This window comes from Phyllopteryx taeniolatus, chromosome 19, assembly GCF_024500385.1.
Source record: "Phyllopteryx taeniolatus isolate TA_2022b chromosome 19, UOR_Ptae_1.2, whole genome shotgun sequence".
Taxonomy (NCBI): Eukaryota; Metazoa; Chordata; class Actinopteri; order Syngnathiformes; family Syngnathidae; genus Phyllopteryx; species Phyllopteryx taeniolatus.
In genome coordinates this window covers 16,104,433-16,381,811 of record NC_084520.1, presented here as the reverse complement: position 1 = coordinate 16,381,811, position 277,379 = coordinate 16,104,433, and the positions used below count along the sequence as shown (strand labels likewise).

The 277,379-nt window shown below is 43.9% G+C and overlaps 16 protein-coding genes, 2 long non-coding RNA genes and 1 other non-coding gene across 52 annotated transcripts; 14 read left to right on the top strand and 5 right to left on the bottom strand.

Annotated features, from left to right (window-relative positions):
• The first annotated feature begins 2,517 nt into the window (after positions 1-2,517).
• On the top strand, positions 2,518-89,642 carry nrxn1a (neurexin 1a). 14 transcript variants are annotated; one of them, XM_061756963.1, is made up of 25 exons: positions 2,518-2,638; positions 9,191-10,372; positions 19,726-19,743; positions 21,079-21,108; positions 40,036-40,337; positions 41,999-42,022; positions 46,520-46,681; positions 49,280-49,351; positions 50,497-50,721; positions 51,087-51,234; positions 52,640-52,770; positions 53,746-53,998; positions 58,936-59,139; positions 61,129-61,155; positions 67,925-68,047; positions 69,368-69,749; positions 69,873-70,063; positions 70,727-70,900; positions 73,161-73,280; positions 74,158-74,339; positions 74,766-74,937; positions 76,821-76,910; positions 77,663-77,979; positions 84,905-84,983; positions 86,226-89,642. In XM_061756963.1, exons 2-25 carry the CDS (start codon positions 9,640-9,642, stop codon positions 86,525-86,527), a joined length of 4,461 nt encoding a protein of 1,486 aa, XP_061612947.1. In that variant the 5' UTR covers positions 2,518-2,638; positions 9,191-9,639; the 3' UTR covers positions 86,528-89,642. The 14 variants fall into 14 exon arrangements, with proteins under 14 accessions (XP_061612947.1, XP_061612957.1, XP_061612956.1 ...); XM_061756961.1 differs by lacking the exon at positions 2,518-2,638 and adding an exon at positions 8,266-8,488; XM_061756962.1 differs by lacking the exon at positions 2,518-2,638 and adding an exon at positions 8,496-8,672.
• Positions 89,643-90,873: 1,231 nt separating this feature from the next.
• On the top strand, positions 90,874-101,508 carry fshr (follicle stimulating hormone receptor). The gene is made up of 14 exons (XM_061756991.1): positions 90,874-91,159; positions 92,013-92,084; positions 92,851-92,925; positions 93,995-94,069; positions 94,180-94,254; positions 94,767-94,841; positions 94,930-95,010; positions 95,443-95,511; positions 95,589-95,663; positions 96,607-96,792; positions 98,141-98,370; positions 98,630-98,811; positions 99,735-99,926; positions 100,113-101,508. The coding sequence occupies exons 1-14, from the start codon at positions 90,981-90,983 to the stop codon at positions 100,632-100,634; spliced, it is 2,088 nt and encodes a 695-aa protein (XP_061612975.1). The 5' UTR covers positions 90,874-90,980; the 3' UTR covers positions 100,635-101,508.
• Positions 101,509-103,507: 1,999 nt separating this feature from the next.
• fbxo11b (F-box protein 11b) lies at positions 103,508-118,755 on the top strand. 4 transcript variants are annotated; one of them, XM_061756982.1, is made up of 22 exons: positions 103,508-103,841; positions 104,842-105,002; positions 105,075-105,135; positions 105,248-105,389; positions 105,479-105,608; positions 107,547-107,630; positions 107,715-107,847; positions 108,050-108,156; positions 109,009-109,120; positions 109,459-109,565; positions 109,638-109,775; positions 111,214-111,431; positions 111,572-111,752; positions 111,835-111,957; positions 112,458-112,543; positions 114,356-114,432; positions 114,515-114,658; positions 114,729-114,839; positions 114,942-115,049; positions 115,607-115,715; positions 115,808-115,906; positions 117,683-118,755. In XM_061756982.1, exons 1-22 carry the CDS (start codon positions 103,754-103,756, stop codon positions 117,810-117,812), a joined length of 2,649 nt encoding a protein of 882 aa, XP_061612966.1. In that variant the 5' UTR covers positions 103,508-103,753; the 3' UTR covers positions 117,813-118,755. The 4 variants fall into 4 exon arrangements, with proteins under 4 accessions (XP_061612966.1, XP_061612965.1, XP_061612964.1 ...); XM_061756981.1 differs by having other exon boundaries at positions 105,245-105,389; XM_061756980.1 differs by having other exon boundaries at positions 105,075-105,156.
• Positions 118,756-119,082: 327 nt separating this feature from the next.
• msh2 (mutS homolog 2 (E. coli)) lies at positions 119,083-137,600 on the bottom strand. 2 transcript variants are annotated; one of them, XM_061756977.1, is made up of 16 exons: positions 137,094-137,590; positions 136,817-136,965; positions 135,777-136,046; positions 134,811-134,957; positions 134,028-134,177; positions 133,827-133,960; positions 127,280-127,479; positions 125,900-126,009; positions 125,184-125,307; positions 124,774-124,924; positions 124,597-124,694; positions 124,106-124,354; positions 122,868-123,072; positions 122,551-122,798; positions 120,646-120,815; positions 119,083-120,021 (listed from the first exon to the last, which is right to left on the bottom strand). In XM_061756977.1, exons 1-16 carry the CDS (start codon positions 137,299-137,301, stop codon positions 119,845-119,847), a joined length of 2,790 nt encoding a protein of 929 aa, XP_061612961.1. In that variant the 5' UTR covers positions 137,302-137,590; the 3' UTR covers positions 119,083-119,844. The 2 variants fall into 2 exon arrangements, 1 of the variants encoding a protein (XP_061612961.1); XR_009785745.1 differs by lacking the exons at positions 119,083-120,021; positions 120,646-120,815 and having other exon boundaries at positions 122,659-122,798; positions 124,106-124,334; positions 137,094-137,600.
• Positions 127,549-133,980, top strand: LOC133469670 (uncharacterized). 7 transcript variants are annotated; one of them, XR_009785749.1, is made up of 4 exons: positions 127,554-128,682; positions 129,588-129,661; positions 129,873-131,670; positions 133,843-133,980. It is a non-coding gene; the product is annotated as an uncharacterized LOC133469670 (long non-coding RNA). The 7 variants fall into 7 exon arrangements; XR_009785752.1 differs by having other exon boundaries at positions 128,676-129,007; positions 129,588-130,902; positions 131,013-131,670; XR_009785751.1 differs by having other exon boundaries at positions 128,676-129,007; positions 129,588-131,082; positions 131,219-131,670.
• Positions 137,601-143,434: 5,834 nt separating the features above from the next.
• On the top strand, positions 143,435-148,099 carry gch2 (GTP cyclohydrolase 2). The gene is made up of 6 exons (XM_061755878.1): positions 143,435-143,828; positions 145,023-145,132; positions 145,215-145,270; positions 146,346-146,377; positions 147,360-147,444; positions 147,523-148,099. The coding sequence occupies exons 1-6, from the start codon at positions 143,528-143,530 to the stop codon at positions 147,647-147,649; spliced, it is 711 nt and encodes a 236-aa protein (XP_061611862.1). The 5' UTR covers positions 143,435-143,527; the 3' UTR covers positions 147,650-148,099.
• A 1,371-nt stretch (positions 148,100-149,470) lies between these two features.
• cript (cysteine-rich PDZ-binding protein) lies at positions 149,471-153,484 on the bottom strand. Its single transcript, XM_061755881.1, has 5 exons — positions 153,155-153,484; positions 152,918-152,983; positions 152,666-152,720; positions 151,453-151,556; positions 149,471-149,762 (listed from the first exon to the last, which is right to left on the bottom strand). Exons 1-5 carry the CDS (start codon positions 153,168-153,170, stop codon positions 149,698-149,700), a joined length of 306 nt encoding a protein of 101 aa, XP_061611865.1. The 5' UTR covers positions 153,171-153,484; the 3' UTR covers positions 149,471-149,697.
• A 348-nt stretch (positions 153,485-153,832) lies between these two features.
• Positions 153,833-155,842, top strand: pigf (phosphatidylinositol glycan anchor biosynthesis, class F). Its single transcript, XM_061755879.1, has 5 exons — positions 153,833-154,180; positions 154,726-154,817; positions 154,929-155,045; positions 155,158-155,266; positions 155,576-155,842. The coding sequence occupies exons 1-5, from the start codon at positions 153,953-153,955 to the stop codon at positions 155,687-155,689; spliced, it is 660 nt and encodes a 219-aa protein (XP_061611863.1). The 5' UTR covers positions 153,833-153,952; the 3' UTR covers positions 155,690-155,842.
• Positions 155,843-161,647: 5,805 nt separating this feature from the next.
• Positions 161,648-164,385, bottom strand: LOC133469159 (cytochrome c oxidase subunit 7A-related protein, mitochondrial). Its single transcript, XM_061755880.1, has 3 exons — positions 164,220-164,385; positions 162,370-162,504; positions 161,648-162,160 (listed from the first exon to the last, which is right to left on the bottom strand). The coding sequence occupies exons 1-3, from the start codon at positions 164,289-164,291 to the stop codon at positions 162,020-162,022; spliced, it is 348 nt and encodes a 115-aa protein (XP_061611864.1). The 5' UTR covers positions 164,292-164,385; the 3' UTR covers positions 161,648-162,019.
• A 985-nt stretch (positions 164,386-165,370) lies between these two features.
• kcng3 (potassium voltage-gated channel, subfamily G, member 3) lies at positions 165,371-171,874 on the bottom strand. The gene is made up of 3 exons (XM_061755981.1): positions 171,797-171,874; positions 168,586-169,663; positions 165,371-167,877 (listed from the first exon to the last, which is right to left on the bottom strand). The coding sequence occupies exons 2-3, from the start codon at positions 169,200-169,202 to the stop codon at positions 167,232-167,234; spliced, it is 1,263 nt and encodes a 420-aa protein (XP_061611965.1). The 5' UTR covers positions 169,203-169,663; positions 171,797-171,874; the 3' UTR covers positions 165,371-167,231.
• Positions 171,875-171,930: 56 nt separating this feature from the next.
• On the top strand, positions 171,931-195,089 carry mta3 (metastasis associated 1 family, member 3). Of its 2 annotated transcripts, none has more exons than XM_061755980.1 (19): positions 171,931-172,120; positions 174,697-174,764; positions 178,917-179,010; positions 181,196-181,322; positions 181,443-181,506; positions 182,559-182,676; positions 182,788-182,893; positions 182,992-183,091; positions 183,892-184,080; positions 184,442-184,516; positions 185,362-185,420; positions 185,582-185,700; positions 187,205-187,362; positions 187,898-188,117; positions 188,806-188,898; positions 188,981-189,145; positions 189,224-189,255; positions 189,928-190,046; positions 192,969-195,089. In XM_061755980.1, the coding sequence occupies exons 1-19, from the start codon at positions 172,093-172,095 to the stop codon at positions 193,141-193,143; spliced, it is 2,109 nt and encodes a 702-aa protein (XP_061611964.1). In that variant the 5' UTR covers positions 171,931-172,092; the 3' UTR covers positions 193,144-195,089. The 2 variants fall into 2 exon arrangements, with proteins under 2 accessions (XP_061611964.1, XP_061611963.1); XM_061755979.1 differs by lacking the exon at positions 171,931-172,120 and adding an exon at positions 172,258-174,377.
• Positions 195,090-196,370: 1,281 nt separating this feature from the next.
• LOC133469415 (uncharacterized) lies at positions 196,371-198,485 on the top strand. Its single transcript, XR_009785703.1, has 3 exons — positions 196,371-196,601; positions 197,166-197,325; positions 197,424-198,485. It is a non-coding gene; the product is annotated as an uncharacterized LOC133469415 (long non-coding RNA).
• Positions 196,414-196,507, top strand: trnai-uau (transfer RNA isoleucine (anticodon UAU)). Its single transcript has 2 exons — positions 196,414-196,451; positions 196,472-196,507. It is a non-coding gene; the product is annotated as a tRNA-Ile (tRNA).
• A 1,423-nt stretch (positions 198,486-199,908) lies between the features above and the next one.
• ppm1bb (protein phosphatase, Mg2+/Mn2+ dependent, 1Bb) lies at positions 199,909-215,914 on the top strand. Of its 4 annotated transcripts, none has more exons than XM_061755594.1 (6): positions 199,909-200,335; positions 207,004-207,846; positions 209,757-209,874; positions 209,963-210,074; positions 210,843-210,903; positions 211,466-213,422. In XM_061755594.1, the coding sequence occupies exons 2-6, from the start codon at positions 207,016-207,018 to the stop codon at positions 211,778-211,780; spliced, it is 1,437 nt and encodes a 478-aa protein (XP_061611578.1). In that variant the 5' UTR covers positions 199,909-200,335; positions 207,004-207,015; the 3' UTR covers positions 211,781-213,422. The 4 variants fall into 4 exon arrangements, with proteins under 4 accessions (XP_061611578.1, XP_061611577.1, XP_061611580.1 ...); XM_061755593.1 differs by having other exon boundaries at positions 199,909-200,341; XM_061755596.1 differs by lacking the exon at positions 211,466-213,422 and adding an exon at positions 214,803-215,914 and having other exon boundaries at positions 199,910-200,341.
• Positions 215,915-221,826: 5,912 nt separating this feature from the next.
• Positions 221,827-225,967, top strand: six3b (SIX homeobox 3b). Of its 2 annotated transcripts, none has more exons than XM_061755598.1 (2): positions 221,827-224,537; positions 225,641-225,967. In XM_061755598.1, exons 1-2 carry the CDS (start codon positions 223,941-223,943, stop codon positions 225,764-225,766), a joined length of 723 nt encoding a protein of 240 aa, XP_061611582.1. In that variant the 5' UTR covers positions 221,827-223,940; the 3' UTR covers positions 225,767-225,967. The 2 variants fall into 2 exon arrangements, with proteins under 2 accessions (XP_061611582.1, XP_061611581.1); XM_061755597.1 differs by having other exon boundaries at positions 222,351-224,596.
• Positions 225,968-229,164: 3,197 nt separating this feature from the next.
• Positions 229,165-252,955, top strand: prkcea (protein kinase C, epsilon a). The gene is made up of 15 exons (XM_061756127.1): positions 229,165-229,518; positions 238,492-238,555; positions 242,613-242,778; positions 242,859-242,893; positions 243,356-243,444; positions 243,555-243,684; positions 243,901-244,043; positions 244,188-244,287; positions 245,496-245,713; positions 245,915-246,088; positions 246,470-246,624; positions 246,861-246,999; positions 247,214-247,402; positions 248,470-248,616; positions 249,752-252,955. Exons 1-15 carry the CDS (start codon positions 229,174-229,176, stop codon positions 249,899-249,901), a joined length of 2,244 nt encoding a protein of 747 aa, XP_061612111.1. The 5' UTR covers positions 229,165-229,173; the 3' UTR covers positions 249,902-252,955.
• An 82-nt stretch (positions 252,956-253,037) lies between these two features.
• Positions 253,038-258,591, top strand: LOC133469278 (endothelial PAS domain-containing protein 1-like). Of its 5 annotated transcripts, XM_061756131.1 has the most exons (9): positions 253,038-253,184; positions 254,133-254,299; positions 254,549-254,739; positions 255,143-255,227; positions 255,299-255,399; positions 256,156-256,319; positions 257,045-257,151; positions 257,225-257,393; positions 257,465-258,591. In XM_061756131.1, exons 1-9 carry the CDS (start codon positions 253,159-253,161, stop codon positions 257,535-257,537), a joined length of 1,083 nt encoding a protein of 360 aa, XP_061612115.1. In that variant the 5' UTR covers positions 253,038-253,158; the 3' UTR covers positions 257,538-258,591. The 5 variants fall into 5 exon arrangements, with proteins under 5 accessions (XP_061612115.1, XP_061612117.1, XP_061612116.1 ...); XM_061756130.1 differs by lacking the exon at positions 253,038-253,184 and having other exon boundaries at positions 253,207-254,299; positions 257,468-258,591; XM_061756129.1 differs by lacking the exon at positions 253,038-253,184 and having other exon boundaries at positions 253,208-254,299.
• Positions 258,592-261,551: 2,960 nt separating this feature from the next.
• glud1b (glutamate dehydrogenase 1b) lies at positions 261,552-271,864 on the top strand. Its single transcript, XM_061755561.1, has 13 exons — positions 261,552-262,084; positions 265,281-265,361; positions 265,613-265,668; positions 265,798-265,861; positions 267,926-268,020; positions 268,480-268,659; positions 269,516-269,653; positions 269,779-269,916; positions 270,204-270,284; positions 270,388-270,511; positions 270,616-270,707; positions 270,868-270,930; positions 271,155-271,864. The coding sequence occupies exons 1-13, from the start codon at positions 261,679-261,681 to the stop codon at positions 271,272-271,274; spliced, it is 1,638 nt and encodes a 545-aa protein (XP_061611545.1). The 5' UTR covers positions 261,552-261,678; the 3' UTR covers positions 271,275-271,864.
• A 1,186-nt stretch (positions 271,865-273,050) lies between these two features.
• On the bottom strand, positions 273,051-276,918 carry sncgb (synuclein, gamma b (breast cancer-specific protein 1)). Of its 2 annotated transcripts, XM_061755564.1 has the most exons (6): positions 276,501-276,918; positions 275,208-275,249; positions 274,977-275,104; positions 274,855-274,872; positions 274,335-274,376; positions 273,051-273,430 (listed from the first exon to the last, which is right to left on the bottom strand). In XM_061755564.1, exons 1-6 carry the CDS (start codon positions 276,619-276,621, stop codon positions 273,422-273,424), a joined length of 360 nt encoding a protein of 119 aa, XP_061611548.1. In that variant the 5' UTR covers positions 276,622-276,918; the 3' UTR covers positions 273,051-273,421. The 2 variants fall into 2 exon arrangements, with proteins under 2 accessions (XP_061611548.1, XP_061611549.1); XM_061755565.1 differs by lacking the exon at positions 274,855-274,872 and having other exon boundaries at positions 276,501-276,881.
• Between the last annotated feature and the right edge of the window lie 461 nt (positions 276,919-277,379).

The window sequence follows — 277,379 nt, the reverse complement described above, 5'->3', positions numbered from 1 at the left end:
AAGCGCTGCATCGTGGCAGTGAACTCGGCTCACTTCACAACAAGCAGCAGTTTGGCAGAGAAAGAACAGCTTTTTTTTTTTTTTTTTTTGGACGAACATAACTTTGCCTTTGGCTAGCTTAATCCTAGCACACAATGTAAAACGCCATAGATGGGCTAACAAATATTGATAATTTCGGTGTAATAAGCCTTTTAGCAATTGATATTTGTATACAAAGGGTGCATCAACACAAGTCGACAGACAATGTAACAATACTCACACGCATATGTAAAACGACTAATGTTATTGCCACTAAGTCATAGTCACTAAGAATAGTTGGGAAAGTCTTAGAATTTCTCTGCATGACTGTAATATACTGCCTCCCCCGTGCCCAAGTCCTGCACACAGGTAGGAGTCACAATTAATTAATCCGGATGTAATTATTTACATTCTATATAAATTCTGTAGTTTTTACTGTGTCTTATGAATTACAATATTATAGAGTGCTGTTTTCTGTATTAAAAAATGTTCAACCGTTGAGTGAACACTGTGAGAGCAGTAGATACATTTAACCTTCCAATTATTTTTTTGTGGAAATACAATTGCAGTTTAATGTGTTCACAAATTGTATTTTTTTTGCCAATCCAGTTTTCCCGCCTTTAAATAGCACGGCATTCTTAACTGGCATGTCCTTTGATTAATTCCTTAGCATTCAGCCCCCTCACCCCCCAGTCACTCGGATGTTCCGTTGTCACTGCAATTTAGTGTTTTTAGTCTGCTTTTAAAAGACGTGTTAACACTTTAACCTCCCCGCGTCCCCCCAACTAACCTCATGGATTTTATGCTACTCCTGCCGCGATTGAGGTCAGGTGGTTGCGGGTGCGGGTGGGGAAAAAAAGGCCTTCCAAAAAAACCTCCAAAAGCTAAATGCAAAGAAAGAGCCTCTTGATCCCGTGACTCCCATTTCGAGAAGGGTTGATCATTAAAGTGCTCTCTCCGCGTCCCTTAAGATGCGTTTTGTGACTATGTAACATTGTGGCGAAGCGGACGCATGATAAGAAAGCCAGTGTGCGCAATCTCTACTGACCGTAAGTAAAAAAAAAAAAAAAAAAAAAAATTGTCTCAGGTTGGACGTAGAAAAGTGGGATATTTCTTAGCAGAGTCCTGTAGTATTTGTTGCATTCATGGCGCAGTTTAAAACATTTTTTTTTGTATTCATTAATCTCTCAATCTTGTTAATTGAATTACGGCAAATCATAAAATACTAAAATATTATTACAATTGATTGATTGTAATTCATTTTAATATTATCCCCTCGTTTGTCTGAAAATATTTACTAACAGTAGTTTTTATTATTTAGTATGTTTTTGAACATTCTTTTGCTGTTTTACTGCTTCACAGATGCAAATGTGTTGGAAACACAGACAGTTCTCAGGACTGTTTTAAATTTCTCCAACTGCCCCATAAAAATACACACATACATGATTTGGACTCTTTAACCGTTTTAAGATTCTCCCATGATCCGTCATAGTCTGACGTGCATGTTTCTGTGGGAACCCGTGCGAATGTGGTGGGAACACAGACAGTTCTGGCCCGTATCGATCCCACCGTGAACACCCTCCTAAACGCGTAATGTCTCCAGGCGAAATCTTGAATGCAGCATGCCCTCCGTGTTGTTAGTTATTCCATCCATTAAGCAAGCAGAGAAGCTGACAGGCACAACAAATGTCACGTAAAAAGGAGGTTGGTTTTTGTTATTTTTTCGCTCCTCGCCCTTCCTCCGTGCGCAGCGGCGTCCATGTTGTTTAGGATGAAGCTAGTGTGTGTAAAGGAGATTAGTGCTGATCCTAATTTGTTTGAGAATACAGAAGCGCCGCCTGGCTTTCTCTCTGCGGCGGAGATCAGATAGAAGAAGCTCCGTCAGCAAGTTCAATGATTGATTTTCTTCTTCATTTAATTTTTAATGAGCTACAATACAAAACTAAATTGGGGTCATTGTAACCTTTGGGGATATTTTTCTTTGCCTGCTTGTGTCTAATCACGGAATATTTATTTTTATTTTTTAATGTTCTAGTTGCCAGCAGTGCATGTTCGTATTTGAGTATACTGAGCAATTCAGGGAAGCTCCTTTTCTACCCAATCACGGCACCCGCCTGTTCCCAATTAGCCTGTTCACCTGTGGGATGTTCCAAACAGGTGTTTGATGAGCATTCCTCAACTTTCTCAGTGTTTTTTGCCACCTGTCCCAGCTTTTTATGGAACGTGTTGCAGCCATAAAATTCCACGTTAATGAATATTTGCTAAAAACAATAAAGTTGATCAGTTTGAACATAAAATATCTTTGTAGTGTATTCAATTAAATATAGGTGGAACATGATTTGCAAATCATTGTATTCTGTTTTTATTTGTTTAACACAACGTCCCAACTTCATTGGAATTGGGGTTGTACATATACACACACACACACACACACCATCGTCTTCTCAGCTACTCCACTGACTACATGTGTGTACGTGTGTGTGTTTTCATGACAGCGCTCCTGCAGATCAATGATCACAGTTGCCTAGCAACCAGCTGATGGCGAGGAGGAGAGCGCGAGCGAGTGAGCAAAGACAAAGACGTGCGGAGGTCTGGAGAAGGAGTAAATGGACGATAGGAAGTAAGAGAGTGTGTCAAATCAGCTGCGTGTGTGTGTGTGTCATTGTGTTGATACTATGGCACTAGAAATAGAACATGGCGCTGCCATGGTGACGCCAGCAGCTGATTGAATTATCTTTATCTTAAAGCAGGAACAAAGTGCTTAAGCAATAGAAGGGAGGAGGTAGGCAGAAAGAAAAAAACAAGATTAGCTCATACGTGGCATTCAAAAAGTCTTTTTGAATATGATGCCAGAAAACTTGGCACACCAATCTTTGGCCAGTTTTGGCCATCCCCTGTCTGGAAAGTATTTACATTCAAAAAGTGAAGGCTGAGAATACTTTTGTATTGTCAGCGCTTCGCTTTTCCCACATTTTATTTATATTTCAGATGTTTATGTAACATGGGTTCATGATGTGTATTTGCTAGATGCATGGGGTTGATACTTTATGATCATCTTAGTTTTAAGTGCTTTGCTGCCATCTTGTGGTATCGATACTCAATTACAGTATTTTGTCACTGTCCATATCCCGAGGGTTGACTGTATAATGTGTGCTGTGTTTTATGTTACAGCCTTTTTCCAAAATGGATTCAATTCATATTTTTTTCTCAAAATTTGCCACACAACACCCCTTAATGACAGAAATATTTTTGGGTATTTTTTTGAAAATTTATTATAAATAAAAATAACTAAGAAAGAGGCCCAGACTTGAATCCGAATGACCATTTCTAGAGAGAAATGAAAAGGGCTGCGCACTGTTTTTACTATTGTTAATAAATGCGCAAAAATAAAAATAAAATGTTTGTCTTTTTCATCGTCATTATGGGGTGTGGTGTGTAAAATTTTGAGGAACAAAAATAATTTAATCCATTTTGGAATGCAAAATACAGTGAATCCCCACTAATTTGCAGTTCGGCATTTGAACAATTCACATAATGTCGGATTTTTTTAGTGAACCTCTAAGGTTATTCGCTGACATACGTTTTTAGACTATTATGCCAGCTAAAACTATTGATGAGCCTCAGGTGGATGTTTTTTTATGTAACATGGGTTCATGATTGTGTAGATGCTAGATGCATGGTGTTGATGCTTTATGATCCTCTATGTTTTAAGTGCTTTGCAGCCAGCAGCTCTATACACAATTACAACCCCCTTTTAGGGTAGGGTGGGTGGAGTCAATTATTTCTACTACAGTGCATCCTGAAAGTATTTACAGCACTTGTTTTTTGAATGTGAATACTTTCCCAATGGGGAATATAGGTGTGCCCAACTTGTGAGATCATAATTTGTTTTTAAATAAATTTGCAAAGAAATATGTTGTCATTATGTGATGTCGTGTGTCGAATTTTGAGGTAGAAAATGATTTTAATTAATTTTGAATTAAGGGTGGAACCTAACAAAATGGGGAAAACGATAAAGTGATTATATGGAGTGGATCGGAGAACCAGGCGGAGGCGGGTGGAGGAGCGATGTGGATCCCGGAGGAGGCCTCCGTGTCTGGGTTAGAATAACGGCAGCAGCCACGGAGGCTCTTAAACTTTATGGAGGGTAGAAAATGGACAATTAGCATCTCCTATGTCGTCGTCATGGTAACCCTCCCCTCCCTGCCCACTCTTCCTCATCTGTGGAGCCTGACCACCCCAGCCCCCACTACCAGGCCATACCTGCACGTACACTTGCTTTGATTCAATACAATCTATACATTCTTTTCCATGTTATCATTTATTTCGATTTTTGTTTTTGTTTGTTTTTGTTTAATTTCAAGCTCCAGCTGGCATGTTTCCTATTTCCGAGAAATCATTAACATCTATCAGCCTCCCGCAGGTTGTCATGCCCTTCTTCGCAGCTGTGGGCAGGGTTAAGGGTAATTTTTTTTTTGGTTTTGTTTTTTTTGTGCAACCTCAGAGCAGATAATGAACAGCCAGGCCGATAACAAGCAGCACGCCGTCACCTTTGAACTCTCCGATATGTCATAAAAATCCCCCTAGTGTAGCAGAAAATGCTTCCCTGCCCCCACACACATAGTCCATCCAGGTATAGATCTGAAATAGATCTATACCTGGATGGACTGTGTGTGTGTGTGTGTGTGTGAATGTGCGCATGAAAGTTAGCACACGTGCGCTAACGCTACTAGTTGCAATCCCTTGATGAGGACGCTTCGCCACTATTGTTATAAATGGACGAGAAATTGCCACGAGGTGACCCCTTCTCACCTCGCACACACACGCGTGCGTGCACACGCCCACGTGGCTGTTTGCACTATTGGCAAGCGGAATTAGTGAATGTACGAGCTACACAGAAACTCATTATAACGCGATTAGAGGCAAACCTCCCGTTTAATCTCATTTAGGATAAGGTGGCTGGCCGTCAAACACACTCGCACTCACTCAGGCACACGCACACACTTTTAACAGCAGGTGTGTGCGTGTTAGACGCCCCTCGTGCCGTGTTTTCATGTCACGCACGCCATGCTGTTTTTTTGTGCTAAAAACTGACAACTGAGTGTTGCTTGCTCACACTCTGGCTCGCATGCACAGGGATGCTGACAGATGAGTTTTTATTTTGGGCCCCCACCCATACACACATAATTTATATATATATATATATATATATATATCTACAGATCCTCACACACATATATGTACACAGTGACCTTCTCAATGCTGAGTAGGCGAAGAGTCACGGGTCAGCGGTTGCTGTCAGCCTGTCAAAGAGAATGAGGTGGATGTGAGGAGGAAGGATGGACTAATGGATGGAAGAATTGACGAATGGCTGGATGGATGCGTCCATCACATCGTTCCAAAGGGGTGGGAAATTTCCGGTAAATTTCCAAGCGTGTATCTCAGTTTACCTGGATATCAAATCCATTTTTGAAATGAATTGAAATGCCATTAGGCGGCACGGTGGACGACTGGTTAGAGCGTCAGCCTCACAGTTCTGAGGACCGGGGTTCAATCCCCGGCCCCGCCTGTGTGGAGTTTGCATGTTCTCCCCGTGCCTGCGTGGCTTTTCTCCGGGCACTCCGGTTTCCTCCCGCATCCCAAAAACATGCATTAATTGACAACTAAATTGCCCGTAGGTGTGAATGTGAGTGCGAATGGTTGTTTGTTTGTATGTGCCCTGCGATTGGCTGGCAACAAGTTCAGGGTGTTCCCCGCCTCCTGCCCGATGATAGCTGGGATAGGCTCCAGCACGCCCGCGACCCGCGTGAGGAGAAGCGGCTCAGAAAATGGATGGATGGATGAAATGCCATTAATCTGTACCGCTGGGGCAGAGCCGCCACTGCTTTCCATAGGCCAATGAAAAAACTTTGGCGGAATTCGTAGCGCCTAATCAGGACTGCTTCACCAGCTTTTACTTTTTAAAAAAATCCTGTGGAACCAAAGTTTTTGTGTCGTACTTTTTGTACGATTCCTGGGGTTTCATTGTAAAAAGTTGTTTCATTGGCGAACTATACAGGCTGAGTGTACTGTGCCCCTGTATTAAATATAAAATGTACATTGTGTCGAAAGGATAGACAAAATTGTTGATTCTTGCAGTCACTTGTTGCTACGCAGAATTCGTAGGGCCATTGGCCAATTTAAGGGGAGAAAAAAAAAAAGAAGCATCAGCAAACTAGGGGCTTCTCAGTGTTTTAGATATAAAACTGAATTCACGTGCACAATAAAATAGTGTTGGGACAGGTGGGGCACTACCCCAAATGCAGAGCTGCCACTACGTTCTATAGGACATAAAAGGGGGCGTTGTCATTTCGAATGGCAAACTATAGGGGCCGTGACAGTACCATTTCCGCGGGCACGTATTAAATTGAAAAATGTACATTTTAGGGATGAACGTAACATCTGCTGTACTGGGTGGGGCACTGCCCCTAATGCAGAGTTGATTTGTGCAGCCTTTTTTTAACGCTGCTCTAGGGAAAACATGTCGTCACGTTATTATTTGATAACGCCTTTTGCGCCAAAAGGTCAGCTTGGCCCGGGGATGGCGAGAAGCGCGAGGTAAGCCAAGCAGTTAGTTAGGCGAGCGGCGGGTTGGGGTTGCGGTGGTCAGTCCCTCGGGAACGCAAACGGTGCTGATGTTGAGATTGTTACCATGGTAACCCCCCCATCCCCGTTTCCCTTTTTCCCCTCACATATCAGGTGGCCGCTCCTCGGGCTGGCATTTAATGTCGGCGCGGCGCTCCGTGGTCTTAAATATGCTTAATATCTGCTTGACGGCCGCGCTGTGTGGTCGCACGGACGCCGTTAATCAGCCTTTAATGCCTTGCCGGAGTAAATACATCCACATAAGCACGTATTAGCCCCGAAGGACGCGGAGTTGGCCACTATTATTGGAGCGCATGTGCGTGTCTTTGTGATCATCTTCTTTTCACAGGAGACAACATCACCTGCTGCCACTTTTCTTGGACGTGCTCAATAAAGGTGAGCGCGAAAGCACAGACAGCACGCGGCCCAGCTGACCTTTTCCACCAAAAGTCGTTATCAACTGCATTGCTACCTTGACTTGCAAGTGCCCCAACTTATGACTTTTTCAAGTTCCGAGCAGTCGCCTGCTCGATTTATTTATTTATTGATGGATTTATTTTGCGAGCCAAATTTTGAGATGCGGTAATCTCCAGAGTTAGGAGCAGGGTCACGCAACATATTAAGCTTGCAGGTCAATGTACTACCCTGGTAATGCTACTCCATATTTTCCCATGAGCAGTTGAAAAGGCTCTGGTGGAAAAGTGTGCACAAATCCGATAGCATTAGGGGCACTTCCCCACCCAATCCCTCTGGCTAAGCGTTCCTCTAAAAATGTACATATTTATATTTAATACAGAGCCGTGACTTGTGTCCGGGGGCGCGGAACTGTGAGGAACCTCTATTTTGCCATTCAAAAAGCATTTAGCCTGCGTCATTTTGTTGTTTTGTTTCCATGACTTTGATAGCATTTTGGTGGCGCGTGGACACGTCGCAAAACACAAAACAATTCTTCATTATCCATAATATGTCTCCTTGAAAGGTCTCGTTGACCCGATTTGGACACCCGTGACCCTTTGCTCAACGTTATTGTGCTGAATTGGCGCAGGCCCCTCCCACCTGGTTTTCTCTACCTCTCTTCTCTGTCTGACGTCCTCTCAAAATGCAAGCTGTTTATCAGTCAGATGCACCGTTAAAAAATAAAATAAAAAATACAAACACAACCCTAGCACTGAGCGATGAAACTTACTTTGCTAGTCTCCCTCCATTATACTGAGAATGTTAAAAGATAACAATTTTAAATCATGAAAGATAAACACTGAATGAAAAGGGGCTGTGCCTACCTGTGAACAATAAAAAAAAAAAAACAATGACACTTTAATGTATATGAGTTTGGCAGTAGTAATATTTCCGTGCAAAGCAATATGTCGTGCAGAAGATGCAGCTAAGCATTCGACTAGTCGGTGGAAACATTCAAGTAGGATTGCAAAAGAAAACAAGTACTGTATCTCTCTTTCTATCGTTCTGCATCTGTTTCTCTTTCTCTCTTCTGCATCTGTCTCTCTCTCTCTCACTCTTTCTCAGTTCTGCTTATGTCTCTCTTTCCCTCTCCATCTGTCCCCCCCCCCTTCCGTCCTGCTTCTCTCTTTCTCTCTCTCCCTTTCTTGATTCTCTCTGTTCTTTGTCTGTCTCCTTCCCTCTATCACTCTCTCTCTCTTTCCCTCCATGTTCTGCATCTCTCCCTCTGTTCTGCGTCTGTCTCTCTTCTCCGTCACGTGACCATCTCCCGTTCTCTCCGTGCGTGCGCGTGCGCGCGTGTCTTTCCTCTCTGCCGGAGCATCATCATCATCATCATCATCCGACTTCACCTTTTCTTCCTCCCGGGAGCGGACCGAGAAACACCTCGTAGGTGAGGACATCCGCGCGGTCATTTGTGTGTGTGCGCGCGCGTGCGCGTGTGAGTGTGTGGAGCGGCTCTATTTGCCGCGTTAGCCACCCACCGAGCACCGCCGGGCATCTTAGCCGCGGTGAGGCTCACCTCCGGCGGCGGCGCGCAGGAGGAAGAAGGGTAGGGACCACAGGATGCTCGCGAGGTAGGTCGAGTCTTTTTTGGAGACTTTTGGTGACTTATATGCATTTAATATACATTCAATATATCTTTTGTGTTGGGAAAGAGTCATTTATGGGAAGATAGGTGACGAGAGGAGGGAAAATGGAAGCTATGGCCGCAAACCGACAATCGATATTTCAACCGTAGTCGTTCACGCCGTCTATGAGTAACCAATATGTCGCCGCCGTCTCCTGTTTTTTTTTTTGGTGTGTGTGTGTGTGTGTGCTCGACGAGATGTTAATTCGACGTTTGAGTCATCCGCCGCAGCGCCGCTTTGCTCTTTTGTGATGAAAACCAGAAAAAAAAAAGGCTTCACGGTGCGGCAAGACGTCGTATCGATCCGACAAAAAAAAAAAAAAAAGAGCCCTCCAAAGTCATTTTTGTCATGAGAACGTCCCGGAGCGCCCCGCGGCCAGGAAAAGACACTTTGAGGCCAATGAGAGTGCAAATGTTTTGTATGCTGTGAAGTAGCTTGATTGTGCCATCTTGCTTTCTCTGTAGGTGGCTGGAGAGTGATGACAAGGCACACCTGATTTCAAGCACCCCGCACATGCACTTCCGACCTTGCCCCCGCTAAGTAAGGAGGACGAGGAAGGGGAGAATCCCGCAACGACCATGTCATTGCTCTCTATTAGCGGCGTGTGAGCCGCACGCACACATTGACGCTCGGTTCCGTGGAGAGTTTCCCGCAGGGGGGCGAGAGGGCCCGATCGAGGCCGCAAAGATGGAGTTGGCGCTCAGCGCGGGCGACAAACGTGCTCACCTGGCGCAAGACTGAGAGGGGAACGGCAGTCGAAGATGAGAAAAGGCGCTTCCGCGTGAGCCCAGAGCACAATCCAGGAAGCGGAGTCTTCGATCGACAAAAGAGCGCAATGAGGCAAGCTGCCCGGCTCTAGCCCCCCCTCCCCCCCAAAAGTGTGTGTGCGTGTGTGTGAGCAGCGAGCGCGTGTATGAGTGTGATGGCCATGTGCGTCTGGGCGGCGGCCCCTCTGCTCTTCCTGGGCCTGTGCCTGTGCAGCGTGGGGGGCCAGGCCCAAGGCGAGGTCCTGGAGTTCGGCGGCGTGTCCAGCCAGTGGGGGCGCTTCCCCGTGTGGAACGCCTGCTGCGAGAGCGTGCTGAGCTTCAGCCTGCGGACGCGCAGCCAGGAGGGCCTGCTGCTCTACCTGGACGACGAGGGCTTCTGCGACTTCCTGGAGCTCCTGCTGCTGCGCGGCCACCTCCGCCTGCGCTTCTCCATCTTCTGCGCCGAGCCCGCCGAGCTGCAGTCGGGCGTGGCGGTGAGCGACGGGCGCTGGCACGCCGTGCGCGTCAAGCGGGACTGGAAGAACACCTCGCTGGAGGTGGATGGGCGGCTGGAGGGCTGGGCGGAGGTGAAGAGCAAGCGGAGAGACATGACGGTGTTCAGCCACACCTACGTGGGCGGGGTGACGGCGGAGCTGCGTGCGTCGCCGTTGCGCCTGACCGCGCCGTCGGTGCGCGACCACCCCGCCTTCCGCGGCTGGATGGGGGCGGTCAGCATAAACGGCTCGCTGGCCACGCTGGACGCCTCCGAGGGCGTGACTGTGACGGCGGGCTGCGGGCCGGACCACCGCTGCCAGAACGGAGGGGTGTGCAGCCTGGTGGACGACCGGGCCGTCTGCGACTGCTCCGACACCGGTTACCAAGGCGACGACTGCAGTGAAGGTAAGGCCCCGAGAACCCCGCTGACCCCTTGACACGCATCTCATCGCACACACGTGCACAATCACACGCATTACCCATGCAGTCAAACTTCGGTTCACAATTTTAGGTCGTGACAAAAATCAGTTCACGAATCCAAGTCATTTTTTCCCATTGAAATGAATGGAAACAGTTTCAATCGGTTCCACCCCCAGAGCCAAGTTACGTTTACCTAGTTTTTTATGGATTAAGTCAGAAGAAATACATTGAACCCCGCAAATTCGCACTTCAGCATTTGCAAATTCACACATTCGTAGATTATTTTTTATTTTTATTTGATTTTTTGGGGGGGAAGCTTTCTTCCATTATTCACTGACAAAAACTCTCTTATACACTGTTTTCGTGCTCAGGCCAAAGCCTTGTATAACATAAGTATTGCTCTGGTTCTCTCGTGTGGCATCTTGGTGCCAAGGAACTATGTTGAGGTGAGTTGAAAAGCTTTACGTAGCACTGTTGACATCTTGTGGCGTCTATAGGCAATGGCCTGTCAATTACTCGCAGATTTTTGCAATTCGTTATTAAATGTTTGCAATTGCCCGTATTAACAGTTCCAACCGTAAATGCAGTGGTATCGTCTTGAGCGCTCCAGTTTACACGTTTTTCAAGTTACGAGCCGTCACTTGGACCAGTAAAAGAAAATGGACCAGTTAAGGTACATTGATGCACTTGCACGTGGGCAAGGAGAGCCATAGATGCTTACAAACGTACTTTCAGCTGTTTATTATAAAATATATAAATATAAAATGAGAACACTCACAAGGAGGTGCTGTAGACATCAGCTCTCACTCAGACGTTCACACTTAAAGTAAGGTCAACCCAACTTCAATAAGCCACACCCCTTAAAGGCACCCATCCCACACATGAATACGACAGTGTGTACAGTAATTACACTTTATGACACCAGTTTGTTTATTTAGAATCAATTTTTTTGTGTTTTCTTTTGGTTTGTTGAAAAAATGCACCAGAAGTATCACTTTAATATAGTTCCTTGACACAAATGACTACTTATTTATTAGCTGGGCTTTGGCACCTTCTTGTGGCATTTGGGGGCTTTATAGAAAGATAAAAACCCAGCAAATTGAAGCATGGCTCGTGAGTCAAAACAAGATTTATTTGCAAATGTTGTTTGCCAACAGGGTCGTTATGGAACCGAGTTTTGACTGTACGAGGGCCCACAACACACACGTGCATTTTTCACCCCGCTGCTGCTTCTCTCGGTGTCTGCGGACCGGCGGCCTTCGCAAACCCGACGAGACGCGCATTCTAATGCTGCTGTAAATCGATTTCCTGTTGCCGCGCCGGCCAATTATTTAGTATGCGGACCTTCCCTCCGTGACAGCGAGCCCCGACAACCGCCCCGCCGCGGCGCGTTCGTGCGCCGTCAGGGATCGCCGGGGTGTGCCGTGAGAAATGTTCCAATTACAAAGCTTTGTTTGAAAGTAACGTGTGTATCAAAAACTATTGAGAAGTTCCTAGGATTTCGTAGAAAAAGGAGCGTACTTTAGTAGCAAACTGGCACATTTCTATTAACTACAAATAATGTATTTTTGTTCCTCTATCTATGCCATTGGCATATAGTGACAAGCAGAACAATGAAATGCTCTTCCACTAGATGGCAGAAGTTCAAGTGAATTATGTGTATCCACCTGTTGTCATTCATACTGCGGAATTTGTGTTCAACTAAACAGGCCCACATTTCAAAGAATAATTGACATGAGATCATCGTTATTTCAGTGTTCATACTTAAAAAAAAAAAAAAAAAAATGATGCCTTGGCTTAATAAAGGTTGGGAAACATTGCGTTCCTTCAATGAAGTGCAGCCACGTGGTGCAGGAAGCAGCTCGTCGGCACGTTCCGCAGCTTCCGTGACGGGCCGAGTCCAAAGACGGCGATGACCGTATGGATCGGCCACCGGTGCGCTCATTGGCCGGATTTTAATTGGAACCCGCTTAAGAGGCTGGAAATCAACGGCGGTTCCATGCTTGTCACCTGGCTGCCTGCGCTCACGGATTCCCATCGATTCCGCTCGGCCTTTGCCCCGCACGCGACACGTGGCGGAACGGAAACGTGCGCAATCTTAGGCCCTGCCAATACGTTAAACGCTTTGCGGCGGTTTAAGGCGCCTTTGTCCTTGTTTTCGTGTTCTTGCACGAGATTAGACTGAGCCGGTAACAAGTCATTACATTTTTTTTTTTTTTTTAAAAGAGCAGACTCCCATTAAATGTAGAATAGCGCTTCAGAGAGGCCTAACCATCCTCACTCAGTTGGATCTGCGCCAAATTGTATTGAGATTCATCCATTATTCACTCAGAAGTGAAGGAGAATGTTAACTGACTAAAAACAAGCTAACAAACAGACAATGACAGCAGAGATAAATATGATGTTCTTCACTGGATGATTATAGCGGGCCCTTGTGTAATACGGTCAAATCAGCCCAAGGCCAAAACAAGTGTCACTAAAAGGAATCTTATTTTACGGCTGGTGCCGCAAATGGCAGAAGGCAACTGAGGCCCGCCAGCGCATTGGATCCTGCTCGCGGTGCCATTCTAAAAGCAAGCCCTCGCATCCACTTTTTCACGGCAAATCTTCCAAATCGTCAAACTTTGCACTCACGTTAGATGCCGTAAGCAAAAAAAAAAAAAGCTTCGCAATTTATCATCGCCCAGCTGTCTAGAATAACTCATTTGACTTCGTTGGGAAAATTCAAGAGGAGGAGTTTGTCAAAGTGCAAATTCTGAAACTCAGCGTAACAACCGAGGACTGTACCAAAAAAAAAAAAAAAAATGGTTCGTATTACCATTGCTCATTTGAATTGATGATTTCAAGCGCCATTTAGACAAAACGTAGAGCCACGCCTACTAGCTGACGACCTATCACGGCAGTGTTCAGTGTTTCATCACTACAGTGAACCTCTGCATACTTCAAATATTATTATTATTATTAATTTTTTTTCATGGCAATTCTAATGCGCGTCAGTTAGCCACGGATGTTCGCTACTCGTGGTCCGGTCCGGTGCCTTCGCGGGGGTCCACTGTAGTCAGTGGTCCTTTGCACTCAGAATAGTACAGTGGTACTTCAGCTTGACGTCACCAACTTTTCCGAGTTGCGTTGGTATCTTCTTCCTAAATGTCGGACATCCCCACCGTGTCATCCGACTTCACCTTGCAAACAAACTTGCATCCTTAACAATAAGCCCTCTCGATGACGCCATTTTCCGACACCTCGACTGCGCCTCCAGGCATCGAATTCGCTATCGACGCCGACGCGCTCGCCCGAGAATGTCAGCGTGGCCTCTCCGCACGGCCGCCGTTTGTCACTTCACACCCCCACCCCACCACCCCCCCCCCTCGCGCCTCCGTTTAGACCCACCCACGCTCATCTTAGCTTACACGGAGCCTTTAGCACACACTGGCCAGTGTTACCATGGAGACAGCACTAATAGGGGAAACCTCATGCCGGGAGCGTATCGCCGTCCTTGTGCTTCCTGTGCCCCCACAAAACCCCCCACCCCAAGCCACCCCTGTACCCCTGCGGCTGGCTGAAGTGTTGACTTTCTGATGGAGAAAAAAAAAATGTGAATCATTCGCAGTTTTTCCTGATCAATTCCTATTTTCAACATTAGATGTTGGTCAATATTGTATGTATTGATACGGCAAACCGTAGGTTTATTATTCTCCTTTGTCTGAGGAAATTGTCAGCTGGTTTCCATAGAAACCGCATAAACAATATTCCATATCAGGGATTCTCAATGTGTGGTACGCTTAAATACAGTTTTGTTGTATTTAGCTTTGAAGTTTTATAAACTTGCATTCAACCTTTCAGAATTATGTGCCATGTCTTTTAGTTTAATCATATTTTAGGTAATTTAAATGTTGTTCATGATTGTGGTATTTGCAAAGCTAAGTATTTTTTTTTTTAGGTGTCACTTTGTGTAAAAGTTTCGAGAAGCACTCAAATATGCTCAAATATAAAAGCTCAATCTTAATTTTTCTCATGATCTACAGATTCGGGAACAGGGGCCTTTACTTTTATTTTTTTTACTTCTTACTCCAAAATGCTATAAAATGCTAATAATGATACTACAATTGTTTCGATTTTTTAAAAATCAATTTCCCGCATGAATGATTAGTTTTGTCTCATAATTTTTTTGCAGGGAGGCGTTTATTTATTCAAATGTAGATGAAGCGCTGTGAATTTTCTCTCATAAATAAATAATGCTACTCAATGACTCAATAACATTTATTACCAAAATATATGTGTGATGTAAACTTCAGCTTCACAGATGCAACACAGGCAATTGCCGCCTGTTTTTTTTTTTGCTGATGGGGTTAAAAAAGTGTTCATCTATTTGCGGAAAGGTGCTCGTTTATTCAAGTGGAGATGAACTTATGCCTAGATCAGACGACAGGATTTTAGCCCAGATATTGGCCCAATTAGCTATCGCGGCGGTTTCCCAGATCGGGATCGACAAAACTTCTTGTAGTGTGACACAATCCACGACCAACAATTTGGACCTACGACATCAAAATGAAAAGTCTCGCACGTTTGATTTTTGGGATATCTTCCATGTAGTGTGACATATCAACGCCAACTCTCCGACAGCGCAACTTGACGTCGACCAATGGGATTGCGTATTGTGACCGGCGCATCGCCTCCCGTGCTTGCTGTTGTCAACATTTATTCACGCGCACAAACTAATGTTTACCGTAGCTTTAGCGCAATATTCGGCAGAACGCCGGCATGTTTATGTACACCCGTTAGTGTTAGCACTAGCTTGCTAGGCTGCATGATGTTTTGTTGCCTGCTTGCGAGCCGTATCATGTTAAAAGTATGTGAACATACCTCAAGCAATCCTTAAATGGCACATTGTTGTTGTCGCCATGTATCCGGTCACGTTGACCGGCGACACGTTTTCTGGTTCCGCCTCTCCAACAGTCTTTGATTTGACAAGATAAAGCCCAGTGATCGTAAAAGATGGGATGCGGTGGTGTCGAAATACAAGTGGTGTAGTGTTGCCACTGTCTGCCCGAGATACGGCAAGATTGTGGGGCAGTCGTCTGACAGTGCAAATGGGAAAGACCACATTTGTCTTGTAGTCTGATCCAGGCATTAGGCATGCTATGCTGTCTTGTAAGAAGGAAAACATTTTTTTTCAACAGAATTCAAATCATATCTTGTGTTATTTTTAGTGGGAAATAAAGAAGGTTATTTGTGTGTCGCTTTACAGATAAAATGATTGATTGACGGTTACTTGGATATCAAATGGTAGCAGATCGATAGTGTGAATGCGGAGTCGGCTGCCGTCTGTGCGCTTACTGGGCGAGCATTGATCAATGGCCCTGCAGAAGCTAGAGAATTACACGCGATCGCTGCAATGTCACACACACACACACACACACACACACAGATGTGCGACTGCGCGGCCCGTGTGTGCAAACAACACACGCAGAAACACATTAGCGCGTTCCGCAAGGCTGTGCCATTAATCACAGCAGCGGCGGCGGCGGCGGCGTGGATCTTCTGGCTAAACGCAACTACACATACATTTTACATACAGGCGGATGTATACTGTAAGACATACAACGGCCACTTTTAATGGCCTCTTTTATTTGCACACAGATGGATTCACATTTCTATGGCGATTGATGTTGCCGCCGGGAAGCGGTATCCTCGCAGCAGGAGCGCTGTAATAGCGACCGTCTCTTAAAATGGATGCGAAAAAAAATTGCCTTACGCAGGCATTACAATCAGATTCTTCGTTTTCTCTTGAGACAGAAGAAGCCTGGTTCACGTGGAGCGATTAGAATCCCAAACCGAATGAAAATGCTCCAAAAAAAATTCCTCAATCTGAATACAGACAACTCCAGATGGAATTTTATTCGGAATCAGAAGTCAATTTTTGTCTGTCGTGACGTAATTGCGCGGTGACGTCATCTTTTACGCACTTGAAAACATGGCGGCTTCTTACCAGAGCTGGTCCGCGACGGAGGCAGACGATTGGCTGAGCCCGCCGACCCCAACCCCCACCCCCCCCGTGGAGTTTTTAACGACTTTGTTTTTAATCAAGTTGTAGAAAAGTGTAAAAACAATCAAAACAAAAAGTCTGCTTGTAAACCCAGCAATAGAAAACTTGATAAAACTGCTTGCATTCCCGTTGCAAATTTGAATTCTTGTTAATACCGTATTGCGCATCCCTGAGAGAAGTACAGGGGTTCGTCGGTTTATGATGCCGTTTCCTATGCCGATGACATATCAGTATCAGAACTCTGCGTTAACTCACTAAATATTTTTTTATAAGACATGTTTTTTTGGCCATGAAAACAATCGAATGAAAAAGTAGAGTGAACCTGAACAGAATTTCGTCCCAATTTAGACGCAAATCTGAATGCGCCTAACCTATGCAGGAGTAAAGTCATAAGTAGAGTAAATATCTAAATGAAAAATGTGCTCTCAGGCTATAAATGTAAAACTATCTAAAGGGGAAAACGGTAAATAGGACAGTAACTTTGGCATGACAGCTTAATTTTGGTAGCTTGCTAGCAGTATCTCGTCTTAACAAGACGCTATGCTGCAGATGTCAAGATGACACCGGACAGCTCGTTAAAGGAGAAAAGCATGCGTACGGCTCTGGTTAATTACAACAGCTGCATTCCGTGGCAAGGCACCACTGTAGTTATCTTTTGTGGATTCAAAATGTAGCCTTTTGCATTGCTTTTGTTGCATGTATCTATCATTGCTTTCTTTAGCTTTCTCTTGGCAATATTTGGATAATACCCACAACCGTTATCATTAAACGTTAAACATTCAAAGTGTTTACAGTATCACAGTTGTATTTGTTCCATTGTACTCCGGTCAGAGGTGCGCTACGTCCAATAACAAGCCGCAACAGAGCGGTTCTGTGGAAGACGAGTCTGTGATCCAAGTGCTTTTACACAAGCAACGTGTCCAATTACACATTCTTTTGCCTTTTCTGGAAGAATTCTGTTTACGTTAAACTCCGGTCAGCTTGTCCCAGCTGGCTAGTTGGTCTCAGAAAATCTTGGCCGAGACGTTTGTCTTCCAGCTCAACACAAGCCATCTGTTTTTTGGGAGGAAAGCGAAAGCCCCCGTAAATGTCTTGAAAGGCCTGATACGAAGAAAAGTCACGTGCTTCGTCTGCAAATTGCCAGGGAGGTTCGTCACACGGTCCAAACAACATTTTGCGTTCAAAGGTTTCTCACAAAATCAAACAAGGACAACGCAAACCCATGAACGCTAAATGTATATAATATGAGCACTACTACACACTGGACTAGAGCGCTCGTGACTACCGATTTCCGTTCGTACGCCTGCGACGTAAACAGAATTTCTGAATGTACCGTAGTCTATCACTAACCTACGCTGACTCAGCAGTAAATATTTGTTTGGAAAAAAAAGAAGCACTTTTTGGCCATGATTATAAAACAAATACAATGTTTGCTTTGTGCTGCGAGCCAAAACTAGCTTTTTCTGGAAGAATTCTGTTTACGCCAACATCCAGCCAGCTGGCGTAGTTCTTCTCCAAAAATCTTGGCTGAGACCTTCGGAGCAAAGCGAAAGCTCTCGTGATTGTGTTTAAAAGCCTGATACGCGTAAAAGTCATTTTGTTTGTCTGCAAGTCACCAGGGAGATTAGTCACCCGGTCCAAACATCCTTTTGTGCTCTTTTCAAAGATTTCACACAAAATCAAATAAGGACAATGCAAACCCCATAAATGCTCAATTTATATGATAGAACCAACAATATATGGTGCTAACCAGCTCGTTGCGCGCCTTCTCTTTTTCGTCTCCTGTGTTTTTTTGTTTTTTTTCCCCCCTACTGTCAGTTAAGAGGAAATGAAACGGCCGAATTACCAGCCTTCGGCCTCCCTCCTCCTACGCTCTCAATTATTTCTTCTGGCGCCTTGTAGCGCGTCTCCAGTCGAGAACTCGTCGGAGGCATTTGCATATTGCTGCGCGATAGCGCCGCATCTGGAAAACATGTTCTGACTGCTCATTAGCTAACTGCCGGACTGTCGCTCTGAACGAGGCGGCGATAAAGTCGTTTGGGGAAAAAAAAACAAAAAAAAAACGTGAAATTCAAGTGAACTCCTTCGAGGCTACTTGTTTGTGTGTTTAAAAAAAAAAATTATAATTATATACAGTTGTTATCTGAATATGTTCAGATATATCCACAAATATTGTCTGTAGTACCGGATGGGACAGGCATAAATCTGTCCACGTTCTCTGGAAAAACATCGCTAAATTACAGTTGCTAAGTGACTTTCAACCAAAATAAAAAGGAAGAAACGAGGCAGGCCGAGCGGAACGCGAACAACGTCTCGATATTGTCATAGTAGCGTACGTTCTTTACATTCATCTGAGAACTGTTACCTGGCTTCGGTAGGTGCTGCTGTTCTGGTTCGCAATGGAGTGCAACTCAGCAGTTGACTCATGAATTCTCAGCAATTAACTCTCTTAAATTTCGTGTGTCAACTCTCGAGGGCTGAGTGTTTTGCAATATCGACGATGTCACAAAACGTCACGGGTAGCGGAGGCAGACGATTGGCTGAGCCCGCCGACCCCAACCCCCCCCCCCCGTGGAGTCACGGTGAACCCGGCTCGTTAGGCGTGCCTCGTCCTTGAGGCCCCACGCGCATTTAGCATGCTAATAGCCCCACCTGTTCCTGCCACGCTAATAGCACAAGGGCACGGGCAAGGAAGTACACACACACACACACACACACACTTCTGTGACAAACACACACACACATTGACACACTCTGTCCTGGTGTTGAACCTTGCATGCCCCTTCCTGCACTGCGACTTCATCCCTCCCTGCTATTTCACGTCATGATTATTACATCATCATTTGTCGGTGTGCGTGCGTGCGTGCGTGCGTGTGTGCGTGTGTGTGTGTGTGTGTGTGTGTGTGTGTTGCATGCTACCTATCGGGGTGGGCTCAGGGGAGAGGAAGCGGCCTCAAGGTAAGTTTTGGGGGTAACTGGCTGTCCGACCGTAACCTGCAGGTAGGAACGTGTACAACGGCCCGCTCCACTCAAAAGCGTGTGCGTGCTTGAGTCTATGTTTTTTTTTTTAAACGCAGTTGTGTGTGTGCGTGTGTGTGTGTGTGCGCGCGTGCGTGCGTGCGGAACAACCAAATGGTATCCGGCGTGTGGTGTCTGCATGCGCGTTGCCGCGGTAACCCCAGAGCGGTGTGCATGTACAGTAAGTAGTTACCATGGTAACCCGAGGGCTGGGCATGCATGTTAATGAATGTCTGTCTCTCTCTCCCCTCGCCTGGCCGCGACACCCGCCCAGAGCGCAGCGACACGCCAGGTAGGTCGCCCTGCCGCACCCTCGCCGCCATCCAGATCTTTACCCGCAATGCCGCGTATTCTCCAGTAGGGGGCCTGTAAAGATGCCATTTAAAATTTGAAGCATTTTTACAAATTAGAGAGATGGGGGGAAAAAAATGCGTTTGAAAAAGCGGTATTATTGTGGAGACACTATTTGAGACGAATGGATATATACTAACATTGTATATTATAAAAATGTATCCATATGAATTGGTACCTTCTGCGGTTGAGTAAATAAAGGCAAGTAAAATGGAATTTTCGGATAATGCATACAAGGGCCTTACGCCGAAGTGACGCCGGTTGCCTTCTGCTTATCATAAAAATGCATTTGTAGAAATAAAAGCTGTTCAAGGAAGAGGAAATCAACACAAACAATATTTAAAAAATAAAAGCCATACCCCTAATAGTTACAAAGTACCTTCTATGGTTGAATAACTAAGCTAATAAAATTGAATGTAATTAGAAAAACGTCTTATAAGTACGAGCAGAATTAAAAGCAATAGACTCCTTCTGCTTCCTGCAGTTTTGTAAATTAACACAGACAAAATGTAAATTAACACAGACAAAATGTATTTGTATGAATAAGCATCTTCCATCTATTTGACACCCGATGAGTAAATGTAAATTTGAGTAAATAAACACAAATAATGTCCACCTTACTCCTATTAGATGCAGAACGCCCTCTGCTATTGCATAAATAAGCCGTTAACACAAACAAAAATTGATTCGAAAAGTGCATAAAATCACCTTACTCCTGATAGACAATTGGCACTCTGCAATGAAGTAAAAAATACACACACAAAAAGCGTGCAGTTGTATCAAGAGGGGCCTTACTCCAAATATAGATGCCTGGTTGAGTGAGTGAACAAAATGAAAACTCAGTTGTAAGTGCCTTACTCCTTCACAAGGCGTTCATCTAGTTTTTCAATCTTTAATACTTTTTGTACTTTTATAGCAATTACAAAATTTGGGTTTTTAGTTCGTCATCTGCCATTCTTTTGCTTTCTGCTTCCCGTCCTTGCTCGAAAAAGGCATTTTGTGGCCATTGTAAAGGTTTTGCTTGCAGACGGCCGGTAAGTGGCACATCTCGCTGTTTGGCGGCGACATAGACGCACGCGCACGTTAAAACGTACGCTGCCGCTCGGCTCCGTTGTGGCGCCCCCGTCGCTGCCGAGGACGAGTAAGTGTCTGCGCTTCTAGCTGGACGTTCGGAGCGGTCGCTTAGCCGCGCACACGTGTAGTTAGCGTGCCACACGACACACTTCACGCCCCATGATCCTTTGCTGTGCTGACTGTGCTCTTGTCTTCCTTTAAGGTCTGGCACACCTGATGATTGGCGACCAAGGTATGGCCTCTTCTTACCTCACTTCCTGCTGTTAATTTGCTGCATACCATCCACCTCTTACCTCCCCCAAGGCCCCACTCAACACACGCACGCGCACACACACGCCCACCCCTCTTCCATCTTCATCACTGCATGGCGCAGGGAGGAAGTTGTCTCTCTAGGCACTGAACCAAGGTCAGTTCTTTCCTGTAATTGAGGTTTTTTTTCTCTGCCTTTTTTTTTTTTCTTTCGTTTTTTTTCAAACGGCCCCGTGGAAACGATTATTGAGTTTTTAATTTAAGCCGAAAGGGATGACTTCAGCGTTTGGGCTGGAGCTCATAAATGTGAAATGCGGCTTTTAAAGATGATTTCAGAGGAGAGCGAAAGATGAGAGATGAGAGAGCAACTTCTGCCGGGGATATTAACTGGCCAGCTCACCTAATTAGCCACCACAGCGCATCACCTCATCACCACGTAGCTAATTAAGTGACACGGGACCGGCCTTTTTCCACACGACTTTGCGTTGCCTGGCTGGATCACGTGGTGTTTTTTTTTTTTTTTTTTTTTTTTGCCTTTACTTTCCCCGCCATCACATTCATCACTGTGTGTGTGTGTGTTTGTGTGTCGTTGACAAGTGCGGATCCACAACCATCGCAGTGCTTTTCCTGCCTTTTCATTGGCTTCCGTGCTACCCGTACGCTGACAGGGCAAATGCAAAGCAATTCTGAGATATTCTGCTTTTCTTTTTGTTTTTATTTGTTTTGTTTTTTGAGCACGGTCCAAGAACAAGTGTCACCGCCACTCTGCTGTTTGACTCACAATGCACAATTACAAAAAATATATATATATTTTTTTCCACCTTTTTCCTTCTCTGTGCCCGCTTTGGACTGCACACTGTGTGAATTTAGGAAAGCTGAGAGGTACTGCAAAGATTTTCCTTTTCATGGCCCTGAATGGTTTCGCCACCCGATGTATTGACAAAATTGTTTACAGTATACCGGGGGTGGGCATACAGCCCGTTCTTGTTCTTTTGATTCGGCCCACCGAGAATCCAGAATCCTTTATCCAGAATCCTTTTGTTGCAAATTGTTCATTTAAAAAAAAAAATTCAATTGTTTCCTCAAAACTAGGGAACTTCCAACGAAAATATACATCTTTATTTTTGCAAAATTACAACTTAGGACTTTTTTGTTTGTTTTTTTTCTACGACTTTTATGACTTTTTCCGCGAAAACAGACAACTGTTTTTTTGTCAAAGATATACATCTTCATTCTCGTAAAATTAGGACATAGGACTTTTTTTAATATAAGATATATGACTCTTTTTGCGAAAAATATGAATTTACTGTAGACCTTCCTCGTAAGATTACAGCTGTTTTCTTGAACATACAAAACATTTCTCAAATATATGACTCTTAAAAATAAAGAACTTTTTTCTTGTGGATTTACATCTTTATTCTCGTAAAAATAGGATTTGACATTCTCTCACAGATACACAACTTTTTTTCTGGAAAATAGATGTCCAAATGTTTTGCATTAAATACTACTTAATTGTCCTTCTTTCATGAGATTACAGCTTTTTTTCTCAAAGATGTACAGCTTTTCTCTTAAATATACAAATATTTTCTTGAAAATAGACTACTTTTATCTACACACACACACACGTCTTCTAAAATTATGACTTGACTTTTTTTCTCAAAGATATAAAGATTTTTTTCTTGAAAATGTACCTTTTTCTCTCCTCAACATGGCACTTTTCTTGAACATAGATGGCTTTTTCTCCAAGATATATGGATAATTTATTTTATTTTCTCGCAAGATTACACTTTGTTTTCATCAATAGGTTTTGGGGGCGTTAAAAGATTTGCTGTAAATAATACAATAATTATTTTAAAAAACCAAAATAAATAAAAAAACATTTTACAAATTTTTGTTTATAGTATTAAAAAAATAATAATTTAAAAATAATACAAATTAAAACCTGAGAGTGAATTATTATTTTATTCTTAAAAATGACTGAAATATGTAAAATAGTTATTTTAACTTTTTTTTAAAATTTATTTATTTTTTGGTCTCACCTCATCTACAAATGACCTGTCCATTTTAAAAATCAAATGTTGCCCTTGAGCACAAACGTTTGCCCACCCTCGGTTTACACTGTACAACTCATCGCTTTGGAGGTCTTAAAATTTGAACTATTTCAGTCAGGTAAGCTGCTGGTGCATGAGTGTGCGTGCGTGCGTGAGCGTGCGTGCGCATGTGAAGGTGCTCATTCACGTGCCCGCATGCGTGCGAATGATTGGGAGCTGCAGCCCGCGGCACGGCGTTATGAAACGGTAGGTGCCACACCGCATGACGCTGATGACTGCGCTGATTGGCCCACATGCCAACCAGGGTCCCACTACCACATCTGATTGGACGAGGGAAGGCCATGACGGCCGCCACGTGTTCGAAACGAAATGCTCGATCAAATGAAACAACCGGAGGACCAAAATATCTTGAATGCAGCGCAAATTCCGCCTGTAACCAGCAATCATAGCGTCACTATTCAAACGTTTTTTTTTTGTTGTTTTTTTTTCTCCCCGTCTTTTTTGGGATTGCTGAGTGCATTTGAGTGTGTGAGTTGTGTGCTGAATCTGAACTGAATCCTCTAGTGGAGAGCCGCCCTGAAAGTGTACATCCTGCATCTTCCTCCACATTTGACATCACCTACTCCAGCTGGAACTGACGCGGTTAAACGTATATTTTCAGCGATATGAGTGACTCAACTTTTACGAGTTTTACAATATACAAGCCATCGTTCGGATGATTTTTAATTTTTTTTGGCTATGACTAATAGATATTTATCATTAACAAACTACAGTGCTTGGGAACATGAGGCAAGTCAATAACCAGGACACTTGATTCAGTCACGGTGCATTTCATAAGTGAAGACCAATTTTCAGCCTTTGTTTTAGTAACTTTTAGTTTCTTAACTATCCATAACTAAAATGCACACGACGACTAAGTACAACATCGAAAAAGGTGAACTATTTATCAACTGAGCCGTCTGGGGCGATGACGTCACGTGACGTGTTGCACGTTTTCTGCACATCGTCAACTCACGTGTCTTCTAATTTAGTTACTTTCGAAATCAAGCGACGTTACTTTTAAGTTCAAGTAATCAGTAAAGTAACTGAGTTACTTTTTCAAGGTAACTGTGGCAACACTGTAAACAACAATATGAAGGAGTGCCATTTTTCCCCACATTAAAATACACATTGCCACAACGTTTGTTGCGTTTCGGGGGAAGGCTGCAACGGATTAATGACTTTTCAATTCATTTCAAGGGGAAAAGATGATTTGAGAGGTACAAGCGTGGTCACGGATTGTCTCAACTAGGTAGATACGACACCCCCCTTTTAAGCTGCGCGCGTATTCGAACACTATGCTAATCGCTAAACTATTAATCCATGCAGTGCCTTTGATGGGAGCACATTAGTTAGCCGGCTCTCGTCTTCATAACTGTGAGAAACACGAGTACTGGTCTCTGTCTGTTGATCGCGCCTGTGGCCAATTCCGGAACTTAAAGCCGAAGTCCGTTGTTTCCGGGTCCGCGAGCTTGAGGTTCCACCGTACGTGGTTTTACCGAGTACCCTCCCATCCCTATTGTGTACCATAGCAAACTAAATCAAAGTGTATTGTGTGGTGGAGTAGAACTTTTATGCAGGGTGGCAGAACCTTCTCCGCTCTATCTGAGACTAAACACGCGACCGCGTGCGCGCCCTACGTGAAGGTCGTCAAATGGTGCCTCGCTTAGGTTAGCTGGGTGTAAAGAGGCTTTTTGAGCAGCCCGCAGAGCCGAAATGAGTTTCTTTGAAAGATATACGCCGTGTGTGTCTGCTGGTGGGTGTGCGAGCGAGCGGGCGGAATTGGGGAAAAAGCGAGCGAGAGCAGTTAAAGCGGTGAATGATGGAAACGAGGAGGCGATAAAGCGAGTCGTCTCGCCTCGCTGTGATGTGGGGTGACCGGCGGTATCTGCAAAGGCGCAGCGCTGCTCCGCTCTGCCCTCTGGGGCCTCCGTACTTTGGCCCCGGGGACGACAGCCCTCACGGCCAGCCGCGGACCTTTCCCCTCCTACGTCGAAAACGTTGCTATCTTTCTCAACACGGCGCTTCGAGTCAGTGCGTGCAAATGCTCACACGGAACAGAGGCAAACTGGATTTTCATCTCATTTTTCAAAGTGTCGTTCGTTCTTTGCATTTTCAATTGGCAATCAAAATGAAAACGTGGCTGATTGTTTTTTGTGGGCCGTTCCAACGAATCGGTGCCATTTGCTCTCTTTTTTTTTTTCAACTCCAAATCTGATAATAGACAAACAGTTTAAAATGTGTCACGCATTCTTTGTCATTTTTTTTCTTTTGAAGTGCCTCAATTGAGTAATAGGAATTATTTGTTGATAAATAATCAAATCAAATTTAAATAAAATTACCAAATACATTAAACATAGCCCTATAACAGTTATGCTACTCATGCTAATAGCATGTTGACTAAAAACATTAAAGAGAGTCAACAACAAAATTAAAATAAATACAATTATTTTTTGTCGCAGGACTGAGCTGAGATTTCCCGGCACGGTGACCGCTTGGTTAGCACATCTGCCTCACGGTTCTGGAGTTTGCATGTTCTCCCCGTGCCTGGGTGGGTTTTCTCCGGGCACTCCGGTTTCCTCCCACAACCCAAAAACATGCATGGCAGGTTGATTGAAGACTGTAAATTGCCCGTAGATGTGAATGTGAGTGCGAATGGTTGTTTGGCTGGCGACCAGTTTAGGGTGTACCCCGCCTCCTGCCCGAAGATCGCTGGGATTGGCTCCAGCAGCCCGCAACCCTAGTGAGGATAAGCGACAGAGAAAATGGATGGATGGATGGATGGATGGCTGGATGGATAGATAGACTGAGGGCTACTTTAACATCATCGTTATTTTCATTCTTCTTTCAGCCAGTATGCAAGGATGCGTGCGGAACCGTTTGCATTGTATATGTCTTGGTTGACTGATTGTTGCGGCTAACAAGCTAACGTATCTTTACTAAGGCTCGTTACCAAACTTCCGGCGCATGTAAACTTGACCATTTACATCAAAATAGAACTCAGTCCAATCATCAAGATCTGTCTTTTTTTTTGCGTTAGATTGAAAACAAATAACAAAATATCACCAGTCACCAATCTTTTTTGAATTATTATTATTTCACAGCCCACATGCTTCATACAAATCTAAAGTTATTAAAACACAGTTAAACATGTTAAAACGCACTTTATAAATGCTTCTCAAGGCATTGAATCGATCGCTACGGGACTGTTTTGGTTGACTCTTGTAAGACGACCTGAACGAGTTGCCATCGATTCAATGCAATTGATTCATTTCTTTCTCAAGGCATCGAATCGATCGCAACTCGTTCAGGTCGTCTCACAAGAGTCAATCAAAACAGTCCCGTAGCGATCGATTCAATGCCTTGAGAAAGAAATGACCTGGAAGAATGAGAATATTCACAGGCACACTTTTTAAAGCGTTTGTTAGCGCCTGTTCTCTCTCTTGCTCGCGTATTTCTCCAAATAAGAGTTATTTGTCACCCCCAGTTAAAGTTTACTGTCAAATGTAACATTTAAACACCCAAATGTTAAACCAAACCAAATCATCCCCGCTAGCTTAATGATGTCAAATAATGTGAAGCGCCCTTGACTTGCTAACAAAAGTTAGCAATCCATGTTAGCATAATTATAAACCTTTAAACAACTTAAACGCACACAGAGCAGCAACGGATACAACGAGAGCATACAACAATACTTACAGGTGTATATATGTATAACGACGATCACTGGAGTTTACAGTAGTTGGGGGAATGGTGGTAGGCTAGCAACGTTGACTCTAAATTCAGACTGAATACTGAAAAACAATCGCTTAAAACTCTGCGATATAGCGAGGCCGCAAACAAACACCGCTCACGGATTATCAAGGAGTCACAGAAAGAGTTTTGAGCTGCGCTAATCTGGAAGTTTAAATCCGAGCAGCAGCCTTTCCTCTCCCGTCTGTCTGGCCGGAAAACCGTCTGCTAAGGCTTCCGGGGTGGAGCGGCGATGGGGAGCGTCTCGAACAGCGCAGGGGGAGAATCCTCGGATGTAATTAGCTGGTTATTCATTTCGCGGGGTACCTCTCGAGGCCGTTTGTGCGGCTAATAGCGCTCGTCGGCCGAGTGTTCTCCACATCAATCCTGTAATCCGTGCGTCGCGTAGTCGAGTGGTCAGCGCGGTGACCTTTAAACATGTACATGAAGCAGGAGACCAAATGACACACACGCTCGCACACAATAACCTTTAAAAGAGTGCCTGCTGAGTAGGTGAGAGAGTGTGCGCGCCGAGTGTAAATATGCATGAGTAAGGCTGCCTGCACAAATTCTTCACGGTCAGCGGACGAAAGGCGCGGGAGCGAGGACGAGGTGTGTGCGCGCCGGCGTGTTGTGCGTGGCGGGTGTGAGCGTTTGCGCTCAGGGGAGGTGGATCGTGAGTCATCGCTTGTGACACATAAAGCGTCGGCAATCCGAGCCAGCTCCTTCTTTTTCCCCCCGAACGCGTTTGTCTTATGGCGAACAAGCGCACAGATGGACGGGCGCTTCGCCGTCGTCGCGTTTGTGTCAAAATCGGCCGCTTGCCTTTTCCTACCTCCTCCTCGACGCGCACGCGCGAACGCGAACACGCGCGGAAAAGCTCTTTGCTGACTGCGCCATATGCCCGCTTGAGGACGGCAACAGACGCCGAGGCGCAGAGAACCAGTCGGTACCAGTAAGGTACAACGCGTCCCGTACCTCTTACTCATCCTGATCCCGGAGGGCTCATAAAAGTCACACTGGCCTGATTCATTTTTAATAAAATACAGCCCAGCTGAGACTCAAAGGGAGAGAAACATCGTATTCATCTTGTAACTTTGCACCAGTGTTGGGCAAGACACTTGGGAAATGGAGTGAGCTAAGCTACAAGCTAGGCTACGTGAAATGAATTTCGAGATTTGTTTCTCAGACTGAGAACCAAGTGGGACTCAGTTGTCAGGCTTTTTCACCATTTCAGTTTTCCTAAAACGGGGCCGCTTGACGCACTTTGAAGTCGGGTGTAAGTCGCCACCCCCCCCCCCCCCCCTCCCCCCACGATGTGAGAACTTGAGCGCCTTCTTTCGTTTTCTTTTGTTAGACGATTCAGCGCACTAGAAGGATATCGAATAAATGCTAACATCACTTCATGGTGAGCCCAGGCACATGAGTTGACATTAGGAAAAAAATCTCACGGCTGGGTCTGTTTAGTTCAGGTGTCAAACTCAAGGCCCGCGGGCCAAGTCCGGCCCGCCACATCATTTTATGTGGCCCGCGAAAGCAAATCAGGTGCAACTTCCATGATTCTTGTGAAAATCTTCACCGTACTTTCAAGCACTTTTTGCTTACCAAACCCCTCTGTTACAGTAACTTCAACAATAGCTGAACAAACTATTATTCTTGAATTCTGATTTCAAAAGTAGTTCTCCATCAGTTCGTTGTGTCTATGTAATAATACGAGGAGGCGATGGAACATTTGGATGCTTTAATGGCCCTCTGAGAGACACCGTAACTCCAATGTGGCTCGCAATGAAAATGAGTTTGACACCCTTGGTTTAGTTGAAGACAAATTCTGTTGTATGACTGAGAACGGGTTAATTGTACCTTGTGCCATTTAGTGGAAGAGCATTTGAATTGCTCTCTCCTGTCACTATACGTCCCTGGCATACATAGATGAACAAAAGTACATTTTCCGTAGTAAATGAGACTATGCTCAATTATCCATGTACTGACTGTTATTTGATTGTTTTAGATTTATTTTATATTGACAAATTTGGGTTACATCACCACCGTAGGAGCTTCGGACCCTCTTTTGCGCTTGTTTTTGGTTATCCAAATGTAGCACGGCGATGGAGATTGAGGGATAGGACGGCGACATCATCCCGTGCCATCCCTCCACATATGTTGTTATAATCATCTAAGCCTTAGGCGAGCAAAATGTGTTACTGTTGTAACACAGCGTAGCGGCTAAAAATACACATGACACTCAAACGAGCGAGTGTGCTTCGGGCGACCGGAGGTGCGAGGGCATTCCGGTGTTACAAGGCCGAGTGTCGACTGATGGTTCGGTGTGATTTTCGCGACTTGAGGCTGTGAAAATAAAACTGCAAAGACAGAGCGGTGCCCCCCTGTGGTCGTCGGCACCGTTGGGCTAAGAGCCACGCGCAAACATGCAAAGATTTTTCACTGAAATTCAATGGTGACCAATGGCTTACAGCCAAGCATGTACAACGTACTCCAACAATTCTCACACTTAGTAATGCAAAAAATAAAGTTACGTAGCTTACATGTTTGGTTACTTCGTTTGGTTAAAATTTCATTTTTTCTTGTAATCGTCAGACGCAACACGGTTTTTGTGGCACATAGACTCGTCCTTTCCGTTATTGTAAAGTTACAACTTAAATATAGTACGGTTAACCCTGGCATAGTCGCGGTTTGGCCTTCGGGAAGTCGCATATTCACCAATTTCTTTGGCGAACTTTTGTTATTACCTGAAAATCACGTCTATTCACTATTTTTGTGCTCAAGCCAAAGCAATAAATGCAGTACTTTGACGCCATGTGGTGGAATCTCGGTGTGTGATTTATTTCAGTGTTAGTGTTTTTTAGTCTCGTTTGATCTGTCCTGTTTTGTTGCAGGTCACTGAATGCACCTCATGCATAGTCAAAAGTGAAACTGAAATATTATGTTTCTGCTTCTGTCCGGGCGCAGCTACTTCTAGCCCGTGTAGTTACCAATTATTATTGTGTATAAATGCCAAAAGGTGACTGCAATGACTTAATTCCATTTGTGTAAAGTGCTCATGCGCATATTATTTGTTGTCACGTCAGTTTTTGCTAACAGGTTATTTCGGCTAGTATGCTAGCTAATATTATTGATGAGCCGCGTGAAGGTAGGTTATTTGTGTTGAATAAAGTCATTTACTGTATGTAACATGGGTTCATGAATGTGTACATGTTAGGCGCATGGTGTCGGTACTTTATCATAATTTTCGTTAAAAGTCAATTATTTGCGCATTTTTGCTTTTCCCCGTAAGGCTCAATCAATATCCCCCGTGTGTGTATGTGGCGTATGGTCATATGTATTCTATTATTGTAAGCTACAACTAAATTCTAGTGAAATTTCGCTTTTTTTATTGTGATTCTCTAACGTTTTTCTTGCAAAATGTCATTCACGTAAGAATTACATTATTATAGTGAATTATCTGCGGATTTTTGCTTTTCGCGGCAGGGCTCAACTTTTTCTATTTTAAGTTTCATTTTTCCTGCAAAGTGTCTTTCACATACCAGTTACATTATTTGGTAGTATCATTTTTTTTAAACGGGCATTCAATGGCCATTAGGTGACACTCCCTCCGGTCATTAACGTAGGAAGACGTCAGCGCGCCTTTCCCAATTAGAGGCGCTCGTAGATGGACGCCAGGCTTTGTGGCACTGTGATACGCGCGCAGATACGGCCGTCAAAAATGCGGGAGACGGTCGGAGACACAAAGGGAGACAGGAAGTGAGATAAGACTGCAGAGATTCTCTCTGGCATCTCTACTTGGTCGGGATTCGTCAGCGATGCAGATACCTCAACCAAGCTGCTGACACACACACACACACACACACGCGCGCGCTCCTATTGTCTTTCACGTTTGTTTGTTTTTTATAGCCTCATTGCAGGGTTTCCACTTGCTTTCAAATCCACTCGCTCATGTGTCATCAAAAAGGTCTTTTTTTTTTCTTTTTTTTTTAATTAAACATCAATTTCACTGCATACACACGCCTATAACAATGCTGCGCTTGAGCCTTTCTGCAATTGGCGATTCACTCCAGTGCCCCAGCTGGCATTTGAAGTTCGTTCCTTTGCTGTTTGCCAACAGTGGACACACGCACGCACACACACACACACACACACAAACTCAATTATTTTCGGCGCTTGTCTGGCATTAACATAACAACTGAAAGAGCCGCCCATTAAAGAGCCATTTCATTTCCCCCCCCCGCACGGAAAGAGGTTGCTTATTATTTGCGAACAAGACGGCTTCATCAAGTGTGTGCGCACGTGCGTGTCGTGTTGCCCAAACCATATAGCATCCGGGCCCGTGTGTGCGCGCGTATGTGTGACTAAAAAAGGATGAAAGTAGCTGTGATCTTATCCCGCTTTAAGACAAACACATTGTTCCGCCCGCAGACATTGTCATGGAAACAAGGCGGTTTCCCTGGGTACCAGCGGGGACGAGGCCAAACCGGTGCTACGGAACGAAGCGGGCGGGGGGATAAACGCAGACAAAGGAAAGCCCAAAAAATACAAAATGGGACAAGAACTAAAAGATTTAATACAGCGCTAAATGCGCCACGCATCAGAAGAAGCAAACCTTGAAATGCACAAGGAGACTTCAAAGGATTTTCTTGTATTTCTCCGATGATTTATGCGCCCACTGCCTTTTTTATTCATTTGAGCCAGAATCAAGAGGCTACTGTTAACCTTCCACTCAATAGACCTTTTCGTCATGTTTGTTAACAAAAGGCACCCAGGGTACTTTTAGCTGGCAAAAAGTGAGTTAAGACTGCTGAGTTAAACTGAAAAGGACGATAAGTTTTGGGTTACACCACCAAATGTGGTGTATCTATGCAAAATGCATAGTTGTTTTTTTTTTTTATATATACTTAAAATAAAGATGGATTAATCCAGCAGAACTTTAGAATACACTTGTACTCGTAAACATACACTAATACTACAATACCAACACCACTTTCTTTACCTGTCTGACATATACAGTCTGGATAAGATCCGTGTGAAAATACAGAACTTTAAGGTAAACTCATTTTATAATGTTGTTAACACACAGATGTAATATGGCATCTGAACTCTTACTTGTTTATATCCACTGGACTCTACGTTCTTCTTCATCCTTTATTTGTGTACTCCTTTTACATAGGGCCCCCTAGTGCTCAGACGGGGACACCACGTGACTGAAATACCTTGTGTTACAGGCTGCGTTTAATTGACATATGTGGCAAGACTTGTCAGTCATGCCTTTTTTTTATTATTTTTTTTTTAATTTCATTTGGTCACCGTGAGGCACATTCAAGGAGCCGCCATTAAACAGTGACTCAATAAAGGGACTCTTGATAGCGGCCATTTTAATCAGCGCTACTCAGCGTTGCACTTCCATCAACTGCTGACAAACCGAGTCACCTCGGGCATGACAACAGAAAGTGGAAATTCGTCACATAATGCTCGCTTGCGGCCTTATGGCTGATGAAAAGCCATAACGCATTCAACGAGCATCAGTGGGTGATCGCTGTGCTTTTTGGGGGGAATGTTATGGCTTTTTTTTTTTTTTTAACCTGCGAAAATTAATTTGACGGCCACCCAAAAAGGTTCGTAATTGCGTATACATGTCACAAGATGGCGGCAAAGTAGTTTTCCCCTATGAGACAAAGCTATGGCCTGACTAAATGAAACTCCTCCCCTCACTTCAACATAATTTCTTGTTCCCAATATGCCACAAATCATCTTTCCCACTAAAATGAATGGAAATGCCATGAAACGAGGAAGTGTTTCGTTCCTCCTGTAAGCTGCAGTAATATTAGTCGTTTTACGTAGAGGATAAAGAATACGCATTTTGCTTTTTCTTTGACTTTGTTTTTGGTGGTACCAAGAAAAAAAAAATAACTATTCATCATTAGAGCGAGTGCGCCATCTTAAAATATCGGCAGGTCACATGACTAAAAGTTCAAGCCCTTTCAAAAATCTGAACATTCTTGATTTTTTTTTTTGTTTTTTGTTTTTTCTTGTTTTGCTCTGTAGCCGGCATATAAAAGCGTTCAGTATAAGGAAAGTGCAAAGAAGACGTCGGTGACAGCCAATCTGTCAGCGGCACGCAATATCTTCCCGCACGGCGCGGTGTGCTAGCCGACGTCCTTCTCGGCGAGCAGCTGCCAGTCAGCGGCTTCTGACAGCCTTGATTTTTATTTTTTTATTTTTTAACAGTTTAACTGCAACGCATATGTTTGCATACATTTGCATACATTTTCAAGCCTTTGCTCGTATATCTGTTTGCGCTAGTTAAGCACGTAGTTAATCCACCTGCCGGTTATTAAAGAAGGAACGCCTTCGACAGCGCGTGTGTGCGTGCGTGGGTGCGTGCGTGTGTTTTGCCGCTGATAGCAGAACTGCATCGTGGGCTAAAAAGAAGCGGCTGGGGGGGTGGGGGGGGATTGCAATGTGCTATCTCCAGAATGACAGGGGCGCCATGATTGAAGCTCGCCACGCTGGGATTTACTGGAGATGGAGCAGCGTTTTTTTTTTTTTTTTTCCCCTCCCTCGCTCCACCTCTCCATCCTCCCTTCCTTCTTCCTTCTCCATTTTGTTTGCCAACAAGCTTTCTCTCCCTTTTCCCCCTCCCACCCCCGCACAAACGCACACACCTCGCCGCCATCAGGTGCGGCGTCACGTGCGCTCCCCTGATGTGCCCCTCCGTCGGCCATTTTGATTCAGCGCAGCTGTCCGCGATCATGTGCGCTTCACTCAATCACCCTCTCTCTCTCCGTCCGCCTTGTTCTCTCGCCACCCCAAAAAAACACTGTAACGCCCGGTTGCCGTGGAAACGTGGAGACATTAGAGTAAGACAAAGAAGTAGCTGAGTTAGTCACCTCGACATTTCCGGTATGGATTGTCAAACGGGTTGCGAATTTCTGGCATGGCAAGATGGGAGATGGGAGTTTTGGGAGTACAGAACCGTAATCCCTCGTTTAGCGTTACGTTCCAGACCACCCTCGCAATAGACGCAATCCGTGACCAAATATTCACTGTATTATTTGTATACGTATATTTTCAAGCTTTGTGTATATGATGCCAAAATAGTGAAGCGCCGGTATTGGTTGGGGTCGCCATCTTCACGCCTATCTGTGACTGAATGCGTGTGACTTTAAAAGGCAGGGCCTGGGCTGTCAAGGGAGGTCGGAATTATCCAATGAGCGTGTAGATCGTTAACCGTTAGCCGCTTTGCGTTGTGTTGCGTGAATTAAAAATACACCCTCAGCTGTGTCTGTCCTTGACTACGGTGGCGGTATTACAATTCTGACTAGCGGTGGTAGGCTATGTTAAATTAGCTAAGTATGTTTACTCTATCTTAGACATGTAGTTGTGTAGCGTGAGCCAGTTGTACCTTAGCTTCTTGTAATACGTGTGAAATGATCCCAAACTTTGGACATTCTTCTTTTACACACTCTTTCCTTTCGGGCTCGTGCTTATTGCTTTGCAGTAACAGTCCGTGTTCAATATTTGATGTTTAGACTTCATCCGCGTTTACACGTATCGTATCATATTTCTGTAAATATATGATATATATACGTGTACTTAACTTTCGTCCGGAGACAGCTGCCATCATCAAAACAACATTTTGGCAAGTTCGGTGTCAAACAATCATGTCATCAAACCGTACTCACGCTCGTTAGCGTCGCATACAAGTCAGCTATGCGTTGTTCCAGGTTTGGTCACGTGACATTTCGCCTATATCGGATGGAGGATCATTTAAGTTCTCACATTCAAGCGTAAATATAAACATGTTGTTTTGTCATAAGCAGATATCCATACAAAATAGAGCTGCTTGCTCCCTGCAAGTGTTTTCATTTTACATTTGTGTGTTTGGCTGTTTGTCCCGTTTAATACACAAACTGCAGCTCATCCTTTCCCACATGCAAAGGCATTACAGTAAGTAACTGTACTCAAAAAAAACATTTTTTTTTTTTAAACCTGAGAAAAAGCAGTTGCGCAAACGATAGTCTGGTGGAAAACGCGATATGGTTGGATTCACTCCGCGACTCATCTTCTCTTTAATTCACTTTTAGTACAGCTGTCCATGATAATGTGCGCTTCACTCAATTACCTTCTCTTTGTCTCTCTCTCGCGCCCTGGGAAAAACAAACAAAAAAAAAAAAATGTAACACCCTGTTGCCGTGGAAACGGGGAGAAATTAGCAGGAGCAAAAGATGTACGAGATAGAAAGCGACAAAGTATTTACCTTGCTAATTTCCAGTATGCCTGTTTATGGTTTGTTTTACTTCGCTGCGCATCTTCTCTTTGTTTCTAAATACACTAGACATGTTTGAAGATGATTGCTGAAAACGTGCAAAGACTAACAACTCAATTGTGGAGATAAAGCGTTCAACTGTCATTTCAGTTTTCTTGATTTTTTATTTTTTATTTTTTTTGGGGGGGGGGGGGGGGCGGGGGACGCCATGGGACGCGTTTTGGAGTCTGACATGAGTCGTCGCTGTCCCGCTACATAAAAACTTGTAACAAGGGTTCAAGATTGTGTACATTGTACGGAACACTCCTATACTCAAATTTGGTCAATTTCATAGTTTTCTCAAATCTATACTATTGGCCGGTCCCCACAAGTAGTAAGTAGTAGTTTTACAAATTCTTGACGAATCTAAAGTGTTGAAATTGGCTCGCTCTCTTTGACGATGTAATGGATAATGTATTTTGTTTATTTGTTTGTTTCCACCTGATGGCAGCGACATGCTAGCAAGCATAGTGTTGGTGCTTTATGATCCTCTCCATTTTGACTTCTTTGCTGCCATCTTGGGGCACCTATTTGCAATTACAAACCCCTCATGAGTAGTGTGTCAGTCAGTCGCAGATCGGGGAAATGTTTTGTTTTGTTTTTTTAAACTCTTCTGTCATTCCTCCTGAGAGCTAATAATGACTTACTTTACTCATCTGAGCTGATCCGCTTACAGCGAGCGCGTCAGGTGCGCCAGTCGTGCGTGTGTTTTGCGTGTGCATACACGTACGCCATTCCATATGCTGCATAGGCGCTCGGATGCGAGGAGTTGCAACAGGAAGAGGAAGTGTGAGCGTTTCGGGGTCAGCGAGCGCGGGGGATGTTTTACGTGCGCTCCCGTCCGTGTGCGTAAATTAGCGGGAGAGGCGCGCTACACACGCAAACCTAACGACACCTGTGTAAATTACAGTCGGGATGCGACTCAGAAATGTATCTTTATTGGTGTGTGTGTCTCTCTCTTGGTGTGTGTGTGTGTCACTGTCAGGGAAGACTAACCCGCGCCGCTGGCTTGGTAATAACTTTTCTGACAACCACACCAATATTTACAGACACCCAAAAAACATGCTGGTCGGAATATAATGATTAAAACAAAATAACAATAGCTGTAATAATAATTCATCAATTCATGTTCCCCTAGACCAGGGGTGTGCAACCAGCGGTTCCAGAGCCGCACGTGGCTCTTTCATCCTTCTGCTGTGGCTCTCTGCGACTTTGGAAAATGGAGTATTTCATTTCACATGAAATTATTAAGTCGGTTTTTCCAGTTGTAAAAAAAAAAAACAAACAAAAAAAAAAACATTGGAAATAAACATGGAAACATTTCAAAAACAAATCTGTCAGGAACACATAAAAAGAATACAAAAATAAGTAAGTTGTCTTGCACACAAACACACACACACACGAAAGTTAATTAACAGCAGCACTTGGTAATCAGCAAGTGTGACTGGCAGGCGACGTGTTGCTTCTCCCCCATCCTTCCTCTTTTCCCTCATCTTCAGGCGAAAGGAAGCCAATTTGCCATAATTGCTGTTTGAATTGTGACATATTTTCAGTGGCGCCCCCCTCTCTGTCCTCCTCTTCATTATTCTGCCCGTTCTACTGACTGGAGTGCGGCCCCATTTCCATTCGAGCGCTCTTCTGCAGCTCAGCCGTGACAACCTATTACACTTCACTCGATTCATTAAGCGGCTCGCCCTCCTCTTACCCCGGCCCGACCCGTTCGCAAGATGGCGGCCGTGCCGCAGGCGCGGGAAAACATGTCGTCCTCGCTTGTGTATGCGACGCTGGCTATTGCGATGACTTTTCCACGCAGACGTGCGTGCGTGCGCGCGCGCACGAGTAGATAAGAGACCCGAGAGCTTAAGGATGATGGATTGCTAAACCTTGGGCTAATGTCCTTGGGGGTCACCAATGGCGCGCGAGGTAAGCCGCCATTGGTCGCCTCCTCGTGGCAGTGAATCCTAATTGGCCGTTAATGCTGCGTCCTTCGCCGTTCGCTGAGAGTCTCGCGAGACAATTTTAAATGATTACATTTAATCAATTCATTTTCCCTGTAGATCACAGGTGTCAAACTGGTGGCCCTATTTGGTTTTTTTTATATGAGTATTCAAATAATTATTGGGATTTTTTTTCCTCGTTAAATAAAAAAAAAAATTATAATAAGAACATTAAATTTGATTGTTTTTCTTCCATTTTAATTTTGAAAAGAGAGCTTTTGAAAAATGTTTTTTTTTAAATTGGGAGAGCTCGTTTTTAGATATTTACTTTATATCATGGGATTTTTTTTTATTGTTGTAAACTGTAAGACATTTAAAAGCAACTGGGAATTTAGAAAAAAAACACTTCATATATATATATGTACAATAAAAATCAAATATTTTATTTTAATTATATTTTCCATTTTATTTTAGACCGGTGTTCAAATCCCGACCCCGCCTGTGTGGAGTTTGCATGTTCTCCCCGTGCCTGCGTGGCTTTTCTCCTGGTAGTCCGGTTTCCTCCCACATCCCAAAACATGCGTGGTAGGTTGATTGAAGACTCTAAATTGCCCGTAGGTGTGAATGTGAGTGCGAATGGTTGTTTGTTTGTATGTGCCCTGCGATTGGCTGGCGACCGGTTCAGGGTGTACCCCGCCTCCCGCCCGAAGATAGCTGGGATGGGCTCCAGCACGCCCGCGACCCGCGTGAGGAGAAGCGGTAATGAAAATGGATTTCTTTTGTTCATATTTTATAAATAAAAAGAAAAACAGACAATGTCAAAGACTTTTCTTCAGTTTTTCTTAAAAATATATTTTATTTTAAATTGGATTTTTTCATTTTGATAAAAAGGAAATTTTTAAAAATGGTTTATTTAAATGAATTATTATTTTTTTTATATAAATAAAAGACAATATAAAAATGTCATTGGTATTTCTTTCCTCAAGCTTTTGTTAAAAAAGATGTTTTTTTAATTTACATTTTTTCTTACATTTTAACAGTACATCATATGTGTATACATATACATATATATCAAATCAAATATTATCATAATATAGAGTTATTTTTTTCCCCCAATTTTTATCCATTTTAAAATCTCAAAGAAAGACTTTGGCCGAGCGTCCTTTTTTGTCAAGCGCGAGCGCCGGACTTGCCGTCGCAGCTGTTCTCCGTGTGACGAGGTGGCGTGGCGGTCGTAACGACTTCATAAGGCGCCCGCGACTCATCTCGCGCACGCATCCCGTTCGGCATAAGCCGCAAACCCGCATGAGCGATCAAAGCTTGTTTACGCGCCGCGCCATGCTACAATTAGCGCCATAGCCGGAAGTCTGTTTTGTTTGTTTTATTCGTCAGTGAGGATTTTCTTGACAATAACAAACATTTGGATCATCTTAAAGAATATTTCCCCAGCTTTGTCTTCTCTGACTGGTTTGGATCAACACCCACCATTTTGTCATCTCGGAGCGTATCGCGTGGGGGGAAGGCGACGTGGCTCAGGAAATGTACTAATCACTATCATTATGTTGTCTTATTTAAAAAAAATAATAATAATAATAATTTGATTTTCTTACGCAGTACAAGTTAGCACCCTATGAGCAAGTCCCCCATCTTTTAACCCCCGCATGACGCAAACCACAAATCCAAAACAAAACTTGTATTCAGTGCAGCCCTACCTCTACCGATTAGTTACCCCATCGATTAATCCTTCCGATTCTATTCAATTTTTCTGTTTACGGTACAGTGGTACCTTGACTTATGAGGGCCCCATTTTTTATTTGGTTTTGATTCTCTTAGAAGATGTTTCACCTCTCATCCGAGCAGGCCTCATCAGTTTATGCTAATAGGCTAGGCAGGACGCCACCAGCCTCGAAACATCTTCTAAGAAAACCGGAAAGGTCCGTTTGCGATCGAGTCAATGCCCTGAGAATGAAATGACTCGGATGAATGAAAATATTGACAGGCACATAACTTTGTCTTAGGGAAGTCTCTTACATATATTGCGAAACAACATAGATAGGCTAATGATACTAGTGTTGATATCGTGGTAGCGATACTGATTACTGATATTTGAACACAAACGGTGCAGCAACACATACAGACAGAGCCTTAGGGCTGCGGCTGTCAAATATTTGTTGAGTTCCGTATTCTACTGATTCCCCCCTCGATTCATCAAGTAATCGGCTTTCAAATTAAATTTGCATTATTAAACACAATAACGTGCATGTGAGGTGCCGGTATTATTTTTGTCCATGTCGTCGTCTTCACATTCTACTGTAGTAATCTGTGACTTTGAGTGTGTATGGCTTTAAAAGGCGGGGCCTGGCCTGGTGAGCGACATGGGCGTCAGCGAATAAGCATGTTCAATGGCAGCTAGCTGCCTGTTGGGCGAATCGGCATGACCATCGGCAGCCTGTGTACGAATGTGGTTATTATGTGTTTGTATTTTTACCTTACTTTTTTGTAAAAATAGATTTTGGCTTGTATTCTTAACTTACAAATGTATTTTTGTTCCTCCTCTTGCCTTAATTTTTTGGATTTTTTTAAATATTTTTTTTGGGGGGGGGGGGCGGGGGGGGGGGATGTTCCAAAACAAAAACATTTAGCGATGAAATCGATTTATGGCCCAGCCCTATTCACGGGCATATATTGTATGACTGATATTGCTGCAGCTTCGATGTGACGGTCTTCTTTGTGTTTCATCATCAAATCTGGAGTTCAGACAAAAATCACTGGCTCATGTCATGAAAAAGAAAAAGAAACGTGACCGAGTATTTCTTCTCTTCTTCTTCCGACAGCACGCGATGACTACGTGGCCACCTTCAAGGGCTCCGAGTTCTTCTGTTACGACCTGTCGCCCAACCCCATCCAGTCGAGCAGCGACGAGATCACGCTGTCGTTCAAGACGCTGCAGCGCAACGGGCTGATGCTGCACACGGGCAAGTCGGCCGACTACGTCAACCTAGCGCTGAAGAACGGCGCCGTGTCGCTGGTCATCAACCTGGGCTCGGGCGCCTTCGAGGCCCTGGTGGAGCCCGTCAACGGCAAGTTCAACGACAACGCCTGGCACGACGTCAAGGTCACCCGCAACCTGAGACAGGTAAACGCACGGGCGGGCCGTTCCCGTACGTGGTTAGTAACGTGAGACCGGAGCGGTCGGACGGCGCTTGCCTCCGCCAAGGACTTTTGGGGCCCTCGCTCAATTGATTCTGAAGAATTTGGATAATTGTGTGGAATCGGTTGGTCATTAACAGTAGAATCAATTGTGAATAGAATGCCATGCTAAATACCGGTTTTAACTTAAGGAAATTAATCAATAAAATACATATATATAATTGTATATATATTTTTTATTATTATATTTTTAAGGATACTCCTATTGTATACATGTACAGCTCTAGAAAAATGTTGACCACGTCAAAATGATTAGTTTCTCATATTTTTGTGTAGCTTGAACATTTTTGTTTTCTTTAATACGCTACTAACAACAAAGCTCCCAAACTCCAGATACAAACAGAGCTGTATATTAAATTCTTTTTTTCCCCACTTGGGACGTTTTAAAAAAACGTTTTAATTAAATTCATGGAAAACACATTTTGCAATGTAATAATTAAATAAGTAATATTAGGTAAGTAATTAAGTAATATTTAAAAGTAATACAAATATTTCAAAATTTACAATCAATTAAAGTGACATAATTGTTAAATATTCGTTTAAACTTAGATTTTGTTTTCTTAGTCTTTAAAAAAATGTATACGTTTAAGATAATTTCCTTAAATTTTTTATAAAAACAGGTTTGAAAACCTTTTTAAAAAAATGTAAATACTTTTTAATTGAGATCTTTTCCCCCACTTTAAAAAAGTGTACAAATTTTAAATATTTACGTTTGTATTTAATAAGCGGTGTAGAAAATGGATGAATGAATTTGAAAAAATAATTGCAATTTTTTGGGGGGTTGTAAATTTTAAATGTAAAGAGAAGTTAAAACTTAAAAATTCTATTATTTTGAAATGGAACATTTAAAAATAGCTTAAAAAACAAGTAAATACTGTATATTGGGATTATAATTTGTCAAAAATCATTTTACTTCTGATGCTAAAATCCCCTCAGCTGGCACCGTGCAAAGGAAAAATACACCATTACACTCGAAAAAGATAAGATCACGAATTAACAACAACAACAACAAAAAGGTAGTCGTCAGAGCACACTTTGGCAAGCGCAAATTCTGCCATGTTTGGCTTCTCATCAATATTGAATAGGAACGTTGATGAAATAATCCCAAGCCGTCATCAGAAGAGAGAGTCATTTGTCGTGCATTTCCGCTGCGTATTTGACTTTGGAGCACGGCGGTGACTGCCGCCGGCGACTCGGAGGCCCAACGAGTGGACGCTAATGCTAATGTAGAAGCCCCGCTAAGTAGTCCGTGGTCCACGCCGCCATTGTTTTAGTTTGCAGCCGTCCAGCAGCTCTCATAGGTGAGTGCGTCTTCTCATCCGGCGAGTGAGTGAGTGGCTGCTACTACTACTACTACAACTAACGTGTGACTACTAACTTGTTACTAACCTGCTAGCGGAACTAACTAACACCATCCATGGAATGATTCATACTACTAACCTAACCTGTGCCCTTCTCCTAGCGAAACCACTCCTCACCAGAGGGCCTTCTTTCTCTAGCTTTTCCTCTTTTTCTTTTTTCTTTGTCCAATTCCTTCTGTTCACAGTTTTTTGTTTGCTTTCCTTTCTTCCCCCCTCTCCTACAAAGCACTCAGGCATTGGACACGCTATGGTAAACAAACTCCATTGTTCGGTAGATACCATTCTAATTGTTTCTTAGTTTGGCTTTTGCCCCCCGTGTCTTATTTCCTTTTTACAACAACAAAAAAGTAAGCAGTAAAAGGATAAGTACGGTTGGTAATAATTTTTTTTTTAAAGCTTAAAAAAGCCCCAATCTCTCCCTCACCCATCTCTCTCGCCACTCCTCTCTTGTTGCCATGTTTTTTTTCTTAATCCCCTTTTCTCTTCCCCTGTTTTGTCTCATGACTTCTGATTGGCTCATGGCTCACCTGCATGCCAGCATCGCACTTCCTCTGTTGCATGCCCAAAAAATGATTGCCTACCTTATTTATTATTTTTCAGGCCGAGCGCTAGGTGGCGTGGTGGCCCACTTGGAATCGTGTTTAGTTTTATTATTCTGACGAAATCATGGCCTTTTTTTTTTTTTTTTTTTTTTTTTTCATGAGTCCGTCAGTTTTATTTGCAAATGTATTTATCTTTGGCGTCCCCAACACGAACCCCCAAAACTCCTCTGAATTGGATGAATGTACTCCAAACAGAAAAAAAAAAAAACGTTTTTTTTTTTGCCTAGGCCATCTAATGTGGGCGGAGCATGGCATCAGCAAAGGTTTGAAAGAAAATTAGCCCCGACACAGTAGAAAATTGGGCGGACGTGTCTATCACGCCCGGACGCACGAAAAAGTCCCAAGAATCCATTCCCCAAATCGGACAGGAAGCCGGCCATTTTGGTTTTATGCAGCTGTTTAGCGGCCAATTCCCGGCCGGGCTCGTGCTGGGATGAATGCTTACAAGTAGCAAAGTGACAAGCGAGCGGGATCTTTGTGGAATTTTCTAAAAAAAAAAAAAAAAAACATGCAATGAGCACGTCAGATGTCTCTAAAATCCTTCATAACAAATACATTTTCAAAAAAACTAAACAATTGGATTGCTAAAGTACTTGAAATTTTCTACTGCCCACACTGCTCTTCTCACGAATAATGTTCCATTTGCGCTATTTAAGTTGAGTTTTTAGGGCATTTTGAGGCATTGGAATTTTGGCCGTACGAGCTTATTGGTGGATATTTTTAACTGAAACCATCATGCGGTTTTCAAAATTCTCAGCTTGAAGCGGCCATTGACGGACCTCATTTGGGGGAAATCTTGTCACGTTGTTATAATGCAAGTAATTTGCCCAAATGCTTTTCTGCCAATGACAACTAATGTGGAGAGAGCATGACGTCATAGTCTCTCACTCATTTGCCCCCTCCTCAATGTTAAAAAAAAAAAAAAAAAAAAAATCAAGCTCCTTCTACAGTTTCAGCAATCAACACAAAATTGGTTAGAAGTTATGCTCGCATTACAGGATGCTTGGAAAAACGTCCATGCTCGAAAATGAACTGGAAGTCAGTTATTTTGTTTTGAAGCAGCCATTTAGCAGCGAATTCTGGAGCTCGTACTTTGAAAAAAAAAAGGCTACTAGGGAATTCATACAAATGAGTCGCACTCGGAAGCAATAATCAGAACTAAATTGCGACGCTTTTTTTAGCCGATGCCATCAAATGCGGCCGTAGCATGGCTTCTTAGTCGCTCACTCATTAGCGACGCACTTGAAAGATCCCAAAGAAAATCAGCCCCCGATGCTAGTTTCACTAATCAACATTAGCTGAGGCGGTCATCACGATAGAACGCACACAAAAAGTCTAAGGAACCGCGACAGGCCATTCATTTTAGGGCGAAGCAGCCATTTTGGACGTATGCCAGGCTTTGTGGTTTTTCAAATCCTACTCGGGAATTCGCCCAAATCGGAAGAAGGTGTCCTAAACAGATGGGCCGAGAATGGCGTCAAAGTTTGACGATCATTTTGAGGATTGGCCATGAGAAAGGTGGCTGCTTCTAGCTTGAATCATTTTTGTTTCCGGTCTTCCGAGTTGCTGCTGCATGCTTCCCGTCATCCCATCATCCTCTTTGTGCATGTGGAATGAGCGACCACGCCGCATGTTTATATATCGCCTCGTGGAATGAGCCGTAACCCATCTAACAAGCGTGTATATGTGTGTATCAAAAAGTGTGTGTTCGTCGTCAGGGTGTCATCTGAGCTGGAAAAAAAAAACGAAAAAAACAATCCCCCACCCCCAGGATGGCAAACCCCACTAACAACATCATCGCAACTAACAACACACTAACACCATTGCAGCTTACTAACATCATCAACCCTAACCTCAGTAACCGGACACCACTAACTAGCACGAAGAAGCCTGTGGAGATTCTACTAACACCGTACGCCTGCTACATAAACAGTAGGAATACTAACAACGGCCTTCGAGTGACAGGATTGGAGTCTGTTTGATGGCAAAATGGGCTGCTTGTGTGTTGAGCGAGTTGTATGGGCGAGTAAATCAAATCACCGACGGGACAAAGAGCTTTGAATGCAAAGGTGGAGTCAGCGTTTCTGGTAATCTGGCAAGTGTTTGTTAAAGCGTCGGCTGACAAAGTGACCCTTGTAGTGGACATGAATATCTGCCATAGCGCTTCATGGTTTCTCATCCCCAAGATCAATAATGGTGGAGGAGTGTTTACTAGCGTGTTCTGGTTAGCTTCTGCAAGTGGTCCAGTGGTACACATTTCAACTTTTAGTGTCGCGAGACAGGCAGGGGTCGCCTGTCCCAACTGGTCACACAACAGATTTCCTTCCAGCTCGGAATCCTGCTTCTAACACCATTTTTTCACAGAGAAGTACTCTCACTACAGTTAGATTCGGCTCTTGGGTTTACCACGACAGCTAGGAGCCAGGCTAGTCAGATGCTAACAATCGCATTTGTTGCCAAACTCTGAGGAGGAAAAGCCTTGACCCAGATAAGAATCTCTGTCTTTTGGGTTGGAAATCCTTGTCAACTAAGAGTCAGGCTAGCCATCTTACTCTGTCACACTGTGTCATGGCTAACTGACCCACTTTTGCCGCAATTATTTGTCACGGAACTCTGAGGAGGATTACCCTCAACCCAGATTAGAACCTGTCTATAGCGGTGGAATAATCTTGATCACAACAACTAAGTGAGAGGCTACCTCCCCCTTCTGCAATGCCACTGTGTCACAGTTTACTATCCCACTTCTGAAAGAATTTTTCACAGAACTAAGGAGGAGTACTCTCTACCCAGATGAAAACTATTAGGTTGAGAAATATTGGCCACAACTAAGAGTCCACGGCCCGCGACTTCACCCCTTCATGAGTGGGACTGTGCAATGGCTTAACATTCCAATTCTGAGACCATTTGTCTCCAAACTCTGAGGAGGAGAAACCTCAACTCAGATGTCTGTTGGTTTGTGAGAGAGGGCTACCAGGATAGCTAAGAGCGAGGCTATTTGACATGGTGCCTAGATCACACAGACCGCTTCTCCCTTCTAGGGGTCGGACTAGCTCACGGTATGCTACTTCCGACAACCGGCTAAACCCGGGTCCATTGGGTTGAGAAACCTGTACAATGAGCACAACACCAATCAGCCCTAAAGTGTGACATGGTAGCGTTTGCCGCCCAAATCACAGGATACTGTACCCTCCAACACCAAACGCTGAGGAGGAGATGCCTCATCCCAGATTTCATCCTTGGTCAATTGGCTTGAAAAATCTTTTCCTAGAGTCTGAGTCTTTGGCATGGTAGCTCTGTCTCACTACTTCCCGTTTTCACAGGTGGGCTCATTTCATGCCTTACATACCTCTTCTGACACCTTTCGTTGCCAACTCTTAGGAAGTACCATCAACCCTTTTTGGAACCTAAATCCATTGGGTTGATAAATCTGAACAGGACCACAGAGCCAATCATCCTGACTCTGGGGTATGATAGCTTTGTCTCACCCTTCCTTGCCACGGCTTGCCATCCCACTTCTACCACCAAACTCCAGATTCCAAAGGCAGATTTCATCCTGGGTCTATTGAGTTGAAAAACGACAGCAAGAGTCTGCCTCGTGTCGCAGTTTACCATCCTACTTGTGACACCGTTTGTCACCAAACTCTGAATGCGTACTCTCAACTCAGATTCTGACCCAAATCTACTGGATTGGGTCAACGGTGGAATTATTGGTTCCTTCAAACTGACAGCCTTAGAACCAAGACTGCCACTTCTGACACCAGTAACCTGTACACTGACCATGACACCAACAAGCTGCGCTATTTGACACGGTAGCCAGAACCAGAGTGACAGCCCTGCCCAAAACACTACCTAACCAGCTATTCCAAGGTTTCCTTCCAACCTGAAATTCCACGGATGGCCTCACATCCAACAGCCTAACGTCCGACACTATTTGTCACAGGACTTTGCTTACACACCGCACTACATCGAATGCAGACACACACAAATTCCCCAAACCAACCGGGCCTTCTCCCCGCCACAGCGCATACACATTTGGTTGCCACAGTAATGGGGGCTAATTTGGCTGGTCTGCACCTAGCTAGCGCCTAGCGCCACCTTTGGGTGTGAGTATATAGCGTGTCCTTTCCCTGTGCTTTGTTGTGTAGGTGACCATCTCGGTGGACGGCATCCTGACCACCACGGGCTACACCCAGGAGGACTACACCATGCTGGGGTCCGATGACTTCTTCTACGTGGGAGGGAGTCCCAGCACGGCTGACCTGCCAGGCTCCCCAGTCAGCAACAACTTCATGGGCTGTTTGAAAGAGGTGGGGAGGGCTTTACATGGGGAAACAGTCGCCAAGCTATCAACGGAGCTTTGTCCTGCTTGAAGTATGTGTGAAGTGAAAATGAATGTCTTCTAAATTTCGCACGACGCAGAGAAGAGTGTTGTTAACAACTTTGCCAAATTTGAATGCTTAAAAAAAAAAGATCGTCAAGTATATAAAATGAGGTTTTAAGAGCAGGCCGTTCTCTACGCTTTGAAACGTTGTGGGCGTGTGTGTTGAATGCGCTGAAACCACGCCCCACTCAACTGCCAACTGTCAATCAAAAACCACTGCTACAACTGCGGAAAAATGGATGCTGCTTCGTCTAGCTTCTCTTGGTCTTATGCCTTAACAAAAACACATGTTTAAGCTGCGAAAATATAGCCGCTTAAAGCCTCCAGTCGCTGGAATATATCTCACCGCATCATCACAGGGCTTTTCCACGCCGCGACAACGAGGCGCTCTAAAACGGCCATGCCAGTGCTAAGTCTCTGTCCACACACTGACTATCAAGTCTGACTTTTTTTTTTTTTTTTTTACCCTCGTTCTTCCGCCGTTTCTCTGTGACGTGCGCACATTCACGGCTGGCGATGAGGCGCTCGAAAGCGGCCATGTCGGCGGATTATCTAAAGATTTGTCTGTTGGAATAGCTAGCTAGCTAGCTCACTGGACATCGCATTTGCGCAGGATAACCTGATGCGAATGAATGCGTTCCAAGTTCTTATATGGTGGGGGAAGGGCGACTTGTGCTGAACTCCAGTGTTTCATGCTTTTTAACCACGCCCCCCCCCCAAAAAAATCAGGAAAACTGAAATAGGGAAAAACAGTTTAACGTTATAGCGGTCACAATTGCGTACTGTGTTACTACATATTTCACAGTATTTGCATGTTTTCACAATTTCTCTTCAAACATTTATAATGTATTAAAGACAAATCTCAGAATTTTCTTTACAGGGTCTTTAAACAATACACAAAACTTAAATGATATATTTGTATGCTCCTTAGCTCAGTTACATCTTCCATCTGACTGATTCAGTCGTTTACGATAGATTCCGTGTCCCTAGACGGGAGTAATCCTGTCACAAAGCTCTCTGTCTTACATCCCTCATGCAGCCGCACGTCGCGTCCGCCGCCGTGAAATTGAAAAATAACCACTAACGTCCATGTAAAAACAGTCCGAAAACCGTCCTTGACCAGTTTCAAGTGCTTTCTTTCTACGGCTTGGCTTTTTCTTTTGTTGGGGAATGGCGGCAAAGACTTCAGTTTGTCCAGTTGAATGCCCGTTTGAAATTCAATTAACCACACTTAACCATAGTATTCAATCCTGATCCTGAATTACCCAGGTTTAAAAAAAAAAAAAAAATCCATTAATTATCAAATTGTGCACTTAAAAGAAGTGCCTTTTTCCAAATAGATTTAAAAAATATATATATTCCACCCCTCAGGGAAAAACAAAGAAGGTGGTAAAAGATTATTTCCTCTGATAATGTTCGCAAACAGTCATTACAGTGTCTGTTGCGCACACACACATATATATATATATATATTTTTATATTTACCAACATTCTCTTAATATAAAAAAAAAAGCATGCGCGCAAGTAGAGACGCTTCCAACTGGCAGATTCTCACCAAAAGTCTCAGACACCTCAACATCTGAGAGAATTGCTAATGAGGCGCGTCATTGAGGGACTAGCCACATGCTAATTAGCCAAGCCGCAACTCATGTAATTCTTATATACAACGCGTACAGAGTAGACGTAAATACACGCGCAGTGAGTGAGTGCGTCTTTCATTCACGCATGGCAAGCAAGAGTCGTAAACAAACGAGCAAACGAGGCGACAGATGACGTGCCAAACTGAGAGCTGTGTGTATGCGTGCTGTACGTATCCATTAAGACAGATGGCGTTTAAAGCGGGCCAGCGCAGCCACATTTACATATTTAATACCGCCACGCTGTCATCATTCCTGCGAGCAAATGAAGATTTATTTGCAATTTGTATGTGGCGTAGACTGTCACCTTCCCTTCTTCGGCTATTTTACCGGGCCGGTATGAATGAATGAATGAATTCTTTATTTCAAGTCTGAAGAAAAGAATAATAATAACAGAAAACAAATATCTGGCAAAACTGTTAGAAGAAATGCTGTTGATGTTAGCATGTCTGTAGTCAACTTTTACAAGTTGTTACGCTAAAAAGCAGTATATTTGAGTAAAACTTCTGCCACGTTGGAGAGAAGTCTGTTTTTGAACAATATTTGGTGAGAATAAAATATATTCATTGCAATTGCAAGATGTAGTTGCATTATCAAGTTTCCGTACTCGGTATTGGCGCAGACTCACTTGTACTTGTACTCCTCTTCGGTTTCCAAAGAAAGTGTTGTCGGTAGTATCCCTGGGTTCAAATCCACTTCGTTTGGGACTCGCAAAAAAGGTTTCTTCATTGACCGGAGATGTCCAGTTATGAGTGATTGAAAAGATGTCTTCAAAATAAACGGCTCCATCTTTTGTGATTCAAAGGTGACTTCGTGTTTCATCCTTTCTCCTCCCACGCCCTTTAATCTGCTTTTTTTTTTTTTTTCTCCCCCCCCCCCCCTCGAAGGTGGTGTACAAGAATAACGATGTGCGACTGGAGCTGTCTCGACTCGCTAAACAAGGAGACCCGAAGATGAAGGTAGAGTCGACCATGTTGTCTTCTCCTCTTATGCAACTCCTGCAGACTTCTTTTTCTTGACCCGCAGCAGCTTTAAAGACGCTATCCTCTAGCTAAATGGGATTATGTTGTTGGAATGTACCCGCGAGCAGAACCTGTTTCAATTCGAAAAGGAGAGATTTTCTCACTAATAGTTTGTTGCGTTTGTTTGTGGAATGTTTTCACTGGAATGTCTTCGCATGCGGCGGGGAAAGAAGAGCTGCAGTCGCCGATGCACATTTGAACTGTTTATTGCAACAGTAAAAGACATAAACACAATGAGCACAATCAAATAGTATTTTCTATCCATTTTATGCTTGAAGTTTGTTTTTGTTGACCTTTGCAATGTGTTTAAAGCATGTGGAAGAGGAAAAATTCAAATTGTGTTCAAATTAAGAGACCATATAAACATTTGGTATTTGTAGTTCTAGCACACTGAAACTACTGTATTTTATTTACAAAGTATAAGACTAAGTGTTTCAGTGTAATATGTGACATTTGATGACCCTGAAAATGATTTTCTCTCGGGTTGTCTCCTTTGGAGATGAAATGATATCAAAGATGTCATTGAAAGACTATTGCAGTGAAAGTTAGATTTTCTTTTCCTAATTAGCCTCTAAATGGTGTCAATTTGATTAATTTAGAATACCCTAAATAAAAATGATGAGCTTTAACCTGGAGACCAGATATTAAAAAATATATATATATATACTATTAATTTGACCAGATTTACAAAACATGGAGGTCGGCTTTTGTATTTGAACTCTTGAAATGCTCTAGAAAATATACATTTGTATTTGGAATTGGGGGGTTAACTTTTCAGTAGTTTATAGAAGAAAACAAAAATGTTCAATCGACTCAAACAACAATAGAATATAAATGGTAAATCTGAGAATTTTGTGTGATGTGTGTATATAATAAATGTTGACCTATCACGGCTGTGCGCATCGCGTTCATCGGGGGTTCGCCGTACGCCAGCTTTAAAGACTTTATCCTCTCGTTAAATGGGATTATGTTGTTGAAATGTAGCCGCGAGCAGAACCTGGCGCCGTTTCAATCCCGAAAGGATTGCGTTTTGTCACAGATAAGCCCGATCTAATGGCTCATTACGCCGGTCCTCCGCGCAGGTGAGCGGCGTGGTGTCCTTCAAGTGCGAGAGCGTGGCCACGCTGGATCCCGTCACCTTCGACACGCCCGAGTCCTTCGTGGCGCTGAGCAAGTGGGCGGCCAAGAAGGCGGGCTCCATCTCCTTCGACTTCCGGACCACCGAGCCCAACGGCCTGATGCTCTTCAGCCACGGGAAGCCCAGGCAGATTCAGCGCAAGGACCCCCGCACGCCGCCCACCGTCAAGGTCACACAAACCAACTCCAAGGGAGAACGAGAGTGGGCTCACTCCGTTTTGGTCATTTTTGAAAGTTGACGCATTTATTTTCATGACTACACTACACTATAAAGTTTGGCCTTAAAATCAAACATTGCCAATTTTAATCCCCCAAGTTTTGCTTTTCATTTCTGCTGAAACCAAACACGTTTCCCCCCCCCCCCCCCCCAGCGTGAACTGACGCAGAAAGACTAGAAATAAATATGATGTTCTTCACCGGTAATGTGAAAATGAAAGTGTTTCAGCCTTCATAAATTCGAATCAAATCTTTGAAATGTTCAACAATTGAACATCAATGAATCCATCAGGAAGCGTCTTTTGCGTGTGGCGTTCAGGTGGATTTCTTCGCCATCGAGATGCTGGACGGCCACCTTTACCTGCTGCTGGACATGGGCTCAGGCACCACCAAGACCAAGGCCATCGACAGGAAGGTCAATGACGGGGAGTGGTACCACGTGGACTTCCAGAGGGACGGGCGCTCAGGTACGTCCTGTTCCATTAACCTTTTAAAGTTTTATTCAATAGCTTGAATCTTTTACAGGTTTTTGGGGGGGGTCATGGTTGGTTTTATTTTTTTGTTACCTTGAGTCGTTTAGCTGTTTTATTCTACATTATTCAGCAAATTGGACCGCTCGCTGTATTTTATTTTATTTAACATTTGACTTGGGGAATCTTTTCAATTTCATTTATGATTTTTTTTAAGTTCAATATTTTTGGGGGGACTTTATTCAACAGCTTCTATTTCTATTTTGTGTATTTATTTTTATTTTATTTTACTTTATTTGCCAAATTATACAGATTATAGTGGCCAAAATGTGTTGTTTTTTACTTGATTGCTTAACTTTATGCACGGTGGACAACATAGTTTTTTCAAAATCTAACCGTCCATATTTTTTATTTTCCAAATTGTATTTTGTTAGACTTTTTTTCCTTTATTTGATCATATTTGTCCTATCTATCTATTTATTTGAACTTTAGTTGTCTAATTCAATTTCTATTGATTTCATTTTATTTGACATTATTCGGCATATTTTCAATGGGCTTTATGTCACAAAATCTATTTCTTGATGCATTCTTTTCATTGTTTAATGCGATTTGATTACCCAAATGTATCCTACTTATCTTGCTCTCCCTGTTTTCGTCTTCAGTACTTTTTTACTGCGTCACTGTGCAAACAACAACAACAACAACCCCCCCACCCACCCACCACCACCACCACCCTCTCCCCTGGTATCCATTAAGTACTCTCATGCGTGTTATGATATAAATGAGACAAGACAGGACAATAGATTCAGGAGGGGGTCCATTTTGGGAAGAAGCGGCGCCCCGCCTCTCTCTCTCTCTCTCTCTCTCTGTCTCTCTCGCTCTCTCTTGCACCGCTCTCCTAGCGCGTGACTTTTTGGCGCCTCGTTGTTGGCACGACGAGGCGCGAGCTAAAATTTGCCTGCTTTGCTGCTCCCCTGTGGAAAAGGCAGTAATCCTGTTTGTCTGCCCGCTGTCTGTAGTCAGAAAACAAACGGCGGCTTATTGAATCCAACACTACAAACATCGATATACACTAGCATTGTTTATGACTTTGTAATTGCAAACAGTGCGCTCACTTCTCTCATCCCGCCCTGATTACTTCTCGATTGTTAGCGGCGGCCGCGACTAAAAATACACGTGCGATGATTTATTGATGACAAAATGGTGGCGGTTGCGCTCTCGATGCTGCCGCTGATGACGATGAGTCACTGATGAGGGTTCGCATTTGCATCGCTTGTCATGTGGAGGAGTACAAAGAGGGAGGCGGGATGACAATGAACATCTCCACGACGATGATGATGATGGTGGGGGTGGTGGGGGTGGTGGCTGAAGGTCATTGTGGCGATGTTTGTGCTGCGCTCAGGGACCATCTCAGTGAACAGCGTGCGAACGGCGTACACGGCGCCCGGCGACAGCGAGATCCTGGACCTGGACGACACACTTTATCTCGGCGGTCTTCCCGAGGACCGCGCCGGGCTCATCTTCCCCACAGAGGTTTGTGTGTCGCTCAAAAATCGGCCTGGATACTCTTAAAAATGAAAACCAAAAAAAAAGAAACTACAGCGAGAACAGCTTCCACTCTTCTGAGAAGAATTTGTGGGCGTGAGAGTGGAATTTACTTAAACTATTTTGGCTTTAGAATGGCGCCGGAGATACGAGTGACCCGAATTACCAACAACCACATAACTTTGCCTTAAAGTCTGCTAGCTTAATGCTAACACATAAAGAGAAATGCCATAGATGAGCTAATGAATAGCAACTATGTGATGATGTCATAATGCTGAAGCAACAGATGTTTAAACACCAACGGTGGAGCAACACAAAACCGGCTGTCGTTGCAGCTTACTGAGTCACTTACAGTAGTTTACACGACTGTATTGTACTGCCCACTAGTGGCCAAGTTTTTGGACTAACGGGCCGTCGCTTCGTCAATAATGCCCCCGCGTGTGGGCAAGGAGAGCCGCAGAACAAACAGCCCAAACACACAAATACAAAATGAGAACACTCGCAAGGAGCTGCTGTAGGCCACAGCTCGCGCCCGGACGCTCACACTGAACTATAACCGGCCAACCTCCATCTCCTGATGTCACTCACTAGGCCACGCCTCTTAAAGGCACACATCCAACACACAAATACTACTACTACATACAGTAATTACACTCTATAAATAACTGTTATTATTTTGTATTTAGTACAGTGCTCTTTGTCGTTATTAAAACGGCTAAAGAAAATTGTGGTTGTTGGAACAGGTTGATGACAATTCAATGGGGAAATTTGAAATGAAAGACAAGGACGCATTGTATACGTGAATGACTTGTATATGCTAAAGTAGCAACTAATTAAGTTTGAGTTTATCGCCGAGCGATAAACGGGCAATCAGATTTTCAGAAACTGCCAAATCTCAACGTCATGGAACGCTGAGCGAGACTTTTGTTTTGTTTTGGTGTCCCCCCCAACCCCTCACCTCAGGTGTGGACGGCGCTGTTGAACTACGGTTACGTGGGCTGCATCCGCGACCTGTTCGTGGACGGCCAGAGCAAAGACATCCGGCGGCTGGCCGAGGCCCAGCGGGCGGTGGGCGTCAAGCCCTCGTGCTCCCGCGAGCTGCCCAAGCAGTGCCTGTCCAACCCGTGCCAGCACAACGGCGTCTGCCGGGAGGGCTGGAACCGCTACGTCTGCGACTGCTCGGGCACCGGATACCTGGGACGCTCCTGCGAGCGAGGTGAGCCCGGAAAACACGGCGTGTAACACGGGAAACGTCACAAAGCGGCGGTGTACGAGGCCTCTCCTCTTACGACCTCTGAATCTGTAAATTGGACTTAAGGACTCTGTGTCGCTGCCAATAATACAGAACAATGACGCCGGGGAGAAAAAAGCGAGGAAAACGAAAGCTTTTACAGGCAGCGTACAAGGTGCTTGTGATACTACCTGAAAAGACAGAAAAATGCCAGGTTGACTTCTTCACCCAAAAGACATTTATGAAGAACAGTGACACGGGGGAAAAAATACAAAAATGCTGGCTTTTGCAAGCTGTATAAAAGGGACCTCAAAAGCCAGTCAATTAATGGGTCGACTGTCTTTTGTACAGAACAGAAAAATGACGTCAGGAAATGACGACTTTCACAGGCTGTATAAAAAGGGGCTTCTGATACTACCACTGAATCTGTCAAATTGAAAAGGCCCACTTCATCCCCCCCACCCAATTCTGTGTTGGTAGCTTTTATACAGAACAGTAACATGAAAAGTCAGAAAATGGCGCATTTCAGGTACTTCTGACTACCCTTATTACTACCACTGAAGCCGCAAAATCGACAGGTTTACGTAGTTAACCTAATCCGTGTCACGCCACTTATATAGAACAGCGTCATGGAAACAAGGCGGAAAAAGCAGGCAGCGGAAACGGGTCGTCTTATACTACCGCCGAAGCCGGAATTTTTTCAGGCTGATTACCCACCCCCCTAAAAAACAAAAGCCATGAAAATGAGTGCTTGTCATGTTGAAACAACGCCGTCGTCCACGTAAAGATCATCATTTCAGTTGAGTTACGCTTTCGCTTGAAGCTGTCACGCCAGCCTGATCCTAATGTTGACGACACGCTTTTACCAACTGGCGTGCGTTAAAAAAAAAAAAAAAAAAAAAAAAAATCACCCTCGTAAAGATTGATGACAACTTAGTGGCCCATCCGCGGCGTCCCTTTGTAACAATAGCTCAACGTCTGATTTTTATTCGGGGACACAAACCGGCGTGCGATGGAGGCAGAGAAAGAAAAAGAGAGCGGCCACAACGGAGGCCGCGAAACCGATAGCAGCGGCGGGGACGGAGGCGCCGGCTCGGAACCGACGCGACGTGACAGCAGGTGAGGGGACGGCGTGAGCCAATCTCGACACAGTTAGCGAGATACGGCGGTGGGGGGGAAGCTATGAATTCGGAGATGGAACGGCGGCCGGCGAGACACGGACAAGCGGCGGCGTGGTGCCGCGGAACTCCAGAGTCTTCCTCACCCTCCTCTGTGTGTGTGCGTGTGCGTGCATTGAGGGGTCACTAACTGCTGCTTGGCTGGATTAAAGGAAGCACAGATGGACAAGCAGATGGAGAAAGTGATTGGCCGTGTTTACGCCCTCTACCTGCGGTTTCTTCCTCCCTTTTTCTCTTTATTTTGCATCCTCCCTCCCTCCTTGTCCTCCTTCGCCGCGCTTTGTTCCACCCCCTTGCTTCCTAAACCAACACACAACCGCCGCCGCCGTCGATGTTTATTCTCCGAAGAGCAGACATGTTTCCTGTCAATGTTTCCTCTTTGAAAGATCATTTGTTGCCGTGATTCGGTGTCGGCGTTTACACGCCGTGTAAAAAGGGGATTCTGATACTACCGTCGAAGCCGGAAAATTGCCGCGTTGTCTCGCTCCCCCAATTGCATGTCCGTGCTGTCTACACTGAATGGAAAATGCTGGCGTTTACGGGCGGCTTCTCATACTTCAGTGGTGCCTTGAGATACGAGTTGAATATTTTCCGTGACCAAAATAGCATATATTTAATGAAAACATATACAGTAGTAATAAAAGAATTAGATGTAACGTAAAGAATCAAACAGATTGTGCACCATGATGAATTCATTGCAGCTCCTTATGGTGTGCGCGTCTTGGCCACTGGGAGGCAGTATAATGTAGTCGTGCTAACAAAAACAAAGAAGAGTTTCATAACTACCGTTAGTGACTTAGTAAGCTGCAGTACTATTAGACGTTTTTCACAGAGGATAAAGAATATATTCATGTGAGTATTGTTATACTGTCTGTCTCCATGTGTTGCTGCGCTGTTTATGTTCAAATATCAATTGCTTAAAGCGTTATAACACCGCCACGTAGATGCTATTCGTTAGCCCGTTCATGCTGTTTCTGATTATGTGTTAGCATTGAGCTAGCAATTTCAAGACAAAGTTATGTTGTTGTTTTAAATACACAAAGTGTAATTGTCTTTGTTTTGTTGACTGTAGTTTGGCGGTAAACTTCAGCTGGGAGAGGCATAATGCGGGATGATTTTGAAGAATGGTTCGCTATGTGCCAATCTTCTGCTAGTTGCGAAGTGAGTTGAGTTCGCTGCCACCACAGGGCACACGTATTTCAAATTTGTACTCGCAAGGTGACTTTTTCAGTGGCGATGCCATTAATACAAAACAATGACGCTGGGGGAAAAAGCCAGGGAAAAGCAATTCACTCCGTATTGCCTCAAGATACATTTCAGCAACAACTTCACACAGAATAAGTGACGACGCTGTTTGGCAAATACAATTGGTAAATATTCTTTAAAAAAACAAGGCTTCAAAGCTGCATTATTCAAAAACAGCATTTGAAAACAGAGGAATCTCATATTTCTAAACGCGACTACTAAAGCTTACGTGTAAAGTGCCTTTCAGAGCATCTTATTAAGAAACGGAGACTGCGCATAACTGCATGCACAAAATGTAATATCTTGGCAATGGACTTTTCTTTTTAGGAAACGAAGGCTACAGAACAAAGGCAACTCGAAAGGTTTTAACAGTCGGAATTATGCTCGAAATTAGACAGACAATATGTCATATATTCTTTATCCTCTGTAGAGAATGACTGATATTAGAGAGGAACTCAGTCTCCAGTACAGTATATCTTTGTCTGTCTTATATACGTCCCCCTGGTGGCCAAGGTGTGCACACCAGAATGAGCATATATGAGCTCAATATGAGCTTAGTATAAAATTATAGAGTGCTATTTTTGTCATTAAAATTAAAAAAAAAGACAACTTTTTTCTTTTTTTTTTTGTGGGGAGGCGCATCTCAAGGCACCATCGTCGACTTTGCCAAATTGGAGACGTGTCGCTATTCTTACTCCTCCGATGGCCTCTTTAGTAACCAAAGCGAGGCAGCCAATATGCAGCCACAATCAAAGTAAATATTACATTGACCGTAAAAACCAATCGGCGTGAACAACAGCATGTGGTGCTCTTCTTTTCACACTATGCGACCATCTTCATCTTCGTCGTTGTCTTCCCTCGCTGTTAATGAGGCTTCATTTGCATTTTAACCAACAGCTTCCGCCTCCCTCACTTAACTAATCCCTCCTCTGCTCACACATAAATTCGCTCACTTCATCTGACATGGCCACACACATACACACACACACATGCTATCTCCCTTTCGCTTCATCAGTATGCATGAGCCTCCCTCTCTTCCTGTTCTCTTGTTTTTGCCTTGGCTCCCGCCGTCTCCCGCGGAAACAGGAAGAGCGAAGGGGGTAGAAAGCAAAGTAGGAATGGAGAGAGAGACACATAGAGAGAGAGAGAGAGAGAGAGAGAGACAAAAGGCAACGGAAGGGGGGGAGAAAGGAAAAGAGAGAACGCGTTTAGGCGTGTATGTAATTGTCCAATAAAGAACGGCGCCCTCGAAGGTAAACAGTTTAGCGGTTGAGTGTCGGCCCCAGCAGGTCGCGCTGGTGAGAACGTGATGGATATGCAAATGAGTATGCAAACGAGCACGCAGATGGGATCAACCTGAGCTTGTTGCTTTGTGGCTGCGGGGTTTTGGGCTGCCAGCGGTTTTTTTTTTTTCGCCACCGCCGCGGATTCTGATGCAACCTGATCACAGCAAGCCGACAGCTAGCCAGCGCTATTTTTAGACGGTCGATTAAGGCACACTATCTGTTGTGGCAGTATTTTCGATATCATTGAGGAACACTAACTATTGCCTTTGCATATTTAAAGAGCAGTATACTGCACAAAGTGAAACATTTGATTCCAACGTGATCACAAACATACAATTGTTTACAGTTACAGGGCCATTCAAACAACCTTGGGCAAGAGTCACATGCTGCTTCACCAAGTCTGAATTCATTATTATCTGTTCAATTATCGAAGGTTGTTTATTGAACTGGCGTGTGATCACAAACATACGAGGGGTAGACCGATTATCGCCGCCAATATTTGGCATTTTGGCACATATCCGCGGTAGCCTTTTTTTTTTTTTTATTCTGCCAGCCGATAAGAAATCAATTTTAAACTGAGTAGACTTAATGGTACTATTTAGTTATTTCGAGATGCTGCCGACCCTGAGAACTCCCTGCACTTTTTTTGTTTTGTTCATTTGAATTTAAAACAAAGTTAAGTGAAATCTTTATTTACTGTTGAGATCTTGAAGGAGTTATGTATTTGTTGAAGTTTTCGCTGAACTTTATAAGACATGCGCCTGAGCTGAGCTCCCTGCACTTTTTGTTCGAATTTTAAAACACAGATGTCTATTGTCTAAGATTTTAAAAAAACTGTTGCAACTCTGAAAAGCTATTTAGAAAAACATTTGCTTAAAGGGATTTAAATGAATAATATTTCCCCTTCTACTGTAAATGAATATCGGCTCCAGATATCGGTAATCGGCTTCCTTGACGACTAATAATCGGTATCGGAACAACCATATCGATCTATCTATACAACATACAATTGTTTTCAGTCATTCTGTAGACAAAGACATTAATATCAGAGCACACGTTTATCAAGTGATCACAAACATACAAATGTGCGCACTTACTTTGAACCGAGCGTTCGACAATAACCTTGGCCAACGGGCCTCGCGACGTTATTGTCCGTCATTCCCGAGACTGTGCGAAATGTAATGGCCTCCTTTTTCTCCCCTCCCCCGTGCAGACGCGACCATCCTGTCGTACGACGGCAGCAAGTTTATGAAGGTGCAGCTGCCCATGGCCATGCACACGGAGGCGGAGGACGTGTCGCTGCGCTTCCGCTCCCAGAGGGCCTACGGCGTTCTCATGGCGACCACGTCCCGCAACTCTGCCGACACCCTGCGGCTGGAGCTGGACGGCGGCCGCGTGCGCCTCACTGTCAACTTAGGTACTCGCGTGCGCTCCATCTTCTCGTTCCGATTAGCTCGCAGGCGAATCCAGCTCGTACTGGAACGTCATTACGTGTTGACTTATGAGATGCCATGCAAAATAAATGCTGGATTTACAGTAGTAATTAGACTGATGCTACAGTGGAACCTCTTGATTTTTGGTTGAATTTACAGCCAAATTTTCCCCATCACAAACATACAATTGTTTACATGAGTTACTTGGAACAGGAACATTAAAAACAACTATTGTTATTGAGCCACATGCTGTTTCACTAAATCTAAAGACAAAAATGGTGATTATCAAAAGCAGCAACCTGTTTATCAGGTTGCTGTGTGATTACAAACATATAATTGTTCTGCCCCCCAAAATTGTTCTTTCAAGGTATGTTGATATTCCCGCTAAAGGCGCGCATGTGAAGGTTAGCTGTGTTTTTGTATAATGTGGAACAGAGGGTCCCAGCTTCAAGCTGCACTCTCTGCTCACTGCCAGTTGACCTGTGCATCCCCCCCCCCCCCCCCCCCCCCCCAAAAAACACAACACAAACACACAGACAGACACATGTCCTGTTTGACAACTCACAACATAAAGCGGGGTACACACATAACCAGGAAAAAAAAACGTCTTATCGTGTGTGTGGTGTACCGGAGATGACCAACACGCACGCCACACACACATAACAACGTCAGTTGTAGTACCAAGACTGACCTTTGAGAAGCAGCAAGGTGCCACTGGGCAAGAAAGAGATGTAATAGAAGAAGCTAGACTAACTGTTAGCTTATCTGGTAACTACGTTGCGGTTGCAAACTTCTGCTTGGCGAAGGATTCGTGAAAAACATTACGCAAACACTCAACACCAACAGTTTGTGATCGGCAAGCTTTGTGATTGGCTAGCCTTCCGTTTCGCGTCCCAATCGCAGAGCCCGTGGGTCGGCCCAAGTCGACGTCAACCGTACGCAAAAAGATTTGTGATCGCCAATATTGAAATATTGGTCTAACTTTTTCAGTAGTTAGGTTTTCTGATTAGATCGTGGAGGAACAACCACTCTTAATACGTACACACCACAGTATAATCACTCAGGATAATCTTTTAGAGTCATCCGATAATCGGGCCTTTGCTAACTTTAATGGAAAGGGAGGGAAAATGCTGAAATCTAGCCTGATTGTCTGTTCAGTACGGGTGTAGCCCGCTTTACTAGACTTCCGCGTTGACCACTCATGTAAGGAGGTTCAATCGTAAATATTGAACAGGTGCAACATCTACGAATGATGGCCGCGAAAATTATTCTTCACACATGCCACACCACAGGATAATCGTTCAAAGACAACCAATAATTGGGTCTTGACTGCTTTACTAAATTATGGTGTTGACCACACAAGTAAGGATTCGTGATCATAAATATTGAACAGGTCTAACATTTACGAGGAGAAATTCCCCTTAACACACCCAAGACCTGAATAATCACTCAGGATAATCTTTTAGAGACATCTGCTTCATTAAATTGCTATGAAAATAAGGATTTCTGATCGTAAATGTTGAACGGGTTTATCATTTATGATTGTTTAGTTTTTCTGAGTAAATTGGTGTGGGGAAATGACTGATCAGACCCCACACCACAGGATAATCGTGCTTTCGCTGATTATGATAGCAAGGGATGGAAAAGGATTGCGGGTATGTGTGTACCCCTCTCAGCACGACACGGGGCGCACGTGCGGGTCTCTGGTTGTCTGCAGCCACGTCTTCTCTGCGGTTGACGCCACGTGACACATCCGCCATCAAAAAGGCACACAAAAAAAAAAAATCAATCAGTTAGTCAATTTGTTGTACGACTGGGGCCCGGGCGGCGACAAGGAGGGCGCGATGCGTTCGCTGTCGCCCGAGCCCGAGAGTCGGAAGGCCCTCGGGGTGTGTCGACGTGCGCGTCCCCGGAACGTGGAGGCCGCCTGCGCCGGTGCGGCATTTTAACCCTCTGCTCTGCTCTCCCTCCAGACTGTATCAGGATAAACTGTACCGCCAGTAAGTGATCGCCCATCTCACCTAGCGTAACTCCTCCTTCTCCTCTTCCTCTTTCAGTTCTTCCTCCTAATGTGCGTTTTCACTCATCTGATCGCAATCTGTGATTCAACACCTCTTTCTGTGTGTGTGCGTGTCAAGGTTTTTGTTTGTAAATGTACTTTTTTTTCCCCCAGCTTTTTTCTATGGAAATGTCAACTTTAGTTTTGTTTTTTTATCTTTCGGCAGCATAGTGATTGATTGGGTGGGACATCCGCCTCACACTTCTGAGGGTGGGGGTTTGAATCCTGTTCTGACCGAATGTGAGTGTGAATGCTTGTTAGTCTTTATGTGCCTAAAATAGATTCAAAGGTTTCTTTGGTACCAGGAGAACTAAAGCAAATCCCAGAAGGGAAAAAAAAAAATGCACAACTTTTTTTGTTTTGATTAACGCTTATTCTTTAAACAAAGCAAAATTGAAATAGGGAATAATATTTTTATGGAAAAGTTATTTTAACGCTAGCCTTAATTGTTAGTTTTTTTCACAACTTTATCGATGGGCCTTTTTCCTGGTAAACACATTTTTGTGTCTGTTCAAATACTTTTTTGTAACTATGAGAAGAAAGTTGACCTCTAATTTTGTCATAGAAATGTTGTAACATTACAACTTAACTATTCTCCTAACTTGGTTAAAATCTGATTTTTATGAAACGATAAGTGGTACGGAAGAGGAATGGATGAATGATTTGATTTTAAGGCCAGCCCTAATTACTTTTTTCCTCTCGACTTTGATGACTTTTTTTCCTGGCAGAATTACATATTGTTTTCCCTTAAAATCTAAAAAAAAAAAAAATTCTGTTTAAAAAAAAAAAAGAATAATAATAATAATTTTTTTGTAATTTTTTGAGAAAAAAAAATATTTTGTTGTAATAATGCCGTAAAATTACTACTTAATTATTCTCATAACAAACTTGCTTACTGGTCAAATTATGACCGTTTTCGTGACGTGTAATTTTTTTCACTTTTTAAAAAATATATATATTTTTTATTTATTTTATTATTTTTACTCAATTCCCGTAGTATTTTTTTTTTTCAAAGCTCTAGTACATGTTATTTGATTTGAAACTTTAACAAGCAGCAGCCCCCCCCCCCCCTTCCCCCTTCCCCCCCATGCGTGAGTGTGTGAGCGAGAGTGTGCTGGTATGCGTGTGTGTCCTGTTCGGCCATTTTAGCACCAATATGGCGCGACCAAATGAAATGTGAGCTAACGAGCTAACGTGCTAGCACGGCAAGCAAATGAATACAAAATATCTGCGGCACCCCCACGCCCCAGAGACTTTTTTTCTGTTTGCCGGCACATGAGGGAGGTTTGGGTACGGCTTCATATACCGCGTGTGTGTGTCACCGTGTGTGTGCTTCTTGCGACTTTGCCGTCACGCTGCTGCGAGCGCAGTCGAATCCCAGATGAAATTGAATTCCCTGGCGTGGCGTTTCTGTCTGTCACGACCGCAGAGCGAGAAAGAAAGCGGATGAGAGAGGGAGAGAAAGAGGGAGACGAATGCTCCATGACTGCGAGGAGGCGGTGAAATGGACGACTGCAGTTGCCATAGAAACGCCACCAGCCAGCCGCACAGCCGCGCATCCAATCTGTGACGGCCAATTTTAGACTCACCGGTGTTCAATGAACACATCGGACACTTTGTGCGCATACAATAAGTCAGTGTTTCCCGACCTTTATTGAGCCAAGGCACATATTTTACTTTTGAAAAATTTCACGACATACCACCAGATGGAAATGTAAAAAAAAAAAAAAAAAAAAAGTGAATTCATTCACTGCCTTAACATTGATATTTGACTTCTAAATCCGTCAATGGCAATGAATGTTAATTAGGCAACTGAAAACGAGAGTGGGCTAACTTTGTTTTTGTGAATTTGTAACTCAAGGTTTAATTCCAATTTAGACATATTGGGAGCAGTCTGTTATTGCACTGTTCACGATTCATCAGCGCAACCCTGGGCCAACTCGATTCTCCAAGACGGCCGCGCTCGCGAAAATAGTCTTCACGTCACACAAAAACGTGTACAGAGACAGAGGCGCTGACGGGGCCGTGGCGGAAAAAAAAAATACATTTTATGAAAATAAAGGGATAATTTTACAAGTCAAGTTATGATTTGGCACGGTGGACGACTGGTTAGCATATCTGCCTCACAGTTCTGGCGACCGGGCTTCGAATCCCGGCCAAGCCTGTGTGAAGTTTGCATGTTTCCTCCCACATCCCAAAAATAGGCGCGGTAGGTTGATTGAAGACTCTAAATTGCCCGTAGGTGTGAATGTGAGCGCGAATGGTTGTTTGTTTTATGTGCCCTGCGATTGGCTGGCGACCAGTTCAGGGTGTACCCCGCCTTTGGCCCGAAGATGGCTGGGATAGGCTCCAGCACGCCCGGCGACCCTCGTGAGGAGAAAGCGGTACAGAAAATGGATGGATGGAAGTTATGATTTACAAATGAAGTTGTAATATTATGAAGAAAAATACAGTTACATTATGATGATTTTATTCCAAGAATATTTAGTAGATTACAAGGGGGGCGGGAAATAATTATGGACATGAAGCCTCAGTTTAATGAAAAAAAAATCTGAATTTTTATAGGTGTAAAGATGTACATTTACAAGAAAAGTTGTAATATTATAAAAACTATAATTTTTTTCCACATTATTTTTATGTCTAGCGGTCGGTTTTAGACTCGCTGGTCTGAAGAGAACATTTCTGCCACTTTTTCTGCTGTATGCATACAATAAATTATACATCTGATATTCAGCCGGGATTAAAAATGTATTGAACAGTGAGGGGGCGCAAGCCAAATGGCCCACTCAGCAGTCAAATCAAAGGCATCAGCGCGCCACAGAGTTGAATGTGGAAATCCCCACATGCACCTAAACGCAACACTCTGAGGCGCTCTGAAGGCCGGTCATATATTCTTTCATTTAAATCGTTCCATATTTCTTATCAACACTTCTGGACGATGGCCGGACAAAACCACGGTGTCACTCTTGAAAAGTATTATTTCGCTTGTGAATAATAAGAAGAATTGTTTTTAATAATCATGTTTTTTAACTTTTATGAGAATAAAGTCATAATTTGACAATAGTGAAGTTATATGACAAGAAAGAAAATCAGAATTTAGCAAAAAAAAAAAAAAAATGCTGATGATTGCATTTTCATCAGAATGAAGGGCGTAGTTTACCAGAATAAAATTGCAATATTATGTCATGTGAAAGAGCTTTTTTTTTTTTTTTTTTTTTTTTTTTTTTATAAGAATAAGAAAGTTGTTATTTCCTGAGGATGAAGCTGTAATATTATGAGAAGAAAGGTATAATTCTACATGACTGTGTGTGCGTCCCAGGTTGACACACATCACTGCATCGCCCTCACAGCGGTCGGCCTCCATCTTTTTTTTTTTTTTTTGTTCCTTTTTGCAATGCAATGCTAAGAAGGGGGAAAAAAAAAAAAAAAAAGCACACACATGCCCCCTCGTACATACGTTGGTGCGGTATTGACGGCCTGTGTGGCTCTCGCGGTGCCGCGCAGTGATCCATGCTAACAGGATGAGATGCTCATGCCCGCAGCGCAGCTGAGGCTCCTCACGGAGCACGCTACACACGCTACACAACGCTACACAACGCTACACAACATAACACTCTTTGCAGCGGGTGGAAGTGCCCGACACGATCTCGCTAATTGTGTTTCCGTGTTTCGCGCCTTCGCTCGCAGCCTGCATGATTGATTGATTGATTGATTGATTGCGCGTGTGTGTGATACTGCGATTCTTTTCCCACCGCCTCTCCCATTTTACTGACGACAAGTCAAGGTTTTAAATGAATTCTTTTGTATAATTACCAACGTGTGAGAAGTTGTGACGAAAAACCTCTTTATTTGCAACTTTTCGACTCATAAAAGTGCCATTTTATGAGAGTAAATACATAATGCAAGAATTCGCTCGTGAATGTATTAACTTTTTCCCTCATTAAAAACAGTTCAACTTTGTTCTCATAAAAATTGCCTTTTTGCTGTTATTAGATTTTTATTGTTGTGAAATTTATCTTTTTTCCTCAGAAAATTAGCCTTTCCCCCCCCCCCCCCCTCATATTACAGCTATTTCTGATACAATTTTAACTTTATTTAGATTTTTTTTTTTAAAACATTTTGTGTGATGTAACTACATTCTCATGTAAATACATTTTTTTCCTCATAAAATTTGCTTTTTCCCCCCTCAAAATGTTTTTTATTTTGATAAAAGTTGGCAATTTCTTCTTGTGATATAACTATATTCTCATAAAATTAAATCTTTATGCTCATAAAAATAGCCATTTTTGTCTCGTAACGTTACAAGCATTTCAAGTAAAACTGTCAAATGAATGCATATAAAATGTGCACATTATGAATTCATTCTTATAAAAAAAATTGACGTTTTTGTGTAATATTGTAACTATTTCTAGTAAAATTCCCAATGTATTCATATGAAATTTGTGGGTTTTTATGTCTTTATTCTTATAAAAATTGGCAGTTTTTTCTCATGACATAACTTTATTACAGTAAAATGACGCCTTTATCTTCATATAAATTGCCATTTTTTTTCTTGCAATATTGCAACTATTTCTAGTAAAACTCCAAATCTATTCATATGAAATTTGCGGGTTGTTCCGACTTTATTCTTATAAAAAATTGGCCGTTTTTTTTTCTCATGACATAAATTTATTACCGTAAAATTACGCCTTTGTTTTCATAAAAATGTCCTTTTTTTGGGTAATATTGCAACTATTTCCCGTAAAATTCAAAATGTATTTCTTCTCATAAAATGGCCTTTTTCTTTTCTTTTGCCTCTTTACGTTATCCTCTGCTTTTATGTAGGGACGCACCAATACCGATAGCGATGCCGATGCCGATGCCGATACTCTTCGTATGTTCTCGTACTCGTAAAAACACTCCGATACTTCAAGACCCGATACCAGTCTGTCACGTACCTATATCAAACATGAAACATAACCCAATAAATTATAGTCATAATAATAATTATATTCACATAGAGAGAGACATTTATTCCACTATAAAAAAAAAAATAAAAGTTTGCGTTTTTGAACAATATTTTGTTAAAATAATGGCATTATCAGTATCAGTACTCGGTATTAGTGAGTACTTGGTCTGGGAAAAAAGTGATATTAGTGCATCCGCACTACTGTGTGTACATGTGTGTGTTTGATTTGTGACATTTTCCGCAGCCAAATGTGTCGGGGTCAGTTCACTTCTCGCCCGGCTCGCCTGTCATTTCCACCGATGGGTCAGCATCAGCGGACTCACGGCAACCAACAAGGCTTGCGAGGGGCGAGGGGCGGATGCGCGTTTTTGAGGTGGGCGCGCGCGCCGCCGTCAGGCTTTGGCGGACGATGGGGCGGAGGGCGTCAGATGAGCACCAAGGAGAGATCCGCGTTCGATGCTGCGTGTGCGTGCGTTTGTGTCTAGTGCCACCGTGTGCTTTGTTGAAGTACTACGCGAGAAATGGAGACGTTGAGGTATGCTGTATGTGCTCCAAAATCACAAGGTTTTGCTTCTAAATGTACAACTATTTCTCGGAAAGTTGCGGGAGGTTTTTTTCACGTTAAAAAAAAAAATCTCTTTAGTCTTGTAAAAATTGCCATTTTTTAATTTATATTACAACTGTTTCGCGTACGATGCGGGCTTTTTTCGTATCCATCCGTCATCCATTTTCTCTACTGCTCACTCCAAATGCAATTTTGCTTTCTTGTATTCACAAGTATATTTTGTAACAAAATCAACTTCTTAAAGACTTTTTGTAGATAATGTGATAAAAAATCACAAGACTAAGGATGTAATATTACAAGGCCTTAGTCATAAATTTCTCAACTTTTCCTCTCTCAAAAATGTCACCTTTATTCCCCAAATTGCTATTTTTTTAAGGATTACTCATAAAATGATGACTTAAATTTTTTTGTTTCCATTTATTACAACTGTATTCTTTATTATAAAATGTAATTTTATGAGATTAAAGATAAAATGTTATGAGATTAAAGATAAAATATAAAAAAATATCGCTCATAAATTTAGTAACTTATCATTCAAAACATTTCTAATTTCTAATTCTCATAAAATTAGCAATTTTATTCTTGTAATATTCTGACAATTTCTCACAATGTAACAATATTCTTATAAAAAATATAAATTTTGACTCATTGCAAATGTAAATATTAAAACATAGAGACGCAATTTTACATTACAAAGGATACAATAATTTTTTCAAAGAATAGTCAGAATTGAATGAACGTGATGTTATTTTATAAGTTTTATGACAAGTTGTAATATTAAAAAAAAACGAGAATTTCAGAAAAATGAAGTTGTAATTTACAAGAGAATGATTTTTTGAGAATCAAGGCCTAATTTATGAAAATAATGTCATATGAAGAAGAAATATCTGCAAAACTGACATTTTGGCACAGAAGTACTTGGCCTCACTAGCACCACCATAAGGTTTTGTGGAGTACTGCTGTGGACGTGGCGTTCAAGAGAGAATGAGGCCAAAATACATTTGTGAGCTTGAGATTGCATCTCTATTTTCATTTCCTCACCTTCATCCGTCCAACCTGCCTGCCTTCTTTGACCTCTTCTCTCTCTCTCTCTCTCTCTCTCTCCTTTTTTTTGTTGTTGTTTTGCATCGTTGTCTTGTCTCTGCGGCGCCCCCCTGTGTGCATACGTGTAATAACGGTGCTCTGGGCTATGTGTAGGTAAAGGCCCAGAGACCATCTTTGCGGGCTCGGGTCTCAATGATAATGAGTGGCACACGGTGCGGGTGGTCCGGCGCGGCAAGGGCCTCAAGCTCACCGTGGACGACCTGCAGCCCGTCGAAGGTAACCGCACTCGACCGACCAATCAAATGACACCATTTGCACAATGCTCGGATGTACAGTTGAACCAGTGAATCTACGTAATTGATGCTCTCACAAAATGGTTTGTAATGGCCTAAGTTGCCACAAGATGGCGGTACAGCACTTTTTCAATTCGACAAGGCTATGGCCTGACGAAAGTTCAACGTAGGCGCTTGGCACCAAGATGCCACCAGATGGCGCCAAAGTGCTATTTTTAGACGAGACATGGCTTTGGCCTGAGCACAAACAAATGACAAGAGGAAACAAATCCAAGAATCGGCAAATTTGCGAATACAGAACCGAATATGTGGGGGGTGACTCTATGATTGATGAGAGCAATAATTTCTTTGTGCTGTCTGATGAAAATCGTTAGCCTAATTGCATAATATCCTAAATCATTTTGGAACCTTTTCGGAAAACAAGAAAAACCATAACAAATTCAACAAAAAAACGGCAGTTGCCCTGATTTAACCTTTGCGCTTTATCATGACCTGAATGAAACACAAACGTCAGGAAAAACACCATTTTTAGCAAGTATTTGTTAGTCATGTTCCCATTGGAGGTTCAAAAAAAACAAAACAATTATGCAATTAGGCTAACCATGTATGTCCTTCGCCATCGGTTGCCGAACGTGTCCGTCAAGTTGCTTTGATGAATCGAGCGAGCGAGCAGAGGTGGGGGGCTCGAGTCACGTGACTTGACACGAGTCGCCAATTTTGGGACTTTTTGGACTTGCTTAGCTAAAACTTATGAAAGCCTCAACTTGATTTTGATTCAAATGATTCCTGATTTGACAAGTACAGTGCTGCCTTGAGATACAAGTTCAGTTGGTCCCGAGACCACGCTTGTCTTTCAAATCATCTTTCCCCATTCAAATGAACGGAATCAATCCGGGTGAGTCTCCCCGCAAAAAAAAAAAAAAAAAAAATTTGAATGAGAAAGATTGTGCTCTATAATATTAAAATTGATCAAAACATACAGTTATGATATCAATAGAACGTCAAGAAAGAAACAATTTTTGCTTGAATTCAATGAACATTGTGCTGCTCCTTCTGGTGTGCAAGCTTTGGCCCCCAGGGGGCAGTATAATACATCCATACTGATATACTGTATTCAGCTCCTCCATAAGCAGTAGTAATATTAGATGTTCTTTGCAGGGCATGAAGAGAATTGACGTGAACCTCCACCATCTGTGTTCAAATATCCGTTGCTTAACGTGTTAGCCCGTCTATGGTGTTTCCCCATTATGTGTTAGCATTAAGCTACGGAAAAGATCTCACGCGTGACTTTGGGCACCACCAGGTCAAATGGCGGGCGACCACACGCAGCTGGAGTTCCACAACGTGGAGACGGGCATCGTGACGGAGAAGCGCTTCATGCCGGCCGTGCCGTCCAATTTCATCGGGCACCTGCAGGGCCTGGCGCTCAACGGCATGCCCTACATCGACCTGTGCAAGAACGGCGACATCGACTACTGCGAACTCAACGCCGTCATCGGCTACAAGAGCATCGTCGCCGACCCGGTCACCTTCCGGTCGCGCTCCAGCTTCGTCACGCTGCCCACGCTGCAGGCCTACTACTCCATGCACCTCTTCATGCAGTTCAAGACCACCTCGCCCGACGGGTTGGTCCTCTTCAACCGCGGCGACGGCAACGACTTCATCGTGGTGGAGCTGGTTAAAGGGTGAGCTAACCTTTTCAGAATGATTTTAAGCAATAGGCGCCGGAGTACTTTCCAGGTGGCACAACGCGACGGGTGACTTTTTTTCTTTTTTTTTTTTTTGGGGCTTCCCTTACGGTCCTCCAGATACCTTCACTACATTTCCGACCTGGGCAACGGGGCCCACCTGATCAAGGGCAACTCCAACAGCCCCCTCAACGACAACCACTGGCACAACGTGCACATCTCCCGAGACACCAACAACCTCCACACGGTCAAGATCGACACCAAAGTCACCACGCAGACCACCATGGGCGCCAAGAACCTCGACTTGAAGGGTTCGCCACCTTTTAGCAGCTCAATCACATCTGTGAAATGTTGTTATATATATTAGATTCGCTGTTTATGATTATTCTTCCCAAAACTGACACGGTAGCGAACCCCTGGAAAGTTAAAAAATGAGTTTCACTGATAGACACAAAAAAAGTGTCTATCAGTGATTTTAATTTTATGAAAAATAGTACCTTATAACATTTTACTTGATAAAGACATACATTTATGACACTATTGAATGGCATGTGAAGATTTCGACACGTTCTTGCCAAATGTTTTGCTTCAATGCAATAGACATTGTGCTGCTTCTTCCGGTCAGCCCACCTCGGCCACCAGGGGGCGGTATAATAAGGATATACATGGAGGAGCTGGGTCCTCACGGCCCTCAGTGAGCTGCTATATGAATCGTTTTCTGAGAGGACAAAAAAAGGGTTTTGGGGTTGCAATTGTTCATATTCTAACAGGGCCACAATTCGGGGCTGGTTGTCAAAAATGACAATTGACGAACGCCTCGTTGCCATTTTCGCGTCTCGTGTTTGCACCTTTTCGCTATCTGATCGTCAATGTGAAAATCTTCCAGATCAATGCGAATGAGTCACCGCAGCGACGCCGATCGGTCCACAAAGCCGCCGATCCCCGCCTGATCGGCCGTGTGTTTCCCGCCACAGGTGACCTGTACATCGGGGGCGTGTCCAAAGAGATGTACCGAGACCTCCCCAAGCTGGTGCACTCGCGCGAGGGCTTCCAGGGCTGCCTGGCCACCGTGGACCTGAACGGCCGGCTGCCCGACCTGCTGGCGGACGCCCTGGCCACCATGGGGCAGGTGGAGCGGGGCTGCGAAGGTGAGCCGGCCGCCGCCGCCGAGGGGGGCGGGGCTCCCGTCGTCCTTTTTTTCTTCCTCCATTCGAATCGTTCTCCGTTTGGAAAACGTGAACCCATTAACCCAGATGGAACGTTGTGGCATCTGTGTGCATCGACTAACCATCGAACCTGTTTTGCTTTTTGTTTTGTTTTTGTTCGGCCCGCAAAAGTTTCATTGATGAAAGCTGACTTGCAAGGTATATGGATTTGTGTGGGCGCGCTGTAGATGCCAGGGGCGGGCAAAGGGTGGCACGCGGGACACAGACGGACCGCGCCCTGTCATAATTAGGCATTCGTTTAGCTTTTACTCATATCAGTAACGATTCATTGATTTATCGGAAATAAAACCGTAAATGAAAGCCGTTTGTTTACATGTACAGCGTCGGCCAAAAGTAGTTGTATACGTTTTCATTTGATCACATTTTCCTCTTTTCAATTGTCATTCCATCCTTCCTTTTTTATTCTTGCATCCTTACTTCCATCCTTCCTTCTTTGAAGCCTTCCGTCCTGCCTTCCTTGCCCTTTTTTTCTCCGCGTCTTTTCCTTCCTTCCTTTCTTTCATCCTTCAATCCTTCCTTCCCTCCCTTGCTTCCTTACATTACAGCTGTTTATTATTAATGGATCTTTCCATCCTTCCTTTCTTCTTTTGAACCTACTTTGCTGCCTGAAAGAGGGAACTTTCCTTCTTTTCTGCCTTCCTTTGTTTCCTTCCTTCCTCCCTTCTTTTCTGCCTTCCTCCCTTCAGTCAGACCCACTTTTTATTTTGCATCCTCCCTTCCTTCCTCCGTCGCCCGTCTACTAATGCTTTAAAATCCACTTGACTCAAAAGGATTCAACTTGATGAAATGAAATTTCAAACGTGTACACCTCCTTTTGGCCCATTTACCATTTCTTGATTTTGTCGAAGTACTGTGTTTACATTTCTGTTAGTTTTGATAAATACTTGGTGAACTATTGATCCAATTTGAAATGAGATTGGATTTTTTTTTTTGTCTTAATGAACTATCGAGGCGACGAAGACCAAATTGGACCTTTTTTGGTTTCTTCTTTGATTGAACCCTCATGTAGGCGCGACGTGGCCGATGTGTTGGTTTCAAACCTCAGCTGTGGCCCTTGAGCCCAAAGTTTTGCCCCCCCGGCATGTACGCCCGCCGGCGTCCCAAGTCCGTCCCCCTCCCGTCCGTGTTGTGCAGTCTTGTGCGGATCCCAGCGATCCGGAGTCGAAGAAGTCCGACGCGACCCGTCCTCTCGTGAGCCCCGTCGCGGTCGTGACGCGCCGCCGCCGCGGTCGCTCGCGGCTCATCCCCGGATGACCGCAGCTCCGCTGCGCCGTCTTCTTTACCCCTCCCCCCGCCCCCGTCCTTTCGCACCCCCCGTCCCCTGTGGTTCGCGACGGACGGGAAGCGAGCTGCGGCCGCCGGCATGAGCAGGACGAGAACGGCGAGCCAGAAGACCGCGAGGGCCTTTAAACATAAATGTTTATGTTTAACTCCTCCTGCCGGCTTCATCCGGACTCACCACCCGCATGCTCGCCGTTTTGGACTCTTTGGGGCGTACTGTCTGACACCAGGCCGTCCGAAAGTCGGCAATGTTTCGCTCTGATGCGTTCGAAATAATCCACGGAGTCCAAATAAAGAAGATGTATTTAAGGGGTGGAGGCATTGCCTGCTAGTTGAGGCGCTCAAGTTGTTGTATGGCGGACGCGGACGGCCAAGTCGTTATATAGCCACAGCCGAAACAATTCTGGAAAACTGAACAGTTTAACTCTGTATCTCCACAGTTGAGTACCGCATCGTTTTCAGTCATTTTGCACGTTTACAACAATTTATCTTCAAACTTGCGCGATGCATTTGGAAACAAATCTCGGAATTCACTTTCTGGGGTCTGTAACAGATTTGCTCCTCTCGCCACCTTTCACAAAAGAACAAAAATGAACAACTCGACAGAATCAAAAGAAGGTTGACGCTCATGCAATTTCTGTAACGCGATCGCTGCTGTCAGCAGTTGCGAAGTACGCAATGGAAGTAAACCGCCGGCGATGGCGTCGGAACGGCCTAGTGTGAGTACGCCCCGACAGACTCGTCACATCCAGTTTGGTTGACTTTGTTTTGACGCCAACCGCTCCGTGATTTGGTACGACCACTCCAGTCACTGACCTGAACGACACCCGACTGTACGGATGCGCCGTGCGTAACGGCCGCAGCCTCCGGATGAAATGACGCGTGCGTTGCTTCCGTGCAGGTCCCAGCACCACGTGCCAGGAGGACTCGTGCTCCAACCAGGGCGTCTGCCTGCAGCAGTGGGAGGGCTTCACCTGCGACTGCAGCATGACCTCGTACGCCGGACCGCTGTGCAACGACGGTGAGCGCGCGTTCAACGAGTGTTCGAGGGTTTCCTCAAATTGCTTCATTCAAATATTTTAGTTATTGTAGATAAAATACTAGTTTACATATACATTGAACATGTTTTATTCATTTGATTAAATAAGTGGGCAATTTATTTATTGGGACTGGAAGAATATACTGCGATTGGCTGGCGACCAGTCCAGGGCGTACCCCGCCTCTCGCCCGACGATAGCTGGGATAGGCTCCAAGCACGCCCGCGACCCGGGTGAGGATAAAAGCGGTAAAGAAAATGGATGGATGAAAGAATATACATTTAAAAATATTTATTGTAAGTAATAAAATACAAAAACAGGATATACTGTTACCTAATTTTAAAAAAATTCATTATTAAATGATTGGTCGTTTGATTTTTTTTTTTTGTAATCCAGTCTCATTTCAAAATATTATTATAATGAACACTTTTAAATATACATTAAAATTGTTACTTATTTAAAATTAAATACAAATATAATTCAAAAAGACAAACACAAAATAAATTTTTCTTTCTATATTAGATGAATTAAATCATAATGAAATTACAAAGAATGATAATAATACCACATGGTACACAATTCGCATGGCAATGAATAAATTTTCTGTAATTAAAATAGAATAATTCCAGTGAATTAAAATATTAAATATAATAAAAAATGATATAAAACGTATATGTAAAAGTGTATGTTTTACATATGTTACCTCAATATTTGAACCTTTTGGTCATTTTAACCTCACCTGCAAATAAGCTGGCCCATCTGTCTGTTTTTAAAACGCCAGCATTTTTAGATTAGGGCGCAATTCCCGAACAAATTGCACATCTTTTGTATTTGATTGATTTTTCATTTCCTTCCCGCCAGCCGGCACCACGTACATCTTCGGGCGCGACGGCGGCGTGGTGGTCTACACGTGGCCCCCCAACGAGCGCCCCAGCACCCGGGCCGACCGGTTGGCCCTGGGCTTCAGCACGCAGCAGAAACACGCCGTCCTGCTGCGTGTGGACAGCGCGTCCGGCCTGGGAGACTACCTGCAGCTGCAGATAGTACGTCCCGTAACGTTGTGCGCAAGGGAATATTTGCACCCGGCACCACTGTGTGGAATGAATATGAAATCATAACAGGACGTCGGAAAATCAGTTTAGAAACGCACAAGTGGTCAGCTATGTTGATTAGAGGAATTTTCACATCCGACACCACTGCGTCCGATTTGCAAGGGATCCGGCGCACGTGATCATCATGACGGGACGGACAAAAATCAATAAGAACCTAGACCGTGAAACGCACAGGTGGTCGGCCATTTTGATTCGAAGGTGCCATTTTTCATTTGGAAACACTCAACTGAAAAGAGAGGCATTGGCATCCGGCACCAGTGCGTCCGATTAACACAGTCAAAGCAAAAAACGCGACGGAGCTGCGGTACGGTATCAAGGTGTGACTGTCAGTACGTAAGCAATGTGTCTTTTGGTCAGGACAAGGGCAACATCCGCGTGGTGTTCAACGTGGGCACGGACGACATCAACATCGACGAGAGCTCCAAGTTCGTCAACGACGGGAAGTACCACATCGTGCGCTTCACGCGCAGCGGTGGCAACGCCACGCTGCAGCTGGACGACCTGCCCGTCATCGAGCGCTACCCCTCAGGTAGGCACCGGACGGGCGCAAAGGCCTGCGCGCACAAATTCTGACCGCATATTTGCCTTTTGTGTTTGATATGAAACTTTTTAAACCATAAAAGTGTTACTGTTTATGCTTGATCCCTAGGCCTGTTAAATAGTGTTAAAAGGTAATATTTAATCCAGTGTTTTTTCTCACCATTAAAAGAAAATAATAAGAGTTGGTGCATTTTTGGGAGACAGAGAGAGTTTAAAAAAAAAATAGTTTAAAATCATGTCATGTTTAACTAGTGAGAAAAAATAAGGAAAAAATGTTGTTTGTTTTTTTTCTTCCCTTTGTTCATTTCTATTCCATTTAAAGTGTTAAATCTTAAGGTAGCCGTCTAAAACGAATGCTAAATGCTAGTTGTTGTGAGGTGTGTGTCCTGTACATGTAACAATGTAACGACAAAAGCCAGTTCTGTGGCAGCTGTAACGTTATTTCCCTGTGCTCTTGCAGATGTTAACCCCTGAAATGTCTCTTTAGATTAAAGCCAATGAACAGAGAGTAAGAGTCCGCTCACTGGAAACACCTCCGCCTGTCAATTAGCGCTACCGCAGCCACTGCCGCTGCAACCCACAACTTAGCACGGACATCAAATATACACAGACCCCCCCACCCCCCCCCCGCCTGGGAGCGCTGAACCCTACGCCGATATCGCCGCCATATTGGATGTGGAAAAGCGGAGGAGTAAAGTCAATGAGGGGTCGTTCGTTTACTGCTTGGAGATGTTTTACGCTCACGGGTCGATCTCAGGGGTGAAGATTTTTTAAATATATTTTTTTATTTTATTTTTTTATTGAGGACTCAAAAGATACAAGCAGGAAAACAAATATATATACACAAGACAAAATCTCTCAACCAGTGATTGAAGTGTAGTATCTGTACAAGTAGTAGTACGCGGGCTCCCTCTAGTGGTAAACCAAAGAATCATTGATTTAATCTGCGCGCGTTTCAGTGGCTTAAACATTTTGGGAATACAGTGTGGCACTTCTTTTTGAAGTACAGTTGAGTTGTATTTAACTTTTAAGTGCAATACATTTTGCATTTAATCTCTGAGGACACTTTGTTTTCAAACATTTATTGTGATAGAAGATTTGTTTGCCTTCTGTTCATTTTAATTCAATCATGATGTCAGTATAGTTTTGTATCGTCCTATATTTAAGCGCAGTGTTCAAAACGTATGATAGTGCTTTTCCAGTGGTGCGAATGTTTTAGACTAGAACATGAACACCATTCTCATGTTAAGCTATTATTCCCGTCTTTTTCAAGAGTCACCAAATTTATGCTGAACACTATCACGAGCGGTTTTCACTTGCTTTGGAGCCACGCTGAGGGCTAATTTACAGCAACAAAAAAAACCCAACAAAAATGCTTGCAATGTGTGGCGCAGGGAGCCAATGATGAGAGAAAAAGCACAACTGAGCCGTGCCGCAAATGTTGGTAAACTAAAAATAACGTGTGAAGCGAGGTCATTTTTCTGAGAACAGTTTGTTCGTTTTTTTCCCCGAGAGCTCCATATGGGAGTAAACATTTATAATCGTCTGTTTCCCAAACATTTTATTGTACGTGAAGGAGTGAACGAGGCGCACTTGGTTTGCCCTAGTTCGATCCGACACATCCAATATGGCGGCCGCACTGACGAGGGCCCGCCCTGCTCAAGGCGCGGTCTGCGTCCCGCGCGTTTGATGTCCGTGCTCCTCCCACTGCTCCCGTCCCGCAGCCAGCACGCCAAAAACCTCTTTTGACCGCACGCCAACCGTGAGCGGACCCTTACTTTCTTTTCATTGCTCTTCTTTTTGTATCCAGCTCCTGTGCCACGTTTTTGGAATGTGCGTAATTACTACTGTGTTCTCATCTCTAAATTAAAGGCAACATTGATAACGAGCGCCTGGCCATCGCCAGACAGCGAATCCCCTATCGGCTCGGTCGAGTAGTTGACGATTGGCTACTCGACAAAGGTAAAAACCCTGATTAAAATTCCTTAAAAGCTTTAAAACAATTCAATATGAGTATACATATATATATATCTATATCTATATCTATACATATATTGTGCACCATCAACTAACATTCTAAAATTCTAAATCCATAATTAAGTCTTTAAAAGTTGGGCAGAAGTAGTGTGTAATACCTGTGTAATAACTGTAGTGCCTGTTGTTAGTGTGTATCTGATAATATCAGGTTAAAGGGACGATAGAGAGATTTAAATGCTGATAAACCTGATAAAAGCTGCTTTTACCAAGCAAGGTAAATAATGGACTTTAATGTTTTCTTCTTGCCATGTGACAATTGTGTAAGCTCATGAAATGTAAAGAAGCGTCCTAAACGTAAGCAATGCAAGTAGCCTCTAGTCCCTTTAACAGCACTTGACGATGTTGTGCATGCTTCTCAGGGCTGTCCTCCACATCTCTCCATCCGTCTGTCTGTCGGCCCATCTCCATGGCAACCATCCGTCTCCTTCGGCGGCCCCTCATCTTCGTCTCCAACCTCTCCACGTCCTCCTCTTCCTCTCGGCTCTTCTCCCTCTCTCGTCCACGGCTTCCCCCCGACATGCTTCACCTTTCCCATCGTCTCACCACGGCTCGCCGGGTGCCGGATTGTGTAACACTCAAACTTTTTTTCCCTGTGTGTGCGTGACTGTGTGTTTGCGTGTGTGTCCGCTTTCCATCCCGGCGTGCCTGCGTCTTTCTGCGCGCGTGCGAACGGGTAGGTCGGCAGCTGACCATCTTCAACAGCCAGACGACGGTGCGCGTGGGCGGCGGCGAGCGACGCGCCGGAATGTTCCAGGGCCAGCTGTCGGGCTTGTACTACAACGGCCTGCGCATCCTCAACATGGCGGCCGAGGGCCACCCGCACATCCGCGTGGAGGGCAGCGCCCGGCTGGTGGGCGACATGCCGTCCTCCTCCATCACGCCGCAGTCCAGCGCCGCCGCCGCCGGCGGGGGCAACCGCTCCGACTCGTCGCCCGCCGGCGGAGACGTGACCGCCACCACCGCCAGCAACAGGAAGCAAGGAGCCACGCAGCAGGTCAGAGAATGATTCTGAAGTTAAGCACTTTATTTCAACATGTCGTACTTTTTTATTTTTTTTATTTTATCTCTTATTTTGAAATTCACAGCCCCACTTTTATTTAGTAAATGAGAAAACATACAGTTGTGCTCATATGTTTGATTACCCAGGCAGAATTTGGAAGATGGGTACAATTCTTTAAAGAAAACATGAAGGACCAGGCGAAACACATTTCATTTTATTTTAATGGGATTCAAATTCAAAAAACTGTCCAGCATTTATGAAAAGCGTTATCATCAAAAAAAACATAACCGTAAAGAAATTAATGATGGTTGTTGTTCAGTCATCAGTCGTATTTAAAAAATAAATAAATAAATAAAAATATTTCACAAATTCTGCCAAGGTATGTAAACTTATGAGCGCAACTGTACATATATGCAGTCATACCTGCCCCTGTCATATTGCAACGAAAGTGTAGGCTACACATTTTTCATAACCTCTAGATGGTGGTGGCATATTAGAATGAAAGTGTACACCTTTCTCATAACCTCTAGGTGGCGGTGGCATATCGGAATGAAAGTGTACAGCTTTTGTATAACCTCTAGATGGCGGCATACATTTATAAAATGGGAAAGCTTTTTTTTTTTTTTTTTTCCCCTATACCTATGTATAATGTGCACCATTGACATTTGACATTTTGTTGGGGGGGGATGTGCGTTATACACGAGAAATTACGGTATATATATATATTTTTTTGGATGAGCAGGATAAATACTGGAATTTCTTGTGTGTAATATGCTTTTTGTGCTTAAACTTTCATTTAAAAATCAAGCATGCGTATTACACATAGGTACGAGAGAAATTACCATAATTTTTCAGATTGTAGAGACGTTTACGGGTACCTAGAAGTTATGAAAAACCTGTAATCTCGTTCCAATATGATATGCAATGTTTATTGTTAAAAATGTGTGTTTATATATATATGCAAACTTACCTCACTGGTGCATGAAAGGCGAGTTCCAACTGGACACTATTTTCTGTCTGGTAAATCCTTTAAATCAGTGTCCGTTAAATCAAGGTTCCAGGAACATAATTTTCGCTGCTCACCAAGAATCATATTACCGTTTTTCTCAGTTCCTTTGTTACATTTATGAAATCAGTTTCGACATTTGCAAAAACAGTAAATCCATTTCTCAAAACAATTTGTAGAAATAGCAAAACACCATAGATTACTTCCAAAGCTAGTTTCTTGATCAAAATCCTTAGTTCATCTCCCAAAAGTAAATATCTGTCAATGAACATGTGAGCGCCATCAGAACGTTAAATAGTAATAATAATTTTTAAAAAATACCCCAAATGTCATTCTTTCACCCCGAAATTTGATGACAAAATGCACCAAAATAAAAATATGTATAAATCTTTACAGTACACCGAGGCAAATTTGAAATTAGAAATTTTAGATTCACTCGTGTGTGTGCGTTAAAATGAGAACGATGTTAGTAGTAGTGAGAATCTTGAAAGTGTGAAATGAGAACTGTCTGTGTTCCCGCCACATTTGCTGCAGGTTCTTGCACAAACAGGCGCCTGCAATCTTGTAACAGTGAAACGGCATTAAAAATGATCAAACATATTGAGGAAAATTTCGATTTGTGCCACACAAAAAATACACTGCTTTTCCTCTGAAACATTTGTTCATCCATTTAGACAGACTATGAATTCATTTGGAAAAGATCTGTAGCTGATAATTTAATGAGCGACAAATTGTGACAAGAATATTTTTGGCCCGTGACAAGCGTTGCTCTCATATGCCATCGTAAATTCCGCAACAAACACACGTCAACGTCTCATGTGCTGCTGCTGTCGAGCCGTTTGCGGCTTCGTCTAATAATGTCTTACTGTTGCGCTGAATGAGTTTCTCTGTAAGTTGCCATGGCGATAGCGAGCCCCCCGCTACCTGCTCCCTCCCCCGGTGGAATCGCTCCTCTGTGTACCCACCGCCTGCTTTTTTTCTCCCATAAATAATACAACGCCGAGCTCGGCCTCGGGCATCAATAATGGATGGCGGAACGAGACGGATGCCGGCGCCGTCAGCCATCAATCCCCGCCTCGCCGCGCCGGGTTTTCATCCCGGCGCTTCCCCCGCCGACATCGGCGCTAAATGCGGCCCCGCTCGGCGGGCGGCTGTCATGAGAACTGGGTCAGACGCTCGCCGTACTGCGGCGTGTTCGCCCCGAATCGCTTTCACCCAAAAAAAAAAAAAAAAAAAAAAAAAACTTGCGCGTTTGTCTACTTTAAGCAGCTCCTGCCGCTTGTTGCCTGGCAACACACGCACACACACACACAGGTGGAGCGAACACAATTGCAACATCCTTGCATCACAGTGAGAGCCATCTGCATATAAAGGTTGTTGTGTTAACAGAGGTTTTTTTTTTTGGGTTCAAATCTGGCATGATGTGAGGCAGAAAAGAAAGCGTATTAATAATGCATGGCAGGCGAGAAAGAGTAGAAGAAGAGGAAGAGGGAGCGCTGGTTGGAGTGTTGATGCCGGGGGCTCACATGCAGTCACGCGCCCGTTTGCTGCGCATTCCAGCGATATTTCGCAGTTAGCCGGACCGAAAATTGCGACTTGAATGAATTTGTTTCATGAGCAAGCTTCGAACTGAATTTACTGGAAGCCATCCATCCATCCATCTTCTGTACCGCTTTATCCTCAGGCGGGTCGCGGGCGTGCTGGAGCCCATCCCAGCCATCTTCGGGCGAGAGGCGGGGTTCACCCTGAACCGGTCGCCAGCCAATCGCAGAATTTACCGGAAAATGAAATCAATTTTCCTCGTTGAAATGAATTGAAACGCCGTTCAAATGAACGCCACCCTCTGCCAACGCCACATTTTTGATTACATTTTTAATGAAGGAAAATAGCATTGTATTGTATAAAAACAGTGATTCACAAAGTGTTATTAGCTTGAGCTTTTTGTTAGCCATTCAGCAGAGCAAAAACTTAACATGCGTCAAAGACTCTCCATAACTTCAGCTTACAACCCGGGCTAAACTTGGCTCCTCCCACACATACAAAGAAGTTAGAACTGGCGAGATGTATCAGTTCAACATACAATGTTCCCCACTATATCACCTTTTGTTAAACACATTTTTTTGTTTTTTTACAGTATACTTTGTGTACTACAAAACCTAAATGAAAACATAAATACATTTGTAGGAAAGCCGCACCACAGGCGCCGATTCGCTTTTCTAGGGTCACACTCACACCCTAGAAGCTGCTGTTGACCACAGCTCACGCCAAGACATTCCCACGCAGAATCGGCGACGCCACGCGCCGACCCACCAGGCCCCGCCTCTTAAAGGCACAGACACTACAATATGTATGCTTCCAATTTGTCTTGTTTTTTTTTTTTTTTTTTTGTATTTCGAAATATGTTTACAATGCATTTTAAAAAGTGTTTCATCAACTTTTTTTTTAAGTCGTAATACACGGTTGCGCTATATTGTGGATTTCCAGCTATGGTGGGTTGTTCTTGTAGTCTGCAGCTCAGGTCCCAGGGCGGCGTGTGATTGGCTTTCGGGGATCAGCTGATCTCGACTTCCCCTTTTTTCCCCTCCCACCATCTTTGCTTCCGTCTTTTCTTTTTTCCCGCTCTCTTCCACAATATTTGACGCCCGTGTGTCGATATTGACAGAACGAGAGCGCCGCGTCTAATTAGCTGTTGGGTGTCAGCTGATCGAACCAGCACCCCTTTTCTTTTTTTTAACCTTTTTTTTCTAGCCTTGCTTACTTTTCCACATTGTTGTTTTTTTTTGCATACATCACCCTGCTCTTCGTCCTCCTCCTCCTCCTCCTCGTTGTCCTCTTGCCCCCCGCCGCCCTCCCTCTGCAAAATCGAGCCCCGCGATTGGCTGCATGCTGCTATCTCACCATCTGCGGTAGTAGAGCTCGTTTATTTGCTCTCCTCCTGGCGTCGGCGGCGCTCCTTTTCTTCACGCCCGTGTTTATCCTCGTCCTCCTGCTGCTGCTGCACGTCCGCGGGAGCGATGCAGCCGGCAGCGTGACTTCCTGTGGCGACAAATCTGGAAAAAGCAAAACAAAAAGTGGAGCGACCATGTGTGAACTCGGCAGTCAGGGAGGCTCGGATGGCCGCTGGCACTGTTCGGCCGCTCAGGTAGAGATCTTGTTTTTTCTCAAACTTTTACGCGTGGCGAAACACAATATGGAGGGTGGATATTTGGTTGCCTTGGCAAATTTTCGGTTTGTTATCTGTTTGTTGTGGCAGTCTATGGTTAGCTGACAGGTTGATGGTTCACTTTGCTTTAAAAAAAAAAAAAAAAAAAAAAAAAAAAAAAAGCTGCTCTATATATTTAATCCTATTAGTCTACTGTTCAAATGTTTGTTTCTGCCTGGGTTTGTTTGTCTGGGCTCTTGATGAGTTTTTTTTTTTTCGCTTTTTAAAGGGGGCGGGGCTCAGAGAGGGCCGGGATAGGTCACCAGACTCGCAGGCACAGAAATATAACCCATCCCAAGCACAAAAAAAACCATATATTTTTCTAGAATCCGTGTTGGCATTTAGATGCGAACGTCCGCATCAATGATCAACTTCGAAGGCGATCCCGTTTCCGCCGCTTGCCAATTGGGTGGCGATCAGCTGCTTGGAAGAGGCCCCACTCGCCCATGTTTTCACACTCAGTGGGCAGAAGTGATTGGAAACGCACGCAAATAGTATTTCTTCCAGGCCACAGCGCTTCGTCAAGTTGCTTTTTCGTAATAATCTTATGTAAGCGCCAGAAGGCGGCCACACGGCTCAAACGTCGGAAGTACGGAAAATTGCCGTCGTTTCGAAAGTCACGCACCGGAAATGACGTTTGGTTGACTTTCGGCTTCATTTGATTGAATTTGTTTTGATGCTTTATCCTTTTTGTATTGCTATGTTCCTCCTCAAAGCGTTGAATGTTATAGGGGGGTTTGAGGTTATGAACAAAAATGAAGCGACCACGACAAAATGATTCGCTTCTTCATACGTAGGTATATGTTTGCGTAAATTTCTGTTTCATTCTATAAAGTGCGGACAGCATAACTCCTAAATTCCAAATACGTGTATTGTCATTTCGAGCTTTTATTTGCAGGAAATTCAAAATGGTCAAAATCGCCAAAAAGGTCCAGAGTTACTTTGGTCGCAATTTTGGAAATCCTTTGCCCTGAAAGTAACGGTGTCGGCAGAGTTTTGAATTCATAAGTAATTATTATGATGTTGTAAAACTGAAAATTGCCAATATGAACTCCATGGAAAGCTATTAAATTGACTTTTTACCCAGCACGAAATCAACGGTGCTTAACAACTGTATTAGAACGACCGCCAATGTAAGGTTCATCGCACCCTAAATTTGACTTCACTTTACCCAAATACTTTTTTATTACATTTCTGTAATACTTATTTCAGCAGTATTTAAAAGCCCAAATGGTGTTTTTAATGCTCAACTATTTAAAACATATTACAAATATTTTGTTTTACAAAAAAAACAAAATTTAAAACACATAATTGATTGAATTGTATTTAAAAAATGAATTCAGGTTAAATGTTGATTGGAATTCCTTCTTCCGCTTCGAAATGGCAAAACGTCAAAGCTGCTGAAATGGAAAGCGTCTGCATTAAAGCACTTGAGTCATCGAGAGAGAGATAGGAAAAGCGGCAACTTAGCAGTGTGGAAATGCACTTTACACAAGTAATCGGGTGTGTTTCGGCTTCATTTGCGTGCAACGCAGTTTTTTTGAAGACGAAGAATAAGAGAAGCATTTTATCAAAGCCCCTCTATTGTTCGGCCGTGCCACTCGTACGCTTTTATCTCGGCCAATATCGACTGCAATGCATCACAATCCAATTTTAATTTAGCGCTGGCACGCGCACGCACACACACATCTCTCACGCTTCTGAATATGTCGGGCATGTTTAGCACCGCATCCCCTCCTCGCTAATTGAAACCTCAACTACCACGCCCGCCGTCCTTTATTTGTATTCCGTCATTTTTGGGAGCAGCCTGAAGTTGGCGTCGCCATGGTAACACGAGCAGGCAGGGACGGGGTGGAGACAGAGGCCGGATCGATGCGCGTTCGAGGCGTCCGGCGTTCAAAGTGGGCCACGGCCGTCGTTTGTTATTCGAGACACAAAGCAAACAGGCCGCGAGCCGGTTGTGCACTTTTAGAATCGGAATCAGAATCATCTTTATTTGCCAAGGATGTCCAAAAATCACACACGGAATTTGTCTGCGGTCGTTGGAGCCGCTCTAGTACGACAACAGACGGTCAATGGACAGAGAACACAAAGAACACTTTTGAGACATTGGCAAAGAATGTTGAATGTATTTTAGCCAACCTTTATTGACACATAGATGCAGTATATTATACAACACCAACATTTTTTGTGATGTGGTTTTTGTACTGTCGGTCCTCACGCTGGTCTGTTATTTTTACAAACTATTGCGCAATGTGAGGTGTTGAAAATGGCTTGCGCCCTTCGGTGATGTAATGTTGACAGCTCAACAACAACAACTTTTCCTAAAAAGTGAACATTTTACAGCATTTGCAACTCCGGCTGAAAACTTTTTTTTTTTTTTGCCTTTTTTATCACGCTTTTAGCAGCTTCTCCGTCTTTGCATGGACAGAGGTCCGCAGTTTTGAAATGATTTTCTTGCTCTTGGTTATTTTAACGTTTATCCACTCCAGCGGCTATCGTCGAAATCTTCCCTTGTGCTGCTTCGCCAAGTCGCTGATGTTTTTTTTGATCAGCGGTGGAAAGAGCGTTTGTGTTTTGATGATGAGAGCGATAATAAGCGGGGGGGGGGGGGGGGGGGGGGGGGGTGGGTCTTAGCAGCAGCCAGTGAGTGCTTCGCGTGCGGCCGCACGTAACAAACGTCGCCGCTAATGCTGACCTTCTCTTGGCAGTCGGCGGACGACATCCTGGTGGCGTCGGCGGAGTGTCCGAGTGACGACGAAGACATCGACCCGTGCGATCCCAGCTCAGGTGAGCCCCCCCCACCCCACCCAAACGCCCCCCCCGTGCACATTGAAGTTACCTAACGCCTCGGCCGCCCACGCTCCTCGCTTCCTCTCGTCCTTCCTCCTCGTTTATGCTTTCCCGCTCCTCCCTTTTTCTTCTTTCTCCTCTTTTCTCTGCTGCCGTTTTCAGCTCGAGATCATTTGCGTGCAAATGATCTCGCGTTTTATGCGCTGGCACGCAGCAGCGACACGTTTTGTAGCCGTGCTGCGGTCATGCCGGATAACTTATTACCTTGAATCGGCGCCTCGCATCGCCTTGCCGTGGAGACATGGCATCTGTAAAGCTGACCTTTGCCCAAATTACATGCCACCCCTCAAATAGACACCTCTTTTAATCACTTGCTACAAAAAAATACATTTTCCAAGCTATCCTAAGCCGCCGTGTGTCGTGGCAGACGTCGTTCCCACAACACACACAGCCTGATCGGCAGAGTGGCATCTGTAAAGCTGACATCTACGGAGAACTGTGACTATATTGAGCAATTGGGCAGAAAGCTTGTCGAGTAGATTGATTTAATCCAGAACAAACACAACAGTGTAGTGACAAGAAAATGACAGAAAATATACTAGTGCCTTGAGATTCAAATTGAATTCATTCTTATCTCAAATCATCTTTCCCCATTGAAATGAATGAATACGCCATTAATCCGTTCCGGCCTCCAGAAAAATAATGATTTTTTTTCAGTGTGTTTTTTAAGAAGGGAAATAGCACTCCATACTATTGTACTTTATAAAAATAAACTATAGTAATGACGTAATGAAATAGAATGTTAAGAATTACACCGTTTTTTTGAATTCATTGCGGCTCCTTCTGCTTTGCGTGACTTTGCCACTGGGGGCAGTATAACAGTCATGCATACGCAAACAGAGAAGAGTTTCACAGCTACTGAAAGCGACTCAGAAAGCGACAGTAGCATTGGTCCTTTTTTGCAGAGGATAAAGAATATATACCAGTGATTGTTATATTGTCTGTCCATGACTTGATTCAATATTTGTCTTCAAATGTTTGTTGCTTAAAGCGTTATAACACCGCCACGTAGATGGCATCCGTTAACCCGTCTATAGCGTTTTCCATTAAATGTTAGCATGAAGCTAACGGACGTCAAGGCAAATGTATGTTGTTTTAAATACATGTGTGCTTCTCTTAGTTTTATATCCTGTGTTTGAAATTGTAATATTTCTCTTCATTTCCCCCCCCCCCCCCCAGCACGTCCCCCCTTGCCCGAGGTGAAGGTGTTCCCAGGCCCGTCAGAGGTGGTGCGCGAGAGCAGCAGCACCACGGGCATGGTGGTGGGCATCGTGGCGGCGGCGGCCCTGTGCATCCTCATCCTGCTCTACGCCATGTACAAGTACCGCAACCGCGACGAGGGCTCGTACCACGTGGATGAAAGCCGCAACTACATCAGCAACTCGGCCACGCAGCCCAACGGCAGCGCCAAGGACAAGCCGCTGGGCATCACCAAGCTCTCCAAGAACAAGAAGAACAAGGACAAGGAGTACTACGTCTAACCTTTACGTATATATATATATATATATATATATATATATATATATATATATATATTCCCAAAAAAACTGAAGGCTCAGTGTACATAAATAGGTATATTCTCCCCAACAAGAAACACACACACACACGGACATGTTTACACACATTCAAGCAGAAACACAAACACGAACTGCTTTAAAGGGACAAAATGTACAAAACGAGCAGAGCCTCAGGACCAGGCTCCTTTTCTGACGCACCATGGAGATAAACGCATGAAAGCGGCAGGCCACGCCCACCAGCGACAAGTCGCGGGATTCGGCGCTTAAAAATGTCAGTCGTCCACTTTTGGGATTTTACAATCCCTCCGGCCATCCGGTTTCTATCGCGCTTGTTGTCATTAGGGGTCGCAGGTGTGCTGGAGCCTATCCCCGCTGACTTTGAGTACTGGTCGCCAGCCAATCACAACCAGGGCACATTTAGGCAAACAATTGACAGCTATGGTCGATATCGAATCTTCAGTGAAGCTAACTCCAGAATCAAACCCAGAACCTGTGGACTGTGAGGATGGCATGCTAACCACTAGCCCCCACCGTGCTGCGACTTTTACAATCCTTCAACGCAAAACGAGGGCGACGTGAAACGAAATCGTCATGTGCAGTCCAGCACAAACGTTGTAGTACCGAGACGGGCCTGTAGAGGCAGCATGGTGCCACTGAGCAAGGACGAGTACAAGAAGAAACAGAAGAAGCGAGATGAACTGTTAGCTTATCTGCTAACAACATTACGGTTGCAAACTGGCAAATGACTTTAGTGAGATGTTATACAAACACTACCAGTTGCTCCTCTATCTGCTTGCTGATTGGCTATCGTTTTTGGTGTTGACCACACTCATAAAGATTTGTGATTGTAAATATTGAACACATTTTACATTTTCAATAGTGGGCCGTGACTGTTTTCAGAGCAGATCAGGGAGGGGGGAAATAATCACTCATGACACACCCCACACCACAGGATAATCGCTCAGGATCATCAATCAGAAACATCTGGGAATCTGGCCTTGGCAGACTTTTTATCAGCAAGGGAGGGAAAGGTGCTCAGCTCTGGCTCGATTGTCAGATTGGTGTAGCCAGCCTTACTAGGTTGCGCTGTCGACCACACACATGGAAGGTTTAGTGATTATTACTATTGTACAGGTTTAACAATTACGATTTTCCAAGCAGATCATTGAGGGGAAAAAAAATCCTTCTTAACACACCACAGGATAATCGCTCAGTAATCGGGCCTTTGCTGATTCTGATTGCAAAGGATGTAAAATGCTGTGTGTGTATGTAGCCCACCTAGCTCAAGTATTTGTGATTATAAATATTGAACAAGTTTAACATTTACGATTTTCCAAGCAAATCAAGGAGGAAAATTCCCTCTTTACACACCACAGGATAACTTTTCAAGCTAATCTTTCAGAGACACCTGATAATCTGGCCTCTGCTGACTTTGATCACAAGTGAGTGGAATTGGCCCGATTATCCATATGTGTGTACCCGTTTTCGCAGTATCGCAGTAAATATCGGACCGAGCGCCCTCAGCGCAGCCATCCTTTGATGTTCCATTCATATCGTATTCCAAACATCACGTTGACGACTGACATTTTTATTCCTTTGCGGACATGAAGCACATACGGAAAAAAAGTGTGTGTGTGAGTGAGTGAGTGAGAGACGGTGTGTAGCGGGAGCACCAAAAACAAAAAAAATCAAACGCAGCAAGATGATCCGAGCCCTTTCGAGTATCTTCCCAACGACAGCAACAAGAAAAGGAAGAAGCACACGAGCGCCAGGACGGGGAATCAGGGTGCGGCCGCCAAAGCCGGCGGATGATTAGTTTCTGACGGAAAAAGTGTGGGACATTTGAGCCCTGGCAGACGTCACATGCTACCTACACACTCAACACGCGAGGACCTGCACTTTCTCCAAAAGACGACAACGATGAGGAAGAAGTACTGACTCTCTGGGGAGTGGTTTGTCATTGCACGTGAAATTCTGGATTTGTACCGCAGACATGCGGAGACGCCCTCCGCCATCTTAGATTCCAAGAGACAAAATGTCCACCACGGAGCCTGTGGGGAAAACTTGGGTTGACGCCATTGGCTCTCGCCTCCTTTTTGTCTTTTTTTGTGCCCCCCAACGCGATATACAGTTGTACCTTGACCTACGAGTAGAATCATGTGTATCTCAAATCATCTTTCCCCATTGAAATGAATGGAAATGCCATTAATTCGTTCCAATCCCCCCCAAAAAATGTTATAGCCTTTTTTGTTTTTTGCCAAGAAAAATTGCTTACATACATAAATTACATTACAGAGATAAATATTATTGTAATGTATTTTAACAGCAAATTGAATTTGAAATCAGAAGTCCTGGAAAATAGTGACAACAAAATAAGTCCTTGCTCGTGAATTTCAACAGTGGCGGGTAGCACCGCCACTCCCGCTAGCCACTGGCGGGGAAAAGTTTATGTCAGCAAACCTGTTGACGAATATATTTTGATCGGGAAAATGTTCACGCAGCAGAACTAAAGAAAGAAACAAACCAAATCTGTGGCTTGTTAAAATGCTGAGCGGCCTCGTTAACTGCGGGTGAAAATGTGGCTTGTGAATTTGACGCACCGCAGACAAGAAGCGCGTCGTCAACAACTCTGCCAAATAACACGGAGCGAAAAATCGACAGAGCGGAAAACTGGCAAGTTGCGTCACTTGTAAGTCAAGGTACGACTTCGTATCCACTCGTATATCGGTGCCATAACGCAAGTTCTCCAGTTCTTCCACGCGATGCATGCCGGCAGAACGCGACGAAAAGCAAGTGCGCGTGTGTGCGCGTGTGCGAGACCACCCCACTGTCCGACCCGTCGTCCTTATCTTTTTTGTTTTCCTTTCCCCTGCTTCATATTCTCCGTAAGGCTTCTCTTCATCTCTCTTCTTCATCTTCGACCATGCTATGATTTTTTACATGTGTACACTTTTTCTACAGTATTTTGCGTTGATTTTTATTGTTACGGTTCTTTGATGAACATAAAAAGTGGAAATTTATTATGGGGAAAAAAAATAGTTTTGAAGATTAATGAGTAAATAAAATATTACCCAAGTGAGCCGGCCGCTGTGTGTGTGTGTGTGTGTGTGTGGGTGTGTGTGGGTCGAGGTGGAGAAGCTACGATGACAAAATATAATAATAATAAATTACAGCGGCAGGCCATGTATATGGTACCGGACGAAATCCACTACTATCATGTGGCAATTATAGAAATGTCAAATTTGAAAAAAGGGAAGCGCTGTAAGTCCTTTCCGGATGCACACAGTATCACTTTTTCCACATGTTTTATGTTACATGGTTATGTTAATATGGAACCTGTGAATCTTTTGACTCACACCTTCCTACCGTGCACAGATTCCCGAGTCTCTGCAACATTTGAATCAAGAAGCTCATGTCGTCACGCACGCGCGCACACACTGCAGCACGTCTCCTTTTGAATGATCTCCTCTTTATAAGTCTGCTTTTTTTTTTTTTTTTTGTGGAGAGCACCTCTTACATTTTAATCGCCTTTTTTTGTGTGAGCGCTGAGGTCGTCCTCGCGGGCAAACAGAATATTTTGTCAGCCGCAATCAAAGCTCGCACCAGACTCAACACGCCGTCCTGTTTTTTTTTTTTTTTTTTTATTGTCGACTTTATTGCTACCAATGAGACACAAATGGACAGGTAATTGTCCTGCCTGCCCCCCCCCCCCACCCCCGCACAGTGTAGCATGAAAGTGAAGCAAAGCTAGCTTGTCAATCAATAGCGCGTGGACCTCCTCCAAACCCAAACGATCTTTATTTGAATCGTGAGCCAAACGATCTTTATTTGAATGGTGTGGTTGTGTTAATAGAGTTTCCTGCTTTAAAGGGAGTTGGGAAATGTTGCTGCCTTGAATACACAGAATGGCCAAAACTGAAACGGTAATTTCGCGTCACCCGTCTGTCGAGTATACGTGGTTTAAATTTGGTAGCGATTGGACAAAACGTCTAGGCATAAGTTGTTGCTTTTTTGCTGGAAATGGCTAAAATAACCCAAAAATGGACTTCAGTTCAATTAGCGTGACAATGTCATTTCTGCTGAGTCATGTTACTCACAATTTTTTTTCTCTTCCTCTTGATGGCTAAAAAGGTTTTGGTAACAGGTTTGCGCGTATGTTGAGAGACACAACTTCAGACCATATTTACTATTATTTAAAATATGTCCATGATAAAACTAAAAGTTTGAAGTATTTAAAACATGTTTTATCAGTTTTTCATGAAAACGGGGTGGGGGGGGGCGTTCGAGAAAGAACCCGCCCACAAACAAAGCTTGTGATTCTCATTCCACTTCATTCTCAACTTGGAGTGTTTGTGTAAGATGTCCACGCTGCGTTAGAGTGACGAGAAAAAAAAAGAAACTCGGCGACAATTGGAGTATGATGACCTTCAGGAAGATGAAGACGAAGATGATGGTGGCGGTGGCGGTGGCGGTGGCGGTCATCACTGTGGAGGTCCAGACGACGTCTTGGTCCCAACGAGCTGTGGGCTTGTGTCATTACGTCTGCGCATCGGACACCGACATTCCCACCAATATTTCATCGGACACGCAATGCCTGTGAGTAACACACACACACACACACACACAAAATACAACTACACAAACAATAACAACAGAACAAGTTTTTTTGTGTTTGTTTTTCTTTTTGTGAATTTTTCTGTATCTATCTTTTTCTGTGGAAAAACTTAACAGGCCACTGCAAAATTATTCATTCTGGTATTCAAACATTTATCATTTTGACCTTATGTTCACTTGCACACAGCATTCAAGGTTTGCTTTTTTTTTGTGCAGTAATATTTGTTTTTAATTTTACACTATGTTTATGTTAGCATTTTTTTTAATAATTATGTTTTTATTTGTTTTACGTTCAGTTGTTTATGTGAGCTTTTTTTTTTTTTTTGAATTATGTAATATTTGTTCTAATTCTTTTGCATAAGATTGAAAACATTCTAACCCACTGTAGCATCACACAAAAAAAGTCATTTGTCTCGGAAACATACAAATAACAATTTTACGTTGTCTCTTTGGTAACATTTGCACATTTGACTCTCTTTGTTTTTGGATTGGAAGAAACTTCCTATACTAGGATACTGGTAGTAAACATTTGAGAAGGGGTGTGATCTTGACAACAAAAATAAAAAATACAAAATTGCACATCTACAGTATATGCATGACCATAATCACGAAATGCACACACACACATTTATACGTACGTACTTGGCACAAGTTGCCCAGCTGGCGATGTGTGTGTTCCCTCCAAGGTCAAGGCAGCTGCGTGCAGGTGTGATCTGGTGCAAAAAAAAAAGAAATAAATGTGAAGGACAAACCTCCCTGATTGCATCCAAAACACACACGCACACACACGAAGACACTAGTAGTGATCCAAGAGTGTGCATTTGTGTGTCAACAGGGAGGCGCAGAAGACCCAAATTCGAGTGATCCGTCGCGGTGCGTTCACTGGCCTTCAGAAACTCAGGAAAGTGTGAGTGGGAATGACAGCTTGTTAGAATCAATCATGAGAATTTAGTAGGAAATGGCACAAACATTTGGTGAAATTTGCCAGCAATGACACACAAAAAATGTAGGAAATCGTACCAACATTTTGGAAACATTTTGTCAGCAATGGTGCACAGTAAATGCTATAGATTAGTTTTTTTTGCAAAAAATTGCAATCAGTGGTGCATAAAAAAATGCTTTAAAGCAATCAATTTATAAAAAGAAATCTTTCAAATATTAAAAAAAACATCACCAACATTCTTTGAATCAGTCATTAGAAAGTAGTAGGAAATTGTGAAAATTTCCCAGTAATGGTGAACATAAAATTCATCTAATCAGTCCTGAGAATATAGTAAGAAATCATGAGAAAATTGTGCAAAATCTTTCCAGCAATTGCACCAATTTTGTAGGGAATCATACTGAACGTCTTCAGACATTTGCCAGCAAGGGTGCACTGAAAATGCTTGGAATCTCTCATGAGCATTTTGTCAGAAATCGTGCAAAAACTTGCCAGCAATGAATGTTCCCGTGAAAAAAATTTTACATTAAAAAAAGGCCTCCACACACTCCAGAAATCTGCCAACAAAAATCCACTTAAAATGGCTGCCAGATACTCCACAAAAATGTAGAACTTTGATCAAGTTATGGCATGCATTGTTTCTATTATTATGCATTGTTGTTGTTTTTTTTGGGGGGGGGGGGGGGTTTGTCGAAAATCCTACTGAATTTTCATCATTTGTGCCAAACTGCAGGAACATTGTTGACAACGGCGTCCTGAAGACTGTGGCCGGCTTGGCCTTCTCCCGCCTTCCTCGGCTGGCCGACATGTAAGCGCCGCGCACGGGAGCCATTGTTATGGAATTGGACTTTTATCCGCAGTGTTTCGTCTTCATTGCGGAACGTGACGAACTCTGAAGGGTGGGAGAGATTGGTTGCCGAGCCCCAGTCTCAACAGGAAGTAGAGAATAAAGTCACGTGTGAGAGTTTTGTGTGGTTGTAGTAGACCGCAGATTTTCCGGATCTTATCGCAACCTCTGCCAAGGCCAGACGTGTCCATCTGGCTCGGGCGCGATAAATAACGACATGCTGTTCTGCTCCCGTCCTGTAGATGGCAGTAAAGCGCGTGCTAACAAACAGCTAAAAAGATGTTCGTACCTGGAAATGCCCCACTTAGCTCCGGAGCGAGCAGACTGCAACGAAATAAAATTGCACCAAAAAAACCTGACCACTGCCCCACCTGGCCCCATGCAAGAAGATGCTAATGGGGGGAAGTGAATGAAAGTAAATCCAGCTTTTCATATTCTGACTAACCCGCTAGCGAGCCTGCTCACAAACCAACAAAATGGCAAGTTAGCCTTTTTTTTTTTTTTTCTTCCTACCATTGCTTTATCTGGTGGGTCACTGCCAGTGTCAACCAATTATAACATGTAAAAAGGCTCATGAAAATAGCCTAGGATGTTTTTTTCATAATCTGTCTAACTAAATAGCTAGCTAGTTAGCTAGCTGGCTAACCCACAAAATGGCAAGTTAGCATTTTTTCCCTACCATTGTACTTATTGCTGATTGTAATGTAGAAAAAGAAGTTCCTGAAAATAAAATCCAAGTATTTTTTTTTTTCATAATTCAGCTAACTAGCTAGCCTGCTAGCTAACCAACAAAATGTCCAGTTAGTATTTTTTCCTACCACTGCGCTTATCTGGTGGGTCACTGACCCACATTGCTATGAAGCCAGCAAACTGTAATATGAAAAAAGTTCAAATATAACAAACGGGGGAAAAAAATCCCCAAAAATGGTCACAATTTAAGGAGATGACACAAGTTGATATCACGAAAAGCTGGCAAATTTTCAACCTGATAATAAATGAAAATAAACACTTTTTTGTTTGTTTCTTGCAGCTTCATCTCAGCAAACAGCGCATTGGAGTCAATTGGAGCGTTCGCGTTCTCGGATCTTCCTGAACTCAGCGAGCTGTGAGTTCTGCTGCCAACGCTGCCGTGAAAAAGAATCACATTCATAATAAAAATATATATAACTTTGTTTGAAGTTAGCGAATCTCGCTGCGCTGTTCCGCGTCTTCCAGGACCATCACCAAGTCCAAGCACCTGACGTACATCCACAAAGATGCCTTCAAGGACCTCGTCAAGCTACAGCACCTGTGAGTAGCGTTGCAAGCGCTGGCTTGACATCTAGGCGATAAAAACGTGTTCTCTAGCTTTGCTAACATTGCAAAACAAATTTTGGAAAAATGCTACATTAGCTAATGGTGACAAGGGGGAAAAAATGAAACTTACTTGTATGTACATTTACTTGAATGCAACACACATTATTACAAATTCTTCTTGGAGCTGACAACAATCAAATCTCCCTGGATTTGATTTTCACTAACTTTCTTTCCACGTTACAGTCAACTTGTATTGGGACGAAGTGGGGCAGTGACCCACGAGATAGATCAGGAAAAAAACGTGCTAACTGGCCATTTTGTTGGTTAGCTAGCTGGCTAGCGAGCTTTTCATATTACGATAAAAAAAAAAATATTTTCACTATTTATGTATTTATTTGTTTTTTGCACATTACAAAACGTTACAGAAAAAGTAACAAGCCTATTTTGACAAAGTAATAAGTAGAAAGCCGTTTTACACACATAATGAGCGGAGTGTACTTTTGCAGGATCATATCCCACACGGGAATCACGGCATTCCCTGATTTCTCCAAGATGCACTCGGCCGCTGACTACTTACTGCTGTAAGCGTGCGCGCACACACACACACGCATACACACACTTCTACATTTTATGTTTGAATGTGTATTTCCATCCTTGCGCGTTGCCTAGCGACCTGCACGACAACAGCCGCATACAGGAAGTGCCCGCCAACGCCTTCAACGGCGTCTGCACGCAAACCATCAGAGACATGTGAGACGTCTACTTTTTTTTCTTTTAGAGTTTTTTTTTCTATTATTTTTATTTCATTTTTTATTTGGCCACCTGCAAAACACCACTATTGTACAAAAACAGATTTTTTTTTTTATTAATTATTTTTTTCTAATCTTCTTTTATTATTTATTGACATTTGTTATTGTCGCTGTATTGTATTATAATAATTATGATATTATTATTGTTATTATATCTTCAAGTTACCTGCATACACCACTGGTATGATTTTGTATCATTTAAATAATTGAATATTTAAATTAATTATTATTATTGCATTCATATACAACTAGTTGGAGCTGCAAAAAAAAAGAGCTCTAATACTTGAAATAATAAGCGCAATTGAGCCACACAAATATGATCAAGTATGAAAAGTGCTTTTTTTTTTTTTTTTTTTTTTTTTGGCGACGACAGACGGCTAACCAGGAATGGCATCAAGACGGTGGCGAGAGACGCCTTCAACGACACAAAGATGCACAGATTGTGAGTCACAGCGATGGTACATTTTGGGAAATATGAAATGAATCATAATCGCATTTCTCTCGCTCTCACACCGTAAGGTCTCTGAAGGGCAACCGGCAGCTTAGTCACATCCATCCCGACGCCTTCGCGGGTTCCAGTGAGTTGGTCTTACTGTAAGCGTGATTCTTCCGAGTGAACATATATACATTTTAGAAAATATAAAGTCGCACCTTGACTTACGAGTTGAATTTGTTCTGTGACCACGATCATAACTTAAATCAAGGTTTCGCATTGAAAAGAATGGAAATTGTATTAATCCGTTCCAGCACCCAAAAAAGAATATCTGCATTTTTTGTTCACGAAAAAAACGGAAAAACGCGAGCACATAATACAACAGTGAACCCTGAATATTTGCGGTTCAGCATTCGTAAATTTGAGTTTATTCGCTGAAAATCTCGTGCAAGGGGCAACGCAACTGAAGTATTACTTTGGCGCCATCTTGTGGTATTGTCGTGCTGCTGTTAGGTTTAATTCATTGATGGGGTTTTTTTTCATTTGGCATTTGAGATGTCCTGTTTTGTTGGCAGACCTTGAACACACCATGTAAGAGGCAAAAAAAAAAACAAACGTATCTTTTTGCTTCTCTCCTGCTACAGCTACTAATAATAGTCTGTGTAGTCTACTTTAGTTCCAGTTACAATTTGCCTGTATCCCCTAACATTTATTATTGCGTGTACATGCCAAAATGTGAGTTCAATGACTTCATTTTGTGACGTGCTATTGCGCATATTTGTGATGTCACGCCAGTTTGTGCTAGCGTGTTATTTTTTCCAGTATGCTAGCTAATACTATTATTGGGCCTATTGTGAAGGTCGTTTGTTTGTGTTGATTAATTTAACTATGAACTGATGGTGGCCAAATGTTCACTGTCGCCAACTAGTGGCGGAGTGTCTGAAGCTTACCCGTAAGTTACATTTTTCCCCCGCAACACAAAGCAAAAACTCGACCCGGCGACAACTCGTAACTTGAAAAGCTTGTAAATTGAGGCACTCGTAACTCAAAGTACCACTTTATCTCGTTCTGATTCATACCTCCTCCGTGACCCTTCCGTCTTAGCGACATCTCGCAAACGGCGCTGAGCTCACTTCCGGACGCCATCTTGGGCGGCCTCCGCAGTCTGATTGCCGAGTCTGCGCCGGGCCTGAAGGAGCTTCCTCCTCGGCGAGCCTTCGCCAGGCTGCGCGAGGCTCGCGTCACCTACCCGTCGCACTGCTGCGTCTTCCGACCCGTAAACAAAAACAGGTACGCTGTGCTCATCTGTGCCGGTTACGTAATCCCTCGTTTATCGCCAGACCACCCTTGCAATAGACGCACTGTGTGAAGTAAGAACCAAATATTTATGCCACTATTCATGTTGATTTTAAAGTTTCCTGCATAGATACAGTATCATCACCAACAAACAATACAGTATATGCATGTGCAAGTTCTACACCATAGTAACTAGGACTGAATGTGTGTATGCCTCTAAATGGCAGGTCTGTTCTGTTTAGCGACATCGAAGTAAACATATTAGGATGTATTATTGGATAGCTATTTCCTGGCTATAGCATTAGCCGCTATGTAATGCCGTAACTGTGTCAGTGGGGGCTCCCGACAAGTGTGCTAAGAATGTGCAATTGATTACAGTATTTTGTGACCTTTTGTTTAATAAAGCGATTGGAAGAGCACCAGCAGCTGTTTCCTTCCCGCCCCATCCAAACCACCTGTTGTGGATTACAATTTGTTCCAAAAGGCCGTGGTAGGCTGTATTGAATTAGCTAATGAGGTTTACTTTACCAGAGACATGCAGTTGTGTAACCGCACTGTACTATACTGTACATTTGTGTACAATCAAAAAATCCCCGATGCACTGAACCCGCAATAAGTTTACCGCGGTATCGCGAGGGACGATTGTACACGCTGGATCGCAATGAGGGCTGTTCCTAATATTTTGGCTCCGCCTTGTAATGAGACGTCCATCCATCCATTTTCTACAGCGCTTATCCTTATTTGGGTCATATCAAACAACTCCACCCATCCATCCATTATCTGAGCCGCTTCTCCTCACTAGGGTCGCGGGCATGCTGGAGCCTATCCCAGCTATCGTCGGGCGGGAGGCGGGGTACACCCTGAACTGGTCGCCAGCCAATCGCAGGGCACATACAAACAAACAACCATTCGCACTCACGTTCACACCTACGGGCAATTTAGAGTCCTCAATCAACCGAGCACGCATGTTTTTGGGACGTGGGAGGAAACCGGAGAGCCCGGAGCAAAGCCATGTAGGCACGGGGAGAACATGCAAACGCCACAAACGGGGATTGAACCCCGGTCACCAGAACTGTGCGGCAGACGCTCTAACCAGTCGTGCACTGTTCCGCCACAATTTAAGTTGTGTTGTTAAAAAAAAATAATAATAATAAATAAAAAAAATGGAACACTAAGTAACATATACGAGTTTGTTGTTTTGGACAAGCTAAGCTAAGACAGAGCAAAGCTTCTCTTCTGGTTTGTTGATTTATATTCCTAACTTTTCCGAACAATTCCCAGTTGTGCGGCCTTTCATGTTTTGCTCACAAAGAAAGCTATTTCAGACCCGACCGTGTTCCAGTGTTAATTTTAGTTCCAAGCACCGGATGTGCTCGCTGCCGGGGGCCCGCGAGGAGGCCGCCTTCTTCCGGGACCACTGCTCGGGGGACTACGACCCCACCTGCAGCCCGGCGCCGGACGACTTCAACCCCTGCGAGGACATCATGAGCGGCGCCCCGCTGCGGGCTCTCATCTGGGTGGTGTCCGTGCTGGCTCTGCTCGGCAACGCGGTCGTGCTGCTCGTCTTGTTAGGTAGCGCCCACTCTATATCACTATACACACTTACATAGATACATACTCTATGTACATGTATATACAGTATATCATCTACACATCTAATACATGTAACTAGTTATAGATCTGTTTATCCATGAAACCAGCTACACTGTCCAATGAAATGTGTCGAGCTTTGCGTTTGTGAGCACGAGCTCCTTGAAGGTGTCAAGAGCAGCATTGTTGTTGTTCGCGCGTCCCCTAACGAGCGAAGCGCGTGCCACTGTGCGCGGTCCAGGCAGCGCGTCCAAGCTGACGGTGCCGCGCTTCCTCATGTGCCACCTGGCGTTCGCCGACCTGTGCATGGGCGTGTACCTCCTGGTCATCGCCGCCATGGACGCGCTCACCCGGGGACGCTACCACAACCACGCCATCGACTGGCAGACGGGCCTGGGATGCGCGGCCGCCGGCTTCTTCACCGTACGTACTCGCCATGACGTCACACGTATAGCGCCGCCTTGAGATTGGAGTGACACGTTTTTCATCGTTCGGCCGATTTTTTTTGCTTCGACTTGCGAGCAAAAATTTGAGATACGATTAGCGGTTTGGCCGATAGTGAACCATTAAAAAAAAAAAAAAAAAAAAGAAACAAAGTCTTCAAACTGTTGATTGCCAGTTGAGGTTTACTGTCAAACAAAGAGAATTACACGTTGTGGTGAAAACAAGCACATAGCATCTATGTGGCGGTCTCATATCTCGTTTTAAGCAATGAATATTTGAACAGAGACAGTGGAGCAACACATGCAGACAGACAATATAACAATACTCAGACAAATATTATCAATCCTCTGCAAAAAAACGACTACTATTGCTGCAGCTTATTGAGTCGCTTACAGTAAGTGTGAAACTCTTCTTTGTGTCAGTATGACATTATTATACTGCCCCCGGTAGCCACAGTGCACACACCAGAAGGAGCCACAATGAATTAGTCATAATGCACAAATTGTTTCATTGTTTACATTCTATTCAATTATGTTATTACTAAGGATGGGCAAGTACCAATACCAGCCTTATTTTAAGGTATCAGGTATACGCGAAGGCTCGCCACTCAAACATTTTTGACGTTAACTTAAGTCCTCCTCGCCAGTAGTTGGCGCAACACTGCAGCGGTTTGACACACTGGCAAACCATCATGTGCATTAGAAAAAAAGAAAAGTCTTGTTCATTGAAATTTAGTGTAACTTGGTATCAGTGAGGACTCGAGTGGTATGACTTCATTTTTATAGCGTTTTTTTTTTTTCATATTCAAAAAGCGCACACAATACAAAAAACAAATGGTTGCGTTTTTGGGGAGGCCGGAAGAGATTCATGGCATTGTGTGTGTGTGCGTGCGCGCGCGCTAGGTGTTCGCCAGCGAGCTGTCTGTGTTCACGCTGACGGCCATCACGCTGGAGCGCTGGCACACCATCACGCACGCGCTGCGTCTGGACCGCAAGTTCCGGCTGAGGCACGCCTGCGCCGTGATGACGGCCGGCTGGATCTTCTCCTGCCTCGCCGCGACATTGCCCGCGCTGGGCGTCAGCAGCTACAGCAAGGTGTGAATGGGAAAGACCGATGTGATATAGAAGTAAATTGAGTTCCGAGCTCGGTCACAAAATCAATGAAACTCGTAATTCTAGTTGCCACTGTACTTTTGATATATATTTGTAACAACACAATGAATTGTCTTTGATGAGAGTTCCCATTGGGGGGTGTCCCTAATCAAGTGTCCTCGTGGTCAGGTGAGCATCTGCCTGCCGATGGACGTGGAGTCGGTGTGGTCTCAGGCCTACGTGGTGTCGCTGCTTCTGCTCAACATTGTTGCGTTCGCGTGCGTGTGCGCCTGCTACCTCAGCATCTACCTGGCGGTGCGCCACCCGTCGGGCGCGCCGGCCCGCGCCGACGCCCGCCTGGCCCAGCGCATGGCCGTGCTGGTGTTCACCGACTTCCTGTGCATGGCGCCCATCTCCTTCTTCGCCGTGTCGGCGGCGCTCAAGCGACCGCTCATCACCGTGTCGGACACCAAGCTACTCCTGGTGCTCTTCTACCCCATCAACTCGTGCGCCAACCCCTTCCTCTACGCCTTCTTCACGCGCGCCTTCCGCCGCGACTTCGTCCTGCTGGCGGCGCGCTTCGGCCTGTGCAAGGCGCGCGCCCACGGCTACCGCGCCGACAGCTCGTCGTGCCAGCAGCCGGCGTGGGCGACGCCCAAGAGCGCCCCCGTGGGCGTGTGCTTGATGGCGGTCGGGAAACGCGACAGATGACGTTGCGACACCAGCTACACCTCCACGGTCCCGTGACGTTCGATGCGAGACGCGGACGGACACGTTTAGAACGACTGCGGCACCGATGCATTAATTGACGCTCTATTACGGGCATTTGACGTGTTCATCGGCACGAAATGGCTGACTCTCCTTCCGGTTTGACAATTGAAACACAAATTGCCCACTAATTCCGCTTTTTCTACCGCGAACCCCTTCAACATCCAGACAGAGTACAAAAAGATACCAAAAACTCAAAACGAGGCCAGGTTTAGTCAGATGTCAAAGATGGCGCACCCCCCCGCCTGCCCCTCACACACTGTGAAAAAAAATCCAAACAAGGCCAGGTTTCGTTGAGTGTCAAACGTGGCGCACCCTCCTCCAACCTTCACAAAAATAAAAGTAACAAGATTTGTAAAAATAAAGCCAGGTTTAGGTGCATGCACCCCTGCCCTGCACACACCATCAACAAAAATGTAAAAACAAAGTCAGGTTTACTTACTATCAAAATACAAACTTTGTTGAGTGCACCACCATCTGCCGCTTGCACACCATCCAAAAAACAAACAAACAGACCAGCTTCAGTTGCTGACAAACTGTTTTGTCACCAATTCACCATCTGAAGGCATCAACATAAACAGAAGACAGAAAATACAATTTCACATTTAGCATTCATTTCAACATATGTTTAAATAACAATAATGCTTTTCCTTTATACATACTGTACATATATAATATTGTTAATTGTGCTTTGGTCCTTTGAAAGGCGCAACGTAAACACAAGTCATGTGTCATATGTTGTTACCTCATCATAACATGTAGCGCTTGTAAATGTTGTCCTTTGTTCTGCCTTTATAAACGTGCTCTTTTAACCATGTACGTGCCTGAGCAGTTTCGTGCGTGCGCATGTTTGTGAGCTGTCGTTATCTTGAAGCCAAGCTATCCTTCACGGCCTCCGAGGCAATCAAGGGCAAAGCGACCCCACCAATCTCAGCTACTTTTTTTTTTTACGCAGGATGCACACACACACACACACACACACACGCACACACTGAGAGGCAACAACTGTCAACATCACACGTGATGCCATTAAGTCTCGCGGGACTTGAGCATAATTACACGATGCAATAGAGTACATTACACACCACGCAACTGGTTAATTTCAGCAATAGCTGTGAACAGCCACTAGATGGCAGCATTGCTCTTCTCACTTCCCATCTTTGTTGGGTTAGTAGTTTGGCTTTGTTTGGGTTTTATTATGACATTTACTTTGCTTGTATGATCTTTAGGAAACTTACAAATTTTACCTGTTATTAGTTAAATAGATATTAACATTTTTGTATGTTACCTTTTGTGTGAAACGTAAAGAAAAATATATATTGAGGGGGGAAAATGTTACCTTTATAGTTAGACCACCAACTGATGAATTTCCGCTGCTTTTCGTATATATGTGTTTCTTTGCATTAATAAAAATAAGATTTTTAAAAACAATATTCAGTGTTATTCCACTTCATTATGCATTTTTTTTCACAATTCTAAACAGTTCCAAGGTGTCTTAATAACATGTCCATGGCATGGTTTCGTCAAAATACCCCAAGGATCAAGAATTAACTTTAAATTTAGTTTGCATTTTGCAATGTCGGCACGGTGGCCGACTGGTTAGAGCGTTAGCCTCACAGTTCTGAGGTGCGGGGTTCAATCCCCGTCCCCGCCTGTGTGGAGTTTGCATGTTCTCCCCGTGCCTGCGTGGGTTTTCTCCGGGCACTCCGGTTTCCTCCCACATCCCAAAAACATGCATTAATTGGAGACTCTAAATTGCCCGTAGGCATGACTGTGAGTGCGAATGGTTGTTAGTTTCTATGTGCCCTGCGATTGGCTGGCAACCAGTTCAGGGTGTACGCCGCCTCCTGCCCGATGACAGCTGGGATAGGCTCCAGCACGCCCGCGACCCGAGTGAGGAGAAGCGGCTCAGAAAATGGATGGATGGATGGATGGATTTTGCAATGTGTCACTACTGCCACCTCGTGGCTATTTGACGCAACTCGCTCAGCTGTAGTAGCACGACGTAATAAATTCGATTTGCTCGATTTTGATTGGCCCTGTAACAGAGTTAAGAATTTGATATTTTATTATTAATCATCGTGTTCAAACATGGTAAACGGGCTAGCGGGTAAATGTTGCCCCCGAGTGGTCAGATGGAATATAACAAGTCTGCAATTTGATCGATATAGTACGGTACGGTATGTATATATATATATATATATATATATATATATATATATATATATATATATATATATAAACCTTCAATTTAATGCTCGCATTAATAATAAATGTAAATGGAATCGGTTCAGTGATAACCCAAAAAAAATCTTTTTTTTTTTTTCCGACATATTTTGGCGCGTCATGATTTTCTCGTCTTCATATGGGACGAATTAATCAACGTATTTATTATTGTTTTAAAAATCGCGTCCCGTTTACTTTCATTCAGAATGTATTGTAATACATTTTTAGAAAGAAAACTTCATTAGAAAATACCGGAAATTAAATTATCGATTTAAAGTCAGCAGTGTGACGCACTATGCTATCTCGCGAAGATAGATGAGCTACACTATTCGCTGCGTCATTCGTCTATTTAAATGAAAATGGTGTAAGTTCATTGTGTCGCTGTTTAAAAATACATATTTATTAAAGCTTTAGTGTATTTGTGTAGGCTGCTGGGCGGTTGCATCTAAAGGCTAACAGAAAGGCTAGAAGAAGCACTTTGTTAGGCGTCACCCGATTGGCCGGGGAGTGAGAGGGGACAATACAAGCGCCGCGCTGATTGGCCGGAGCGGATAGGGCTCTTCTTTTTTTTCTCGCGATTGTTTCCCGTGTGAGTTAATGGCTCCTCCTGCTACAGACGGAGACGGAGCTGGCACCGAGCGGCGATACGAGGGGGGGAGCAGCAGGAAGACGGCGGAGAAAAACGGCCAATTACACCCAAAATACCAGCGGGTTGTCTGTCGCAGTCGTCTCGGTGTAACCGGAGAGAGGCTGCCCGGGCGCTAGGGTTAAATTTAGACGCGGCTCGTCTCGAGGAGGACAGCTCTGTGTTTTTGAACCAGCGACCAACTCCCCAGATGAACTCCGTCAAAGCCACCAACCGGAGACCTAGGCGAGTGTCGAGGCCGCGCCCGGTGCAGCCCGAGCGGAACAACGGGGACAGAGGTAAGCGAGGCGGCGCCGCGGGCGGGCTTGAGACCCGCCTCGAGTCGGACGGCGAGCTCCAGGGAGACCCCCACCCCCCCTCCCGCTCGTCCTCGGGCGCGAACGCTCAAGCGCCGCCCGGCCCGAGTAGGAAACACCGAGGCTTCGCTGAGTGTAGCCTAGGCCAGGCCGCGCTTTGTTTGGCTTGACTGGAGCGCGGCTAGGCTACGAGCTAGCGGAAGGTTGGGGGGGTTGTCTCCGCTCAACCGAATGCGTATGGTGCCGGACGGCCCATATCGGCCCTCTTATCTCGGCTTGGGCTGGTGGAGGGCTAAAGGGGGCTGTCCTTTCCGGACACCCTCGCCATGGCTTTTTTTCCTCCCCCCTTCGCTGTCTCTCTCGCCGCATTCCCAGCTGTCACTAACGATTCCGAGGGTGTAAATCTGCGGCGTCCCGCAGCACTGCCATCTTTGGGGTGGAACAAAAACATTTAGCGGCCGTCTTTGGGGCGACGACGCTCGGCTAAGCACTGCGACAAAACCGCCGCACGGACACAGATGTGCCTCCGCGGCCGATTTGACTGTGTCCATTTTGAAGGCTTTCTTGCTCCCCTTCGCTTCCTTCCTCGTTCTGCGTGCTAGCCGCCGCCGCTAGCTGCATTTGTTTACACCGCGGATTTGCCTGCTACGCACTTCGCTTTTGGAGCCTTTCAGTTTCGCGTTCTAGCGGCCCCTTCAAATCTGCGGACCTTTTTCGCGAGCTGCATCACGGTCACATTGCTCACATAGACTGCAAAAGAAGTGTGTGCATTATAGATCCCTGAAGATTAGTGCATCGACTCTTATCAATCACGACCAACCTTTGTCTGCCTTACGTGAGCCGCTGTCAGCCCTGTATGAGAGCTCCACGCTAAAATGATCTTTTTGTCCTTATTCACCACCGCAGTTGATGTACTGCACCGCACCTTTGGTTCTGCTCAATGTGTGTGTGTGTGATAAATATATTGATGATGTGCTCGTAGATGAGGAGGCTCCCGCCGCAGCAGCAGAGATGGCGATCGAGGAGTCCGGTCCAGGAGCCCAGAACAGTCCCTACCAGCTCAGACGCAAGACGCTGCTCCCCAAGAGGAGCGCCGCAGCCTCCGCCGCGACCTCCGCCTGCCCCAGCAAGGGCCTGATGGAGGTTAGACCTCATTCACTGTGTGCGCGTCTCCATGCGGTTCGTTACTTAAGCCGGACTGTCCTTCTTCTGCAGGGGGCGTCCACGTCTTCCACAGAGGCCTTCGGCCATCGGGCCAAGCGGGCGCGCGTGTCCGGTAAGAGCCACGACTTGCCAGGTTTGTGGTTTTTCATTCAGTCTGTCATTTCTGACGTTGCTGTCATTTTCCCCGCCCTCCTGACATGTCGCTGTGGTTCTTTTTCCAGCAGCACCAGCAGAACAATATCTGCAGCAGAAGCTCCCCGACGAGGTGGTCCTGAAGATCTTCTCGTACTTGCTGGAGCAGGACCTGTGCCGGGCGGCGTGCGTGTGCAAGCGCTTCAGCCAGCTCGCCAACGACCCCATACTATGGTCTGCGGATCTCCCCCCGGGGCTCACGTTGTCGTTTTAATGCAGGGAGCTGACGTCTCTTATTTATTCCCCCCCCCCAAACCTCCCAGGAAGCGTCTGTACATGGAGGTGTTTGAGTACACGCGTCCCATGATGCACCCCGAGCCGGGACGCTTCTACCAGGTCGGCCCCGAGGAGCACGAACACCCCAACCCCTGGAAGGAGAGCTTTCAGCAGCTGGTAAGTCGTTCTCGTTCTCTCTGTCACACGCGACTGATGGAACCGCTGCGCCCGCTTGCGTTATGTTGGTAACCGAAACAGCAGCACAAGTGTGTGGAGTCTTAGAATTGCCTGCGTAGTATAGACCCTTTCTCCATCATGTCACATGTACATCCTGGTGGCAGAAGTCTTAATGTTCTCTGATGGCAGCATTAGTAAGCAAACTCTCCCATGTCAATTGATCAAAGCAGAGCCATTGAGAAAAGCCTTAAATGGGGATTTTAGCCTTCTTTTCTACTGTCGTACTTTGAATGTGTGACGCATTAGTCGATAAGTTGCTTTACGTGAGGTAAATTGCTTCCAAGGGAGATGGAACGTCAGTTGTAATTGACATTTTCAACATTGTAAGTTGATTCACAAATGGACGTGGTGGAAATTCAGATGATCACGGAGGAAATGGTTCAGTAGTTGACTTTTCTGGAGCTCGGATTACTGATGTGCTCTTTTGACACTGAAATGGATAGCACGCGCTCGAGCTGACGTCTGCTAGCAGGTTAGCGATTGGTTTTGCTAAATTACTCAACATTCACATTTTGTACACGTGAGAAAATGCATTTTTACACACCTTTCACAATTAATGACGGTTTGGGTCCCAGGCTGTGACTACTACCTCTTGTGATCTTCACTGTACAACTGTTTACGACATTCATTCGATTTGTTCGGGGGGAAGGGGGGGGGGGGGGGGGTTGTCTTTGTTTTCAGTTCATTTCAGCAGTAGTCAATCACTTTTCTGCCACTGGAATTACCATGGCGACGATTGTTGACAAAGATTATAAAATGGTCCATTAAAGATGATCTGACGTTACGGGGAGAAGGCGTTTTTAACGGGCATTATTAGCATTCCAGTGGACCGGTATGCGGTCGCGTCTCAATGTCGTGTCCATGTTCCGCGCAGTCGTCGTCGTTCCGCTGCATTTTGGCGCGGTGTGTGGCCTCTACCCTATTTGCGAACATTCAAGTTCCCAACATTCAATTCAGTTTGGTGACAGCATCTTTAACAACTTGAGTGGTGCCTTAACTTACTGCTTCTGCGACCATGTTTGCAACCTAATTTGCTGGTTATGAAATAAAATTTCCCCATCAAAATGAATTGAAATGCCATTAAATCGTTCCAGCCCCCTTGTTTTTTTTGTTTTTTTTTAAGCAAAGTAGCAGTCTATTGTATAATGCAATAAGAGAATGTAAAGAAATCATTTGGTTTTCATGTGTGTGGGACAAGCTGAAGGGTGTGCCTTTAAGGGGTGTGGCGGTTGTTTTTATTTTGCATATCTGTTTGCCTGTTTGTCTCGTTCAGTTAATGGCTGGAAGCGCATTGGCGATTGTCGAAAAACAAAACTGATAGTGATCGGTACAATAGAAAAATGGCAGAGTAACGGCATGCCAACAATTGAAGATTCCGACTGCTTTCTGGAACGTAGACGTGCGTAAGCAGGGTCGCGTTACTTACTTTTATTGCCGAGGCCTTTAATGCACACAACCAGCTGCGCGGGCTTCAAGAGCGCCGCGCAGCAGTTCGTAACGGTTCAATAATGACCTTTGTAAACCTTTGTGTTATGTTCAATAGCTAGCGCGCAAAGGGCACGCAAATAGAATTTACTCGCGGCATACAATAGTCATGCTGTGTGTTACGACTGTAACGCCATGGATGCGTAACAATTTAACAACTACCCAAAATGTAACGGGCTTGTAAGGTTTCATTGGCTGACGTGTAACTGTCCAACGTTATGTGACCGTTTAGTCACTTTCAATAAGCGGCACGCCAAACAAAATCAATAGTGGCAGCGTAAAAGTAACGGTTAAATAACAATAAAAGACTTTGTAACCGTTTTGTTACATTCTTTTTAACATCAAATCAAGAAGTAGTACACGTTGTGCGAAATGACGCGTGTGTTGTTTCAGTACAAAGGCGCCCACGTGAAGCCGGGCTTCGCCGAGCACTTCTACAGCAACCCGGGCAGGTACAAGGGCAGGGAGAACATGCTGGTGAGTGCACGCGCGTCTTTGGTGGCGTTTCAACTTTGACTTTTGTCCAAAAGGGCCTCCTTTTCCTTTTTGTTGCCTCTTCAGTACTACGACACCATCGAAGACGCACTGGGCGGCGTGCAGGAGGCCCACTTCGAGGGCCTCATCTTTGTCCACTCCGGCATCTACACGGACGAGTGGATCTACATCGAGTCTCCCATTACTATGATCGGCGCAGGTACGTACGTCCCGCACGTAGCGACGGCTACGAGACATCCATTTTTCCATCCTTGTCCTGATGTCACTTGCTCGGCCACGCCCCCCTTAAATGAATGGAAATGCTAATCGCGCACATTAATGGCATTTTCGCTTCATTAAAAATTCAATGAATCGCATGTCGAGGCGGCGCTGTAATAATGTCTCCTCGTCATCGTCCTCAGCGCCTGGCAAAGTGGCGGACAAGGTCGTGATCGAGAACACCAGAGATTCTACGTTTGTTTTCATGGAGGGCTCAGAAGACGCTTACGTCGGCTACATGACCATTAAGGTGACCTCCTTTCCGCACCTTATTTTGCGTCCTTCCTTCCTTTGCTGTTCGCCCAAACCAATTTAGAAAGCACTTTCAAATGATTCTCCATGATTCACAGGACTCGTGAAACAAAAGTGAATAAGCAACTTTAAAAAGTGTACTAGTGGTGTGCGATACTGTGAAGTTTGGTCTCCATCAGATAGCGAGTGAATGCTGGGAAGTATCCACAATATGGATGCCGCTACCTTTCAATCATTAAAGCTCATGCGTCACAAAATTGCTCAATCTGAATGATTTTTTTTTTTTATGAACTGGTTCATGTTGTTGTTGGTTTTTTTTTTTTCTTCTTCTTTCCCTTTTTCCTTTTGGAATTTGAATTAGGTAAACACCAGGAAAGGATTTGGGCGACATTTATAAATAAAAATCACGATAAACATTTGTGTTCACTTGCTCCAGTGTAAATGAACAATTAACACCAAAGTGTATTTATATTCAATCTAATCTGAGCTGTATTATGTTGTTACATTTGTTAAAATTCCAGTAAACATGTTCATTTAGGAACACATCTGAGAAAAATGCATTGCTTCGAGGTCTAAGCTTAATTTATACTTTTTGAGTTTGAACGTTAATTGATAAATGTATTTATTCAATTTTGTCGCTCCTGTCCGTCCGTAGGGGACGGTTCGAATGTTAACTCTTCGCAAAAACTGCGGGAGTGCATCTTGGAGAGATACAGAAACTCCGTTGTCAATATCAATACCAACGTCTGTATCGATGATGATGATGATGATGATGATATTTGGATCGATCGGCCCACCACGAGCGGCTACCTTCTTTTGGCCCGCCCGTAACACTCGCTTCTGTCCTCAGTTTAACCCCGACGACAAGTCGGCGCAGCACCACAACGCGCACCACTGTCTCGAGATCACCGTCAACTGCAGTCCCAACATCGACCACTGCATCATACGCTCCACGTGCACAGGTGAACGCCGACTGCCCTGTGCGTTACGTAAAAGTCTGTTCCAAATCACTACAATACAAATATTTGTTGTTTTTACTCAATGATAAATATGTCTGTGAGGTTTGTTATATTGTCTGTCTACATGTCTTGCTGCACTGTTTGTGTTCAAAGGAGTTGGTAGTACCCTGACACCAATGCTAGTTTCGTTAGCCCGTCTATGGTGTTTTGCATTGTGCGTTAGCGTTAAGCTAGAGGATTTCCGTAAGTTGTGGTTTGGTTAAATACACAACGTGTAGTTGTTTTGATTTTGTGTTAAGTTTGCGACAAATTGCAGCATTTTTGCGTGTTGTGCGTTTCAGTGGGTTCCGCCGTGTGCGTGAGCGGCCAGGGAGCGTGCCCGACCATCAAGCACTGCAACATCAGCGACTGCGAGAACGTGGGCCTGTACATCACTGATCACGCGCAGGTAAACGCGCCTCGGCTTTCCTGGGCAAACCGCGCCGGTGAGTGCTAACGCGCACGTGCGCTTGCTTTTTAGGGCATTTACGAGGACAACGAAATCAGCAACAACGCGCTGGCGGGCATTTGGGTGAAGAACCACGGGAACCCCATCATCAGACGCAACCACATCCACCACGGAAGGGATGTGGGCGTGTTCACGTTCGATCACGGCATGGTAAATCAGAATCATCTTTATTTCAAAAACACACAAGGAATTTGTCTCCGGTAGTTGGTAAACAAACTTGAATGTACACGTTAGGCCTGGCAAATTTATTACGTTTTATCAATTAATGTGAGTGCATTTATCAGGGCAATTTTTAAAAAAAATTTGTAATGATTATTATTATGATAAAGTGATTTGTAGTTCATTTTTTTGTGGAATCTAATGCTGGGAAACTATTTCATAGCTTGTTTATTTGATGGAATAAAGCAAATCCCAGAGGGAGTAAAACTACTTCTAGTATGCAAGGACAGTGGCACCTTGACCGAGTCGTAGACTTTATGCCGATCTGGTCGGTGTGATCGGTATCGGCCGATAATTAGCATTTTATGCTCATCGGCTGATCGGCTTTCATGTCATAATTCGCCGATCAATGACGTCATCGATCGGCTCCGCAAAAGACATTTAACTCTGCATCGCCGTCGCGCGTGAATCCAAAAGCTAGTTTATTTTTAGCCTCGTCACGTGTCTTGTCGGACAGTACTGTAACTATCTGACGGCCAAGAAAGTGTTTTGCAATCTTGTCGGTGAAAAAACACGTGCGACTATTTTGCGGTGTCTCAGACAAACAACAACACAAAGTTATTTGCAGTCTGTGCACAACTGAATTACGTCGTGGGCAACGTTATCTAAATGCTTCAACACAACAAATTGGATCGGGCACCTGAAGAATGTACACGAGGAGCACGCCGCATTCGGGCGGGGGGGGGGGGGGGGGGGGGGGGGGGTAAAGTAAGTTAATTGAGTTAAGCAGCATTAAGTTAGCAGCCATTATTTCTGTCATGTTGTAATGTTGAGTTGACCTAAACTTACATCAGTGGCCAATCCTTGAATGCCCTCTAGAGGTCATTGATGTTTTCACTTTTGCCTAAAATGCTAGAGAATAATTTTGAGCTGGGACGGGCTCCAGCACGCCCGCGACCCAAGTAGGGATAAGCGCAACAGCAAATGGATGGATGGATACAGTAGCATATACATATCCATATACAATAAATGAACAAGTCATGTAAACGGACACATTGCTCCATCTTGCGATCGGTTATCGTCGTTTTAAACCTGCTGATCGGCCCCAAAAATCCTGATCGTGTAAAGCCTACGAAGTAGTGCTCCAAGTTACAATGTCAAAGAGAAGTTCAAACAATTTGGAGCAATTCATGTAATGCATGTGGGAAAGGTGTGCTCTCGTTTGCATGCATGTCTGCTGCAGACAAACCCAAATGTTTATTTGTGCTTGAGTATGATGCTTTAACGTCATTAAATTACACTCCATCTCCATATTTCCTCAGGAAAGTTTCCAATCTGTAATAATTCCCCTGCTTTGGAGTTTCCTGTTAATGCGCCACCCCTTTGCACCCGCGCACGTGATGCTCATGTGGGTGTCGTGCGCTTTCAGGGTTACTTTGAGAACTGCAACATCCACCGGAACCGCATCGCCGGCTTCGAGGTGAAGGCGTACGCTAACCCCACGGTGGTGCGCTGCGAGATCCACCACGGCCAGACGGGCGGCATCTACGTTCACGAGAAGGGGCGGGGACAGTTTATCGAGAACAAGATCTACGCCAACAACTTCGCTGGCGTGTGGATCACGTCCAACAGCGACCCCACGATACGGTAAACGGGGGGCCATTTCAATCTTGGAAAGAAAAAAAACATTAGCTAGACAATTGCGCCACTCGCTCGGTCACAGAAAAAAATACATTCCTTGAATTATTTCCAACCCTCCCCCCACTCTCCTTCCGTCGCCAACACAGAGGCAATGCAATCTTCAACGGCAACCAGGGCGGCGTGTACATATTCGGCGACGGGCGGGGTTTAATAGAGAGCAACGACATCTACGGTAACGCCCTGGCAGGAATCCAGATCCGGACCAACAGTTGCCCCATCGTGCGCCACAACAAGATCCACGACGGCCAGCACGGCGGCATCTACGTGGTAAACGTCGAAAAGTTATTTTCGCTCTCCTTTTTGTCGGGGCTTTATTTTTTTCGTAACGCTTAAACGTTGTGACCGACAGCACGAAAAGGGCCAAGGGGTGATCGAGGAGAACGAAGTGTACAGCAACACGCTGGCCGGCGTCTGGGTGACCACGGGGAGCACCCCCGTCCTGCGCAAGAACCGCATCCACAGCGGAAAACAGGTCCCGCAAACACGCAACTTGTGCTCAACACTTTTTATATATTGAGTAGTTGTAGGCAAATATTTGGATCAATCTGACAGCAACGATGTAAATGGTCGTTTTGAGAGAGAAAGAAATGGCTCATACATTCGCCATTGTTAAAGCTCTTATAATTTAGTAAGAGAACATGTATGATGATGATGATGATGATGTCGAAGGCTCGGCAAAAGTGTAATAACCCAACGTCGCCACTCGGCAGTGCTACAATATTCCTAATTGTGCTTTGCCAAATGACAACAGTGAGTCGAATCCATAAGACACAATGTTCAGGGAGGTACGCTTGTGGGGGGTCTACAACTAAGTTTGGCTTCATGTTGTGGCCATTTTGTATATAGTGGATTTAGAATTTTGTAGGGTTTTTTCTGGGGGGGGGGGGGGGGGGTCTCTAGGACAGAATAAATGTGTGTTTTTTAGTCGAGATGTGCAGTCGTTTTCACGGTGCGGCTATCGGTGTGTTGTAGGTGGGCGTGTACTTCTACGACAACGGCCACGGCGTGCTGGAGGACAACGACATCTACAATCACATGTACTCCGGCGTGCAAATAAGGTAACCGACAGAAATATGTCTGTTAATACAGCCTGCGACATGAGTCGGTATACACTTTAGCAAAAATATATATCACACACCATCTCACCAGGCTCCGCCTCTTAGAGACACAGAGACTACAGTACATAGTTTTTTTTTCTCTCTCTTCTTTTATGCTTGCAATTTTTTCGGCGTGCACAATGCCTTCAAAGTGTTTTCAAAGGTTTAAATGTATTTAGAAGAGTTACAACTAACAACAAATGATATAGTCTATATAGTGTGGATTTTGGGGTTTGGTTTAGAGTTTGAAAGCAAGGTTTCTAACCAGGGTTAGGGTTCCCAAATGGGGTTTCAAGGGCAGGTGTTTTGAGTTTTAAATTAGGGTTTTGAGCCAGGGTTATGGTTTCAAATAAGGTTATTACTAGCCAGGGTTAGGGTTCTAAAATAAGATTTCATGGGAAGTTTAGGGTTTGTAGTCTGGGTTTCAAATCATGGTTTAAAGCCAGAGTTAGGGTTTTTAGCGTGGGTTAAAGTTTCAAATTAGGGTTTCAAGTCAGTGTGTGGGATTGTCTGTTGATGTGGTGGAGAAAGTTGTGGAGAGCCCCTTCGTTCCTTGTCTTAGGAATCATTGCGGTAATGTTTTCAACTACAGTACTGTAGTTTGAGATCAAGCTAAACGTTGCTCTTCACTTGCATTTGTTCCTGTCAGTATTGTTAGCAGTGTACGCATTAGCCAGTCGTCAGGCTGAGGTTGCTGTTTGTGAATTTATTTCATGGAACGGACTGTGTTAAACAGTGACTTTCTGGTCATGTTCTTTGTATCCTCAAGCAATTTGGTGACTTACCAAGTATATGAGTTGAGATGACTCAGTAAGGTTTTGTTTTCTGCTAAGAATAAGAGCCCACTTGACGTTATTGCTGCCACTTTAAAATCATATAGCCAATAAAGCTAACTGTGTTTAGCACGGCGTCCCAGCTTCATTGGAATTGGGGTTGTATGTATTAGGGGAATATAAATGTACTAATAAAATTACTGGGTCCTCATTTCAAAACGATACTGACATGCGACATTTTGAGATTACGAATTGACGCAATGAATCTAGTTTCTGCAGAGGTGCAAGAATACGCTGTCACATTGCCAAGAAGATGATCAATCTTGATTGTTTTATATTGATTTAGAATTGTTTCATTTAATTTGCTGACTTTACTACTGTCGTAACGTAGGTAAGCGATGGACTACAAAGCGGCACAAAAATCCATTGCCATGTGGCCCACAAAGACACGCTCTGTTACTGCTGTACTAGTGTTTTTGTCATTCAGGCGGCACGGTGACCGACTGGTTGGAGCGTCTGGCTCACAGTTCTGGGGACCGGGGTTCAATCCCCGGCCCCCGCCTGTGTGGCGTTTGCATGTTCTCCCCGTGCCTGCGTGGGTTTTCTCCGGGCACTCCGGTTTCCTCCCACATCCCAAAAACATGCATGCTAGGTTAATTGACAACTCTAAATTGCCCGTAGGTGCGACTGTGAGTGCGAATGGTTGTTTGTTTGTGTGTGCCCTGCGATTGGCTGGCGACCCGTTCAGGGTGTTCCCCGCCTCCTGCCCGTTGATAGCTGCGATAGGCTCCAGCATGCCCGCGACCCTAGTGAGGAGAAGCGGCTCAGAAAATGGATGGATGTAACAGAGATGCGCCGACGGTTAACTAAACTGACCTATATAAAAAAAAAAAAAAAAAAATGCAATAAGTGAACTGAGAGATAGCAAGAGATTAGTGTACCTGCGTTATTCTCTGTCTGTATTTAAGTCTGACTAAATGCGATTTGTTTGTGGTTGCAGGACGGGCAGCAACCCAAAGATCCGGCGCAACAAGATATGGGGCGGACAAAATGGCGGCATTTTGGTCTACAACTCAGGTGTGCGTGAAGCATCCCCACGCCGTCCGTTTTGAGCACACGCGCGGCTGTCTGACCCTGGTGTGTGCGTGTGACGCGGTAGGTTTGGGCTTCATCGAGGACAACGAGATCTTCGACAACGCCATGGCGGGCGTGTGGATCAAGACGGACAGCAACCCCACGCTGAGGCGCAACAAGATCCACGACGGGCGAGACGGAGGCATTTGTATATTCAACGGAGGCAGAGGTAACGCGACGCTACCGCGCAACACGCGTACACGCCGCTAACCTCCTGTCACCCGGGTGCGTGTGTTCAGGCCTGCTGGAGGAGAATGACATCTTCCGCAACGCTCAGGCGGGCGTGCTGATCAGCACCAACAGTCACCCCATCTTACGCAAGAACCGCATCTTTGACGGCTTCGCTGCAGGTCGCAATAAGAGACGTCCTTAACAAAGTCCTCACTTAAATTGTTAACTCCCCAAAACGGGCCGTGAAAGCATCCTTTTCAAATTTGGCGTCCTCCCTCCAGGTATCGAAATCACCAACCACGCCACCGCCACCCTGGAGGGAAACCAGATCTTCAACAACCGCTTCGGCGGCCTTTTTCTGGCGTCGGGCGTCAACGTCACCATGAAAGGTAGAGATGTTTTGTTCAATGTACATTTTATTTATTTATTTTTTTGTTTTCACTTTTTCATCTCTCCTTTTAAAAAAACAAAATAAAAAAAATACAAAACACATTTAGGAAAAAGTACTCTGACTTGTACTCTTCACATTGACGTGAAAATATCTGATACGTCACATTGGGCAAAAAAAATCGGAAGTGACCTGCCGAGCGAGTCCGAGCCCCAGGAATTTTTTTGGGTGTATTTATTGCTCCACTTTTAAGGTTTGTTTTTCTTTTTATCTAAAACAAAACTTATCAAAACTTTGTCTTGTTTCCCCTTACTTTCCTTTCAACTAAAGACATTTGGAGATGCTTTTTTAAATAAATTTTTCCGATGCATAAAATGTTTTCTTGTCTTTATATTGGATTTTTGATGGGTTTTTTTTCCATAACTCCCAATGTTATAGATTTTGTTCCATTGTATCCATCTCCAAATATTTGTTTTCTTTTTGGTAAATACAAATAACATGCATATATCTCCACGAATGGAGTAAAGCTGATCTTATCGTCGTCGTTGCTGTTGTCAGACAACAAGATCAACAACAACCAGGACGCCATCGAGAAAGCGGTGAGTCGAGGACAGTGCCTCTACAAGATCTCCAGCTACACCAGCTACCCCATGCACGACTTCTACAGGTCCGCAGGCATCTTCCGAGGTTTTGATGTATTTGTTTATTTTTGCTTATCTGTGGCGTATTTGACGGCGACGGTGGCGTGTTGTCGCGCAGGTGTCACACTTGCAACACGACGGACAGGAACGCCATCTGCGTCAACTGCATCAAGAAATGCCACCAAGGACACGACGTGGAGTTTATACGGCACGATCGGTGAGGAGAACCTACTTTTATATTTGTACCTTATTTTTGTGTGAGACTTTGAAGTCTAAAGCACCGATTGATTATATTCGCATTTGGATGCTTCAGCTTTTGTAATTGCAATGTTTGAATGGAGGCGCAATGGATTTTACTGCTTGGCAGCTATTCGTTTTAGTAATGCAAAAAAAAAAAGCCATTTCTGTGCAACTCAGTTGAAAAGAAATCTTTGAGAGGAGAAGTAAAACTAAACTGTGTAAAAGTACTTTCGGTCCTCTCTATGTTCCACATATATTGAGGACTGACAATAAAATGCTACCATACCTAAATGCTTGCACATGTGTGCACACCCTCGCGTAACTGGGCTGTGTTCAAAACGAACCAATCACATTTTCAAACATGTTAAATGAGTCGACGCACAAATGCCACAGTTCAAAGTGCTTCTGGTTCACCCCGAATGAAGTTCAGCTGATCTAGTAGGCTTTTGCTGGCTTTTTGTTTTTGCTTTGCTTTCTCGCAGAAGCCGGAAGGTTTTGCGCTCATGCCTCGATCACACTGTGCGTCTCTTTCTCGTTTGTTTTTGCCAAAATTTCCTTTTAGAATTATGGCCATAAGGTTCATCAAGCCATGATACATTTTGGAGAGTTCAAGTTAGTGTCTGTATCTATGTGTGCATTTGTTTGTGTCAGAGGAGGCTCTGTCTTGGGGCGCTGACGTGAGGAAGATGAGAGGTTGTTGTTGTCACATGGTCTAAATGTCCTGTGCTTTTTCTGCTTTGTCACATATTTTCTTCACTGTGTTCAATTGTATATTTAATGGATTTTGCTGTAGCCTATGATGACAAAACCACTGAACATTATTTGATGTTAATCAGACGAACGCGTGTGCTGAGTCCAATTTAACTTGACTTTGAATTCATTTATTCGTCTTCCGTTCCGCTTATCCTCACTAGGCTCGCGGGCATGCTGGAGCCTGTCCCAGCGATGAATGTGATTGATAAATACGGAACACAGCCACCTCCCCAGTTATAAGAGGGTGTGCACAATTATGCAAGCACATTATTTCAGTTGATTTTAATTCCTCAAAAAAAAAAAAAAAAAATCTCTCAATTGAGTTTTACAGGTTATCCTTAATGATTTATCTTGGTCTCATTTTTTTGTATCACAAAATGACATTCCAACATGGATGTCGACTTTTTATAGCACTGTACTGTATGTGAGGGCGCAGTCTAAAGAAAGTATATTGGATATACATTATACTAACAAATTATGTATTATGAAAATAATTCGAGGTGCAACATTTTTTTAATGGATTGATCAGTTAGAGACCTTGTTTAACTTAATATTGCCCAAATCCTTAGAATTTCAGCCTCTCAGCAGTAAATATTCTCAGATGTCTGTAGTCCTCCATGAAAGCAGATTGATTCTTTGTGTTTAATCAAAGTTAAACATTTTCAAACATCTGCTTTTACTTTGGAAAACATTGATCAACATTTTTCCCCCTATTTTCTGACACTTTACAGACCGAACCAGGAACTGACTCATCATCAATTTCAAATAATGTCCTCTTTTTGAATGCATGGAGATGTTTTATTTTGTCCAGTTAATTGGCAAAGAAATCAGTTTTGAACATCGCTACTTACAGCTGTAAATATAATCAATATAGACTAAATTGAGAGATGAATCAAATCTTGTTACAGTTGTAATTTCCTTTGTTGAAAAATGTTTGTTGGTGTATAGTGTCGCTCATGTTGCATGGTGGTTCCCCCCCCCCCCCCCCCCCTTCTGCCAGGTTTTTCTGCGACTGCGGCGCGGGCACGTTGTCCAACCCGTGCACGTTGGCGGGCGAGCCCACCCACGACACGGACACTCTGTACGACTCGGCGCCGCCTATCGAGTCCAACACGCTGCAGCATAACTGAACAACAAGGTGGACTGGACCGGGCCGGCACGATATCTCGCACACATCAACGCGTCGCACACATACACGCAGAAGCCCCTCCCCCAACCCCATAAAGACGCTGAGACGTGCGGCGCAGAAGGCGAGGAAGTGCAAGCGAAGCTCCACTAGGGGGAGGCAGAGGAAAGACTTAACGCAAGCGATTCCTCGTACGTGTTTTTGTGTGCGTGTGGAGCACTTCTGCTTTTTTTTTTTTTTTTTTTTTAAGAAAAGAGAAAAAGGAAAAAAAAGACATTCTGATCAATGGATTTTATTTCAATGCTTTATCATGTAGTTTTGTATTTCCAAGCAAAAAGCTGACTGTATTTGAATGTCTTTTATTTTATTATATAATTATTATTTCTTTGGTTAGCGTCTTGTCCCGTCCCCCGTCCCATTCCCGTCTAAGCGGCCGCAGACGCTCCCTGGTGAGCCAGTGCTCAAGTTCTTTCTGTGAAAGAGAATCTGGTTTAAACACTACACAACCCTCTCTGTGTTTTGGCTTGATTGACAGGTGGGGCCACTCCACCCACTCTTGTACAAAAGTGTGTAATGCGTGTGTATACAGTTTGATGCAGTCAGTGTTTTGTGGAGAGGTTTCCAGTAGGATGTGTCGGAGCTCTTTTTTTTTTTTTTTTTTTAAACTGGACCCCAACAGTGGCTCTGCAGCCCCACCCACACCACCCCTCCTCCTTTGAATTCGCACCCCCAGTGTATCGTGGTGTGGCTCCTCATGCAGCCTGAATCGTATGCATGTACCATAACATCTAGACTTAATATATTGTGAAGTATTCAATAACCATTATGTAGATGCTAGTTGAAATAAAAAAAAAAGGGGTATACTTTTTTTTTTTTCCTTTGGAAGACAAAAAAAAAGAAACAGGAAACTTGCCATTTCTAAGAAAATAAAACTTTATTAGGTCAAATGTGTCTTTTTTTTAAATTATATTCAGGGGTGATTGTTTTGGTGGCGCCCTGTGATTGGCTGGCAACCAGTTCCGTGTGTACCCCGCCTCCTGCCCGATGATAGCTGGGATAGGCGCTCACCCATAACCCTAATGAGGATGAGTGCTATAAAAAAAAAAATGGATGGAGAGATTTTTGGGGGGATTGGCCACCTCGTTGGACCTCAGCAAATACAGCTGTCTTTTTTCAAGATTCAGAAATGGAATGGATTCTTAACGCCTCATGCCACAAAATGACGCCAATGTCACAGTTGAGAGTAACGGATTCAAATCTCAAGCTGAAGCACATCCAGGAACAAAGCTTTATTAACAAACTGTCCAATATACTGTCAGCGCTTCAGCAGCTAGAGATAAACATAAACGTCACCATCCAGTCAAAAACAAGGTTTTGTGGGAAAAGGGAATTTTTTTTTTTAATTAATTGGATATCTTTAGCCGCACAGCATAGTTGAGTCATATTTAAATGTTTTCAGAAAACAAAAACAAAAATTCACCCTAAAAAATAAAACGTCCTGTTGCTTCAATTCAACTTTAGGACCATGATCTGGAGGACTGAGAATCTACACAAAGAAAAAAATATATTTTTTATTTCTTATTGTGACATTAACTTAAAAATTATTACGGCAACTATGCTATAAGGATAACGATATCCAAAATAACTTTGTTTTTTCAAAAAAAAAGGAAGAATTGGGAAATGTTTTTTTTCTTTTACCATAACAAAAATTCATAGGTCTGGATAAGAGTTAAAAAAATATATATACATTGAACATGTTTTACAGTTCTTTTTCCAAAATAAAAAATATGCACCGCCAAAGGGTTTATTTCCTTTATACACAAAACTAATGTTTTGGGGAAAGAAAGCAGTAGCTCCACTTTGAGTTTCTCAAAAACTCAATGTATTATTGTTATTTTAGACTATCTTTTTCCCCCGAAACAGAACCAAAAAAGAATTGTTTTGAATGGCAACAAATAACGTGGGTTTTTCAATTTTAAGTCAAAAAAGGTGGACATAAATGTACTATGGGCGACACGAGGTGAGAGTTAGTTCAATCAGGACGTTGTGACAGGAAGCAATCGCGCTAGCACCTCGGAGACGTACTCGTTGTTTTTGGCGAGCAGCGCCTCCTTCATTCGCCGCAACGCCACCCTCACCTCGTCCTCCGTCATGGCGGCGGCAGGAAGAGACTTGGCTTCCTCCAGGAAGTCCTGGATCAAGTCTTGTCCGACCTGGTGGGACAAGACGGACGACGGAAGTGAGAGGCCGTGACAAATAAGCTAGTCGGGTAAAGATATCGACATAATATGTAATAGCATAATTGCCCGAGTCATTTTTAATTTACAGTCACAATATCAATAAAAAATGTTTGTCTTTTTTCTTTCAAATGATTCCTCCCTCACAATTAAAAGCACACGACATGCATGTGACATCCCCTGCATAAAGTAGTTGTTTCTCCAAACAAAAGGCCTTTCTCTACTAAGAATGTCGATGAACGATGCCATCCTGCAAAAATATAGGACTTTACAGTCTTCGTATAAAAACAGAGAAGTACCCCACCCCCTCCCAAAAATGTAGAGAATAGGCAAATTTACAAACGCCAAACCGCCACTTTGCAGAGACTCACTGTATTCTCCGTCATTCTCTCAACGTTTCACCCTGACAAAACACAGCGAAACCTTTTGCTTTTGTAAAGGTTACAACTTTTTTTTTTTTATTTAATATACAGCTTTATTCTGATTTTTGTAACATAAAAAATGTCCTTGAAAGTAGGAAACTTTTTCTTTTTTTATTCCTATGGTGGTCATAATTCTGTTTATTGGCATTGGGATTATGATCAGTTGATGCGCACTTACCCGTTTTTCGCTGCGCCGTCTCTTGGCCTCGGACCCGCCCCCCCTCGCGGACGCAGCCGGCTCCTGAAACTCCTCCAGCTCCTCGGCCTTCTCCTTCGCCATGGCGACCACCGACGCCGGGAAACGAGCCAACTCGGCCACGTGGATCCCGAAACTCTGGTCGCACACACCTGGAAGGAAGACGCACACCACACATGGCCATTCTTCAGACTTTTGTAACCAAAGTCCGAATATTTTTTCGTTTTGATATCAAGGAATGATAGAAATATTTGTGAATTTCAATAACTATTTCTTTTTATTACATTTTTTAAACAACTTTGTCACAGATAGAGCTCAACATTGTTACTAAATCAGAACTATCCCGCAATTCCTTCAATGTGGATTTTTTTTTTTTTTTTTTTTTAAATATATTTTTAAAAAATGTTTTCATTTAAAAACTTATATGTATTAAAACGAAACATTTTAACAAAAAAAGTGAATGCATGATTCACAACCCAGGCATGAACGCAGCCGAAGGGGATTACTTTGTGCTACTAACCATAACTATCTTTTGATTATATATACTTTTGTTTTTTTGACTTCTGAGTTTAATTTGCTGCAATGAATCCATTCCAGCCCACTACAAATCAATTAGTTAAGTTTTTAATAAATAATAGCAATCTATTTAAAAGAAGTGAATTTAAAGAAATAAACTCATTTCATAAAGTGTCATTACTGTACGTACTGTAGTATTCGTGTGTTGGATGTGTCCCATTAAGGGGCGTGGCCTAGTAAGTGACATCGGAAGCTGCCGTCAGTTCAGTGCGAGCGTCCGGGCGTGAGTTGCGGCCCACAGCAGCTCCTTGCGAGTGTTCCCCGTCGACTGTTTGTCGCATTTGATAAACGGTGACTGTGGCTCTCTTTGCCCGCATGCGAGGGCATTACAGTACCCTAATTGCACCCACCCCTTCAAGTACGATTCGCAAAATCCTAGAAGATCGACTCGGCAGCGGCTGCGCGCGGTCTCGGGCAGGTGTTCCCTTGAGTTCGCGTGCAATCTTGTGTCAGCGGCGAGCCGCAAGTGGAGCATCGATTCGCAGCGGGACCCCGGACGAACAAGCGCGCCCTGTGATGAGCGCTTCGTTGCGCCGGGTCACGCGCCGCCCTTTGAAGTGCGGGCTCACACATACCGTGTGCGTCGCCTCGCCACAAGAAAAGAAACGAGGAACAATCCGGAACAGAAACAAAAACAAACAACTAAAAAAGGTACGCAACTTGCTTGTTCAATTCAAATACATTACAACAGTTGATCTCAAGTAGCACCCAAAAAATTAAAAATAAAAAATACTTTGCGCTCAAAGTGCCACAATAACGACCAACATTTGAGTAGTAGACCCAAGTCATCTTAAAGTTAGAACGAAGCAGACGTTTTTGTTTTTATCATTGTAAGCACACGATGAACTTTAACACAACGGCGGCCGCTATCGAATATTTTTAGAACTACTCTACCAATTAGCTGATCGCTTATTCAAGTATCGGATAAAAATGGATTTTGCGTTGAACAATTCAAGTACAAACTATGCATGAGATGCATTTTTTCCATTGTATTCGTTTTGGTTATATTTTTGTCATGTTTATGTTAATTGTATTGAATTGTTTTGACGTTTGTGTTTTTATTGATCATTTTGTTTGTTTGTTTGTTTGTTTATTAGATTTCTTGATTTGATTGAAATTTTGTGCATTTTGGGATTTTTTTTCCCCCCGTTTGGCATGAAGATGACGCCCTTCAGTTGACAGGACTCGGTCGGATGTTTGTTGTTGAGTCACTCAACCGTAAATGGATCCAAGTTTCCAGAGCCGCCCCAGGAAAGGCAGTCAAAAGCCGACTAACAAAGAAACACGAAGGATAACTTGCGAGGTCCTGACCCGGCTTGACCCTGTAGAGCATGGTGAGCGTGTCGTGCGACGTCAGCGCCGTCACGTGCAGGTTGCGCACGGTGGGCCGCTGCGCCGCCAGCGCCGTCAGCTCGTGGAAGTGCGTGGCGAACAGACAGAAGCAGCCGATCTCAGCGGCGACGTGCTCGCTGATGGCCCAGGCCAGCCCGAAGCCGTCGTAGGTGGACGTGCCGCGGCCCAGCTCGTCCACGATGACCAGCGACTTCTCCGTGGCCGAGCTTCGGTGAAGAACGTCGACGTTACGATCGGGGGGGGCGAGACGGCGCGCAAAGACGGCGCGATCCTACCGCAAGATGGCGGCCGTCTCCAGCATCTCGGACATGAAGGTGGACACTCCCTTCACCTGGCTGTCTCCTGCCCCCACCCGGGCCAGGATGCTGTCAATCACGCTGAGCTCCGCCTCCTCGCACGGCACGAAGCAGCCGATTTGAGCCATCAAAGCGACCACGCCCACCTGGCGGATGTACGTCGACTTCCCGCCCATGTTTGGCCCTGAGGGCAAAATGACGGCCACAGAAAAACTTGAATAACAATTGAGCAATGACTCTCGGCCGGAAGTCAGTATGAGGTTTCAGCTCGGCTCGAATAAAGCGCGATAGCCTGCAAATACATTTTTACTGGGGCAGAGAGTTTATTTGAATTCATTTCGTTATTTTAAGACCATCAATGTGGAGAAAATATTATTGAAAATGTCTTTTGAAATTTTAACTTGACATAGTAAACAACTCCATACAAAAATATATGGGAATATATGGAGAGCTATATTTTGTTTTATTTCAAAAGATTGTTTTTCACTTTTATGCTAAAAATATGTAAAATTTCTGATGTATAGGTGCATAGATTTTGTCTACATTTTTTTTAGAAAATCTGTCATCTTTATGGAGTAAGGATTGCAACAATTTTTTTTTATTTTATCAATTTAAAAATGGATAACCCTGAGTGGAGAAAAGAATCTATTATTAAATTTTAAAAAAGGCATCTATGTATGTGTGTGCATATTTTTGTGAGATATTTTTATGTGAAATGAGATTTTGTACCCATTTTTCTATATTTGCAAAAAAATATTTTTAGGCTTTCTGCGTGAAGAAACAATATTTAGATTTTTTTAATACAATAATTAAAAAAATACCAAACATACCAAACCAAAATTACATTTTTGGGTCCCCCTTTTATACGAGACAAGACTTTACCCATTTTATTTTATTTATAGAGTACTTTTTTGCACGACCTTTGGACTTTTTTTTTTTTTTTTTGGCCAATATCGTTTTGCTCTATTGGAAAATATTATAGGCCATCAGTGTGGAGAATTTCTTTTAATATATTTGTTTAAAAACATTTGTGCATGTATGGAGATAGCGCCAAAGGGGCCAACAAATAACACTTCCTGTCAATCCAATAAGTGGTTGTCCCAAAACTTTTGTCTACATAGAATAGAATTTTTTTTTTTTTTATTTTATTTGAGAGGAGGCAAATGTTATTATAATGTAAAAAAATGAAGTATAAAAACAACAGCATGCTCGCTGACCTGTGATGATGTAGAAGCTCTTCTCCCCCTGGACGAAGGCGACGTCGTTGGGGATGAAGCACGTGTCGGCGTCCGTCTCCATGCAGGGGTGGCGCGCCCGCCGCAGCTCCAGGCGGCGGCGCCGGCCGTCGGGCAGCAGGCGCGGCCGCACGTAGGGCACGGGGGCCGAGACGGACGCGGTGGCGAAGCTGACCACCGCGTCCAGCAAAGCCACCGCGTCGGCCAGCGCCTGCAAAGGATCCACGTAGCCTAATTTGATTTTTAAAAAAAAAATACAAAATAAAATGGAGACGTCATACAAATAGTCATGCTATCGTTCCTTGAACAATAGAACTAATCAACAAAAATTAACTGCAGTAAGAAAAGTGGATGGCTGCATAAATTTCATTAATCTGTCAAAGTTCAAGAGGGCGACGGCCCGCATTCACGCACACGCAGCTGATCACTTCCTGGCGCGCTGGCATGACGAGCACATGCCACGGATTTCGCACCTGAGGCGATGTTGATGATCTCTTTGACGATGGCGTTCTGCGCCTCCTCGTACTCCTCCCTGCTGCGCCCGTAGTCCTCGTTGAGCGCACTCAGCTTGCTGAGGAGACACGCCGGATCCATGCACATAAACGCACACGCACGCAAGTGGAAACACACACACACACACACACACGCACCTGTTTGTGAAGCGCACACCGTTCTTCTGCACGTCCAGCATGGTGAACTTCTTGTTGTTCCTCAGGCTCTTCTCCTCCTTGCAGGTGATGCGCAGGTAGAAGCCCAGCACGCCGCTCGACTCCAGCTTCACCGTCTTGCCGGCCTCCAAACCTGCGACGGCGTCACAGTACACTCCGAACGTCACATGCTTATAGAACCCTGTACACCGATTTGGGACAAGTCACACAATTGACCGCGAGCCTCGGGATTGCCGAAGGGCCAGGAATTTTGAATTTATTCGGCTCTTCGCCACATGATTGCTGCACACTTTAATGGACTTTTTATGACCTGCGGATGTGTGTGTGTGTGTGTGTGTGTGTGTGTGTGTGTGTGTGTGCGTGCGTGCGTGCGCTTGTGCGTGCGTAGTCACCCAGCTCTTTGGCAGCGGCGTTGAGCACGGCCTGCATGCTCTTCTCCATGGCGTCCATTTTCTCTCGCAGCTCACTCAACACGGGATCAAAGGAGGCCTTCACCAGGAACTCATGGTGCTCAATCTAAACAATGTCAAATAAAGTTAAAGTAACATTTCCCCAAAAAAAAAGAAACAGGGCGGTGAAATGCACATGACCTATCGAGACCACGCTACTGATAACTAAGTATTGCTATAGTTACCGTACTACCACAGTAGCACTTATGAGGTTAAATAACCTGTCATGAGGCTCCATTAGTTTCAAATGTCAGCAAAGAATTTGGGCCCTAAAGCTTCATCCTTCGAGTCTATTTTGAGAATCTATTTTTGGAATCCAATAATTGAAGTTTGTTGGATCATTAAATCGTACATTTCCAACAGCCCTCGGTGGACTCCAAATGAAATAGGTTTCACGCATGCCTGAGTTATCATGATGACAGTGCCCCCCCCCCCCCCCCAAAAAAAAACAACAACAAAAAAACTCTTATGGCCACATAATTAAAACTGAGGAAAAAGTTGTCCGTGAGGGATGCTCCAATTACATTCCTGGACCTAAAAAGCAAACTATTCGGGCAACTTCACCACAGATTGAAGCATGTTAAAAACGTATCTTGATCTGCATTATAATCCATTTCAATTTCATTTTTAAGAATTCGGTAAGTGTGAGAAACGCACACCTGGTTCATGTCCAATGTGGTCTCAATCATCTCCTGGTACTTGCTGAAGTCACTCTGCAGGTCCCTGAGGGGGGAGATGAAAACCGCCTCCAGCAGGACCTGATGGTTGCCTTGGAAACGCACACAATCAGCGGATGAGGACGATTGCAAACATCTATGACATTAATTGACATACTATTTTACTCGCCCTTTATTTTTCAGAGAAATGACCATCATCGGACATGCTGTGAATCATCAACGCGAATGACGGCTTTGTGTTGTATGACAGAAAGTGAATTGCCGCATCAGACAAAGAGCAATAAACGCTCCACTGCAAAGTATGATCAAAAGGGACTTCGAATCAAAGGGAGTAGCGCGACCAACCTATTCGACATTTCAAAACGGAGACACGCAGCCAATTGAGAGAAATGTTGCTCTGCACACAAGTGAGCTGGAAAAGCTCAGACAACATTAGTGGGATCATTTGCACATTATTTTGTGCACATTGGATGCCCAATGACAAGGGGGGGAAAAGCAGTCATTTATCCATTTGTTGACCTACTTCAATGGTGGAAGCCGCACGGAATAAACTTCCCCCGGCTGCGTAATATCGAACAAATACCATCGCTGCACATAAATGTAGCTCGGGGGGGGGGGAGATGGTATTTGTAAGCTATAGTATAAATAGCAAAGATGGTTTTGTTACGTGGCATGCCTAAAGCCAGATGTTGCAAAACAGGCTTATTTTTCTTTCAAAAAAACAAAAAAACAAACACTAGGCACTTCTCTTGCATGTGCTTGGGAGCGCTATTTCTGTATTCAGGACTGTGTTTACATTTTCATGGACAAAAGTTTATTTTGTACGGAGGCAGCACCTTTATGTTATGTTCAGGGACAGTTTTGTTAGTATTACATATTAGGCCATCGTGGACCGAGATCACCACTATGTTGAATATACCGGGTCGGTTAAAAGTGGTAGAAATGCATTTTTTACAATAGAAATGTTGCCTTAAAATAAAGCATAGCCGTACACGCTTCACTTGTATCACATCTCGTCCTCATCACAAGCACAACCTTAAATCCAAAACTGCAAGAAAAGGCACCAGGCTACTTCCTGTTCGGTAGCTTAGCAACCAGTGTCAAATTATGGACACACTTACGGAAGTTGATACAGTTAATGCTGGGGGAAAAAATTAAAAGCCTGTGTTTGGTTTTAGGAAAAATACAGCAAATCCTAGCAGGGGGGACATTTTATATTTGTTTTTATTTTCAGGCCTTGAGGACTGACAATAAAATGCTACCATATCGCTCAGCCCTGTGAAAAAAGTGAAAGGTCACTAGGACCTTTTAAGGATTAAAAAGAGGACAATATGGATGTTTCCACTGGGCGATGTTTGGTACCCGAATATCTTTCCAGCACGGCGACGAGCGCAGGGATGTGGCCAACGGCCTGGTGCACGCGGTAGCAGTCCTGCAAGGTGGCACTGTGGCGTTGGAACTTCTTGGCCAGACGCTGGAGATCGGGGAAGCGCCGCAGAAGGTCCTCCTGGCACGTCTGCCTCAGCTCCGAGTCGCGCACCAAACTCTCCACCAGGTCCAGCCTGCACGGTGGAAAACCTCGTTAAGGCTTGGGATCAGTTAGCTTCGAAAGTCGATCCTTCACATCATTTTATGTGGCCTGCAAAAGTCATCATTTTTTTTCCCCGTGATTTCTGTTAAAAAGAAGAAGAAAAAAAGCTTAACTATCGACACTGTAGTTGATGTTCTGACTTACACGCCATACGTTTTCAAAAAGATTTGAATGAAAAACAATGGCAGAAATGGTAATATAAGCATATTTGTAAATGCCTCACGTACCAAGGGGTATTTGTCATCCATGATCTGCTTTATCGTATGGATCTGGTACACGTCAGGCTGTCGAAGTGGTCTCGGTGTTGTAGTATCGGAGCATTTTTATGAGTCCAAGTACAGGCGTGCAGTATTGGCACTAGTACAGGCCTATTCAGAGTGCGTTGAATATATCTGTTTTGCCTTTTTTGTTCTCATTTTGCACCTAAAACTTGAAAAGGTTTTGCATGATAAAAATGCCGATCAAATGCAGGCGCAATTGTGTAAGGTAATTTGGATTATTGGCGTTCCCACACAACATATTATATCAGACAAGACACGTAACTGCCTCGTGCTCAAGTCACACGCTGGACTGTGGTGCTTGTCTAATTCCCACATTCCCTTAAAAGAAGAGAAACTATTGATCTCACACACACAAAAATAAGATGCTGCTGTTAGACTAACTTTCATTCAATCTCACCCTGTTTACACAAAAGACAAGCAGTTTGTTTGGCCTTTTGATCCCTTTACTGTAAAAATGTAAAACATTAAAGCATGGAAAAGAACCCAACCAGGATTTTTGGCACATTTATGTGCTTTCACTGTTCGAACTGGCCACGGGGTGACCACAACTGCAATGCGGTCCGTGATGAAAACCAAAAAGTTTGACTCACTTGTACTAAAGGGTTTTATTGTGTAACTGGTCTGGGGGCAAACAAGGGTGTTTATTGCAGTATAGTATAAAATGGAAATGAGATAAGGGCGTGGGAGTGTGTTGCAGGAAAGCGCCCAGCAGGGTGCACGTGGACGCCATAAAGAAAAGATGTCAGAGAAGACAAAGGCTGCGGGGGATTGCTGTAAACCGCGCCTGGAGCCACCGGCAAATGGCCATCATTCTGCAGAGCAATGACGACGTCAGATGGGACCGTGGACCAATCTGACCACAGCGATTCCATACTTCCTCTTTCAAACATTGTGTAAGTCGGGCGCCGGAACAGATAGCTTTGTTCGGTCTGCGCTGTGTCTGCTGAGGCTAGGATAAGCGTAGCTGCTGAACCAGAGCTCTGTAAAATGTAAAGAATAATTCCTCTGTCAGGAATAAATTGGTTGACTTTTAACACGCTGTTATAATTGTAGTTCTTTCACGAAAACGAACACGCACGGAACCTCGAGAGTAATAGGCGATTATAAAATTGCGGTTCCTACAAATGGTGACCCCCGTACGTGATCCTGGAAGGGCATTAGATAAAAAGACAGAGCAGTGGACGGGGATTCAATTGGACTGCAATCTCCCAGATAAAGGTGAGCGGAAACCTGTTTGATTAAATCACAAATTCTGCACAAATTTGGGGGACTTGTGGTACAGTTGTTTCATTGTCAATAGTCACTAGGACGTGGTGTTGTTATTGTCGTGCTAATTGGAAGTCAGGGTAACGAGGTTCCTGCCCGACCAGGATAACGAGATCCTGGGAAAAAGTAGGGGAACGAGGTACCGACTCGTCCCGTCGTAGACTGACTTGAAATCGGACGCGGTTTCAAATTGTAACGTTTCGGTAGACGTTGGGGATTTTGGGACCCCCAAAAACCGATTTAGAACAAGATGAGTGTGCCACCAAAACCCTGCGGTGTGAATTGGACAGTCGAGTGTAGAGGTAATGAATGCGATATGTGTCGGAGAGATTACCAGAAGTCACTGGAGGATTTGTGGATTGAAAGAGAAGGAAACAAGCAGGATTTAGAAGTGTGTGGGACAGCATGAGCCTGGCGTGGTGTGCTGACGTAGGGAGATTGATTTCGGTTCATTCATCGGATGATATTTTGACACGGTCTGGTCCGAATAATATCAAACCTGAAATTGTATATGCCCCTTTTGCTCCTCCAGTGTTTGCAGTCATCCGTGACATGATCCCGCCCTCGTAGCCGACGGTGACGAGGCACCCGGACTTCAAACCTATCGTGGGTCCCAGTTCTCACTTCGAACATTGCATAAGTATTTGGACAGATAAGACAAGGTCACAGCCTTCCTGTTTAAGGGAGGCAAATGTTATTTATAGAATTGCTTTGCTTGACACATTGCCAGCTGAAGTTAGGACCCTGACCTCACGGAAGGGGGAGATAGCTACTTTAATCGTCACGCGTCTCACCATTTGAAACTTTTTGTCGACAGACAAGACAAATCATCAGACGAGGTAAAGGACATGCAGGAACAACTTTTGAAGTTACAATTGGCCCAGGCCCGCAAAGTGGCCATTGAACAAAAAAAAATTATCAATAAATGGAAGCAGAAAAGCAGATGTGGATGGCGTAGGGGTCAACGAGGGGACGAGGCGGGAGTCTTGACAGGGGATACACCAACGGGGGCAGGGGAAGCGCTCATACTGTGGTCAGTGCGAACACTGGTAGCGTCAATGTAATGCTCCCAGACTGATGCGACAGAGACCTCCAGTGGGACCCGGAGAGGCCCCACCCCAAAGAGGAGGCTACAGAGATCTGCTCATCAAAACCAGGGCTACCATCCTTTGCAGCCCGGACGGACTGACGATACGGTTCCCAGATGGGACCGTGATGAACTGAGAGTGGAAAATTGTCCGCCGGGTGGAACATGGTGCAACATGACGTTCCGGAAGCGACCGCTGACATATATTGGGCCCGACTTAAAGCGGAAGCCCTGAATCGACTATCTTGCCTCCGACAGCCCTCCGCTCGATCCCCTCCATCTCACACTGCACTATGATAAAAATGACGATTTTGTTTACAGACAAGCCTTTGAGTCAATACAGGATGAAAACTGTTCAGGTATTTACATAGGGAAGCAAGGTGTGGCAGCTGCCTCCACTTTGACGCCAGAGCAGAGTGAGTGGTTTATGATGAGTTTCACATCTTTTCCACACATTTCACTTCCACTTGCACTAGGTCATGAAGCCTGACAACTGGGACGGATGGTAAGGAAATGTCATTTGGCAAATGATTGGCAACAAGGTCAAATAACTCAATGTGTTGTACTCTCCTAGTACTGAATGTTTTTGAATTCAGGGTGCCACGGCGGGCGGGGAATATTGGAGCATGTCACTTTGGCGCGATTCCATGGCAGAGAGCTCTCGGACCATGAGGACGCCGCACAGCTGTTGAATTCGCTGCCGGACTCACGGCCTACAGATGGGGGTCTATGTGCATCCGTGACTTCGGTAACGTTCGAGGTAGACCCGACTGCTTTTGTTAACGTTCCGTAGTATCCCTGTAAACGAGTGGCCGCTGAAGACATCGCGGAGACCCAAATACTGAATTCCAAACGCTTTGGTCCACAAAGGATTTTATGAAACCCTCCGCTCGAGCTGCAGAACTGCTGGCCATGTGCAGGGCACTGGAGTTATCTGAAGGTCAGAGTGTTACTATTTATTCATGGTGCGGCTGATGCTGCGGCTACATTTTCAAAAAATGTAGCACGCTATCAAATGGACGAGGGAGGAAATTATTTTGTTAAACAGGATCAGTTAATTGCCTTTCTCCCTGCAGTAACAGTTGATGTAGTGCGTGGCGCCAAAGGAAGACAAACGTGAGTATGACGACAAGGAGAAGCTGCGCCTTGTCCCTCGGGGTGGCCCGAGGAGACTGGTCTTAACTACAGGAAAGTTCATGTGGTTAGTGGTTGAGGAAGCACACGCCCCAACACATGAGAGTTGTGTGTCAATGCTGTACAAGCTGCGCTTTTGGTGGCACCCTGATCTTCTGCGCAAGGTAAAACATTTTTGTGTTTTTTTGTGATTTTCGCGTTGGCCCTACAACGAAGGGGGAACCGCAACACACTGAGATGGGCCGATGCCAGAATGATGTGGCGGTAATGGACTGAACCGACAATGGTGGTCCCAGTCCAAGGCATAAGGCTGCCAGAACTAAGACAAGGGCGTGCAAAATCCTCTCGCACCCTCCGCACCCCGGTCACCAGTTCTTCCAGCTCCTTCCCTCAGGTAGGCGCTACCGATCAATGCAAACTAGAACTAGTAGACATTCCAACAGCTTCTTCCCTCTTGCAATCAACTTCTTAAACACCTAACCTATAATTCCATTACAACAAGCTGGCAATTTTTTGACTTGAGTTGGTTGTCACATTTCTGTGGGGCCAATTATGTATTACTCGTGCACTCACTGTAGTTGTCTCGCCATGCTGCACTATTTGCATATACTGGCCACTCATGCCAGAGCAGCATCTGCTCCTTTTGCACACTGATAGAGGAGTATCTGTAACATTTGCACAACCACCATTGTCCCAGATGATCGCACTACTCGTCACTTTAAACCGCATAAACCTTGCACAATGGTCATTGCACCGGTCTATTGCAATATTAGTCATTCGAACTGCTCTAAGTGCTAGAGGACTCTGCATCTTTTTGCACAATTGTTTTTTGTCAATGTCTCTGTCTCCAAAGTCTTCTGTAAATTGACTGTCAGTTTTTACTAGAGCGGCTCCAACCACCGGAGACAAATTCCTTGTGTGTTTTGGACATACTTGGCAAATAAAGATGATTCTGATTCTGAATGGTTGTTTGTTTGTATGTGCCCTGCGATTGGCTGGCAACCACTTCAGGGTGTACCCCGCCTCCTGCCCGATGATAGCTGGGATGGGCTCCGGCACGCCCGCAATGCATGGATGGATGCTTAGAGAGCACGTGAAATGATAGAGGATCGTGAGAAGCACATTAACGCATACGCTGGCTTTGGTCAAGGTTGTCAAGGCGAGAAGAGGAGCTTTGACATAGGTTGCAAAGTAATGAAAGATGTGTTAACTTGCGTGTCAGAGGGAGTCATTTTTCCTTTTTGGCGGCTGGAAGACTGTAATAATTGGGAATATAAAGAGAGTCTGTCATGTTTGTAAGTAGATATACATAGAGGTTCCTGTTTGTGGCCAACCGGATTAAGAAAATTACCCGAGGGACACCAGCCAACTAAAGACATCCTTACAATATTGAGTTGACAGTATAGTACAGTATAGTGACTATTAATACAGCATAGCGAATGCAATCCTTTCCATTCACAGAAGTGGGCGGATGTGCCAGAGGTGTCAAGTTGAGTTGCTACTTACGCTACATACGTCATGAGACTGTGCCTAATTTGCAACATGTACAAGGGAAATTATGCGGAGTACATGTCTTTGAGAATGACTAATATGGTATGAGGATTCATCTGTTTGATTGTCTCCCAAGATTCAACATTAGAGCTCCAACTACCGGAGACAAATTCCTTGTGTGTTTTGGACATACTTGGCAAATAAAGATGATTCTGATTCTGATTCTGATTAGAGCAGGGAAGACAAAAGAGGATTTTTCCATCTGTCTAGCAAGTCCATTTTGAGGAGCTTTATTTATTTGCATTCTGTCTCCCAAATCAGGTTGATTCCAATAATTTGTGGTCAATCGTAGAGCTACTTTTTATTTAACAAAAAAGGGTAATAGTAAAGCACAATATATAGATTAATAAGAGACTGGAGAATCTGGGAAGTCCTTTGGTGCCCCAGAGCTCTAAAATCGCAGGGAACTGGCACCAAATTGTTTATGACAGGACACAGGCGTCCTAGCTGGATAATTTGCCAGATGTAATATTGGGAATTAGGCAAACAGTTAGTTACGGCATATTAGCGAAAGCAAAGAAGGACACCCGGCAAAGAGGGCCGTGAAGCCAACAGGGGCCCTAGAGTTGAATTACGAGCTGGGGGAAAGGACACTGGAAGGAGGAAAATTTTGCTGCTGCTACTACGTTCGAGTCGACTTGTGCCTACCAGCTGATGACTATTGACAATCTGGAGGGTGAGTGCCAGCGCTGGGAGCGCGTATATCCTCTAAGGTAAAAAGCGCTCCCCTCTATGATGCCAAAATGGTCCCGTCCCTACCTTGCATCTTCCAAAATAAGAGTAAGGTAACTTTAGGCCTCAATAAGAAACTTTACTGATCAATTAGCCACCCGGATCCACAGTTTTGTAAATTCACACTCTTCATTGACTATTAGGATGCGACCCGATTGAGTAAGACGAGGTCCGATTTGTGGTGGATGTTCCGGTTCCTACAGTACTAAGGAATTTGCGATGTCACCACAGAAGGGCACCAGTGCCAGAAAAGAGTAACTGGATTACCTCTCCTCTATTTTAGTTTTGTCTAGGAGCGGCTGTTTGATCCACTGGTTGACCAGCCGCTGTCCCTGAGGCGTGCGGCACTTGTTCAGCAGACCGGCCAACGAGTGGGCACCGCTGGTGTCGTCGGGTGCACCCTGCGGGAAGGCAACGGTGTCATGAATAGGTGGAACAAGAATAACCTAAGCGAGTGGTGCGGCCCACCTGGAAGAGGTTGAGCGCCCTGACGGCAGCGTTGTCCAGCCTCATGTACTGACCCAGCTCCATTGAGGTCAGGCTGAAGGAGTTGAAGTTGGACTCGTCGGAGAGCAGCTCCAGGTAGCGCACCACTGCGGCCAAGCAGGACATGGCCACCTGCACGGGAAAGCAAAGCAATAGGTCTCGTGCAGAAAAAAAAAAAACACTCCAATTACATTTGACATTATTACATGGAAAAGTGTAATGGACCACCATCCAAAGTTGACAAGCTCGCGAACAAGCAAGTGCACTTCAACCCCATCGACAAGCGTGCAAAAAAAATAAAACACCACCGCCACAACGCCACTGTTACCAGGTGTTCCAAGCAACAAATCGCAGCCTGTCGAGAAGATCGCGTCAAAAATACTCGCACCGCCCCATTGACAAATTCACCCAACAATCGATCACATCATCCACTGACAAGTTCCCCAAACAACCGATGGCATCCAACGTTGATAAAGTTCACCTAACAACCAATGGCGTCCAGTTGACAAGTTCACTCAGCAATCGATCACACCCTCCGTTGACAAATTCATCTCACATGCACATTATGTTAAATAACGCACAATTGTTATTGTCTGATTCTCAATTAATCAATGAGCTAATCTGTGGAACGCTCAATTCTAAAAAAAAATGTGCTCTATAAATAAATGTGGGTGTTTATGTTTATTGTTTACAACATTTTCAGATTGGACCAGAAAGGCTCCAAGTGGGACACTTCCCAGCATCGATGGAAACGGCGGCCCTCACCCGTTTGTCCAGCTCGGGGAGGGTGTTGCTGGCCACCGTCTCTCCACGTTTGGCTCTCAGCAGCCTGTTCAGGTCCTGGACCAAGTCCTTGCCACTGAACTCGGCTCGCTTCCTGTCCGAGACAAGCAGGCCGCCGCGCTGCACCACCTGCACAGCACCCACCACCCCAGACAAAGTCTTTACTGAGCATGTAGATTGCGGTCGTGACACAATGGCGTCTTTGTGCTCTCTCAAGCTGGCTGTCGGGCGCTGCCATTTCAGTCGACAAAAGGTAAATTGAGACCAACTCACGAGTGGAGCGAGTGGTTGGCCGCAAGGCAGCCTAGCAGTGCTTTAAAAGAATAAAATGGAAAAAGCTGCTTGGTTATGTGTTGCAAATGTTTACATAAACTATTTTTGCACAAGTCAAAGAAGATGTGTTTTTGAAATCTTCTTTGATATCTACTGTATTTTTTTTGTTTTACAAATTGATTATTTTACATTTTCTTCAATTTTTTTGTACATATTTAGGCACTTGGGGAGCTTTTTACCATTAACACTGAAATGTTTTGTTGGTCGGTCCTATACTGTAGTTTGTTGGAGTGCATCATATTGTTTATATTGCATATCTTTATTTTGCATCGTATTATTTTGTATTTTTTATATTGCATACATTTTTTTATTTTGTAGTGTATTTTTATATTGTATTTTTTTTTTATTGAATCATGTTACATTTTTTGGTATAGTTTTTTTTATTCAACCGTATATTTTTTTATTGTGTTGGATCACTTTTTTTTAACAGTGTACAGTATCTTTTTTTTTATATATATATATATATATATATATTGTATTTTTCTTTCCCCAAGACCTTGACTGGAATTAATTTGGTCAGCTGGATTTTCATGGTTTAGGGTGAACATACAAAATCACCTCAGAAATGAAACAAAAATTGAAAACTGTACAAAAGGCATTTGAAGACAAACAAACCTCCCGTAGCTTGTTGCCGTCAGCGCTGTTCTCCCCCTGAGCGAGGAGACACTCTTTGGGACCGACCTGGACCAGAAGCGACTCCAGGTTGGAGAAGACCTCGTTGTCGGGGAACTCGCACACGCCCATGGTGCGTTGCGCCGCGTCCACGTAGCCCACGCCCACCACCCCAGCTGCGACGCGCACTGCTACAACGCCTGCGAAGCCTTCCGCGCCATTTTCGCCGCCAAACAAGATCTCCTCGAACTGGGTGAGGTTTCCTGGAGAGGCCTATGTGGATCGGGATAGGGCACAACAATTCAATATACAGAAGTCTGCCTTTACAGATATAATCAAGTTCAATATAAGAGGTATTAATTCAATATTTATTAATGCTGTTCAGCAGCTTCTTTATCGTTTCAAGGACAAAGGTCTGCAGCTTAGAAATCATTTTAACGCCCTTGGCAAGCGTTACAGCCTCTATCTACTCCTCCCGCTTCAGAATAGTACATATCGTAGAAGCACTACGCTCGTACTGTTTCGCCATGTTGACTAAACACACACCTTGATCATATTTTTCTATGATTTCATGCTTCAATGTAATAGTGCCCCATGCATCATTTTAAATTTCAGTTTCATTTGTGTATTGTGCTGTCGTTCACAACTTATGTACCAATAACATCTTTCTCCCATCTGCAGATGAGTTAACGGACACTATTGAGTTTGTTAGTATCAAGGGAAAAAGCACATTTGTAAACCAGATTTTTGTGGGGAGAAAAATAGAGATTTCATTTTAAAACACGAGAAAGAGCTCTCGGTATGAGCTCTGGGCCACTCCGAGTACAAAAATGCTCGGAATTGTCAGCGAAGACCTCTTTCACAATGTCAAAGGAGGCCACATATGTTTGAATTGCAAAATCCTTGTATTGTCTCTCATTAGCCATAATAGGTGTACCTAATAGATTAGATTAGAAATAAGAATCGAGACAGATCCTTTATTCTTCCAGTGAGGAGACTTGAATTGTCACAGCAATGTAATAGTTCTATAGAAAACCACAAACCTTGTACTCAATCTTCCAGTCGTGCTCCTTGCTGCTCTTGCTTTGGTTCTTGTACACCTCGACGCGGTACTGCCTGACCAGGAGCAAATCCCTCACAAAAGCCTCAAAGTTGAGCTTGCTCAGAACCACACTTTCCAATTTACGACTCCCTGGCGAAAGACGCATGGAAGGGGGAAATATGAAGGTATTTCCATCATTCAGAAGCTTAAAACACAAAAGCTAGCCCATTCGGCATGTTAGCATGTGGCTACCTACGGCTAAGCTACACCCAGCCTACCGGAACCCAAGTGCTTGATGACGCCGTTCGTCTTGAAAACTTCCTTCGCGGCGAATGCGGCGTCTTTCCCGTGGACCGTGTAGTAGTCGCTGCGGTCGAAGATGCGGAACGTGGTGTCTGGCTTGTCCGGCATAGAGAAGAAGAAGTTGAGGAAGCCGTGCTCGGCCGCGCTGTCCATGGAGAGGTTTTGTTTGGGCTGCACCGCCATGCTGGAATCTCCCGCCGCTGCACAAGACTCCAAACAGGAAGTGACGCGGCGGTTTATTTGTTTCAGTCAGAAACGTATTTATTTGATCTTTTTCTTTTCTTTTTTTATTATTAAATCACGTTAAATTGTTAGTAATTGTGTTCAAGAACAAATTATTTGTACGTTTTATCATCCTGTCTCACAACTCTCATTTTCATCATGACGTCACACGTACTTCAGCGTGGAAAAGGCCTTCGCGAGCTCAAATGTACGGTAGATGAGACCGGTCAACGACCTGCAACAGAATTGCAAACCCCACGACACAAGGACTTGGAAAAGTTAGCTACAAAACAATAGCTTACCTTCACTTAATTTTTCAACTTTATTGATTAATATTGGTGCAACTTCACGCCTCAATCACTTGGTCCATCGGCAATAGGATTCTATGTAATTCTACTTAATTATGTCATGAACACAATGTTTTTAAGTACAATACTAAAGTGCTATTATTAAAAAGAAAAAAAATGTTTCTTTTTCTCTTTTCTGGAACGGATGAATGACAGGCGGCACAGTGGACGACTGGTTAGAGCGTCTGCCTCCCAGTTGTGTGGAGTTTGCATGTTCTCCCCGTGCCTGCGTGGGTTTTCACCGGGCACTCTGGTTTTCTCCCACATCCCAAAAACATGCCTTGTAGGTTAATTGGAGTCTCTAAATTGCCCCTGGGTCTGAATGTGAGTGCGAATGGTTGTTTGTTTATGTGTGCCCTGCGATTGGCTGGCAACCAGTTCAGGGTGTACCCCGCCTCCTGCCCGATGATAGCTGGGATAGGCTCCAGCACGCCCGCGACCCGCGTGAGGAGAAGCGGCTCAGAAAATGGATGGATTAATGGCATTTCCTTTCATTTCAATGAGGAAAGATGATTTGAGATACAAGTGTTTTGAGTTATGATTGTGGTCACGGTACAAATTTAAAAAACACCCACAAATCCTGCTGGATTCATTTGGATTTTTTTTCAGGGGAAAAAAAATTTCTGGCAGTTCCCGATTAGTTTCCAAGATTAACTTTCGAATAACTTTCCAGTGTAGTGCAACTTTGTCATCAAGACTCAGGCTTTGTAGAAGAAGCTCTCAGTAGCTGTCCACTTTGTGATTTAGGCAAATATCACCTTTGTGAAAAAACAAAAAAATAACTTTATGTCAAAACTGAGAGTGAGGCACAGTGCGTTGTGCAGAGGAGAACAAATATAACGTGAAAAATCAACTGTGCGGCCGTGGCCAATGTTACAAGGCATATGTCGTTATTCGGACAGTGGGAAGAATCATTGCTGTTGTTATGTTAGTCAAGAGAATGCATGTGCATGACCGTCTCAAACTGTAACCAATGTTTTTTTTATCTTTTTCCTGGAAACGGCACAAATGCAAATGTCATGAGGGACGGAGCGTATCAATCAAACGTTGAGAAAAGGCTTCGGTGATGCGCTGAGTTGTGCGCGAAGGATCATGTGATGAGTGCCACCGTGGTCTTGATGACGCCAAATGAAAGTTCTCTGGGAACATTTTTTAGGAGCAAATTTAAAACGGAAAAGACAAAAAGATTTTAAAAAGGATGTTTCTTGGTAAACACAACATTATTTGCAGCTGTATTGAGACGATAACGACAAGTGGGAAAAGCCCTGGTCAAGAACTTTGAGTTGAGGTCTCACTTGATGGGGTTTGGTGCAGATTTTTACAACGGAGAGCCATTAAAAAGCTGCTGTCTTCTCCATGCTTCACACATCCCAAAAACATGCATGATCAAAAACAAGTCTGACAAAAGATCTTAAAAAAAAAAAGCTGCAACAAAATGACACGGTCCAAAGAAATTCCAGAACAGTTGAGAAATAAAGTAATTGACAAAAAAAAAAAAGTCATTTCCAAAGCTTTAGGATTCCAGCGAACCATAGGGAGAGCCATGAGCCTGTAGTACCTGGGGAAAGTGTCTTTTAAATAGGTGTCAACTGTAATGACTGATGTTTCTAACCAGTTTGTCATAAAAACTAAATCTCAAAAACAGAATGATATATGGTACATTTTACTTACCCTATGTGTAAATGATACACTGAAGTACATTTTATCATAAGCCAATAATAGATTGATATCTGGTACAATGATACCACTTTTGACTTATTATACACTTCTTTACCATAAGTCAAAGATTGTTGACATGGTTTCTGTACCAGATGCCATGATACATGGTTGACCTATGATACATTTTCCTAACGTTGTCAATCAATAGTTGATGTGGTAGATTCCTTGCCACATATGACTCATTTTTCGTACCATGTCAATGATACAATGATTGTATTTTTTTCAATGACAGTATGTCAATAATAAACAGGAAGTGACGGAGCGGTTTCTTTGTTTCCGTGGGAACAGTCAGAAACGTATTTATTGGATCTTTTTCTTTTTTGTATTATTACATCACATGAAATTGTTAGTAATTGTGTTGAAGAACAAATTATGTGTACGTTTTATCATCCTGTCTCACCACTCTCATTTTCATCACGACGTCACACGTACTTCTGCGTGGAAATGGCCTTCGCGAGCTCAAATGTACGGTAGATGAGACAGGTCAACGACCTGCAACAGAAATGCAAACCCCACAACACAAGGACTTGGAAAAGTTAGCTACAAAACAATAGCTTACCTTCACTTCATATTTTCAACTTTATTGATTAATATTGGTGCAACGTCACGCCTCAATCACTTGGTCCATCGGCAATAGGATTCTATGTAATGATACTTAATTATGTCATGAACGCAATGTTTTTAAGTACAATACTACAGAGTGCTATTCTTATTAAAAAGAAAAACAAAATGTTTTTTTTCTGGCGGGGGGAGGCTAGAACGGATTAATGGCATTTCCTTTCATTTCAAGATGAAAAGAGGAAAGATGATTTGAGATACACGTGTTTTGACTTACGATTGTGGTCACGGTACAAATTGAATTCGTATCTCAAGGCACCACTGCACTAGTAAATGAACCCTTCTATGTCATTTGACCAAGGCAGAGCAATTGAGACACAGGGTGATTGGCCTGAATGATCATTCTTCTTTTAGCCTTCCTTTTCTACCACCGTAGTTTGAGTGTGTGAAGCGTCAGTCAAAAAGTGGATATTACGTGAGGTAAACTGCTTGGAAGGGACACAGAACGCCGGCCCTAATATACATTCTGACAGATAAATTGATTCAAAAACTGATGTGGTGGAAATACAGAAATATCCAACCATGACAATCCAAGCACCAAACATTTTATACACACCTGTGACAAAACGTCATCCACAAACCCCATGATGGACGTTAGGTTCCTATTTTGTGTCCCTTTAAAATTCTTGTGATCTTCTCTGTACAAATATTTACGACACCCACAAATCCTGCTGGATTCATTGTAATTTTATTGAATTAATTCAAATCTGGCAGTTGAACCCCGAACAAGTTATTAATCATCGTTTCAGTTCAGATCAGTGGTGGTCACTCACCTATTGTTTACAAACACTCGAAATCGGTCTATACGTCTACATCCCGACACGCTTTACTTTCGGCAAATATTCCCGATTAGTTTTCCAAGACTAACATGTGGTGGCCACAGTAATCAAAAGTGCGCGTAAAGACCGCCAGATAAACTGTTTGACGTCACACCTGAAAAGCGGTCATTCCAGTTAGCGTGGCTAATCGCTGGGCGGCTTGGCTGGAACATGCATTTGTCCCACATTAGCCAGCAGGCCACTGAAAAGCTCGCTGCAAATGCTATCATTTGCATTTCTTCTTAAATTGTGCCTTGTTGCTCATGCCACATGCCCCCGTTTTTTTAAGTATTTAATTTTTCACGTCTGATTTTGTTTTAACACGGAACGGGGCTGGCACCGAAGCACTTGGAAGCGAATTCTAAGCGAATTGCTGTCCACTGTAGTGATGTATGTAATTTTTAAATCAAGATAAATGTAGACTGAGGAAAGCGGCTTTCGAATAACTTTCCAGTGTGGTGACTGATGTGCAACTTTGTCATCAAGACTCAGGCTTTATAGGAGAAGCTCTTAGTAGCTGTCCACTGTGCGATTTATGCAAAATATCACCTTTGTGAAAAAAAAAAAAAAAAAAAACTTTATTTCAAAACTGAGAGTGACGCACAGTGCGTTGTGCAGACGAGAACAAATATAACATGAAAAATCATCTGTGCGGCCGTGGCCAATGTTACAAGGCCTATGTCGTTATTCGGACAGTGGGAAGAATCATTGCTGTTGTTATGTTAGTTGTTTTTTATCTTTTTCCTGGAAACGGCGTGAATGCAAATGTCATGATGCACGGAGCGTATCAATCAAACGTTGAGAAATGGCTTCGGTGATGCGCTGAGTTGTGCGCAAAGGATCATGTGATGAGTGCCACCGTAAGCTCGATGACGCCAAATGAAAGCTTTCTGGGAACATTTTTTAGGAGCAAATTTTAAAAAAGCATGTTGCTTGGTAAACACAACATTATTTGCAGCTGTATTGAGAAAATAATGACAAGTGGGAAAAGCCCTGGTCAAGAACTTTGAGTTGAGGTATCACTTGATGGGGTTTGATGCAGATGTTTACAACAGAGAGCCATTAAAAAGCTCATTTTTCGTACCATGTCAATGATACAATGATTGTATTTTTAAAAATGACAGTATGTCAATAATAGTGGTCCAATTTCCTTACCATATGTTAATTATGCATTAGTTGACATTTTCTGTACTGTATGTCAATGACCCTTCATTCGTGTTTAAAACTCATTCACTGCCAGCCTTCCCATTTAACGTGGATATTTGACTTCTAAAGCCGTCAATGGCAGTGAATGTCTTAAATATATATATATATATATATATATATATATATATATATATATATTTTTTTTTTTATTTTTTTTTTTTACAACGGAGAGCCATTAAAAAGCTCATTTTTCGTACCATGTCAATGATACAATGATTGTATTTTTAAAAATGACTATGTCAATAATAGTGGTCCAATTTCCTTACCATATGTTAATTATGCATTAGTTGACATTTTCTGTACTGTATGTCAATGACCCTTCATTCGTGTTTAAAACTCATTCACTGCCAGCCTTCCCATTTAACGTGGATATTTGACTTCTAAAGCCGTCAATGGCAGTGAATGTCTTAAATATATATATATATATATATATATATATATATATATATATATATATATTTTTATTTTTTTTTTTTACAACGGAGAGCCATTAAAAAGCTCATTTTTCGTACCATGTCAATGATACAATGATTGTATTTTTAAAAATGACTATGTCAATAATAGTGGTCCAATTTCCTTACCATATGTTAATTATGCATTAGTTGACATTTTCTGTACTGTATGTCAATGACCCTTCATTCGTGTTTAAAACTCATTCACTGCCAGCCTTCCCATTTAACGTGGATATTTGACTTCTAAAGCCGTCAATGGCAGTGAATGTCTTAAATATATATATATATATATATATATATATATATATATATATATATATATTTTTTTTTTTACAACGGAGAGCCATTAAAAAGCTAATTTTTCGTACCATGTCAATGATACAATGATTGTATTTTTAAAAATGACAGTATGTCAAAAATAGTGGTCCAATTTCCTTACCATATGTTAATTATAGATTAGTTGACATTTTCTGTACTGTATGTCAATGACCCATCATTCGTTTAAAACTCATTCACTGCCAGCTTTCCCATTTAACATGGATATTTGACTTCTAACGCCGTCAATGGCAGTGAATGTGTTAAATATATATATTTTAATAACATTCTACAACTGTCAATGCAGTTGACTTGTGGTCCGATTCCCTTACCATATGTCAATGGGTATCCCACTCTGTAACACTGAAAGCAGCCTTGCAAATTGTCAACGTTTCCACGTGAAGTCATGAGCCTTGCGTGTGCGTGCCTGGGAAGTAGTGGCCTACAATAATCCACAAGACTAAGCAACACAGACCGATGATGATACACCCAGGATCAAGTGATGGGGAGGGGAAAGGGAGGTGATGGGAGTAAACTGGCCAACGTGACGAATGCAGTTAGGGTTGGATGATGATGATGATGATGATGATGACGACGACGCGTCGAGAAGTTAGTTGCTTTAAAAAGGGGGCAGCTGCATGGAATTAAGCACAGCACCTAAACGCAACGCTCCATCATCATCTCCATCATCATCATCATCATCATCTCCATCATGAACGGCCACTGCAACTGCAATGCGAGCGACGTCACCGCCGAGGAGTTCCACTGCAACAACGACCTGAGCGTCAAGAAGGCGGCGGCGGCGGCGGCGGCGGCGGCGCACCGCAAGCTCCAAGAGGGCTCCCGCAAGGAGAAGGAGGACCAGTGTCGGCTGCCCACCCTGCAGGCCGCCTACACCAGCATCCTGCGGGAGCTCGGCGAGGACGCCGACCGCCAGGGTCTCCTTCGCACGCCGTTGCGCGCCGCCCAGGCCATGCAGTTCTTCACCAAGGGCTACCACGAAACCGTGGACGGTAAGGCCGAAATTCCATCCATGTGGCAATATTCCCATTGGTTTTGCATTATTTCACATTGACGATCAATAACTTTGCATCGTTGCACACATAAGATCAGTACCATTGTATACTTTCTAACGATATTGCACCATTTCACATTTAAGTTCAAACTATTTCACATGAAAGATTAATATTGCACTAGTTACAATTATATTGCACTATTGTACTTTTTGATCAATAATACGGCGGCCGACTGGTTAGAGCGTCTGCCTCACAGTTCTTCAATCCCGGCCCCGCCTGCGTGGACTTTGCATGTCTCGAAATTGCACGTAGGTGTGAACGTGAGTGCGGATGGTTGTTTGCTCGTATGTGCCCTGCGATTGGCTGGCGACCAGTTCAGGGTGTACCCCGCCTCCTGCCCGACGATGGCTGGGATGGGCTCCAGCGCTCCCGCGACCCGCGTCAGGAGAAGCGGCTCAGAAATATGGATGGATAAATAATACTGCACTACGCTGAAAAAAAAGTGATTCAATTCGAACATCGGTTGCAAATGATTCAACTGAGTGAAACTAACATTCTATTTTTTATTTATTTTTCCAAGAAGAATCATAATCAAATTAATTTCCTTCTTCCAAGGAATTTGAGATCAATAATATTGGACCATGCATTGTCCATTCAAGATAAATACTGTTGCATTATTTATCATTATATTTCACTATTTCCCATTTGAGTTTAATAATGTTGCACTCACCAATTCAATTGTCATTATATTGTACAATTTCTCATTTAAAATAAAGAATGTCACATTATTGCGCGTTGAACATCAATCATGATGACATCCATGATATCACGAGACTGAACAAAAGTTCTTAATCGGTTGCACATAATTAAAATATGGTAAACTGATGTATTTTTCCCCTCAAAAATAAGTTTGTCAGCTTACCGCATTTTAATCAGGAGCAACTACTGCACACGTTCGTTATTAAGTCAATTCAAAAGATTGTTTTTCCACTGTACATCATTTGTATTACCGTATTCCCTCACCCAATCAGAAGACAAGAGCAGCCTCGATACTGGAATCGGTTTGCGAAATTCTTGCCAATTCTCATCCCAAGTTGTGATCGTGGCTAATTGGGGCCCAGGGTACCAAATGCAGCGGAATTACCAAGTAGGGAAAAAAAGAAAAAAGAAAAAATCTCGATGTTCCGCCAGACGTGCTGAACGACGCCATCTTCGACGAGGACCACAACGAGATGGTGATCGTGAAGGGCATCGACATGTTCTCCCTGTGCGAGCATCATCTGGTGCCCTTCTTCGGCAAAGTGAGTTCTCTCAGGACTCGGATGACGACAAGCGCAGTCTTGTGTTTGGTTCTGCTTTGGAAGCCCCTCTTTGTCTTTGTAGGTCCACATCGGGTATATTCCAGACAAGAAAGTGGTGGGGCTGAGCAAGCTGGCGAGGTAATTAAAACACACGCATTGCGCTTGTGTGGTTGCCGCGTTAGTGTCGGCCCAGAGCGTTCTTCTGTTGTTTCATCGCATTGACCTGCGGGGCTTAAGAGTCTAAACTCCCGTGAGAACGCTCCCTGTGGGAACCAGCGCTTGTCATCACAGCTCGATTCGGACGGACAGTGCAGGAAGCTGGGGCGCGGTCGAGGCTCAGGCGTCAAACCGGGTGTCAGTTCTTGAATAAAACAAACAAACAAAAAACAGCAGGCAAAAGAGGAGAGAGAGCGAGAACAAACAGCAGAAAAAAAATGAGGCAATCCCAAAAGATCAAACTCTCGTGGAGTTGCGCGCAGTCAGCTTCACACCTCCGCCTTTCGCTGTCGTTCTTCAGCAAACAGACCGGACGGAGTCACTTCCTGCGTGTGCTAATGAAAGCTACTGTTCGCGATTCCCAAATGAAGCTACAAAACCACGTTGAAACCAGTTCAACCGGTGCTTCTCACCCGCATTTTCCTTTCGTTGCAAAGTCGCGGCCCACGTTCTGAGACGTGAAGAACGATCATTTATTCTTGGTTTAAAAATAGCCCCTGAAAACACATGTACAGTGTAGTTAGTATATTTTCAAATGTGGTTTCCGATGAGTTTGCGGAAATTTGCCAGCCAGAGGCTGATGAGCTGCACTGTATTCGTTTCCAGAGCAAACTAGTGGCTCGAGGCCACTAGTCTTGTCACTTTTCATTTATGTGCCGTGTGAAAACCTGGTACATCTCTGAAAAAATCCAAACATGACTACATTTTTTTTTTTTGTTTGTTTTTTTACTAGCGGTCCGCGACGCACCCAAAATGGGTTCATGACCCACTAGTTGAAAATCACTGAGTTAAACAATATCAAATATGAAATCTTCCATTACAAGGGCAACAACAGTAAGAAAACCAGGTAAGAAAAAAAAACTGGCAGAAAAAAAAGGCAAGTGACGCAAGAGTTTAAGACAATAATATAGAATATAAAACAACCTCTACAAGTATGGTCGTTGGAGTGAGATGAATGAGTTTGATTTGGATCAGTAAAAAGTTATTTTCTTTGCAGGATTGTGGAGATCTTCAGTCGGAGGCTTCAAGGTGAGACACAACACCAGACCAAAAAAAAAGGATCATAAAATAGGACCCATTTGAGGTGCAAAAAAATTAGCGACAAATATTTTGATATTGGATTCATCATTTAGAACTGATCTCAGTTTTTCTCGATCACATCAGGTTTTGGAACAATGTGGAACAAAGGAAATACATACCTATGTAAATAAAAGACTACGATGGAATAGTTACAAGCTTTGAAAAATTAAAAAAAACAGCATAAAATGAATTAGAATTGACAACGGTATGCCCATGGATACAAGGTGAAGAGAAAAGCCAGCACAGATCCTCTTCATTCCTATTATGCTAGCTTTCTGTTTGCAGATATTGCTAGTACTGACCTATTGGGAGCTGCACACACCTGTCACCACACCCGTCTCAATTGTGACTGCACAAACAAGTCGTCACGCAGCTGCAGATGAGTCCAATCGTAACCAGCTGTCAAGTCTTACTACATCTAATCAGTGGAATTTTGCTTATCTGGAGGGTAAACTATGGAGAAAAAAAACTTGACGTGCTAGAAAAAAACGACTGCAATTTTGGAATCGGCATAAAAATCAAACAACATTTTTTTTCCCCCAAATTGTTCCCCAGTCCTTTGTGTTTAATCAAACATGCAAACATCTGCTTTTACTTTGGAAAACAATGATCAACATTTTTGTTGGTTTTCTGACGGTACAGACCAAACCAGTGACTCAATCAAATTACATTTTTTTGTGCGTTTTCTTCAATTTAAAATGTCCTGTTCTTGAATAAAGGGATCGATTTTTAAAAATTATCTGATTCAATTAATTCAAAAATAATAATCAACAGATTGAATATTAAGCTGCAGCCATAGATTCTACTTCAATACAAATGTTCCTAAAATCCAAAATGTGTTAAAAAACGTAAATTAAGCACGGTTACTGTGATATTAGCATATTGATCCTGTGCTACTTAGTCAACGTTCCGCTGACATTTTTCCCCCCAGTTCAAGAGCGTCTCACCAGGCAGATAGCCACCGGGTTATCCGAGGCCCTGCAGCCCAAAGGAGTTGCCGTGGTGATTGAGGCAGCGTAAGCACACGCGCGCGCACACGCACACACACACACACACACACCCCATGCTTGAACAGCCATCTCTTTTCTACGCAGACACATGTGCATGGTGATGCGCGGCGTGCAGAAGATGAACAGCCGCACGGTGACCAGCTCCATGTTGGGGGTCTACCTAGAAGACCCCAAGACCCGGGAGGAGTTCCTGACCCTCACCCAGCACTGAGAAGACCTCAAGGCGGAGCCGTAAACACACAAACCAAAGAAAGTCACAAACCTAAGCTTGAAACTTTTCAGCGCCACAGATTTGTAACGTCACTGTTATCACCGGTGACCCCCTACAGCAATATACAAATATGTGAAATTATAATAAATGTATTCATTATAGTATGTGAAATTATTTTGACTTTTACTACCCTGACGGGAATTTTATTGGTGCTTGTGCAAAATGGTGCTGTTTAAACTTTAAACCTTTCTTACTTCCTTATTATTACTACTACGAGCAGTAGTCGTATTTTCTTTAGTACTACAGGACAATCGTAAGATACAAACTGCTATTTGTCTGTGATTAGTAAGAAAGGGGGAGGAGGCTTCACCGATCCGACAAGTTTAGCTTTTTTTGTCATCCGTTTCATGTATTTTAATTGTTAATTAACCAAATAAAATGCATACAAATATCGCCAAAAAGCTCAGGTCTCCTTTGTGGAACTTAACTATCCAGTGCAAGTAAGTAAGGTCTTCCACTTATAAATATAAATATGGGTGTTTATTTGATTTCGGGCACTTTTGATTTTCATTACTGTCATCACCACCACCAGACGGGAGATGGGAGAAAGTTCTAGAAAGTCAACCCTCACTGCAGCCCTCCACCACTCGGGGCTTTATGGCACAGAGGCCCGACGGAAGCCTCTCCTGAGTGCAAGACGCATGGAGATTGCTAAAAAAACAACTCCAATATGGTGACAAATAAGATTCTCTGGTCTGATGAGCCCAAGATAGAAATTATTGGCCTTAATTCTAAGCGGTATGTGTGGAGAAAACCAGGCGCTGCTCGTCACCTGTCCAATACAGTCCCAACGGTGAAGCATGGCGGTGGCAGCATCATGCTGTGGGGGGTTTTCAGCTGCAGGGACAGGGAGACTGGTTGCAATTGAAGGAAAGATGTATACGGAAAGGTACAGGGATGTCCTGGACCAAAACCTTCTCCAGAGTGCTCAGGACCTCAGACTGGGCCGAAGGTTCACCCTTCGACAAGACAATGACCCGAAGCACACAGCTAAAAATACCGAAGAAGTGGCTTCAGAACAACTCTGTGACTGTTTTTGAATGGCCCAGCCAGAGCCCTGACTTAAACCCAATTGAGCATCTCTGGAGAGACCTGCAAATGGCTGCCCACCAACGTTCACCATCCAACCTGACAGAACTGGAGAGGATGTGCAAGGAGGAATGGCGGAGGATCCCCAAATCCAGGTGTGAAAAACAAAAAGGCTGTATTAGCTCAAAAGGGTGCTTCCCCTAAATACTCAGCAAAGGCTCTGAATACTTATGGCTGTGTGACATTTCAGTTTTTCTTTTTCAATAAAGCTGCAAAAATGTCAACATTTAAATTTTTCTGTGCTGTGTGTACATTGAGGAAAAAAATGAAAAAGGATTTTAGCAAATGGCTGCAATATAACAGAGTGAAACATTTAAGGGGTCTGAATACCTTCCGTACCCACTGTGTGTGTGTGTATATTTATATATATATACACACACATATATACACACACACACACACACACACACATAGATATATATATATATATATATATATATATGCACATAGATATATATATATATACACACACACACACACACACACACATTTAGATTCAATCACTTATTGGTGTGTTTCGAATAAGTGAAAAACCTTCCATTTTCAATTTAATGGCATTTTGAATTAGGTTAGGGATTTAAAAAAAAATACATTTGACATTTTTAATAGCATTTTCTATTTCTTTAATGGCCCATTTGTTAATTGAATGGCGTGTTTTTGAGATAAGTGAAATAGGTCTTCCATTTATTTTATTTTTTTTAGACTGAAGATTTTACTCCAAAAATATGAATCACATCATGTACACATAAAAAACATACTAAGGGAAAAAAAAATCTAAATACAATAACTACAACTTGCAATCAGGGTGTATTACGCTCTAAGATAGAGTAAAGAGTTCAAGTGTGGCATGAGAGGACATTGTGGGGAAACCGGTGACAAACGTATGACGTACGGCACGGTCACACTGACGTCTGCTTGTAGTTGGTGGTGTCGAGGACCTTCTTCCCGCACATGGCGCAGATTCCTGAGGAGATCAAGGGACGGCGCATGTGAGAGAAATCACAGAGGAGGCGGTGTTGCTGTTTTTCAACATCTTTTAGGGTAAGAGTCTCGGGACAATGCGGGATTTGTTAGGAGTCGTAATTTACACTGCGCACACACAAACTTGTGGGCGCGACCGGCGCACCAGTTGACACCACATGCCCTCCAATTTGGATTTAGGCCATGCGAAGTACGACGCACAACGAGCCCATCGGCAGCGATTAGTAGAAAAAAAAGGCTACAGCGTTACAAAATGTCTGGATTCTGAATGAATACTATACTAATGTTTTGTTTTGGTTGAGCAATTTGGAAAGAAAAAAGATGGTAAAAGTCCTAATAATAACAAAATGCATGACTAATTGGGGGGAAAACACTTATCAGTGCGGTCTGCAAGCTTCGGATTCTCTGCTCGCACTGTTGGGTCAAAAATATGCGACGGTGCGGAAACATCCGTTATGTTGAATCATTTGCACGGAAAACAAAGTAAAGTTTGGAATAATATGAAAACATACGACCAAACGGGAGGAAAACAAATCAGCATGGTCTCACGGCTGTGAGGCAATTCCGCTTTGGACGCTCTATTCATGCCATTGCATGGAAAATACATGCGTAAACCTCAGTTATGTTGACTTGTTTGAAGGGAAAAAGACTACAAATTCTAATTATCAAAAAATACCACACACAAACAAAAACATTCATAAAAATAATTGACCTTGGCCTCCAATACTTTTGAAGGGCACTGTACATTTGATTACCCGTCAGAAATGGTTTTCATTTATTCTTTTTTTTTTTTTTTTTTTTTTTTTTAAAAAGGGAAAGTCTTCAAAGGTTAGCGCACTCCATTTTTCCTCAGCTGCTTTGGGCCATGGTTTAAAAATCCGTTTGACACAATCAATCAAATCACTCCTTATGCTCAGGGACAAACGGGACTCTGTGATTCCCAATGATTTCTTGACCTTTTCACATTTTTTGACTGGCACTTATTCATTGGCATTTTTAATTGAACAACCTTTTATTTTATGACGCTGCGGCAAGTTGAAAAGTCCAGCCATCCATCCATCCATCCATTTTCTTCGGCTTATCCAAGGTCGGGTCGGTGGGTCACTAGCTTTAGTAGGGACGCCCAGACTTTCCTGTTCTCAGCAACTTCATCCAGCTCTCCCAAGGGGATCCCGAGGCGTTCCCAGGCCAGCCGGGAGACGTACTCACTCCAGCGTGTCCTGGGTCGTCCCCGGGGTCTCCTCCCGGTTGGACGTGCCCGGAACACCTCACCAGGGAGGCGTCCAGCACTCATCCTAATTAGATGCCCCACCTGCCTCATCTGGCTCCTCTCAATGTGGAGGAGCAGCGGCTCTACTCTGAGCCCCTCCCGGATGACTGAGCTTCTCACCCTCTCTCTTTTTTCAACATACTAAATTGGACAATCGGCTACGAACAATCGATTAAAGGTGATTATTAAGCCCATTCCTACTGCTGACACTGCAATTTTTTTTTAACAAGGGGGGGGGGAAAAAAGGGATACTGCGGTTTTAAAATCTCTTTTTCAATGTGGATTAAATATGTGGTTGAGAGCGTGCGTAATGCATTGGGACCAAAAACTATTCTGCCACAGGCAAAAACGATGAACGAGCTCCATGAAAAAGCTCTTCAGAGCTTGGGCGCGATGGACCAACCTTTCTTGTAAGCGCAGCCTTGGCAGTAGTGCGATCCCGACTGATGGACGGAGCTCTTGCAGATGCGACATGTGGCGAAGCCGGTCTTGCTGTACGGGTCGAACCTGAAAGGGGGTTTGTGGGGACGAATCACAATGAGTTGGAAAAATGCCTTCTTATCGGTTATTGAATGCTGATAATAAAGCATTGTTTTCTGCAGACATCTGTAAATCTGTAGCTGACACGCTAGGGTTCTTGTTCGTCTCATTGAGCATTCTGCATCTTGAAGTACGGGAAAGTAGCAACAGTGCTGAACTTTCTCGTTGATCGCCTGCGTGGGATACGTTTCAGAACCCCCGCCATAGCTGAGAGACCATTGGCGTGGGCTGCAATCAGATTCTGACGGTATGATAAATTGAGCAAAAACAGTGGTTTTGTGGTATCACAGTATTGCAAATACAGCTCTGAAATGTATTATTTTTAACTGTTTGGATAAATGACTTCCCCCCCCCCCCAGTGAACACAATCCATTTGACTTTTAAACAACAATACATAGAATAAGTGTTACGTCAGTGAACGTAAAAATAAAAACAATTGAATTGTAAATAAAATCTAAATTTAGTGTAACAGTAAAATTACTTATTTCTGAGGAAAATAGTAGTTCGCAGCTCTTCTCAGTTTTGTAAATTAACATCAGACAAGAAACTAGCTGATATTAGCGACGATAGTTAGCTATGTTATCGGCCTGTCGTTTTTATTTCACCAATTGTAGGCACGCCAACTCTCGCGGCTGGTTGCAAACGGTCAGTTCAAGACAGCGTTACATTAATATATCAACATGACATGAAATACGTCGAAGAGTGATGAGTGGCGCTCCCGTAAATGTGATGGACATGGAGAAAAGCTGTCGGGCTCACTGTCTGCTCACGCCAACGACAAAAGGGGAGGGGTCTCGTCACTTTGCCTGCACTAATGACTCAAAAAAAGAAAACGGCTCATTACCGCTGATGACAGTTTGAACCTGTGACTTTTTAAAACTTAAGTATACTGTGAAAGCAATGCCAAGAGTTTTAGCCCTCCCACACTCAATGAAACCACTACCGCCACCTGGTGGGTGGCGTGAGACTTTGGCAAGTCTTCCTTTGGGTATCTGGTGTAAACATTAAATTGTGCACAAATGACATTACAAGTCCCTCGGCTACTAGAAATACAACGCTGTTGACGCGATACTCACCTGGCTTTCTTCGAAGTCAGGAGCTTGTTTTCATTACGCTTGCGGCCGCCGCTCTCTGGAACGACGAAGGAAAATATATCATGCCACGTTACAGGTGACTCCCCACTCACAGCGAGAAGCCACTAACCAAAAAAGATTTGTAATTTCCAAAGTACAGACAAAAAAATAAATAAAACATGCGGATGACCTCAACCTGGATGACTTCTACACTGTCCACAGGCGTGATACCTGCATGTGTAACCTCCATCTTACCTATCGTATTTCGAGCTCCGTCCTTCCAAGTGTCCGGGGTGATGACTCTCCCCAGCTTCTTCTCACCTAAAACAAAAACAGACGAAGTCACACGCACCAGCTAAATTAGTGACAATACAACAAGAAATAGGGACTGTTTGACACGATAGCTGTGTGAGCTTCAAATGACCGTACGTCATTCAGGAACACAAACTTTCAGCTCAAATTTGACGAAAGACAACCGTTAGCTGAACTTACACTTTTCACAGACCATATTTCCTTTTTATTTGTGGCGGTGCTTCCTTTAAAGTTATGGAAATAATCCGTTATTTCACTGAAGGCCTACTCTTTTACGACGCTAAATTATTAGTGCTATTCTTGTAAACATCCGGTTTTTGATGACGCCGACGCATCGGATTGGTCAAATGCCGCAAAATTCCGAAATATTATTGGCTAACAGCTTTGTGGTTAGTAACGATGAAAGCAGCTGATTCCAGTTTAAAATCGACTTGTTTTCCGAAGCATTTTTTATTTAATTCAATAATTATTTTCAGAAAAATATAAACAAAACATAGCGTGCTAAAACACAGGAACACAAAAACGCGAGAGCGCTATGGTCGTAACTTCCCGTTCATAATGACGTCAACTCATCCAATTTGTCAATGTTGCGAGATTCCGAAATGTGATTGGTTAACGGCTGTGTCGTTCAACATTAAACGAAAGCAGCTGATTGTGATTTAAATCGCCTTCTATTTATACATTTTTGTAATTCATTCAATAATCATACCCCCCAAAATAATCAAATATTTAAAAAAATAGCAAATCAATAAGAAAAAAAAGGTCGAACACGGTGAACCCTAACTTCCGATTCATGAAAACGTCTACTCATCAGATTGGCCAAATGTGACGAGTTTCTAAACTGTGATTGGTGGAAGTATGCGCAACTCCATATTTACGGAAGTGAGGCGCAACCACCCATGGACGTTCTGACTCTGTTCGGTCGCGCTTTATTCGCAATTTAAAGCTCTTAGCCGCACATTGTGGTCGTCGACTACCATGTGGGACCACGAGATCCGAGCCATGGTGAGCACCCACGCCACCATCGCCCTCTCGGTGCTCGTGGCCACCGTCGTGCCCGCGGCTCTCGTCCCGGGCTTCTCTGTCTACGGCACCCACCTGCTGTGGATATACTCGGTGTCCGGCGCCGTGGCCGCGGTCAGCGTCGCCTTCTTCTGGCTGCTCGGCATCTCGCCGCCGACCAGGAAGCACACGCTGGGATACAAGGTCGGACAACACACGGTCAAGAAGACTATATTAAAGCAGACATAGTTTTCCTTTTTTGGCTCCAAATTCCCCAATGATCAAGAATGAAATTGTAAGATTGGCCGGTATTAGGGGGGCGGGTCTGTCATGCATCGTGCGAGCTCTAATCCCACCCCAAATACTGCTGAGACAATGGCGAGCCCTTTTTTTTTTTTTACTAGCGTGACGTCGCGCGGGTTGTGTCGACTCGTGGAAACCGAGACTAGATTGTGGAAAACAAGCGAGAGAGTCCGAGATAATACACGTATTTACTTTTGTGACGCGTGGACAAAATCTCCAAAAACAAACCCCAAGCTCCCAACAACAACATAACGCAATCAAGCAAGTGTGCTTTCAAGAAGTCAATGTCATTATCTCACTTAACGCAAGACTGCAACAGATCAATAACATTTCCATTCATTCCTTTGATGGGTGGGCAAGGACTCCAAACACATAACTATTTGGATACAAACACGTTCAAAAAGTATTATTTCAAGTGAATGAATGATTTTGACGTCTTTGTGAAGCTGTCCAGGTTGATTCGTTCCTGCTTGTACTTCTTCCTGTCCTGCTTGTTCTTCCACACTGTGATAGTTCTCTATGGAGCTCCGCTGATCGAGTAAGTGGCAAAAGAAATAATGACACGTACAAAACTAAAATAGCCTAAAACTACCCGTGGATTGTGATTTTTTTTTTTTTTTTTTTTTTTTTGTGTGTGTCTGCCTTGCAGCTCTGCTCTGGAAACCTTCTCTCTGGCCGTGCTGCTGTCCTCGCTCACCACGCTCCGGTGTCTCTGCATGCTCGGCCCCAACCTCCAGGCTTGGATCCGGGTCTTCAGTCGTCACGGGTCAGTATAAAAAAAAATAAATCAAAGAATTCAACCCCAATGTCAACGGACCACTGCGTTTAAAAGAGACAAGAAATATAACAGGCCTGCCTTGCCTGCCTTTGATTCACAGAGCAATGTCCGTGTGGGACACTTGCCTCCAGATCACGGTGGCCTTGACGGTGCTGGGCGCATGGGTGGGAGCCTTCGCGATACCTCTGGACTGGGGCAAGCCGTGGCAGGTCAGCACATGCCTGTCGAACCCTCGTGGAGTCACACCTCAAATTAATGGTCTCGGCGAGGGCTTTCTAGGTCACGTTACCCTGTCCGTAAAAGCTCGTGGGGCGGTGTAATGGTGGTAAAACATGTTTTCTTTCTCACCACAAATCAGCACCAGAACACCACAGCCACCCTACACTTTTGCTGGCAACTGCCCACCCCGCTCGCCAGTCACTCATCCCCCCCCCCCTTTTTTTTTTTTACTTTTTCCATATACCATAATATGACATAAAAACTGTCCTCCCTTCGTTGCTACCTTACCCCCCCCCCAGGTTTGGCCTATATCCTGCAGCCTGGGCGCCATGTTGGGCTACCTCTCAGGGCTGGTTGCAGCACCGGCGTGGATTCGCTACCATCGCAAGCAGCTCACCTACAAGTGTAAATGACGGACCAGCCTAATTTTCCACGCGCCGCTGCTGTATTCCTTTCACTGTTCCCCGCTATTTATCCGGATTCCAGACACAAGGATGTCACCAGTTGTCATGTGAGCCACCTTATTTTGTACTGTCACTTTCACATGAATAAAAAGCCTCGCGTTAGTTGTCGTACACTCTCATTCGCTGCCTCCCGTGTCAGTCAACAGGTCAGGCCACGCCTTTTAAAGCCACACATACACTCAGTCACAAATACTGCTGTACCATCGAACGTGAGGATGGCGATTCCAAGTGCACATAAATACCTGCACCTCACATTTATGTTTTGTATGGGTATTGTGAATAAAGTTTTTGAATATATATAACCAATGAAATAAATATTCCGCAGTAAATGGGTTACAGTAATTTTAAGTCACTGTAACATGAATATTACCATTGCCCTTGAATATGGGAAACAAAACTACAGCACTTATATTACTTTAATTGAATCATTTAAGTTAAATACAAATAGCACCTTAACATGTTTTAAAAACAAACTGTTCTGAAAGATTAAATGCAAACGTACTCGGGCAGTAAATCTTTCATGTACCACTAGAGGGAGCCCGCATACCACTAGATACTTTATTCATTCCATGAGGGAAATTAGATTGTCAGAGCAGCAATTTTCACACATACACTCGTGACTCGTAATATAGAAACAATCAATAAAGTAAAAACTAATACAGAGAGCAACATTGAGGAAGAATTAAAATACATTTAACTCCAAGAAAAAAATAAAAAGAAACAAGAAGTCACATGTTGATATATGGTTAAGTAACATATGTACCGTGTGAGCAAAGAACGCAAAAGAATCAGCGTTCTGATTGTTATGCTCAAGAGACAAACTCAGGAAGCACAATCATTGTGGCGCACACACACATTACATACAGTATGATATATATTACCTGAAGGTGCCGTGATGAATGCTGGCCTTTTTTTAAAAGCACCAATAATCTCCCACCACCCCACCCCTTCCTCCTTCCTCACATCCTTAGGCCACCTTTTTGGCTTTTCAAACTCTAACCCACATTTAAAACCCTACTTTGAAGCACTAACCTGAAATTCTCACCCTGACTTGAACCCTGACTTCTTTCCCATTCTTGGTCGATGTACACCATCAGCTGTTCAACAGTCCGGGGTCTCCGTTGTCGTATTTTACGCTTCATAATGCGCGACACATTTTTTAATGGGAGACAGGTCTGGACTGCAGGCAGGCCAATCTAGTACCCGCACTCTTTTACTACAAAGCCACACTGTTGTAACACATGCATAATGTGGTTTGGCATTGCCTTGCTCAAATAAGCAGGGGCGTCCATGAAAAAGAAGTCACTTGGATGGCAGCATATGTTTCTCCAAAACCTGTATGTACCTTTCAGCATTAATGGTGCCTTCACAGATGTGTAAGTTACCCATGCCATTGGCACTAACACAGCCCCATACCATCACAGATGCTGGCTTTTGAACTTTGTGTCCATAACAGGCCGGATGGTTCTTTTCTTCTTTGGCCCGGAGGACACGACGTTCAAAATTTCCAAAAACAATTTGAAATGTGGACTCGTCGGACCACAGAACGCTTTTCCCCTTTGCGTCAGTCCATCTTAGATGAGCTCGGGCCCAGAGAAGCCGGCGGCGTTTCTGGGTGTTGTTGACAAATGGCTTTTGCTTTGCATAGTAGAGTGTCAAGTTGCACTTACGGATGTAGCACCGAACTGTATTTACTGACATTGGCTTTCTGAAGTGTTCCTGAACCCATGTGGTGATATCCTTTATACATTGATGTCAGCTTTTGATGCAGTGTCGCCTGAGGGATCGAAGGTCACGGGCGTTCAATGTCGGTTTTCGGCCTTGCCGCTTACATGCGGTGATTTCTCCAGGTTCTCTGAACCTTTCGGTGATATTATGGACTGTAGATGATGAAATCCCTAAATTCCTTGCAATTGTACGTTGAGGAACATTGTCCTGAAACTGTTCGACTAATTTCTCACGCACTTGTTCACCAAGAGGTAAACCTTGCCCCATCTTTGCTTGTGAATGACAAAGCTCCTTTTCTACCCAATCATGGCACCCACCTGTTCCCAATTCGCCTGTTCATCTGTGGGATGTTCCAAACAGGTGTTTGATGAGCCTTGTCTTTTTTGCTACCTGTCCCAGCTTTTTTGGAACGTGTTGCAGCCATAAAATTCTAAGTTCATGATTATTTGCTCAAAACAATAAACTTGATCAGTTTGAACATTAAATATCTTGTCTTTGTAGTGTATTCAATTAAATATAGGTTGAGAATGATCTGTAAATCATTGCATTCTGTTTTTATTTATGTTTCACCCAACGTCCCAATTTCATTGGAATTGTATGTAAGCGACACATTTTTTCCTTCCACTTGGAATCCTGTCCCTTTTGCCCCACATTTGAATTATACCAATACCAATTAGTCCATCGTTGCCACGCCTCAATGTGTCCACCAAATCCAATCTGACCTCACGCTGTTAGCTCCCTTTAAGTGGATTTTTACGAGAGAGAGTACACGGGTGGACATCACATCTTAAAGTTAAAATTATGGCTGGTGGATTTGTGGACAGGCGTCTCAGGTGGGAGAACGTTATTTATTCATTATGTTCCGGAGGCGAGCAGAGGTGATTTGTCTCTCCTTAGCTTCGCTGTTTCCAGCATCACGTTTGGCTGGAGCCCAAGCCCTAGCCCTACAAGCCAGTTTCATGAAATTTGGTAGACACGTCTATCATGAGTAGATCCACAAAAAAGTAATTGGAAGCCATGACCGAAAAGACATAGGAAGTCTGCCATCTTGGTATGAATTTTGGACAGGGTCCTGCAAAAACAAACTTTGTCCAATTGCCGCCGAAGAAAGACATTCAGCCCCTGGAACCAGTTTCACATAGAGCAGCAACATGGAATTTGATAGTCTCGTCTATTGTGAGTCAACCTACAAAAAAAAGTCTTAAGCCATGCCTGAAATGACTCAGGAAGTCTGCCATTCTAGTTTTCTTCATTGCGTGCCAGTGGAAAGTTACGATTTAGTTCTTTAGAGTGGCCCAGGTGTTTGGTAGACAGGTCTATCACGAGCAGACCCACAAATAAGTCTCAAGCAGCCATGCCTGAAAAGAAACATCAAGTCTGCCATTTTGTTTTACAGCGGCCATTTTAGGGTCATTTTGGCTATTTCCAGGGCTCCTTTCAAGACTAACTCAACCACAAAATTCTTTGAGTTGAACCGTCAAGAGGTACACTTTCCAGAAGGCTCCATCCTCGAGATCCTCCATCTTCCTCATTCACGCTCTTGCGTCACCACAGCCCACTTGAGCAGCCCTTGTTTTGCGGTAACAATGGCTCCCTTTGTTGCCGCCAGACAGGAGAGCTGCGCGACAACATGTTTTCTGTGCGGTAACACGACACTCCAACTGTTAATGAAGCCTGGGGAGCGCACACAGGAAGCAAACAAGAGAAGGAGGGCGAGGCGAGACAGCGGGGTGTGAGGAGCACGGAGGGAGTGTGAGATGACAGCTTTATAAAATGGAGGATGGGTGAGACTGATCAGAAGACGACCAATGGGAAGCGCAACCTCGCTCAGTGTCTTCTCGGTCACTTCCTGTCTTGTTTTCACTTCTTGTCTGTACAAACAGGCAGGATTTTCATTTGAAGTGGAGGCCTTTATTTAGAACTGCGCCACCTTGATTTATGGGTTCCCCAACATACGAGTTTTTCCAATTGCAATTCGTCGCTCTATCAATTGTTTGCTTTGTGTCGTGAGCAAAAACTTGGACTTAATGTACATGTACGCTTCACACACACACACACACAATACTGCTCAAATGAAGTGGAAAAAAATGTGAAAAAACAAACAGTGGACTCTTTTCACCAGAAAAAGAAATTGCGTATCTAGCTTTTTTCATTCTTTAGTAACCAGCAGGGAATGCTTTGAATTGACCAAAAACACAGGTGTCTGACCGAGAAGTAGGGGAAAAAACTAAGCTTTTTGGTGGAATAAACATGTCAAACATAACACTAAATTTGACACTGGTAGTTCTTACTTTTGTGACACCTCAAACTACACCCACTCACCCTATGGCTCAAGCTGAACGTCAGTCGTTTTTTTTTTGTTTTTGTTTTTGTTTTTTAAACACGGCATCACCATTCTGTTTACAGGCAGTTTAGTTTTACTTCTGCGAGGAATGCGGAGACATGAAAAACGCATTGATTAAATTTGACCTTTCTCCTTACATCTTACCTTGCCTACGTGTTGTCTATATTAACTCAATTTATAATGCCGTGCATCTTCACTCACCTTGCGCTTTGTGCAACAAATAACACATTGAAAGCATAATCGATAAGTTGCAGCATGTACCACTTTCAGCTAGCCGTCATTGAATCAAACCTATTCACCAGTGGTGTGAATTGCAATAAAGTAAATAAACAAGAAGCGACATTTCCCACGCACAGAGCTGAGCAGCCATTGTTTACCGAGGACCGAGTCGCTAAATTAATTCAACAGAGACCACCTGTTGTTCTTTAGCTGCGTTACAAGCTCGGCAGAAGATCAATACAAACATCACGGGCGACTGCTCACTTTAAACCGATGACAGAGAGCGAGAGAGAAGAAAAGCGAAAGTCCCACTTAGGAAGAATTTTAAAATAAACAAAAAAAAAAGGAAGAATCCGGCACCAGTGGGGCCGATTGACACGCAATCATCATTGCACCGGACTTTTGCTATATTAGTCATCCAAACTGATCTAAGTGCAAGAGGACTCTGCATCTTTTTGCACAATTGTCAAAAAAAAAATGTTGTACTGGCATTACCGGATAACTAGCAACCCTTTATTGCTCAGTGACTGTTTTTCTCAATGTCTTTATGTCTCAAAAGTGTTCTCTGTCAATTGACTGTCTGTTGTCGTACTAGAGCGGCTCCAACTACCGGAGACAAATTCCGTGTGTGTTTTTTGGACATACTTGGCAAAATAAAGATGATTCTGATTCTGACCTGGGACGGGTGGTCATCATGGCAGAAAGCGAAAAACTCAATTACGAAGCTACTGTATGTGGTGAAACGCACAGGTCCTTTTGGTTTGAAGGTGCCGTTATCGGGAATTTCGAGTCATTTTCAGGTCATAACTGAACTGACTCTACATTGGGAATTTACTCAATTGCCACCAAATTTGAACCCAGTATAGATCTTTTCATAATGTTTTTTTAAACAATAGACGCTCGGGTACTTTTGGGTGGCAGCAAAGTGACTGACTACCTTTGACTTGAACTGAAACAATTGCAAAACCTTGTGTTTGGGGTTGTGCCGCCAGATATAAAAATCAGCAAAAGGGCTAGGTAAATCAATATTTCAGCAGAACCTGTTAAGTGAGGAGGATAAATCGAGTACATGTAAATAGTTGTGAAGAGAAGATCGCAAGACTGTCAAGCAGTGTAGTAGTCACCAATTTTAAAAGGGACATACTGGGGGGTGGGGGATCTCCATCATCAGATTTGTGGAGAACATTTTCTCACAGGTAGTATGTATAAAATGTTTGGCTGGCTTGTCTTTTCGTGATTTAGCAAAACATAATGACTAGCCTGCCAGCTAACACCAGATCTACAACAATATCTATTGCAGGGTCAAAAGAGTACATCTGTTTTATTAATCCAAGCAACAGAAAAGTCAATTAATTAACCAATCCCCCAGTGGTCACTGATCATGTTAACCACATCTGAAATTTCACGTTTTTTTTTTTTTTTTTTTTTAAATTATTCAACTTACCTCAAGAACCCACGCCGTAAAATGGAAAAACTAGACAGCCACTTTAGTTAAAGTTGTCAATCTTTGGCCAATTCCAAAAGTTGTACTTTAAGACTCCTGCGAGGGAATTTAGCCAAATGAGCCCAAATAGGAATCAGGGCTATGAGACAGATGTAAGGAATGACAACAAGGATTTATTTGTTTTTCCTTACAATTTATTGAATTAAATATTTTTTTTTTTATAAAAAAAAAAAAGACATTTTTTTTTGTACGAAATAAATTGTTAATTTTTGAGATTTCCAAAAGGTATCGCAGAGGGGAAAATGGAGGCTCATCGTTGCGTTGACATACTGACATGTCAACAGCCGTTTCCGCCAAGCGGTACGGTTCGTCACGATTTGGTACGGTTTCATTTTTGGCAGTCTTCCAGTGTCAATAACACGGCCCCCGTTGTCGTTTTCTGCGAGTTCATCGCAATAATATTCTAAACCGTACTGAAGCGGGCCGCTTGGCGGAAAACGTGGCAAAAAAAGTGTCGAGTGAGAATCTGGTTCGCGAGCGTCTGTCACTTGTTTTTGGGCTGGGCGGCGATGTAGAGCGCCACCAAGCAGTAGAGAGCGCCCCCTACAGTCAGGGCCATGGTGGTGCGGTACAGCAGCCGGTCGGGGACGCCGCGCTTCAGGTGAACAGGGATGCCGTCAGATGTCTAAAATATACGATTAAAAACAAACAAAAAAAAGTTTCTTGGCTTGAATAAAAGAAATGTGTTGCAATTAGAGTGAAACATCAATAGTCAAATTACTCTTGTTATTGATCTCTCCGTTCCCCGCGGTGGTGCGCTTGTGATTGATTCACGAGGGCCAAATCGAAGGGAAAACTGTACCGAAATGTGTTGCTTTTCGAAAACACAATTACCTGGAATATCCTCTGGAAGTCAGGCACCTTGTTGGTCCCCATGTACTCCACCACGGGTCCCGCTTCTGACACCACTTTGGTGGGCGTGGCAAAGATCATGGAGGACGATTCGGCCGGCACGATTGGCCTCAAACCCTGCACAATGAACGCAGCGCCAGTAAGCCACAATGTTTATCGTACATGTGATAAGAAAGGTTCTCGCTGTGTGTGCCATGCACATTTCAGCCATTTAGCTGTAACAGATTCAAGCATGGGTTTTATCTGCTGAGCGGGTTGCAGGTGTGACCCATTGACCCATGCTTAATCTAGCTGTTACACAATTAGTGTTATTTGTTTACATCCACATATGTTTTCATGAGTTAGTGCTTAGAGGAACAAAATCCTATTGGTTCAGAATATGGCCCATTTTTTTAAGAGCCCAGGGGCAGTATCTCCAGAATAAAAGGTGTGATATTACAAAACTAAAGTTGCATTTTTCACTTCACTTCAACTTTGACTTTAATATCATCATATCACAATTTTATCTTGGAAAGATACAACTTTATATTTCTAAGATTACGAATATTTACCATGACAAAATACATCTAAATTGTAAATATTACAACTGTTTTGGCTTGGAAAAAAACAACAACACAATTCTCGTATTTTCTTGAGAATAGGCCGCTTTTTCATTCCTACTGCATTTAGGGGTCGACATGGCAGTTCTGTTACTTGACGTTAGGATTTTTTTTTTGGGGGGGGGGGGGTCCTTGGAAAGATTTCTCCCTTGTAAAGGGTGAGCAGAACCAAAAGTTTGATAACCCTTGCCCCTTAAGACAATACTAATTGGGCACCGACTTGCACCCTGGCAAATTGGTGTATTAGAATCATACCAGTAGAACTTGCATTTCTTCACCTTTCAGACAGACATAGCTGGCACAGTGCATGTTCACACAGCCGTAGCGGGTTTGCGCATTCAGATAATTAAATGCTGGGTGACATCACCTGTTACCTTCCACATAGGACAGACGGCTGTTAAAAAAATTAAAAAGTCTTTGAGCCAAAAAGGAGCCAAAAATGACTTCTTTTATGCCGTTGACACTGAAATCTAAATCAATCTCCTCAGCCTGGGGAGGTGACCGAATTATGAGTGTATGTAAGCAGATGGTGTTCAAGCAGGGGAATTCAATGTGGCACACAGACATGTAAGTGTGATGAAAGAGTATTTAAATTTGACATTTTGGGAGGGAGGGAGGGGTTACTTAACTAAACTTCAGAAGCACATATTTTATTTATTTTATATTTATAGCAGTAAACTAGGGGGGGGGAAAAACATCAGCATCCATTTTGTTACAATACAAATAAGGCCACGCGGTACAAGAGGGCTTCTACAAGTACAAGATAAAACAGGCGAAGAGGCTTTATTAAAAGGTCAAATATGACAAGGACACATCTGGTAGGTATTGAATTTGAAATCACACAAAGGCCATGTGATGAGAGATAACATTTACAAACAAAAGGTAGAAGGAAAAGGTTAAACGGGGGTCTCTCGTCAGGATAGAATGATGAATTGTCTTAAAGTGTATTTATCCTGCAATAAACCCAGCAGGCTATTTTACAAGACAAATGTGGGGGGTGGAGGTGCCCCAATAGGTAAAAAATACGAAGTTAATCATGCTATTTCAGCCTAAAACACAAAGGTGGGTCGCGAACAGCATATTTGTGAATACAGTTATAAGCTTGTATACAGCGTGGTTTGTCGAAGAAGTTGCATGATTTTACGCAGGCGAGGACGCAAACGAGGCAGGCGGTATGAAGGTCACCGACAAAATTGACCGTCCGTCTTCTCACACGCCGACTTCAGAGCTCACCTGGGGGGCGTAGGCCGTCGACGGAGAAGACCCCGCTAGCTTCTGCGTGATACCACTGAATTTGTAATACATTTTTTGTTCGTGGGAAAACGACGAGCAGACACGCTTGTCACAACAAAAAAAAAAACCCGGCGAAGAGGTCTTCCTCCTTCCAGCGTCCAGGGAAAATGACGTCATGGTCAGGTGACTCCAGTCTGCCGTTGTCATTGGAGAGCCGAGACGCCACCAAAAAAACCCTAAAAGATTTTTATTTATTTTATTTATTTTACAATAAAACACAAATAACCTGACTATAGTGTACTTTTTCGATAATCTGTTCATTTATTAAAAAATAACATCCACAGATACAGCACAGTACAGGCAAAAATATAGAGGTACGGAAGCCGGAGGTTTTACAACATGGTTTGTCGGGGTTTCTTCATATTACTGCAGTAGTGTCATTTTGTGAGTGCATTCTACAGTGAAAACCATTTTTTTAAGCACAAAAGTGTGCATAAGTCAAAATATTTTAATTAAAGTTCGGAATTGATTTACAATATTGTAAACCATAACAAATTTATAAAATAGTAGATAAAAAAAACTATAAAACTAAAACTATTACCAATAAAATAAACACACAGCTCCATATCACTGGAATAATGAGAAAATTATTGACCTGTGGAGCTTATAAAGGAATTGTGTCTAGTGTCTGTGTGTGCATTAAATTTGTTGTTGCATTTAGCAGAATAATCCACCTCTTAATACCACCACTTCTATCATGTCACAATTATAGAAACCATATATAAAAACGCAATGTAAAAGCAAGCAACCCACCCATTCCCTGGAGCAGTTTTGATTTTTTTCTCGAGTAAAATGACAAACACAAAAAAATCCTCAACTGAGATTCTGCTTATAAAATGTATTAATATGTGCAGAGAGAGTAGTTGTTACAAGTTTGGCTCTGACCTGGAAGCTGCCAAAAGACGAATGGGAATTTCATGGAAGAAATATTACATTTTACGTTGTAAATATATCGGTCACTCCATCTTACTGAAAGTGTTTCGGCCAGAAAGTTTTGAAAAATGACGGCTGCATTGATTTGTTGACATCCAATTTCAGCTCTTGAAGGTGCAATTTGAAAGAAATAGAGTACACAGCACAATTCTCAGCCATTGCTTTTTATTCTTACAAAACCATTAGGATACATCACAATTGGCGAAAAAAGTGTTTGGCGCGAGGCTATTTGCTGGACCATTGATACCAAAATACAGTACTGATTATACTCTTGTCACATTTATGCTACTCGAAAAGCACATCGAAAAAAAGTACAGCGATGAAAAGGATATCGACGTGGGAAGAGATGAAAAATTGACACTTAAATACAAAGAGATGAACTCCAGTCTGATCTTTGATTGATGTCGACGGCGAGGCGGGAGACTGCGGTGTGGGGTGTCAGATTGTTTTGTTTGGAAACATATGAGGCTCCTCATTAAGCAGCCAGTCAGCGTGATTCATGGAACCTCACAACCTTCGTCGGCGTGCATGTGATGTCATTTTTTTCACTCACTTTGCAATGACGGTTTGTGTGTGTGCGTGTGTGTGTATAAGTGTGTGTGACTGCATGTGGTGTATTTGCGTGCAAACACACACAAATCAACGGCTTCTATGATGGGCATGCCACAGAAGGAGGGTACTGTGGAGATGAGAATACAAAAAAACGCTTCCCTCACTCGTATTGGCACACGAGGAGAGAATAAACACACGCACGCACACGATCTATTTCTTTGTTTTTAACCTTCACGTTACATCTCCTTTTTATTGTTTAAATCTGCCAAATTCTGGTTCCGCCTGACGCATCTCTCTATTTCATTATTTGAGTTTCATTATATGTGGCCTCCTTCCGTCCTCGCCTCTCTATACATGCTTAATGCATCTAGGTCAGACATCAATCTTGTGCACAGCCCCTGACAAAGTGAATGGCTGAAGGCCACACCACGCACACACATACTCTCTCACACACACACACACACACACATTGTTGTTACCATGTCGACAACGTGTAAACAACCATCCGCAGGGACAACTGGATTGGTCTGGTCTTCAATAAATAATTATTTGTGTGCTTCTGAGGGGGCACGCTTGCACTATAGCAGGCCATTTGAAACTGACTTGAGCCAGATTTCCCCCTCTATTTCTAGTCATTCTGTTTATTTCTATTGTGAAAGGGGGTGGTTATCGTTTACTGCCACTGACGTACATATCCGTCAAGTACGTTTTTCAACAGGTAGGCATGGAAGAGGGTCTCACCCAGCTTGTCTGTGAAATTCAGGTTTGTAAAAAACATCGTAATGATTGACAGATACCTGTAGATGACGTCTTTGCATCGGTTTGGATTTGAAATCAGCACAGCTTTTGAGTTGAAGATAAAGATTAGGGGGTGAATCTCGGTATGTCATGTCGATAATGACGGGGAGAAATATAAATGTGTTGGAAATCAGACACGTTTCTGACACTTGAATTGTATTTAAATGTATGGTATAAACAGAGTAGCAGTAGGTAGTAGAAAGTGTGTGCCGCGATCGTGCGAAAAGATGACGCAGTAAATCGCGTGAATGATGAACACCATGTAAAATAGCCGCTGACATACAACTCAAGCCATGCGGTGAGTCATGTTCTTCTGCTGATTACTAAAGAAGGGAAAAAAGCCAGAAACGAACTTTTTCATTCTGTTCAAAGAAGAGAGTCTCTTCTTTTTTTTTGGGTGGGTTTGGTCCTTATATTGTCAAAAAAGAATCTGTGATTGAGTCAGTCAAAATGGTTTAAAAGGCTTTGAAAATGACTGGCATCGCGTTACAACAATCGGACGGCATGTCTCGATGGTGCGTGTGCATGCCGTGAACATTTTTTTCTATGTGGATCATTTCCAGTCGTTCCGATTATTTCTATTGTGCAAGGTGTCCAGGGCAAAAATGTTCACTCATTTCCAGTCGTTCTGATTATTTCTATTGTGCAAGGTGTCCAGGGCAAAAATGTTCACTGCAGCATTTCCGCTGAGAGGCTGCGAGCGTACCTGGCCGAGCGCAGTCTGAGTTCCTGGTAGCACTGTACAAAACTGTGGTAGATGAACGTGATGGGCAGCGCCAGGAGGACGATGCCGCTCACCACGCACATCCCTCCGAGCACCCGCCCTCCGACGGTGATGGGGTACACGTCCCCATAGCCTACCGTCGTCATGGAGATGATGACCCACCAGGCGGCGGCGGGAATGCTGGCATAGTCCTGGTTGCGCACGCCCAGGTCCAAGCCGTGCTCCAGCAACTGTGCCAGGGCGCTGTAGATCGCCATGGCGACGCAGACAAACACCATCAGCATCACCATCTCCCGGTAGCAGCGCCGCAGCGTCAGCCCCAGCGTCTGCAGGCCCAGGAAGTGGCGGGCCAGCTTCATGAGCCAGAACACTCGCATCATGCGCAGCGCGCGCAGGAACACGCCCGCCACCCCGAGCCCGGCGCCTGGCACGCCCGCCCGGGCCATCGTCATGGTGACGTAGTACGGCGTGATAGCCACCACGTCGATGATATTGAGCGGCCGCCGGAGGAAGTCCCACTTGTCCCGCGCCACCAGGAAGCGCAGGATGCACTCCGCCGTGAACCAGCCGATGCAGACGGCCTCCACTATCCTGTAAACAGGAAATGAGAGACACATTAGCTGCTATGGCGTTGAGACAATCAGTCTGCCGGCTAATGATGTGATAGCAGGAAGTGGAAGATGAAGGACAAGAAAATTGCCGGGATTTGAGCACAGCAGGAGTCAAGAGGGGACGGAAAGGGGGCGGGGGGGGGGGGGGGGGGGGTAGGGTGACACGTTCCCTGGCGCGTAATTACTCCATTGATTAGATGGGCAATTACAAGTGAATTACACCCAGCGCAAGCACACAAGCAAACCCAATTAGGCCAAACGGCATCACGGCGTCGCACAAAAAAATGCGCCCACTTGCAAGTATAAAGTTCATGTGCAAATACATATTAATGAAATCAATATGTCGGCACATTTAAAAAAATATTTTTGTCAATTTAAGTACAGCGTAAATGTCTGATTTGTGCATTTTGTTACAGTAGCTGACAATATCAAATATACTTTTTAGGAATAAATTTTAAAAATCCCACATTTGATGAACATTTCAGCCTACTATCTACTGTATTTGAATGTTGGTCCTGAATTGAAGAGGTGACTAATTGGACATTTAGCATCGTCCATGTGTTTTGAGGAGAGATTCCCAACCAGCGGAACGATCCAATTTCACCTCAGTGGTCAGATGTTTCTCATGTGAAATGGGTGCTGGGAAACACACGTTTTCCCCTGCAGAAATGAATTGCTCCCAAATTACCTGTGCTCCTCCACGGTGTTTTTCTTGGCAGTGTCCCAGTCGGGCAGCGTACTGGCGCACAGCATGACCATGGACACGATGACGAAGACGACAGACACGGTGGCCAGCAGCTGCGCCCCGAGCGACGAGTTGGGCTCCTCGAACGCCCTGCGCGCCCTCTCCAGCCACTTGCCGCGCTCGGTGAGCTGCATCACCGCCACCGGTTCGCCCACCAGACTCCGGGTCTCCTCCCCGGAGTCCACCACCTGCTCGGACAGCCCGACTTCGGACAGCCGCTCGTCCAGGCGCTTCTGGCAGCAGGCGTCCAAGTGCGCGCTCTCCAGCCCCCAGTAGAGCATCTCGGCGTAGAAGGACAACTCGCACACGCCGGGCACGAAGCGCAGTTTACCGGAGCGCACGTAGAGCATGATGAAGACGAAAGCCTGCGCGTGGCGGTCGAAGAAGAACTCGTTGCGCTCGCGGTCGTAGTCGTCGCACAGCTCCAGTACTTCCTTCTCGGTGGCGCACGCGTGGAGGCGGCTGACGCGCCTCAGAGGGAAATCCCGGATCACGTCGCGGGTGAAGGCGTAGCGGGTGCCCCCGACGTTCAGCACGCAGATGCTCTTCCCGAACTTCATGGCTCCTTCCTTCCTTCAGCGACTCCTTGCTGCTTCCATGGCGGATCCTGGGACACTTGCCTGGCGGGCGAACCTCCCCGTGCTGCTGCCTCCCCCCCCCCGGGGCGTGGTTGGGCTCCGAGCGGAGTTGGAGTGAAGTCGGTCGGTCGGTGGGTGTTGTTGCGCCCCTGCTGCTCTGCCCTCCTCTCATGCAGCCCCGGAGAGGACTCTCTCTCTCTCTCTCTCTCTCTCTCTCTCTCTCTCTCTCTCTCTCTCTCTCTCTCTCTCTCTCTCTCTCTCTCTCTCTCTCTCTCTCTCTCTCTCTCTCTCTCTCTCTCTCTCTCTCTCTCTCTTCGTCTATATACTGGATGTGCGTGTGAGCCTCGTGGGTTGCCTTGAGATACGAGGGTTCGGTGAGCGTGACCACGCTCCCCACTCAAAACACCCACCATCTTTCCCAATCGAATGGAAACGCCATTAATCTGTTCCAGCGTCCCCGCCCAAAAGAAAAATAGAACAAAAAGGTGTTTTCATAAAAAAAAAAAAAAAAAAAAATTATAATATTGTGCTTTATAAAAACATACAGTAATTACAAGATTAAATAGAATGTAAAGAATGTAACCGTTTTTGCCACATTGCATCAGTTCAATGTACATTGAGCTACTCCTTCTGGTGTGTGCACTTTGGCCACCTCGGGGCAGTATAATACAGCTAGTCAAAACCAGTCGCAGTATTACGGAAGATAAATAATATATGCCTGTGAGTACCGTAATGTCTGCATGTGTTGGTCCATCGTTTGTGTTCCAACATCTATTGCTTAAAGGGTTATAACAAAGCGAGACTGCTGCAATTACTTAGCCCATCTGTGGCATTTTTGCATTGTTTGTTAGCATGAAGCGTAATGGATTTATCTCAAGCGATGCAGTTGTTTTAAATGCAAAATAAGCAATTCACTTTGTTTTGTTTAGTTAGACAGTAACCTTCAATCGAGTGGCATTAAACAGCTCGTGGGGTGGCGACAATAGGGTTGTTGTTCTTGTTTCCAGGCGTGGTTGGTGAACAACCATCCTGCATACAAACCGGTTTTTCACCTGTCTGATAGCAAAACATTATCTTTGGAGGCGAGACGTGATAACATTGCGTGGCTGTTAGATTTATTATTTTTTTTTTTTATCCAATCAGATTTCAGCCTATACCTGTTGCCAGGTGAATCTAATTTCCCTAGCAATGTAGTAGCGCTAGCAATGAGACTGTTTCTTTAATCAGATTTCAAATTCATCCTACCTGAAACTCAGCATTATTCTCTTTCAATTGTTATTTTATTCATGTTGCAATGCATACATGTGTACCTAACAAAGTGTCCATTACATGTGCACAATGGATATAAAAAGTCTACACACCCCTGTTTAAGTGCCAGGTTTTTGTGATACAAAAAAACAAGACCAGGATAAATCATTTTGAAGCTTTTCCCACCATTAATGTGATCTTTAACCTGTACAACGCAGTTGAATTAAAAACATATTTTCCAGAGGTAGTGAGGAGAAGCGGTACAGAAAATGGATGGATGGATGGAAATACAAATAAACAACTGAAATGTAGTTGCACAAGTGTGCACACCGTCTTATAACTTGGATGTGGCTTGTGTTCAGAATCACCATTGACATTCAAATTTATGTTAAGTCAGTGCCTCTGATTATCCCCAAATGACTTCAGCTGTTCGAGGAGGCTTTTCTTGGCATTTATTGAATTTTTTTTGCTTTCTCGCAGAAGCCTGAAGGTTTTCTGCTAAAACTGACTCCTATTTGGAATTGTTCATAATTCCCTCCATATTGTCTCAGGCCCCAGTTCCAGCTGGTATTGTATATAACTGACAGCAAAAAGTTATTTGTTGTGCGTACTTTTTAAAACTTTTATTCAAGTATAGGAGTTGCACTTGAGTACTTAAGAACATTTCACAGTCTGTACTTTACGTACTGGAGTTGAATCAGTACTTCTGCGTTCACGTACATGTACTTCATTATTTATATTTCTAGCAACTTTCACTTTTACTCCTCTATATTCCACAAATAAAATACATTTACTGTGATACATTTCCCCTAATCTTCTTCATTACTTGTTATTACAAAACAAAACCACAAAAAAAAATAATAAAATAGTTTGTTGCGGAGCGATGACAAGATGAAAGCTTCTGCTCACACAACACCTCCAGCAAACAGATGATGCCCAAAACCCCCACAATGGTGAACTCCAGGGTACGTATAGGAAGTAATACAATACAATAGGAAGTAAATTCAACAAATCTAATAAATAAATACATAATTGGCACCCGTGTTTACCACATCCGCCTCACAGTTCTGAGGTTGGGGGTTTGAATCTAGGCTTTTAGCCTTACATGTGGACATAAGCGCAGCCAATTGCAGACACTATGACTTTTACTCAAGTAATAAGGTGACTTACTTCTACCAAAGTTCTTTTGTATTAAGAAAATTGTACTTTTTACCCAGGTATTGCTTGAAGATACAGTACTGCCTGCCCACCGCTGGGTTTCATCTAGAACGATGCACTTCATTGTCGTTACTACTCCTATTACGTGTCGTGTTTGGATGTGTACTTACGTGTTAGTGCGCGTGCGCGTGCCCGCCGCCTCCCGACGTCATCATTGGGGTTTTTTTCGGGTTGCGACTGTATTGTGACTGAAGGCTACTGTGTGAACGCCAGGCGGGGGGGGGGGTTTAATTGCCAAAAAAAAAAAAAAAAAAAAACACACACACACGAAAAACAATACCACCCCCCTTCCCCGATCGGGTGCACACATTCGAAATCCACCTTTTCTTTCTTAAATATAGCATTTATTAATTTATTCTTATGTTTTCTTAGTGGATGTTTTACCCTAACACTCCGGGAGGCAGAAATGGCGGCCAACATGTACCGGGTCGGAGGTATGTACGTCAATGTGGATCTTTTCTAGGATGGAAACTGTGGAAAGACGTGCAGTTTAGTCATTTTCTATTTTTATTTAATTTTTTTTTTTTTTTTTTTTTTTTTTTTTTTAGCTCGCGGGGTCATTCGAGCGCCGTTACTCTGCTAGCTTCGCGTTCGACGACCGGTTAAGAGCTTTCGCCCACCGCGGACTAGACGTGATGCGGGCAGGAAGAGAATTCTAAATATTTGGGCTCCAAAATGGGTCAGGCCTCGCGTTAGCCACCGCTAGCTTAGCGTATAATGTAAACATTTTCTTGACACCCTTTATGTTGCGCTTTTGCTTGTTTGAAACGTTAAAACCCGGTCGTGCAAACCGCCTTAATCAGCCAAATGTGTGTTAAATGTTATTTCGTAGCGACTACGAGTACGTGTGTGTGAGGCTGCCTTTGTATTTGCCTCCATTGGCACGCAGCCATTTAATGGCGAGTCCTTATTTAGCTAACGTTAGCACCCCAAAGGACGATGCTCATTTTTGTTTGTTCGCCGTTCCCGAGTTAGTTAGGTCACCGGCGGCGTGTTTCGCTCCACCGCCTCGCCGTGCGGCCAGCCACTAGCCCCAGCCCGGCGTCCCGGCCGCCGGCGCAATTAATTCAGGCAAATTGGCTTAGCCTCTTCGGCTAGCATGGCCACCGGAATTCATCAAGCGATTGTCTCGCTTCATGGCGTCAGGCCTTGATGAACACCTTTCCACACGCACACGCACACGCACAAGCATGAGCACGTCGCCATTTGAACAGTTATCACTCTACTATCCTCGTTAAGGTGTATTTGTACGCTCTTTGTCCTCACTATTATGACAATTCAGCGCACTAGTAAAGTATGACATTTCTGCACATTTGAAGGACAACTGGTATATTTTACAAATGAGACAAAACTGCACTAGTTGACATCTGTGTGCCGTGCTACTACAGTAGTACTACAAGTGAAGCATGCAAGCACACAGTTGCAAAGCAGTGCAATTTTGCCTTACTACTGAGGACCGGGGTCCAAATCCCGGCCCCGCCTGTGTGGAGTACCCATGTTCTCCCCGTGCCTGCGTGGGTTTTCTCTGGGTACTCCGGTTTCCGCCCACATCCCAAAAACATGCAGGGTAGGTTGATTGGAGACTCTAAATTGCCCGTAGGTGTGAATGTGAGTGCGATTGGTTGTTTGTTTCTATGTGCCCTGCGATTGGCTGGCGACCAGTTCAGGTTGTACCCCCGCCTCTCGCCCGAAGATAGCTGGGATAGGCTCCAGCGGACCCGCGACCCCAGTGAGGATAAGCGGAAAGGAAGATGAATGAATGAATGAATGAATAGTAGCCTATTATGTCGAATGTGTCCTGCTGGACAAAGAGGGTACTAGTACATGGACCTTAAGATGGCTATCAAGGACTTACTTGTAATGTTTTTTCCACTATTAGTGCCACTTTTGGCCTTCTAGTAAGCAACTTACTAGTTAGCTACTGTGCACCCTAGTTGTTGGATATCCAGCACAAGTAGAATGACTAAGATGCACTAGCACAACGACTGAATCTTACTTGTAATGTGTTTTCCACGACTAGTGCCATTTTAGCCTTCTAGTACGACCTTAAGCTGGATATCGAATAAATGCATACATTTATGGAAAGCGTTTGAGCATTTATTCGACACTTTATGGAAAGCGTTTTTAGCATTTATTCGACACCTTGATATCCATCTTATTGTCCATGCACTAGTACACTCTTGTCCTCCCTAATATGACAAGTTAAAGTACTAGAACGACCAGAGCAGACTAGAATGACTGCGTCTTTATTAGTAACGATTTTCCACGGCTAGTGCCGCTTTTGGGCTAGTAGTACGCAATTAAATGTTAGCAATGCTGCACTAGTAACAATACTAGGCCCAGTGGAAGGCAGTAGTGGAAACAATGTTACTACTAGTGCGCCTTAGTTGTTGAATCATACCCAATTTAAGGCCCATGTACTAGTAAGCGCTTTGTCCTCACTCGTAAAAAAGACAATTCATCACATTAGTAGGATGACAATTATTTCTTAATGTCCTTTTGTCCGAGTAGTACAACCTTAAACTGGATCAAGGATATCTAATGCATGCTCAAATGACTTCCCATCAATATAGTTTAGCGAATAGTTCTATTCTAAAGAAAACTTTACCATGTTCACTAGACATTTTGTGTTGTTATTTTACCGCATTTTCACATCAAGAGTTGCCAAATTCTACATTGAAGAAGTGCAAGGTACCTGTTTTCAAACCAAAGTAGTAGTACAATGACTGATGAAATCTTTTGGTGCCATTTTACTGTTTGAATGTTTTTTGTTTTTTTTTGCCAACAATGTATGAATTACATCTGGCCACAGATTTGATTTCATTAAAATATGATGATTGCTGAACAGATAGGATTAAGCGATTCCTTGTATTTTAGTTTTCAGCTTTTGGCTAAAAGAACGTGTGAATCTTTGCTATGCATTATTTGCTTTTAATGTTGGCTGCAATGACGTGTAAGCCAATTTTACTCATTTTTTCCCCCACATCTCATTCAGTTTTTGCGTTTTCAGATTACGTCTTTTTCGAGAACTCCTCCAGTAACCCTTACCTGATCCGGCGAATAGAAGAGCTCAACAAGGTATTTAACTGTTTCTCTCTCGTTTTTTTCGTGTGTCTCCTTCCGCTCCCTTAGGGGGAATGTTCAGCATTCCTTCCCATCGGCACCCTGGATTTGTATTTTGCGAGCTGAACTGGTCAGGATGTCGCATAAAGAGTGCTTGTAATGGAACGGTCAAAGACATAGGTGGTGATGTAATGACTGAGCAGCACTGTAGCCGTCGTGCATCAAATATTGACAGAGCGATGTTGAGCTTGTTCATTATGTTGCTGAGGCTGAAAAAAAAAAAACAATCAGACGATTGGTCGTAATGGACGTTACGATGAGCGTGATGTCATTTTGCTTGGAAGTAGAGTGGCTAGAGCAATGTCGTTTGTGACGCTCGTAGTTTTTCAGGGTTCTTTTTCTGTGTTTGCATGACAACAATCTTGTGAAAGGTAGTAATGCACTACTACCACTTTTTTTTGGGACTAAGTACCGTATTTTCACGACCATATGGCGCACTTAAAAGTCTTAAATTTTCACCAAAATGGACGGGCGCCTCAGAATGCGGCGCGCCTTATGTGTGCACCGAGTTCCAAAATCTGTAAATGTTGTTGTGTGACTTTGATGGGCGCTCCGCTTGACTGACTGGGAGCATTTCCTGCCGACACGCTGCTTATATAGAGGAAAGGCGGACGTGACTGAGGCCAGCATGCGGACGTTCAAGGGGGAAGGGTGCGCGTGAAAGAGGACGCTAAAGGCACGCCGCCAGTAGGTATATAGTGCCGGTATGTGCATTGTGCAAAACAACATCGGTTTGGCTAAGGACCCCCGAAAATGGCACCTACGAAGAGACACGCTTACGAAGCACAGTTTAAACTGCAAGCTATCATATACGCGGAGGAACATGGCCTTATGGTCGCGAAAATACGGTACTAACATTTGAGTACTCACCGATACCGAGTAGAGTTGCACGATTAATCTAATTTCAATCATGAACGATTAAATTATCCTGATTGCCGGCGATTGTTGTGGGTTAGTTTAGTTTACTAAGCAACCTGTATTTGCTTCCATTGAGCTGCACTCTGTGATTGCACTCTGTAATAGCATATTTTTTTCTTCATTCCCTTGGTAAATTTGAAATTCTCTGACAAAGTGTTTTTAAGTTATCTTATCATTTATTCTTATTTAAAGTTTGAATTTGCACTAAAAACGGTTTACATATTGTTTGTTGAAAAGTGCTACGATAAAAAACATGTTTTCCCCAACATGAGGAAACAACAAACAGACCTTTCTTCAACATTTTAACATTCAACTCAATGTTTTTCTAACAGTCTTGCCACACCCTTCCATCCATCCATTTTCTGAGCCGCTTCTCCTCACTAGGGTCGCGGGCGTGCTGGAGCCTATCCCAGCTATCATCGGGCAGGAGGCGGGGAACACCCTGTACTGGTTGCCAGCCAATCGCAGGGCACATACAAACAAACAACCATCCGCACTCACAGTCACACCTACGGGCAATTCAGAGTTGTCAATTGACCTACCATGCATGTTTTTTTTGGGATGTGGGAGGAAACCGGAGTGCCCGGAGAAACCCACGCAGGCACGGGGAGAACATGAAAACTCCACACAGGCGAGGCCAGGGATTGAACCCCGGTCCTCAGAACTGTGAGGCAGACGCTCTAACCAGTCGTCCACCGTGCCGCCGTCTTGCCACACATTTCACTTAAATGTAGCCTGTAACACAAGGTATTTCAGTTATGTAGTGTCTCAGTCTGAACACTTCGGGGCACTATGTAAAAGGAGTACATCAACAATAGACTAAGAAGAAAGAGTCTTGGTTACGGGGCGACGGTGCTCAAAACTCGGTAATTTCCGGACTGCTCACGGTTACGGCCGCTTCCGTCCCTGCCCGAGAAGAGCATCATTTGCAATCAGCTAAAACTGTAAAAAGTATCTCCACGCACGGCTGACATGGCTCCTACCTGGAAGGTATTATGTCAGACTGGTAAATGGTATCTTTGTGGCGTATCGCTGCATTTTTACAAGTATGGCTAATGTACAGACGTACAGTATTGGTGCCGATCCCGGTTTTGGTATTGGTGGATCCCGAGTGAAAAGTTTCTTGTACAGACGAGCACCATCTGCGACAGACACCACACATAAAGATTAAAAAAATCTGGCATTTAACAGTTTTAGTCATGTTGTGTATGGTGTGCTCAGATAATCTCAACACAGAACAGCACACACATAGAGTTTCCGTTCCAATCGACAAACAAATCCTCCGAGGCAGAAATCTCGGATGATCACACGTGATCTAACAAAACAGAAGAAGAAGAAACACTTCCTGCTATGCGCCAATGTTACCTGAGTGTTTCCGAAGGTTGCCGGAAGCGGGACCGTTGTTAAGTGGCAATGATGTCCCACAAAGACTTGCTTTGGAAAGTACTGTTTGCCGTCTGGTGAACTCACTTTTATTATTAAAAAAAAAAAAAAAACGATCAGGTAAGACATGTTTGTTTTTATTTACACTTGTTAGCTTGTTCTGAGTCAGGGCGCTTCTTGATAGGCTACCTTCTCTTCCACGTCACAATTCACAGCGTCGTAACTCAAGGGACGTCAGCTTGTAAATATAGAACGAGTTCAATATTTAAGATTGTTTCAGACTGTATAATTGGGACAAAATCCACTCTTAACAGGACACACATCAGATCTAAGGATAATCTTTTATATATATATATATATATATATATATATATATATATATATACACACACACACACACACACACACACACACATACACACATATAAAAGACATAAGATAGTCTGGCGCTTGACGTCCTTGGTCGGGAAAGGACAAAATCAGGACTAAAACAGCCTGATTGTCTTAACGTGTGTACTGTGCTTGAGGAAAATAATTTGAGTAAAGATGAGTTTACCTTCATTTAAATAAGTGGGGAGAGAGTCAGCCCAGGCCATCTAAAGGCTATGTAACATTTAAAACTCATTCACTGCCATTGACGGCTTTTGAAGTCAAATATCCATGTTAACTGGGAGGGCTGGCAGTGAATGAGATTATAATATTTGGATTATTTATGTATTATTGTTTTCTTCCATGTCATCACTGGCCAATATTGACACTTGTGTAGTTATTTCCTTGCAATTTTTGCCTCGCGCATGCGTATTGTTTTATCTGTTCCGTCAGTGTTATTCACAGATGCATAATGGATATTTGTCACTTGAAATTAAAATAGGTCCAAATTGGAATTGGGCACTTGGACCTGCAGTGTAAATCTAGCCTTTGTCATTTGTGAAGCATTGCTGTAATGTACCATATTATAGCATATCTAATTGTCACTGTAGTTTAGATTTACAACTGGTGTTTTCTAATGTGTTTATTTCTGTTGTTTGGCCAGACGCCCGCGTGTGTACGTCAGGGATCGGTGTATTTCGATTTTAGGTTTATATAAAGTCCTTAACCAGATACCAGAACCACCTTCTTTTTGAACTCCCTCTTTTGTCTTTCTAAAAGGTTAAGGCCGGAAAATTAATTCATTGTAATTAAAGCATACACCCTGTTTATCCTCAGTTGTCCGGACTTGACAGGAACATTGCGGTCTGTCTGTTAACGAGTTGCCTATGGTTTTAGAAGGGTTAACCCTGATCTAGCTTGTGTTTTGGCGGAGTGGCAACGTAAATAGTGCAATATCAAAAAAATAGACAATATTTGACTGATTCCTTAATGTTTGACCTTCTGGAAGTGACTTTTTTTTCTGTCTACCAATCAACAACGCTGCATGCAGTGTGCCTACTCCACCGCTGTAGATGATAAAAGTTATACTGTAGAAATAAGTAATGTCGGTGCACCCGGTTCACTCAAACTGTCATAACCTGTCATCCATTTAGTTTTAATTTTTTATTAATAGCAGCACAGTCGGCCTAATTACACAGCCAGACAATCAATCAATCAATCAATCAATTATGTGGTGAAATGGCAGTCATTACGACTCCCGGTCAGCTTGTCATTGCAGCTTTGACGTGGACACAAAGGCGAGCGGTTCTCATGGGAAATTAAGAAGCTTGTCGTATGAGGGCTGTATTGAGAGGGGAGGGTGGCCAAGTGGGCGAGGAGTAGTTTGTCACCTTTTTTTTTTTTTCTCACCTCGCCCCTCCCGTGTCTCCTCCTCAGACGGCCAGCGGCAACGTGGAGGCCAAGGTGGTGTGCTTCTACAGGAGGAGGGACATCTCGCACAGCCTCATCCAGCTGGCAGACAAACATGCAAGTAAGTGGAATGGCAACGACACTCGTCCTCCCTCCCCCCGTCTTATTAGTTAATAGTCGATACACTGATTAGCCTCAAGTTTAGGTGGACAATCTAGTGATCAAAACAAAATGCTCACATTTGACGACTTGGCAAGGAATTAGGAACAGTTCTCAGTGTGATGCAGTACAATTTACATCATGATAATCAGTACAAAACAACAATTTAAATGTTTGTTTATATATATATATATATATACACATATATATGTATGTGTGTGTGTGTGTGTGTGTGTTAATTTTTTGGGCTTTTATAATTCTATTCTATGACAGAGAAATCAGTGCAGTTTTGCTGCTCTTTCTGTAAAAGCCTAAGGTGCCATAAGATGACACCAAGCCCTGGTTAAATAGGATAGTGGGAATTGATGTCAAGGAAGTACGTAGAAGTGACACGTGTCGACTGTGAGACAAGCTTTGTATGTCGAGGAGGAGCTAAGTTTAGCCTGTGTAAGTTACGGAGCGTGTTTGCCGCATGTGCACTTTTTCCACATTTTTTTCATGTCTGAATAGGCCGTAGAGTATCACTAATTTACACTAATGCAGTCGTAAATCATAATTACAGTAATTTCTTTGAAAAACATTTCTTGGCCATAAATATAAAACAATTAATTGGCGCCGGTAAGTGAACGTGCCCCGTCAGGACGGTTGAAAATGAGGAGTCCCTGTACTGCCTGGAGGAAGTATGAAACAGAAATACAGTTGTCAGTCTGGCTTTTTTATGGGCCCCTTGAAGATAAAGTAAATATGTTCCTGTAGTCTAATAAACCTGAGGAACTTAAGTGTCTTGAAGGGCACGATTGACACGTTGCAGAAACCTAAACTACAGCGCTCTAAAAAAATGTCTCTTTTAGAAGCCCGCTAATATTCAATACCGTTTTCTGTCTGCTTATAAAAAGCGAAATGTCTCCCTGTGTTGCCATTTTGATGACAGCGATGACAGCTGCACATGAAGAAGGTAATGATTAAACATGACTCCCATCTCGGGTAATTTATGTGAAAGGCAGCCACGACATGACATTCACGGAGCCTGTCACAATGGCGGCGCTCAACCATTCAAAGTATAAGTGTCTTTTATTTTTTTTCAACATGAATTTAGGGAACATGACGCGAGGGAGCTAATGCAACCTTTTGTACCCACAGAAAGAGGGAGTTTTTTTTTTTTTCCCTCCCCGTTTTGTGCTGTTGGCGGGCTACGTCGCTAATGGGTTTTTCAGACCACCAGATGCCGCCCTGCTGCTCCTCTTAGTGAAGCCACTTACTTCGCTCCTGGGTTGATTTGACAACTGGGCAAAATGTCGTTTTTATTTTCATAAAAGCGTCATACATAAAAAGATTCTGGAAAACAGGGATACTGTATTGCCTTGTGCTTTTACCCAGCAACCAACAAAGGCAGGATATTACCATGATTGCCTGCTCTTTCACACAACGACAAGAAGACACCAACCCAACAGGGCGGGAGAAATGAGTGTCGGGTGTTAAACTTCACACCCCTGTCCCGGCGTCGCAGCATTTACTTACACACAGGTGGCGTCCTGCATCTGTTGTGGTTCTGACACTACTTTATAAGACGACTTTGGGCTCTTCCATTGTGTCTCGGCGGGACGTTGGGAAATGTCTGCTTTCACAGTCAGTTTAAAAATGGCTTCTGATACTACCACCAAAGGCGGAACATTGCAGAGTTCAATTCGTCCATTTTACTCTGAATTGCTGCGCTCACTTTGTCGCCCCCATTCCGTGTCGATAGTGTTGATACGCAACAGCAACAGCAACAGGGGAAAAAAGGCAGAAAATGGCAGCTTTTAAAGGCAGTTTAAAAAGAGCCTCTGCTACTACGGCCAGAGACGGGAAAATTGCTTCCCCCACTCCGTATTAGTGTGCTTTATGCACAACATTGATACTTCAAAAAGACCGGAAAATGCCTGCTTTTACAGGCAAAAGGAACTGTTTTGTTTTAAAGGGCTGCTCTAGCGAGAAGGTCCACCAAGATCATCAGTAATTCGAGTAGAGGATCGAGAGTAGCCATGGCAACAACAGACTTTCCTATGACAAAATTGCGTAGCTATGACTTTGAAAATGAGTCCCATCTTTTTCCTCGACGTCTTTTGTTGTGCGCCTCAACGGACCCTCTCGTGTTTGTGCCTCCGCAGAGGAGCTGGAGGAGGAGAAGGAGAACCCCACAGAGACCGAGCTCACAGACAAACAGAAGCACCAGCTTCGCCACAGAGAACTCTTCCTCTCGCGCCAGTATGAGAGCTTACCCGCCACGCACATCAGGTACACGCACGTGCGGCTAATCGCGCACCCTCGCATACCCCCCGCCTGCTCACGTAGCAAGCATGAACATTCTCGCCTCACTTCCTGTTTCTAATGCTCCCGCGTTGTCTCACTCTTTAGGGGGAAGTGCAGCGTGGCGTTATTGAATGAGACTGAAGCGGTTCTTTCGTACCTCGACAAGGAGGTTTGTGGACTTTGGAAAGTTGTAGTATAACCTTCTTGTTCTTAAGTGGGTGTTCGCAGAGCGGCAAATATGTTTCAAGTCATTTCTATGTGTCTGAATCCTATGTGTGGTTTGAATGAGTCTTTCCAGAAGTTATTCGGGTGAAAAGACCGCCTAAAAATGAGTAAATTCATCTAAAATTCCAAAGAAAACATGGCCCATAAGAGCAAGTGTCTGGGGAGGAGGGTGAGGGAGAGGGGCAAAAGGCAATTTGCATACTAGGTGTGCTTTAAATAAATGGGAGACTGTAAAAATAAGTCTTAAGTTGCGGTTTAACTACCGTATTTTCCGGACTATAGAGCGCATCGGAATATAAGCCGCGCCCATTAAATTTGTAGAAAACATTTTTTTACATATATTAGCCGCAGCAGACTATACGCCGTGGATATATACGTTGTGAAATTGGATATTTACACAGAAAGATTTTGTAAATGTTTATTTACATACCTTAATTGTATGCCTGTAACATGGCAGTAAAACGGCTCAAACATAAGAGAAAAGTCATTGTTTTTATTCATCCTGCTCCTGTTCACTGAAACAACTGAAGTCGTCATCTTCAGGGTCGGAGTTGAAGAGCCTCAGAACATCGGCGTCGCACACCATTTCAGTTTCATTTTCATCTCGAGACACAGTTACCGCTGAAGTTGTGCTGTTCTCCTCAACGTAGCAGTCCAGCCTTTCGAAATCCGTTGGTGATCGTAGATTCTTTCACACTGCTCCACGCTTTTAAGATCCGCAGAAAAGGAAGATCCTCGCATGCGGCCGCTTTTTGTGAAAGGTCATCCAAGCCGTCCACTCACCTCGGAGTGCCACTTTAAAAGCACGATAGACACATCGATGGCTTTCAACTTAAAAGCTGCATTATACACTTTTCTTCTTGTATTTTCCATGACGAGGGTGTGGAGAAAAAAAAAGACTTTTGCGTTCTTGCGTGTCGCGCTGCGTCGTCTTCTACACGCTGGAGGCATCTAGGCGCCCAATTGCATCTATACACATCTCCCCCGTCCCACCAGGATACCTTCTTCTACTCGCTGGTTTATGACCCGACGCAGAAGACCCTGCTGGCCGACAAAGGCGAGATCCGAGTGGGGCCCCGCTTCCAGGCCGACGTGCCGGAAATGCTCCTGGAGGGTCAGCACTTGCGTCATTTTATTCAATTTAGAGCAACTCTTTAGCTTGTCTCGTTACAGTACAGTCAGTTGTGCTTTGAATTTAGAAAATGTCTTTTGTGGGTGTGTGCAGCTGGTCAGGGAGACGACAGGGACCAGGCCAAACTGGAGGAGAAACTCTGGGATCCGGAGTGTCCGCTCACCAACAAACAGATTGACCAGTTTCTGGTGGTGGCGAGGTAAGATGTGGTATTGGTGGCACTGTGTTTTCAATCGAAAATCAAATGTGTTACGGATATGTATTGTAATATCAAATGGCTGTATGTGCTGTTTGCAGGGCGGTCGGCACCTTCGCCCGCGCGCTAGACTGCAGCAGCTCGGTGCGACAGCCAAGTTTACACATGAGCGCGGCAGCAGCGTCGCGCGACATTACACTGGTGAGTTCCGCAGGTTGTTACCTGCCAATGTGAAGTTACCAAATATTATTCTGCTGAGGTTACTGGGTCCGCTTAGGTTACCAAATGTGGTTTTGTTTACGTTACCAAAACCTTTTAGCTTACCAAACATGGTTCGGTTTAGGTTACTGAAAATGGTTCTGATTAAGTTGCCAAATATGGTTCTGCTCAGCTGACCAAATACGGTTCTGCTAAGCTACCGAATATGGTTTCACTTAAGTCACCAAATATGGTTCTGCTGTGGTTACCCGTTCCGCTTGGGTTACTAAATATTATGCTATGGTTAATTAATGTTTCTACTACATGGTTCCGCTTCGAGGCGGCACGGTGGCCGACTGGTTAGAGCGTCAGCCTCACAGTTCTGAGGTGCGGGGTTCAATCCCCGTCCCCGCCTGTGTGGAGTTTGCATGTTCTCCCCGTGCCTGCGTGGGTTTTCTCCGGGCACTCCGGTTTCCTCCCACATCCCAAAAACATGCATGAATTGGAGACTCTAAATTGCCCGTAGGCATGACTGTGAGTGCGAATGGTTGTTTGTTCCTATGTGCCCTGCGATTGGCTGGCAACCAGTTCAGGGTGTACCCCGCCTCCTGCCCGATGACAGCTGGGATAGGCTCCAGCACCCCCGCGACCCTAGTGAGGAGAAGCGGCTCAGAAAATGGATGGATGGATGGTTCCGCTTCGGTTAGTTAATATAGCGACTTCCGCAGGAACGTAACGCATCAACACTTAAATCTTACCGCAAAGCTTGCCGTTTCCAAAAAGGTGTTGTTTTTTTCTCTCAGTTTCACGCAATGGACACTCTGCACGCGCACAACTACGACCTGTCGAGCGCACTGAGCGTGCTGGTGCCGGCGGGCGGCCCCGTGCTCTGCCGGGATGAGATGGAGGAGTGGAGCGCCTCGGAAGCGGCCATGTTTGAGGAGGCGCTGGAAAAGTACGGCAAGGACTTCAACGACATCCGACAAGACTTTGTAAGTGGCTTTCGCGTGTTGAGCGGCAAATGTTCTGAAGCTTTAATTACCATACAAGCAGTTCCGGGAATGAGGTAGATGTAGATGATGCTTTTAAGTGTGGCGGTGTGAACACTAGAACGCTCGGTCAGTAGACCTTCGCTGCGTAGCTTAGCGGCTAGTGTAATACACAAGAGCGAATAATTCAAAGGCCTGACTAAGCCTGTAGCTTTCAGCCCGCTGTGGTCACGACGCTGCTGATGAATATACATGAAGGGAGGCCCAGATGGCGAGAACGTGAGAAATTAATATCATTAATTTGCTCCCTGTCTCGTCTCCTACACCCTTCCCCCACCTCTTTTTACTTGTCCCTCCTTTCAAGCTTCCCTGGAAGTCTCTGACCAGCATCATAGAGTACTACTACATGTGGAAGACCACGGACAGATACGTGCAACAGGTGAGATGCGCCCGAAAGCCCGTGTGATGAGCATACATGGTTGCGACTCATAACGTGAGGCTCAATGAGATGGTTCTGCTAAGATTACTAATTCCTGTTAGGTTACCAAAATATGGTTATTAGGTTCAGCTGTGGTTACCAAAATACGGTTCTGCTTAGGTTACCAAGTATGATTCTACTTTGGTTATAAGAATATTGTTCAACCAAATATGGTTCCACTTAGATTAGCACTTTTGCTTCGGATACCAAATACGGTTTCACTACGGCTACCTCTTTTGCTGAAGTTACAGAATACTTGGTTAATATGGTTCCGCTTAAGTTTCCAAATTTGGTTTCGCTTAGGTTAGTAAATATTACCCTGCTTAGTTTACCAAATATGGTTCAGTTTAGGTTGCCAAATATGGTTCTGTTTAGGTTACTCTTTCCACTTTGGTTCCCTAACATGATTCCAATTAGGTTACCAAAATATGGTTTGACTTATGTTACCAAATATGGTTCCTCTTAGGTTCCTTAAAATTGTTACGTGTAGGTTACCAAAAACCTAGGTTCCGTACTGTACAGTAGTTTAGGTTACTGATTCCGATTCGCTTACCAGGTACGGTTCTGCATAAGTTACCTAATACGGTTCTGGTTAGGTTACCAGTTTCACTTAGGTTGCTAAATATGGTTCCGCTTAAGTTAACATGGTTAAGCTCAGCCTCCAAACAAGACAAAGGCATTTTTATTTATTTTTTTGCTTCTGCTGTAATTAAAAACATACATCAACATCTGAAAGCCCAAAACATTAATTGCGCCCACACACTCACTGTTATCGTGTTTACTCACTCTCCCGTGCGTGTTTGCAGAAGAGGCTGAAGGCGGCTGAGGCCGAGAGCAAGCTGAAGCAAGTTTATATTCCCACATAGTAAGTCGCCCCTTTGTTGCAACGACGACGGGATCGTTAGTGCTCCCGTCGTCATCGTCGTCGCCGCCGCCGCCGCCAGACGGAAACATTCATGCATAATTGAACGCTTTTGATTGAACACACGGCTGATGCCTAAATCCCCCGCTCTCTTTTTCTGACAGTAATAAGCCCAACCCCAACCAGATCTCGCTGACCAATGGCAAGATGGCGACCGTGAACGGCGCGGGGCCTGGAGCCTTCCACGCGGCGGGCGGGGGTCGAGCCTGCGAAAGCTGCTATAGTGAGTTTGTATTGAGTGGAGACCAATCTACACCACGATGGTTGCAACACATTCCAAAAAAGCTGGGACAGGGTCATGTTTACCACTGTGTTACATCACCTTTGCTTTTAACATTCAATAATCGTTTGGGAACTGAGGACACTTAATTGTTGAATCTTTGTAGGTGGAATTCTTTCCCATTCTTGCTTGATGTATACCTTCAGCTGTTCAACAGTCCGGGGTCTCCGTTGTCGTATTTTACGCTTCATAATGCGCCACACATTTTCAATGGGAGACAGGTCTGGACTGGAGGCAGGCCAGTCTAGTACCCGCACTCTTTTACTACGAAGCCACGCTGTTGTAACACGTGCAGAATGTGGTTTGGCATTGTCTTGCTGAAATATGCAGGAACTGTATTTACTGACATTGGTTTTCTGAAGTGTTCCTGAGCCCACGTGGTTTGATGTCGGTTTTTGATGCAGTGCCGCCTGAGGGATCGAAGGTCACGGGCATTCAATGTCGGTTTTCGGCCTTGCCGCTTCCATGCGGTGATTTCTCCAGATTCTCTGAACCTTTTGATGATATTATGGACCGTTGATGATGAAATCCCTAAATTCCTTGCAATTGTACATTGAGGAACATTGTCCTCAAACTTTTCGATTATTTTCTCACGCACTTGTTCACCAAGAGGTGAACCTCGCCCCATCTTTTCTTGTGAATGACTGAGCAATTCAGGGCAGCTCCTTTTCTACCCAATCATGGCACCCACCTGTTCCCAATGAACCTGCTCACCTGTGGGATGTTCCAAACAGGTGTTTGGTGAACATTCCTCAATTTTCTCAGTCTTTTTTGCCACCTGTCCCAGCTTTTTTGGAACGTGTTGCAGCCATAAAATTCCAAGTTCACGATTATTTGCTACAAACAATCAAGTTTATCAGTTTGAACATTAAATATCTTGTCTTTGTAGTGTATTCAACTAAATATAGGTTGAACATGATTTGCAAATCATCGTATTGTGTTTTTATTTATGTTTAACACGACGTCCGAACTTCATTGGAATTGGGGTTGTATTACATATATTTCTAAATTAATCAGCCGATTAATCGGTTGTCCAAATCTTTCTAAAAAAATATCAGAATCGGTATCGGCCTCAAATTATCCATATTGGTCAAGTCCTAGTTACAACACCTAATATTTATTAGTCAGCTTGCATGTTAATCATTACAAATACATTACATAAAATGTTCTCACAAATTTGGAAGCATACTTTTTTTTTTTTGTTTGTTAGATGGGGAAAGTGTAGTCCAATCCCTAATTTTTCAACACAGAGTGGACCAGAAAATGAAGTGAGAATGAAAATATACTTGTGTATTGATTTGTCATTGTTACAATGGAGTTCCTCCAGCCTGCGGGTTTCGTTCAGCGAGATCAATCAGGCGCTCGCGAGTAGGAGTCCTTCGTGGATCAATAAACGTCTTCGGCCTGCGCTAACCGAGCCCTAACCCACTTCTCCGTGTTGCCGTAGCCATGCAGTCGGCCCAGTGGTACTCGTGGGGACCCCCCAACATGCAGTGCCGCCTGTGCGTCTCCTGCTGGATGTACTGGAAGAAGTACGGCGGCCTGAAGATGCCTAGCCGAGCCGAGGTGCCCGAGGAGAGGACCTCCCCCAGCCCGGCCGCCAACGTGAGTCCCACCGGTCGCCGCGGCTCGTCACTTGGTCAGCACATACTGTAAAGGACATGTTTGTGCATGTTGAAGCTACAGTATGTGATTTATTGTGGCAGGCGTCAACATTAATTATTCAGTGAGCTGCAAACCTCTCACATGTTAGATGCGCATACATTCAGCGCAGTGCATTTTTAATGTGTTCGAGGGATAGCACTTGGAATGCGACATCAACTAAATTGGGAAAATTATGAATTAGTTATCAGATGAAAACCGGACTTTCTATGGGGCTTCTCCCGTTTCGGTGGACAAATGCGGTTCCTCTTAGGTTCCCTCATATAGTTTAGTTTAGTGTTTCCACTTAGGTTACCAATTATGGTTCCTCTTATATGGCTCAGTTTAGGTTACCAAGAACTAAACTGAGGTTACCTGTTGCGCTTATTAGGTCACCAAATATGGTTCCTCTTATGTTACCTAATAATAGTGTACGTCTTCCTCTTATTATTATTCTCATCAAAATTCTTCCTCATTGCCTCTTGCCCCTCATCCCCAGGAGCCCCGGTCGCGGAGTCACGCCCCGCGCCAGTCCAACCACATTCCCATGCGCAACAGCGGCAGCCCCAAGTCGTCCATGAAGACCAAGCAGGCCTTCCTGCTGCAGGCCACCCGCCTCACCAAGCTGGCGCGCCACATGTGCCGCGACGTCATCAGGCTGCGCCGCGCCGCGCGCCGCCCATTTGTCCCCATTAACTGCGGCGCCATAAAGGCAGAGTGTAAGAGCGCCTTCAATTCCTCCTAACGTGGACACACACACATTCTCACCCCTTTCGTCCCCCTCTTCACCATCAGCACCCCTCTGTCTGTCTCTTCCCGTTTTTATTATTGTTTTTATTTTTTGGGTTGTTTTTGTATTCCTCCATTGCCCGTTTATCCCTTCCCCCTCATTTCCAATAAAGACTGCCTTTCCTCATCACTCTTGAGTTTCAATCATCTTTTCTTTTTGGAGTCACTAGGAAGAGCGCGCACCATGAGATGTTTAGTTTTTATACAAAGAGAAGCTATTGTTGCCACTGGAGCAGAACGTCACCTCCCTCCCGTTCGGGCCATGACATCATTACTCCATTCCCGTCAATCAATCAACGGACTCTATTCACCTCTCCATCGCCATCTACCTCCTCCTCCTCCTGGGTGTCGCTGACGTCCAAATAAAGTTACAACTTGAAAGCATCTCCTCCGAGTCCTTGTGTGCTTTCCTGTGTCACGTGTGTGTTACTTGTCCATCGACTGATTGATTGATCGCCACAAAGACACAAACCCCCTTTCCCTCTCCGCCGCATGGATCGTTGCGCCATCACCACGCCCTCATGTCTGTGTCGAGTGTAAGTGACCATCATCATCATCCATTTTGGTTGTAACTTTGAAGCTTCCACTGACATGTAAATTGTGTGCGTGTGTGTGTAGATGTCTCGAGGGTGTCTGAAGGTCACGGAACCCGCCTCCCCAAAATCCGAGCGGCGCAGCGCAGCACTCTGACCAGCGTAGTGCAGTTTCTAGGTAAGGCCAGCTCACTTTGATGGATTGATTGTCCTGTTGCCATGGCAACGTACCGTCGACACCACTTTGCCCGTCGTCGCAGAGTCCCGTCCGGCATCCCAGGCCCCCCGTTCCCACCGCACGGCCGGCCTGCAGACGCCGCCGCCGCGACGCCTCCTGTCCTCACTGCCGCACGGGCCCCACGGCATGCTGGGAAAGCGCAGCTTCCACCACCACAGCAGAGGAGCGGAGCCAGACAGGCGCTCGGGTAGGAAGTTTATAGCTGTGTGAAATGATACAAAGGTGCGCCATGTAGATCTGTCTCACTGGTGTTTTTGGGTTGCAGAGAATCCCGGAACCACAGGTGGCGCTCTACTGGTGAGTGAGCTCTTCAAATGTCAACTGAAATCAAGGTTTATTGTATCTGGACGTACAGCAATGATGCAAGGCAGTGTTGACTAGGCATTACTGAAATATAGTTCAATTTGGTTAGGTTACCAAATATATTTCCACTTAGATTGCAGAATATGGTTACCAAATTTTGGTCCGCTCAGTTACCAAACATGGTTCAGTTTAGTTAACCCAATACATTTCTGCCTAGGTTACCGAATATGCTTACCAAATATGGTTCCCCTCAGGTTAGTAAATTTGGTTCTGCTCAAGTTACCAAATATCATTCCACATATGTTAGGTACCAAATATGGTTGTACTTAGGTTAGCAAAGAAACTTCTACTTGAACAGTGAACATGGTTCAGTTTAGGTTACCAAATATGATTCCACATGGGTTACTAAATGTGGTTCAGTTAAGTTAATCAAATATGATTCCACTCAGGTTACGTTGAGGTTTCCAAATGGATTACTTACCGAATATGGTTGCGCTCGGGTTATCGTATGTGGTTACCAAATATGGGTCACTTTGGTACTGCTTAAATTACCGAATATGGTTCCACCGATTGCCAAATAGGGTTTCACGTCAGTTACCTAATATTCGCGATTCCAGCTATTCTAATTATTCTCATTAATGGGCAAATAATTGATGTTTTGGACAGCACAATGGCCGCAGCAGCAGTGGCGGAAGCACCCGCGGAGGCGTGATGATCCGAAAGAGGCGCCCCAACTGGATCGACGCCCCAGATGACAGCTTCTTCCTCGTCACCCGGGAGACCAGGTAAGCTAAAGGTGACCCACCCCCTGCCGCCGTCTGCTCCCTGTCACTTACATCTAATGAGGACCACACAAGAGCTTTAGCTTTAAAATCCGATGCCAGATTTGCACTTGAAATCTCATTTGAATGATTGAATTGAAATGGCTCGAAGGTCATGTGGGTAAAAAACAAGCCGCGCCAATGTTCTTCTTCCTTAAGGGAAGAGGATGTGATGGAGTCAAGCAATTACAAAGCACTGAAACGACAAATGCCTCCAACTTGTCATCCAAACTAAATGTCACAGTGTGCTAACTATCGTGCTGTGAGCCTTGGCAGCCTGTGACCGAAAGGCCCCAGGTTCGATTCCCTATGTAACCATAAGCATCCATTCAAGGTGCTTATATGGTTCTGATTAAGTTGCTAAATATAGCTTCCCTTAGCTTGTTAAATAGGGTTCTCCTTAGGTTCCTGAATATGGTTCCGCATGGGCTACCAACTGTGGTTATATTTACATTACCAAAAAGGTTCCACTTGGGTATGAAATATAATTATGGTTAAGTTGCTAAAATTGTTCCAATTAGGTTGCTAAATATGGTTCCACTTAGCTTGTCAAATATGGTTCCACTTAGGTTATGAAATAAGGTTTTGCTTAGGATGCCAAATGTCGGTTTATTCCACTTGCCAAATATGGTTCTGATAAGGTTGCCATGGTTCCGCTAAAGATACAAAATCTATTTCTGCTTGTGCTATGAAATATAATTCCACCTAGGTTGCCAAATATGGGTCCTCTGGCTTTTCCAATTATGCTTAGTTTACCAAATATGGTGCATTTTAGGTTACCAAATATGGATCTGCTGAGCCTACCAAATATGGTTACTGTCAGGTTACCAAATCTGGTTCCGTACCCAAGACAACACATTTACTGGAAGTGGTGTTCTAGTTGGACACAAATCGGACCCCCTTCATACCACGTACATGTGCGCGGGAAAGATGTTCTTCCATTTACAGTAGATGGTGTCTAATTTAGTCATGGTACCAGGCCCTCACAGCCGCCTCTCGGAGCGCCGCTGCCACCGCTAAAATTAGCGCCGCTAACTGGTGCAGATGGACCGGCGAGGAGCCACGCGTCGCAGGGTCCTGCATGGAAATTTGATTATCACATTAACGGGTGCTGCTGGGCTCACATGGATCCACACCAAGTTGTGTGTGTGTGTGTGTGTGTGTGTGCTGGGAACGTACACACACACACACACACGTGTATATAATGACGCTTATGAGGAAGTAATATATGTTAATGGTTGTGATAGGAGAAAAGGCCGCCTCTCGCTAACGACACCAACGTCTTGGTTTTCTCCTCCATCTCTTTCTCCCTCTCTCTCATTCTCTCTCAGTGTGGTGAGCAACGCCGTGAGGCACAGCCGAGAGAGATGGGAGTGAAAGAGAGCGCGGGTGAGGGGGACAAAGAGGTGGAAAAAAAAAAAATAGTCATCATTAGATTTAGAATTAAAAGTCAAACTATATGTGGTCACTTAAGGCTGCCCTGAAGTTACCAAATATGGCTCCACTTAAGTTGTCACTTAGGTTACCGTACGGTGGAACCATATTTGGTAACCCAAGTGGAACCATATGCTCAATGTGCTATGTATCTGATTTTTTCACATCACTGTGAACAGTACAATTCCGTTTTTTTTCATATCCGACCCAGGCCTCTTTCATAAGTGGATACAAATCGGATATGTAGCCGACGCAAGTGCAATATGGACGCTCACGGCGCGCTTGTCTGACCGACCTGTATGTCATCAAACGGCGACAAACGTCACAATTGTTTGAAAAAAAAACAGACACGTGACAAAAGAAAACGGCAGACAAGGGAGCGTGAAAACAGTCAACGGTGAAATGAAGATGCTTTACAACTGATTAATATAAAGAAAATGTTGTCTCCGGTTGCACAAAACCCTTGAAATTACACATGACGAGATGTACGCGAGGCCTCATGTTTGTGCACATGCGCGATGTGATGTTTTTTTTTTTATGCGCATGCGTGTGACGTCACAGATGCGTTCTGTCTTCAGTAGAAGTCGCATTTGTTTTAGTAGTATGAACGACGACATAGAAAGTTCGGATTTCATTTTAAAAAAAATCTGAATTGGGCATCATGCCCTGTAGTGTGAACGTATAACCATATTTGGTCACCGAATGGAACATTTATTTGGTAACCTAAGTGGAACCTTCCTTGGTCATCCAAATAGAACTATATTGAGTCACTTTGGTTGCACCATAGATAGTCAGTCACTTAAGTGGTCGTTCAATGGTGTGGAGCCACTTTTGGTCACCTATGCGGAACTGTATCTGGAAACCCAAGTGGAACCATATTTGGTCACTTAAGTGTGACCATATTTAGTAACCTAAATGGACCATATTTGGTCACTTACATAGGGCCATATGTGGTCACCTAAGTGGAACGATATTTGGCCACTTAAGTGGTCACTTGCGTGAAGCCATATGCGGTTGCTTAATTGGAACCATATTTGGTCACTGAAAACAGAACCTTATTTAGTAACCAAAGTGGACCTATACTTGGTCACTAAAGAAGAACCATATTTAGTCACATACATAGGGTCATACTTGGTCACGTACATGAAGCCATATTTGGTCACCTAGGTGAAACCAGATTTGGTCACCGAAAACAGAACCTTATATGGTAACCTAAGCTAACCCTGCTTGGTCACCTAGATGGAACCATATTTGGCAACCAAAGCAGGGCCACATTTCAAAATGAAAATAGAACCATATTAGGTGATTTATTCATTTCACGTCATACAAAACACTCTAAATAAGACGAAGAACTACATTTAATATGTGATGTTTAAATATGAGCTATGATATCTGTCATCCTCATCAGTAGTCAGAGTTGATTGACGCGTGTGCGTGCTGCGCCCCCTGCAGGAGGGCGAGGCGGCTGCTGTCGCGCTCGCAGCTCCGGCGCGCTTGTCGGCAGCCCTGCGAGCAGATCACCCTGCGGCGGGCCTCCCAGGCGCCCCCGCCGCAGGGGTTGGTCCTGGGGCCGCCGCACCCGCACCCCAGCCTGAGGATGCGAGGCCCCATCGTCATCCACGACTGATGGACACGTTCTCCTCCCTTCTTTTTCTCTTTTTCTCGTCAGACCCGTATAGTCCTCGATAGCCGTGAGCCGCCATGCAACACAAATACACACCTGCCCCCTTTTTGTTTCTTATTTAGATCCATCCTGCCAATTTATTAGGTACTCCTTAATTGGAAGTAAACGTATGCTTCGTTCAGGAGGTGCGTCAGCCTCGACACTGCAGGGATGTGGAACCTACGGAATGGTGGGCCAGCATACAGTCCCCCAGAGAAATGAATGTGGTTCTAAAACAAAAAACCCAAATAATATAATGTACAGATATTGCCCTGTGATTGAATTTTAAAAAATGGAACAAATTGAAAACATAAATGCTCACAAAATACAGTATTATAGTTTGTTGCATCATTTTTTTTTAAAATACATTTCCTAAGACTTAATAAAAGCTGAAAAAGGTTCCCTACCCCTGAATGAATAAACAGGAATTGGAATCTCATCATTCAAATTTGCAATTTGGAAATATAAATTAGTTGTTTTAAGGAATAAATAATGCAGTATGATTCAACAGCGTGGCGCAAAAACACAATTAATCAAGTTTACCAGATAAACGGTCGAGTGACTTAATAAATCAATGCGTGTGTGTGTGTGTGTGTGTGTGTGTTGTCAAGATGAGACGAATGCAGTTATTTATTTTTTTTTTAATGAATGGACATATGAACGTTTTGTGTTGAGTGTGACTCGTGATGTAGGTTTGTATAATTTTTTTTTAGGGTGAGGAAGAGGGCTAAAAAGAGTTATTAAATGGGTTGACTTATTTGTTATCAATCAATTAAATCTCCATCCAATGTCAAATATAAGTCCAATCCTCAGGCAAGTTGTATTTAAATAGTATGTAACGTAGGACAAAATGACCACTGCATCATTAGCATTAGCCAACGTAGACGAGGCAAATGTCCAACGCTTACGTTTCAAAATAAAATTAGAAAAAAAATGCACTTTTAAAAAAACAAATTCACATAGATTTTGGTTAGTTATTTTTTTAAATCCCAAAGTTTGGGAGAAAGGCATCAATAAAAAGGAATGATACAAGCTTGGCACACAAAGGTATTCACATTAAATAAGTGAAGCGCTGTGAATAATGCATCTGGAAAGTATTCACAGTGCTTCACTTTTGACCACATTTGTTCCCTTACAAATTTGGCCTTGCGCATATTCTCCAAGTCGACTTGAGCACATTTCCTTACGCTCTTCAGAGGCTGTAGTAAGTCAAGCGCCCGGGAATGTGAAACATCGTATTGCACTTGATGTTTGGATGCAATTACAATATACCCCACACATACTAATAATATTCTGAAAGAGACTTCTATTGGATTTATTTCATACAAAATAAAAAAAGGATACATGAATATTCATTCACAGTTTACGCATGGTGGGTGAGAAGCTCGAACGGGAGAACACGCGTAGATGGAAAGTTTGCCAATCCAGGCGTGTAAAAAAGGACTTTCCTGTGAGCAGGAGAATAGGTCTATTAGATATTCATTCAAAAAGTAAAGCGCTGTCAATTGAGTGCATTGGGAAATTATTCAGTCCGCCTTAATCCAAAATTGACTACTGACTCAAGTCGTTTTAGATAGGATGCCCCACACTTGGCGCACATATCTTTGGTCAGTTTTTCCCATTTCTGTCTTTTTTTTTTATATATATATAAATTTGCAAACATCTGCAAAAAAAAAAAAAAAAAAACTAAGCGTTTAATTGCTAACAGCCCTGGAACGCTGGCCTCGGCCTGCAACTCTTATTGTTTATAATTATGGTTTTTTTTTTATGAGGGAAAAAATAAAATCAGGCATGAGTTTCAGGTGAAACTCTGATTTCTTCATTGGGAATGTTTGTGTTTTCTTGTATGTATGTCACGTGTTGAATTCTGAATATGCTGATGATGCTCATAATAAAACTCCTTCATCCTCTCTCAGTGTGTTTTTGGTGATTCGACCGTGTTCTCGATATAGTTTTCCGGGAAAGGTGCAAATGAGAAACTGATGTAAAGGATGAGAAAAGTCGGGGGTTTGGCGGTTTGACCTTTCACCACGTGATTGCCGAGGAAAACGGTTGGGATCTGCAATCACGCGTCTTCCGGCACCACCGGAAACGTGACTGCACTGATCCGGGAGGAAAATATTAGGACTTTCTATTATATGTAGTGCACTTGAATACACCACAACTCAACATTTAAAGGGCCGTAGTCTCGTACGTGAGCTCTAGCTAGCATTCCATAAGGTGTTCGAAGGTGTTTAAAGTTTGAATTACATTAAAATAATGCTGTAGTTAACTGAGGGATCCAGCAACAAACTCGACACATTTCATGTTTTACTGAGGAAGATAACGATTTCCACATGAAATTAGAATTTCCTATCTTTTGTGAAGTACATGAAAGCGCCACAACTGTTCTATTTAAATGGCCTTTTTTTTTTTTGAACTCTAGTTCCAGCAGTTAAATGATGTTAAAATTAAACACCCTCCTTTCTCTGACACGACAGGGTGACTGAAACATTATACATGGAACATTACGATTTCCTACTGTATGCGAGGTTCATAAATCCACCACATCTGTTGCATTTCGATCAGCTTTCTTTTCTTTTGTTAAAACAAATTTCAGCTTTAAATGACGTCAACATATTACGGTAGCCACAGAAAGCAGCTGTATTTAGAGTCACCTAATCGTAAACTGAAGCCAAGTCATGTTTTACCAGATGTCAACCCAGTCACAACAAACAATCTCCTACTTTAGTTTATGTTCATGAACGCACCACAATTGTCGAGTTTAAATGCCTGTGTACCACATTAACCATCCAGTTTTCCTACATTTCTTAAACCATTTGCAGCATCGAGCCAATGCCAGTGGGAAAGATCCAATTAGGATAAACTAAAGTGAAGTAAACACAATTCACGTTTTACTGGAGAAGTCAACGCATTCCACAGGAAAATTGGGATTTCCAACTACATTCAGCAAAGTTTTAGCGTTTAAATGGCGTCAAAGTAAAGCGATAGACAGCAGAGAGCATTTCAAGTTCGGATAAACTTAAAAGTGAACTCAACACAATCCACGTTAGAACGTAACGCTTGAAACGCGAGACTTTGGGATATCCTACTTTAAGGTGTGGTATCTGAACACACCACGGCTGCCACTGCTTTTCAAGGGGCCGCCTGCCAATCGACAGTTTTTCGGCCAATGACGGCCAATAGCGGTAACCCGAAAACACGGAAAAGATCCGAGCGGCCGGTTAGGGTGTAGCTCCAGTGGCGCAACCGGTTAGCGCGCGGTACTTATATGACAGTATACAGCAGAGCAATGCCGAGGTTGTGAGTTCGAGCCTCACCTGGAGCACAGTTTTGGTGACCCAAAGGTTTAAGTAGTCTTTCCACAGACATGCAAACCGTTGGGGAAGCATTTGTTCGAGGTCCCCGATCATCAACTCAAGGTTACATGTGTTCTCTTTGTCGTTCCAATAACGAGATGAATTGTCTTTCTAGCGGGGACAAAGTCTGGACTCGCTGCATATACCATAAATATGTGTATTTGTATGCAAACATGGAAAAACTAAAGTATTTTCAATTTTCCTCTCTAAGGGTCTGTGTGTCAAGACCTGTTGCTCAGCAGCGACACTCTCAGGCCAAAACCCTTTTTGTTGTTGTAATTACATAAATTTACCACTATAGGGTAGCCTAACAATAGCAGAAAGGTAGGGAACATGTTATAGCGAATAATTACGTTATCATTCAGTCATATAATAATAATAATATATAATTGTTTCTTGCTTTGTTAGAATGTACTTTGATGACTAATTTTCTTTTTTTTTTGCAAAGATGTATTTATCTTATATATCTTTCCAGGTGCCACTTTATTTTGCTTTTTACAGCTGCTCTATTCCTTGTGTGTTCGTGTGATATTTAAAAAAATATATATTATTTCTCTTTTTATTAAACTAAAGATGCATTTTGGTATTTCCAGATGTCACTTTAGTTCTCTTTTTTTTTTTTTACAGCTGTTGTATTCCTTACGTGTAAACCCTGGCAAAGCTGGGAATGAACAAGCAGAAGATTGCAGTAATGACGTGACCCAGAAGTCCTGGCGGCAGGCTGAAAATGAGAGTGGAGATGAGGAGGCCTCCCTCCCATCCAGTCAAGGGGGTATTTAACAGCAGGGTGTGTGTGGGTCACATTTTTAGGAGTGTGTGCTCTCTTTGCTCAGGATTACACATAACACTTTTTTTTTTTTTTTTTTTTTAATTTACTCTCCTCAGCTTTTGAAGATGGTCAGAAGACAATAACCCTCTCGCACCCCGATTTCTGGACCAGGTGGCTAAACCAATCACACGCCACCCTCAGCGGGCCACTTTACCGGATGAGAAGTGTGTGTGTGTGTGTGTGTGTTGGTGGAATAAAAAGGGGGACAAACGACAACAAAAGAGTTTAATATTCGAGATAAGCTGTGATTGAACATCCAGCGAGATCAGAGCGGAATGATCAAATTCTGCCACTGATAATCCCTCATCTTGGAAAATTAAATACCACTCGGCTCTAACACGCTTACACACACACATACACTTACACGCACACACTGGCGAAAAAAAAAAGTGGGTCTTAATCTGACCTGTCTCATCACCCCACTTGCTTCCTTGGGGCCGTGTTCTGATATCTGATGAGTTTTTCATAAACAAGACTCAAGTCTAATCCTGCGGGAGGAACACAAAATGACAACGGATAAGCCCCCCCACCCCCGCCACCCTACACACACACACGTACGCACACACACACACACAGCACTGATATCCAACATGACATCTTTATACGCACATGTATACTTTTTTTTTATTTTAAGCTTTAATCTCCTCTGACCAGTCGTATTCACGCCAATCTTATGTCTTTGCTTGGCCTCCGTTTATATTTATGCGATGCGTTCACTGTACTGGGATTAAGACGAAGGGCGTATGTATCTTTTGGAGCGGTTTACGACACTTCACATTCATATATCGAATAATGTGACCAAAAAATAAATAAAAAATACAATACATCATATTCAGCAGAGATGCTGAGTTTGGACGTGCAGATCGCTAGTCGAGTTTGGCCGGAACAAGGTTTGCTCTGACCGACCAATCAGAGGACGGAAAGATGTTATCCAGGCCCAGAGCTCTGGCCCTGTGAAATATGATGAAGAAACAGTCCCATTGCAAATATTTTCCATGCTTGTATCTCAAAACGCTTGTATCTCAAGTCATCTTTCCCTATTGAAATGAAAGGAAATGCAAATTAATCCATCCCCGTACAGACCGACGTGCAGTATAGCTAATCCACATCCTCATAACAATATGGAACAAATGCAGGTAAAGAGCAACATTTAGCTTGAGTTTCTGTGCTTGTGTAGAGTCTGGATGGCGACCTCAAGTGGACAAATAAATAACTGCACCTCTCTAAAGTATCACATGTTGACATTGAATTGCATATGATAATTTAAAATTCATATAAATATGCAGTAAATAAATCTACTTCGCAGATTTTGTCTACTGTGGGGGTTTTCTGGACCGAAACCCCTGCGATAAACCAGGGATTACTGTACACATTGTATATTTAAAACCACATAGCTTAGCCTTTCAGTCTCAATGCTAACACTGCATAGCATATATGTTGCGGTGCCTTAACCCTTTAAGGAACAGACACAAAGGGTATGTTGCAGTACTCACAGTCATATGTTCTTTATCCTCTGCGTAGAATCACTAATATTAGTGCCGTACTGGTGAATCGAGAGGAGTTAGACGTCACAATGAACAGTATATCCGTCTGTCTTATACTGCCCCCAGGTGGCCAAGGTGGATACACCAGAAAGAGCAGCACAACGGCCATTCAATTGATGCAGTGTGACAAAAACGGTTGAATTCTTGTTAATTCGATTTAATTATGTCATTATTGTCTGTTTCTCATATCATAAGGCCCCACTGTAGCTGTATATTAATATAGTGCTGGTTCTCAAGACCCTGAGCATATTAGATTGACATGACAAAAACATACAGGCTGAAATCTGATTGGAGAAAAAAAATCCAACATCCACATGTATTACTAAAAGCAGGGACGGCAAGAGAAACGCTATGAAATTAAGAGAATAGACTGTTGGGGATAACTGTTAGAATGCAGGTTGTAAATGTAGGTCAGTACTTCTCATAGTGTTTTTAGCCCTGAGCTGCTCAATACATTTGCCACATCTCTTGTATTGGATGGCACAACCTTGTGCTCAGCAGTGATTACATGTGTCTATTTGCATGATGAAGCAGGCAGGGCAATGTTCAAAATGTTGCAATTTGTCCCGGTCGAGGGTGCAGCTGCCTGAGCGAAAATGAGCAAAGTCAAATGCATGACTCAAGCCATTTTTCAACATGTGAGCGTGGCGCTTCATTTTGTAGTGTCAGGACCTTCCGGTGGTCGAACGTGTCGCAATCTAGAAACTTTTGAAACACATCAAAGCTTCCAACACAACTTCCATGATCCTTTGAAGTTTTTTTTTTTTTTTTTTTCAAACCGCACCCTCGGGGGCGCTGATGTTTTCGCCCCCGTTTTGAACACCGCCTCTCCGGTGCACGAAGGTATTATTGAACGAGCGCGTTGCGATGCGTCAGTTAATAGACCAATGAGCGTGTCGCCTTCAGCTAATTGACACGGAAGCCAGCAAATTAGCTGACGTCTCAGCCTTTGGGATTTTTCAGCCAATCGGCTAACGCGTACCCAAAAATAACACCTCCTCTTGTTCAGCACCCAAAGTCGAAGGATAGCTCTGCTGCTTTTGTGGGCCTTTCAATTGAGGAGTGTTACATTTGTCACTGTTGTATGATATTGCCCTCTTCTCAGTCCCCCTTCTTTCTTTTCTTTTTTTTTTAATCTGAATTTTATTACATTCAAGTGCTGAGGGGGGACCGAAGTGGCGTCAAACATGCGTGAAAATCAACGCCATCCAAGCAGGGAACCACCGAGAGAGGATTTAACGCCGCTCATCTGAGGCCAACCGAGAATTATTATTATTGCCCCCAACACCCGACCCAACCCCCCCTCCCTCCTCGGTCAAATAAGGAAACTTAGCTTAGCGTTAGCTCAGCATAGAAGCTTCTAGAGGGCTTTTCGTCGACGCGAATCCAGCAAAGATTGGATCCGGGACCCGCGGAACGACGGGGTAAGCGTAAGTAGCTCCCATGCTAAGTAAGCCTATGTGTGTGTGTGCGTGTGCTAACGCGTTAGCTTTGGAGTTTGACATTGTCAATCCTCCGTAGGCCTTTCCGCACCTTCACGGGACCGTTTGAGTCAATTCCACGTTCAAGTCAATTCGTTTGACCACGTAAATGCGGCTTTGAATGAGCGTAAACGTGTGTGTTTTAACGTCGGGGCCTAGCAGAGCGTGAAAAGCCTTTTAGCGACAGCGTGAAGTTTTCAAAGTTACTGCACCCCTCCTCCCCTCGTCCTGTCGCCGTCATAAACTGCCGCCGTTGCTCCAATTGAAAGCTCCTTTAAAAATTGTTTTTTTTTAATCCGTAGTGGGGTTGACGTGAGTGGGCTAAGCTATGTTGTGGCAATAAAGCTCATTTTCGCCGGGTGGGGGGGGGGGTGACCGACGGCTGTTACAAATGACAGTTAGGTGGAATTTTTTGGGTCATTGTCAGTTGTTAGCAAGTTAGCTTAGCCGCCAGGTTGTAACAGGGCTGAGATTACACTTGCACCAGACACACACACTATGTAAAAATACACAGTGGTACCTTGAGATACGAATTTAAGTCATTCCGTGACCAGGCGCTTAAGTCAAAACACCAGTATCGCAAGTCATCTTTCCCCATTGAAATGAATGGAAGTGCCATCAATACGTTACGGCCTCCCACAAAACCAAATATTTGATTGTGGCACAACATGTTTGTTTAATAGGGCTGTTCACGAATCTGTGGCGACTCGAATTGGCATTCGAGTCCTCAGGGGGGGAAAAAAAAATGCTGAGTCAAACTTTTGGGGATTTGAACCACAGTGAATCAAATAACAATACCGTATTCTGACGAGAGCTGCACCTGCTGCCACGCTGCATTTACTTAAAACACCAAGATATTTCACCGTTTTAGCCTTTTTTGTGGCCGATGTCATTTAGACATATAGTTCAGGCCAGAATTCGGAGACGTTGACTTGTCAAAATTACCGTGACGTCTCAGACAGTGTCATTTTCCCTAAAAGCGCGACTTAACTAGCGCAAATGGAACATTATTATCTAAGAAGAGTCATGTGGGCAGTAAAACGTCTTAAAATTATTAAAGGGAAGCTCTGGATCGCTACTTGCAGTGGTGGAAGTTAACAATTGATCAGCTGGTAAAGTAAGGTGCATTAAATGCAGCATATGTATTTAAAAAAATACATCATCGTAGAAGTTTATCACCCTGCTTTTTCCGGCGTTAACCCCACGCATTTGGAGGTATCGTAGTACAAAAAAACACGGATAGGTGTTTTTTTCACCAAATAGTTTCTTTTATGTTCTATGGAAGAAATCTTAAAATTTGCAAATGGCACATGCTAAAAGAGTCACTATAAGGATAATAATTCTTGGCAGTGGTTAATAATTGTGATACACCAACTGTAAGAACAGACCTAACGTAGATTATTAGCTTGTTTTGTGGGCTAGCGAAGCATTCCAACACCAAATGCCACGTGTCACATACTAACTTGCCGCCATATATTCCGTTTATATATTTAGCGACACATTGCATTCCGCATTACACACATCTCAAGCTCCCCCTTTATAGGGTGACTATATTTGGTAAAATCCATGAAATGCAATCTGTACTGTAGCGAGCCTCATCCGCGTGATATGGCGATAGCCACACAAGCTGAAACATAACTTAAAACGGTGTGGCTTTCTGGTATAATTTGGGCATAATTTCTTTCACATTAATTTGACCAAGCAGAGGCTAATGTGAGTAGCATGTAGCTGAAAGCCTCAGAGAATCTTGTCTACGAACTTCTTTCCTTTTCCGTCACACATCTTGCGAGGCGTCTTAAAAGGATGAGTACTTTTACTGTATTTCTGGCGATTTGGCCATAATTAAAAATTAAAAGCAAATGTCAATGCGATTGCCTTCCACCAGGCTCCTTGTCATACGGAAATAATGTGAAAATGGTCTCGTTCGTTTTGTCAGTTTCTTAGTTGGAACTATACTTGCTAGACAATTTTTTTGAAAAAAAGTCATTAGGGGGATCCGAAAAGTCGCTAAATGTAGCGACGGAACGAGTTGGCAACACGGGTTCTGCTTTTGTTAACTAGCTCTTCTCTGTTTACACCCATGTTGTTAGTGTAAGCAGTGCATCTCAGCGATGGCAGTGTTTAAACTACAGAAGTTCCTAAATAAAATTGTCTTGACAAACCTTGTCTTTCCAAATTAAATTAACTGATAAAACGTATTGATTGCGCAGCCCTGCAACAGTGCTTAATCAATTTTTTAAAAAGTATCGGTGTATTTACATTTCGGGACTCCGTGACATTACCTGGCATTGGGCGCGTATGCCACACCTTGCTTGCTGGCCGATAAAGCCACGGTGCACAGACAAAAGATGCTGATTAAAAAAAAAGAAAATAAAAAAACACTTGACGTGGCTGAGCAAGCAACAAGTCAGTTAGCAAAAAGTGCTTTCACCCACGAAGTGTCTAATTTCTCAGGTTTGCTACAATAAAAGCCAGACTAAGTGATATATAAACACCTCAAGGCATGTAAGTAGAGTGTGTATTCACCTGCGGAAAATGTCAGATGGCGGAAAGGAGATAAAGAAGCATGTAGTGATTTGAAATCTATTTGGGGATTGGCGGATGACGCGGAAGTTGTTTGTGGTTATAGACAGGCCTGCTGTTCTAGCACCACGTCGCGTTGTAGTCCATTAAAACCTGCTGTAGTATGAAGGAGACGGGTGCGCAAGTTAAACCCTGTTGTCGCTTGGAGGCCGGCCACCTTCAAATGGCGGACCGCGGTCCGGGTCTGGCCTCCGGCTGCCACAAACGATTATTTTGATAGTCGAATAGTCACCGCTAATTTTTGCGATTGAGTCGGGCCGAAACCCCCTATGTCCAAATTTGGTCAGTTCCATATTTTTTCCAAGTTTTGAAAATAGCTTGCGCTCTTAGACCATGCATTGCAAACCCTTTGCAACCGGACCCCTCAGAATTTTAATTGAAGTGCCCTGTTATACGGTTAGGTGAATGGTGGAGAACGGTTTCTATGTTGTGGGTATTCGTGCACAAGGAATGTTTTTTTTTAACAAAACAACCCAAAAAAATTACATTATGTACAATTTAATTTACAATTTTGAATTTAAAAAGTGTGAGAAATTATAAAATTAAACAATTTTCAATTATTGAAATAATTTGAAATCAACTTGTGACATCTTGTAACGACTTTAGTCACAGTTTGTATTTTTAATTTTAAAAAGCGTGTGCTATCGTTCAGCATTTAAAATTTTTCTGCTAACCTTTTGAGGCAGGTAGTGAGAATTGTAACCAAGCCATATAATTTTCTCTAACGATAAGCGGTTCAGAAAATGGATGGATGAAATTCCTATAGCTTAATGGCTTAATGCTATGATATAATGTGAACCGCCATAGGGTGTGCTAATGGACATAAGCATAGATGTTACAGTAATTATAATCCTTCAAACAGCTGCTACTTTACCCACACGGTGTAGCATCACATACACACAGAGCATACAACTACACATTGCAAGCATATATTTGAAACATGGTACTGTATTATACTGAATGGGACTTGCTCTTCTTCTTGCTGTTAGTCACACTGCGTCTCTTCCAGCAGACCTTAGTACGGCCTGGCATATTGTGGCACAATGTGGTACTACATTGAAGGCACACAACATCTGTATTCTGTTAAAACAACATGAAAAAAGATGGCCTAGAAAGCCACAATCTACCAGGTGTTCACTGTATGTCAAAGTGTGGGAGACCTCCAAACAAGTTAGTCATCAGAATTAGCGCCTAAAAGCTTTAGTGCTAACCGCAGCTCCTCTTTAGAGCAACACAATCCGCAGCGTTACGTAATCTCCCCCAAACCCAACCTTCCACTTCCCACTTCGTAGTCACTACTTTTTGGCAGACAAGCGTCTGGGGGTGGGTTTTGGGGTTGAGCCGCGGTCACAGTGCAGGTGACGAGATGTTTTTGAAGGGCTAAACGGTCGCTTTGCGGACTTCCTGGTGTCAAGATGTGTCGTCGTAACGTCGCGTGTTTATTTTGACCGCGCTTCTGCGCGTTGTATCCTTTCAGAACTTTTTAAAGGCAGGATGATGCAATGCCCCTTCCTTCTCGTGTGTGTGTGTCATTGAATGAAGCTAAGCCTGGATGTTTGCGCTGCAGGGTGGGTGGTTGCCAGGTGACGGCAGGGTGTTTGTTTTATTTTTAGCCGGAATCACTTCTGGCTCGAACATACCAGATTTCTGCACTCGCGTTCTTCCCGACGTCGCCCGCACGCTGAGAGGTGGGGGGGATTCGTTTTCCACAATGGCGGCATGGACAACCGTCCCGCCCTGGCCGTGAAACCTAAAGCGGCTCCGGTGTATTAATAGAGATTCTTCTCTCTCTCTCTCTCTCTCTCTCTCTCACTCACTCACTCACTCACTCACTCGCTCACTCACTCACTCACACGCAGACACACACAGTCCAATGAAAACAGTTGTAGTCGCTCATTTCGTGTAGCGGCTGCCTTTTTTGGGCACATGCCCCCGCCATGCATGGAAGGTAAAACACTAATGGCCCATAAAAGTTTTTATTTTGGACACCATATTTCTAAATGTCGAGCAGTGAAATTACGAGGAAGTGCCGCTATCCAATATGTTCAAGTTGATCATTATTGATATTTCTTTCTGAATGAATGAATGAATGCATAGAACTTTTAAATGCTGTACAGCTAGATCTGGATGAAATAATTTTAACATCTCAGATTATTTTAGGTAAATTTTGTTTGAGAGAAGAGAGGAGAGGAGAAGCAGCAGTAAAACAGGCCAAAATCCACATGTCAAGGTGTGAGGCAGGTCAAGAGACTAGTTCCATAAACTAATTGTGGTTTAACCAAATCAGAGAGTGTAGGACTAAGTTTTAAGTCTGGATTTAGACATTTCTACAGAGGTAGCCCCTCTAATTTCTGTGGGTAGGTCATCCCAGAGTAATGGAGTCTGAATCGGGAATGTTCTCGAACCTGCTCCTGGCTTCTCTCTAGCTCTCGGAACCACCAAAAGACCATCGTTGAAGTCTGACGTCGACTTGATCCGATGCCCTATTCCCACCCTGATATTTCCCCAACTCGCCAGGTAGAGTTCTGACCCACTGCTGACGCTCCGGCGTGACGCTGGGTTTCCTGGCCAACTTGGCTAATAGCATTAGCCAGCCCGCGTGGCTCTGTGTGTACTGGAAGAGGCTTTTACAGACAGCGCTGTAATCCTCCACCTCCCCTCTTCCTCCTCGTTAGCGATCCTTGTCTTTATTGTCAGGAACTCTGTTAAGTCATTAAAAGCACTCAATCACTTACGAAGCGTTATAGTCCTGCCAAAACAAAACAAAACAAGCAGATGATTTACGGAGGCCTCATTTGAACGGATACTTGGGTAATGTTTCAAATACTGGTGGTGGTGTAACGCGTCTTTGTTTTTGTACTGGAGTTTAGATTTCTGCCTTCACTGTGGCAAACTGGCGTTAACGGTGGAGCCAGCCAGAACGTTGACAGACAATTTTGAAACAACGGGGATAACTTCCCACTGTGTTCGCGGCTTCCCGTATCACTCCGAAGCGGGACGTTGACATGCCTTCACACAGGCGTTGCGGCTTCACGCTTGTACATAATTAGATGCGTGGTGAGTTTTAAGCTAGCGTGTGGGCCAGCGACAATTGCTTTCAACACAAAGGGACGTGGGCAGTGAATGACGGATGGCAAAACTCAGGTCTGGTTGTGGCAGACGGCATTCAAACTCCTGTTACTACATAATAAAAGGTGAATATTTGAGTTTTTAACAACTAACTGATTAAAAAAAGAATTGCTGAATCAGTGAGCAGTGAAAATACAATAAATGGGGAAACATTATCTAGAATATGATTGGCCCTGCATTTGATTACCATTTTGATAATTTGATAACTCGTTTTAAACAGAAGTCAAGGAAACGTGGCAAGCTTTCGCACGCCACATAAAATGATGGAAAATGATGTGGAGGGCCGGATCGGGCCCGCTGTCCTCGAGTTTGACGCCTGTGGGCTAAGGCGCAGGTATCAAACTCACGGCAGGAGGGCGAATCATGATCAATAAAGCCATTGAAAGTGCACTGGCGGCTATGTCTATCCTCGACCACTTGTTGGGGCATTACAATACGTTCTAACTAGCGGTGGTAGGTCATATTGAATTAGCTAACATTGATTCGATTTGTGATTGTAGACATGCTTTTTGTACGCCAGTTGTTCTTTGCAGTAGACACATTGCACTTTGTTATCTTTGGACATTCTTTCTTTAACGCACTCCTTCCTCCTGACTTGCCACCATTGAACCAACTTATTTCTTCACAGAGTGGAGCATGAGTCCACAGTTACATTTTAGTCGGTGTGAAAAAATGGTCGCTCTGAAGCTTTGAGGCAGAGATTTTGCTTAGATTTTTTAAATATATTTGTTTTTGGACTCGTTTCAACCCTAGCATATGTAATAATATGAGGAGGTGACTACCGTTATATGTTTTTCACAGTCATAACGACGAGGTGACACGTGGCAAAAATGAACCTTGGGTGTCTGTTTTTGACGTAACGTTTTGTGGCTTGGCTTCTCTCCCTGGTTGGTCTTCAGCTGTAGGCAGCGATGGGTGCTTTCCTGGACAAGCCGAAGACTGAGAAGCACAGCGCCCACGGCGACGGCAACGGCCTCCGCTACGGCCTGAGTTCCATGCAGGGCTGGCGGGTGGAGATGGAGGACGCCCACACGGCCGTGGTCGGCCTCCCCCACGGACTCAGCGACTGGTCTTTCTTCGCGGTTTACGACGGCCACGCCGGCTCCCGAGTGGCCAACTACTGCTCGGGCCATTTGCTAGAGCACATCCTGTCCGGCGGCGCCGAGTTCGGGTCGGGACCCGGCTCCGTGGAGGGCGTGAAGGACGGCATCCGCGCCGGCTTCCTGAAAATCGACGAGTACATGCGTAGCTTCACCGACCTGCGGCAGGGCCTGGACCGCAGCGGCTCCACGGCGGTGTGCGTGCTCCTCAGCCCCAGCCACCTCTACTTCATTAACTGCGGAGACTCCCGGGCCGTGCTGAGCCGAGACACCAAGGTGGGCTTCTCCACGCAGGACCACAAGCCCTGCAACCCCCGCGAGAAGGAGCGCATCCAGAAGGCCGGCGGCTCGGTCATGATCCAGAGGGTAAACGGCTCTCTGGCCGTATCCCGGGCCCTGGGGGACTACGACTACAAATGCGTGGATGGCAAAGGCCCCACGGAGCAGCTGGTGAGCCCCGAGCCCGAGGTGTGCGTGCTGGAGCGGGCCGCCGAAGGGGACGAGTTTGTGGTGCTGGCGTGCGACGGCATCTGGGACGTCATGTCCAACGAGGAGCTGTGCGAGTTTGTGCGCTCGCGACTTCTGGTGTGCGAGGACCTGGAGAAAGTGTGCAACTCGGTGGTGGACACCTGCCTGCACAAGGTAGGCTTAAAAGGCGCACGCCACTCACCGCACTGATTAATCGATGAGCGATTAATTATCAATCTCTGGCTACCATTTAGAGCAGTTTCACATCCCTTATTTCGTCAATGCACATCTTATATGTTCGAAAAATCTCACGGTACACCGCCAAACAAAAATGTCATCCAAAAAAATATAGTGTACCTTGACTTAAGAGCTAAATTCGTTCTGTTTCCAAGCTTGTAACTTAGTAATACTGTCCTTAATTCATGGTGATTTATTTATTTATTTTTCAGCTGTAAAATTTTTGTTGTTGTAATGAATTTGATAATGCGGTGAATTTTCATGTACGTATATTAACTTGGGGGAGGGTAAGGAGGGGGCTTACGAGCTTGCTGCCTAAATTGCCATAGAAAAAGCAAACTTTTTAACGTTATTGTGCATCTTTTAGCATCAGACAGAACTCCCTGGAGTGGGACGTTGCCTGGTCTCAAATGGGTTTTCACAGCCGTTGCGGCATTGCGCAGTCGGATAATTAGCTGTGTGACGACAGCAGCCAATCTATTCCAGCGACGTAACGTGACAGGCAGAACAATGAAATGCTCTTCCACTAGATGGCAGGCGGTGCAGTTAACCTGGCTATCCACTTGTTGCCATTCATACAACAGAATAATAACTTTGTGTTCAACTAAACAGGCTCAGATTTCACACCCAAGTTTGTAAATATCTGAGTAATTTGAGACGAGATGGCCATAATTTCAGTATATTCATCTTTAGAACAAACATTAGAGAAGAGAGTGGGGGGGAAAAAAAAAAACACTTATTGAGGACCATTTCATCATTTTCTGCAAAGAAGTTATTTTCATGACAACATTTGGAATTTCTGAGTTATGTTGTCAGTCTGGTTCTGTTGGCTTCATCAAGCCGTGACCTCCAACTCTCACTGGAGCAGTTCGCCGCTGAGTGTGAAGCGGCTGGGATGAGAATCAGCACCTGCAAATCTGAGACCATGGTCCTCAGTCGGAAAAAGGTGGCGTGCCCTCTCCGGGTCAGGGATGAGATCCTGCCCCAAGTGGAGGAGTTCAAGTATCTTGGGGTCTTGTTCAGGAGTGAGGGGAGAGTGGAACGGGAGATCGACAGCGGATCGGTGCAGCGACTGCAGTGATGTGGACTTTGTATCAATCCATTGTGGTAAAGAAGGAGATTTACCGGTCGATCTACGTTCCTACCCTCACCTATGGTCACGAGCTGTGGGTCGTGACTGAAAGAACAAGATCCCGGATACAAGCGGCCGAAATGAGTTTCCTCCGCAGGGTGTCTGGGCTCTTCCTTAGAGATAGGGTGAGAAGCTCGGTCACCCGGGAGGATCTGAGAGTAGAGCCGCTGCTCCTCCACATCGAGAGGAGCCAGATGAGGTGGCTGGGGCATCTGATTCGGATGCCTCCCGGACGCCTCCCCGGTGAGGTGTTCCGGGCACGTCCCACCGGGAGGAGACCCCGGGGACGACCCGGGACACGCCGGAGAGACTACGTCCTTCGGCTGGCCTGGGAACGCCTCGGGATCCCCCCCGGAAGAGCTGGATGAAGTGGCTGGGGAGAGGGAAGTCTGGGCGTCCCTGCTAAAGCTACTGCCCCCGCGACCTGACCTCGGATAAGTGTTAGGAAATGGATGGATGGATGTTGTCAGTTGTTCATACAATTCCAAGAAAACCATTTTACTTAAACAGAAAAAGCAATTTCAATGAAACTGATCATTTTGCAATGGTATCATAATTTATTTTTCCAGCGCTGTATACTTTTTGTGACTTTTTTTGTTCGATTTTTTTCCAATGTAATTATTGGTCAAATAAGGTTGGCAAACACTGGCCGAGGCTACGCTTGGCATCTGGTTGTCTTTTACATCCGGACTGTCCATTGTCTGTCACGTTGCAGGGGAGCAGAGACAACATGAGCGTGGTCTTGGTGTGCTTACCTGGCGCTCCCAAAATCTCCGAGGATGCTGTAAAGAAAGAGGAGGAGTTAGACAAATATCTGGAGGCCCGCGTCGAGGGTCAGCACACGACCACATTTATGCACTCCGCCTCGCCTCGCCTCAAGACGTCCAACCTGGTTTCTCTTTCTTCTTTTGCGCTTTGTAGAGCTCCTCGCCAACTGCGGCGAGGCCGGAGCGCCCGACCTGGTGTCTGTGCTGAGGAGCATCGCCACTGAGAACATCCCCAACCTTCCGCTGGGTGGAGGCCTGGCTAGCAAGTAGGTAGTAACAGGGTAACCGTAACAGTAAGGGTCGGGCGATTTTAGCAGTTCAGTCGAGTTTATATGTCACGACGAAAGTTCATCCTGGTAAAAAATAAATAAATAAATAAATGAAAAATTTGGGAACATTATTTTTCTAAAAAAAAAAAAAAAAAAAAACAGATTTTATGGCTACACCCCATAATAGTTGTTATCACAAGTAGAGGTTCAGCAATTAATCGACAACCAATTGTTTATCAAATTAACTATTTTGATAATCCATTACTCGTTTAGAGACCTTGTTGAACTTAAAATTGTCCAAATTCTTGGAATTTCAGCCTCTCTCTCAACAGTAAATATTCTCCTAATCAGATTTCTGTAGTCGTCCATCAAAGCAGACTGATTATCTTTTTGTTTTTTCAAAACATTTGCCAACATCTGCTTTTACTTTGGGAAAACATTGGTCAACATTTTTGCCGATTTTCCGACGGATGCTAGAGACCAAACCAGTAACTGAATCATAATTTATGCTGGTGCATTTTCTGCAGTCAATTTGAAAAAAAAAATTTTTTTTTGATTAAAGGGATGGAGTAGTTTTTAAAAAAATCGAATTCATCATTTAATCGAAAAAATAATTAAGATTAATAAAACAATCGCTAGTTGCAGCCCTAATCACAAGTAGAGTAATATTATGTCGCTATAAAGCGCCAACTGACCTTCATGATGTCAGTTTGTGTGCGTGTTGTTGCTAAGTGAGTCACCCTGTGTTTTTTTTTTTTTTTGCAGACGCAGCGTGATCGAGGCGGTGTACAACAAGCTGAACCCTCACAAAGAAGAAGAAGAAGGAGTGAGTCTGCATTTCTGTCTTCTTTATTCTTCACCCCCTCTCCCCCCCAAACTCTCACCTCTTCAGCCATGCACACATGCACCCCAGCCAGCGGTGTGTCTTTGTCTTTCTGTTGGACTTTGTACCGTGTCGGACGGCACTTACAAGCACAATGCAGAATGCATCCAGTTCATTAAGTGTGAGTGTGAGTGACTTCAGCTAGACTGGGTGTGCCGAACACACAAAAATATTTGGCAAAGACGCACTCCTGTCAGTTCCACCACGAATGTTAGTGTGTGTGTGTTTGTGGTGTCTGTATGTCTCTGTAAGTACTTGTTGCAGTCAGCGTGTGTGTCTTGGTGTGTGTCCTAGTGAGTGTGCGTGTGTCTTAGTGAGTAAGTGTTTGTGTCCATTGCTCATTGCAAATATGGCAAAGGGTTGAGGTTCGCAGACTCGAGGCAGCGTGGGCACGACGCCGCAGCAGTCGTATTTGTCACGCTAGCGTGTTTGTTTGCGTGTGTGTGTGTGTGTGGCGGTGGCGCCTGCCCCCAGCACAGTCTGACCCCCTGGCGTGTCACCTCAGGCTTGTGCGGGGGGAGAGGAGGAGAGTGAGGAGGGAGAAGGCGGCGGCGGCGGCGGCCCGGCGGCTCACCTGCTGGAGGCGCTGCGCCAGTTCCGCCTGCACCACCGGGACCAGTATCGCGCCGTCCTGGAGGACTCCCTGGCCGCCTACCAGCTGCGTCCCGAGGGAGCGGGCCAGCGCGGGACGACCGACGACGACGACCGGGAGCGAACCGCCTCCCCTCCCTCTCCCCCCTCGCCCCCGCCCTCACCCGCCGCCGCCGAGTCCGACGCTGGCCAGGACGCGCTCGCACCAAAGTCCGATCCCGCCTTTTGACTCCCGTCTTGACCGCTCCTCATCCTCTTCCTCCTCTTTTCCTCTGTCATTTTTTTTGTTACGCTCAATCAGTAGTTAAACAACAACGTCTGTCTGTCTGCTCAAGTTCTGCCGCTTGAGTTGCCACCTGGCGCCCATGACAGCTTCCAGGTCTGCGCTTTCCCTCCTCCTCCCGTTCCCCCCTCCCTCGCTCGCTTGTCACCCAACCAGGCGGCCGTTTTGACACCCGACCGGCTAAAGCTAACCCTCATAGACCTTTTCGCCATGATGTCACACGTACTTCCGGGTTGGCAAAAGCGCCGATGGCACCATCAGTAAACAGACCCTTCCGTGTTATCTGACCACTGAGAAAATAGCTTGATGGTGTGAATGATGATTTTTGCCCGCTTTTCTATCACTGTGGTTTTATTTACCATTTGGCACAGCAATCAAAAATGAAAATCACTTGGAAGGGAGGTGAAACGCTGCCAATAATTTACATTGCAACAGGTAAGTTGATTCAGAAATGGATGTGATGAAAATTCAGATCATTGAGGGACTGGCTAATAAAATAAGGACCAACGGCACGGACGGGCTCTTTTGACGCTGAAATGTATCGCGCGCTATCGAGGTGACATTAGCTAGAAGGCTAGCCATTATGTTTTGCTAAACTACCCAAAAGACACCCCAGGCAAACAAAAAAAAACAAAAAAACATTTTTATACATACCTGTGATAAAATTCCTTCGAGGTTTGGTTTGGTTTGCAGCGGCTACTGCGCCGCCAGGCCGTCTTGCGATCGTCTCTGTACAAGTATTTACAACAGCCATTGGATTTATCCTCCTCACCCACAGTTTCCATTGGATTCATTCTACTTTTGTTTTCAGGGGAGACAATTGAGGGGGAAAAAACCTGAAACCTTTTGGGATATATTTGATGGCGCAACGCCAAACAAAAGTTAAATTGTAATCGTTTGGATTCAGGTTAGCAGTAGTCATTCGCTTTTGTGCTGCCCAGAAGTACCCTGACGCTGATTGTTAACAAACACTCTGAAAAGGTCTGTAAGCAAGAGTGGCTACTTATGCAAATAGATCCTTGGCTTTAACAGTATGGGACTTTGCTGACACCCTACCCCACCCTCTCCCGCACCTAACTCACAATGGAAGGGGACAAGAACTGCCATTCTGAACACACCCCAACATTTTCTTTTCTCAGAATACTCTTGTGCGCATGTGTGTGTGTGTTGGTTTGCAAAGTTGTACCGTGTGTGTGTTGCTGAGCAGGCAACCAATCATTGCTGCTGAGATTATTCTTTTGTCAAAACGTTTTTTTAAAGTTTGTTTTAAACTGCAAACTGCCTGTGTGGGTGGGTTGGGGGTTGTCTACCCCCTGCCCCCTTCATGTACAAATGAGCGCCACCTTGAGGCTTCAGTGTTTAAAAACTCCATCCGTGGGAAGGTTAACACAGCAAGGTTTTTTTTTTGTTGTTGTTGTTTTTTTTTTTTTTTTGGGTTAACTGCTAGCGTTAATTTAAGTGAGGCACACACTGATTCAGGTCACGCATGTATCCAAGGCACTTAATGTGTGTGTTTGTATGTGTGAGCGCGGTTACATGGGGCCAAATCAGTCTCACAAGGTAAACTAATAAAAAATGATTTCAGGTACAGCGCTGTCTTGTATAAGTGTTTGTGATGACTGCAAACTGTTCCCCAACCGTTATCGTCTTCAACCTCATCATCATCCGATGTATTCATCTGCAGGCATCATACATGACAAATAACACAAGATCAGTATGATTTGTTGCGGTTTGAATGTGATCCAGACACTGAAATGTCATTTTTCCACCTGTTTTGCGGAGCGAAGGGAATTCTGTGATGACGTAACACGACGTAACGCGAAGTTGAACACCCGACACTGTTTTGAAAGCGATTTACGTCACACCAACTGTCTGTCAAGTTCCATAAGCTTTTAGTTCTTGGTGCAATCGTATATGTTCAGTACTATAAACCACCACCTCAAAGGCTCTTGGACCTCCCAAATACAACTAAAACCGCTTCTTTTTTAGCTGCGGTCCACTTCTGCCGGTTTCTGTGTAAAAATAATAATAATAAACGTGGATGTCTTTTGACTCGGCTGGCCTGTTGCGTCGAAAGCAATTGTCCGCCAAATGTGTTCAACAGAAAAATGGTCATAACCATGTAGTAGAGAATAGACCTGACAAGCATTTAAGAGTGAGAGATATGATTTGCTGCGCTAAGAAGTGTCTGCCTATTTCTCCTTCGGCGAGGTCATTTATGAACGTGAACAGGCAGTTATCATCTGCCTTATGCAAAATACAAACATTCCAAATCATTATGCACGTTATATTTCTCTCATAGTTGATCCAAATGACAGTCAGAATTTTTATTTGTTTTTGAATTTAAATGTTTAGATTTTTTTTTTTGTTTTGAACAAACCTCCCGATAATTATTATTATTATTATTATTTTTTTTTTTAATCTAAAAAAAACTTCCAAATGATTACGCGCAATGGAGTTTCAAGACGGTTGACAGGTTTCCGTCCGAATGCATGACTCCGTCAGGCGGCACCCCCTTGCTGACGTCGCAGCTTTGTTGGCATGTGGTGGCCTTCAGCCAACCGTCCACTACTCCTTCCATCTGGGCCACCCAGGCTTGCACGCTACTAATCATTTCAACCCCAAGGGCGAAAGGCTAAAAAGGGGGATAAAGGTCACGGCTATGGCGCGGATCTCGGAGACATTTTATTCCAAAATATTCCTATAAAAGATCCTGCAATTGACTGTGTAAAAGCGACAGAGAAGGTCTTTCTGCTTGATAATCTTCTGAGGAAAGGTGGCCCCGCCCGTACCTGTTTTTAAGTCTCAACAGGTGTCCTCGTGATGCTCGGCGAGGTGAGTCACCGTCGCAGGTCGTGCGTCCCAATGTCTGACTCTTGAGGCGTTTCACCGCAACTCGGCAACGTTTAAAGCCGCCCTCGAAACTAACGCACACCCCCCCCCCCCCCCGTCTCTTTTACCCGCCCAGTGTGCCAGTGAGCTGGAAGACCCCTGGTAGCCGTGGCGACCGCCCGCATCCCCTCCACCCGGTGCTCGATGGCATCCGCCCCGTGGAGGAGCAGCAGGAGGAGGAGTCCCTCCATGGCGCCATGTTCTTTCTCCACTTCAAGGGGACTTTTGGTGTGTGTTGGAGTGTATGTCGGATGTGCGTGTGTGTGCTTGGTGCGGCGGGACGACGACACGTACACACATGCAGACCGCTTCAAACTGGGAGGGAAATTGTCAAGAGTTTTATGAACTGAAGCATTGTGATGGTAGAGATGATTTTTACCATTAAGTTTTTTTTTGTTTTTTTCTCTTTCTTTCTTGAATGTCGACATCTGACTTCACAATGACACGAGGACCGTGTATGTTTTTTGTGTGTTTGTCGAGAAAGGCTGAGAGAAGATGGTGGATAAAGACTTTGTACGCAATTCTTCTGGACTTTTTTGGGGGGTTATTTTCCCCCTTCAACGCCACACACACACACGACCACGTCCACCTGTGCACGTACTGTATGTGTTGTGCCACCCTCACAGGCCACACTGCATGAGGACTAGACGTTCAAGTACATGTCATTGATTGATTGACACGCACTTCCCCCCCCCCCCTCCCCAAAACCCTCCCCCAGCAGCTTCTGGACTGATTGGCTGATCTCTTGTCTTTGTGTCATCGTCACAGTGATGATAAACGGGCAAGAAGAAAAGGCAGGATGGACATAATGGATGTGGGTAAGAGTTGAAAGGGTGTTTTCGAGTGTAGTATCACTGGTTGGACTTTGGTTGTTGGTGAGGGGGGTGTGGGACCCTGCCCACCCCTTTTTACTAGCACACCTGGAAGCGCACATGGCGGCATGTTTTTTTTTTTTTTTCCCCTCCAAATTTAACTTTTTTTTGTTTTTTTTTTATAAATGTTGTCCATGAGGTTCCTTAGCTGCTCGCTTCGTAGAGTGAGTGACGTGGTCATTTAAAAAAAATAATCCAGTATGTTTCTGGTTCTCATGTTTGTATTGCTGTTGTTTGTTTGCACTCAACGTTTGATTACAGAAAAAGCGTCTATATATGAAATAAAACGAGGGGGGAACCCCGCCACGGACAACTACCCGACGTCCTTTTCTGCTGCGGAAGGAAATGCAGTGGGTGTTTTCAAAATAAAAAATGAGAGGTCAGTGTTTGAGTATCACCGTGAGAGATGTTTTGATCGCACTTTTGTTGTTACATTTTGTGGAACCTTTGTTACAAGAAATCCTTTACATTTTGGTGCAAATTGGAGAAAAAAATGCACATTCAATATTTTTTCCCCCACTCTGGATTCATGATAAACCCCACGTTATGCATAAAGGTAGAGTCCTTTATCGCATGTCCCACGACTCCCCTCATTTTGTTAAAATTTCCCACATTTGGTATACTCCCTTATGTTTTTAATTATTCAAATGTGTCAAGGTTGGTGACACTGTCCTGTGGTGTGTCAAATTTAGAAGACTTTTTCACATTCCCCATGAATCAGGAAGTATCGTGAAACACGGTGGGATAGTTTCCCCCGACCCAGAATGCAAATGGTCGAGTCCTGTTAACGAACAGTCAGATCCAGCCATTGCTGTTTTCCCCTCCCAAGAATCAAAAATGGTAGAGCCCTCCCTGTCTTACTCCACAAATCGGGGGGTAGCATGCTAATGACACTGTCATTTAATCATAATCACATTGCGTCTTTAGGGTTTTCTCAATCCTCAGCGGGATTATGCGATTTGTTAAAATGTGAATGAGCAATCTAAATATACTGTATTAGTAATAATAGCAATGGCAGTTTTTGAGAGGGGGTTTACATTCAATTTGGATGATTGTTTGGCACGCGTGTGCCCACAATCCACTTAAAGCCCCATGATGAAACAACAACGTTGACCTGTTAGAAAATAGCATATGTGCATCCTAGTCCGGGTCATTCATCTCCTTGCTTTTCATTTGTTTGTCATAAGAAAATCAAACAAAACATTGCAAAATGCACGTTTACCGTGCTAACCAATTAGCACAACGCTAATAGCCATCGCTCGAAAGATGGTCAACATTGTGAGCCAAAACTCAAAAGACAAGTTTAGACACAACCGCCCGTGCGCTTCCGATCAGGAGCTTCACTCACGCCGATTCATTTAGCACGCAGATGCTAACAGCCAGCCAACTGTATTCGCTGACGCCCATGTCACTCACCGGGCCTGCTTCTTAAAGGCATACACACTCAAAAGTCACAGATACTTCAGTCAGTAAACCGTGACGTGACCCCAAGTGGACAAAAATAATACCTGCACCTCGTGCGTTATTGGGTTGATTACTCCAATATATATTTTTGTACGATTAATCGGTGGGATCGGTAGAATACTTAAATATTTGATAGCTATGTGCCTGACTTTTTGCCTTAGTTTAGCTGTGGTGTTTCTAACATTGGTTATTTAAAATGGAATTCATGTTTAAAATTGAGCTCATCAAATTCTTACTTGATTTATTATAAATGACGCAGTTCTAATATTAGTAAAATAATCCATTTTACATTTACAGAAAAATGTGTCACTTTTGTACGGTCATCTGTTAATATGAAATTTCTTTTTCACTGCCACTGCCAAAATATATCTTAAAAATGCCTCACATTGGCATGTTAGCAAGTGGGTTACCCCCTACACCCCAAAACATTTTCAATTGTGTCCCCCAAAAATTACTCCTTGTTTTGATTGACGCCATTTGCAATCTTAATCCTTGCTCTTTTGATTTTTTTAATCTTATGGAAATGATGCAAAATTATAAGTCCAATTTCCGTATATGGTTCTTAAATTGTGTGTGTGTGTGTGTGTGTCCCTCCCTCCACTCGCCCGAATGTGCACGCTCATTTCTGCGTGAAGCATATGATTTTGAGTGGAGTAATTTAGAAGATGAGCGGCCGGCCATTGTTATCGGGATAATCTGGCTCTTGCTGCTCAGATAGGTTAACATGCGGCGGATTAGAGGGGGATTACCCCCCCCGACCACACCAGACAAGACCTGTTCTGAAAAGACCCCCCCATCCCCCACCCACACAATATGACCCCACCACTTGTTCCGTTTTTAATTTAGCTTTCACCATCTCCTTTCACGCACGTAGTTTTTGTGTGTGCTTAAAACCCGCAAAAGAGGACTTATGTTTAAATCAAATATCATATTTTGACCTTCTCCTGTGGCTAAGAGATGATTGGCAAAATATTAGAAATGCCTCATTGTTGCTGAATATTTGTTTAATATCTGACCGTGTCAATCTTTTGGGTTTTGTTTAATCTTTGAAAAGGCACAGTTGTGATTCAGCTCCTGAATTAGGTGCATTTGTTATCACAATAATATATTCTGACATCCTGCCACGAAAAAAAACAAATCATACCACAATAGCGAGTAATATATTATAACTATACTAATATATTGTTGTATTGCGTAATATTTAAAAGTCCTGACAGAGACATGAAATGTTTGCAGAGGTTGTAAATTAAAAAAATCTTATTTTGTCACAATTGAGCAGCCGCCCCTGTTGGTTATTCGAAATGTTATATCGCTGAAATAATTTTAAGAAGTCAAATATACCCTTTATGTTTATTTTAAACTATCAAGGAGAATGTATATATTTTTTTGAAGGCTATTGAATGTAATAATGATTTTAAGAAAGATATAGAGTGACCCCTTGCGATACGAGTGACCTGACTAACGAGGTGTTCGAGATCCAAGCTGTCGTCGGGCTGATTTATTTATGTTGCTTTGACATGCGAGCAACGATTTGAGATACAAGCCGTGTATGGTGGCCGTCAACTCAAATCATCTTTCGTCACAGCGAGGGGCACTTTGGCACATGAAGTTCAGTCTCGAACCTAACAAAGCAAAGAATTCCACGTGCATTTACAGCAACCACACAACTTGGCCTAAGGAATCTCCGCTAGCGTGATGCGAGCGCGTCATGAGAAATGCCATAGACGGGCTTGCGAATAACATATGTGGTCGTGTTACAATGCTTTGAAAGATGCATATTTGAACACAAACGGTGCATCAACACACATAGACAGACACGATAGCAATACGAAAAACGAATATTACTGCGGCTTACAACAGTTGTGAAACTTCTTCGTATGCCTCTGTCAACTATTGTACTTTCCCATGGTGGCCAAGTCGCACCCACCAGAAGGAGCCACAATGAATCAATCATGCACACACTGTTTAATTCTTTACATGATGTCATTACTGTATGTTTGTAAGATGTAGTAATAACAAATACTTTTTTTCTTTTTCTTTTTCAATCTTGGATGTTGATTAAATAAGAATATTAAAACAATTCTACTTAGTGTAAATTTTTATGTGGTCTTTATTCGAAGCCATTTTGGCCAACTATTTTCTCAGAACAATTATGTAGCTTTGTGAGGCTAATCATGCTAATGGCAAGCTTGCGTGCGGCAGACATTGTTTGCGCTCCAGCCGTTTGTGTTTTCACGGCTCGTTCGGTCACGTTCGCCATCGCTATTATGTCAAAACATTGCACACGTGATCGCGACACAATGAACGCGACGGCCCCAACAACCGCCTTAATCCGACAATTTATTAGTCAAATTATGCGATGATCTTGTTTGTCCATTTAGCAGGAAGGTGTTTTGTGTTTGCATGTTTGTGCCCGCCACCCATCTGTCGCCGTGTTGTTTGCGCACATCTGTGACAGGCGCGTAAATATTCGTGTCTCCAGATCAAACGGCGAGATTGGCGGCTCAGGTAGCACTCGACCTACCTGTCCTCATCTTGAAGCGTGCGAAGGTCACCTGCAGACCACGCACGCCTTTTCCTGCTAGGTTTAAGAAATAATTTTCCAGGACGTGCACCAAAAAGTAATGGATTTGTCCTTGACTTATGACCGCTGTCATAAAGTTGTGATAATAAAAAAAAAAACATAATATAATAAAATAATAGAATACCCTTTGATGATGTACAGTTGGCCTACTGGCCAACTAAATACAATCAATCAATTAATGAGAAAAACAAAGTAAAAAAACAAACAATTCAAACAAAAAGAAGTACAGAAAAAAATATTTTAAAATAGAAGTTCAAATAAATCCTTTTTATTAAATAACCCCCCAGAATTTGGAATGACATGCTTTTTATTAATAATAAAATAATACTCTTGCATAATCAGCAATGAACGTTTGAGAAAAAAAAAAAAAAAGTAAGACCGTCATTGCAGTCTAACACAAAAAGCAATATTTCCTCACATTTGGTCTTTTTTTTAAATTTCTTTATTTCGGTTCATTCAACCTATTCTGCAATACGTTTTGATTGAATAATTAAGTCCCGATTTTTTGTTTTGTTTTACTTCTTGTCTTTATGCTATGCTATGCTAAGCTAACACCTCCCGACGTCTTGTTAGGTCAAGACAATGTGTAGAAAAGGTGACCCCTGCCCCCAATCACCATTGGGCCACAAACTCAGCTGGTGAGTGTGCTTCCTACAAAAGTCTTACCAAGAGGCAGGAAGTGATTAGTGGCTTAACGAAGACGCGGAGCGGGGGTCTATGGGTGACCCCCTCCCTCTCCGCCTTCCATCAGGTAGGGTTAAAGTTTGGTGGCGGCGGGGTGGGGTTTAAGAGGTCGGTGTTAAGTTGTCGGAGGTCAGCGGAGGGGTTAATTAAGGGCTGGGGTCATTGTTTGTGGCAGAAGGGGGGATAAACACTCGGAAAGTGTCATCCAGCTTTACGCTTAATTGTCCCGCCTCTGAAAGGAAACGATCGACGCACAAGCCACTCGATGGTCGCCATTGCCGACCCTCCACAATATGGATACAGCTTGCGTTTGTGTGTTTGTGGAAAGTGCACGGGTGGGCAAACTTTTGTGCTCGAGTTTTTAAAAAAGGAAAAATGGGTCAGGTCATTTGTAGATGAGATTTTAAAAAAGTTCATGTGTATGTAATATAGTTTAGAGTCATAAAATAGTTATCATTTTTAAATATTTATACCTTTTTGTAAATTACACGTATCCATTTTTGGATGTCATTTTTTTATTGTGTTTGTGTAAATTAGGTAAGCTTAGAATTTTATTTGAATGTTTTATTTTTTTATATATTTTGAAATGTTACTTTTTATAATGTTAGCTACAACGAAACAACCAATTATTTAGCAGAATTTTAAAAATATATATTTTTACCTGTGAAAGGTAAAAAAAAAATGTAGGTATTGAAATGTAATTGTTCAACATTTCAATAAACCGATTTTATGAAAAAAAAAATGGCAAAATGAAAAAAATATATTCAGGCACTCTTGATAATGAAAATGCTCAATGGGCCATGAGTGTGTGTGTGTGTGTGTGTGTCCACGCCAACATCTCAAGTGGAGGCCAAGGAGATTTCCTGCGTGCTTTTAAATGGCTCCCATTCAGCGTCAATCCACTCAGCGGACACAATATGAGGTCGCATCTAATGACGGCCAACACGAGAAGAAAAACATCCGTCGCCGTAAACATTCGCAGTGTGTCGCAGTAACTTCCTGTTTTCTTGGTGATGGCGTATTAGTAAGAGTTGGGCTCAACATGATTGTGCCTTTGCTCTGATTTTGATTGACGGCGTCAAGATGGAGAGCAGTTTCTGATATTTTGGTTAGCTTGTTATAGGCTTAGGGTTATCCCTAAATCATAAAAAAAAATAATAATAATCTGATCACATTGGACTTTATTTTCATAAAATTGCAAGTGAATTCTTAGAATTCTCAAACTTTATTCTCCAAACATTGTTATTCTCATTATGACTGCTTTCAGGAAATTGTGTATTGTCTTGTAACGTTGCAGTTTTATATATTTGTTACATTTTTTTCCCCCGTAAAATTATGACTTAAAATATAAAATAAAATAGTGACGATTCGCCACAACTTTTTAAAATATTCCAACTTTTTTTTTTTCTTGAAAAAATGCCGATTTTATTATCATAAAATTCTGTGTACAATCACATAACTTTACAATTGATTATACAAGCTGTCGAAACATTCCAACTTTGTCTCTCGTAATATTGTGTCTTTATGTTTAGAAAATAACGTCTCTTTCCACATATTGACTTTAAAAATGCAACTTTTGTAAAAGTGTACCTCTTGTAGTTTATTATTATTTTTTACGAGTGTGCCTCTTCAAGCAAAGTAAAGTTGAACAGCTAAGCTAATGCCTGCATTGTCGTCAGCGTAAACGATTGACACGTGAGCTCTTATTACTGTTATTATTATGGTGATAATGACATCATAAAGCTGATTTGAGTACAAGACGAATGGATTACTTTGGCAAACATCATGCGAGGGAAAAGTGGCACACGGCTCGCCATCCCCGAAGCCCCCCCAATGCCCCCAATGCCCAATCTCTCATTGTGGCTAATTGGACTTAACCCCCTTTAAATCGCCCAGTGACCCCCTTTTTTCACGCCCGGCACATCTGCACGACACCGTTAAAGGGAGAGCTGATGTATGAGAAATGTTGCAAACTATGTGACGACATTTTTGTCATCCCCCCCCCCCCCCAAAAGCCACTTTTAGTTTGAGATTGATCGATTCTTTCGCGTCAACTGCCCTTCTATCCCCTCACTCGACCCAAAAAAGTGGCACACTCCGACGCATATGGCGCCGGCCCGCCAACATGTGTTCACGTTGATTGAATAATGCTCTGGCGTTCGACTCGTGCTAGCATGCGCGCTTTAATCCGCAAGCGTTGACGGAAAAGCGCGGCTTAGCTCGCCATTTTAGCAATATTAGGGAACAGACAAAAGTGATTAGCGTGGCGGCAGATCCGAGCTCTACTTGTCTACCTCGCGATCTATATCTGACTATAAAGTATATCATTATATATTTTCATAAAATGACGACATCCTCGTAGTTTGTGACCTTTTTCGTACATTTACTGCTTTCTTCGTGAAATTGCATCGTCTCGCAAAAATGACGCCTTTTACGTAACATTTTGACCGTCGAAACATTCAAAACTTTTTGGTCGTAACAATTGCGATTTTTAAAAAAAAAAAATTTTATGCTAACTGAATTTTCGTGAAATTATCTTACATTGTGGCTTTTTTTAAACTCGCTACTTTTTTCCAACATTGCAACTTGACTTTCTTAAAAGTACTTAGTTTGTTGTAACTTTAACTTATTTTCATTCAAATGATGACTTTCTTACAACATTGTGGCTTTGTTTTTGTCGCACCTTTGTCGTTCCCCCCCGTCAAAGGATTATGTCGAAACAGTCCAACTTTTTCGCGTAACATTGCAAATTTCTTTTCGTAAAACGACCACTTTCTTGTGCTGTTGTGACTTTTTTTTTGTTTTTTTGCAAATTTGCATCTTTTTTTCATAGAATGACAACTTTTGAGCAAAATGAAGCCTTTTTCGTGAAATGATGACTTTGTGGAAAGATTACAACCTTTTTCCTCGTAAACATTGCAAACGTATTTCTTCAAACGACGACTTCCTCATGGCACCGTCTTGCAAAATGCCAACTTTTAGGTAAAATTATGAAAGATTTGCAACTTTTTGGTCATAACGTTGCACATTGTTTTAATGGTAACGTTGAGAATTTTCTTAAAATGTCGAATATCTTACATTGTGAATTGATTTTTTTCCACATTTGGACTTTTTCCACATTGCTCCTTTTTTTGCGACTTGACTTTCTTAAAACGTTGCGAATTGATTTTCATGAAACGACCGCTGACTATTTTTGGCAAAGGTGCATGTTTTTTTCATAGGATGACAACTTTTGAGCAAAATGAAGGCGTTTTTGTCAAATGATGACTTTGTGGAAAGATTGCAGCTTTTTTCCCCCTCGTAAACATTGCAAATTTATTTTCATAAAACGACCACTTTCATGTGCTGTTGTGACTTTTTTTTTCCCTCTCCCTTCTTTATAGAATTGCAATTTTTTTTTTTTTCCTGGCAAATACTGCAAAACGTATGTTCTCAAACGTGAATTTACTTTGACGGGAAATGCGAAAGTAGTTTGCGGCCACCGTTGCCAGGGCGACCGTCTCCGCGCGTCCGTCCTATCAGGACCGCGAGCGGGGGTCCCGCCCCCTCCTCTCAAAGCGGGCCCCTCGGAGCCGCGCGGCCCCACACCGCCCGGCCGCGTCCCTTCCACATGGTGTTCAGGTCGCCTCTCGACTTGCTCTCGGCTTCTCGCCTCCTCCTGCGTCCGCAGGCGGACGGCGAGCGCCCGGCCGCGCCCGCGCCCGCGCCGGGCCTGTGCTTCTCGGCGTCGCAGATCGCCGGCGTGTGCGAGACGCTGGAGGAGACGGGCGACGTGGAGCGCCTGGCCCGCTTCCTGTGGTCCCTCCCGGCGGCCTCCGGCGCCCGCGACTCCGTCTGGGAGCACGAGTCGGTGCGACGCGCCCGCGCCGTGGTGGCCTACCACAGCGGCAGCTTCCGCGAGCTCTACCGCATCGTGGAGACGCACCGCTTCACGCGCGCCTCCCACGGCAAGCTGCAGGCCATGTGGCTGGAGGCGCACTACCGCGAGGCGGAGAAGCTGCGCGGCCGGCCGCTGGGCCCCGTGGACAAGTACCGGGTCCGCAAGAAGTTCCCCCTGCCCAGCACCATCTGGGACGGCGAGCAGAAGACGCACTGCTTCAAGGAGCGCACGCGCGGCCTGCTGCGCGAGTGGTACCTGCGGGATCCCTACCCGAACCCCGGCAAGAAGCGGGAGCTGGCGCACGCCACCGGGCTCACGCCGACCCAGGTGGGGAACTGGTTCAAGAACCGGAGGCAGCGCGACCGAGCGGCGGCCGCCAAAAACAGGTCAGACGGCGACCGTTCGGTTTCCGCTTTCTTCAAACTGCGATTGAACTTGCGTCTGACGAACTTTTGCCCGCAATTTGGACCGCTGCGTGATCCCGAAGCGCGCAGCCATTCCAACTCACAACTGCGCAAAGAGCAAATTCAACACTTATCACCGATATGACTTTTCTATACACTAGCTTGGTCTTTCTCTTCAATGAAAATAACTTGAGCTTTTCGCCCACTGAAATTTCATTATGGCACAATGACCCCCCCCCCCCTTATTTGTAAAAGCATTTTGTATCTATATTGCGTCCCCCTCAAGTTAGTTCAAGTGTGAGAAGGAAATCGACTGAATGAAAATATCTTAGTTTGTCCCGTTCAAACTTGTTTGATTGTGGCACATGCAACATTTTAGAATTAGAATCTTTCTCATTTTCTTAAGTTATTACTAATGTTGTTTTTTTTTTTTTTTTTTTTTTACAGTACGGTATTGTGACCTTTTAAATTAATCTACTGCATTCAAATATTCTTAATCTGCTAAAATTTCAGTCCAGCTTCATTTTAATCGAGTTCTTCATTATTTTCCTCATTATATTGTGTTTAAACAAGTCTACAGTGAAAATAACAATCGATAACAGATTTTTTTTGGACCATTCAACTTTTTGTTTAATTTATCAACACTCCCTAACATTCTTTACCATTTGACATTTGTTCAACTAAAAAGAGAAAAACATACTTCCAGCCTGCTCAAATATATTTTAACTGATTAAAAAAATCTTTTATTTTCTGCCATTTAAGAATCATATTTTTTTCCATGCAATTAGTTTTATAGGAGAAGATATTTTCATTTGGACATATATTCTTATTTTCACTATTTTTGTAAAATATTATTTAAAATAAAAAAAAAATATTTTCCCCATATAAAAATCATTATTCTCCACGATATATACAATCACGAAAATAACGATCGAGTAATTACACGTTTTCCCCATTTTAACAACTTCACAATCATGCGACTTTTCATTTCATCCCCCCCAAAAATACTTTTTTCTCCCCTCGCAGGTTGCTGCACCACCGGTTGTGTTCCGAGGACATCCAGCATCCCCTGGGCGGAGGAGCGTGCAGTCCGGACGTCAACCACGCGGACCGAGTCGACGGCCAAACTCTCCTCTCGGTGACGGACAGTGACTCGGACCTGGAGGTGTGACTCTTTATTGATTTGATGCCTATCAATAATATTGGAAAAACATTCAGACTAGATTGTGGTGGTCCCAACCTGCGGCGGAAGGTCAGCAATAACTCTCCCTGGACCCTCGCACACAGATTCTATGCAGCTTGTTTTATTTTTGCATTGACATGTTCCCCTGCGAGAATCCATATTTCATTTTTTTTTTAAATCATATCGCCTGTGTCCACTGCTGTAGACAATCACTCAAAAGCTTCCTTCCCCGTCTTAAGTCCTCTTTTAATTTAATGTTCACTTCCAGTGCTATACACTGTGTCCTTGTGTACTTGAAATCAAATGTTTTGCTATTTTATATGAATAAAAATATTTCACGTATTGTGGCTACTTTTCGTTGAGTGCTTGTGGCTTGTTGACAAATCTGTCATTATTGATCTTAAATGTTTCATTTGGTGGTGGTTGTTGTTTTTAAAGGAGTCATATTATGCATTTCTTTCCCACTATTAATATATGCTGTACGACACTTAGACAAACACAGAAACGCACACGTAGACACACACATACACACAGACTCACACATGGACACAAAGAAACACAAATACACACACACACACGCACACACAGACCGACATAAAAACAGACATTACACGCACACATACAAACAGACACAACTATACATGCACACACACAAAGACACAAATACATACACAAAGATGCACACACAAACGTAGACATACACAGACACACGACGACACATCCATAGACACACAAACTTCTTTCTTTTTAGTCTGTTGTTGAGCAGCTAGCATAGCAGCTAGCGTGTACGCTTGAGCAAAACTGCTAACATTAGCATTGATTTGCCACCCCGTTATTACCGTCAATAGAGTCGTTGCAAAGTTAGTAGTCAAGTAAATTGTAACTTCATTTTGCTGTTAAGGATTTAGCCAGCAATATTTTTGAAATATGTCTCCCAGGTGTGTGCGTGTGTGTAACAGGATTGCGCCAAAACACAGCAGAATAAAATATCGCCTAAAAAGTGTACTGCAGTCTTGAGCTGGATGAAACTAATGATGTTATATTGTATTATATAATTATAGGATTGGTTTATTACTTGTTTTTCTGGAAAACATAACATCGAAAATAAATAGTCACACGACTGAATGGAGATGAGCGCCACCTTTCGGTGGCTTATGGTAAGGCTCTCCTCCCAAAGACGTCGAGCAGTTGAGTTGTTTCCAGCTCGTTGCCTTCACTACTCGTCGGGAAATTCTAGGACTCATTAGAATGTTTTCAGTTCCGAAGCTATGAGTTACAAAGTGTCCATGAAGGTGCCAATCTGCCGGAGGCCTTCGCATCACTACTACCGACATCAAAATCTCAGTGACTTTTGTAATTTGCTCCATGGTAGCACTTCCTATTCATGATCACATATGGTGCTCTAAATTTCCAGGTATCTGCGAACATGGCATCCCAACAGGACATGGACATAAAGTTGAGTAATTTTTCTTTCTTGTTTCTGTGATACTATAATTTGTATTTTCTCACATGTCAGTCAACCTGGCACACTTCTTCCGTCATATCTCGTTACCAGGATATTAATCTTATTTCCCTGTCCCAAGTGTCGGTGAACACGCCGTGCTGTTGCGAGACGTCAAATCCCGGAAGCAGCGTGATCAACTGCGGCGACGCGTCCAGGTGACCAGCAGGGGTCGCACTTGGTCAAGTCTTCAACGCCACTACCTTTGGCAGCTATTTTGGCGGACATTTATTCACTTTTGTATGTTCGGAAGTTACGTGCGGTGTTTTGTTGCAAGCCTAACAGTAGTTTACAATGTTTCTTATCTGTGTTCGAGTGTTAGTTGTGTTATAATCTTACTAACTAATTTTCAGGGGCTGCCAAAATCGTGTCTATTTGTTGCTATATGAAAAAGGTGGCGAAAGGTAGCCTATAACTAGCATTGGCTCGACTTTTAGAATACCAAAACAATGAGGGGAGTATCTTGGGTGTCCGAATTTGTTGCTGTCATCGTTCCTCCGTGTTTTTTTTTTTTTTTTTTAAATATTAATTTTATTTTTTTCTTTATTGCCTTATAAATCCCCAAGAGCTCAGTCAATAAATATCTCAACCAGGATTAACTTTGCCGCTCTCTATTTTGGTCTTTTTTACGTTATATTGTTATCCGTGGAGCTTGAAAAAAAAGTCAATTTTGATCAAGTAAGAGAAAGTAAGTACAGATTTCATTTTTTATAATGTAGGGAGTTAAATGTCGTCAGCAAAAATAGATACACAAGTAAAGTGCAGATACCCCAACAAGTTTTTTCCCCCCGCCAATAGGTACCTAGCAAGAAATGTAGCCACTTGCAAATTGTGTGTGGACTCTATCAAAGACAATTGTATTTTTAACAAACTTGACCAATCAAGATGCTTCTCATTAGCTAGTATATATTATGACTTTTTTTCTGTAAATGTACTAGCGAGCTTTTGACTTTTGCACATTTAAGATCTTTGACTTTTACTTCATTACACAAGCATGTGTACCTTTTGTTTTTGCACAGCGTGAATACTTTTTGCTCGTATCGAGCAACCAAAACGCGTCCGCGTGAACGCGCCCCACCTCTGCCTTGCTCTCCACGGGGGCGCGCGCGAGTGACGCGTTTTGCGCATTTCCTGCGGGCACGCGCGGAGACGGGAAGCAGAGGCAGGCGGCGGCGCGCGCGCACGGCGAAAAATCCAACGGCGGCGAAGAAGCGAACGCGAATGATGCACTCGTGAACGCCGAGGAAGCGAAGACGCTCACCGGGGAGGAGGCGGAGGACGACTCGGAGCCGTCGTTGGGACTGCGGCAGCGAGCCCCGTTTAAGCGGCGGAGGATTAAGATACTTGGAGACGGACGGGGGAGCGACAGCCCGCAGCCCGCAGACCGGAGACCGGAGACCGGAGACCGGAGACCGGAGCGCCGATCCCGGATGGCTAGGCGCGGCTGCTCCCGCTCTCCCCCGCCCTGAGCCCGAGCGAGGCGCACCGTGGACGCGTGTGTTCAGGGGGGGCGGGGGGCGGCGAAGAAGAAGAACAAGAAGACGAAGAAGAAGAAGCCCACTCACGGGAGGCCGTCAGTCGGCGTCCCCGGTTTGTTTGTTTGTTTGTTTGTTTGTTTGCTTGCTTGCCTTGTTTCCGCTTGTGCCCGAGCATAAACAAACAAAGCAGGAGTGGGACGTCTTCATCCTCGACATCGTCAGTCAGACCTGAGCGTGATAATATGTCTGCAGAGTCCAGGCGTCATTGTGGGATGTAGCCCCACCGTGGAGTGACCCCCACCGCCCACCCCCCCAGGCTACACACTCACGTCAAGCAAAGTGCTCGGGAAAGGCAGGCGACCCCCAAGCGGAAGGTCCGAGGGAGGAAGGCCGAGCCATGCCGGTGTTCAGCGGCCTCCTGAAGGTGCGAGTGTGCGAGGCGGTGGACCTGAAGCCCACCCCGTGGGCGCTGCGCCACGCCGTGGGCAAGAGCGGCTCCTTTCTGCTGGACCCCTACCTGGCGCTTAACCTGGACCAGACCCGCCTGGGCCAGACGGCCACGCGCACCAAGACCAACAGCCCCGCCTGGCACCAGGAGTTCTGCGCCGAGGTGCGCGAGGGTCGTAGCCTGGAGCTGTCCGTCTTCCACGACGCGCCCATCGGCTACGACGACTTCGTGGCCAACTGCACCATCCAGCTGGAGGACCTGCTGCAGAACGGGACCAGGCACTACGAGGACTGGGTAGGCCGGCTTCACTGCGGCTTCTCGCGGTCTTGTGACCGTGGAATACGCGGCTTCGGCCTTCCGGCTTTAGCTAGTTTGCCGAACGTTCTTCGCGTTTCTCAGTCACGGGTACTTGTATTGTCACAGTAGTTCAGCTAAAACCAAAACCTGGTACTGTACCAGGTACGACGAAAATGCTCTCAAATCTTCTACTACCAATACCACGTAGTACCAAAAGTAGATGCCGAACCAGGTATGACGAAAAGCAGATACCAAACCTGGTGCTACCAAAACCCAGTGCCAAATCAGGTACGACTATGTACCAAGAACCGAACTATAGTCCAGAACCAAAAGGAATACCAAAACCCAGTGCCAAATCAAGTACTACCAAACCAGGTTTCAAACTAGGTACTTCCAAAACCTGGTGCCAGAACGGGAACTGCCAAAACTAGGTGCTAAACTTGGTACTTCCCCAAAAAGGTGTCAGATTAGGTACTACTACAACTACCAAAACCAGGTTCCAAATCAGGTAGTGTATGAATCAAAATGTAGGTGCCAAACTAGGTTCTCCCAAAACCATATGCCAGGTCAGCACTACTAGTTTTTTAAAAATCAAAATCTTGCCCGTGCGAACCGTACAGACGTGCGGCCCGTCTACGGCGCCGGTCCTCCCGCCGCAATTCCTCGCATTCCTCCCGAGGCCGGAAGGAACGGCGAGTTTCATTCCCGAGCGTCCAGGTTGCGAGGCGCTCGCAGCGCGGCCCCCCGCACCGAGGCCTCTTTCATTACTTCTGGTTTCTGGTCATGTAATCGGATTTGACTCGGTACCGTGATGTCGGAACGGCGCATCTGTACGGCGCCGCGTATAAAGGGTCCGTTTGTTCGGGGCCCTGAGAGTTTGTGTTCAGCGGCAACATGTGATCTCGTCCGAACAAACCCGCCCCCCTCCGGCCCCGCTCTCCAGCGCTTTTGTTTTATCTCGTCTCACTTCGTTCCGACAAAAGGGGAATTCTGCCGGGACGCCGGCTTCAATTAGCTGCATTTGCCATCTGGAGTTTAGCGCTGAAGATGCCCACGTTTTAATACAGCGGTTGCCCGACTGATATGATCGTGTTTTCATCCAATTCATCGATTCATCAAACAACATAATCGACCGATCAATTGATTATTAAAAAGATTGTTAGTTCCAGCCACATAAAATTCCAATAACCGATTCATCGTCCCATTCATTTCCAAAAGGTATGATGAATACAATAACTTGTTCCTGTAATTTAACTGTTTGATATTTTGTCTTGGCAGCCTGGTGGATGGTTAGAGTGTCTGCCTCACAGTTCTGAGGACCGGGGTTCAATCCCCGGCCCCGCCAGTGGGTTTTCTCCGGGCACTCCGGTTTCCTCCCACATCCCCAAAACATGTGTGCTAGGTTAATTGACAACTCTAAATTGCCCGTAGGTGTGAATGTGAGTGCGAATGGTTGTTTGTTTGTATGTGCCCTGTGATTGGCTGGCAACCAGTCCAGGGTGTGTACCCCGCCTCCTGCCCGATGATAGCTGGGATAGGCTGCGGCACGCCCGCGACCAGCGTGAGGAGAAGCGGCTCAGAAAATGGATGGATGGATATTTTGTCTTTTAGTATTTATTCAACTTTCCCGCTGTGTGAAAAATTGGCAAAAAAATATATATATATTTTTTGTTTGAATGTCAATATATTTGTCTTATGTTTGAATTGGCTATGTGTAAAAATCTCATATCTCACTTTACTCGCGTACACAATGCTGCCTTAAAATACGAGTGACCCGATTTATGAGTTTTTCGAGATCCGAGCAATTAAAAAGTTTTTGAAATGAGCAATCTTTCGGACGATATCTTGCTTTGACTTGCGAGCAAAAATTTGAGATACGAGCGTTGTATGGTAGCAACAAACGCAATTCAACTCACTTCACAACAAGCAGCAGTTTGGCAGATCCTAGACAATTCTTCAAAAAAGCTGTTTATTGAAAAAAAAATTCAAACAACCACCCATCTTTGCTTTAGATAAATTCGTATATCTCACTGCTAACGAATAATGCTAAACCCCACAGATGTTGCTAAGGAGTAGTATTCATAATATGAACACAAACAATGTAGACAAATAACAATACTCACAGGCATATATTCTTTATCCTCTGTAAGGAATGACTAATATTACTGCAGCTTACTGAGGAGTTGTGACCAGCTCCGTGTATTTCAGTATGTTTGCATTTTACTGCCTCCAGGTGGCCAAGGTGCACACACCTGAAGGAGCGTCCCGATGTCCATTGAATTAAAGAAAAACGTGGTAAAAACACACACACAAACACATTGATTGGTTTACAACCCGATTCATAAGGAAATGAGCGAGTGAAAATGTTTAAGCACGTCGGTTTATCGACGTTCTGCTTGTGTAACATTTGGCTCCGTACATTAGCGTATAAATAGCGACGCGCGCGCTCGCACACTCCGCCGCCCGAACCGAGGTCAGACCGAATAGATCGCTGTGTCGATCGATCGCCCTCTTATTGATTAGCTCGCCGCGCAACCGTTACATGACAGCGACGCGGCCCCCGCTCCTCGGCGGCCGAGCTGCATTTGCGTGCCGTTCCTGTCTTTACAATTAAAAAAAAAAAAAATAACTAGAATTTTGTACAAATAGTAATGCACTGAGTAGAAAACATTTTTGTTGTTGTGAAGTGGTATTTTGAAAAATCAATTTTAAAATGGCACAAAGTTAAGTTTGAGTTCAAATAAAATAACATTCCCCAATTGTACGCTTCACCGCTCCAGCTCCATTCCGTTTTTTTTCCCCCCCCTTCCATCCCAAGCAGACGACTCCCCCTGGCCGCCGGTGTCATCGCACGGGTGAAATATTAACCAGGCTTTGATGCTTATTAATTGACCCCCCCCTCCCACCCGTTCCCCGTCACCCTCCCCTCAGCAATTGAGATGCTCTGTGAAGAGCGTCCCTATGGCGACGCTGACAGGCCGTCCCCTTGGTGACAGCCTCTCACCTACAGAGGAAGAGGTGGAGGGGGGAAAACAAGGTAGCACATGAAGGATTTCATGCGGAGGCCTACAAAGACGCTCGTGAAGGTTATTCCATCTTATTCCTGGAGTTTTTTTTCCCAATGCAAAATGGCAGTTTTTTTAACATTTGACATCAACAATATACTGCAGATGCGTACTGTGAGTACTACATATTGCACTTGTGACACTTTTGCTAACACCTGCATTCTAAACTAGCCAGAAACTCTTTTTTTTCCCCATGATGTCACTGAAGTGGACCAAAGTAGATGCTTCCATAAGCAGGTACTAAATCATGTAGGCTCCTACCAAAAAGCAGCACTGCCAAAACCAAGCACCAAATCAGTACGACCAAAACCAGATCCCAAAATCAGGTCAACCAGGTACCAAATTAGGTACTACCAAAGCCAGTTACTAAACTACATATGAACCAAAACAGGTACTACCAAAAGCAAGTACTGAAACAGGTGCAACCAAAACCAGGCATCAAATCTGGTACTATAGCTTCAAAACCAGCTACTAAAAGATGAAATACTGAAACCAGGTACTTTAATTTCCTCATTTTTTAATTATGTTTTTCCCCTGGCAACGACTTGCGCCCACATCTTGTGGTGTGTTTGCTTTCATCGGGATTCCACGGTAGCACTCAAAAGTGTGTGTGTGTGTGTGCGTGCGTGTGTAGGCGGCTAAACAAGAAGCCAGAACATCTTATTGTGCTAAAAACGGGGAATTTTGTCACGGCCTCCGCGTTGGTTTGCGCTCTCGTCTCGTCCGGTCGTCTTTTTTCTCCATCTCGACAGTCAGCGTTTCATCTCATCCTGTTTTGTACGCACGTCATTTACTTTCAGGGCCGGCCATCTGTCACGGCAAGAAACTGCACGGACTTTTACTTGTAAAAGCAGAAGTAGCGCTTCACTATACCGCGCAGGTGTTACATCGCTTTATTATTGTGACCTCATGTGTACGTTGACATTGGTTCCGGTAGTTTCTTCCTCTTAAATACCATCATGTCGACACTTGAAAGCGGCGCTGTTTCCATCACAGTGTCTCGCCAACCTTAACCGAACACACAGACACACGCTCGCTCAATTGCCAGGATTAACGACTGAAATACGGCCATTAAGGTCCCGCCTCGTATGCGCGCTCCGTTGGAGTGCGAGGTGCCTAAACTTGTCCGACAGCCAACGTGTTGCCAATTCGCTCCCTCATAATCGATGTGACAAGCCGGATTTCGCCCCCTAATTTTACAAAATTCTTCTAGTGCTCTGCTGATCTACGATCTAAAGCCATGCAACGCCGCCATCTACAGGGATCAAATCTGAATTTCACAAACAAGCTGGGCGACACCCTCATTCATCCTTGCCTACGCGTTGAGAAGTGTATTTGACAAATATATACGTCGGTGGCAGTAAACGGTTGGATTCAACTTTCCTTTTTTATTGAAAATCGATTAAAATCGTAAATAGAATTTTGGTGGGAAAAAAATGAATAATTGGAGCTTTTATTTCAAGAGCATATGGCTGCACCCGACCCTCACCCTCGTCCTGACCCAGAGCCTCTGTCAATCACCGAGTGTTTGGCAAAGCAAACTTGAGATGCTTCGTCGCCGTAGCGACGATACACAAACAAACGCACGTGCTGATGCCAGATCGGGTCAGCCTCGCATTGCATCGGGTCGGGATCAGAAGGTATCACAAATGGCGTTAAGGTCACCCTTTTCGTTCTCTGTCACTTGATCGTGTGGGGGGGGGCTTATCTGGCACCCAATCAGAGCTGGCGCGACTCTCACCCTCCCTCCCGCTTGGTTAGCCACACTGTGCAGCTCCTCTTACATCATTAGCCGTCTATGATGTTCCATTAAACATGCACGAGGCTCATGCTGCCTCACGCTGCAATCACCTTGTCGCCTGCGCGTGCGTGCGCGCGCATATACAGTAAGTTGCAACTCAAAGTGTGTAAGCCCTTTGGTTTGACCTGCTGAATTTGCTCATAAAACGTGATCGGATCTTCATCTAAGTCGCGACAACGGACCAACGCAGTCCGCTTATGCTAAAAGCACACAAACGATGATTTGTTTTCAGTTGTTTTTTTGTTTTTTTTTTAAACTAAAAACACCAAGTAAACATTCCCACTTGTTCAGCGTGGAAAAAGTATGCGAGCCCTCGGGCCTTCGACGGAATCACATGAGCGAATGGCAGTCAGGAGTCAGCCAACCTAGGGTCCAAACAATTGGTCGACTGGAGGTGTTGCTTAAAGCTTCCCTGTTAATAAACATGCACACACACACACACACGTTTGGACTTTTCTATTCTCAGGAAGCATTGGAAATTGCAAGTGTGTATTTTAATGTGTGAGAGTGTGTGTTCTCATGTGTGCGTATTTTCATGTGTTTATATTTGTGTCTGTGTATTTTCATGTGTGTGTGTATGTATTTGATCTCCATATGTGTGTAAATGTACAGTATGTGGGGGTATTTTGATGTGTGTATGTGTCTATTTTAATGTTTGTGTTCTCACCTGTGTGTATTTTTGTGTTTATAGTATGCGTGAGTGTGCATATTTATGCGTGTATTTTCACATATTCTGTCTGTGTGTGTCAGTTTGGATGTTTTCATGTGTTTGTGTGCATAAGTGTGTATTGCATGTACAGTATATTTGCATGTGTGTGGATTTGTGTGGATTTTCGTACCTGTGTGTCTTCTTGTTTGTATGTTTACGTGTTAATTTTCTTGTGTATTTTCTCGTGTGTGTATGAATATTGTTTGTTTATGTGTGTGTGTTTTCACGTCTGCCCGTGTATTCATGCGGGAGTCCTGTGGACCCCCGCATACTCGCCGTTCGCCGTACGCGGATTTCACCTAGTCGCAGATTATTTTTTCACATTTTTTTTTTCAGTCTTTTTATTTATTTCTTTTTTCATTTAGTTTTTTTCTTTTTTTGGGGCGGGGACCAACCTCAAAAAAGCTTATTGGCCATTTATCCCCGTTTATTCAATATTTTTTGGGGTTCAAAAGAAAAGAAAATACTATACGTATACTTTTTTTCCCAGTGCAATTACTGAATAATTTGCGCAGATTTTCGCTGTCGGCGCCGGTCCATATCCCCCGCAAATAACGGTATATTCTCCTAAGTGTGTTTTTCATGTATGCCTGTGTGTATTTTCATGTCCATGCAGTTATTGTTTATTTGTGTGTATTCTTGTCACATTTTCACATTTACGTGTAATTTGAAGTGTGTGTATGGATATTAGCGTGTGTATATTTTTTGCACAAGTGTGTGTGTTTGTGTGCGTGTTTGAAGGCAGCTCACGCGAGCTCGTGAAAACGAGAGGACTCGCGCACACTAGCGGGCGAGTCATCGTGCGAGCGTGTCACCGCGGCCACGGCGAAACGTGACAGATGGACGTGGGAGGCGGCCTGTCAACGAGACTAAACGGTCCGCCGAGGGCCGCCGTCTGAGTGGGAGAGGGAGGGGGGCCGATAGCGGCCGCTAGCACACTATTGCCACAATGCGCGCTTTGACTGGCCTGTCTGCGCCGCATATGGCGCGTGTGCGCGCGCGTGTGCAGCGGCATCTTGACTGCCAAGTTGAATTTGTTTCATTGCAAAGATTGTAACCCAAATCCATTTTCTCTATTGAAACCAATTGAAATCCTGTTGATCTGTCCCGATTGATTTTGTTATGCATTTTTAAGAAAGAAATATTGCACTGTATTGCATAAAAACAAGTTTTATAAGGTGTAATTACAGCACACACTGTCGTGTCGGATTAGTGTGTGGGATGTGTGCCTTTAAGGGGCGTGGCCTAGTGAGCATCATCAGGAGCTCCTCCAACAGCTCTACGCGTGTTTAATAGTAACCTCCCACTCAAGTCCATTTGCGAAAAGCCAGACACGCACGCACAGTCGTACGCACACTCACATACACGCGCACACACGCACGTAGGGGTTTGTGAAGTTATCCGTCTGCACCTGCTTGTATGTGCTTCCTAATTGGACTAACAAGATTAATGAGGCCAACTAGATTCTCCAGCCCTCCCCTCCGTCTTTTGTAGCTAGGCTGAGGTGTGTGTGTGTGCGCGTGTGCGCGTGCGTCTCAACTAAATAAGAAGAATATGACGTCAGCAAAGGCCTCCAGTAGATTCACGTAGACCACCTTTACGGCTGCTTAGCGGAAAAACAGGCGAGCCGAGTTTTTTGTGTGTCTTTGTGTTCTTTTTTAGTTTTGTTTCTCGGATGACGTCAAAGATCGGTTTCGTAATGCCAGGACAAAATAAATTGAAGCTGTGTGTAACGCCTCCCGGCAGCTACGTTCAGACTTTGCAGGGCCAACGTAGCTGTGCAGCAAGTTGAGGTAACGTTTTTGTTTACCATGTCATTTTCATCTTTTCCTATGGTTAATTTACAAACCCCGTTTCCAATAAAGTGGCGATGTCGTGTGAAACGTAAATCAAAACAGAATATAATGATTTGCAAATCATTTTCAACCTATATTCAATTGAATACACTACAAACAGGGTCAGATCTACTTTTGGTCTCATAAATTGTTTTCCCCTATTCCGAGCCGACATTCACTTTTGCAAATTCAGCGTTAATTCTGTTAATTCCCATAAAGTGGCAAAAACAAGTTTTCCGACGACCCGAGTCACTTTCCCGTCGTCCGTCTGGCATTGTGACGAGATTCATCGAGCCCGACGGGAACCTGAAGGCATCGCGCCAGCCTCTCGTTCCCAAGTGGCCGGCAAGCGCATCTCGCCGCGTTGAAATCCCGCCGAGTTACGCAAGAGGCTGCGTTTGAGGATTAGCGCGTGGTCGTCAAGGGTAGCGGATAGACGTCAAGAATCCGAATCACAATATTAGGTACGCCTGCACCATCTCATCAGATGTGATAGAAAAATGAAAGCTAATAATGCTGATATATTGCGACTATAAATTGGGATGCTTTTGGTATCTCATGCTGAGTGGGCGGGGGCGGGGTAGGCGGGGTTATGATGCGTACGTACGTGAGCTTGTTTTGCCGTCTCGTATTTGTTTTCCAGCCGCGTGTCGCGTCTTTGACGCGGTGCCGATGCGCGAGGCGGGCCGCTTGCGTAAGAGGATCTGCGGCTGTCCCGGAGCTTAACCAAAGATTTAAAGCCCCCCCTCCTTTTTTTTTTTTTTTTTTTATATATTCACGCTCGCTGTCCTCGTGCACCCGCTACCCCGCAACTCTAATCTGTGTAATTGTAAAGGGATGATGTTTTAAGGGCTTGAATAATTTGGTTGGATGATGTCTTTTATAACGTTTGTGGTCCTAATCTGTTCTGGTAATCGTACACGTAACCACGCTGGCGTGATCTGATGTGTTTTTAGAAACACACTTTGTAGCCAGAATATGAAAAAGATTTCCATATTTGATGATGGATTTTACATTGACTTTGTAAGGTTTTCACGAGGTCACTAGTTTTAAAGATAAAATCAGTCAAAAATGGGCTTGGGTGTACTTCTACTGTATTAATTTGGAATGAATTTTAGGGTATATCACCCAGCCCTAATATATTTAAAGTGATATAACCAATTTCAACGTGTCCTCACAGGGCCTTTTCTATAGCGAATCGTCAAAATGATCATGGACTAGTTTCAGGCATGGGTACTTCCTGTTATGGTAGACACGTCTAGCCAATTTTGCGTCGATCGCTCCCAAACTGCTGTTGGGGGCGGATTCTTTTTTTTCTAATGTTCCAGGGGGCGCTACTGAATGAGTTTTGTTGTTGGGGGTCATGTTCAGGCCCCCTGAAATTCATCCATTTTCACCAAAGCGAATCCAAATGTTCTTCGCCCTGCTGTTGTGGGGGCTGCCTCTTCTTAATTCCGTAAAAGAGAGCTGTCCTTGGATGTCCCTGCAGAGACCTCAACATCCATTTATTTTGATTTTTTGAAATCTTCTTCTTTTTTTTTTTTTCTTCTTTTTGCCCAGATCGACTTAGAGCCAGAGGGGAAGGTGTACGTAGTCATTGATCTGTCTGGATCTTCCACTGAAGGTAAGACACACGCACACACACAAGCGCACTAACTGTAGGCCACGACTCGCGGCCAAGCGCTCACGCGCAGACTAGCCAGCTCCTGATGTCACTCACTTGACCACACCCCTTAAAGGCACACATCCAACACAAATGCTACATTAAGTTCAATTATAACACTCTATAAATCTTATAGTGTATTAATCAACAACTAATCGATTAACAAATTAATCGATTAGGATTTTTGATGCCGGCACGGTTCAAATCCCGACCCCGCCTGTGTGGAGTTTGCATGTTCTCCCCGTGCCTGCGTGGCTTTTCTCCCGCATCCCAAAAACATGCGTGCGAGGTTGATTGAAGACTCTAAATTGCCCGTAGGTGTGAATGTGAGTGCGAATGGTTGTTTGTTTGTATGTGCCCTGCGATTGGCTGGCGACCGGTTCAGGGTGTACCCGAAGATGGCTTCGATAGGCCAAGTGAGGAGAACCGGTAAAGAAAATGGATGATTTTTCAAAACCAGATGAGTTTTTTTACATTTAGAAAAATCATTTGTTTTGTTTTTATAAATAACACTTTTTAAAATGACTTGTATTTTTGAACGAAATGAAAAATGTATCGTCAATTTATTTTTTATTTTTTTAGTTAATCAGAAACACAACCAAAATTGAGTTTTGTTTTTCTCATTAAAAAAACAGCAGCAATTTTTTGTTTCATTAATTTCAAAGGTGAAAACTGCTTTGATGTTAAAAAAAATGTTGTTACAATCTAAGAACAAATTAAACTCGTATGTCAAGGTACCGCTCTACGGTGTCAAAACACATAAGAAAAGATCGCTTCCTAAATATGCGCTATGGATGAACTGCTATACATTACATTGAGACTACTGTATGTATAATTTAAGTTACGGCATGAAAACATAAGAAGACGAGAGTGGCGCTCCACGTTGAGTCCTAATGGTACGATTTACACCGAATACGTCGAAGTACGTCACCGTCTGACTTTCTCGCGCTCGGGCGTCTTTTCCGTCCTGATAAAAGAGGCGTTTGCACCTGCACCTGCACACCCCCGGCTATAAATAGACGCGCTAGCTTGCAGTGGGAGCGTGTGCATGTGTATGGATGTGGCGGGAGGAGGAAGCGGGAGCTTCACCGTGGCGACGGGACAGAGAGGGAGGAGGTTCTTAAAATAGCAGGTTAGATGGAGCCAAGGATTACGCGCGCGCGCGCGCACGCGTTGAAGAGACGCCGGCGTCTCGAGCGCCATTGGACACTCGCGCCGTGACCTCGCAGTTCCGCTGCCACGCCCACTCTTAAACTTCCACCCAGAGTTCATCTGGCTGGAGTGGGTGCAGATGTGTGTATGCATGTACGTTGTGTGTGCGTTTGCGTGTGTGTGTGAGCATCTCCTCTTCCTCTCACTCGTCTTCATCATTTTCTTGTAGGAAGAGAATAATCTGAACTAATCTGACCATCTGCATCCGTCGCTCCTCCATCTTTACTCTTCACTGCAATGATTTCATTCCCGTCTCTGTCCACTTGATGGATGGATCATAATAATAATAATAATAATGAGGCGGGACAGGAGACTAGCGATACCAGGTACCGGTATCGGGGCCGGTACAGGCCTAATTTCAAGGTATCGAGTACTTGTGAAGGCTAATGATACCACCCACTGATACTTGGAGGAAAACAATATACAAAATATGACATTCTGTGAGTCCTCCTCGCCAGTAGTTGGCGCTACACCGCGGCAATTCTACACATTGGCGATGTGCGTCAGAAAAAAAGAAAGCGTTTTTTTGTTCGCCATTTGATCTGTGTATATTGTGGTATTGAATTTCCCTAATAATAATAATTTCCCTAATAATAATAATAATATTGTTCACAATAACTATAATAATAATCCAGTGTGCAATTCATATGTAGCCAGGCTAGTCCCAAGTATTTTTTTTAATCCGAAATGATTACGGCGTTACGCCTGCTCACTCGTGGATCCGCGCATGTGCGTGCGCGCGTCAAGCATACAGCGGCTCCAGAGGACGTCTGTCGCCACGACGATCACTCTGTTGTTAAGCCTCATCAACCTTTTTTGTCTTCACTAATGTGTGTGTGCGTGTGTGTGTGTGTGTGTGTTCTGGACAGATGGATGATGTATTATGTAAAACAAAAGTGATCCCACTGATGGCCTGTCTCCAGAATCTCACAGGGACACGCAAAGTTCACAAGCACACACACACACTACATGGATACACCTGCACAAGGCTAACACTTAGTGTATGCTGCTTGTCCACTGCACAATATAATCTGGCCTCAACTCCATGGTTTAAAGGCCCCGTCATGTGAATTCAGACATTTGTTTCGAAAGACATTAAACCCGTTTGTAGACAATTGCTGAAAACGTGCAAAGGCCGAGAACTATATAGTACTGAATTGTGGCCGATTAGCTCGCGAGCTAGCGCTCCTCGTCGCGGCGTGAAAAGCCCAGCTACGACCCGGTGGGATGTATTTTATCCACCGGAGGCTTTAAGCGGATGTTTTTGTGGCTCGAACATGTTGGGATGTTAAGACAGAAGAAAAATGCCAGATGAAGTGGAATCCATTTTTGGGGGGGGCGTGGTTTCGCTCATTCAGCCGATTTGCCCACAGTATTTGAGAGCGGAGACAATGGCTTGATTTCTCATCATTTTGAAGCCTGATTTTCTTTACTTTGCGGGGGAAAAAAAATTTGCCTTTTTGAGCGGCGGACCTCTCAGAAACGATACTGGCCACGGATATTCACGATATAATATGATAAGTTTCAATTATTATTTCATGTTTGACGTCTTTCTACTGTATTATTAGATCGATTCAAGTGGATAGAAACAAAGAAGCAAATAGGCGAGGTTTTAATTCACATTTTGGGGTACACATGGTAATGTTAAATAGACATCAGGATGTTACAACTTTGAGGACCTGCTTTAAGATCATCATTTAGTGATAGAGATTTTTCACACACACATACTGTACGTGTGTGTGTCCCTGGATATCTCGCCTGTAATTGAGCTCGGGAGGAGTAAGCGCATCTCCGCCTCACACGGGAGCGAGGTGCCGCATGAGGGAGGCAAAGTAGGGCGCCGGGAAGCGTGCGGCGTGTGTGGGACGAGCGCGCGGAGGCGGTTCTCTCGTCTTAAGGTCGCCCTCCGAAAGCGCTCGTCTCTTCCGGGGAAGCCGAACGGCCGCCTGGCTCCTGAGGAGGAGTGTTTTTATTTGAACACGCCATCCTCGCTTGTGCCAGCGCCCACACGTCGAGGTATAAATAGCGGTGCCCCCCCCCCTCCCACTTTAAACGATGAAACATCTCAAGCCAGCGGCGCGCTGTGCATTTGGCACCTGCGCCTTCAGTGGGGACTTAATCCACCGCTTAAGTCCACCACTATTACGACGCAGTTATAGAAACCATCAATACTGTACAAAAACGCAATACAACAGCACGTACCTGTGTCACATCCATGTGGAGCAGTTCAAGATTCAATCAATATTTATTTACGCATAACATGGAATGAAAAAAAAACAATATTTGAAAAAGTCTAAATCTCCACACAAACAGAAACATTATTAGGATTATGTGTGTGATATATCTAAATAGAGAGAGAGAAAATGTGATATCTGGTAAGATTCAACTTAAAAAAAAAAAATTCACCCCCCCAAAAAAAAAAATCATGTTACAGTTTTTTTATTATTGAAGTTTATTTACTTTAAAGTGTGCTAGCTATCCTTTAATATTTTAATTTTTTCTCATCACCCTTTGGTGTTGGCTGTGTTTAAATGTTTTTATTAAAATATGTGGCGGGCCGATAAAAAGTGTGCAGTGGGCCCCAAATGGCCCCTGAGCAGACTTTGGACATCCTTAGCTTAAAGAAACAGTCCTAGTGCTAATTGCGTTTAAATGACTTCGGCCAGCATGACTGAAATGAAGGCCCTGGGCGTGACGGCCCACCACCGTCTCAAGCGAACGAGCCCCACTTTCATCTTTTTTATGTTTTATTTTATTTTTTTCCCGCCTGACTTGTGTTGTCTGTGCTCCCTTTTTCTCCGCGCAGCCTCGGGAGCCAACGACAATGAAGAGCGCGTCTTCCGGGAGAGGATCGGCCCGCGGCGGCGCCAGGGCGCGGTGCGCCGGCGCGTCCATCAAGTCAACGGGCACAAGTTCATGGCCACCTACCTGCGGCAGCCCACGTACTGCTCGCACTGCAGAGACTTTATCTGGTACACACACACACACACACATCATGTTGTGTATTTTCTTGACGTCACACTAACATGACCTTCTCTGTGTGACCTCTTAGGGGCGTCCTGGGTAAGCAAGGCTACCAGTGTCAAGGTGAGTGCTTTCCTCAGGCCAAAGTCCATAAATAGTGAAACATCAGCTTATGAATGTTTTGGTTTATGAATCATTTAAAAAAATATTTTATTTTTTTTTTACCTCGGGTTGCACACTATTTGCAGTTTACGAACGCAGAAACATCATCGACTCCGTGCGTCACGTGTCTTTGTTTTTTTTTTTGTCCAAAATGGCCGCCATTCGGGGTTCGCAGTGGACGTAAACGTCGCTGTACCCGAGATGCTAAGACACTGCACAGCTGTGACTTCATCATCATAACTTATCTTAACCCCTTATTGACAAAACATCAAATACACTTTTTCTCCAATCTCTTGATTGACACAGTGTGCTATTAGGAACCAAGTAGTCAAATGATTACTACATAGACGAAGGCTCCAGAAACCACGACTGACCAAGTATTTTCTTGGCCAAGCTAACGCGAAATGTCGCTTTTACTGTCAGTGTGCACGTGCGTCGTCCACAAGCGCTGCCACGAGCTCATCATCACCAAGTGCGCCGGCATGAAGAAGCAGGAGGACACCCCGGAGGAGGTAAACCAGCATATTTGGACTGCAAACATGTGCTACCCATACAAGCGCATGCATATGCTGCCACGTGACCTCCTCTCGCTTCCTGTGTGTCGTTCCGTCTCCCCCTGCAGGTGGGTTCGCAGCGGTTCAGCGTCAACATGCCGCACAAGTTCAGCATCCACAACTACAAGGTGCCCACCTTCTGCGACCACTGCGGCTCCCTGCTGTGGGGCCTCTTGAGGCAGGGCCTGCAGTGCAAGGGTGAGTTCAGGCGCGGCGTGGACGTTTCAGCGTTCGGCCATGGCTTTTTAAAAAAAATTGTGACGCCAAATAAAATGAATTGATATAACCGTGACTTAAAATTCCCCTCTCATCCGTGTTGAACACACAATTTAGTAAACACGCTTTTAAACACAAACATCTGAGGGGCTGAGCTATTATTGTATCAAATTAACTTGTGAGTTTCTGTATTTGCAGTGTGTAAGATGAACGTGCACAGGCGCTGCGAGAAAAACGTGGCCCCCAACTGCGGCGTGGACGCCCGAGGCATCGCCAAGGTCCTGTCCGACCTGGGAGTCACGCCAGACAAGATCTCCAACACGGCGCAGCGTCGCAGGAAGGTAAAACGTTCTCGTTCATTTCAACCGCCATTATCGGTGGCAAAATTTGCGAGCGAGCTAAAATGTCGTCGCCTGTGGGCTAAAAGCTCAAATTTGTTTGTTATGTTTTTGAATCGTAACGGTCGACATCGCTTCTTTCTGCAGTTGACGCCCGGGCACGACCCTCCCCAATCTCCTCCGGAGCTCTCGCAGACGGAGAACAGCTTCAGCCAGCCGGCTGTCCCCGCCTCGCCCTCCCAGCAGGGTACATATCTTTAAAAAAAAAAACGGGACATCAAAGACCATTTATCTAAGACACCTCATCTGGAAACATCCGAGACCGATTGTCTAAGACACTTCACTCTCAGAACACTTGACGCAAACATCAGTAACACCTGATTGACACAAACATCCAAGACACGGAATCCGTAAACACTTAATTGCCACAAACATCAAAGTACACGTCGCCTAGAAACGCTTGAACGCAAACAAACATCAAAGAAGCTCAATCAAAGACACTTCATCTCCAAACACTTGACTGACGAGCATCCAAGACGTGGCTTCAAAGACACTGGATTGAAAAACAGCAAAGATGGCTCTCATTGACAAACACGTCGTTGACAAACATCAAAGGCTTAACCTCCAAACACTGGCGCCACGCAAACATCAAAGAGACTTTATCCCAAAACGCCGCATTGCTTAGCAACACTTGCACCGAGCAAGTGAAGTGACTTCGCTGTGCCGTAACAATATGAACAACTTTCAAAAGAAGTGCGACTGGCCCCAGCGGAGAGCGAGCCTGAGGAATTCTAACGCGCCGCCCACCGCCATTTGCCGCTCGCGGTTAGTCATCGTCCCCTCGCACTTCGCCTCGGCAGAAAAAGTTCGCTCGTTTTTCTTCTCGAAAGCGGCTCGCTGACGCCGTTAAAGAAAACTTGGTGGTGACAAAGAGTGAGAGCGTTCACACGCGGTTCGCTCTGTTCTTTAATACGGCCCACTGAGTAATAATAATGTTTCCTAAAGTTGCTTCGTTCAAATGGATTTTTTTTTTTTCATTAAATACTGTTAATTGATTTTCTGTAAATAAGAAACGATATACAAATTTAAAAAAAAAATAAATATCTATTTAAGATGCTTTTATATCTTCAAATAGGTAGTTCATTGATTTAAATTAAGTGAATCGTGAATACAAAAAATAAAAAAGAGCATGAATTACTGATTAAATATACACACTTATTTGTTGCATTAATTCGGCAAGTCTTTCCCTAAAATTGGTTAGTTCAAATGTAGTTTTTCTCTCATTTATGTAATGAACTAATGGATTGATGGATTTATTGTAAATAAGATCAATTAAAAAAAAAATAGAAAATACATACATAAGGTATAGCGCTGTTTGAAATGACTATTCTGCTTTATTCATTTACCGCAACGATGGAAGAAAAGTTGACCCATGTGTGCTTTGCGCGGCCACAGACTTGGCGGAGTTGGATCGCCTGCAGGACGCACTTTCACTGGACCAGCAGGGACCCCAGCACTCCTCGTCGTCCTCCTCGTCGTCCTCCTCGGCCACCTCCGCCACCTCGTTGTCCGCCGCCTTCTCGTCGGGGGGCCGCGAGAACGGACAGAGCCAGAAGAGGACCCTCAAGGACTTCAACTTGATCAAGGTTCTCGGCAAAGGCAGCTTCGGCAAGGTTCGTTTTTTTTTTGTTTTTTTTAAACGAACATCAAAGACACTTTCTCTCGAAAAAACCCGCACCATCAAACACAAAGGTCAAATTCATTTGATATCGAAGCACCTGACTAATCTCAAAACACTAGATTGACAGGAACATCAAAGAAAAGTCTGCTCTGGTCGCCGAGGGCGATCTTATCCGTTTGCGGCCTGATTTCAGGTGATGCTGGCCGAGCTGAAGGGCACGGAGGAGGTGTACGCCGTCAAGGTCCTGAAGAAGGACGTCATCCTCCAAGACGACGACGTGGACTGCACCATGACGGAGAAGCGCATCCTGGCTCTGGCCCGCCGACACCCCTACCTCACGCAGCTCTACTGCTGCTTCCAGACTCGAGTACGACGCACCTCCAATTTGGACTGGACGATATTGCCTTCAAAACATTTTAATCTTGATCCCACTTTCTTTTCTTTCTACAAAAAAAATCCTTTTTTTTTTCCCCTCCTTTTTCTTATAGCAAACGACAATGACATTGTTCAAAACCCAATTTTTTTTTTAACCTTGGATCATTTGAACACCAAAGACATCTACAAACGGTCGAGTAATCTAGAAACACTTCAAAGACGGTTTAGAGATAATTGACACGCCACTAATTTAGAAAGACAATCTTGAGACACCCACTAATTTAATACCGATGCCTGATTGCAGTTCAGTTGTCTTTAACTTTTCAGAGCAATATTTTTGCCTTTTAATCTTTTCTTTCTTCCACGTTTGCAGGACCGCTTGTTCTTCGTCATGGAGTACGTCAACGGAGGCGACCTGATGTTCCAGATTCAGCGCTCGCGCAAGTTCGACGAGCCGCGCTCGCGCTTCTACGCCGCCGAGGTCACGTCGGCGCTCATGTTCCTGCACCGCAACGGCGTCATCTACAGGTACCGTGTACCACACCCCCAATTACAGATTTTTTTTTGCCGGTGGAACGTCTATTGCGGTAATCCCTGCTGTATCGTGGAGGTTTTGCGTCACACGCCACCCCGCCGGCTCTTAAAGGAACAGAAACTACAAAACACACGTGCAGTAGTTTCTATACATATAATGCGTGCAATGTGTTGGTGCGTTTTCCGCAAGGTTTACAATGTGTTTGAATAAAACCTTTCCATTCCCGCAGGGACCTGAAGCTGGACAACATCCTGCTGGACGCCGAGGGCCACTGCAAGCTGGCCGACTTCGGCATGTGCAAAGAGGGCATCGTGAACGGCGTGACCACCACCACCTTCTGCGGCACGCCCGACTACATCGCCCCCGAGGTGAGCGCCATCCTCGCCGCGAGGTTTGATGATCCGCCGTCAAACTTCGGCAATATTAGCATCCGCCGCCAGTGCGTCCGATTGACACAAAATCCGGCAAGCGTGTTCATTGTAAGAAGACGCACAAAAAAATCAAAGAAGAATTTATGCTGAGACACGCACAGGTAGGCGACCATTTTGGCTGAAAGGTGGCTTTTTCTGCGGTTGCCGTCAGATCCTGCAGGAGCTGGAGTACGGCGCCTCGGTGGACTGGTGGGCGCTGGGGGTGCTGATGTACGAGATGATGGCGGGCCAGCCGCCGTTCGAGGCCGACAACGAGGACGACCTGTTCGAGTCCATCCTCCACGACGACGTTCTCTACCCCGTGTGGCTCAGCAAGGAGGCCGTGTCCATCCTGCGAGCGGTACGCGCTCACCCGACGTGGCACGACACGTACATTCTTGTTCATTGGGGTTTTAAAATACGTAAAATACTGAAATTTGGATTGGGGTGGCCTGCTTGTTTCATATTCTACTTTAAAATCTTTGATTTTAATTGTTTTTCTTTTTTTTGGTTTGTTTTAATTTTTAAAAAATGAATATTTTTTTATTTTAATTTCTTTCTGAAAGTTCACATTTTTGTATCTTTTAAAAATCATTGAATCTATTTTTTAATTATTATTTAAAACATTCACTGCCATTGACGGCTTTAGAAGTCAAATATCCATGTTAACTGGAAAGGTTGATTTAACAGTCTCAATAATTGTATCGATCTGCCCGACACTACAGCTTTTGAGTCTACAGGTATACCTAATGTTGTGTCCGTTATTGCCTTTTCATTGACAAATTCGCCGTTGACGCTATTTCCACACTTGCACAAATGTTTCATTCACATTTCGGCAAATTTGAAAAGCCTCAGAAAGTGTACTTGACGCCGTTTCACGACGAGGTGTTAGGCTTCGCAAAACAAAACCCCAAAAAAAGTCAGTCAGAGGTTCCCAACGCTAACAATGTGATCATAGAGCCGTAAATTGCTGTTGCTGTACTTAACGGACGGCGGGACAAAAGCGACGCATGCTTTTAGCGACGGGAAACCGGCGGCCCCCGGCTGACCCGCTTCATTAGACGCCTCTTCACGCCGTTATGGCGGCAAACGCGCCGATTACTGCCGGCGCGTTCTGTCCCCGCCATTTGGCGGATGAAAGAGATATAAAGAGGCGCTTCAAATGTGTGAACCAACAAAGTCGTCCTAGGGAATTCACAGAATCCGCGCACAGAGGCAGATCATCGACATCCGGTGCGTGGACATCCGTAGACGTCGACGGAGGAGGAGGATGTGACGCGATGTTACTTTGAAGAGGAGCGGCTGCACATGTCAAACTTTACAATTTTGATTCGATTTCGGCCATTTTGGTTTGACGGTGCCGTTATTGAGGGGATTTCAGTGCAGAAGAAATAGCCGAGTGGTTGAAATGCGTGTGTGTGTGTTTAGTTCATGACCAAGAACCCGGCCAAGCGTCTGGGCTGCGTGGTGAGCCAAGGCTGCGAGGACGCCATCAAAACGCACCCCTTCTTCCGGGAGATCGACTGGCTGCTGCTGGAACAGAGGAAAGTGCGACCCCCCTTCAAGCCACGCATTGTAAGCAGCACCCACACCGCGACGACATTTGCGCGCTTTTAACTATTTGCTATTAACGTAGCAAGAAATCAGATGAAGGAGAATTGCAATTGAAATGAGGACCTGCTCAGGAAGCATTCAGTGAGATGTAATGGGGGGCAGTGCTCAGATGGTGGCGCTCTCATGTTGGGTTTAGTTACAGCTAAAGTGTGTGTGTGTCTGTGTGCGGCAGTGCCCTGTGTATAGAACAAAACAGCAAATTTTCTTTTTTTTTCTTTTGTATTTAAAATTTGTCTTTTTGTATTTTCTGGAATTGAATAAAATGCTTTCATTTTTCTCATTTTGTAATTTCATTACAATATTTTTTTACATTGAAAAAATTATGTATTTAATGTACTTTTCTACAGCTTTCATTATCTTTAAATGCTTTTAAAAGTTATTTTCACCTTGAATCCATGTGCGCGTTGTGCGGACAAAGCTGTTCTATTTTCCTTTTTGGATTTCAGGTTTCTTTTCTTTTTCCCAAAACATTTAAAATGATTATTTTCATTTTGATCTTTTCTCTTTTTTTTAAATATTTTCATTTTTTTTTCTTTCTGGATTTTTTTTCTTTTTTATTAAAACAAATACATTCATTTTTCAAATTGTCATTGAATTAAAACGGCTTACTTTTTCGTCGCGAATTCATGTGCGCTTTCTGTAGAAAAAGGAGCTCCATTTTCTTTTAATTCCAGTTTCCCTTTTTCTTTTCAACAGTTCTCAACATTTTTAGGAAGGTATTTTTCTTATTATTTTTTTCCCCTACATTATTTAAACGTTCGTATATATATATATATATATTTTATTTTTTTTAAAAAAAGCTTTATTTATTTTTGGGTATTAAAACTCTAAAAAAATATATATATTTTTTTAATGTTCTTTTTGAGTCATTGCATCATATTTTTTTCCCATAAATTTAGGATGTCTCTCAGATAAGATATTAATCAAGTTTGCTACGGGGAACGATTAAATGCTCATCCACCCAACGGCAGAAGGCCCATAATTGAGCTGTATTTCCCCTTTTTGTGACATTTTGGTCTGGTGGCGTCCCGTGTTAATTTGTCTCACAATAAAGGTTGTGAAACCGTACCCTAATATATGTGCGTGCCGTCCTCAGAAAACCAAACGCGACGTGAACAACTTCGACCAGGACTTCACCAAGGAGGACCCCGTGCTCACGCCCACCGACGAGACCATCATCCGGCAGATCAACCAGGAGGAGTTCAAGGACTTCTCCTACTGCGCCCCCGAGGAGACGCACACCTAACGCACATCCACATAAACACATACACACTCGCACTCCTTTACTTTTTGACGCTATTCTTACTTTACACGCGTTGTCGTCGTCGTTCTTAATGTTGTTGCCTGGATTTGTTGATGAATATGCACACTCGCTTTAAAACACTTCTACACGCATACGGTGCATGCGGAAAGTATTGACAGTGCTTTACTTCTTCCACATTTTATGTTACAGCCTTGTTCCAAACTAAGTGAAATTCTCTCCTGACAATGTAAGACAAATATTTTCAATATGATGTCACAAGCTTGGCACAGCTTTGGTCAGTTTGGATTGTTCTCCATCCAAAGAATTTTATTAAAAAAAGTGAAGTGCTGTGAGTGCATCCGGAAAGTATTTGAAAAGCTTCACTTTCTACACATTTCGGTGCCTTGACTTTAAACCTTTGTCCCTTTTAAAAAGAATGGATATGCCTTTATTCAGTTCCGGCGCCCCAGAAAACTTTTTTTGTCATTTGTTTTTTAATAAGGAAAATCAGCACGTGACAATAATTTTATTTTATCAAAACATATGGGAATAATTAAATAGAAGTGAATAGTTTGCACCTCCTGATAGTTCAATGGGCATTGTGCTGCGCCTTCTGGTGTGCGCTGTGTCCACCAGGGGGCAGTATAATACAGACATATTGCACAGATATGATGAGACGCAAGACCGTCGCAACTAAACTGAAATTATAGGAGTCGTTTTTTGCTGAGGATAAAGAATATATGCATGTGAGCATTGCTACCGTTTGTGTTCAATTATAAGCCGCTTAATGGTTTCTACGGTGGAGACCCGCATAGTTGCGGGTTTGCATTTTGGGGGGCGCCTTTCTCCTGTTGTTCACAGAAACCCCTGCTTTTTCATTTTTTAATTTTTTTTTTTATAACCAGATCCACCTTTTAAAAAATATTTTTGAATGCTAATTATAAGGGAGCGTCTATTATTCTCAGATTTTTTTAACTGTAAATCACCAATGCTATATTCGTTAGCCCGTCTACGCTGTTTTACATTAGCGGACTTTCGTAAGACAAAGTTAATGTGGTTTAATTTCAACTGGGAGTGGCAACTAACAGCTTGAAGCCTCTTTTTTGAAGAATTGCTTACAAGCTGCAAAACTGCTGCTCGAGTCACCGTCTAGTGCTTGGAGCTAAAAAAAATTTGCTTGCAATTCAAGATCCCCCCAAAAAATAAATCGACCCAGCGATGGCTCATATCTCGAAGAACTTAAGAATGAGGCTATAACGTAACAGTGGAAAAAAAATAAGTGCTTTGAATACTTGGCAGATGCACTGTATATATATATATATATATATATATATATATACACACACACACACACACACACACACATATGCCCACAGACGGCTTCTTCCTCGCAATGGACCGCCTGTATACTGTATATATAAATCCATATATTAGCCTGTGTCGCGTGACTGTATTGTGTCGCTGTCGTCCGCAAGCTTGTGACGCATGGACAAACACCCCCCAACCACCCGAAAGTACCCCCATTGTCTTTTAACGGCCCTCAATGTGGACTAGTTCGGGCCCTGAATACCCCTGTTTTGTGCAATATACCCCCCCCCCCCCCCCATCATATCTCTCTATAAGATATATTTTATGGCTTTCATTTTTTTTTTTTTTTTAATCATTCTCAATTGGTATGATTGACGCTCGTGCCCATCCAATGAATGTGTAGCTTACTCACAGGCTATTCAACTAATTACGACAAGCCGCCGTTTTGTCCTGAATGTACATTTTGACTCGTGTGCGTGCGCGCGAGTGTCTGCGCGTGCAAGCGTTTCCACGGTTACCAGCAGTGTTTCTCCCGCAGCCAAACTGCTTGCTTTACTTTTTCTTTTCTTTTTTTTTTTTTTTTTTTTTAATTCTAATAATTATTATTATTGTAAAGTGTATTATCCGGAGGACGTTTGTGTATATTACTTATAACTATACTATTGTAGGTCTGTTACAGTTTGAGTGAGAGGACCAGCAGTTGAATTACCTCACATTTACAACACACACACAGACACAGACGCGCACACTCAGGCAGTGCATCTGGAAAGTATTCACAGCGCTTCACTTGTTGTTTTTTTGTTTTTTTTAAACAAATGCCATGGACATAAGTATTCACAGTGTTTTTAAATATGATACCACAAGCTTGATCAAGCTTAATCTCATGTCGTTTCCTATCCAGGAACTGTTCCCATCCAAAAAGTGAAGCGGCGTAAATACTTTCCGCGTGCAAAGTATTTACAGTGCTTTGCTTTTTCAACATTTTATTTGTTTTTAAATACCACAAGCTTAGAACACCTCTCATTACATTTTGAGGGAAAAGGCTGTAACAAAATGTGAAAAAGGTGAAGCACTGTGAATACAGAAGCACTGTATGCATGTACGCACCCAGTGTTGGTCCTAGCTTGAATGGCACTTTGTGCAAGACACCCCCCACCCCTTTTTTTTTTTTTTTTTTTTTTGGCGCCCCCACACTGGAGTGGACCTTATGTCCCTACAGCTCTTTTCTACAGAGAGCCACTCCCTATACAAACGCCCTTTGTGGTCGCACATACTGCACATGCCAGAAATCACCACTGCGCGCACACAGATGAAAAACACTGGAGTGGACCTTATGTACTTACATCTCTCCGCAAGAGGGCGCAAATCTCCAACACAAACGCCAACCATTAACGTACACAATAGAATTTCACGTAGCAATGCCGACCCGTAGGGCCCCACGTAATGCACATGCCAGAAATGGACACACACACGCACGCACACAGAAGTACTGTTGCGTGCACTGTAAGAGGTGTTGGGGTGGTGGGGGTGTATGTATGTATGTATGTGTGTGTGTGTGTGTAGTGAAGCTTCGCGCAATCCAGGGGTTAGCCTGATCCCTGTCACACTATCTTACTTTGTGCCAAAAAAAAAAAAAAAAAAAAAAAACAGAAAACAAACCAATGTCGTGCGGCGGCAACCAGGCCCTGTCGTCTGTCTGCTGTCCGTCTGTCTGCTCTGACTCCAATAAATCGAAGAAAAAGCACCTGAGCTGGTGGCAGCGCTCCTGTCGCGTCCTTCCTTCCTTCCTCTTTTTTTTTGTATTTTTTATTTTTCACGCTTGTGAGGTGGCGGCTGATGCGTTGAAGGGGGAGGGGTTAGGAGGGGGATGCTCTTCCTGCCTCGGCTGACCTTTTGACGTCTAATTGATGCCTGACTGACGGACTCACTAACCGTCCTAGACGCTCAACGTGATGAGAGTCGACAAGGAACGGAGAAGGTAAATTTTAGAGGCTTTTTTAAAAAGAATAATAATCATCTTTTCTTTTGGATTATTTATGCTACTTGGCTAGGCTTGTACTGATGGATTTCTGAAGTTTAGAAATGCGATGAAGAAGCTACTGTAATGAAAGTTTCTTTAATGTGAGAAAATTATTTTGAAATTCACTTTAGTTTCTTTTTTTAAATTATATGTAAAAAAAATCTGTGAAAGGCACGCATCTCTATTTTTGGTCTTAATCTTCAAAAAAAAAATTCTCAATGTTTTCTAATTAAATTTATTTTATTGTTTTATTTTTATTTCTGTTTTTATTTTTGTTGTTGTTGCTGTCGAAAGGAGAAAAATGTACTTACACCCAAATGTTATTTTCTTCTTTGTCTTTATTAGCAAAAACAAAACTTTTCTCCAAATAGATGTATTCTTTTTAACTTTTAAAAATGAATTACATTTTTTTTTTCTCGAAAGTAGATTCTCTTTGAAAAAATTCACTCCAAAGTTCATCTGTTAAAACCCATAAAGACGGGTGCAGTTTGCAGTTTAAGTTTCTATTCAGTTGATTATTTCAAACTCAAGGTTCATAAAATATGCGCAGTTCAAATTAAGACAAATCAAATCTATTTTTACAGTGCAAAATACCTCTTCAAGAACTATACAACAACCGACGGCAGTGTAAATGAGGATGTAAAATAATATGATGTAAAAAAACACATTGACTAGATTCCAGTCAGCCTAAGAAAACAAATGCTTTCATGTAAAATTTCGCCAAGGGTAAAACAAAATACAAACATTCATCTTGATCAGTTCAGAAACGGGGGGTGTACAGACTTTTGATATCCACTTTATGCGACACAGGGCCCTCTCTTCTCGTACTTGTGGCCGTACCTAATGTTGTGTCTGTCTAATGTATACCCGGTCACGACGTGACACGTCACCGTTGCTCCCCGGCAGGGCGATCAGCCGCGAGGCCGCCAGGAAGAGGCGGCGAGTGGAGTCGGACGTGTTTGCGGATTTAGTGCGCCTGCTGCCCCTCCGAGCCTCCGTCAGGGCTCACCTTGACAAGCCCACCGTTATCCGCCTGGCTCTCTGCTACATCCGACTTAAAACACTGCTCAAAGGTTTTGTTCTCTTGATATGTAAATAATTTGAAATGTATTCATTTTTCTTGAGGAAAAAATGTGAGCGTTGAATTGCCTTTTTTATTCTCATTTTAAAAGTATTTTATTTTTTGTTGATTTGTATTTCAATTATATGTTTTAATTTCTGTTTTTAAACAAAATCTTTTTGATGAGGTTTTTCATTCTGCATCAGTCACTGTGCTGGATTTGTTGGAAATTCTGTGATGTTTTCTGCATCGCAATCCACAGACGCGATGTACGCGTCAAAGTTTTTCATGAGGGGAGCCGACCTCCATCAGAATTTGAAGGACGAGATGGAGGCCGTGGACGAGACCGATGTCTACCTGAGGGTCCTGGAGGGATTTGTCATGGTGCTCTCCTCCGAGGGGGACATGATGTTCCTTTCCGACAACGTCGGCCGCTACCTGGGCCTCACGCAGGTGGACACACATACAATACACCAAAACTGCACTCCGTTCACCCAGCTTCAGTACTTCTCATTCAACCCCTCCCCAGTCACCACAGGTTTACCCCAGGGCTCCGTCTCGGAGCCCTTGCTCTTCATCATCTACCTCCTGCACCTCACATCCGCCTCATTTTCTGTTAACGTAATATGTTTTTATCATTGCTTTGCTCTACTTTTTTGGCAAGCCCACCTTCTCATGTCCATCTTCCTCCCACAACTTCTGCTCATCAGAAATTCACTTTCAAAACTACGCAACCAAAATCCATTTTATTGTTGTCTTATTAAAAGGCTCTTACAAATAAAATGTATTTATAGTCGTAGTAGTACACGCACAGAAAGGTGAAAATGCATAATGAGGATTTTGGCTTCTTCACCAGACAGAGCTAATGGGCCACAATGTTTTTGAGTTTACGCACCCCTGTGACCACGAAGAAATCAGAAGTAACCTCCGCCTTTCTGCAGGTTTGTGAGTGTGTGCGCGTATGTTTGTGATCCAAGCACATTAGTTACTTTGTTGATTTTGTATTTTTAAGAAGAGTTTTGGAGCGACGCAAAACGTGACTTTGTGGTGAGGATTAAAAGCACGCTAACCCTCACAGGACGAAGCACCAACCTCAAGTCGGCCACGTGGAAGGTTGGTCACAAATGACCCAAAAAATTTGTTTTATTTGACTGATTGATATGTTGTTTTCAAATTTTTTTTTTCTGAACACATATTGTTTTTATTTTAGTTTTGTTTTATTGACACTTTCTGAAAACCCCACAATATTTTTGTTTGGGTTTGAATATTCATTGTTTTATTTTAATGTTACAGCCTTTTAGTTACATTTTAAAACTTGTTTTCTATGTTCCCTTTTTTATTAAGATTTATTAAAAATATTTTTTTGTTCGCTTTATTTTTTATTTTTACTTTAAAATGTTTATTGTATTTGAACTTTCCATTTTAACATTTGAAAAAAATTCACTAACTTTATTTTCTTTATTTATATTTTGTATTTAAAATTGTCTTGTCTTTCAGTTTTTTCTTTTGCAAATTCCAGTGCCTTTACTCTTTACTATTTCTATTTAAATTTTGTATTTCATAATGATCTTTTTTTTCATTACTATTTTTTAAAATTACATTTTCTTAGCTTTTTGTTTGTCTTTTATTTGGTTATTATTATATAACATTCTTTGTATTCATATATTTTTTTTCTTTTACAAACATTTATTTATTTAGAAATGTTTACTTTTTAAAGTCTTTATTTTAAAATTGTAATGAATATTCTTTATATTTGTATTTTTGTGTATTTAATATTAAACAAAATTTCTCCATTCGTACTTTTTCATTTGTCATTGCCTTTATTTTCTTTTGTATTTATCTTTGTATATTCCCGGTTTGCGATTGTAGGTGTTGCAGTGCCAGGGCCGAACGATGACTCGCGCTGACCCCTTCCTGGCCTCCTGCCTGCTGCTCATTTGTCGTCCTCTGCCCGTGTCTCACACGCTCCTCTGCTCTCGCACCTTCAGCAGCCAGCACAGCATGGACATGAGGTTCATGCACTGCGACCACAGGTGACCCCAAACACATTCGACAACAACAGCGTCCCATAACACATTTTCCCACGTGTTTGGGAGATTTTGTGATGGTCCGGTGGAACCAAGGTTGAATTTTTGGGGCCATAACACTGCTCATCGCCAAAAGAACACCATACCTACAGTGAAGCATGGTGGCAGCAGCGTCATGCTTTCGGGCTGGAACTGGAGCGTAAGGTGGAAGGAATTATGAACAGTTCAACATAGCGGCTAGTGTGGAACTAGGGCCTTAGAACAAGTATAAGGAGGTATGAACAGTTCAAAATAGCAGCCGGTGTAGAACTGGGGCCTTAGGAAAAGTCGAGAGAATTACGAACAGTTCAGAATAGCGGCTAGTGTGGAACTGGGGCCTTAGAACAAGTATAATGAATTATGAACAGTTCAAAATAGCAGCCGGTGTAGAGCTGGGGCCTTAGGAAAAGTCGAGAGAATTACGAACAGTTCAGAATAGCAGTAAGTGTGGAACTGATGCCTTAGGAAAAGCGGAGGGAATTATGAACGGTTCCAAATAGCTGTCAGTGTGGAACTGGGGCCTTAGGAGAAGTGGAATAAATTATGAACAGTTCAAATTGCAGTCAGTGTAGAAATTGGGTCTTAGACTAAGTGGAAGGAAGTATTAACAATTTGGAATGGCAGCCAGTGTTAGTACAAAACTTTTAGGTTTGTGCTAGAAAGCAAAAAATAATGTGTATGTGTGTGCGCAGAGTGACGTCAATTTTAGGGTACACGCCCCACGAGCTGGTGGGTCGCTCCATCTACGAGCTTTGTCACACGCTGGACACAGTCTGTTTGAGCAAATATCACATCAACTGTGAGTAGTGAAGGTGAAGCAGCACGTGGCTCATTTCTTTTTTTTTTTTGTAACGCTTGTCGGTGTTTCCCAGTGTACACCAAGAGCCAGTCGGTGAGCGGTCGCTACAGGATGCTGGTGAGGGGCGGCGGGTACGTGTGGGCGGAGAGCCACAGCGCCGTGGTACCAGGGCCCCGAGCGCCCAAGTCGAGAGCCGGGGCCCTGCGGCCCCTCTTGATCTTCTGCGTCACCTACGTGCTGAGGTATCCGCTCGGACGTTGCAAGCTATTGGGGCGATATCATAATTACGCGCGTGTGTGTGTTTACACGATAGCAGCGTGGAGGAGCCCTTCCTGCAACTCTCCCTGGAACAAAATATACAGCATCGCTACGTGAGCTGCAGCTAAGGAAGTGACGCAGACCTTAAAACGGTCCGTTTCCCAGCGGAGTCCGTCATTGCTGATGCGGCATTTCGACACGAAGTGCAACTGAAGAAATGATGCTCGCTGAAACGACGGAGCCCTTAAAACGGTCCGTTTCTCTACGCAGTCCGTCATTGCGGTTTGCGGTCATTTCAATGCGCGGAGCAACTGAAGAACCGATGCGCTCCCGAGACAAACCGGCCCTTAAAACGGTCCGTTTCTCTATGGAGTCCGTCATTGCATTCTGCAGGCATTGCAATGTGGCGATTTGCAGCAGGATACTTTTTTATTTGTTTCATTTTGTTTAGGAAATTCAGCAGTAGGCATGTCTATCGTTTTGGCTTGAAGCAGTCGTTTTAGGGTCATTTTTGTGTTTACTTAGCAACATGTCGTTTGGTACCTATAGCTATCATAAGTACACCCACAAAAATGTCTCAAGAACCCCTGCCGTAAAACAAAGAGCAGGTCCGCCATTTTAGTTTGAAATGTACATTTTAGGCTCCGTTTGGCCATTTGCAGGCCTCCTTTTTATCAGCCGTGTAAAACTAAAAGCCCAAAACGATTGTCGACGGTTTTGATTGTGGTCGTCGGACCGCTACGGGCGAGAGTGACGAAAGTGACCCCTTTGACTTGTTCCTGACCTCGCGCTTTACTTCCTTTGGGGTTTCCTTCTGGGTCACCTGACACGTGGGGTGACAGCGAAGGCGTCAGACATTGGCTACACGCACACGGGTGCGTGCGCACACACACACGTGCAGCGTGCGTAAGGTGTGTCGATGGGGAGATGTGAGCAGACGCGAGGCGAAGCCGCAACTTCCTGAAGAGAGACGCTCGGTAGGAGAGTTCTCGTGGGAACCTTTTCAACTTTTTACCTCTTGGCCCTCACACACACACACACACACACACGCACGCACAGTTTCGATTCAACTGATTTTACAACGACGACTAGAAGAAGACGTTCTCGGGTTCAGGATGTGTGGTTTAAATGCAGCTGAATTGTATTTCATTTCATTTTCTAATAAAAAAATCTTCATCCATATTCTATTGTTAACACTTAGCCTTGTATGTTGTATGTATTTTATTTTATTTTTTGTTTGAATGTTGAAGGAAACCAGAGTACCCATTGTAACTCGTGCAAGTAGCCCGGATTCGAACTACGAACCGCTGACCTGTGAGGCAAACATACTAACCACTAGGGAACCGTGCTGCCCTTAGTCAAATGTATTCAAATAAATATGGCTACTATGTGATATGTTTTGTAAACCTTTCATTTCAGCCTCAAGTGGCTGTGACGTGTGTGGCTTTGTATTCTTATCCTCACACTGACGCAGTGTGGAAAGACTCTGGCGCCCTCTGCTGTTTGTTTGCTGTCAGTAAAAGCAAATTATTTTTCACCACTGGACAAAAATGTCCCAAAAAGTGACTACAGGTCATTTTTGTCTTTTGCCACCTTATGGAAGCCGCATGTAATTGTTCTGGCTGTTAGGGTTACGTCGCTGGTACAGCTAGATGAAAAAAAAAATCATAATTTTCACACTCACATTTGATGATCTCTCATGCCACACTAATGTGTTTGGGAATTACTGCTGTGCTGTATGTTTGCATGGTGCCACCATTTTAGGATTGAATGTTAGTAATTCAGCGTTTAGTGTTAAATTTGCCATATTTTATTCAAAATTTAAAATGAAAATTTGTGATTTCTTTTTCTTTTTACCTCTATGTGATTGGCGGTTCAGAACAGTTGCTAGGCAACATCCTTTAAAAGCAGTTGCCATAGCGATGCAATGCATTATAAGAAGATAAAGGAACTGTACAAGGCACAGAATATATTATTGGAATATATTAGATTCTTGGAAGAATGATGTTTTAATGCACTGTTGCGGTAATATATCATATCTAGCTTGGATTGATATCTTTCTCTGAAAAAAAAAAAATATTTTTAGGGATTGAAAATAGTTTAAAAACACAATAAATATAACAAATAATACAAATACTTAAGATAAAATTATTATTTTTATTTTTTTTAACATTTTTAAACATATGTCCTATGTGTTTGAACATTAAAAGACCACAAAATGATTTAAAAAAATAACTAAAATGTCCTCCACGTGCCTTGGAAGCAGGTTTTCAAGGTGACCCTGGCAGTTGTTGCATGGCCCACATACTATAGTATAGTTAGTGTGTGTCCGCGCGCGCGCATTCTGTCAACGTAGCTCTCCTGCTGGTTCACGTCAAAGCAGCACTCACAGCAGGCACTCGACCCCCTTCTGACGTCATCGCCACGCCCCCCCCCCCCTTTCCCCCACGGTGGGTGTTGTCGGGCTCTCCGCCAATGAAACGGCGCCGTTGACGCTGATCGTAAATGAGAGGCCAACATGGGGCTTGAGGTGATTGGAGATAAGCAGCAGGTTATCTTTATGATCCTTTTGTGATTTTTATGTCTACAGGTAGAACAAAAAGTTGTTTTTTTCTTTCGCAGTCTAAGGTGGACATTTACGCTGTTAGCTTACATATGTCGGCCTTTATAAAGACTAACGACGAATTGAATGTTTTGTTTTTTTTCTTCCTTTGTACGTTTTGGAAAAGGTTTCCTCTAAAGATGGGGTTGTTCCAGGAAGTACCCATGTCCATACAAAACCAATGCGGTTTGCTATTCACGAATTCACATACAGTATACGGGATAAAATTTCAGCCCCCCCCCCCCAAAAAAATACTAATCGTAATATCATATGAACCCGTGGCTAGAAAGCAAACCGCGGAAAGTGTCTGTCGCCGAAATGCACAGGTGACAGTACGGGCAAAAACTATCCACACGCACTCCCTCCTTATTCTTGCCCATTTCTTGTGTTTGTGGCAATCCGCTTCTCCCTTGACAATTGCGCCATGTTTTTGTGGTTCAAGAAACGATAATACAGCACACTCTACTGTACGTGGAGCCTTAAAACTCGATACAAGGCCGCAGTTTTTTGTTTTGTTTTGTTTCAGCGCTCAATCGTTTGGTGTGCGGCGAACAGCATGCATATTACTGCATTTAAAACAAATTACGTTTGCTTTATTTGAATGGATTCCCACTGAGTGTACGGGAGTGCGTATAACGTGTAACGTAATCCCGTTTTTTTGCACTGATTGATTGTCTGTGATTGTGTTTGTTTGTCCCAGCGCTGAGTGCTTATCTGCCGTGCAGAGTCCACGGGTTTAAGTCCAGTCGGTTACAAATGAGCTCAGCATACCGTTTTCAGCTTGTCTCCACGTGCCGTACGTAGCCGAGCGGCACGTATGCGTGAAGGAGCACGCCGTCGGCGCGCTCTTACGTAAGGCTTTGATAGCTAAATGGATGGATGGCAGGACAGACAGATGGACAGACAGACAGATAGATGGATAGATTTAGGACATTTGGACAACAACAACAATTACAGTTACCGTGGTTGAGAAAAATGTGATTTCTGACTGTTCCTGAAGGCAACACAAGTCCAAGGATGGCTATAGATATATAGAGCTAGATAGATAGAGCAATCCGGCAGCGTCAACAGAGGACCCTGACTCGTTCCCCCGTTTCCTCCCTCACTGGCCCCCTGCCCACTTCATCCAGCTGTCACACACACTTCCAAGACCCTCACGCCCCATTCAAATGCCCCCATGACCTCTGACCCCTCGCACACTTGCTCAATTGCACTCTTTTCCTATCCTGCCGTAATCCCATTATTTTTGTACGGATACGATACAAAAACGTAAAACTGAATGAAATTGGAATGAGAAGCCATCCATTATTGAATTATCTAGTTAATAATACAGTACAGTTTTTGTGGTCACAATGTTGATTGAAGTTCTGATATGAACATGTCCAAACATCTATGCAGACAATTTAGGGACGACCGTTTCCGGTTGCATTCGCGCCGCAGAGTCGGGAGCGCGCACGGTCAACTGCAGCGCCAGCGGTAGCGCGCACGGCTGCCTAGGTCCTCCTCCTTCCTCGGCTGCCTTTTAAAGCAAACCCGCCCCGCATGTCACTCCCCACTCGCTCGGCGGTCCGGACACGGTGAGGAGCCAACCCTCCCCTCTCTCTGTGTCGCTCTGCCCCTGTCGCCAAAGCCCACCCTCCGCCTTCCACTCGATTCTCGCCGCGGCCATGTATCGCTGCTTCGGGGAGCTGTTGAGCCGCTCGGCGGGCAGCGCGCGAGTCTCGGGCTGCGTAGACTCCGCTCTCCCGGCGTCCGCCTCCCTGCTGCGGGTGCGCCGCTACGCCGACGCGGCGGCGGGTGAGCAGCAGCCGGACGACCCCAACTTCTTCCGCATGGTGGAGGGCTTCTTCGACCGCGGCGCCGCCATCGTGGAGGACAAGTTGGTGGAGGACCTGCGGACCCGAGAGACGCCCGAGCAGAAGCGGCACCGCGTGCGGGGCATCCTGCGCATCATCAAGCCGTGCAACCACGTCCTCAGCGTGTCGTTCCCCATCAAGCGGGACAACGGCGAGTGGGAGGTGGTGGAGGGCTACCGCGCCCAGCACAGCCAGCACCGGACGCCCTGCAAGGGAGGTGAGAGGCGGCGGCGGCGGCGGCGGACGGACGGGCGGGGACCTCCCCGGTGACAGCTAGCGGTTAGCCTAGCTTGCCGTTAGCATTACTTAGCGGTTTTCGAGCTAGTTAAACAAACAGTCTCTCGACTTTCCTCTCACACTACAACTAGGGACATTTAATTGTTTCCTTAGTTCCCGTAGTAGCACTTTAAATTTGCTTTTTAAAGACATTTTCGCTCACCTGTTACGGTACGAGGTATTTAAGCTCGTAGTTAAAAGTTGAAACATTTGGCCTCTTTTGTCTTATTAAAAATAAAAAAAAACTCCCAGTGGTTGGCAGCTAACCGAAATGATCTCAAGTCTCATAACTATGACGCAACCTCGCGAATTCGATACAGATTGATTCATTAGATTGCGATTCAATTCTATTTTTGATTCTTCAGGTTGTGATTCGGTTCGTTATTTATTTAAATGCTTTCCTATTGATTCGGTAAGAAGAAGAAATATGCAAAGAAAATACTTGTCAGGCTAGGAAATGAATCGATTCAGAGGATTTTGTTAATGCGGTTGTTAGGTGTTTCCAGGTGCTTAATTCAGTAAATTTCTGAAGTTCAATATTAACCTGCTAAAACCAAAGTAATTGAACACACTGTATTTACAGATAAAAGGCTCCTTTGTGTTATATGTGACTAAACCATTCGTGTACTTTTTTTTTCTTTTTTTTAAGTTCAGAATATGATGTGGACCATATGGGCTTCATTTTATATGAGGGCGAAAGTTCAGTGTTCGCCCTCATACTTGCGATTCGCTACTTGTGGATTCACGTAGTCGCAGATAGATTTTTGTAACCTTCTTTTATTTGCTGGTAAACTTTCAATTTGATGTATTTGTTCTCAGGCCAAAAAGCCTGTCCCGCATCAAAGTATTGGTTTAATGCCTTTTTGTGACATCTTGGTGCCAAAGAACTATGTTGAATTGAGTTGGGGAGCCTCATGTAGTGCTTTGCTACACTCTTCTAGCATCTGTAGGCAATCAGAACCTTGTTCGGGGTGTCAATTACTCGTGGGTTTTCCCCAAAATGGCCCCCGAGCTTGACTTTTGCACAGCCAATTCAGTAAATCCCTCAGTTTCAAAAGCATGGGTCTCCCTAGATTAAACAAGCTAAACCGAAGTAACCGAGAAAAGGGGTCTGCGGTGTGTTATAGGTGACTAAATTAACACTTCTTTTTCTTGTAGCCTTTTAGTTCTTTAAAGCTTAGTGTATTTTGTGAGCTGATTTATAAAAAAACAAAAAAAACAATAAAATACATTTGAATTGCTTGCTGATTTTCATTATTAGTGTCAGGACTTGGTCCTGAAAAGCGAGGGTATATATACAGATAAAAGGTGACACTTTGTGTTTTAGGTGACTGTTTCTTTTTCTCATAGCACTTTATTGTTGTCTTTTTTTTATTTTATTTAAAAAAAATTTTTTTTTAGTTTAGAATAAACTAAAACAACCAAGCTGCAGTGCCACAAAATGGCCCCCAAGCCTGCGTGTGCGCATATGTCAACCTTTGACACTGTCAAGTTCAAGGCCTCGTCGATGTGGGTGCATGGCGCCTCCTCCCCCATGAAGTGCATTCTGGGTAGTTTGACAGCAGGATGGGATGTATGGCGGAAGCGTGTGGGAGTGTCGAGGAAGGGAGGGGTGGGTGGTTGTTTTTCCAAGCATTCCTATTTGTCAGTACCCGTGGCCGAAGGGGGAGGGCACCGTAGTAGGAAGACGCACGCCATCACGGCGGCGGTCGGCGGGCCCCGCTGTTAACACTCCCGCACCTGCTGGATGCGGCGACCATTGTGGGAGGTGGGGAGGGGGATCCGTATTACTTCCCCCGCTCGGCTGGCTGCTCGCCTGAAGGCGACTTCAAACAAGTTGCGTCGGTGACTAAAATCCAAACTGGAGTCGGCGAGGAAGCTCAGCGGGTTTAAAGATTGACACGGCACGAAAGACCCTTGACTTTGTTCGACAAAGTGCAGAAGGGGGGTTTCGGTGTACGCCCCCCTTTCCTCGGCCGCCTTTGACGCATCGCCGTGCGAGTGCACAAGTTACACTGGATGGAATATTTAACAGGGCATTTCCTCTATTTTCACGTACAATTTTTATTTATTTGATTTGATTTTTTATTTTTTTGGTTTAGCCTTTGGCACAAATGCACAGCATGCACGTGTCTTATTTTTGTAGTAGTCAATTGGCAAAAATGGAATCTGGTTGTTTTGGTCAGTATTATGCTAAAATATGTTTTACCCAACTATATTTTAAAAGCCAACTTTCAATTTTGTAAATTCCGAGCTTATTCCCATGTTAAAGTGTCCAACTTCCAGAATTTTGCAACCTTGTTTTATTTTATTTTTTGCAACCAAGTAAGATAAGTTAGTCTAGTCCAAAGTACAATGTAATGTAATAAACCCGTCGTCTTTGTATTGCGACTGAATCCGGCGCGCTGTGATTTGCGGCGGCGGTTGCTAGGATGATGTCATCGGCGCGGTGGTTAAATGAAAGAAGCGGCAGGCAAGGGGGATGGGTTCCCCGTGGCTTGTTTTGCACTTTTATAATTTGATCACAGAACTCGGGATTGTCCGCCCGCCCGGCTCGTGGTGGCTCAGCTGATGCTTGGAAAGCATCCGCTCTGTGAAAGATCAAGCCTTGTTTTTTGTGATTTTGAAATCATAGTTGAATGAGCGTGTGTAACACGTGGAAAGTGCTGACATTAATAACACCGGCGGCTTTATTCTTTCCTTGTCTGCGCAAGACAATCCCGCCCGCATTTTGCTCGATGAGCCGTACGAGTGTTTTACAGCCGCTGTAAAACTCCCAACAGCCGCTGTGGGCGAATAATTGCTCGTAGGCTCGCACTGCGCTGCCATTGGCTCGTTTGGGATGCTCTTGGATGGCAGCTCTGGACCTGTAACTGATGTGGAAAACATGTTCTTTTATCTGTCAAGTGTTACAAACTTCTGAAATAACAAATTGAAAAAAGAAAACAAGAGGGAGTTGCCGTCCTCATCCTCGTGCTAGCATATATATATATATATATATATATATATATATATATATAAGAAAATAAAAAATGGGGCCAAAAGACAGTTGTGGTTGTCTACAACCGCGCATTCCTATCTTATTTTGCTGTCGCGCCCATCTCCGTGGTAACGGGTTGTGTTTTTTTGTGTGTAAGGTATCCGTTACAGCACTGAGGTTTCGGTGGACGAGGTGAAAGCTCTGGCCTCCCTGATGACTTACAAATGCGCAGTTGTGGGTAAGTCCTAAGTCAACAAATGTACAGTACAGTGCATACGCAAAGTATTCACAGCCTTTACTTAATACTTTAGAAAGTACACCCTCCAGTAAGTAATCGCAGCGCTTCACTTTTTCCACATTTTATGTTGTCAGTTAGTCGTTAAAATTGACTTTTCGGCCGCATTGTATATGACTTGAAACCTTCGCTTCCTGTGTGCGTCCCAACACTTTTGGATCATTTTAAGCTGACTCGTTGTTCTGCTCTGCCAGATGTGCCGTTCGGAGGAGCCAAAGCTGGAGTCAAGATCAACCCCAGGAATTACTCTGTGAGTCACACCCCACCGCCCCGCTATGCCACAGCAAATGTATCCTCCTCCCTTGCATTATTGGTGTAATATTGGTATTTCTAGGGATCGGTAAACGACTGTCATAATTGAAACCTTTTCGCACGGCAGGACAACGAGCTGGAGAAGATCACCAGGAGATTCACCATCGAGCTGGCCAAGAAGGGCTTCATTGGTGAGCCTTTTTCTTCATAAACAGGGAGGGGCACAGTAGGGGTCCAGTTCTCTCCCGAAAAGCGCAATCCACACTACTGTATAGCCCACAGTAGTGGGAATGTGACTAAAGTTTTTTTTGCAAAAGACTAATATGATGAAAGTCGAGGCGAAGTCGATTAATCAATGACGTCATTGATATTTTTTACAGCGGCCCCTAACCTTTTTTGGTGCCAGAGACCGGTTTCATGTGAAGACATTTTGACAAACCAGGATAGAAACGGACAAAAACAAATGATTAAACATACAACTAACTATTACGCTGAATTTAGTTGAGAGTCCTGATGTTGTTTGTCTCATCCCGTGTTTCATAACATAGTGTCTTGTAAGCCCGGACATCGTAGCGCAGCTAAAAAGCATTTAGCATTTCTGTTTGACTGTTTTCATTTCACTTGTGCTTTTATTGTCTTTGAGGGTAGACTTGCTACTGGGGTCATTTTGGGTAAAATGTGAGGCTGACCATTATTGTAATTCACAACTAGCTTATTTTCGTACACTCTGAGGCACGGATACGTATGAGACTGTGTCGCCTTGTTGGCCGAGCATTTTACTGCTTCACGGAGCATTATGGTCCGGCGACGGCAGCAGATTGCCGTGTCGACAGTCCTCTGAGAATTGAACGAGTGGAAGACGAGATGCCAAAAATGTATGATTAGCGATTCGTCGACTTCAAGCGTTACCGTAATTTGTCGTGTATAATGCGCCTTGTTTCCCCCCCGAAAGATTGTCAAAAGTCAATAGTGCTCATTAGTCATGTGTAGGAAAAAATGAAAAAGTTGTTCACATTTTATAAATGTATGCCGCAATCTGGAGGTTATGAAAAAGCTGTACACTTACATTCCAATATGCCACCGCCACCTAGAGGTTATGAGAGGTGTAGCCTTCACTTCCATTCCAATATGACTGCATATATGTAAAATTGTGCTCATACGTTTACATACCCAGGCAGAATTTGTGAAATATATTTTTTAATATGACTGAACAACAACCATCATTAAGTTCTTTTTGTTTAATAATCATGCTTTTCAAGAAATGCTTGACAGTTTAATTTGAATCACATTAAAATAAAATGAAATGTTTCGTCTGTTCCTTCATGTTTTTTTGGTACACATTGTGCACATCTTACAAATTCTGCCTGGGTAATCAAACATATGAGCACAACTGTGTGTTTTCTCATTTACTAAATAAAAGTGGGACTGTGAATTTCAAAATAAGAGCAAGTAAATGAATAAAATGTATTATGTGTTCAAATAAAGTGCTTAACTTCAGAATAATTCTTAGAAAAAACTAACAAAATACAGATACTTCATTTTGATCACAAGGGTAGCAGCAAAATCATGCATTGTAGAAATGCATTATACGTGTGCTGAAGGGGTTTCCAGAATTTTGAGGTCAACTTTGGGGTTGCGTATTATACATGGGTGCGCATTATACACGAGAAATTACGTTAAACGTCGATGTGGAGTAGTAAAGTCGACTAATCGTACAAACCCTATCCTGTGGTTATCTGATATAAAGGTAACTTTTTTTCTGTACCTGATTGTGGGTCTAAGATAAGGATGTTTTATTCTTGAACTGTAAAAGTCGATGGTACAAAAGTGGAATACCTAAAATAAACAAAAATGTACTTTTACAGTACATTTTCCAGGTCCAATAAGGAACCTATTGATGGTACAAGACCCCTTAAAAGTACAAAAATGTACTTACAAACAGTTATTTCGGCATTTATTCCACAGGCTCCATTCAGTGATTTAAAAAAATAAAATAAAATAATAAAAAGTCCCCGTTTCCTGCAGGCAAAACTTGCCACATGCATGCCAGCTCAGACTGTACCCCTCCCCCTTCCTCATTTTTGCAACCCCGCCTAAGTTTTTGGATCATGTTCTGGAAAATTTTAAACATCAGCCGAGGTTGTTAGCTTCAAAAGCTGAAGCTTGTGTTTAGAATATTCCAGCCGGTATGCTGCGCGATATCTAAAGAATTGTCACCGCGCCATGTTCAAAGTGCCCTCGTGTCTCCCGACCAGGACCCGGCATCGACGTCCCGGCTCCAGACATGAGCACGGGCGAGCGGGAAATGTCCTGGATCGCCGACACGTACGCCAACACCATCGCGCACACGGTCAGTTCCAAACCAGTCGGGCCGTTTCGGACTCGAGCCTGAAGTGTGTTGCCCTTTCATTTTTCTTCCCCTTTTTTTTTTTTTTTTTGTGTAAATAAGAAGCAAAGTGGAAGGAGTGACTCACTCCGAACCGCCAGCTTCCTGCCTCTCCCTCCCCGCCAAGGCAAACATTCCTCTTCTCTCGCTCACTCTCTCTCTCTCTCCCCTGAAAGAAGGAAAATAGCCTAACAGACAGCGAGAGGGGCCTGCTTGTTTGTCAACTTAATGATATGTCGATAATGAATTAGCAAGGCAGCATTAACTGTGCAAAAATATTTGATGGCATGGCTACAAAATACAAAGTGTTCATAGACTCGGCGGCTGTGCAAGAAGAGCACATTTTTGACCGTGCTAATGGCCGACTCGAGGAAGCCTCCTGATAATAATCATGTTTTTGTATTTTCGGTGTGACTTTGACAGGACATCAACGCCCACGCGTGCGTGACGGGAAAGCCCATCAGCCAGGGCGGCATCCACGGCCGCATCTCGGCCACCGGTCGCGGCGTCTTCCACGGCATCGAGAACTTCATCAACGAGGCGTCATACATGAGCATGTTGGGCCTGACGCCCGGCTTCAAGGACAAGAACTTCATCATCCAGGTGACCGAGGATGATGAAGGGTTTAGACGGGCACCGCAATTAGGGTTGCGCCATTCGTTGTCTCCGCACAAAAAAAACAAGGAAAAGAGAAGAAGCGATCGGGGCGAAAGAGGAAGCCGGTCGCGCATATCAGTCAAGGCGTCACATTTTCACTCGAGATGCACTCGGCGATAAAGACGAGGGCGAGCGGGCACAGCGGTCGATCGGCGACAACCGGGATCAAAAGGCTAATCCCTCTGTGAGGATTGCGCCGGGCGCAGATGACATCTCGGAGATTTAGCCAGCAGAGAGTTAAGCGTCACCGTTTTCAATCATCTCAAACAACGGAGACAATTTCTACCTCCATTTGGACCATTTCATTTCGCTGGAATGATTCATTTATTTTTTTCTCATTTTTATTGTTGTTGTGGTTTCTGTCCGAAGGCTGTTTTGACTTTATCAATTTATTATCTATTTGTCTATCTCTCTAGCTGTCTAATTGAATATTATTAGTATTTGAAATACTCATAATTTTCCATTTTCAGCCACATAACTTCGACTTGAAGTCTGCTAGCTTATGGCTAGCACAAAATGGGAAATGCCATAGGGCGGGCTAACAAAGCGCTTCTGTGTGGCAGTGTTATAACGCTTAAAGTAATTGCCATTTGAACACAAATGGTACAGGAACAAATGCAGGCAGACAATATAATAATACTTGCATATATTCTTTATCCTCTGTGAAAAGCGATCCATACTATATCGAGTCATTTGCAGTCGTTGTGAAATGCTTCTTCGTTTGTGTCTGTGCTGCCTTGCATTTATTTGGAGTGTCAAATCATGACGAGCGTGTGCGTTGTTGTGTACGTGTGTGTCACAGGGCTTCGGTAACGTGGGTCTGCACTCCATGAGGTACCTGCACAGGTACGGCGCCAAATGCGTGGGCATCGGCGAGATCGATGGCGCCATCTACAACGCGGAAGGCATTGACCCCAAGCAGCTGGAGGACTACAAGCTGGTACCGGCGTTTCTCGCTTCTGCCGTCTTGTTTTCACTTCCCAAAATACACCGCGGTGTCACGGTGTCGTCATGACAACCTGACCTTTGCTTCAACTTTTTTGTAATTGCGGCTCTCCCCGACAGCAACACGGCACCATCGTGGGCTTCCCGGGCGCCAAACCCTACGACGGGAACATTCTGGAAGCCGACTGCCACATCCTGATCCCGGCCGCCGGCGAGAAGCAGCTCACGCGTCACAATGCCCCCAGGATCAAGGCCAAGGTGAGCCCCCCCCCCCCCTCCAGTTTGCCCCGAATGAACTCTATACACATCCTACAGGCATTTTGTGCCAATTGTTTTTCCAAAAGTGTCCCCTTGAACACACGATTTTTGATCCCGCCTTTTATCTTGACAGAAATTAATGCGATCCATCCATCCAACCATTTTTCCATGCCTTTTTTTTTTAATTCCCTGAAAATGAGGAAGTTTGGCGTTGCGACGATTGCGCCAGACAGCGACGATACGCAACAAACCCAAACGATAACGATTTGAACGTTTTTGTTCTTCAGATCATCGCCGAGGGCGCCAACGGTCCCACCACCCCCGATGCTGACAAGGTCTTCCTGGCCAACAATGTTATGGTGATCCCTGTAAGTCCTTCACAGGAAAAACTAGTGATTCAGAGAGGGGGAGGGGGTGGGGACCGCTAGAGGGGTGTGGAGAAAGACTGTGTGACGGCGGCTCCCCCTGCAGGACATGTACCTGAACGCCGGCGGTGTGACGGTGTCCTATTTCGAGTGGCTGAAGAATCTCAACCACGTCAGCTACGGACGCTTGACCTTCAAATACGAGCGCGACTCCAACTACCACCTGCTCAGTGAGTACAAGACGGATGGATGATTAGAAATAATAGAGATGTTCCGATCCCATTTATTTTTATTTTTTTGCACCGGGTCAGTCAAACTTGTTTGTGTCTTCTAGTGTCTGTCCAGGAGAGTCTGGAAAGGAAATTTGGCAAGCAGGGAGGACCCATCCCCATCGTGCCCACCGCCGACTTCCAGGCCCGAGTTGCTGTGAGTAGATCCGCTAGCTCCGCCCCCTTAGCTACCGTCTCACTGTGGTTGGCTACACAAATGACAGGGTGGCAACAAGTGGAATTTTGGAAGCGAAACGGGAATTTAGCAGGCGTCTTTTTTTTGTGTGTGGGTTGAAAGTAAGCGGTTTGGGTTGCAGGGCGCTTCCGAGAAGGACATCGTTCACTCCGGCCTGGCTTACACCATGGAGAGATCCGCCCGGGTAAGCCGTGGTGCTGCTGATGTCGCTTATTCATATTGACACAAAAGATAGACTTTATTAAATTAAACCCAAAATGTGTTCCTAAAGCATTCTTAATCTTGATTTACCCCTCCTCTTATGCTGTATTTTATTTAGGAATTTTTTTGGGGGGTACTTTGTATAAAAAGTTTTGAGAACCACCATGATAGATGATATTCATTTGTCACGTGCCTCGTGTTTTTCAGCAAATCATGCGCACAGCGAACAAGTACGACCTGGGCCTGGACCTGCGGACGGCCGCCTACGTCAACGCCATCGAGAAGGTGTTCAAGGTGTACAACGAGGCCGGCCTCACCTTCACATAAATGCCCTGCGGGCACGCTCGTTCACCCCTCCGTCGTTCCCCCCCCCCTTCACCCGCCAAACTTTATACAGCCTTGAAAACATATCAGCGTCTTTGCATACGTCGTCGTCGTTTACCCGCCTGTACGTGTAAGACAAAAACAGAGTGAGACGTCGCGCGGCTGAACGAATCATCTCGCCGTTCGGTCCACTTGGTCACTGTAGTTTAACGGCCGCTTCGCGTGCGCCCCCCGCTGGCTGTGATGAGCACTGCAGATGCCTTAATGCTGAAAAAGGGATTTAATCAAGTCAGAATGAGATAAATGTTATATAGAGTCATTGGAGAAGTTTCCCCAACGAGTGTTATTTTTTTTGAAGGATTCAACAGAAGTTTTTTTTTTTTTTGTCAAGTTCTGTAAAGCAGCTTTTTCCTCAGGACAAGACAAACGGGAGTCGACACAGACCGCATTTTTATTTTTTTTGTCCCCCGCCCACCATTCCTGCGATCCGTCCACTTCCTCATTTTCAAGTTACTTTAGAGGAAATTTTTTTTTATTTTATGTTTAATTTTTTTTCCTTTTTCGGGGGAAAACAATAAATTGTTAAAACGGCACTTGTTTCTAAATGTCATTTTTCTTTTTTTTCTTCACAAGTGTAGTAGTATTAAAATGTATTGTAATGTAATAGTTACTCATTAGATGCAAATTAAATGCAAGTTCATTAAAAAAATTATCTTGCACAACATTACATTAGAAAAATCGTTAAACAGCAAAATGTATATTGATGTATTTTCTATTAATTGCGAAATCAATACACTTTATTTTTAATTAGAATCTTTGTCATTAATTTTAAAAAGCTAAATTACCATATTCAATATTTTTAATCAGAAGATAAATCATTATTTTGAAAAAGACAAAGCAAAAAAATGTGAATGTATATTTTGACTAATATAAATGGATAAAATTACGAAAGTTATGCTATATTTTGTAGTGAAGTGTAATAGAATAGAAGGATGAAATGTCTACATTTTTAATGGGAGGATTAATTTCATTAATTTGCAAAAGCGGCAAAAATTTATTTCATGTTTTTATTGGAAGAATCTGAAAAAAAACTGAAAAAAGTTCATTGTAATTTATTTGTAATTAGTCTGTCATTTTAAAAAGCAGCAAAATATACAATGAATTTTTCAATTAGAAGAATCGTCATTTCAGAAAAGTCAAACTATGTAATGATTTACATTTTAATTTAACGACATGCTGTATTTTGTAGTTGAATGTAGTTCAAATATATACAATATATTTGCAACTAATATGAATGCGATGAAATTTCGACATTTGTATGTTTCAAATTGAGAAAATCATGTTATTAATTTGAAATAGCGGCAAAAAAAATTTTTTTGGTAGTATTTTTAACTGAAATGAGGATGAAATAAATTGTGCAAATTATTGTCTATTTACAACCAAAAGATTAAATACCGGTATGTTCCAAAACCAGTGAATGGCGGACACTACATCAAACGCAGATGCAAAAAGTCTTTTCCAACACCAACAACAAACATTTTTATAAAATCAGCATTGACGCCAACTTAACGTGTGTGTACGTGCGTGCGTGCGTGCGCGCGCGCGCGTGTGTGTGTGTCTGTTAGATTGGTTACTTATCAGGGAACATGTCGAATGGCCTCAGGAGAACGCAAACTTGTTCCGCTCAAACACGCACTCACGATTGTATGATGCCGCGCATCCCGGTGAGTCCTGTGCGCAAAAACCTGCACGTGTTTTCATATAGTCAGACACTATGGATAATGATGAAGTTTTTTTTATTGGTCATTTAAAAGCCTTTCTTCTCAATTCAATTTGTACTTACTATTGCCGGTTACAGTATTGTGTGGTTTCTTTGTGCGTTTCATGCAAGTGCGTGTCTTTTTAAAAATGATTTATTTATGAATTTTTTTCAGGATTAGGGTGCGTAATTGGGATGACACTTGACACACGAGAGGCGAGGCGAGGGGGATGCTGCATCCGGAAGAGTCCCACCCAGACAAGGGTTCGATTCCGTTTAAAAGACGCCAAAAAAAGAAGAAAGAAATAAAAACAAACACCTGGACTGTTGTAGAGCGAGGCAAAGGTCGAAGGGGAGCGAGGGGCCGCTGGAGAACAGGTCCTGACAGGAACTAGTAGCCCTGTTAAAGGAGGCATTAGACAAGAGTCGAGCAGAATCAAGTATTAATATTACATAAGTTAAAACGGATATATTTTTTTTTAAACGAGAACAAAGTCGTAACATTACCAGAGGCCGTCGTTTTACTACAATGAAGTTAGGATATCATAACAAAGTCAAAATATTTTTACGACAAATGTATTTTTAATAGTTGGAAAATACAAAAAAAGTGTAGTTGTATTACCAGAAAAAGTCGTAATTTCACAAGAGTTCAAATATTTTTTCTGAGAAAAAGTATTAATTTCACAAGATGAAAGTCATAATATAAAGAGAAATAAATCAGTTGTAAATTTGTTGTATTGTGAGAAGCAGTTCCATCACTATCGAGTTGTAGTAGAAGAAAAAAAGGAAAATATTCTCATGATAAAAACTATCAATTTCATGAGAAGAAACTAGTAATATGACAAAAGAATTAACATATTTTTACAAAGGTATTAATTAAATTGAAGCCATAATTTTACTTGTGAAGTCGTAATTTGAATTTTAAAAATGTTAATAACACCAACATTGTTACAAATAATAAAAAGGTTACAAAGTAAAAAAAAAAAAAAAAAAAAAAGTTCCAAATTACAAAAAAAAAGATTTTTTTTTTTTTTTTTGTTTGTTTTTGAAAATCCAGATTCACACAAATCTAATGGAAATGTCACAGGAATCAGCGTATAATGTTTTGGTGTCTAATTTTCAGACACACAAATCGAGTGCACTGCACTGCACTGCAGCTTTATTCCGACCTGCGCTCCAAAAAAAAAAAAGTTAGCTTTGTGTCCAATTACTTACAATAAACTCCCCTATAATACATATTTTTCATTGGAAACCGGCAATGAGCGAACATGTATATTGTATGTATTTTGCAGATTTTGTCTTACCTCTCCTCTTTCGCCACCTTGCTCCATCCCTCCGTATTCTCCCTGAGGGTGGACGGGAAAAACAACACCAAAGAAATTTGAGAAACTTAGAAACTTTCAAGTGTCCGTCGCCAGAAAGCCACGAGAACATGCGGCAGGCCTGTCGTCCGATCGCTGGCGCCGTGCTGGACGTGTTAGTCTTACTTTGTGTTGACAGAGTGACCCACATGCTAACGCACTTCAAACTTCATTTATGGCAAAAAATGATGAATAATGTAGCCACGTGTGGACAGTATAATACAAATGTGTGGATCTCGAAAAACGGCAAGTCAAGTGACTTGTATCTCAAGGCGCCACTTTGTCGTTGTCAAAATTGACTTTGAGTTAGGAAACTAGCTCTTCTCTGTTCGCGGCCTTGTTGTTAGTGTAAGCAGTGCACATTAGCGGGGAAGCGCTCTGAATTATCGGAAAGTGCAAACAAAACAAAACAAAAAAATACAAATTGAGTCGGATATATTAGCAGCATGCACGATATAGGCACCTCGTTTACAGACTCCTCCTATCAGGGGCACACGGAGACAAGCAATATTGCGAAATAAGCGATGATGTAAGATAAATGGTCCCTGAAATGATGAGTGAGAGGCGGTCGCCACGGCAACCGACCTGGTTCAGGAGCCCGGCGGACGCGGCGATGTTCTCCACGCCCTCGGTGGCCACCTGCGACACCTCGTTGGCGCCGCCGATGGCCGTGTCGGCCACGATGTTTGCCTGGTCCACCGTTCGGTTGGCCACTAGGGGGCGTGGAGGGCACGGGCTTATTCGAGGCGAGCTCTTGAAACTTTCCGAACGTGACACGAATTTGTCCCAAAATGTTACGGCGTTAAATGTACTTACCGGTATTTACTGATGACACAACGCCCTCCTTTGTCTTGTTACCTGACCGAGAGAGGCACACACAAAGTTTCAACCAATCAGCTCCCTACCGATCTTTGCGTCAATGTGTGTACTTATCAATAATTATAATAATGTATTCTACTTATATTGCGCTTTTTTTCAAGGAGCTCAAAGCGCTTTGCAATCGCCCAAACTCTTCTTTCATTCCACAGTCGCACGCGAGCGGTGGTAAGCTACTTGCTTAGACGCGGCTGCCATTCTGCGCCTACGGCCCCTCCGACCACCGCCGAACAACTGACCGCCTTCATTCATGGGCTTCTTGCCCGCCCTACTCCTCTCGAGACACCCAATCAGCTAACCCAATCCTTAACCCTTAGCTACCCTATAGCCCTTTCTGTGCTAGCTCATTGCCTAACCCTAAAGGCGGGTGGGCCAATCAGCTCCTTACCTGCTCTTTCCTAGTCAACCAATCAGCTCCTTAGGTAGTCTGCGCCTTCCTTCAGCCAATCAACTGATTCTTTTTTTGTTCTTTTCCCCACCAGTCCGGTCCCGCCATTCGGTTTGGGCCCGCCTCTTAACGTCATTCCAAGTGCGCTCGTTACGAGCAGATTAAACGCATTTATTATATAATCTACCACGGCGAGCGATGGAGAGGGGGATGAAAATGTCGTGCGAGGGACGGAAATGCCGGGAAAGTACTTTAGCGCATTTGCGGCCTTTCGGGCCAACCGTACCCCCCACCCCCTGCTGCACATGCGCCGCCGGCCTCGTGCTTGCGGACCCACACTGCTGCATCGTGTGCGCACACACACACACACACACACACACACACACACACACACACACACTGCAATGACACAGCGTCTTTCTGCCCCGCTTGTGTTATAGCAGACAGAAGGGCATCAAAGCTCGGAGATTGGCGCGTTTTGCATACAATTCTCACCCCCGCCCCCCCCATCTTTTCAGATTGGGAAGGGGGGGCCGAGTGGAAGGTGTTAAGTCATCCGAGCGGCACGCAGGACGAGGTGACGCAGTGCTCATCTTATATAATAACGATAACACCCTGACCCCCACTTTTGTGCTGCTAATAGCCCCCCCCCCCCCCCAGAATGCCTCTCAGCGCCCTTGAGAGGTGACACAGTCGCCCGAGGGCTGTATCGCGTATCGAAACCCTCACGTTTTATTAAGAGGATTCGAAAATGTTCTTTTTCGACCCAGTCCGGCAAGCGAGACACTTTGCATCCGCCCCGACTTTCTCGTCCCCCCCTTACGCCCCTCGAGCCGAAGCCTTACCGACATACATCACCCCTTCCTTGGTCTTGGCCGCGGCCTCCTCCATGCCGGCTTTGGTCTTCTCTGCGGCCGCCACCACGCCCTCCTTGGCCATGGAGAAGCCCTTCATGAGCGCATCCATCGTGGGGCGACGGCACGGCTGCTGGCGGACGCTCGGCGGGTGGGTCGGCTCGGGCCGGCTGCTTGACGGTGAGCGCGCGGCGAGTGCGGGATGTGGGATGGCAGCGTGTGCGCGCGCGTGCGCGTGTCTCGACTCCGCCTCCCTCGCCTGCTCCAGCTGGGAAAAAGATGGGAGGGAAGCAGGAGCAGCAGCAGCCGGCGGAGGCGGAGGCGGAGGGATGCTGCAGCGTTTTTCACGTCATCACTGCCTTTTCGCTACCACTTTTTTTTTTTCCCCCCCTCTTCACTCGTCGCGCGTGGAAACACCTCCCGGAGATGCTGAGCTGGCGCTTTGCATAACGAGATGTCATTGTTTACCGTGTAATCCCCACCGTTGTTTCCCCCCCCCCCCCCAAGACCCCCCACTTTCTTCTTCCTTGCAGAATTTTCTCGCGTCCGCTCCTGCGGTCATTTCAATGACAAGCAAAAATGCTGAGTCATGCCAAGATGAAGACCCCTCTCCCCATTGCGATGCTGCAAATTTGATTTTGTTAGTCTTCCTCCTGCCTATTCATGATTAGCTACTCACAAATTCAGCGCAAATTATTTTTTGGAACCGAGCCTCTATTCATTTCAGAAAAACTTTTTTTTTTTTTGTATCTTTCTGAAGTCCCCTAATTTGCCGCAAGATGGTGCCAAAGCAACGTCCAATAGAAACCTGCCTCGGAACTATGTTGAGGTGAGGGGAGGAGCTTTTGTTTGACAGGCCAATGCCCTGTC

Bases quoted from the DNA above. Each gene is read 5' to 3' on its own strand.
- nrxn1a (XM_061756963.1), top strand. From the start codon at position 9,640: ATGAGTGTGATGGCCATGTGCGTCTGGGCGGCGGCCCCTCTGCTCTTC. The intron at 51,235-52,639 runs GTACGTCCTGTT...TGCTGCGCTCAG, and splicing joins CCAGAGGGACGGGCGCTCAG to GGACCATCTCAGTGAACAGC. The intron at 52,771-53,745 runs GTTTGTGTGTCG...CCCTCACCTCAG, and splicing joins GGCTCATCTTCCCCACAGAG to GTGTGGACGGCGCTGTTGAA.
- fshr (XM_061756991.1), top strand. From the start codon at position 90,981: ATGATGACCTTCAGGAAGATGAAGACGAAGATGATGGTGGCGGTGGCG. The intron at 92,085-92,850 runs GTGAGTGGGAAT...GCCAAACTGCAG, and splicing joins CTTCAGAAACTCAGGAAAGT to GAACATTGTTGACAACGGCG. The intron at 95,512-95,588 runs GTGAGTCACAGC...TCACACCGTAAG, and splicing joins GACACAAAGATGCACAGATT to GTCTCTGAAGGGCAACCGGC.
- fbxo11b (XM_061756979.1), top strand. From the start codon at position 103,754: ATGAACTCCGTCAAAGCCACCAACCGGAGACCTAGGCGAGTGTCGAGG. The intron at 109,566-109,637 runs GTAAACGCGCCT...CTTGCTTTTTAG, and splicing joins ACATCACTGATCACGCGCAG to GGCATTTACGAGGACAACGA. The intron at 114,433-114,514 runs GTGTGCGTGAAG...GTGACGCGGTAG, and splicing joins CATTTTGGTCTACAACTCAG to GTTTGGGCTTCATCGAGGAC.
- msh2 (XM_061756977.1), bottom strand. From the start codon at position 137,301: ATGGCGGTGCAGCCCAAACAAAACCTCTCCATGGACAGCGCGGCCGAG. The intron at 125,308-125,899 runs GTGTGCGTTTCT...GACATTGTTTAG, and splicing joins CCACATTGGACATGAACCAG to ATTGAGCACCATGAGTTCCT. The intron at 120,816-122,550 runs GTCAGGACCTCG...TCTTCCTTCCAG, and splicing joins GCTCTACAGGGTCAAGCCGG to GTGTGTGCGACCAGAGTTTC.
- gch2 (XM_061755878.1), top strand. From the start codon at position 143,528: ATGAACGGCCACTGCAACTGCAATGCGAGCGACGTCACCGCCGAGGAG. The intron at 145,271-146,345 runs GTAATTAAAACA...TTTTCTTTGCAG, and splicing joins GGGCTGAGCAAGCTGGCGAG to GATTGTGGAGATCTTCAGTC. The intron at 147,445-147,522 runs GTAAGCACACGC...TTTTCTACGCAG, and splicing joins GCCGTGGTGATTGAGGCAGC to ACACATGTGCATGGTGATGC.
- cript (XM_061755881.1), bottom strand. The intron at 151,557-152,665 runs GTGAGTATCGCG...ACCCCCTTTCAG, and splicing joins CTGACTTCGAAGAAAGCCAG to GTTCGACCCGTACAGCAAGA. The intron at 149,763-151,452 runs GTTGGTCCATCG...TGATCTCCTCAG, and splicing joins AGGCTGCGCTTACAAGAAAG to GAATCTGCGCCATGTGCGGG.
- pigf (XM_061755879.1), top strand. From the start codon at position 153,953: ATGTGGGACCACGAGATCCGAGCCATGGTGAGCACCCACGCCACCATC. The intron at 155,046-155,157 runs GTCAGTATAAAA...TTTGATTCACAG, and splicing joins CGGGTCTTCAGTCGTCACGG to AGCAATGTCCGTGTGGGACA. The intron at 155,267-155,575 runs GTCAGCACATGC...CCCCCCCCCCAG, and splicing joins ACTGGGGCAAGCCGTGGCAG to GTTTGGCCTATATCCTGCAG.
- LOC133469159 (XM_061755880.1), bottom strand. From the start codon at position 164,291: ATGTATTACAAATTCAGTGGTATCACGCAGAAGCTAGCGGGGTCTTCT. The intron at 162,505-164,219 runs GTGAGCTCTGAA...TTCATTGTGCAG, and splicing joins CGACGGCCTACGCCCCCCAG to GGTTTGAGGCCAATCGTGCC. The intron at 162,161-162,369 runs GTAATTGTGTTT...CGTATATTTTAG, and splicing joins ACTTCCAGAGGATATTCCAG to ACATCTGACGGCATCCCTGT.
- kcng3 (XM_061755981.1), bottom strand. From the start codon at position 169,202: ATGAAGTTCGGGAAGAGCATCTGCGTGCTGAACGTCGGGGGCACCCGC. The intron at 167,878-168,585 runs GTAATTTGGGAG...TCCTGTTTACAG, and splicing joins AACACCGTGGAGGAGCACAG to GATAGTGGAGGCCGTCTGCA.
- mta3 (XM_061755979.1), top strand. From the start codon at position 174,296: ATGTTCACTAGACATTTTGTGTTGTTATTTTACCGCATTTTCACATCA. The intron at 184,081-184,441 runs GTAAGTGGCTTT...CCTCCTTTCAAG, and splicing joins ACGACATCCGACAAGACTTT to CTTCCCTGGAAGTCTCTGAC. The intron at 185,701-187,204 runs GTGAGTTTGTAT...GTGTTGCCGTAG, and splicing joins AGCCTGCGAAAGCTGCTATA to CCATGCAGTCGGCCCAGTGG.
- ppm1bb (XM_061755594.1), top strand. From the start codon at position 207,016: ATGGGTGCTTTCCTGGACAAGCCGAAGACTGAGAAGCACAGCGCCCAC. The intron at 209,875-209,962 runs GTCAGCACACGA...TGCGCTTTGTAG, and splicing joins TCTGGAGGCCCGCGTCGAGG to AGCTCCTCGCCAACTGCGGC. The intron at 210,075-210,842 runs GTAGGTAGTAAC...TTTTTTTTGCAG, and splicing joins GGTGGAGGCCTGGCTAGCAA to ACGCAGCGTGATCGAGGCGG.
- six3b (XM_061755597.1), top strand. From the start codon at position 223,941: ATGGTGTTCAGGTCGCCTCTCGACTTGCTCTCGGCTTCTCGCCTCCTC. The intron at 224,597-225,640 runs GTCAGACGGCGA...CTCCCCTCGCAG, and splicing joins GCGGCGGCCGCCAAAAACAG to GTTGCTGCACCACCGGTTGT.
- prkcea (XM_061756127.1), top strand. From the start codon at position 229,174: ATGCCGGTGTTCAGCGGCCTCCTGAAGGTGCGAGTGTGCGAGGCGGTG. The intron at 242,894-243,355 runs GTGAGTGCTTTC...TTTTACTGTCAG, and splicing joins GCAAGGCTACCAGTGTCAAG to TGTGCACGTGCGTCGTCCAC. The intron at 246,625-246,860 runs GTACCGTGTACC...CCATTCCCGCAG, and splicing joins CGCAACGGCGTCATCTACAG to GGACCTGAAGCTGGACAACA.
- LOC133469278 (XM_061756129.1), top strand. From the start codon at position 254,086: ATGTATACCCGGTCACGACGTGACACGTCACCGTTGCTCCCCGGCAGG. The intron at 255,228-255,298 runs GTTTGTGAGTGT...TGTATTTTTAAG, and splicing joins TAACCTCCGCCTTTCTGCAG to AAGAGTTTTGGAGCGACGCA. The intron at 256,320-257,044 runs GTGACCCCAAAC...GTGTGTGCGCAG, and splicing joins TTCATGCACTGCGACCACAG to AGTGACGTCAATTTTAGGGT.
- glud1b (XM_061755561.1), top strand. From the start codon at position 261,679: ATGTATCGCTGCTTCGGGGAGCTGTTGAGCCGCTCGGCGGGCAGCGCG. The intron at 262,085-265,280 runs GTGAGAGGCGGC...TTTGTGTGTAAG, and splicing joins CCGGACGCCCTGCAAGGGAG to GTATCCGTTACAGCACTGAG. The intron at 270,931-271,154 runs GTAAGCCGTGGT...CGTGTTTTTCAG, and splicing joins CCATGGAGAGATCCGCCCGG to CAAATCATGCGCACAGCGAA.
- sncgb (XM_061755564.1), bottom strand. From the start codon at position 276,621: ATGGATGCGCTCATGAAGGGCTTCTCCATGGCCAAGGAGGGCGTGGTG. The intron at 275,250-276,500 runs GTAAGGCTTCGG...TCTCTCGGTCAG, and splicing joins GGAAGGGGTGATGTATGTCG to GTAACAAGACAAAGGAGGGC. The intron at 275,105-275,207 runs GTAAGTACATTT...CACGCCCCCTAG, and splicing joins TGTGTCATCAGTAAATACCG to TGGCCAACCGAACGGTGGAC.